Below are 288,358 nucleotides of genomic sequence, written 5' to 3'. Positions count from 1 at the left end.
TGTGAATAAACATTCACAACTGTTTCTTGAAATGGATGTATTCCTGTGAAAAGTTGCAGCTTCAACAAATCGATGTTTTTTGACCAAAAAAAAAAAAAAAAAAGTTGCACTGGAAAATTCGCAGTTAGCTCTGCTCTGGATCTTAGTTGCTGAGGCATTTTGTTGTAGGTTTGCCTGCCTGCCTAGCACAGCGCAGCAACAGGAATCGGGAGTTTCAAAATGTTAAGGATTTTTTTCTAAGGTATTCAGGTACAGAATATTTTTGTTTGTTTGTTTTGCCTCATGCCTCAAGCTTACTGTATCCTCTTCTGCCCTGTTTCACCTGTATCTGATTTCCTTGAGTTGTGACCTGAACTTTAGTTGTAAACTAAACCTCCTCCAGGCTGGAGAATTTGGTTCTTTCGCGTGTGCTTTATGTGTATGAATGCATATGTGCATACGTACAAACACTCATATAGATGCATGGACCTGTATCTAACAGTGTATGTAACTGTATGTTTTACATTTGTTTCAAATACAAATCTTCCTAGGTGCCTTTTTTTTTTTTTTTTTTGTGCAAAGGTACTTTGTGTGAAACCAGTTTCTTACGTCCAAATAATTCCTTTTAGTTTAAAGAAAATGTTCTTTGATTTTTGGTTTTGTTTTGGTTTTTTATGGGCAGGATATACTAAGGGATTCAGACTATTGATTCCTTTCACACAGCCTGAGATGCTAGCAGCTTTATCCTTTTTGTTCATTTTTTATTGGTAATGAAAAACAGTTTAATATAATTATGCTCATCAGATAAGGCTTAAAAACTCACTCAGGTTCAAAAGAAAGTCCTAAATAGATTGTGAGGCTTAGCTCTGTGGATGACTCTGTCTCAGGAGACCTGTGTATTTTCCAGACTTCTAAATCCTGACACATGCATCCCTCCCTGTAATGGTTATTTAATACTGTCACAGAATCATTCTAGGCCATGTTTTACTATGTCAAGGGAGAGTATGGTTGGAGGAAGAACATTACAGGGTTAATTATTTTTTGTTGTTTTCTACTCCTGTAGATACAGGTCATGCCGCCTACTAAATCATGTAGCAATAATTTAGTTCCATTTATTTGTTTTCTCTGCTTCCAGGGTGTTTGTTTTACTGTATGGTAGGCAGACATTGCTTTTTAAGTGTAACTGCAGCGAGCTGTCTCCCAGAAGGTGGCGGAGAATTCATTGTCTGGGTAGGGATCTGACCCGAGCAAGGTGAAAGACTGATACTGGGGGGAAACCACGGTTTCCACACCCATCCTTGTTATTCCTCTGTATATGCACAAAATATCAAAATATTGTATTTCTTTTGCACGTGACTTGTTCAGTGAGTGTTACCAATCTTAGTCATTGCCTGTGCTCAATCTGCCTGGTCATGGTGAAGAATTAAATCAATATAAACTTTCTTCTTCCCACTCTGCCTTGTAACCTCTTGCTCAAAGGGAGCCAGCCGGTAGTCTTGCATATAAACACCCCCCACCCCCACCCCCATGCATAACCTCAAAAAGGTTATTGCATATTTTTGTGTGTTCTGGTATTGGATTTATTTAATACATTATGTGCAGACGACGTATTCTTCTGTAGTAGAGAGTTTACAATTTACAACCATGTGAACGTATCCCGATACTAATGATCTATCTTGGGGGAATTACTTGAGGCTTTTGGCAGTGTTTATTAGTGATGTGCTTAATGTTACTGGCATGTCCTAAACTGAAGGAAAGGGAAGCTCATCACATTCAAAGGAAAGAAAATATGTGAAATATTATCCATGGTGCCCAGAGAGCCGGAATAACGACTTCCTAAGTATCTGTAGGTTTCATTGTCTGCGGTTAAGATGCATTGATAGTATGCACCGGTCTTCAGTGCTTCCCAAAGCAGTAGGAGTCGCCTGTTGTTATGGTTATAGTTATGTTATGCTATGTTATGGTGCAAATGCCACCCCTTTAATTACCCATTATTGCACATCCATTATGGCACAACATTTAGGAAATGGAAGAGTGTCACAGAGGCGTCTCACACTTTTTTTCTGTTGTCATTTGATTGTCATTTTTTTTAATGCGTCATATGCATCCCTGTATAGTAGCATCATTACATAGGCAATGGAGTATATGAGGGAAAATTCAGGCTTGGCTTTCATAGTTCAGGTTATTAATGGAGCTTAGGAAAGAGTGTCAAGTTGCAGAAGGAAACCTAAGTCTTCTCTCAACAAAATTTTCATTTGAAATGTGGAATAGATAATGCTGGTGCCGCTTTTCCTGCTTGTCTTGGACATGTGCCTCAATCACTTTAAAGAAAAGATTATAGGTTATCTACCATCTCCATTCAGGATGTAGACTAACCCTTGGTATTCATCTTGAGGGAAATTATGCAGATTGCACGATTGCAAAATAATGGAAAATAGAAGTGGTGAGACCTGGGAACCATTCGACCCATTTCCTTGCCCTGAGGCAAGAGTGATATGCACCTGCGATTCCCAACAGTTCTTTTGTGTGTTCCTGAAAAGCTCCAATGGTGGGAACTTGTTTTCTTCCTGGCATTTAATTCGGTTGCTATTTCAGTGCCAGTGCCATAGCAATTAAAAGTTTTTCCCAATGCCTAATTTGTATCTCCCTTACTTCGATATAAGTCCATTACCATTTATGCTTTCCACCATGGACACAGAGAACAGATTCTCTTTCTCCTTGGAGAAATCTTTTTCATATTTAAAGGTAATTATTATGTCTCTCTTCAGTCATTAACCCACCCACACCCCCCTTAATAATTACCAATAATTTTGATATTTCCTTGTCAGGGTTCCAAACACATTCACAGTTCTCTGCATCCCTTTCTGTTACTGCATCTCTTTACTGAAATGTAGTGCTGAAAATGTAATTCTGTGTTTCATATCGTTTAGTGTGATGGTCTTTCAGAGCTCCGATCTGGATGGATGCAAATTTGTGATGATTTTCTGGGACACACAAGGCTAAATACAGAAGTAAGGGTACAAAAGCTGTGGATTTTTTTTGTAAGAAAACAGTTCAAGTGGCTGATGCCACTGGGGTGCCTCTCTCGGGAAAGGAAAGAGGATTTCACTATAGATTGACTCCATGATATTTCAGATTTGTGCAAACCTAACAAGTTCCTGCTCTACCTTGTTTTGGTAATGGTTTCAATCTGGATTTTTTTTTTAAGGCTGCCCCCATACCTGCTCTATTGAGTTGGAACTACCCTGTCTGATTCTGAATGAGGATTTTTACCCTGAAGCTGAATGAATTTCAGCAAGACGTTTTCATTGGAATGAATTGTTGTTTCTTCCCTGTGAAAGAGTGCTTCTTCAAAAGTTGCTGCTCAATTGTAATGTGAGGTGGTCACACACAGGAGAGGACTGCAGGGTGAATACAGAAAGGGCAGCTGGCTCCTGCTTTTTCCTTGCTAGGGAAGAAGGTTGGCTGGTAGCTAGGTAATACACTGTAAAAATGAAACAGTAGGGAGAGGCACCGGGAACATTTGTATCTCTGGGGAGAATCACATGTTGGAAGGCAGCTGTGCAGTGCAAATAGCAAGTGAAGTGTGTACGGTGCTAGCATCAGATGGACTAGCAGTCAAAGTCAGAAAAAAGACCTTGTGAACAGAACAGTATCTGTAAATTTACTGTCGCAGTCATAAAGAACCAATGTATCCTTGTCCCTGTTCCCCACAGATGTTTCATATGGTATTCACTGGGTGTATTTGCAGTCCACAAATATTCAGTCAAGTCTGCTCTGCCCTTTCTTCCATATGAATTTACATGAGTTTTGGAAAATGAGAGATTATGTGCGGAAGAGTCATTAGAGAAGAAAAAACTTCCTTAGGTTTCTTAGTTGAAAAGGCAGGCTGGCAAATACATGTTTGACTAATACTTCTTTTTTTCCACTTCAATCACTAGTGGTCATCTATTAGTAATAATTAACCTTTTCACCCGTACCTCACATGGAAAGATTACTGGTAGTAATTAGATGAAAAATATTCTAAATGCATGGACTGATCTCACAGGCTGGCTTTTGGATGCCTTACAGCAATTCGCACGTTAGCAGAATGAATGACAGAAAAACCCCTGTACGTGGACAAGTCCTTTCAGAAAACAGGAGTTAAATCTCTTTGAAAATGTTTGATATGAAGTTATTGTGAAGGACTGAAGTATTGATTTCAAACTTGAGCTTCAGGTAAGAGGAGACTTGTTCTCATTCCTGCTTGAGGTATTTGTGTGTGTTCCTCAGCCATGGTACGAGACATACCAAGACCACACACATCTGCCTGGGAAAGCTTCTAAGCAAAAAGGTAAATTCAGTAAGAGTAAAGACCATCCAGTTTATTCCAAGCTCTGATAGACTGAGGAGCTGAACTGAGAGCTCTTGACCCCTAAGATTGAAGCACAACGTAGTATTTGTGCGATAAGCCAGTATTTGTGACTGACTCATGAGCCTGCCCTGTGCACGTAACTTTAGGCATGCCTTTGGTAAATGTTGTTCTGTATCTGTGAAGATACGAAATCAGAACGGATTGTTTTGATCCTCTGGTTTACAATCCTGTAATAAATCAGCTAGGGGATTCTCTGACTGAAACACATGCAAGAAAAACTTTCCAGGCAGGGCTTTGGGAGGTATGCGAGCTGAGCCTCAAATTAATAGTTGTGATGAATGGTCAACTTGCCTTAATCACTAGTGGAAGCAATCTTTAAGTGAAGTGGATTTTCTTTGAAGGTTAATGCTTTCGATTGATACAGATCTTTAAAAGCAACGCACAGCTGACAGAAATCTTAAAAACTATTAAACAGAAAAAAAAAAATCCAGAACAGCTATTATTGCCATGAAATTTCATGAATCATCCAGTAGTACTAATTAAAACAAAGAGAGTTTTAATACCATGGATAAATCTGAGAAACAAGGAGCTCTTTAATGATAAAGTGAGAAGTAGTAGTTCTCTTTTTTGGCAGTGCTGTGTAATTTAAGATAGATCAACATTTGTGTAGTAGTATGGAAGGAATCAAGATAGGAAATATCTGGAGGGGGGAGGGGGAGTTCAGAAGAACAAAATATAAGAAATGTGTTATGTTTATAGTATTAAAATGGATGGGAGATGCGCTTGCTTTGTGTGATAGTAAAGAATATGCCGCATTAATTAATTAATATTGCAGTCAATCTGATGTAAAGATTATAGTCAAAGTAGCTGGAATGGAGATCATTTTAAGAACCCTGGAGTTTGATGTATTTTGCATTTGTCTGGCTCTTAAATGCCCAAACACTTGAAGCTGCCCAGGTTCAGCATGAGCTAGTTCAGCAGCATCAGGCAGTTCGAATCAGACCCACATGTGCCAGTGCTCTTAGTGGTCATTTAACGAATGGTCTGGTGGCCACCTGTGGCTCAGGAGGTCCCTTAAATAGTAATTAGTTGAAATTACTAGACTGTAGCAGAAAAAGTACATTTTCTGTGTGCCCTGTTCTCATATTCTCCTAATTACTTGGGTTTTTACTTGCTGTTAACAGACAGAATGGGGGAAACTGTTGGAGATAGAGAGCTAGACTGAGCTCCTCTCTTACCAGGTTTAATAATTCTCGTTTCCAATAGCTGTCAAAAAGTTACTTCAGAGTTAGCTGGGCAAAAAATTACCGAGAGGTCAGTCCTTTGCAATTGTTATTTGCAAAAAAAGTGCATCTTTATAGCTCTGTAAAGATTGCATATAAACTTTGTGAATTATTACCTTTCTCTACCTGTATCTTCAGTGTTCTATTCAGATTAACTGAATAAAATTGATTCAGATTGCTGAGTCAGCGATTGCTTTCCATGTTTATTGTAATGTTTCCATAGAAATTCCAGCAATGAAGCAACATTTGAACCTTGGGCAGAAAGAAAGAAACTTGTCAGCAGCAGTGTAACCTCAGGCAAAGCAGTATGTGCCTCCTGGCTTCCCCAGACAGACCTTTTGGTTTAGTTTTTTTGTTCAGGTTTCATCACTTGAAGCCAGAGCTCCTTTTGATCTGTAGACAGGTACTCACAGCGCCTAATGTGGGTTGCAGGTACAGATAATCATTCAGGACCTGCATAACAAAAGGAGCCCTTGCAGGGTAGGGCAGGACTGCAGCTTACAGTGGTGGTCCTCCATCAGAATCACGGGTTTTAGATGTTTGACATTTTTGTCATCCTTTTCTTGGAAAAGGAGGGCTAAATCTATGGTGAACTGTTGTGATGAAAGGGATAGATCATGCTTGTTGCCACTGAAGGACATTTAAGCATCTTTTCTGAGCTCTTTGGGAGGGTGGGGGAAGCACTGGAAAAACCTGTGTGGTAGCTAAGAAGGAGCTCAAGCTCGGAAAGGGTTAAAGACACTGGGTTACTTTCGCCTTGTCTTTCACTGTTGGCTAAGAAATACAGAATTCCACAATGTTTTCACCGTTGTTGTGAGGATATGTGGGCACAAGCAGGAGAGCTTTCAGCAGACACAACCTGGGGACAAATCTCAAATCGGAATGTTGGGTTTGCAAACTGGGTCTACAAAATAATACATGCACATAGTAATTTTTTTTTCCTGGTTTATGTGAATGTGTTGAATGTTAATTTGTACTTTTCTTAAAGTGGAACACAGCGTCTGAATTCGTACTTCCTCAACATATTTTAGACATCTTGCTAGCTTTTTTTTCTTTGTGTATAACACTCAGAAAGGCAGCATTTCTGCTTCGGTATTATCCTTTTTGGCAATCAGTGTTGGTCTCAGGAGGAGCATTTGTGTGCGCGTATGCATCTGCGTGTGCTTGATGGTCCTTTTGAATCTTCAGCCAGTCCTAATATGAAAATCAATGGGTCCCAAGGCATGTCTGTCTTTAGCAATAGATGTGTTCCATCTATAACCTCTGCACAAAGTACCTTGACGTGTGAGCAATCTTGTGGCGTATGGAACAGCATTTTCTTGTTAAACAGCATTTGTAGCAGCAGTATTTTTATTTTTTTTTTCAGTTTGGTTCTTTTAACCTTACATTTTCAGTCAATTTTATACAGTTCTGTTTTAAATTTAAATTCTCAATAGTAAACTTAAAGCAAAACATTAACAAAGGGACCTTTCAAAAAGCCTTTCCCGTAGGCTCATTGTTACTGAATAGGGACACGTTCTCCTGGCTCATCAGTGTGTTCTCCAGGCAGCGAGGGGAAAGCAAATGATCTGAGTTGTTCTACTATCATGAATAGAAGGCTGAAAAATGTATACTTCATAGGATTCTTAGGAGAAAACAGCTCCCGTATAATTTGGGTGTCATGGTTTAACCACAGTAGGCAATAGAAAGTTATCTCTATCCCGGCTAAAACTAGTACATTGGGGGCTTCTTGGAAGATTTTAATAGAGCACAACTCTAGCATATAGCTTGACAAACCAGTTCTACAATATGAAGCAGAAGCACCATGTAAAATACTTTATTCTGTATTGGGGTTCTCTGTTGGACTATAACTTGCCTTGGATCTTGTTTGTGTTAGTATTTTCAAGCATTCAGTGGGATCTTGGATAACTAAGTTAAATTGAAATTTAATGGAAACTGAGTGCCTAAATCCCCTGGGCGCCATTAAAACTGCCAGTCTGAATTTCTAATGTTTTGTAATGACTCAACCCCATGGACTTTGAGAACGAATGCACTCAAGGACTCCACCGAGCTTTGGAAAAGGCATTGAATTTGCAGTATCCTAAACTTTTATAGCAATATATACAACCTTTGCTATAACTGGGACTGGAATTTGATCATATTGAATACACGTGTGTCAGTATGAACACCATTAGAGCATACCAATGCTAAATATGATTAAGAAATGTATTGCACTGGCACTTTATGCAAATAAATTTTATTTCCCTTTATGTGTGGGATTAACTACATAATTATTTCACTGCAGAATAGCCGTAGCTGTATGGCTTTGACCATTGTCACTGTATATTGTTGGCAGATCTTAAGACTTAAACACACTACTGAAAACTGTGCTGTTGTTTTTTATCATCAGTGTTTAATACTACATGGTTTTACAAGCGAATTGCTCAATACAGTGACTGTTACGCGTAGATTTTTCCCATTTTCTTCCTAGACAGACAAGCAACTTCCCTAATGCTTAAGTGTTGTAGTGAGACAGGGAGTGCGACGAAAAATGCCTGCCTTTGGCCGTCGGTACTCCCTGAAACCAGGCCCCGCTGCAGTACTTGTTCCTTGGCTTCCATGTCATGGCATCATAAAAGAGGAGAGAGATGGTACTATGAGATATGATAATACTGCATCACGCCACTTGAAAACAGGGCTCTTTTCGTCTCAAGTGTTACTGAGGCAACCCCTGTTGGGGGATGGATCTCCTGAGCGCATCGCAGGGGTAGGTGAGGAGCGTGCAGGCGTCCTCCCTTGGAAGGGGAGCGGTGCTGGTCTCCTGCTGAGGTCTGGCTGAGCCGCCAGACGCCTGTATGAGCAGGTCCCTGCATAATCAGACAAGGATTTGGTATTCCTCAGAGGTAGAAGTATGCTTGCTTGCTTGTTTGTTTTGGTGGGTTTTTTTCCTTTGCATACACACACACACACACACACACATATATATGATTAGTTAAGTTGGTCTCATGAACAACTTTACATGGGAGTAGAGATACAGTTTTTTCTATTTCAGTGATGCCGTGATAAATCTTAAGAGCCATCTGGGAATTTTTTTGATTAAACAGTACTTAAGCAGAAAAGGTTGATGGATGAAAATCAAGAAGGGTGTGAATCAAAAGCCATCCTCCCTTTTTTTTTTTCATGAAGATTGAAATTCATTTTATATAGTTCAATGGAGATTAATATGCAAGTTAAACAGGCAAAAAAAATTAGCTTTTCCAGAAATGAGCACACATTAGCAGAGAGAAATGAAAAGAGATGCCTAAAGCTCCACAGAGAGATCCAGCTCTTTGCTAAACTTTGCCATTCAATGCCACAGTAATAGAGGTATTACAGGAATGTGACGAGGAAAGTTTGCTAGAAACAGTAAAAATAATGTTGATGCTTAATCTTTCTGCCTGCAACTGTTGGACAATAGTCTCTTATAGTGACATTTGGCATAATACTGGCATAAAATTTCAAGTGTTCCAGCTTCCAGGCAGCTGAGTCAGATTAATCTGAAAGCTGAATGCTGAATCATGTGTTGAAGATGGTGAATTTCAGATAGATGGAGTCACAAGGCAAATCTTTTTCCTCTAGCGGGCACTAAATTACACTTATTTCCCTTATTTGAAAGAGATCAGCTTCTATTAGTCATCGCTATTTTTTAATCTCCAATAAGAGATACTGTATACCAAAATGGCAAGACTCAATTATACCAAATTCTTGTTTTGTTTCCCTGTTTTAGTATCAAAGGGAGAAATGGTACTTTTAAAAATATTAAAACTCGAGAAAGCAAACAGTCAAAACCCTTGTGAACATATTGTTTCAACCATAAGAGAAATTATATGTGGAATGGAGAGTAGGTGTTTTTGGTTTGCTTTAGCTGTTTCGGATTCTTCAGATTTGTTTCCATTATGAAATTGATATTTGCTCTCTTTAGAAGTATAGATCTTTTGTTCTCTGTAATCAGCATTTATTCTGATCCTTCACCCTCTAATGCCTGCAAATCCTGACGTGATCTGAAAGTGTCCAAAAATAAATCAGACTGGAAAGATGGAAAAGGTCACATGCAATATGAGTTTGAATAGCGTGAGACAATGTTACCTGAGGTATGGTTGTGTGGCTAATGCTTGTCTTAACAGTTTCAACACAGAAGGGCTTCATTTAGTAAAATGACATTGAGGTGATCTTCGAAAGGTAAGAATCAGATAAAAGTAGGAAAATAGATTTATGCATTGAATATGTTATGAAATATATCAAGTTTATTAGAGGATCTTGTTTAAGAGATATCCTCAAGACAGCCTGAAAAACTGAACAATTTTTAATTCTTTATCCCAAGAGCACTTTTATTATGTAACTGGGTCTTGGTTATTTGAACAATAGTTTAAGAAGGGTTTTGCTAAAGCCTGTCAAATCTAATTTATCATGTTTGTACACATGGACATGTAATGTCTTCCCTTCATTTCAGTCAAATGCATTTTTACACTCTGGCTGAAACACGTGCTTAATCTGTTTGCTGGATATCCAGTAGAGCATGCAGCATATGGATGTGTCAAAGTGTGACTTTCAGTGTATTAATAACATAGTACTAAATTCTGATTCCACTGTTTGGTTGAGAAAATAGAAAGTTTTCTGCAGCTCTAGAATTGAACGTTTTCCTATAATGATCACCATTTTTTGAGTTTTTATTTTTGAAAGGAATTTTAAATTGTTATCTTTTCTTGCTGTAATGTTTGTATGCTAAAACCTCAATCTGAAAGCGGTATATCATTGCAATTAAGATTAAATGTATGGAAATTTTAATGAAAGGGTTTTAGTTTTATTAACATGAAGTAGTGTTGCTGTTAAGTTTTACCTGCATTGCCCAGAGCAATATGCAGAAAAATCCCCAAACCAGGGTGGATCGAGCCGGGCGGTTAGTGGAAGCGGTATTAGTATGAGCTCCTGTCGGAAAGGCGAGATACCTGCAGATGTCTCAGCAAAAGGTTGTGCTACTTTCAGTACTTGAAGAGGTTTGGGTGCCTCTGGGTCATCTTTCCATTTCATCACTGTATATGGAGGGGTGAAATTGATATTCTGGCTGTTCCCGTTCCATGCTCATACCTTACGTGGCTGTTCCCATACGTTTAGATGATGGAATTTCACATTACGTGTTTACTTTTACCTCTCAGTTCCCCTTCTGTAAAGTGACAACATTTCCCACCCCTCAAAAGGATCTTGTAATGGTAAATGTGATTTAGAGGGTGATGTACACTTGTAATTTTATTGCAAATCTACTTTTCTGAAAGTGCTGGTGTCTGGAGCAAAGCAGTTATGAGGGGTTATCACACTCTTTCCTCTGAAGGACAGTTCTGTGCTTCCCTTCTGTGGACCAGTCCTGCTTGCTTCAAAAGCTTGAAGAATTGCAGCATTCATATTACCGTAGTTTGTTAGATTATTCCCTCAAATGAACTTCTTGTTTCTGTAAAATAGAATTAATTTCCAGTGGTCCTGATTTATGAAGTTAATAATGAAAATTACAAGTCCTGAGAAATGCTTTCTTTTCCATCCCAAAGTATACTTCTTCCCAGAGAGGCTCGTTCTTTATTTAGAAGCAAGACTCCAAAAACATAGATGATTTGTCTTCACTTTGTCAGCAGGCTGCGATAAAAACTGCTTGTAAGATCTTTCCCAAGCTCGGTGCAGGCATTTAATGTGCATTTTGCATCAGGCTTCTAAAAAACAATTTTGAAATAAGAACTGATTTCTTAGGGCTGTGATGGAGGAAAGTCAGCCATAGCCTGTTACTTGCTATTCATAACACACACAGACTCAGTCCTTGTCTCATGCAGTATGTTACACAAATAAATGATCTGTGGGATTTGAGAGCTTGGCAAGGCCCGATGGAGAGCTTTGGGACTGCGACAGTTTCTGAAACTGCTGAATCCTTCATGCATTTGCCGAGTTGAATTTGGCTGTTTTCGGAGCTGACTTGTTTCCGTCAGCCAATCCCGCTCCCCAGCCACCTCTCTGGGCAGTGTACAGAGTGATTCCAGGGTAAATGCCTAGCAGGAGATGACATGCGTAGGACTAACTGGCAAAAGTTCCATCACCTACAGTGCTGGAGTAACATGTTGTAATGCGCACTCCTTGCATGTAACTCAGGTAACTCCTGGTCTGCTTCTGATCCAAAGTTTCAGATCTTTGGATCGAAAACCTCACATAGCGTATGGTTTTCAGAATGGGATCCTAAGATGGTGTTGGAGAGCGTATGGTCACACAGCGTATGGTTTTCAGAATGGGATCCTAAGACGGTGTTGGAGAGCCCTGTGAAAGGTAATAAAGATACCCAAATTTCTCGTAGCAAACACAGTTTTGTGGCCAGCAGTCCGCACCATCTGTTTGGAAATCAGTGGTGTAAAATCACACAGGCGCAGTGACCATGAGGCTGAAGCGATTCCGTGACCTCTCCTCCTGCGGGGCTTTCCACTTAAATTAGCCAGCTTGGTAGGGGAGGGTGCTGTATAAAACCAGAAAATTTAAAATACTTGTGTATGGCTGAGGGGGAAGGAGTGCATCCACTCCTTGGAAGACAGGCTGGTATGGTAGTGAAGCAATTGATCTTCAAATCTTTATTCTTTGAAAGGTGACTGTTAGATTGTTCCTGAAATTAATAAGGAGTTTCAGCCGTAACGGATTAAGGTACATGCCCTGCGTTCTCTGGGGTGCCAGGTATAACAACTGCTTCCCATCATTGCAGGGCACTGAATCGAGGACGTGGACAAATGAAGGTCCTTGAATGAGAGGGATGGCCCAGAATTCTCTCCCTGTGCTGGTGGGTTGGATAGCCTTTGCTTGCTGAGGTCAATGTCAGTGTACACCCTGTAGCCATTACTGTCTCCGTTTCCTCCCTTGATCAGTCTTCTGTGATGAAGGATAATTAACACTCTGAACCGGGATTGATGAGCTCGGGGTCAGCTGCTTATTCTGTTCAGGTGTGGATTTACAGGGGCTTCAGGTTCCCGCTCAGCTGAAGTCCATGGCGTGCAGTGCTCTCTTGGCTGGCACCGGAGGGACGGGGCTGCTTTGCTCCTCACACACCGCTAGTTACATCCAGGCTGGTTCCTCCCTTGCTCTGCCACGGGCTGCTAGTGTCACCTTGAGCTGTAACTCCTAATATCTCTGTCCTTGAAAGAGGAGAAAGAAAGGAACATACTAATCGTCCAGCGGTATATTAAAAATACTGACTTAACAGAGCTGTGATGCTCTGAAGATGTAAAGACGGAGACTGCATCACCTATAAAGCAAACCCAGGCGAGTTCCTTCATTTCTAGGCTGCTGTTGTGGTTAGCTATTACAATCGCTGTCCTAATAATCTGTATTATTATCTGTACTAGAAAGTAGCTGGAAACAGATTAGGAATTTCAGCACTGCAGCAGGTTGGTTGTTAGGAAGTTAATTTCATTAAATATACCACTGTATCAGAAAGCTGTTGCCAATTGTGACCAGATATTCCTGGATAGATATAGATCAAAACCACAGAGGATTCCATGATCAGGAAACTTTCATCTTCATGTTTTGAAATAGCTGTTCTGTGTCTCTGAGACAAGGGGCGATGACTTGTTTGCCACAGAGGGCTTAGGAGACGCAGTTAAGAAGTTACCGTCTTAAGGTTCAGGCGCTTCAGCCAGTTGATTTCAGTATGGTTGGGATGAATGGCATCTTCATTCTTCTTCCTTGTGGCAGAATAAAAAGCCGTATTTTTAGCTTTGCTATTTCTGGCTTCAGATTTTTGAGACAGTATAAATGTACCTCTATCATTTAAATATAATGTACTTTATAGGAACTTTACAGATCAACACTGTTAAAAGCTAGGGCAATTTCACGTATACTGTTTGAGTCTTACATTTGCAAGGCAGCATAAGAAGAATTCTGTTGAATACAAATTGATTTAAATTTCCCAGAAGAAAAAAAATAATGTGTAGGACTAGTCACATCTGAAATAGGAGGACTGTAAAAATCGAGTCAAGTATCTTTTTATACCTGTCTCCTCCTTATCAGTTTCATTCATCTCTTCAGCAAGGACTGTCAGTAACCTTGGCAACTATGTATTTGTTTTCTGTTTTCTCCTCTGCTCCTGTGACAACTGAAAATGCCTTTTTTTTTTTTTTTTTTTTTTTTTTTGGGGTGGTGGAGATGTAGAACTATAGAGTCCAAACCACATTGTGTTAAAGGAGGAAGAAGGAGATGTAAGAGGAAAAGGCTTAGAATGCTTTTCTAACGCAGATTTTATATACCTATAAAGGAAAGCTTAGGAGTAGCTGAGACAGCTTAGATGTGATTGTAATGTTTTAAACAGGGTTATTTTGTCAATATATCTTGCTGTGTGGGAATTTTTTAATTCCATCTAAAATGCTATTGAAATAAATTCTTGTGCTGAAAAGCCTGATCAGCTAGGACACTGATCTTGGCTGCCAGAGTGTTCCTTCCATCAAAAGCAATCTGGGAAGGGACCGATGGACTGGGTGAAGTGAGGCCTTTAATGTGGTGGTTCTTCAGCGAAAGCCAGTTCTCTCGTAACCCAGCTACAAAGTCTTCCCAAGTCATCCCTTGAGTGAAAAGTTCAGATGTCAGTTCTGTTCTTCAAAAAACATAAAAAGCTGGAAATCTCAGAAGTTGCCTCAGAAATGAAGTTGTCTTCTGGACAGTTTCTGTGTCAGATAAAGTATTTTTGCTAGCATATCCACATATATCCGATGGACTTTTTGTACCACCGCTATGGTGACTGCAGATCACAGCCCTTACTGATAACGCTAATATAAGGTGAGAGAAATGTGCTGTGAGCTTGGCTGGAACGCTGTGTTCTAGCCAAATACCAGCTCAAGTATCTGTACTAAGTGCTTGTACCAAGTACGTCCATTAAGGTCAGGCTTTTGACCTTGCTTTGAGCCACCTGATTTGTTTATGGAAGGTGATACGATTGATGATAAATCTTTTTGTCTCTCTGCAAGCTGCGCTGTAGGGCCAGATTCTGAGGGGAAATAACACCCATGGATTTTTAACTTACCTTGTACGACTTGCAAAGACAGGAGGTTTTTGAGTACTCTTCGGGACATGCTAAGTTTTAACAGAGCTCGCACAGTGCGTGTCTCGTACAAAGACGTAACGAACATGGGGAATTCATTATGTATACATTCATTTTCCAGGATTTAGTAATTACATAGGATGGGCAAGTATGCCATATTCAACTTTTAATCTGGTTAGTCCAGATGCATTATAAGCACCTGATACTTTCTTTTTGAACGAGGACATTATACTTCAAAACTGAAAATCCTCTGCTATGTTGCTCTACAGTTTTGATAGATTATTAAACTTTAAAAGTTGTACACTGTTGAAGGATTCTGATAGAAGGTCAAGTTTGTTGATTACGAAAAAGTAATTGAAATTTGTTTTATTGGGGCAGGGGAAGGAAGGCAAAATGATTTCTATGTATCTGATAATAGAAAACATTATGGTCATTTATTTTAGTTTCTGTAATTGAATTTCAAAGCCTTCAGGTTTAGGTGTGTGCACTGTGGATGCATCCAATTCAGAAACTTTCCGTAATTCCTCTGTCCACTCTTGATCAATTTTAGTGATTGTATAGATTTGTCTTTCCAAAAGTTGATTCCCAGGCTGTAGTTAAAAAGCAATCTCTAAACTAGTTACAGTATTGACGGAAGGCTAACATAGGACATGCTTCTAATTGATGCTGACAGCGCCTGTAGAACAGAACTGCTTTGGAGCACAAGCAGAGCATCATTTCCTCCTTCCTGCAGAGGCTGGGTAGAGCAACAAGCATGTTCTTGAATTTGTAATTCACCATTTTCTTTGTAACCTCTTCCTAATCTGGGTGTATTTACTGAGACTCAGGAAACTTAAAACCAATCCACGGGACTAAATTCAAAACACGACAGATTTGTCAATTTGAGATTCATAATTCAGTGCAATTTGCAGTGCTTCATTTTGTATTCATCTTCAGCCTTCCGATGTGATGTACAGCTGGCTTTTCAGGTAAAGCCACATAGCACCGTGGCAGTGATGGAACAAGGAAAGGCAAAGCACGCTTGGGTCCTGCTCTGGCAAAGACCTGTTTGGTTTATAGCTGCGTTGATGTCCCACACAGAGGAAAGGTAAGGAGATGACGGCAGGAGCCACGTTGATGGAGGCATCTGCTGAGGTGATTCCATGCGTTTCTGAGGACCTGAGTAGTTCCATAGGTGACAGGGAGCGGTTGCTGCAGAGTGCATCTGCTTGCATGTAAATTCAGGGGACCTATTAGAAACGTTGTTCTTCTATTTGACAGAGCTGCTTTTGCACCGATAATCTTTAAGTAGTTAGAAATGTTGAAACTGGCAATGTCTGACTAGTTTTCCCTCTCTTAAAACAAACCAATTATCCATCCATGACAAGAATAGAAACAGAAGGTGGTAATTTCTTGCACTCTTTAATTGCCTCCCAAAGAGGATAAAACAGTTACTTAAAAAGACTGTGTCTTCATCTGCAGTGTTGAAATAAAGTCTTTTGAGGATAACTTAAAAGGACAGATGAAGAGTCTTGGTTTGTTAAGGAAAGCCACATCTAAATTAGCTACTGGCTTCAACAAAACTTGCCTATCATTAGGTATTCTCTCTGTCATATGAAATAGTGCAAATAGCATGGGAATTAATGCATGGGTTCCAAAAAAGAAAGAAACCCAAGATTTAGGTAGCTGGTATTTCAGAAGTCGTTAGAAGTTTTTGCAATAGAAGCGAATAGTCCAATAGCTGGGAAGCAGGCCCGGGATGTGGATCGCTCCGTAGGTACCCTGCAATCCTCCTGCGTGATCTCGGGTCCAGGAATTCAGTCCTCAGCTCTCTCCTTGTGAAAGCATGCCGTTACTGGGGACTTGTAAAGAAATCAGTCTCCAGCATGTTATCTCTGCAGTGAAGAATATCTCCGCACGTCCTTCCAGCAGGCAGTGCATGACAGAGGTATAACTTAACTTTTAATTCATCCTACTCCACTGACTTTAGAGAGGTCAGGGGAGATGTTGCCATTTAGGGTTGTTCAGACTGATCTTCCCTGTGGGAAGCAAACGTGTGGCTGCGGTCAAAATACGTTTCACGTATACTTACAATATTGCTCTCCACTTGAAAAGTAATACAGGTACAACTGTACACAGAGATAAGAAAGCGATACTACAGAGAGTGCCGCATCCAGGAGTCTTGTAGTCGGAGCACAGGTGCAAGTTGCAGACGGTTGCATTGTTCTGTTTATGAAGAGTTGGGATCTGGATTTCTCACCTATCCACCCAGCCATAGGCTAGCCCAATATTCTCCAGCTCCTGGTGTCTTTCCCCACAAGAGTTCAGTGTCTGAAAGTGCAATAAAAGTGTGCCATGGTTGTTATCTTTAAGAGCTGGTAGTGGCTGTGATGGTGTTACGGAAACACCTACCATCAATAAAGTTTCTACAAGCACCCTATATTTAGAAACTTCGGTTGTGCAGGTTGTATGTCTTAAAAACCTATAGCAGAAAAAAGCTTTTTGTTATGCTGGCTCCAAACAATCACTTGCATTAGTTTCCCACCTGTGGGCCTGTTTTCTTCTGGATGAAGATCCTACTTTTCTGTGAATAAATCTGACCTTCTGGGGCCTGGCCTTTCACTTGATTAGAAGTTGGTTAATCCTGGTTCTTGCTTGTGTAGTTTCTCCTTTCTTTGTCCTATCTACCTTCTCTCCCGTGGCCACTATGTGGGTTGCCTTTCTCTTTGTGTAGGCACATGCCTTGAAACATGTAATGCTCTGAATATTTTCAAAAATCTATTTGATATTGCACAGGTGTTTTTAAACTTAAAAAATTTTTTCAACCAAAATGAAAATAAAAGTTTAAGCCATCTCTAATAAGAACCTGCAAAGAATAGTCTGTAGGGGCTGTCTCCTAGTGGATGTTTAGTAATGCCTGTTTTTTAATAATGTGTATCATACAGTAGAAAAAAATACAGCGTTGGAAGCCCTTCTGCTGCAGATAGAACACACGCTAGCAAGGGAGTTAGGCAAGTAGCATAAAGTAGACCAGTGAAAACACATTTTGCTGCTATAATTGCATTTCTGGAAGGACTTTTTCCAGCATAAAAATGCCTAAAAAAGAATTACCCCATCTAGCCAACATTGTTTAAGGCAACCTTCTGCAGCTGCCAGTCATACTGATTGGATTTCTCAAATGAATAGGATGTGCACGCACTTAAGAACTGTGTAGAACCCACAACCTCCCTTTTAGAAGTCAATCAGTGTAGGTAATTTGTGTTCCTCATTAAGAAAAATCCCCTGCTGTTTCTTTACTATTAGATTTATCATATTTATCACCTGCTATGATAGGTTTTATTCAGTTTTCCATCTTTTCTGAGCAAGTTACATAGGGTTAGTTGAAGAAAAAGGCCTAGCAGAGACCATACAACCAGGAGCTGCTGACTGGCAAGGTGGGCTGTTGGGTGAATTTATTGAATTTATTGCAGGTTATATTTTCTTGCTGCTAGGGAGCATTCAGTAGAACCTTTGTGCTTTCATCTTTCATTTCCTGGTGCACATGATTGACATATGAACAGTGAGGCAGCCAAATTTGGAGAATCATACTGAATTGCAAAAATGTAATGAACGTTTTCTACCTTCAGTCTTTGCCTAGAAATATTTCAGTGTCAAATTGTACTGATAAGTGGTGTATGAAACAGGGAGCATATGCCTTTTTGTGAATATTTGGGTTTTCTCTACTCTTGATTCTATGCATTTTGGTTAACCTATGTGTTATGTGAATTAGTACTGAAAGTTTTGAAGCATGGCAAGCTTTACTCAACACTTGTCAAAACAAAGCAATTTCCATTTCATTTTTCTCTCTGGTAACAACTAGCAGAAAGTATGTTTTGGGAATGAAATTGTATAAAAAAGCTAGTTATTTATGACTTGTCAGGCATGTCATTGAAGAATCTACCCTTGCATTGCTGGATGCCTAGCTAATGGCACCTGGTGGAGCTGAGCACTGCGAAGTTCTGTGCACCTGCATAGAAATCACAGTCCTTTAAAAATATATCTGATGGGACTCTGAGAATTACTTTGCCCTGTTCCCTTGTATATGGATTCTTTATATCTGACCTCATCACTATTTTCTCCCTGCAGAACCTGCTATCTGCTTGAATGCTGATAACGGTGAGGTTGGATTTTGCCCCCAGAAAGCTTTCAGCAAAGATGTACTTGTTATAGATTGCTGGTATAAGAGTACACTTCTTGTAGTTAGTGTGTAAGATGGAGTACTCTGCCATTGTTCTCAACCCAGTGGAAATTATTTTATTTACTGGAATCGGGGGGCTGTGGAAAAGGTCTTCTGTGTTTCACTATTGTGAGCCAGTTGTGCTGCTTTGAAGATAATGATTCAGGCTCCTGAGCTGGGTTGAGAGCAAACCCACCCTTTCAGAGCAGTGTGACCAAGGAGCGATTACTGCTAACTGGCCGCCTTCACACTGGGAGAATGGCAAGCGCTGGTGTGTACTGGGGGTGGCCAGTGTGAAATGTCAGGCTATCCCAAGCTGGGGTATTATTTGGTACATCTAGTTCTCAGTACGCAGGGATCCCTGCAAGCATTGGTGTCATGTGCTAAGAACCACTTGCAGGGAAATCCCAGAAGCTTGCATGTATGAATTTTCTTTGCATTAACCTTGAAATTCAACGCAAATTTGATCATCATGCATAGTCTGTACTTGCATTACTACTGATAAAAGAGACTGTGTAAATGTCAGCTTTGGGATGTCTTAATTTACAGAGCTACAATTGTTTGATCCTTGGAAAGACTAACAGGAGATCTCATTTTTACTTTAAATATGCCTGATTTGGGGAGGGGCTACAGGCTGCAGATTAAATCTCCTGTTCATCAAATCACGTAAGGATTGTACCTTACTTGGAGAGCAGTTTTTACATACAGAAAGCTGAACACATGCCAGGCTGCTCAGTCCTCTGCAGCAACAAACTCAAGGGAAGCATGGGAATGGAAGGACCTGGATAGCTTTTTGATTTCATACAGCAGGCATGGTCTTGCGTAGCTTTCTCAGAAGTCACACAAGAAGGACAGAGGTTTAGAGGCTGCAGAGCTGAATGCTGTGAGGTTTTTGTTTCAGGTCTTTTTTCACTTTGGACAGCTGGAAGGACAATTCAGCTGAAAGTGGGGGGGGCTGGGGGAGGCTTTCTTAACCTGAAAGATGAAAACAGAGAAAAAGTTATTGTTGAAGAAAGGAACCATCACTATCTAGGGACTGGAGGAGTTTCTAAGGTATTCTGCAACTGAGAGAAGCCTTTAAGGATCTAAGCTGTGGCAGTAAATACTTGCATTGGAATATGGGTAAGATACATGTGCCTAAGCCTTTTTCCTTTCTTCTTTTGTGGACCTACTCCTTAATTTATCTCTGTCTCCCCTCTAAATTGAGCATGAAGTGAAGCTCAGGATATCTGTTCCATTGAAAACTGGTATTTTGAAATATTTCTTGCCCCAAATGATAGTGAATAATCAGAATTCTCTGTAAAGTACCGGGGTGGGGGGTGGGGGGTGTGAAGGAAAAAATAAATTGTTGTACTGAAACAATTTCAGTAGCACAGCCGTTCATTGAACTGGTAGAAAAGTTGATCCATTAGAGTGAAAGGCTTTAATTTTGTTCTCATTTTAGTATTGTATGGCAGATTCCAGTGCAATTGGAGTATTTTTGTCAATGGAAATACTGCAAAAAATTACTAAGCAGTGGTTCAGTACGTGCCCTGAGATCGCAGGTTCTTTTATAGTGAACAGAGTGCGTATTCTTTGTGCTTCTGCAAATATCCAGGGTTTTGTTTCTCGAGCTTCTGTTTGAACAGGGAATTGTAGGCAATAGGAAGGTGCAGCTGATGGCCAGCATTGGTAACGTGTCTGTGTGGAGTGCCTTCTATTAGAGAAGTAAGGAGGAGGGAGGGAGAGAGAGAAAGAAAAGAAAAAGTCTTATGATTGTATATGGTTGTACCTGTCTGGAGACATACAAATATACCTGGGGAAACTATGACTTCTGCGATTTGTGTCTGGCAGACACAGAGAGCAAATACCTGCAGGTCTGTGGTTTGGAACCAGCGGTTAAAGCAAGCAGAAGGGGGAGCTCTGAGTGCAGCCTTGGAGGAGGGGAGCTGGGGGCACTGCAATACAGCCAGCTGAAGCAGAACTCCACTTTGCTTTTAGATTAGAAGGGAAAATCTGTTTCCAGTCTGTCTCTCTCACTGCTTAAAGCCACTAATGACCTGGATTTGAACTGGTCTCCTAAAGGGTAAAAGGCTCTACCTCTCATTGTCAATCCCCAGAAACATGCAGTTGCTCCCAACACAGATTTGAAATAAATCCCGACCTGAAGTCATCAGCCTTAGGTTTCAGTTACTCTGATGATAGATGGCAATTTAAAGATTTTTCTTTCCTCCCCATTCTTCCCATACTCATTGCACCCAATTCTTCCTTCAGCCATATAAATCCAGCTAAATCTTCTGAAAGGAGATTATGAACTGGTAGATTTTAAACAGCGTAGAGCCATAAGAGAAGAAAACAAGGTGGATGTTCACGTTCAAAGTCTTTCCCCCCCGCCTCCTCCATTGCATGATGGACGGAAATGTCCTAAGCTTAATCTGCCTCTTCAAAGGAAGATTCAAAATGCAGTCTCTCTTGAGCAGGGTATTTTCTTCTTCTTGCTACTAACACTGACTAACATCTATAGCTGCTGTTGTATCGGCTGCTGGCTGCTGTAGTCTTCCTGGCATTTACTGCTACACCTTCCGTTACAAAATCCTTATTGACTTCAGTGGGCTTTGGATCAGAGACGACATTGCTATTTTCTCCCCTTTGCCCTGAATTTTGTTGCACTTAAATCCACACCCACTCTGTATTCTTAGAATAAAGAAGCTATAGGATAGCTGAGCAACAGGCCCTGATCTCTCTGTGAAGTTTGTGGATTTTGTAGCGGGCATTTGTTGTTTGTTCGGTGTTCTCACGGCCTCGGTAGGAGTTGTGCACGATTCCTGAGTGCAGAGTATGGCTGCGGTGCCTAGTGAGGTCTTCCACCCGGTTCTGGTCAGCTGGCAATTCCTGATGAGTATTTAAAAACCTCCACACCTACAAACAGCAGCAAAACACTGACTGTTAATTAATGCAAATGCACATGTGTCTGCTGTCACTTGGTCTTCCAAGACTCCTCCAGTTTCTTTTATAACTCTCCTATTGCATGTTCTCTAAATGTTACTTTATGACTTCCTAAGAGCAAGTATTCTTTAAAACAGTACTTAAACCATTATAATCCCTTTGTCCTTTACGTTCCTAAAAATGTTTATTATAAAAAGAAAAAAAAAAAAAAGACCATAGAATTTCCTATGATATTAGGAAGCTCCTAGAGATTTCTTTTGTGGTGTTCAAATAGAGTGTGTATCATAATACATGCAAAGACTCTCTGTCATTGTCCTATTGATTTTTATATTCGTTGCCATGCTTAGTGAAGGTGAGGTGCAGTGGATGAGGCTTTCAGAAGGGGCTGCTGATCCCAAGGTCTTTGTTTTGGTTTTGGGTAACCCAGTCTGGAATAATTTACAAGAGTCTGATTTTTAAACTTTGAGCTGTCCTTGCTTTCTGTACATGGCATTTACTTGTGGGTGTCTGAAACCAGGTAAGTCAACTCTCAACACCTTCCCCCCCACACTCCCCCCCAAAAGATCACTCTAGTTAACTTTGACAGTATTCCAGCAATGTGCTGTCTCCTTTTCCTTCATGTGTTGTTGCCGACTTGGGGCCACCATGAGGAAGCAGCCAAGTATTAGTAGGAATGTCTTCAACAGCCTCAGATTCATAGAGTCCGATGACTTCTGCCAAGCTGATTCATCCCTTACCTTACCTGCCCCATCCCTCTGCTGAAAATTCAGTATGGGGAACAATCTTGGAGACAACAGAAAAACTTTTGTCTAGTTTAAAACCCCCAAAAATTCTTTCTTGAGACCAATAATGTTCCCTCCTGCATTTTCCTGATTTTTACTTCAAAGTCTTGTTTATGCAGGGGCGGGGGAATGTCTTCTCTTATTCTCACCTGTTTCAAATCAATATAATGTCCTTCACTGAAGCTAGAATTACATTGGTCAGGGATGCATCAAACCTCAGAATATTTGATTTGTCCTCAACCCGAGGTGAGGATTCTGAACGTATTTTTTTTCTTCCCGACCCTTTACAACTGTAATTCAGTTTGAACCTGCAGGGATCGCTTTAAGATTACACTAATAAAGGAGGTAGGTTAATATCCCTTCTGTCCTTGGCTTTACTGCAGACAGTAGCAACAAGGGGCCTAATTAGTGTTTGGGTTTGTTGGTTATGGGGGTTGTTCCAAGAGAAAGTGGACTGACACCATGAAACTCATTAGACTTGGGTCTTTCAACATTATGTTTTAATATTAAAGAGAAAAGAAATCTAACAAGAGGGAAGTCAAGGGAGTGCAAAGTAGAATCCTCATTAGAGTAATTAGCGTAAGTCATTATTTCCTAGAAGCCTCAAACGGCCGCATTTATTCTAAAGAGATGCCAAGGGTATGGCTGAATGTAGCTATGACATCTGCCTTTGGGAGGGGAGGAAGGGAGAGTGTTGTTTGCTGCCCATGTTTGCGTACGTTTTCTGGCTTAGGTGATATGTGATCCTATTAAGCTCAGTATAGCTAATCCTCTTTCATGGTACTAATTTCTTGCCATTATCTTTATTTGGCTGCTAATTTCCCTTATGGTATTCTTCTACTATCCTAATGTTCAGTGAGTAGCTTGAAATATTTCTCGAGTATCCTGTAGGAAAAATCCTGCCTTGTCTGTGTCAGTGTCCCTGGAAGGAAGAGTAATTGCTGGTAGGGCTGAGAAAAAGTGTGTCTCATAATAAAACCTTCTGCTGTTAATGGCATCTCTTATGAGTATCTACTGTGTATGCATTTCTGAAATTCATCTTGTACTTTCATGCTGAAGTTGAGTTATGTTGCCTCAGTGAATATTAACAAGCAGCTTTGCCAGCAGACTTCTTGCACCTTGAATGAAAGAATGAGAAAAGGAGATCGTGGAATAGAGAAGTAAGGTGACCTGCCAGCGTCGTGGAATGCGTTCCTGCTCTTGCAACTGCAACTCAAGTGTTGTGTGTGTGCTTGGTCACCCTTGGCATCGCTTCTGCTCTTTCAAACTGTGAACACACCCGTCAGGGTAGCACATAACCTCTTGCTGTTGTCTCAGGCCAGAATTCCATGTGAATAGACCTTTGGTATGTCCAGGATATTGTTAGAAACAAGTTGAAGTTTTGGTGTTTTGTGGAGGGTGTGGTGGTTTGGGTTTTTTTGTTGTTGTTTTGTTTTATAATAAAGGATCTTGGTTGTATTTGCATTGGTGATAGAGTAGCCCTTATCTAACGTTTTTTTCAGCCACTATATGGTGTTCTGACCATATTTTTTGTCAGTCTAAATGTGATGGATAATTGGGGAACATGACCAGATACGACTGCTAGACAGTTTTGTTGAACTACAACAAAGGTTTATAAATTGTGTTTCTTCCTACCTGTCTTTTAAGCATCCTTTAGGAAGGATATGAGAGAGAGGAAACGCTGTGGTATGACTCCAGGAGTTCGTTTATAACACTAAGTTTTTATGTGAAGTTTTTTTATTAAATTATCTGGCTTGAGCAGTATTTATTATGTTCTTGTATTTAGTAGACTTGTATCTAAGAGGCAGCCTGGCTGAGCCCAGTATGTTAGATTTGTCTACGCAGGTCATCAAAGAGCTGTGAATTAAAGAAAAAATAATCCAAGAAGTGAAAGGTTTCTGTGCTTTTCTCATTTAAAAGTGGAGAAAACCCATGTGACAGCTTTGAAATCAGGCAGGGAGTCTGCAAGTGAGCGTAGGCATTCTGCATCTCATCTTGGGTTCAGCCTTCAGGTTGGACCTGTGGGAGCTCCTGGCCAGCGCAGTCAGGTGGCTGAAACTGCTCTCACATTGCCTGCTCTGGTTCTTTTACTCTTTATTTGCTGATTTCCAAACAAAGTGAAATCTTCTGAACTCCCTCTTTCTCGAGCCTCTCTCCTTGTGAATGATTTACCTTTTCCGGAGGTTGAGGCATTAAGGGGATCCTGTATATCCAAAGGATTTAGGCAAGGTGGACAGGGTTAAGTGCTCCTGGAAATGGAATGCTTGAAAGGATTACTAAACTGTAAGGGCACTGGGAAGTTATTTATTGTATTATTTATGAACAATACTTTTTATTCTTTATCGTAAAAAAAAAAAAAAAAAAGATTATACATACAGCTCTTAAAACTGAATCTTCTGATTTTAAACTAAAGACATGCTTAACTGTTTTAGCTAGAATATTTAGAACTTTGCTTCTATATCTGCCCAGAAAGAGCTGTTATTTGAAAAGGTTTTTAAATACACAAAATATTTGTCCCTTCCTTTTGCTACTTATTACAGTTTGGCTGCGTGTATTCCTTTTTCTTTTAAGAGTTGGCTAGATGAAATCAGGAATGTCACAGCAAGGAGAGGGGCAAATGTTGTATTTAGGCAGATAGGGTTTTTTTTTCAGGATTTTTCTGAATCCTTTCCTTCTAAATTTCACAGAGGGGTGATAGGGTAGCAGAAAGTTTTTCTTTGGGATAAGTGTCTTTTTGTTTTTCTTGCTGACAGCAGTGAAAAGAGAACACTGTAACTTTACCTAGTGGAGTCGGTTGCCGGCTTTGCCATAGACAGCGTGAGAGAGTGATTCCAGATAGAGTGAGGACCCTTACTCTTTCCTTATGGTGGAAAAGTATGCACCTCACATCCTAGTCTGTGCCTACAGCTCCTCAACCTACACAATGCGAACGAGAGCTGCAAAATTTTTCCTATAAAATACTGTAGCCTCTTACTAAAGCCAAACATTTTGGTTGGGTTTTTTTTTTTTTTTGCATCAGGTCTTTGAAAGTCATTTGTTCTACTTCGTCAGTGTTCTTTGATAATTTGTTTAATCCTGTTTCAATCACTCTGTACTATCCTTTATCAATAAAATAAAGAGGGTAACAATTTAATTGTGGAAAAAAAATTATATTTTTTTCTCCTTACTGTGAAACTGCACAGTACCTAGCACAATAGTTGCAATGTGCATGGCAAGTAACTGATGGCTAAGTGATAACAGCAGAGGGAGAAACGAATAACCTAAGTAATGCTGGGGATAATGACTGTTTTTAAACCTAATTTGTCAGACAGTATTTTCCTCTGTGTTATCCTCTTAAAAATCTTTCTTTGTTATGGAGAGAACAGATACTGTAAATGCAATATGATTGCATTTGGAAAAGATCGAAGTGCTGCATTTTGACCTGGAGATAAAAATGTGTCAAATTAGACCTTTCTGCACGGAGAGGCTGTGTGGTTGTAATGAAACCTGTCAGATACATGTGAATAGTTAACCTACCTTTCATTTTCACAGCTTATTAAAATCATTAAAATACAGCAATAATTATGATACTGTCTGACTGGTGTATTTATATCAACCCCAGGGATCTCAGTATACCTAAAGAAGGATTATGCTGGGATGTGAGCTATTGCAGAAGGTTAGCGGTGCTTCTTCCTAACATCAGAACGTGAAAGTAGAGTTTTGTCATCTTTACAGTGTCCTGTTGGATTTTGAAGTATAGGATCTGACCTATAGAACCCCAAAAGGTGAGATTTTTGTTAAATATTTTTTTCATTTTTTCAATTAGAAGTGGAAAATTAAGTTGGCTTATATTCAAAACTGCGCAGCTTCCAGAATAATTGATCCTCTGTCACTTGAGACAAACTGAAGAGCCTGTTTGTCCCTATGGACCTTCACAGGTTTAAAACAAAGATGATGGACTAGAATATTACCTGAGGGAAGACCTAATCTTTTAAATCAATGCTCATGCGTCCTTGCAATGACTTTCTGTTATTCATTCTCTGTTATTTGGCCTGTAGGTATCTCCAGGTGTGTTTTCTCCACAGTTCTTTAACAAGTGAGATGCCTGATAAGCAGGAACGTAGCTCTAACTTTTGATTTGGGTTGTTTGTGTTCATATAGGTCTTGGTATCCCCTGTGGCTGTGGTTGTGACTTTGGGGGAGTTTGCTGGTTGTGAGTGGTAGAATTGTTCACTTACTGTGCTGCAGTTTGCGGATCTATTTCAAGGGCCTGAAGTTTCAGGAAGGTCTTTGTTAGTACTAATTGAGAGACACCTATAACGAAGCACATTTCTACAGTGGCAAAATGATTTTTCAGGCTTAGTACTTAAGACATTTCTCTACTCATGTAGATCATAGAAATGAACACAACAGAGCTGATTTCCAAATGCTGAAAATACACAGATTTTCATGGAAATCAGTAGGAAGATCCCTCTTTGCTTTATATCAAGCCCCAAAAGAACACTTTTTGATCTTGTCCTTGCTGGCCAGGCAGGCTGGTGGCAAAGCGTTTCACTGTCAGGTCTATGTGTCTTAAAGACTTTTTTTTTTTTTTTTTTTTTTTTTTTTTGCGGGGGGGGGAGTTCCTTCACTTGAAAAGCCCTGTCCGGCTCTGTATCGGGATTTTCAGAAATTGGCAAAGTAATCGGTATAACTCTCCTTCAGCACAGATTATGCTGTAAAAGCTAAAACCCGAACATCATCGATTTAGTTTTGTAATAAGATGACAAGTTTGTAATGATCACCGTTTGCAGAGATTAAAGAAATGTACTTTTCACTTTGCTGACATTATGTCAATACATTTCTCCAACTGTTTTGAACACCTTGATAGTATTTATCTTAAAGTCTGTTTTTGAGAAAGTTGAATAAAGGAAAACCAAGACCTGCCATTGAAACTGTGTTAGTTCTGTCTCTGTTCTAAATTCTTTTGTGTTTGATAAAACAGCGGTATAGAATAGTCTTATAAATTCCAAGCAGGTCAGGGAAGGACCTTCTGCTCCACTTCAGATAGCTTGCCTGGTCTGTCGTTGTTTGTGTGTTTAATTTGCAGTGGTCGGGCAGTATACAATGTGTAAGTACGGTTGAGATTTTTACATGGATTATTCTAGTATCATTGCCTTGTCAGATTTTTTGCAACGTTCTTGAAAGGCAAGTAGGACTCAACGATCTCAAAGGTCTTTTCCAGCCTAAATGATTTTATGATTCTATAGCGAGGCTGATGCGACTTGGCTGCAGCCAAATCCATATCGTGTAAGGAAACTACAAACAGTCTGAGGAAGGGCAGTGGGGTCATGGAAGACACGGGATGGTTTCTGTTCAGGTAGTGCTAAGCAGACAAGGACTCTTCATCTGAGAAAGAGATGACTTGCAGGGTATGGCAAAGATCTGTTAAATCATGAATAACATGGAGAAAGTGAATAGAGAACAAAAGTTCAGTCTGTCAGGCAATATAGGGAATAAAGGGTCCTCAACTGAGAGTAGTGTGGGGAAAGTTCAGAACAGTTGAAAGGGCGTATTTTTCTTCTTCATGTAATTTAACACTGGATTTCTCTGCCACGGGATATTGTCAGTACCAAGCTTCTACATACATTGAAAAAGCAATTAATCACTGGGGGGGGAAGAGGAAAAATCTGTCAAAGGTTGTTTGAGCTGAAATCTATTGCTCACATTAGTGCTGAACACTGACCACTGCAAGCTGTAATGTAGAAGTGTTGTTAAATGCTTGCCTTACCATTTTCCTTAGGCCAGTGCTTTCTTCTAGCTCAGGAGAGCTTTTTTTTGTTTGGTTTGTTTTGTTTTTTTTTAATGCTCAATATAGCAGAAGAATTGAAACTTTGAATGGAGGGGGGGGGAAGTAACTGTAACTTCTTGTAATGGCAGTGTACTTTACCCAAGTCTGTTCCTAAACGTGCTCAATCCTTTCCAATTTAATCCTTCGATCTACTATGTCAAAGCTATAGAGAAAGCTTAAAGCTGGAGCAGTTGGCATCTCTGTGAACTACCAGACTCATCCTCCGAGATGTGCAGCTTTTCAGCATTCATTTTTTAAGTAGCAGTATTTATAAAATGATTTTGAAGGGATAGATACCTTTAATTAGCTCAGCATGAATCTTGCAGCTGGGATGACGCTGAATATCAAAGCTTCACAGTTCTGGGCTACGGGTTCCAGCAATGCTGCTGAAACTTAATGCCGTGCACAGGATCAGTGGGACACCATAGGCTTACTCTGAATGTGTGTGCAGTCAGACCAGTGGGATCTACAGGCCCTTGAAACTAGGCAGTTCCAGCTTCAGGGAAGTTTTCGTTCTGCTCTTTATTTTTTATTTTTAATGAGTGGGGAGTAAGAAGGAGAGAAGAGACTGGAAACGCTCTCTCTTGCCATGCTTGCTTTGCTTCGATGTGTCAGGGTAGCTTGTAAGAGGATGTAGCCACTGATCAGTCGCTGGTCAAAAGGGAGAAAGTTGAAGGAGACAAATACAGGGAAAGCCTTTATTTTTACAATTTACAATTTTTATGTTACAACTTACATGGTTTCTTGTGCCGCTGATCCGTAGGGTTTGAAATTAGAGTTTGAGTCATGCAAATGGAAAAGTGTATTAATGATCTGTATATTCAGAATAAACCTCATCAGCACCTAACATTTTATTGCTGTATTACCTATATAATTTAAATGATTTAAGAGTGGTCTTGAACTTGCAGTAAAAGGTAATCTCTCACACACTACTTTTACCATGAATCTTTCTTTGTAATGAAATGAAACGGAATTGTCATTGACTTTGAACAATTTCTTAGCAATGCCTAGCTAAGATTTCCCCTAGCAGTATGGATAGCCTAATGGAGTCTGCATGCCGGTTCCTAAACCGCTGTCTGCAGGCATCATGTTATCATATGTGATTTAGCTTTTTAAAAATAGGTTTCTTCTCAAGGAATGCAAAGCCTTAAAATTCACTAAGTAAGGTGAACAGAAAGAAGCCAATATTTATTGTCTTCTAAGGTATTTGATGTTTAAGGTCATCACATACTTTTTTTTGGGGGGGTAGGAAAACCACAGAATTCAGCTTTGCATACTGCAAATGGTGCCCAGCAAGTACACAGGACAGTAAGAAGAGGAGGGGATAAGGACCTTGCATAAAGGAATTGAATGCAGTGCTCTGCTGAAGCCAGTAAGGAAATTTTACTTCATTAACAGTGCATGCACTAACATGGTTATGTGTCTTTTGAAGAAGTGGGACAGCAAGAAAGGTGGAGCTATCGAAGAATGTTTTTATTTTTCAGAGAATGGAAGCAGGTCCCACTAGGCACTCGTTTTCCCCTCAGGCTTAGTGGACAGGAATGTGAAAAAATAGCTGTTTAAAAGTAAGTACTTGCACACATGAAGAACAGCGCAAAGATGAAGCAGGGTTTTGTACATCAGCTGTGCCATGGGATTTTGTTTGCTTGAGGGATACTGAGATGAAAAGTTAGGGACTGGTGCAAGAGAGCACCTACAAGGAGAATAACCTCCTTATGTTTAAAGCATTCAAGCTATTAAGAAATTTGTAGCGGTGTGATATAATGCTTAAAGCAGAAAACTCCTGTGTCATTCCCAACTGTCACTGAGTCACTAGCTGGCCCTGAGTGCATCCCTGACCTTCTGTCCCAGTTTCTTCTGGAAAGGGACGTCATTCTTGAGCCTTGCTTCCCTTGGGAAAAAGGTGTTGCCTAACCCTGGTTAACAACCGATTAGAACCTGCCACGGACAGGAACAGCCACGATTAAAATTGTGAGCTGCTCAGAAATAACTCTGCCCTTTTTAGTTGGCATACAAACTAAGACATATCGGCAGGCGTGTTTATTACTTGAGATGAATCTTGTTGTGGTTGTTCGATATGATAACAAGTGCAATTCTGATAGATTTTTCTCTGATGCTGTGATACCTAGCTCTGCCAGGATGCTGCAGAGAATTAATCTTCTGCTGAAGTTAAGCGACCTTCAGCTTCATCACACTTTACGGAGGAAATGATCTATTGAAGTGTCTCAATTAAGGCAGCTTCCCAAACTCGGGTCATCTGGCTCTGAAAATCCCAGGCTCCTCAGGAAATCCTTTTCATGTTTGGTTTTGTTAGTGGCTCTGTGTAAATCAAAGCTTCCTTTCCTCCATAAAAGAGCAGGTAGGGGATATGTTACTACATCCAAACTTGAAAATGAAGTTTTTTTATGAGTTCTTGCAAAACATTGTGAAACATCACTTTGCACTCTACCCAGTTTTGTTTTCTGAACCATTCACAGCCTGAAGCACTTTGATATTGTAAATTATTTATAAAGGTTTTAGTAATAATAATTATCTGTAAGCAGTGTTTCACACCACATCATGTGCCAAAGGGATGTGTAGTAAGCTGGTTGGAATTTTCAAACGTACTAGATGTGTACATGCTAAGGGCATGTTCAGAATCACATAATCTTTAGACATTTTAGGGACTGAGTTAATGGTTTGCATTATTTGTTCCTGGTTTTCAGGGTATGTGCTGTTCACTAATGCAGACTTGCCTGTTTGTTCCTGTGGTTCTGCTTCTGGTTTGACATGCAGTTGCCCTGTCAGTAGATTTACTCTGGATACACATTTGTGGAAGTGAACTCTGGACTGGATTCGCTACAGAAATTGCTGCTGAAAATACTGGAGCTTTTATTCTTTAATTCTACCTGCAGAGGACACAAACCCTCCTTGTCCTTGGCTTTCACTCTTTCTATATTCTGCAATAAAGTTCTGTGAATTTAGGGAATTCAGTTGAAATTCAGGCATTTGTTTTGTGTTCATGTCACACGTTGTTTCTGCCACAGTTGCTCTCCTTCCCCCCTCAGTGAGTAGCAAACTAAATAAAAAGGAGCTTGTGTGAGATTTGGCTCAGCAGACTGGGCTTTGTCTCTGTGCCAAGCACCTTAAAGCTGCAGGAACCCACTGGTGAACTAGGAGCTACGACTGCGCTGGCTTCGGTCACTTCTCAGCTTCACCATCGCTTTTCCCCCCTCCCGTAGCGCTTCTGACTGGCGGTGATTCTGTGGCAGAGAGTGAAATCAAGAGGGTCTAATCAGAGTCACTCTTTGTACGCCTAGTAATGGGTTAGACCATGCTGCACTGGTTGGACTGGGGTATTAGGATGAGCGGGCGGGTAAGATGGTGGTAGCAAAGCAGCTGTTTGTTGGGATTCAGCTACAACCTGAAGACTCTGGCCTGACTAAACCTACATGGGGGTATTTTTTTCTGTGCTTGCACTTCCACTGTCCCCGTGATTGTTTCTCACGTACGCTGAAAACATCTGCGACAGGGAGGTTTTGCTTTGCACAGCACGCTTGTGGTGTTAGAACATGGTAATAAGGGTCAAGTTGTTCAAAAATTATCTACGCCGGCGTTTAGTGCCTAGGTTTAAGTTAAAGTCGCGTCCAAACCTCCTGAGACTCCAGCTCCAGAGCCAACGGGGTTATTTTAGAAGTTCCCATAGTACCACCTATGGGAACTATGGCGCGGGCTTAGGTGGTGTGCAGTGGGTGCTGGCCCTCCTGGTGCCCGGCTCTGCAGCAAACTACTCCGCTGTTCCACGGCTCATCTTTTACAACGCGCCCTTACTCACCAGGCACATGAAGGAGTGCCTAAATCATTGTTCATATCTCTTGCTACCGAAAGGGATTACCCTTTGCTGTTCAAAAATGTCAGGAGAAACAGGCTCATCCTGAAACTTTTCAAGATGCCAAAAATGAACGGTTGTTTCCTTATGGGAAACCCTGATTGCCAGCATCCATGAGAAGGTCTTTCTGCGTAACAACATTGTAATCCATCTTGCAGTTCTCCTGAAAGGAAATACTCCTCTCTTTTTTCTTTTCTTTAATAACTGAATTTGGCTTTGCAAGGAGATGGGCCTTGTGGCAATAGAAGAAGATACAGGAGGGCTGGCAGCAGTTTCTGGCTCTCCTACAGAATATGGAGCCTTGGGCAAGTCAGTTGGTGCTTGTGCTTTTTTAGATATATATAACAAACACAAACAGCCTTTGTAATGCCTGTTACTGGCTCTGCATTTCCAGAACTGCTCGACTGACGCAGGCCAGGCACGAGTTTGCACAATCCCTCTCGGAACCCTCCTCGCCCAGCCAGTGGAGCAGAACTGCACTGACAGGGAGAGGGAAAACCGGGACCTCTGTGTTGTGACAAGGACGTGGGGGGACAGGACAAGGGGGAACAGCTTTACCCTGACAGAGGGCAGCTCTAGATGAGATATTGGGAAGGAATTCTGTGCTGTGAGGGCGGCGAGGGGCTGGCCCGGGCTGCCCAGAGCAGCTGTGGGTGCCCCATCCCTGGCAGTGCCCAGGGCCCGGCTGGACGGGGCTGGGGCACCCTGGGCTGGTGGGGGAGGGGTCCCTGCCCCTGGCAGGGGGTGGCACTGGGTGGGCTTTAAGGGTCCTTTCCAACCCAGCCCATTCTATGGCTCTATCATATTTAGAGCACTTTGCCTTATTTTAAGCTTAGTGTAAGTAATGACTGTGATGTTATCATCTGGGGTTGGAGATTAAATATTTTCATTATGTCTGGATTCTTTTCCATTCCTAAAAGCATTTCCGTATTACTGTTTACTAAGCACAATCGTTTGACTGTTGATGTTTATCAAAAATTAAAAAAAAAAAAAAAAAAAAAAAAGAGATGATTTTCCTTTTCTAATTTTGTTAACTTGCATTACCATTTTCCTTCTGCAATGACAATGGGGAGAATTGCATTTAATTAAAATAATGCAAAGCAGTGAAAATTTTTGTGGTTTTGCTCCGTAAAGAAAAAAAAAATCAGAAGAGAGTATGTGGTTGGGGAGCAAGAGAATAAATACTAGAGGAAGAAAAAGCCTGATCCTTTTGCATATGCTTTTATATGCTTTAATGAAGTATTTGGTAATAGGCGTGCTGATAGCAGTCTTACTGTTTGGTGGGGCTTTAAGGGGCTCGACACTTCAAATTGATCCTTTTTGGATCCTAGCTACATTAGTATTCTATACCCACTTCAACCCGGTCGTCGTCAGCGTGGCATGCTAATTAGTACTGTCCCTCTTTTTCTCTCCCCACCCCCCCACCCCCCCACCCCCCATCTCTTCCCTTCCCCTTTGCTTTCCGATCCGGCCATCCACTTCTATCAGTGATATATTGTTTATATCTTCCTAGCCATTATGCTGATGACCCAAGGCAGTGCCTGCCACTTTTGATAAACTGTCAGATTATTTTTGGAACGTCCACATATGCTTTTCTGGAGGTACAATTTAGTGCTATGATAATCTACTAAATTGCTCTCTGTGCTATGCCAACTCTCACTTTTGCTGCTCTTTTTAAGGTTTACATTGCCAGAGAAAAAGTGTTCCTAACAAATTTCAGGTGATGCTGCACCCCCAAAATGGGACCAGCGTATTCTCTACTAGTCTGTTGATGCAGGATGAAAAAGTATTTCTGTTTTCCTTATTTTGGTGATGTATGTGCAGAATATAAAATGATTGGAAAAATGCATGCCTGGGTTTTTTTGCCTTAAAAAATCTGTAACATTAAGTTCCCTTTAATTAATTCTACAACATAATAAATTGACAGCATTACAACATCAGAAGGACTACCTAGCATAACTTTTATGTGGATAATTAGTAAATCTACTGCTCATAAAATATTAAAGAACAACTGTGGTTAAAATTGAAGGTAACTGCATATTGACAAGGACTGTATTTAAAATCGGAAAACACTTGTAAAAGATGTCTCCTATACTCTATTTTTTCAGGACTCTCTGCTATATAGTATGCAAAAAGAAAAAATTGAGTGGATGCTCTGGGTGGACAGTACAGAAATGAAATAGAAAAGTTGCTGGATTGATGAAGTTTAATTGTCCAAAGGCTTTGTTAAGGAACGTTCTGGTTTGTAGATCCCACGAACTATTTAGTTGCCAAAATGACACTGGTTTTACTGGGAGTTAGTTCTTGCACAGGCATTAGGCCCCCAGCCCCGCTGGCAATCTGGGCTCGCAAGGGCCACGTGGCTCAGCCTCACGTGTTGGTGGGTACCAAGAGCAAAACGGAGTCCTTGGGTTCGCAGGTAAACCACTCCTACAGCATCGCCTTTCCTGGATTGCGTGTGGGGTCGGGATGGCTCTTCCAGTGACTTTTCAGGGAGAGGATCCACAACACGTGATGAGTCGAGGTGTGAAGGGGGAGCTCGGGCAGGGTTTAGCAAACACTGTTTGCTTCTCAAGAAAAGGGCAAGTATAGGCTGACATTTGATTGTACTAACAGCAGATTCAAGATAAAATCTGTGAACTTGGGTCTTGTTTGGATGATGCCTTATTGGGATGGTTCTTATCGCAACAAAATCATAATAATTTTTTTCCTCCTAATTTTTTTTTCTTATGGAGCATGCAAATGTCTTGAATGACTTTTTTTTTTTTTAATTATTATTTTTAAATAGTGCTGTACATAAACTTTCATTTGGTTCATTTTGGGAAAAATATGGCTGACCTAAATAGAAAATCTATCTTTGATCTTGCAGAGACTGAACTGTTAGCAAAAATTAATAACTGAAAAATGAACACATGTGGCATCCCTCCAGAGAATAAAATATATTTTTGAATCAAAGAATCTCAATGCCTAAGAAGCCAACCTCCCACAAAGCTTGTGCTTTTAAACAAAATGATTAGAAAGGAATATATAGGAGATGAATGACCAGCGTTTGCCAGTATTTTTATAAATGAAAACTCTCTATTGTCTGTTGTGCTGTTCCTTGTTTTGTGTGGTAAGTAAACTTGAAGGGGGTCATCCCTTACTCGCAGATGCTACCTGTGAATCGTTTCACACTACTGAAAGGCCTGAAACTAAGGCATTTCTCTTTGAAGGCAGTCTGTAATGGCAGGTGATGTTGAGAAGTCATTACCTGTCACTCAGAAAACTTTCTGATAGGCAGACTGCCTTGCTTCTGACGTGGCGCTTGGGTGAAGGAGATGGGAAAATAGAAGCTTACATAGGACGCCTGAAATACATGGCCTGATTTTTCAGAATGGGGAAGTGCTTAGCGTTTATTGCATTTGGTGTTTGCTCAGCACTTTTGAAAATCTAAGTTACTTACTACAATCCTATGTGCTAAGTTAGAAACTCGAACCTATACTCATTGTATTAAAATATTATCATCCTCCCACCCCGCCCCCCAGTCTTGCCCTCTATCTCAGCATATCGGTTCTCCATCTGTAAATGAGGGCAATGTATTATTTTTCCTCCTGTCTCTGTCTATCGTCTCTGTTTAAAATTCCAGTTCTTCGGAGGTCTGCCACTTGTTACCGTATGTACAGTCCTTAGCACCACGGCCTTGGATTTTAAATAGGTCCTCTATGAGGTTCTTTAATGTAATTAGCAATGGTCAATCTGATTTAAGTTATAAAATATGTGTAATACTCTGCCCATGGAAAGCTTAATTAATTAAAATTCATTTAATGTATCACAGAGCTTGTTCGGTGAGGAACATGCTGGAAATACCAAGTATTATTTATTACTTCTTTAGTGAAAACGCGGATAATAACTTGAGATTGCGGTTCCAATTTACAGGATTTGTATATGAACTCAAATTCCCTAAGAGATAAGTTGACCTCAATTTCCACTTATTGACAGTGTGTCTGGCAGGCTCACCCTCCTAAGGCATTGTGGTGTGCAATGGAAGATTAAATTAAAGAAAGAATCAAAATCATTGCTTCTTTCTGTACTCTGTACCTGGTTTATAACAAAACTGAAAGGATATTTTATATTAGAATGTGGATTGCCCAAAAGAAACACCTCTTCCAGCTCCGTGCTCCTTCCTTTTATTGTTTTTGTTAGTTCACACATGGCACATTCAGATCAACTTTTATTTCTCTTAAATGTATAATGGTAGTTTTTCATCTAGAACTCCAGGATCTAAACCAGGCAGGATGCATTAGGACCCGATGCAGCAAACATAAGCCTGGCACTGCCTTATTTACTACACGTAATGGTAATTATAGCCTCACCTCTACACTTAAGAATATATTTGAGAGGTAGATTTTCTTTACTAGCGGCAGTCTATAAATCTGGTTTGCTAAGTGAAGCCATTCCAAATTCATTGAGTAGGGAATCGGGCCCATGGATTCTTGCTGCGACGTAGGAGTCCGACCGTTTGGATAAAACACCCGTACAGTGTTGTGTTGCTGCATGTCTGGGCTTAGGAACATCTGCTGTTGGTGCTGTTGGCTGCGTGTTATGGCAGTAGGATCACGATTGTTGGGTACCTGTCAGCTAGAAAGCTAAGGAGAAGCTCTCTGCACCTTTGCAATCGGTCTGAAATCGGTTCATGCTTTGCTGCTGCCATATTTCATAATTAAAACCTGGTGTCGATTTTCTGCAGTCAAACAGCACAGGCATGTTTACCAGCTGAATGACAATTAAATCAAGAGTATGCTCACGTGAGAAGTCTAGTTTTTGTAAAGTGAAATGTAAGCCGTTCTCTTGAGTTCTGTTACTGTACATTAGGCAAAAATTGAAATCTCTGAAGACTGTGATTTCTGTCCTTGGTGATTTTAGTTTCTTGGGAATACATTAGTCAAGTCTACTGGTCACAATTTCTCCTAGAACAGGACAGGAGAATTTTAAAGAGCAGGCTGCAAGCAAGAGTGACATAGGTATTATAGTTATATATACTTTAATGGAAATGTCATTCAAGGTGTGGTGGTTTTTAAGCAGCCTGAAAGTAGTCACTAGCAAAGGTATTATTATCTCCAGCATGACAGTCCAAAAATACCTTAACAAAGCACTTTCTTTTCCAAAAAAGAAGCATTTTCAGTCTCCTGCTTCTGCCATCGCAGGGTGACAACGACTGCATTTACTTTGTCCCCATGCTAGTGTTCCCTCTCCTGTAAATGTCCTAAGACTAGAATGCGCACTGGAAGGATGCAGGTTTTCATTGTGCTTGAGATAATACAGGCATTCATTTACCTTTCCCGTTACTCTTAGAACAACAGGTCTACGTAGTTTTGTATCTGGAAGTAATGCACCATGAATTCCTCTGCATCTGTTCTTGATACTAATCCTATTACCAACAACAGGATTAGTTCATAAACAAAAGATCTGTACTGGTCTGGTCTATATGCCCTACTATGAAAATTGAACAGGGCTTACATGCAGCACACCACTTTTTTACTTCTACACTTAGCACCACATCTGAAGTTTGCAACTGCTAAAATTCACTGTACTGAGAAGTAAATTTGTATGAGTTCTGAAAAAACGATATAAAAATGTAGAATTCATCATTTCTTGTTAGGTTTGGAGGGCTATACATCGCTAAATGTAGTGCTAGAATTTATTTCAAAATGCAAGTTGCTGTTTGGGACTGATTTAATCACATAATTAAAATCAGGCTGTGTTACCTTAATTTGAAATTATCCCCTCATATGGAACTTAGGTTTTTTAGAATGCTCTGTGCAAACAACGAACCTGCACAGTCAGTTCTGCTGAAGTGCATCACAGCTGGCTGACTCAAACCAACCGTGCAGAACTCATGTGCTGGGGAGTCTTTGCTGTGACAGAGACCTGGAACGCCGTAAGCAGGTGTTGTACAGCAGGGACCCCCTTCTTGCCCCCTTCGAGGGGTGCCGCAGAGTCCCTCCGACATGGGTGCCACTGGCCTGGGTCACAGGGGGCAGGTGTGCCAGATGCTGGATCGCAGAATTTGCTGATGGCTGGAAGTGAGCAAACTTTTTTAATCAGGAGAGCATGCCCCACCTTGCTAACTGATGCAGGAGCATTTCACAGCTGCCGTTCCTCTCTTCCAGTCTCTGTCTTGAATCTATTTAAATAGACGTGGAGGGGTGGGAAGCAAGCAAAACACGCAATGTTACTGGTTATGCATTGGCTGTCACTGTGAAATGAGGGTGCTGTTCTTCTCTATGCCACTGCCTTGCTGTGTGGACGAGTGTGTTGGAAAGGAACCCGGTTTCCTTGTGCTTCAAGTTCCTCATCTGTAAATGGCTCTAATGACGCTGAATTATCACTGGAGTTTGGGAGGCGCTTGAGATTATTTTATTGCGATGTAATTCCTGGGCATTGGTGCTAAATCTAATTTGCAGTCAGTGATCAGATGAGAACACTAAACTTCCTATAATTTGTCATAGTTCTCTTTCTTTGTTCCAGGGTTGTGTTTGGAGGTAATAGAGAAAGGAGTAGGGATAATATATGTGAGCTCAGATTCAGGAGCTGAAGGGTAGCAAAGACACATCTTTGCTTTTGTAATTATTTCTGCAAAACTATGTTGGCAGATTCTCCTTGTAGAACTACAGCATATGCCAACAAAACTTCTTCTGTTGGCATTGCTACCCGAGTTCCTCGGATGATGTGAACTAAGTTGACAAAAGCAGTATTTTGTCAGTGGTGCTACATCTCACGGATTCAATATTTCAGGACCAGACAGTATATATTTTCTTTTGCTCCCTCACCTCCTTCCATGCTGCTCTTCCTCTCTTTACCTGATGTCTTTCCTCATCGTTTTCTCTGCTCAAGAGAAGAAAAAAACACAGATGAACCAAAACCAAATCCTTCCCCAACACAGCAACGCTGGCAGTATGATCCAGCTCACTACATATACTTAATATCAACTGTGTGTAAAAGGCACAGACGTATTTTATCATTTTATGCAGCTTGTCTGAGCCATGCTGCTTCCACATATGATACGGATTTCTTAAGACTGGTAATGTTTGCTTTCCAAGACAGAGAGGTACCTTACCAAAGGAGGGCAAATGGCATCACTTGACCTTTCCAGCCTTTGAATTCTCAGTGTATCCGACTTGGCCAGACAGGTCTGGGGAAGAAGAAAATGAACAGCAGATGGATGTATGAAAAGAGCTCGGTGGCAGATGGTGCCTACAGACATCGATGACATGTCCTCAGTCTTAATGGGTGTGGTTTTCCCCTTTTAGCAGCACGGATAGTGCATTAATATTTGTGTGTGCATTGTAAAGATGCTGGCAGATAAGGGACTGCGTTATTAGCAGCAGCAGAAGAAACTCGGGGACCTCTGATATTTAGTTTGAGTACTTAAAGAGGTCATCTTTACTCGTGGTTCAATCCACTGGCAAGCCCTATCAGTAGGCATCTTTTCAGTTTCCTTCATGTCATTTGAGCAAATCTGTAAATTCTCGCATCACCGTTTTTCTGGAGCAGTTCATCTTCAGTGTCTGGGATTTATTTCTTCTGATAATAATTGTCACTTATGCACTGTATAACTGGAAACAATTTTATATTTTTTAATGTTCATTAGTTGCATTGTTTTTTGAAAAGGTGCTTGGCATAGACTTAACGAAAACCCAAAGCGTTCTTAGCGTTAAGCACATGAGCAGGCTTAGAGAATCCAGCTTGCTTGCTGCTAAGCTGCGTATTAAGTGTGCTGGTGGACCTGCAGACCAGTCATGGAAATGCAATGTACGGGCACAGGATTTGCTGTGGAAAAATGTGTGTGTTACCAACTGCTATGGAAGCTGCCTTCTGGTACAGAAGCGCTATCCGGAATCCATTTGATTTCCTTGACATTATGATCCCTTGCTTGTCATTTGAAATTTTTCCCTATATGCCTCATTTAGCACTCATTCACAGAGGAGTGGTACTTCACAGGAGCCAGGCCTTCAACCTGCTTACGCCTACTAGGAATCTGTCTTCACTCCGTCACGGTTGAGTATCTGGTGTGCTTCCTTGCTAGAGGCCTTGGGGAGAACATCCGCAAAAGAGGCGACAGCAGCGTTTAGAGCGAGATGATTGGGTTGATTTGTTGTCTTTCAATGCCTCTGTCTTGGCAGTTCTGATCAGCAAGGTTTCCCCTACAAATGGAACTTAAGCTGCCCTAACCCTCTCCCACAAGCTGAAAATCTGCCTATCTGAAATCTTTTCTTTAAAGTGATTTCTAATTCCCTGACTTAGCAGAAGTAGATCTGTCCAGTGACATACTCGATCCTAGACTAAATCCTGGTTTTGCCTAATCATTCTTTACTGGGTTGCTTTCAATCTCTCCTTTCTACATCTCGTGAATTTTTCATCAGCTGTAAAGAAAAATTGTCTTCTGGAGTCGAAGGAGAAAGGTGAATTAAAAATGAGGAGCAAGTGTAGTCAGGTTATAATAGGCCAGGTTACTGCTTTGTATTTTTTGTTTGTATAGAAATGCGGATGGCTGTGAATACAACAAAGACTATTTGGCTGGAGACAGACTGGAGAACCCCCCCCTGAATCTAAAGATCTCTGAACCCTGGTGTTGCAGAGGTGAGGCGATGTCTGCCTGTGTGAGATGTCTGAGACATAATGTTGTTTTAACTGAAGTCAAGAGCAAATCAAGAGGGAACGTCACTCAGGATAAAATTGTCATTCCCATACTAAAAAGAAGGCTAGATGTTTATATTTTGCCTTTTGGTGCCTTTCAGTGTGTTACAGTACTGACTGTATAATTAAATACCGTGATGCAGTGGTGCCTCTCCTGTTACAAGATTATTTTTCTTATTTTTTCCTACTGTTAGAACAGTCTAACAAATTCTGAGTTTCACTGGGAGGGGTGTGCCATTGTAAATCCCATGAAGTTTGGTGTCTTGAGGACTGCATTGCTTTGTTGAAAGTCAGCGTCTCACTGTGAGAAATTCAAATAGATGAAAGGATTAGAAGGTACGTACAATGAGTCAAACTTTTGGAGAAAGTGGTGTGAGAACGTAGTGGAGAAGATGTGTGCTTTTGATTCTTTAGAAGCAGATTAGAGAGGGAACAAACAGTTAACTTAGAGGCAAAAAGTATATTGAGGCAAAAAAAGTAATAAGTGATGCAGTTCCAGTGTTACTGAAATCAGAATGGTAAATTCAAACACACTTTGATCTGACACACCAGTGGTATTTGGAATTGAGGCAACTGAAGTTGCATGAAAAAACGAGTGTCTGGCAAACACGCAGTTCAGCTCTGCGGAGGGACCGAGGTCTGGAACTCGACGGACCTGAATTTTGCTAGTTCTGCTGCTGTCCTGCTAGATTACTTGAGAAAGTAATCTCAGAGGGGGGGACACACTCACATCACTTAATTACAGGCAGCCTCAACTGGAAATAGGAAGTTTCTCTGCAATTCACAGCCTCTGCGAAAGGAGTGAATTCTGAATTGCTTCTGGAGTAGCCTGGTGTTCAGTGCTCCGGCTGGGCTGTGTTAGACTTGTTAGGCACCCTGCGTCTCTGAAGTTAGGGCTTGTGCCCACCCTTCCGGTACACGCTTTTGTACTTGGATAACGGAGGTAATGATGCTGGACTTGTTTATGAAAAGAGCCGAGATTCAGAATTTAGAATGTTTCTGTATATGAACTAGATATAATTAATTTCTTTCTGTCCTTACATGCAAAATTCTGTAACAGATGGACTAGTATCATTTGGCAAATAATTCATCTGACGTTTCCCTCATCAATCATTAAACAATTAGTACAATTCTTAATTGTGTAGTCAGCTTTAAATCCTATTTTGTTAGATGTTTTCACAGCATACCGATGGGATTGGTTTAGATCCACTGCAATCAATGAGGAGCCTGACTTGAACAGGTGGGGAGTCACGCCGTGTATTTTTATGCCGGATGATCTGAAAAGGTAGAATCAGAATTAGGGAGTGGGGCAAGTCGAGGTTCATTGTAGGTGGACAGGGTCTCACTTCAAGGTGTTTTTCTCGAGGTGTCCCTCTGCATAAAGCACAGACACCAGTGAAAGACGCACTGTTGTAGCTCTGGCTGTAAGGACGCTGTGTGGGAGGGTGGGTGATCAGACGAGCTGTGAAGGAGCACAGCACCGTGGGCTCATGCTGAGTCCACCCGAACCTCCCCTTCCCTTCCTTCCCCTTCGGTACTTGAGCGCCGACAATTTCTTGTGTTGTGGAGAAGTTCCATGATGTTCAGTAGTTTTCTTCATGTCCAAACTACTTGATGTATATTAACACCCCCACACACACACCCCCAAGACAGTGATTCCGGCCCCCCCCCCCCCCCATGTAACTGTAAGACAAAAGTTTGAAAAAGCTGACCTAAATGAATCCTACCGGCTCATTAAAGAGCAGCAACCGATAATTATTTTTTTTTAATGGTCCCTTGAATTTTTAAACCTTGGAGTTGGTAATGCCCATACTGTAGATGTAGGGAAATGGATATTTCAAAACAGGGCCCTAACTTTAAGAAGGGTGATTTGGATAAATGATTTCACTTGTCTTCCACCTTTTAATTAAAACTACTGTGGCATAGACCGTGTACTTCAACAGGTTTCTTTTAATGAATTACATTAGGTGCTGCTAGCTTTCAGGGTACTGCTCCAGATTAACTCTCTCCTTTCTAGGACCTCCTCAACTCTTTGCCATATCATTCATAATGAGAACAGCCAGCTTGCTTTCCCTTCTTCCCCTCTCTTTATTGCATCAGTATGCATTGCAAAACCAGTGGCTTGTACATCCTAAGCTAAGATAATGAGACCAATATTAATTCCACTACAGCTGCTACAGGCATGTAAATGAACCTTTCATCTGTCCAGCAAAACAGCTCTGAGACTTGCAAAGAACACCCAGGCTAAGCGGCAGGAGCAGTCAGGGAGACGGCAGAGGTGAGGGTGAAAGAGGAGGGTATGCTAAAAATGGCTGAAATTCAGATGTCCTGAATTAATATTTCCTACTTGAGTCAATGCTGCGATTAGCCGCTGCATTAATTATCGCAAGGACATTTTTTCCTGTTTGTCCCTACTGATTGGGGTGTCGCAGTCGTTGTCCTGTTAGCACTTAAAAAGGACACCACATGAAGCCCCTCGTACAATTTCTTAACGCGTTAGCTTCCGTCTCTGCTAGGGGCCGTGGCTTCTAGGTTGTGTCCACATCGTGTAAAGCAGGTTAGAGCAGGCTGATCTGTCTAAAAGCAGTAGAGTGGTAGTAGGGCAGTGTATGGCCTAATTAGCTCTGCCTCTCAGCAAAGCTAATTAATCTAGACACAGTGTTGTGCTGACATGACTCTGTTGCTTTGAGTTCTGGCAGGAATTAGTTTGTGGGTGATGTGGCTCAAGTGGCCCTGATCTGTTTATTTTTTCCACATGGGTCAGGCATTGCCTAAAGAAAAAATATGTACTAGCACTTGCATAAGGATGGGAGGCAATTGTTGACCCTCCACCTTATATCATCTCTTGTAATATATGTTACCAATGAGCAGAGGCTTTCCAGAGCTCTAGAAAGTAAATAATTTTTTGTTTGTTTGTTTTAGAATTGGATTCCCTCTATGTAATAGTGCAATAAGGAGTTGTCTGTATTTATAATAACAGGAGATTGAATAACTGCATTGTTGGAGAAAGCTAGACCCGTTCAATACGTACCTAGTATTTCTGCTTTTCAAACGTGCTTACTTCTAGTCTTCTTCTGTATAGCACTTAAAAGCGTGTATGAATGGCTTCAGCGGGGTTTAACCATATGTTAAAGGTAAGCATATTTTAAATGCTTTGCTGAATTGGGGCCTTAGTGGAAGCAATACGCAGAACCTTTTGACAAACATCTGATTTCTCTGAACTCAAGTGGTCCATTATTACAGGTTTGAAATCTACAGGGCAGCAGATGATGTGTGTAGAGTAAATTACAGCGAGATCTGATCGTTGTAACACAGTCACTTCACTGCGAGCTGGCTCAGGGGTCCCTACGCAGGATGTCGGTTCCAACTAAGTTTTGTGCTAGTGGCAGCAACAAGGAGATGAACTCGAGTATGGTTTTGTTGGGATCTTTTCAAATAAAAAGCGCATTTGGAACAGTTTAGTATAGTTAAGCCAGAATAAGCAAGGACTCAATTTGGCAAGTAGTCCTAATCTTTGATGAAGTTCAAATTCAAATACCCATTTTCTTCAGATCTCTTTCTTGTAGCTATTAGGCTGTTACAGCTGTTCAATGAGCTCTTCTTGTTATTAATCCTTTAGGAAATGGTGCATTTTAAAGGAATGGTTATGTGAAGGGATGCCTTGGAGTTTTGGGGGACTGATCTGAGACTGAATCTGAAAGTTCAAGAGAGAATCTTTGTTGTTAGTGTTAGAAAATAGAAGAGCTGAAGCGAATTTTGCCAAAACAGTTGTGGTAGAATTTGGAGATAATACGGAACACGTCATGGAAGATGTTCCAACTCTTCAGAACTCCAGACCAGGGGAGTTCTGTCTCATCCAACCGGTCATTCCTCAGTTGACGTTCCCTTTGTTCCTGGATCCTCAGTAATCCAGGAGGTACACGATCATTTTCAGCGTTCAGTGGGATGCTTGGAGCCAGGAAACCCTGGAAATGGCTGGTGCTTTGACGCCCACCCATCACATTTGCCTGGTGAAAGTCCGGCAGAGGAGGGACCTGACATTGGTTTCTGCGTTCGGGATCAGATTTTTTAAATGGGAGGGAAAGAGCTTGGCTGTTTCTTGGCCTTTTTAAAATTTTGCTTTCCATTTTGGTCTTTTTCAAGACAACAACTGATTTTGACAACTGGTTTCTTTTAATTGCTGTATTTTGTGCCTGCTGTGTAAGCTGCAGTGCTCGCCTCCACCCCTCAAGGGGAGGAAAAAAGAGAGTCCCTGGAATTGTTTCTGCTGAATCTCTGTACTGTGACTGGGACAGACCAAAGCAGCTCCTGAGGAGCTATGTAAGGGGCTTGCCTAGATGATAAGTGTAAAGACGAGGTTCTGTATTTGATTTTATTAAAAACCTGTAAAACCCAGCACAGTTGTGAGGGGCACTTCCAACCTCTCGGGTAAATAAACGTGTTAACAGAAGATAATTCCTTAGGCGTTGCAGGTTTTGGGGTATCTGTAATCTGTGTTTAAATAATAGACTAATAATAATAAGACTGCCTTTTCAGAAGTATTTCAGCCTTGGTAAATAGAAATTTTTACGTAAGTGAGAAAATATTATTTACTTATTTGATTTTTTCTGCAGAAGGAGTTTTCCTAGATTCTTGTGTGATTCTGTGTTTAGTTCCGTGATGAACATACAGGTACTGAGCAAGCATTGTTGAGAAGAGTTGTGTTAAACATTTCTCACCACAGTATGTGTTTGCTTTGCTGAAATTCAAGGACTTTATTGATAAGCTAGCGTTAGCAGGCCAGCCAAGGTCATAGGTGTCTTGTGCCACTTTCTTTTGAGTAAGGAACATCTCTTGAGGTTCTCTGTGCGCAATCCGTGGTTTACACTCCTAGATGCGAGCACAGCATAAATCATACCTAACTAGCTGCAAGAGAAAAACCTTGTCCCAGTAGGAGGAAAGGTGAGAACAGACAGGGGAGGTAACTTGTCAAAACGTAGCCAGAAATAGAAACCAAATTTCCAGGTTCATCCCACACTGTCTGCTGAATGATATTATCTGCTGTGTTTCTTCCTGTACTTTATTTCCTCTTCCCACCCCCCCCCCACCCCCCCCCCACCCCCCCCAGATTAGTGCAGGTCAGCATTTTTAGGGCATTTGTAATCGTAATCACCACTGAATGTTGATTCAAATAGTTATGGAACACATAATTTCCTATAGTGGATTCTTGTTTTTTTTTCCCTGTCAAGGTATTTGTTGCTAAGCATAATCTTGAATCGCTTTCATGCTACGTGAGAATTTCCCCTCAAATGATGGGCTTCTAGAGCCTGGCAAACAGCTGCAAGGATGGGAAGTAGCATTAAAAGCGATGAGGTTTCCAGAGGTGTCTGTGGTAGCTGAAGGTGCAAGCGTTCTAACTAAATAAAAGTACCTCCTTGGGCAGGGATGGGAAGAAACTGGCTACAAAGATATCCCCCCTGCCCTCCAGCCCTTAGCTGTGTCCTTTGAGAATGGATCAGAAGGAGTTTTGCCAGCTGCCAGAGCATGCAGCCAGCCCCCTTCGCTGAACGGCTTTCTTGGGAGGGTCTTGAGCATCGCCGCTTCATGCATCGGGTGCTCGCCCTGCCTGACAAAAATCACGAGGAAGTTCAGCCCTGCAGGGACCAGGTAAGGCAGCCCTGCAGTTCAAAGGATGAAAGAACTCATCACTGTTGAACGTGAAACCTGCCAAGTGCCGTTTGCTTGTGAGACTGAAAATCAAAGATGCAAAATGAGATGATCAGACGCTGAAGGTAATCTGGGAAAATAATTCATCGAGTGTCCCTCTTTGTCAGCCCTCTGATGAATATGCCCAGTGCTTAAATAATGTGGCACCCTAGGGAGACATGTCTGCTAATCTGGAGGGTGTAGCCAAGAATGTAATTTCCTTTGCTGATTTGAGAGGTAGGGGCAGCAGTTGTGTTAGCTGCAAATAGCTGTGGGAAAAAAAAATCAGTTGAAAAATACAGTTGTCCTATCAAGGAAAAAAAAAAAAAAAAAAAAGGACTATTTATGTTCATTTCAGGAGATGATTCTGGAATCCTCCACTCCACTTTCTCCTTTCAGGTTCAAGTACAAACCCACATTGCATTATTTAGATAAGTATTTAATTCCTATGGTATTTACCTAGGTACGTAATACAGTTTAGTGCTTCTGTACGGAAATAATGCAGAGTTTGATCTGTATGACACTTTGACTTTTCTTGATTTGAGTTTGGGGTTGTTTTCCTTTTCCCCCAGAAGATTGTAATTTCCAGGAAATTGATGTTCTATAATCTAGCTGTCCTTAAAGAGCAAGTACTTCTGTATTATGGAGGTGTTCTGAAGATAAATAGGAAAATATATTAATTTGTTAAGTTAGAGTAAAAATTAGTGCCTTAAAAATGGGTGCTTCTTGACAATGCACATATCTCACAACAGTCTGACAAATTTCTTACATGTGAAAATATTCTTAGGCATTTTGTGCAGACTGTCTAAAGGACCTCAATAAAAATAACCCCTCACAACTCGCCCTAGTCTTATAAAGCAGAAACTAGGATAGAAAAATGAATAAAGAATGAATAATTGGCCTCTTGAGTATAATGATAGTGTCTGTTTCTAAAGGACATTTGCTTGTGTTAAAATCAGCCTTTTTTTCTCAGCAAAACCAAGACATTTCTGTGGCACTAAAGAAGGAGTAATTGCCAAAGTTATTTGTGTCACAATAACTTATTAATCTGGAAGGATGAAGACATTACCCAGAGGTCATGTATGACCCGGTAATGAGACCATCAAGCATCACCATAAATAATTAAACCAAGACACATTACTTGAGAACTTTTTTTCCTTTTCCCCTTCCTCAGGCACCTTGAAGTTCCTTCATTATCTATATAACTTGTATTATGGGAGCGTTACCAACATACAGACCTGCAATTTGAATCCTTCTCGGAGAATCCCACAGTAGTTGTGCCTGGAACTGGAAGGGATCTCTAGAGATCGACCAGTCCAAGTCCCCTGCTCAAAGCAGGATCAGCTATAGAGCAGGTTGCCCAGGACTGTGGCCTCTTGAGGTCTGAGTATTCCAGAAAAATGGATTCTCCGCAACCTCTTCCAGTGTTTGAGCACCTTAAAAAGCTTTTTCTTATGTGTAAATGCAATTTCGCGTGCTTCTATTTATGCCCTTTGCCTCCTACCCTGCCTCGGGGCAGCACGGGGGGTCTGGCTCAGTCATCTTCACTCCTTCCATCAGGTACTTAAACACAAGATTCTCCTGAGCCTTCTCTTCCCGAGGCTAAATAGGCCTGGCTCTCTGGCTCTCCTTGGCTGATGAGCTTCTGATTTAATCTGCTCTTTTTTTCTACACATTTCTGGTTTCAAGCAGAGACCAAAAATTAATATTGACATGGTATAGAACCGTAACTTGCACCACGGTGTACTCGATTTACCCCCCACCCCTCCATAAGAATGAACAGCTCTTGGGGGGGGGGGGGGGAAATAAATCGGTGAAATCTACAGGGAAGACCAGGGATTGTGCATCGTGTGTATCCAGGCAGTGGCAGACACCTGGGATATGTGGGAAGGGCAAGGAGGTGGGCTTCTTGGCCTCCTAACCAGGTCCTCTTGTCGCGGCGAGGAGCAGTTGATGCAGTACCTTGTGATTCAGCGCCTTGTATTAACCAAGATGACAATCGTCAAGTTTACCTGAAAGGCATAATTAATCTGAAGTTAATTGAGTAATTCTGTATTTAATCTGTTACAAAACAGAGAATCCAATTGACTTCCTGAACCAATCAATTTTTTTTTTGTTTTGTTTTCTCTCTCTCTCATAGTGCTTTTCAGGAGGGGGTTCTTTGTCGTTGTTTTTTGAAGTGTTGTCCAAATCCACTTTGGTTTCATCTGCAGCAGATAGAGGCGGCGCCCTCCATTACCACCGTGGAGAGGAGACCGTGGAGATTTCAAAAACAAGCTCCTAAGGGGTTTTGTCAGTCTGTCCCTTGTCATTGTTGGGATTAAAAAAAGCCATGCTGTAGAAGTCCAGCAAATATCTTTTCACCACCATTTAATGTGCTTGGTTCCTAAACAATTGGAATTGATTTTGTTTGCTCTTGCAAACACGAATTATCCCGTAATCATCTTAGCCTTCCAGCCATGCTTACATTGACTTGTTTGTGTTTTAAAGTGAGAAAATGCAGACATTGCCATGAAAATAAGAAAGGTTAGAGGCACATAAAAGGCGGGTTTTTTTCGTTGTTGGCAGGATGTGCATCCACTTCAATTAATTGTCACCCTTATAGCTTATTTAGTACACTGCATGGAGCGAGGTAAATTTCAAAATTAAATAAATGACCTTTATTTTTGCTTTTGCTTGTGGTTTCTGCTAAATGGCTATTTCAGGGTTCATCAGTGACACTCTCTTAGACTGTGTGATTGCTTGCTTTTACTCAAAACAAGTATACGCAGCAGAATACTAAAGGGGACGGTATTTTTCAACTACAATACATATCTTTACAAGCAAGGCTTTGTGGCTTAGTTCAGTTTAAGTCCTGGAAGATGAAATTGTACAGACAATTACCCACCATTCATGAATAACAGAGCATTTCCTCTGACAGCCGCATATATAACAGGGGCGAGGACTGCTGGTACTTTGACTCCCTTTTCTGGCTAAAGTGTTTTACTTTTTAAATGGCTTTATCCTCATTTTTCTGTACTCTTTAGATTTTTATATGGTGTGCATTTCTACTATTCAGTGATTCAACAGTTACTTTTGACAACTTGTGCTTCTTTACTCTTCTGTCCTACAGTGCATATCTGTGCTTGCCCATTTTATATAAATTTCTTGAAAGAGTTGTATGGAATATTTTAGCCTGAAACCAAATTATCTGATCTGTAGCTAGTTATCTTGCAGGAGATACAAGGCTCATTCTTGAAGGGGGATGAATCCCAAGTGCCTTTCTCATGGGTGATGATACAGCCCGCGGCAGGTGAACAGAGGAGGGGGGCAGGGGCTGCCCTGCACGCGGAGTGCTTCGGCGTTCTGTCCTGGAAGGTTCTGGTGAAGGTTTTGTTGTACATGGGCCTTCCAACGGACTAGCACGTGTCGTAGAAATCTAACACCTAGTGAAAGCCTGCCGGCCGCTGCTCATGTTTTAAATGGGTCCTGTGTCCAGGCAGCTGTCCCAACCCACACTTGCCTAACATCCGAAAAACCGCTAGGGTCACATCGAGAGGTGGTCCTGCTGCGAGCTGCAGATAAAAGCTTGCAGCAGCACGTGGCCTATTATTTGTTTTGTGCTCTTAACAGATCTCTAGGAGGGCTTCACCAGAAAGCACGTGCTGTGGAGGACCGTGGTTACGATGGCACACCCGCAGAATCCTAACCCCAGGTGGGGAGTAAGCAGCAGGAGTAGGTGAGCTTCTTCATGACAGTGTCCTTAGCAGTGAGAGAGAAAATGCTGGAAAGCCTGTGCTGAACCAGGTAGAGTTATTTCTAAACAGAGTGAATTTTTCCACTGCTTTTTTGAAGACATGGTGGGGCAGGGTTTGTTTGTCATGAGCCGCTCTGGATTTACTCCTAGATAACTCGAGTCAGGATTTGGCCTGAGTTGTCTTCAAGTGCGTTTCATTCGTGATGGCAACATTCAGAAATGCAGATGAGTGGTTCAGGAAATCAGCCTTAGGTTTTATTTTCATTTTTGTTATGAAAACATTTGGGGGACTTGCAGTAAGTCCCTGTGCATTACTGTAGTGTTGTAAATTAAGTTGAAAAAAAAGTTAGATGAAGTATCTCTGCTATATAGTGCATTCAGTTGTTTATTTCAAGTGTAATTCGTGCTTCTACAAGAGGCTTCTTTGGTAACTGCTCTGAGGAAGAAAGGCTTGATATTGTGAGGTGCTGAGTGCCCTTGATGTCAATCGGGTTTAAGTATGCTCAGCCTCTGGAGAGCGTGCTCTGGACAGGGCTTTGACCTCACTGATGATAGCAGTAATAACAAGTGGCAAGGCAAAAGTTTCCTGTTGGTACACTTGGTATTTCTTTCACATTTCACGTCTCCTGTGGGAACTTTCTCAGTTTTTTTTCATGTCCCCGTTTGTAATGACTGGTCAACCAAAATAGGTTTTTGTAAGGAAATTTGAGAGAAGCTTTGTCTTTTAGGACTTGCTTATCATACGCAGTCCTTAGGGTAAGCTTGCTTATATTTAACTAGCTAAGAGTAGGGCAGTCTTATTGGAAGAATACTGAAGCTAGAAATTGCAGCGCCTGTAACATAATGCTCCAGAAGGGGCCCAAGTAGTATTTTCCCAACGACTGACACAAATGGTCCGATTGCTTCTATAGCCTCTTTTTCAGCAGCCAGTGGTAGTAACTCCTGTAGGACACAATGTGCTAGGTAAAGGGTAACTCCCTCCATTAGGAGATGTTCCTTCTGGCACCCGTTAATAAAAGATTGATGTACCTAAGAAGATCTAGCCCCCTTTCAAAACGTTGGATATAATTTTGCTCTTTATTAATTTTGAAGGCATTGGCAATAACGATAAAGTTCCGTGCCTTTAGAAATAAATAAATAAATCTCAATTTGCAGGTTAATGAGATCCTGTGGCCGTAAATTTCACTGGTTAACAGTGTTAAATAAGAAAGAACATAGAATTATAGGATCGGTTTGGTTGGGAAGGACCTTTAAGACCATCGAGTCCCACCGTCAGCCCAGCGCTGCCACGGCCCCCACTAACCCACGTCCCCAGGCGCCACATCGACACGGCTTTCGGACACCTCCAGGGTGGTGACTCCACCACGTCCCTGGGCAGCCCGTCCCGGTGCCGGACAACCCTGTGGGGCAGGAATTGTTCCCGACATCCAGCCTGAACCTCCCCTGGCACAACCTGGGGCCGCTTCCTCATCCTTCCACTTGTAACCTGGGAGCAGAGACCGCCCCCCCCCCTGCCTCCACCCCCCTTTCAGGGAGCTGTAGGGAGCGAGAAGGTCCCCCCTGAGCCCCCTTTTCCCCAGGCTGACCCCCCCCAGCCGCCCCCCATCAGGCTGGTGCTCCAGCCCCTGCCCCAGCGCCGCTGCCCGGCTCTGGCCGCGCTCCAGCACCTCCGTGTCTTGGTGCGGAGCCCAAACCTGAACCCAGGGTTCGAGGGGCGGCCACACCAGTGCCAGGTACTGGGGGACGGTCACTGCCCTGGTCCTGCTGGCCACGCCATGACAGATATATTTCCAAAACCTGCTGAATGATACTTTTCCAGGTGAATCCCTGAGCTGAGACAGGTTGCTGTGGGTTATTTGTTGTAAGAATGGTCACTTCCCCCCACACCCCACCCCGCGCCGCCCCAAAACCCTTTCCTTTGTTTTTTTTCTACTTACTCCTGAAAAATGTGGAAATAGTTAAAATATTTTACCTCCACTTGATTGCTATTGTGCATTGCACCCATCGGCTCTGTTTCCTACTTTTCTGTGGGAGGAGCAAGTTTGTTTACCTCCACCGCTTGCTTTTTTAATTCATATTATTAGCACCTCAAACAATGCTGTCTTTTAAACTGTCTGTGCAGCAGTTGGTACTCTTGTCCATGATGCTGACTTCTAAATGCCATTGCAATACAAACAAATAATGTTATACTGAAACAACAATCATATATATAGCAACGTACAGAGAAAGTACTCTGGAGCTTGGTATGCTTTCGTGCCCGCAGTGAGGTTTTGCTTTGGGTTGAAGCCTCTAGGCTGCACTGCAGTCTGTGGAAAAAAAAATGAATAGCACCATTCTTCTGTAGCCAGAAAAAATATCCAGTAGGACACCTACAAGTGCCACAAACACATGAAAGTTAGTGATGTTAAGGCTGCGTGCTTGTCAGCTTTGGTCAGCAGGTATACCTGCCATGATGACATCAATGGGCACAGAGAGAGCGGGATCAGAAAGTTTCCATGCCACGCAGCCTTCAGCTGTCATTCCGCTCTGCTGTACAAGGTGGGAAGAGAAATTACTGATGCAGGAAAAATGACTAGCGGCAGCGACTGGATCCCAGTGGCTTCTACTAATATTTTCGGAAGGGGAACAGCTACAGGCTGCCGTTCTGTCTTTCCTGCGGAAATGAAGGAATATAAAAGGAAATTACCTTTGCACAGATTCTGAATGCTTCGAAGAAACAGACTTCATACTACAGCTGGTGCTTGGGAGGGCAGCTGTGGGCGAGTGACAGAAGCCTGCCTTGGCTTAGGGCTGGACTCAGACTTCAAGGTCTTTTCCAACATAAATGGTTCTGTTTGGGGTCCCTGTACCCACACTAGGGCTTGAGCAGCGGCAAGCTCGTAGGACTAGCTTGCTCTTTTGGAAATCATCCTCAGTAGCTTGCCCTTCTGTCCTGTCGTTTAAGCACAGTTCCACCAGCTGTCCACAGCATGAATGTACTATACTGATGCTTACGTATAATTTCAATGTTTAGTTAGATAAAGGCCAGTATTTTCCTACTCCTATTCATCTTAGTGGGCAAACAACCTGGTGGTAACGTCTGTGGAGTTTAGGTGTCTACCCTCTTGATCATCTGGGTCATGAATCTGCTAAGTAGATTGGAAACTTCCTTTGAACAGGGTTTGAGGAGCCTGAGAAGTAGGGTGACAAGGGGAAAAATTTAAGAAAGCATTTCTGAATTCCTGATCAAATGAAAACTGTAGCAAGGATTAACACCTACGGTATTCCAGGCTGTAAATGTCAGATGGAATAAACACAGACTAAAAAATTCCTATTTTCAGGGTACTTCCTGTTTCAAATATACTTGTGGAGAGATCCAATTAAATATCAAAATAAAATCAGTTGGAATCTTTCACTTAAATGAGAATTAACTGTTGTCAGCATCTGAAGAGTTTGTTGTTTATTTACCCATCTGGTCATTCAGAGTTCTGGAAGAATGGAGCTTCCTGAATGCTGAGCATTTTCTTTTTCAATTTCAGATTCCAGTTGTGGGTACTTCACATTTGAAAACCTGTTCTTTCATGTGAGAGCATCATGTGAGGAACTTCGGTCCTGCTTGACAGAGTTGTTTACTTGCTGAACATGCTGGCTGGTGCCTGATAGAATTACACACTAAGGTATGTGTTTAACTCACCCTAAAAGTTCCAGGTGCTTAGTTTATACAGTAACTGATGCTGGGAGGGATTTCTGGACATCTGTAGTCCAGCTCCTCCTGTGCACAACAGTTGCACTAGACCAGGTTACTTCAGCCCATGCCCAGTCTGGTTGTGAATATTTCCAAAAGTAGAGATTCCAGAAGCTCTATAACCAACCTCTTCGAGCATGTGACCACCCCATGATGAAAACATCCTGCCTTCCACCTAGCTGCTGTTTCTTGTTGCTGTGACTTGCATTCATTGCCTCTTGTTCTACCACTGTGCACATCTTTTTTTTTTTTTTTTTTTTTTTTTTTTTTTTCTCCCTGTGGCTGATGGTTAGTATGGTTTTTAACCTACGGTATTTAATGTAGTCCAGGATTAGGGAACTTGACTGTGTCCTGCAGGGATTTTTTTTGTTTGGTTGCAACTTGAGGGCTTGGTTGGCCTACGAGAAGGGTGGTCACGGGTAAGACAGGGGTGGAGTGTGAAAAGGTGCTGGTTGAGTTCAAAGTCTGGAACAGATATTTTGTGAAACTTTGGGCATGTCAGTCCTTCAAAGCTTCAGTTCTTTGTCTGTCAAATTGGGAGACAGTCACATTCCCTCTGCATCTTTGTTTAGCTGCTAAGTTCTCTGTTAACCGCATATGTGACACCATGTGTACAGGTAGGGGAACAGTATTGCTGATTGTATATGCTGCTTTAACATTGACAATACTTTAATGGTGTACAAACACAGTCAGGAATCCAGAAAGGGGTTTACTGTACACTGGCTGTAACGTTATCAGCCAAATGGCGGTGGTCATGTATTGTTGATGATTAGACACTTAGCACATGAAGAGTTGAAGGTAACTGGCGTGTATACGTTTCCATCAGTAATTCATAGGATGTTAGAGCCTCAACGTCAGAAGTTGTACCTCTGCACAGGATGACAGCCTGTTAATGAAGTTGCTCCAGCCATTACACACCAACTGCTAATTTATTCAGAGTTTACTAGCAGTAGGGAGAGAGGGAGAAAGGAAAACCCAAGGTCTGAGTTCAGTAGCCCTTGAAACAAAGATGCATGCTAGCGCTTTATTTGCAGCATTTGATTTCTGAGTTGTGTATCTGTTTCAGCCTTGGTGAACGAGACCAGATTAAAAGGAAGCAAGTGAATGCAGCCCAGATAAATTGACTCGAAGTAGGCCTTATCACCGAATCATTCCACTGGAGCTGAATGTTAACAAAAGTAAGGCAGTCATGTGTTCAAGATGATATGGTGAAACATGTTCTCATTTCCCTAAAAACCCACCCTGAGTTCGTAGCTTTTAATCCTGTGATTTGAATTGTTACTGTTGGCTGGTTCACGTATCTCTGTAGTGAAGGCTGTTATCCTTACAGCAGTGCTCACCGTGAGTTAAAATGTATTAATGAGAAAAAGATACGATGAAATACTGACCTGTTTCGCTAGCTGCCGTATGAGCAGAGAAGCAAGACACGGTCATTTCTTGTGTGTCTTTATTAACCAGTGTATTCTTCAAAAGTTTAACTAGTTAGGAAACATGGGCACGAAGGATGTGATTTTTTAGATCAGCTTAGCTATGCTAGTACACCTCTTACAGATGCTCTGTCATCAAAGAGGCCGTGTGTCATCTTTACAGGTTTGTGACAACCCTTCACAGCAGAAAAACCCAGAAGGTTCAGGAGTCGTTGTGGGTCAGAAACCGCAGAAGCAGATTTTGAGTGGATTTGGCTCATGCTGCCACTCAGGTATGAAAGAGATGATTACTTTGGAGAACTGAAATGCATGTGTGCACACACCCTCTCTGTCTGACCCTGTCCTCCTGCGCCTGCTGCTGGGCCCACCCCCCAATGCTCGGTTTTCCAGGCAACTCTCCTAAAACAAATTAGGTAGGCAGGGTCTGGTTTGTCTTTTGTTCTTAACTGACACTCATTTTCGGATTCATTTCAAAACTCAGTATGGGCACCTTAGAAATCACAAAAGTGTGTCCCCCTAATTATTGTTTTGCCTGTAAATTGCATTGAAGGAAGTCATGTTTTGAAAGCCTTGCCAATTAACTTTACACAGGTGTCTGCAGTCCTCATTTCGGCAGCGCTGTGCAGAGTACATGTTAAGTTAAATTTGATGTGCAAGCTAGTTCATGAAATACATACACCCATCTACATATGTAAAGACTCCGGTTTAGCTGTGTATATACATTACTAGTACACGTCAAATGTGGACACATCTGCTTCATTCAGAATGTGCCAGATTAGCTTGGAGAATTTATACACATTTTTAGCCCATAGAATTTGCAAGCTCATTTTGAATGCAATCTTGAAGATCTTTACTTGGAAGCGGAACAGGCTAATTGGAGGTGTCAATAACTTCCTTTGGCAATGATGCTAAGTAGTTGGAGAGAGTGACTGGTGGGGCAGTGGCGTAGCTGAGGCCAAAAGAGGGCAAAGCAGGTGGCATGGCAGGGGAGGAACAAGACCCCAGGTGTCTGTGCAAGAACAGGCTGCGTGCAGTGGTGTTCCATACTGGGGGCACAAACAGAATCTTCCCTCCATCCTCAGTAGTGGGAAATATAAACATTTTCTGTGTCAAAGACTTTGCTTGTTTAGAAGCAGTGATGCACCCATGATAAGATCCTCTATTCCACGATCTCCTTGGACTCACAAGAGGGAGCGGGGTTGCCTTTAACAAGGAGTGGGCAGTTGCGACAGCGCCTGCGTGATAATGGGTACCTCCTCACCCTGCATCCCAGAGCTGGGAGGAAATTTGCTTAAAGGTGCAGTTCCCAGTAACATTCGACTTGTAGCTCTAACAGTCTCTTAATGAAGTGTATAGTCAGTCCTGTGTTGACTAATTGTCCAGCTGGAATGGTCTCTTACTTCTCGTTATTTTAATTAAATATCTTTCTGCCTCAGTAGCACTTGGGGATTACAGGAAGGCTTCTACCTACTCCACAAAAAACATTGTCAGTATTTTCTTTTCCACTTCACCCGGTGCACCACCCCCCAGCTAATGTGGAGGGTGGTCGAACCGTTGAGGTTGCAAATGTTGATAGCACTGGACATCTTAAGTATCTTTTGGCTATATATGATGGAGATACATAGATATATATAGGATATGGCTATATCCTGCTGCCAGCAAATTCCGATACATCATCTTGCAAACTCTTTGTTAGAGGTTTGAACTAAGGAGTTAGCATTTGGGTAGAAGAGCGAGGCTTGCATTTGAGGAGGAGTTATGCTCTAGTTAATCTTAGGATATGCAATATCTGTATTTGGGCTGCCTGTTCATTTTTAGATTGGGTTTGCTAAGGCTGTTACGGGCTTTAAAAGCAATTAGAGCTGAGATTAGACATTTGTCACTAAGCAGATAAATGTATAAATAAAAATAGTTATTAGATGTCTGAGAAAAAAACCGAAATTAAAAAAAACCCCTTAATTAAATGAAGGGGAAATGCATCTTGGTGCAGATGCTATGCTTGTGAAGAATAATGGCTGGAAAAAAAGCTGGAGAGCATCTAAACCCAGTATTTTGGCTAGGGTAGAGTCCAGCTTGTCCTGGAGTGTTATCTGTCGTCTTGGATGAGATGCAGAGGCTGAAGCTGGGATCACCACGGCTGACACAATCTAATTCTATGCTTTGAGTCATATCAACCTTCACAGGTATACTGAAAAGCAAAAATTCTTCAGTTAGAGGCTGTGTCGGGGTTGTCTCCTTGGTTGCACATTGGTGGAGCTGTTGAACGTCTCAGCAGGTTACATTAACACCTGATAAAAAAGGAGATGATGGGAGCAAAGGCTTGTGCGTGACTGTTGTGACTGATGCAGGGTTGAGGTTGGTTGGGGAAGACACTGATGCAGGGCTCCTGCTGAACAAAGACTGTCCTGAAGAGCTTTGACTCTTAAATCTCTTTGATAGTGGGGGTTGTTAGCAGCAGCAACCTGCACAAGCATTGGGTGGCTCTTCCGTCTTTTGTGGATTTCAGATGAAGGCTACTCATCTTTATGAAATGGGTTATGAAAAAGAAATTATGGGTCTGTTGTGGAAATATTTGGGGGAGGATTCTTGGTTTATATTCTCTCTGGGCGACGGTAGTTGTGCTTTTTGTGCCTGAAACCTCTCAGACTATCCCATAAGCCTAAATGATTTTGTAAGGCCTTGAAAATGAAACTTGACTACAACCTGATGGCTGAGTACATCAAGGGGAAATAGAAAGTGCTATTTGCTGCCTGAGTCATGAGCTTTGTAACGTGGATCTGGCAATCCCTTGGACAGGCCCAAACACCTCTTAAGTTTGCTTATTTTCCTCATGTCTTTCTCACTAAGGAGTACTTTGAATAAATAGACTGTGCAGGAGCAGTGCAGACCTTAGAGGTCTCCGTAGGCAGAAAATCAGAAATTGGCCAAAGAGCATTAGCTTATTTCCTTCCAGCAGTTCTACCACTGAGGCTACTAGGAGAAGTTACTCAGGGCTGTAAATTGCCAGTAACTGAACTGCTGGTACTACAGGAAAGCATGGAGAACGTTCTTCTCTTCCTTGTAGGCAGGTTGTGAGGGCTGCTGATGGTGGTACGTTTTGCAAAGTCAGTGTATGATGTAAATACCAAAAATCTCAAGGACAGTTTGGGTTGGAGAGGACTTTAAAGCCCACCCAGTGCCACCCCCCGCCATGGGCAGGGACCCCTCCCACCAGCCCAGGGTGCCCCCAGCCCCGTCCAGCCGGGCCCTGGGCACTGCCAGGGATGGGGCACCCACAGCTGCTCTGGGCAGCCCGGGCCAGCCCCTCGCCGCCCTCACAGCACAGAATTTCTCCTAAAATCTCACCTAAGCCTGCCCTGTTCCAGTTAAAAGCCGTTCCCCCCCGTCCTGTCCCCCCACGCCCTTGCACACAGCCCCCCTCCAGCTTTCTTGCAGCCCCTTCAGGTGCTGGGGGGCTGCTCTAAGGTCCCCCCGGAGCCTCCTCTTCCCCAGGCTGCACCACCCCAGCTCTCCCAGCCTGCCTGCACCGCAGAGGTGTCCAGCCCTCTGAGCATCCTCGTGGTCCCACAGCTCCGTGTCCTCCTGGCGCTGGGACCCCAGAGCTGGACGCAGTGCTGCGGGGGGGTGGGGGTGGTGTGTCTTACCAGAGTGGAGTTATATTAGTTATTGTTGTTAATTTTTAAGTATTTGTGTATGAAAGCAAATTGGTAGGCTGCAAGGCTCAAGGCTAAATTTCCAAGCATACTTGACAGTGTATATACATATATACACGCACACATACATATATTTATATTTATATTTATATATAAAATAGTCACAACTTACTATTGATCTAAAACTTAATTAGACATGTACAGAGCCATGGTCCTGGAAGAGAAACAGTAGATCCCGTGGCACACGAACGTACTAGTACGGATAATTTATCTAGGTAACTCTTGATCAGGTGGCAGGAAACTTTGCCAGTTGGATGAGGATCAACTGAGCACTCAGAACATTTCAGGTTTCCCTGAGCTGTGCGCAGAGATCTTGTACCTCTCGCCACTCCAAAGAAATGGAACAAAACCACAAACAGGCACTTTCATGCTCCTCTCGTCTGTGAGGTTTTTTACCTTTTAGAGTCACTTATTTAGACTGATTAAAACTTTCCCATTTCTTCCTCTTTGGCAAATGTTCAAATGGTTTTGTTTTATATTTTATCAGAAAATGTAAAGGGGGGAAAAAAAAAGTGTAAAGGGGAAAAAAAAAAAAAAGGGAGGGTGGCCTTTATGCTGTTGAGGGAAAGCTCGCTTGGTTTCAGCTCAGGTACTGAAGTTTTCTGGTTGGGCATTGGTGAAATTTTCCTTTAGTGTTGTGGGATTTTTATGAAAACAAAGTTATTTAAAACTTTTTGTAGGAACGTGGGGATTTGGTGTTTCAGTAAGTATAGGGCGGTAGGACAGCTTATGGCAGTGCTGCTTCAGCTCTTGTAGGATCAAAGGATCCAGGAAAAGGCATCCCCTGAAAATCAGAATGCTTTCTGTTGCCATCACTCTCCTCAGTTCACACTCACACTTGGCAGAGTTTCAAATGGACTCTTCCTGGAGAATTATCAGTACAAGGTGTAATAACTGCACACTTTAGCTTTTACCTTTATTAGGAAATTATATCATGAATAAATATGAATGCTAGCTAAAGTGATACTGACTGGAATGCAGATGTGGTTAATAGAGATATGGAAAAAAGGACTTTCAGCATCATTATGATAATTAAGTTCTGAATCTTGTTTGAGGGAGGTGTGCGTTGCAAAATCAGCGTACCATGTAAATTGGCCAATTCAGAATAAAAGTAGTGATTAGTTAATGGTATTTTTCTTAGGGAAATCAGTCTCTGATCTATAGATAGCAACAGATTCTCTTAACAGGACACACAAAACCAGGCTTGTTATTTAGAAGCTTTGGGGTGTGGCAGGCTGGGTGCAGATATGGTGGATGAAAAGTTGGCTTCTGCAATTGTTTTGCAGATTTTTATTTTTTTTTTTAACTGGAATTGAAATACTTTGCCCAATCTGTGCCCCAACCTTTTTGCCCTGAGGAAAATCCTGCAGACCCAGGCACTGGGGCCAGGCAGGGGTGACTTTATTTGGAATGGATTGCAGGGGCAAGCAACGGTCTTTTTGTCCGAGCCAGGAATAAGGAACTAATATGAAAGAACTGAGAATCTGACCTTGAGTTTCATGCAATTTTCTTTTTTCTTATCGAGTGGAATTAGGAATAGTAGTACACAGAAACCTCAGGAGAGATGGACTGTAAAATGCTGAGCAAGGTGCGCTTTAGTCATAATGGGAAATACTTGAAAAATAATGTAAAAAATAAGTAACACATAACGGTTAGCTCATGACAGACTTTAGAAAAAGTAGTTCTACCGTTTTGGCATCTAAGCTGAAGATCTGGGCGGGGGGGTGTTTTCCCAGTACCTGATGTCGGTGTAGCACAGGGGCAGAGGCCAGGGATGGGAGAGCCTTGGGAACCCGGGTTCCAAATGTGCGGGAGCAGCGCAGTGCTGCCCTCTGAGAGAGCGGAGTTTGCTTTGAAACCAGAACTGGTACATGCGTGTGTCTGTGTGCGGCTCCACCGAGGCTCGTACCCTGCTGCTGCTGGTTAATAGGGCTAACCAGACCCGCTGCCTCCGCTTCCCTTCGGCAGCTTTCTGTTGGAGCGGGTGAGAATTAATTCAAGCCCTAGGAAGCTAGCCAGACAAATAGCAGGAGGTGAAACACTGGGGGGGGGTGTCATACCCCCGGTCATCGCAGCACCAGGGCTGTGCCTGAAGGCTGCTGAAACCCAGAGCAGTCACCGCTTTTGGAGGGGGGAGAGCAGGGGGGAGGAGAGGAGTTTGGAAGAAAAAAGGCGGCACAAATTCTGCAGCTTCGGTTCTGCATTTCATCAAACTCAGTATTTTTCTGACTGAAAGGCACTTAGATTAAAAAAAAAAAAAAAAAAAAAGAAAACCCAAGCTGTTTTCAGTATGTTGACGTTTGGATTTGATGCAATTAAATGCCTTTTGTGTGGATGATGGCTTTGAAGGGTTCCTGCCTCCCTCAAACCTTGAACACGACTTTCACTTTTAATCTGCAAACATTCCTTTTCCTGTTCTCACCCTGTGAAGACAGGAAAAGAAAAAACAGTTGAGAATTCGCCCGAGAAAAATATACGGGTCAGGTGGATTAGAAAAAGATCAGGTTGCCCGATACCCAGGGAGGAGGTGGGTTTTTTAGTGTTTTACATTGCCTGCCAGAAAATCCACAATATACACATTTAATAACCTGGGGAAGGCAAAAGGGTCCGGGAAAGGATGATGGTGGGCAAGGCAATACTGTGTCTTTAATTTTCTTTTCTGAAGGAAGAAAGTCTGCATAGCAATGACAGGATCACTTGTTCATGCCTTTAATGTGTGATCTGTTTTCTCCAGTGGAGGGCACTCAGTGTATCACAAACTAGAACATTAGCACCAACAAGCTCCGAAGCATCATCACTCTCTGGAAAGCCTTCTGAATTAGACAAGAGCTGCCTCTCAGCACAGCTACAAAACACTTTAAACCTGACCAGCTAAATGGAGAAACCTATCCTGCGTAGCTTTTAAACTGGGGGTCTTGCACAGCGCAGGAGGCCTGCCTGCTTCAGGAGCTGGGGAGCTGGAGGATGGATTGCTGTGCCTGGGAATGGCAAAAGGCAGCAGAATGAGAGATGCTAGGTACCGGGAAAGATTTTTTTATTTCTCCCAGAGAAGTTGGGTTACCTTCATTGTCTGCTCTAGCTTTTACTTGCAGATTGCCACTTAATGCTGATGGTTCTCTGATGACTTACACAATGGCTCTCAGAGCTTAGAGTCCCTCCCTACCCCCCCCCCCCACACTCCCCCCCATCCTCCGTCCTGTCTTCCCCACCCCCAACCCCTTCCCTATCCTTTCCCTTCCTCATCCCCAAAATTCTTGCTTGTCCTCTCTAGGGAACTTTGTGTGGGTTACTGGCATGCACACTGGATGGCGGTGATGTGAGTGGCAACCGTGCCGTGACATGAAGATTCTGATGGTTTAAAGAAAAGAGACCAGTTTTAAAAAGAGAGAGAGAGGCAAAGGGAAAGCAAAAAAGGGAAGAGAGAGAAGAAAACAGCTGGAGAAAGGAGAAGGAGGACGTTTGTTGATGACAAAAGGATGGGTAAGTGAACTTACTTTTCTTGTTTGTCTGTTAGCACAGCTGCAGCTGTATGGTATATTTTTCAGTTGGATTATTAGCTGTTCAGGAGGGGGAAACAGCCTAAACAGCAGCAGTGCATTCCTTTGCCAGGTGACTCACTGTACTTGCTATTGTATTTTTAGAGCATGTATTCCCCCCCCCCCCCCAGCCCCCCCCAGCACATACACACCTTTCCTCCTGCAGTGGTTTTGTATGTAATTAATCTGTAAATGCATGCACTGAGTTAAGGACTGTAGAGAGTACGTTTGCTGGCTGTACAACCCACCCACACACCTGCACACGTATAGATAAGTACATGTATGCGTGAGGCACGCTCACACAAAATTTCTTCTGGGTTGATAATTCATATTTGTTGAGCCTGTAGCGGTATTGTTCAGGCTGTCAGAAAGGACTGTTAACACTTTGCAGTATGTGGGAAGCAAAGGGAAGGGGGGGGGATTTTCTTGTATAGGTGGTTTTGAAAAGGCTTCTTTGGTCTTCGAAAAGATACCACTGATGTTGCTGCTAGATTTCCAGCAGTCATTTGCCAGTCTTATTTTTTTCAAGTGTGACAGGTTTATTTCCCTCCTTCCTTCCCCCCAGCCCCCAAGTCTGTAACAGCCAGAACATATTTCTAGCCGGCTGCTGCTGGCACATAGGCAGTAGCACAAGATGAGGATTTAAATTAAAAATCTAACCGTTAAAGTGCAAGGCAGAGGCACCTAGTCAGGAGCATTTTAGATTAGGAATTATTTTGCAGATTGACCCTTGGTTTAAAATTGGGTTAAATAACTGCAGCACAGGGTTGGTTTTGTGTGTGTTCTAAATCTTAAAGTAATTACATATTAAGGAGATACCATCCCTTAAAATATTTCCTGTTGGAAGAATGCATTTTAATTCATAGCAAGATTGCAACTCTGGACAGAGGCACCGGTCCTAAAATTATTACAGGCTAAGGAAAGTGTGCGTATGTATGTTGGGTTTTCTGACAAGCCCTCCGCCCCCTTTCATAATTATTCAAAGAATGTGGAAAATGTGCCTGTCCTCACGTAACAGCATTGCTACTATATGATAAATTTGACATCTCAAATGCAACACCTTAAAATCAGTAGACCTGTGGAAGAGAGAGGGGGAGTTGAAATAGAAATGTACCCCTTTAAACTTTCTGCATTTTGCTGCTGCCAAGGCAGTGTTTATGTGTTGAAGTATTTGTGTGCATATTTTCATAGGGTATACAACGTATATACAAAATAATAAATGCTTAGGTATTCACAGCTACATGTAGATAACTTTAAATGAATATGTGTTAAGACCGTGATTCATTTGAAAAAAAATATGTCTTCCACCATTATCTTGGCATTGGGGTCCCATACTAGCATCACACGGTATACTTCTCCATATGGTTGAAGTTTGTTTCTGTGCATCTTTTTCTGTATTTCAGGTACATAAAAACAATGAGTAAGCCTATCTAAACCTGCTCTTAAAAGCAAATCAGTTGGTGCAAAAAGTAAAGCCTTTACTCAGTGCCTAATTTTACAATAAATGCAAGTTTTAAAGATGGATCAAACTTCATCATAAGTAGATTTCTCACTTTTTGCAGTAATATTTGGAGGAATTGGACTTGCAATTGCTTTTATTAAGGAACACGTTTAGCAGCACATAAATACCAGAGGCTTGGGCTCATTTCCTTCCCAGCACTATGGAGCATTCAGCACAGTGACTTGACAAATATGTTTATTGTTAAAACCTCAGCATCTAGCGATAAGGATATACCAGCTACACTGAGAGATGATGTACAGGAGAAAAGCGAATAGGGAACAGGCTCTTGGTCCTCCTGAGGGATCATAAATCACACAAAAGTAATTGAATAACAAGAGTAGTACTGGTGATGGTGTGGCTAGGAGAGATGGCAAGCCAGGAACTCAAAGGACAGGAATTTACACAACAGAAAGCGTGAGACAGGAGGCAAACAGGTTGTCTCCAAAATCCACTGCTTCGCTAAGGCTTTATTAGAAACCCCATTGACGGTAGTAATCTGTTGGCAATTTGTTTTAATAGCTTTACAATGCACATTTGTTTTCTTTTTAATATTGTAGGTTTCCATTTAATTAAGCAGCTGAGAGGCATGAGTGTGTTGTTAGTGCTACTTCCTATGGTGCTGTTTGTTATGCTTGCGGGGGCTCAGCGAGCTTGCCCCAAGAACTGCAGATGCGATGGCAAGATTGTGTACTGCGAATCCCATGCATTCAGAGACATCCCTCAGAATATTTCTGGAGGGTCTCAAGGCTTATCGTTACGGTACAACAGCATTCAGAAGCTTAAATCAAATCAGTTTGCGGGCCTGAATCAGCTCATATGGCTTTATCTTGACCATAATTACATCAGCTCCGTGGATGAGGATGCGTTTCAGGGGATCCGCAGGCTGAAGGAATTAATTCTGAGCTCCAACAAAATTACCCATCTGCACAACAAAACGTTTCACCCAGTCCCCAACCTCCGCAATCTGGACCTCTCTTACAACAAGTTGCAGGTGCTGCAGTCTGAGCAGTTCAAGGGCCTTCGTAAACTCTTGATCTTGCATTTGCGGTCTAACTCGCTGAAAACCGTGCCGATCCGAGTTTTCCAAGACTGCCGAAACCTTGACTTCCTGGATTTGGGCTACAACCGCCTGCGGAGCTTATCCCGTAACGCTTTCGCTGGCCTTTTGAAGTTGACAGAGCTCCACTTGGAGCACAACCAGTTTTCTAAGATCAATTTTGCCCACTTTCCACGCCTCTTCAACCTCCGCTCGATTTATTTGCAGTGGAATAGGATCCGGTCTATTAGCCAAGGTTTAACGTGGACTTGGAGTTCCTTGCACAACTTGGATTTATCAGGAAATGACATTACAGGGGTAGAGCCTGGAACCTTCCAGTGCCTCCCCAACCTGCAAAAGCTGAACCTGGATTCCAACAAACTCACCAACATCTCTCAGGAGACCATCAATACGTGGATCTCGCTCATCTCCATCACTCTGTCCGGAAATATGTGGGAATGTACTCGAAGCATTTGCCCTCTGTTTACTTGGCTTAAGAATTTCAAGGGAAATAAAGAAAGCACTATGATATGTGCAGGCCCTAAACACATCCAGGGTGAGAAAGTGAGCGATGCCGTGGAGACATATAATATCTGTGCTGAAATCCAGGTGGTGGTTACTGAAAGATCATACCAGGCACCCAAAACCCCCCAGAGACCCGTCTTCATTCCTAAGCCCACCGTTTCCAAACTTGAAAGCAATCAGCCAACTTCTGTTATGCCAAGCCCTTCCGCAGACCTCCCAACGCCTGGAGTGGAACCCGAGTACGAGCACGTTTCCTTTCACAAAATTATCGCTGGGAGCGTGGCCCTCTTTCTTTCCGTGGCCATGATTTTGTTGGTTATCTACGTGTCGTGGAAGCGCTACCCAGCCAGCATGAAACAGCTCCAGCAGCACACGCTCATGAAGAGGCGCAGGAAAAAGGCCCGAGAGTCTGAAAGGCAAATGAACTCCCCTTTACAGGAGTATTACGTGGACTACAAGCCAACAAACTCTGAGACCATGGATGTATCGGTTAATGGATCTGGGCCCTGCACGTATACCATCTCTGGCTCCAGGGAATGTGAGGTATGAACCATGATCCTCCTAAAACCATTTCAGCTGCTGGGAAGGAGAGGTAAATGTTTGAAGCTCTTGAGGTGTCTCTAAACACTAGAAAAATTAATGAGATTTTTTTTTAAATTTTTTTTTTTTTTTTTGCTTTTGGGTTTGCTTCAGTATGAAAGGTTATCTCATTAAATAACAACGGTCAGGGAAGTGGCGGTGATTACTTTGAATAATTCAGACTTATAAAAAAAATGGGTTTGGTTGAAGTAAACAACTGTGATAAAGGCATCTAGAGTGTCATTGTCCTCTAGGTGCTGCACCTGTGTTATTAGCAGTGGCTACAAGAGAATCCGGTTTTTAATGCATGGGTAGGAACAGAGGAGCTAAAGAGACTTTTCTGTTTTAAGAATAAATATGGAAGCTGCTTTACCCCCAACCCGACGTCAAATCTTGAGGGGCTTATGGCCTGTGTAAAAACAACACCGAAGTTTTTTTGCATTTTCTGTCTGATTCGGGAGTACACCGGGGGGGACGGGAGTGCAGCACGAGCTGTGGGTCAGGCGCTTGTTCTCCGGGAGCCCCCGGCCCGTACAGCCGCCTCGCTCGCTCTTCTCCCCTTGAGCCTTGTCAAGGCCGCGGGCCAACAGTACGTTGGCAGCTATCTGGGTTGGGAGAGAGGGATTCTTGGGTTTCTTTAATTTCATTTCAGTGATCAGCGAAGGCTTAGCTTGAGAGACAACTCTACTGGAGTTCGTAGTTCCGCACGCTTAAGCCGCGTTACGATTTTGACTCAGCAACATGGGAAATAGGAATAGGAAAAGCTATGACAGTGCTTCTTTTGTCTGTTGTTCAGCTTTGGCAAGAAAATACCGTATTTTTTCATTGCTGTATTGTCAATGACTCAATGTGTATGTAAGAAACGTTTTTCCTTGTGAATGCCCTGGCTTATTTATAGCTGGTAAGGAGGATTTGCGCAATTACATTTCAGTACTCGTTACTTAATCCTGCACGATGTGGTATTAGGGGACCGTGGTTGATTTTGCTTCCTCGGTTGTGGACATCCTACCTAAAAGTGCTTAATGTGCCCATTGAAACGTATTTGTATCCGTGTATGCAGGCTGGGTTGGCCCACGGTAGATTTTGAGCAATGCCTTTGGCAGCCAGGTGGTACGAAAGGCGTGTGAGGATGAGCAGTGTTGTGCCGGCTGCAGTTCGGGGATCCTGATTTTTTGAAAGTGGATGTTTTCACTTTCTGACAATGGGGCATCTTGAAGATCTTTCATATCTGGCACCTGAAATATCCCTAGCTGATTTCAGACCACAGAGCTAAGAAAAAGCAAAAAAAAAAAAAAAAAAGTAGTGTATGTTTTGGGGTTGCTTTTTCTGGAGCAGGGTTGTCTTAAAAAAAGAAAACAACCTGTCATAGCCTTGTCATTTCTACCCATATCACGTGGATGAAGGTTAGGTTTGGGTTTTTTTTCCTGTTAGCAGGATAAGTTTAAAGTAAGTGATGCTAACAAAGGTATTTTGAATTTTCACTGGCTGTCACAAGGAGCATTAATTTGACCTGAAAGGCTGTCTCCTCTTCATGCTCAAGTGTAACACCGCTGAAGTTTCGTTAGCTTGAATAAAATGCTGTTTAATTTACACCAAGATGATATGGGAGACAGCTGAATCTGCATGCCATAACTGAAAGTCCGTGTAATGAAACCATAATCTGTAATGGAATTTGGATCAGGATCCTAGTGCACAGAAGATGGGGAGTATGTGCTGCTGTTTGGGAGACTGAGTTTCAGATCATTTGGGTTATGGCAGATAAATAAAAAGTTGAAGAGTCCTGTAAGGTCTAGTAACAGAAGGTCAACGTGGCAGTGTCTTCACATGGGTGTGGACTGTCACGCACAGCATTAAACACAAGGGGACCCCAGCTCGCCTGGTTTCCAGGTGCTGTTGCAGTCCCAGAGCAATTTTATTCCACTGCTCTGTCCAGGTTAAGCTGATGCGCCACTTCGCCGGACTCAAGCTGTTTATCATGTTGTCTGTGGGATTTCTCGGTTGTGGTGTAAATCAGTGAGACTGTACTGACCACGACAGTGTCGTCCTGGGCTGCAGCTGGTAGGAGGTAGGATGCTCTGTGTTTGTTTGCATGGGGACTTAGCGTGCAGCGGCTATTAGCACAGAAGACTTCAGGAGACAGAGAACAGCAGACCATTGAAGACACATGTAGCAACCATAAGCCCCCGCTGAAATACTATCTTCAGCTTGGATTTAACGTTCTTCGTCTCCATAGCTACAAGGTTCCACTTGTAAAAGGATAGATATGCACTGTACCGTACTTAAAAATGGTAAGAAAAAAATACCTCGTAGTGTCTCGGCAGGGGAAAGGTTTTATATTTGGGGGGGGGGGGGGGGGCGGGGGAAGAAAATGGAACATCTCATTATTTGCTAATTCACCCAGATGTACACACTTCTGGGAAAACTATGATTTTGTACAAGTGAGACAGAGTTCAGGCCCATCCTGCTGTTGCTCTGACTTGCTCATTCCCACTGGCGCTGAGGCTCCTCCCCAAGAGGACCACTTAGAGGGGAGAAGAGCCTCTGGTTATCAAAACGAAGGCAGGCAGGCTTTCACAATGCATCAAGTTTACCAGTTTCACTTCTTTTAGTACAATTATTCAAGCAATTGTCTGCTTTCGCGTGTCCACCTATGTGCACGCCTGTAAGCAGCTAACGGGTCCGAAAATCATGTGTCGTTCAGGAAGGAAAGAATGGTTTCATTCCGTTTTGACCTGGGAAGGATGCCTGAGCATCCTCTGTCGCAGGTAGCTGGGTGATAACGGATGGTTTCTGAGTGTGGCCCAAGGTCGTGTGCGCATGCCTATTGCGTGCACAGTGATCGTTTTGGTTTTAGAAGTATCCAGCTCATCTCATCCATAAACCACTTGTTTTCCATGGCGGAACTGGCCTTGAAATAACATGCTTAGGTATTTGTGCAGGTGCTTTTTTTTTTTGCCCCCAGCTGCTACACACGTGAGCAGGGGTGGTGTTTGTTACTGTTTTAAATTCAGGGAGATTTCTAGCCTGTAGCACCGCAACACAGGCGTGCGAGAGCTGCCCTGCGCTGGGTCCTCGCGCTGCAAGCAGGGGAGTTGCAGGTACGGTTTGTACGGCTGCTTTTTCGAGCCCATGCTTTATGAATTATTTCTTGTACTACAGAGAGAGAGCCAAAGTCAGGCTTGCTGTAAATGGGAGCAACTCTCTTGGCATCAGTGGGATTATAATCACTGACACCTGGCCTATGGTATTCTATTTAGTCTATTGGCATGCGTTTCTAAAATAACTGGATGCTTATGATTTTGGCTCTCACTATCCAGTTAGCAGACTGCTGCTATCTCATTTTGGTATTTGCTTTGCTTTGTGCATGTGCATCTTACTCCCTCTCGCTTTCATATTTATTTGTACATTTGCTGAAGATCTGGGAGCCATAAAAAGTAATTTCATAAACCAAGCTATAATAGTATGCCTTTCATACGTATCACACACAAAATATCTGTATATAGCACACTGTGAAGGTATATACGGAGACAGAACATTGCTACAAAAATGTTTCCTTCTTTCTAGTGGAAGGTTATTCATCTCCCATTTCTCAGGCTGGCAGTTACAAAACAAACAACAACCAACCAAACAAGTGAACATCTTTTCTGTGTTAACTGAGCACAGCAGATGTGAAGCCCTTTGAGAGACGATCGACACAGACCCTGTGAGGTTCCTTTTTACACTTTCGCTTCTCAATTTCTAACCGTACCCCAGCGTTTACCAACAAGCCCACCTGTTCACGTGCAACTACATCTCTGCTGTTGAGGCTCCCGTGGTTTCCATTGGAGTGAAAACCAGGGCAGTTGTCACTTGTATTCGTACATGCTAAATCAGTCACACAAAATTACGTTCACTTTGAGTTCTGCTTCCTCCCCTCTTGCCAGTGGGAAGAAATAGATTGATAAAGGAACGCAACATATGCAGGCTTGGTGAGCTACTGTTGGCCCCCTCCTTTTGAGCCCAATTTAAAGGGGAGTGTTGTCATGCTGCTGTTCATTTATTTAATAAATACCATTGCTGTGTTGTTTTGAACAAGATGCAAAAAGGAAAAAAAAGAATACTCTCCATCTTGATAGTGTTTAATTTAGAGGTTCCAGTTCTGCGAGGGTTTTTGTGGCTCTGTAACCCAACTTCAGAAGGGCTGCCAGGGGCTAAGCATGAGCTTATGTGGTGCTGCCAGCTCTTGAGAGAAATCGTTCAATGACTGGCAGAAATTTTCTTTTCCTGGTGGGAGCAGTGATCGTATTTCCTTTGGTCATCAGCATTACATTTTTACAAGGAATACTGGGCAAGGACTTCATGGCAGAGGTGTAAGCTCATCAGAGCTTGGAGGAATGCAGGAGGAAGGTGATTCCCCATATGTGGTGCATTACAAAGAGAAGAATATGGGAGATGGTGGGTGAGGAGTATGGGAAGCAGCAATTGGTAATTAGGTAGCCTACTGTCCTCATTTTAGGGCCAGAGTGGTGTGGTTCTTTCCAATGACTGTTTTGTCACATGGTGGGATGGACATTGTTAATTCAGCTTTCTTTTCATCCTTCTGTGCTATGGCTCTTTCTCACCCTGCCTCTCTCCACCTCTCTGTGATTATAGATCGACCCTAAATTCTTGCTTGAGTTGTAAACTGAAGGGTGAATCAATCTAATGAAACTCTGTCATAAGCTCTGTGTTTGTACTGGGAGAGTAAGCAAAGGCTAAGCTGATGGCGCTTTTCCTCAGTGCAGTATATCTGGAAGAAATATGTCAGAAGTGGCTCAGAGGTGAAATCTTTTAGGCACGGGGCCAGTGAGAGGTTTGAGGAGAAGGTAAATTTCAGAAACGTCTTCAGGATTAGGACCAAAGGTAGAAAATTGTGTTTGTTAACATTCAGAGCCTTAGTTAGCATTGCGTACTTGTTATTGCAAGTAGAATGTCAATAGACAGAAAGTTGTGCCGTACAAGTGCTAGTGATGTAGCAGTAAATGCACAGGGGCAAATTTTCCTGGGCTCAGCACTTGTAAAGTGTGAGATTTCCCAAAGATATCACCAAAATGACTGGCCGTATTTCCGGAAGAACTCAGCCAGCTGTGCATCAGCAGCAAATGAGACACTGGTTGTAAATTTGCAAAGGAAGCTGCAGAAGGATGCTGAACACTTCTGAACATCTTACTCAGTCCTTATTCGGGTGCCTGGGTGAGACGTTAGCTTGTCTGAAATTTGACCTTGCGATACAGGTGCTGCTGAGACCTTGACAGTGATCTGCTCTGAGACAATGCAGATAATCAGTGGCAAAGGAAGAAGCTGAGCCCATGTCTCCCAGATTTCTGTCCCCTTAGGCTTGGGAACTTCCCTAACCACATCTCGGGCATCACATTTGCTCCACTAGGTCTCATCCAGAGGCTGACAGTTAATTAACAGAACTCTGAAATTGCCCTGAGGATTCATAGTCTCAAACACGATGTCCAGCCGGGCGGGTAACTGATTGACTATCATCCTCCCTGCCTTCTCATCACCTCTTTTTCTACTTCCCCTAATTTTGCCTCTTTCTAGAAACTCCATGGTTTGAGTTATGCACAGTGAGGACTACTCAAGGGGAGAGGACGCTGCATTATAAAACCTTTGCACAAGAGACAATACTTGTGTTCCTATTATACTTGTTGCTCAGGCCCTCTGAAGGATTCCTGCATCGCTGGAATTGTGACAGATGTGGTTTGCCCTCTCCATCTCTTTTCCTTTCTCTCACCCCTTCTTCTGCTTTTGCTCAAACTCTGTGATGTCCAGAGGAGGCCACGAGGATGCTCAGGGGGCTGGACACCTCTGCGGTGCAGGCAGGCTGGGAGAGCTGGGGTGGTGCAGCCTGGAGAAGAGGAGGCTCCGGGGGGACCTTAGAGCAGCCCCCCAGCACCTGAAGGGGCTGCAAGAAAGCTGGAGGGGGGCTGTGTGCAAGGGCGTGGGGGGACAGGACGGGGGGGAACGGCTTTTAACTGGAACAGGGCAGGCTTAGGTGAGATTTTAGGAGAAATTCTGTGCTGTGAGGGCGGCGAGGGGCTGGCCCGGGCTGCCCAGAGCAGCTGTGGGTGCCCCATCCCTGGCAGTGCCCAGGGCCCGGCTGGACGGGGCTGGGGGCACCCTGGGCTGGTGGGAGGGGTCCCTGCCCGTGGCGGGGGGTGGCACTGGGTGGGCTTTAAGGTCCCTCCTAGCCCAGACCATTCTATGATGTCTGCTGCCAGTATTTTAGGGAGGAGAAAAGGATCTATTTTAGTGCATTATGGTAGTTCATGCAAGGAGGGAGAAGGGTAGCGTCAAAGAGATCTGTGGATTCATTTGGTTTTTTTTTTCTTTAACACCCCCCCCCCCCCAAAAAAAAAAAAAAAAAAAAAAAAAAAAGCGCCCTCAAAAAGCACACTAAAAGGGGCAAGCAGTCTTATTAGTAAGTATCCCGCTGCTGGAAAAGTTCCTCAAACTCTCCTCCAGAATAATAGAGTTGACCTGACTGTTGACGTGAAGGCTGTCACCCCAACAACCCAGACACCGTTACAGCGCACAGCTGGCTGGGTCCTGGCACTGTCCAGCGCTGTGCACGTGCTGCTTTACTCTGCTTCTTGAGAGCGATGCTCCCAGACACACCCTCCTGTGGCAGGCAGTCTGCCCCGGGAGAAGAGCCCGCAGGTTTCCCAGCTGTTGGGACTGCAGGTTGGATCCCGACTGGGCAGGTGGGTTACTTCCATTGGGATGGGCTGGTCCTCCTGTCACCTCCAGGACATCGCTGCGTCGCTGGCACGAGCTGCTGGGCATACAGAAGAGGTGTGCAGCCCTCTCCCGTGCTCTCCATGTTAGAAACGTGCCTGTGCGATTTGTGTTTATAGTGCCACTAATATCCTGGTATTTGGTCGTTTCGATTTAGGTATTTTAGGGCTGGCCGCAGATGGGCTGCAGCAGTAAACATTTTTGACACTAATCAGCTTTGATCACATCTGCCTGTTTTGCAGCCAAATAAGCTTAGATTGCTTGTAGATCTTTCCATCTCCACAAGATGACTGGATCAATTCCGAGGTATTTCCGCGGAGCTGCCATCTCTGTACCCAGCTGCAAAATCCCAGCTTTGTTAGCAGCCAGAGTATGAGGCGAAGGGATGGCGTGACGTTATGGGCATATTGGCTGCTTGGCCCAGTGCATTTGTTTTCTCTTTGCCTTTTTAAGTCGCAAGGAAATCGAAAGCTCTTCCTCTTAGACCTATTAGTCATCAGTTGCCATGGGCACTCGAATGGGAATTGTTCTACCTGCAAGAAAGGGCAGAAAATGCTGATCATCTATAATCTCTCACCATCTGGGGTATATTTTAGCTGCAGCAAAATCTCTACCTCTGTTTCTTAGTTCAAGTATAGATGTATTTTTGGGGGTTCTTTAGATATATTTAAAGATACTTGGCTAGAATGGGAGAAGTTCATGGACGCCAGCAAGCCAGAGAGTCTTTCCTGAAAGCTCTGTGGTCCAAGGCTGTGTCTCTGGCCCTGGGCAACTTCCTACAGAAAATGCCGGGACTTTGCGAGGATGCTTGAACTTCCCTTCTTTGTTTTCTCTCCTGTATGTGACAAAAAGGCAAGGACTTTTTTGCATAGTACTTCTTACCTGTAGTTCCCAAAATTCGTCAGATAAGTAACATTATCCTAATTCTTTCTTCCTGCATCACGTACATCACAATCTTATGCAACAGCTCTTTGCTATGAAGGTTCTTTTTTTTTTTTTTTTTTCCCTTGTCTCTCACCATCACCATGTTATTCACTTTCCTCTGAAATACACAACAATAAAAAGAAAAATAATATTTCTGATCTTAGCCTACAGGGAAGAGTAGCCTGATCGGTTTGTTTATGATCAAAGGTGGATTGCTGATGTTTTGTGCTTGTAGAAGTGTGTGTTTTGGTTATGTGAAGTCCTAAATGGGGAAGACCGACCTCAGTCTTGACTTTGGTACCAAATTTTGTAAGTTCTTTTGTCATATAAAAGTACTTAGTATTTTCTGTCTGAACACTTCAACTGCACTGCAAAAGCTTTACCTCAGGAGAAGCAGCAGATGGTTTTTAAGTCACTTTGTATGAAATGTGTTGTGGGAACATGGCATGGCCTTCGTCGCAACAGGCACGGCTTAGTAATTACGTCGTATACGAAGATGTTGTGATACATTCAGCGCTGGGGGTGCGCGCACTGCTCCCAGCTGCATAGGGGTGTAAATATACACTGTAGGAAAAGCAGTCTCAATCTCCAGTTTTTGACAAGCAATGAAAGAACCAGTTTTAAAGCAGAAGGTTCATGGTGTTTTTTTTTTTCTTTGTAAACTCTGGCCAAGTTTTTTTTGTGTGTATGGAAGAAGTAGGCTTTTCCTGGATGTTACTTGCATTTTAATCCAGTTCAGAAGCAGGCGATAGAAAGCCAAGAAAGGTAAGCTGGGTGTAACAGGAGTGTTATTACTGTGAGTGTGTTTGGGTAGCAGCTGATAACTCCCAAATTTAATCACCATATGAAAGTATTGAAGGAATCGGTGGGTGCCTGGGAGAAAAGGACACAGCAGGTAATGTAAACATAGAAAAGGGAAATGGAGACGTGAAGAGCAATTTACTGGCAGGTGATGAGCTGACCAGTGACTACTGCAATCCAGGTTTTAAGAAACCTTTGACAATCTTCTTCTGTTTATTGGATGACTCCAACTCAGTCTTGTGGAGTGAAAAGGCCAAGCCATGTTCTGTGACTGCAGTGTGCACAGGTTGAAACTCATTCCTGGGCATCAGGCCAAGGACAGACCTGCTTGGCACTGAGCGAGCTGCAAGTTCTCCGTGGGAAGGTCAGTCTTACTCTTAGTGTCTTGCACTCTCGTACACCCAAACTCAATTTTTTTCCCAGACTTCCCGATGCATGGAGTGTCTTTGATGAATGGACTTGACTTGTGTGTTTTCGTTCATTTTCAAACTCAGTTCTCATTAAAAATCAGCTGCTTCTGTGTGATGGCCTCTGAAACCCCAGATGATTCTTCACTGCTCTCATCTTTCACTAACACATCCATTTGGATTATCTTTGTGCCGTGATGGATGCTTTAAAAGGAACCAACAAGGCCATCAAATTCTTGCCCTGGTTCAACTAGCATTTGTTAATGTTCTAAATCATCTTGGGCCTGAAATGTGCTACTTCTTAAATTTAGAACAATGTGATTGCCTGAAGCCTCTCCATGTGTTAATTAAATCATCATAATTGTGGTTTCTTGAGACTGGCAGGTTATAAATAGTTTCTCTTTCCCCCCTCCTGCAGTAATTTGGGATGAATGACAGGCAAAACAGCTATTGTTTAAACTGTACATCTGACACAGTCCTTCCCATTCAGACTATCCCTCTGCTATTATTTGATTGTCCTGAAATAATCGACAGTGTCATTCTTAAAGGCTAGTTAATTACCACGCACTTCTCACATTATGTTGAAGATGAGAGAAATTATTTTTCTGGGTCATCATTATCCGTTTAATTTAACAGAATGTGTATTAAGGAGTACTGAAGGTCAGGGCAGATGTTCCGTGTCTGTGTGTATACACACATGCAAACAAGTGTATTGGAACACACAGAACAAATCCTAATACATTTTAGTAATAACTTTATTTCCGTGTCTTATGGAAAAGAGTGTGGAAATAGAAGCTTCAGTCGTCTTAACATCGTTTTCCTCTCTTGCTCCCACGTGGTGGGCCTTCCCCTGGGAAGGGGTGTAATTGCTGTGCTGTACCTGCGGAAGGACTTAATAAACCTACACATTGCTTGGAAAAAAACTCTGATTACAGTTCTTTTCATTCTTCGTACCAAGAAGGAAAAAAAACCCCTACAAGTAACGAAGCTGACCAAGAATTTGTACAAAGCGCTCTCCTCGACTTCTAATCTCCCCTAGCTTCAGAGCAGCTCCGTCCCACGTGCATGAGAACCAGGTAGAAATGATGTCAGTGGGAACATCCTCAGGCTTGCAGTACGTATAATCCCATAAGGCAGTTATGCATTGCTCCCCTTTAATGTAGGTCTGCATACTGTTTACTGCTCTAATTTCTGGGAGAACCTAACGCTAGATCTTAATCTGCTTCTCTGGATCCTCCGCGCTCTTCCAGTTGTACAAAGACACCGTACCACTTAACTGGAGCTCTTGAGTGTAGAGATGTGTCCTGCTGACTGGCTTAATCCAGAGTTAGATGAGATTCAAGAACATATAGGAGAGAGCTCCTACATGGGAAACTCAGCCTTTCTTTCCAAGGCTGGAGGCTGTCCTTCCTCCTTGTGAACCTGGAAAGCAAGGTGATCCACCAGTCCACTACGGCAGGAGGCCACAAGGTTTAGGAATCATTCTAAACTCTGCTGTTCATTTATGGCGTGAGCTGGGAGAGATCATTTCATTACTAACTGTCATACTTCAAAAGAAAAAAAGGAAAGCAAGGTCACATTGACTTTCATTAGAATTTGGGCATTGAAACCAATCCTTAAATCTTTGAAAATGTCTCCTGTCTTGTAGTCTTTGCCCTCCCATCTACTTACACCGAGGGTCAGCTGGGGAGGATTGCCTTTCGCTCTTTTCCTACATGGTGGCTAACAGAATAGGGTTGGGGCTTTAGCTACTGCTTTAGCATGAAAGAAAAAAGTATTGTCGGGAGCCTTAAGGGACTCCTACTGAGAGTGTTTTGTTCCTAGCATAAAAGGCAGGCTGAAGTGGTCTGCTTTGTCTTGGTGTGGCATTAGCACATGCCTATTTAGTTCTTTTAAAATGTCTATACTATATTCAGATGCAACAGAGACTGACTTACAGCTACTCAGGTGCTCCCTTGTCCCAGTAGTTTTCTGCAGCGCAGTGAAATGGCATGATTTTAATGTAAATTTCTGAGCCATTTCTTCCCCCAGCATTATCTTTTTTTTTTTTTTTTTTTTAAACCAGAGTCTTTAAATCGTATGTTAGGCTTCTGTCTTAAAAAGCCACATCAATGTCACATGCAAAGTGAAATGGGGAAATGAAGGCAGTTTGTGCATTTCTGCAGTTGGAACAAAAATTGTACGAATCAAAGGAGGAAGCAACCCACTGGCAATTTTGAATTGTTAGAAATTTTTATTTGAAAACAAAATCTATGGGTATTTGCTGCCTTTTCTTTGTTGAATATATTAAGAGTCCCAGTGTGCATGAAGCTTTGACAATCTGAGGAATTGATTAACCTATTTCTATTTATGATTAGCTCCCAAACATTTATTACGTTAGCTTTTGAGAACAAGGTCTAGACTTTGCTTTCCAGTAACAGATGAGGGACTAGAATTAACGTCGCTTCAGTGAGTTTTCCACCTAGGTTGTAAGTAAAAGGTAGGCATAACGCTGCGTATTTCACTACCTCTCGTGTCTAGTAAGATTGGAGGGGGGATATTTTATCCTCATATGCATATAAAATTTGAAGTGGAGAAGAGGCCGTTAGCCATCTGCTTCGCCTTCTTGTATATCCAGGGCCACACAACTGCACAAAGTTACGCTCTTCATAAAACCAATAGTTTATTTTGACTAAAAAGCGCCTCCGGCGAGGCGCTGGAGGACTCACGGAGGAAACACCGCTTCTCTGATAATTTGTTCCAAAGGTTAATAACCTTCTACAGTGAAAAATAACTTGTCCAGCTGTTAAAATAATTCCTTTCTCCACAATGACATTAAGCTAATCGGAGAGGACAATGTATCTGATATTTGATACACGGCTGAGGATCTCTGTGCGCGTTCTCCAGCTCGGTGAGGAGCGCTTAGAAACAAAACCACAGAAAATCGTGTGGAGACTTGCAGACTGAAATAGCCCCACTCCTGGCTTTCAAGAGGATTACGTTTTAATTGAATCATCGTAGGAAAATACGTATTTATCCAAACTGCTGAAGTAAGGAATTTTCAGCACATCCGTCCTCCTCCTGTTCCTTTCACCCCATTTTCCACTAGGTCTGCACCTGCTGATCTCCAGCTCCTGCTCCTGCTTTGCTCGGTGTTGGAGCTGCGCACAGGGCTGTCCTGCGGGAACGGCTGTTCCTGCGTGCCCAGACCTAGAGGAGAAAAGCAGAGACTGAAGTCTGTGCCGAGCTCCACGTTTATTTCAGTGGAGAACAGTGATAACCGTCTCCAGGTAGTGGCGTTAAAAATACCAGTGGGTTATCATACTGCAAAATGCTTTTTAAAGCACACGGCTAGAGCAGCGTGCTGTAAGTTCGCATTAACTTGGAAATCACCAAAAGACGGGTGTATGCAGAAGTCACTGTTTGTAAACAAAGCTCAATATTATGTCACTACATTTTAAGATTGGTGTGAATTCTGAGAGTTGTGTTTCCTTTATTATTCAGTGTCATTTAACAAGTTGTTCCATATCTGCTGCCCCACTCTAAAGGACCTTTTTAGCTTGCTTGCTTTAAAACAGACTGAAAAAAAGGCGCTTTCACCCCCTACTCCCCGAATGTGGTGGTTTGTTGGCCCCAACTACATGGAATTTTATTGTTTTGATGTAATAAACTGTTGCGCTGGGACATGATTGCTACTGACTTGTGCAATTAGCTACGTACCCATAAGAAAACGGGCTCTTCAAGGATGGGTATTATTCTAGAATAAGTATATTCAAGAGCTCCTGTAAATACAGGATTTTGGTAATTGAGCTGAGGAAAAAAATGAAGGCATTTGTCAAAGATACCAAGTCTGTCTTGTTCTGTAGAATTAACAAATGTTCCGGCTATAGGTAATTAATGAAAAAGCATTGATTAGTCCAGGACTTGTACCGGTTTTATTTCTCCCATTAATTTGGCATGATAAACTGCTGAAGATGGATTGGAAGTTGATGTCAGAGTGTGGTAACTTGCAAAACACTGGGGCTAGCTCAGCTCTCGGTTACTTCAGCAGTCAAGAACGACTGACGTGCCGCGCAGGATCAAGCTCCATTTGAAACCACCTTGTAGTATTTCTCAGCTGCTTCTGTGCCCAGATCTTTCTCCCCCTCTCAATCCCTCCTGCTGTTCTCTCCTTAAAGCACGTATCTTTCCACCTTCTACTTGGCTTTCAGCATTGCTTAAATTACACCTTAAGGATTGTGTGCTGCTTCTCGGTGCTGGCTTTCTGGATTGGTTTGGGAAGTCAGGTTTAGCACTCAGCTGACTTAGGTGTCTTTTAACCTGTTTTATTGTTTACAGGTGCTATAATCTTCCTAGGATTTCCTGTTACTTCATGCATTAACCATTCCTATGGTTCTGAAAAGTGAGAGATAAAGGATGTGTGTGACGTATCAGATGTTTGCATATACATCCTTGGGATCGTGTGCATCTGAGTGGATATATTATACGTAGTGGCTTAATTTTTAGGCAGTTATTTTTTTCTTGCTTGCAACTCCTACAGTCTCTCTGGCACAGTTTGATCATCATGTCTTATTTAAAAAACTGGCACATTGAGGGGAAAGTACCAGTTGCCATCTTCTGAAAGCAGATGACAGTGATACAGTCGTTGGCCTTCCTTCGCGAGCCGGTAGGCGTTGGGTAGCACCGCTGCGCTAGGTACCTTGCCTAGAGATCGCCCACTCGTTTAGGCGCAGCTTCGGAGCACCTAGCTTGTTTCCTGGGAAGCCTACAACTACAAGAGATCCCCACGGGGCAAATCTCCTGACCCGCGTAAATGATGATCAAGTCATTGGGTCGGGGGCCAGCAGGATGCAGGCGAAGGGCTGAAGTGGGAGCGAGATGGGTGGAAGGGGGCGTAGCCGTAGCGTGCGCTGCAGGAGGTCGAGGGATAGGGATGGAGCAGAGGCCAGCAGTTAAATACTGAGCGTAAGGTTTCCCAGGCCCTCCTTCACTACCAGAGCGTTGCAAGGGAAGAGGTGAATTTGCACATCCTGGATTTTGTTCAGCCTCTGCCACGGGGTTGACGATGAATTTTGGGCGTACAAATTCAGGTCCTTCATGCTTCTCTTTCGCCATCTCTAAAATGAGATGAATAAGGCTTATGTTCTCTTCCTAGGTGCTGGCAGGTCTGTATAAAAATTGCGGCTCGCATTTCAAGTTTTATTTTCTTAAATTTTTATCATGAGTTTAATTGTAGGTCATACCCTGGACAGCAGAGGTGGGAGAAGATGATTGCAGGACAGCAAAAAGGCAGTTTTTGTGAACATTCGTTTTCCAGAAATTTATTGGTGTTTTGATATCCTCATTAAAACTTGAACTAGTGAAATTGAAGGTATTTTTCAGGAAGAAAACCCAACCAGCCAGCCTTATCCCTAACCCAAGAATTTTCTTTTTCTTTCTTTTTTTTTAAAGTACTTATCCATTCATGATAAAACTTTAGAGATGTTTCCTATGGATGCTTTCTGAATAGAAAATGCCTTTTTCACTTAAAAAAAAAAAAATCAGTGACAATTTTAGACAGGGCTGCTAAAGATAGGAGTAAAATATGCTGACTTCTTTCTACCTCTTTTCATTACAGCAGTAGTTAGAATTCCTGTTCATGGTTAAGGTCCTGCTTTGTGAGGTATCCTATAGACACAGGCAGTTACTGTAAAATAAACCCTTACCTGAAAGGGTTTCCAATCTATCTTTTAGTTTAGATACAACAGCGTGTTAGATCATCACTAAGCAGAAATACCAGGACCTGAAGGGAAAAAAATATTATTCCCTTTGAAAACATGCCAGTGGAAAAATGGAAATGATTTCTTTTCATTCCTAGCAAGTGTTAACTCCCTTCCTTCAGCAGCGGGATTCACAGAACAGTTTTAACCTTACCTGCTATTTCAAAGAAAAAAATAAAAGAATGCCTTTGAATGGTTTAACTGTTTCATGTTCACTGTCTTAAGCCAGGATTAAATATTCGTTAAAACTAGCAGGACAACGGAGTTCAGCTCAAAGGAAATAAAGAGGCTTTTCTCTCGTTCATTCCCGTATATATATGTGTGTGTCTGTATAAAAGAGCAGTGGCTTCATTTATGACCTGGAGTTGCATTATTTTCTTTATGTTTAAAGGCATTACTTTTACTGTTAGCAACAAGGTTATTATTTGAGGTGCTTTACTTTCCTGTTACTGAATTGGATTACTTGGATTTCTCTTCACACCCTCCCTGCAGCCTGCCAACATTCCCCCTCCCCCCTATTTTTTTTTAATTCTTGTTGGTTTTTTGAAATGCTCTTGTTTTTATTGATACACCGGCATATTTTTCTTCTCCCACCTTTCCTGAGCAGGGCATGTGTTGGGCCAGCGGTTCTGCCCGCAGCCTGTGCCTCTGGGTGCAAGTTCTGTCCCCTCTGCTGAGCCGTGCTCCGTGTCGCCGCACAGCCCCGCGACCACAGCCCTGGCACCCGCTCCGCAGCAAGCCAACAGCTGGAAAGGGAAGGGAAGACGGATGTTAAAAGCAGGCTCGGTCAAATAATGCCCCTTTCTGTGTTAAAGCACCTTTCTTGAGTGAGCAGAGGTCCTCTGGTGTCGGGATTAGTAAAGGCGCAGACCCAAGGTTTGAAAGCATCACTGATAAATCTCAACGCTGTGGTTAAGCAGGTTGTTAACAGCGGGAGATGTTTTACACTATATATACACACTGGTGTGTATGTGCACGTCTTAAAGAAAAGCAGCAGATGAGAAAGCTGATGCGTGCCTTATATATATGGCTGCTCTGGACGTCTAATTCAAGATCAGGAAAGTAATAAAGACAATTCTTTAAGGCAAGCAGTTTGTCAAAGTGACAAGTGTGGCATTGAGGTTTATGATTTTGCACATAAAGTATCTTCTTAAGAATGAAGATGATCCTAGTGACTTCATGATCAAGACAATACTTGCTCTGGCCTTCAGGTATTGATCCAGCGATCAAATATTCGGGTGATGGGCACAGTAGAGCTTCCTTCAGAGATGGGATGAGCAAGAGTTAAAAAAACAGAGAGACGTTCACTGGAATTTCTACGAGTCTGTAGGAAGCAGTGAGTAGACTGCCACTGGGTCACAGGCACAGCTATATGACCTCCTAATTCAAGCAGGAATATTGTCCAGGGACTCTGGCAGTGTTGGGATACAGCACAAACGGTTACATGTGAGAAAGGCACATAAGGAAAAGACGTAAAGAGGTTAAATTTGGCCTTGGAGAAGGTGACCATGCTGACCACAGTGTCACACTGGCTACAGGGTCTCCAGGTCAGGGTATTGACCATGACAACAGCCATACAGAAACTGAAGACATAGGGAAGATTGTAAGTGGGCAGTTAATGGAGAGAGCTGGAGAGACTTCCAGCGACATTCATAGCTTTGAGTAGTGTTGTGGGCCAGTTAGTAAGTATGTAGTAAATTAGGCTCTTGACTGTTCAAGTAGAAATTTTTTTTCATTTCTATGTATAGTTCTACCTACAAAATTTTCAGCAGCAAGATTCTGTAGAAGCTTCTTAATGGTTCCGCTTGACTGTAGTAGTAAAAGAATACACATTTCATAAACTATTTCACATACATTTTGTAATACCTTGTGATAGTACTTCAAGGCTTAAGTGCAAGTTTTTGTCACCGGTGAAAATGACTTACGTATAATGGCCTGGTTGTATATGTCTGGGGTTTGTACTTCGAGCTTTTTGGCAAACGTCTTACAAACCTGCCTGTTTTGTGGGAAGGTCCCGCACGCTACCCCGTCGATGTGCAAAGCTTACAGGTTTGCGTACAGGTATTTGTGGGAGTGTAAATGCAGATGCAGCAAATACATGGGCCAGCTTTTGTATGTTCGGAACATCCAGCATTGCTTTTCAAAATTATTTTCATCCTGTTACTAATTTTTATTTCCAAAAGTAATGCTCTTGTGGAACGTTGTGATGCGAAAGAATTTTGGTGGTATTTTCAAAAAGCTTTTAATGTAACCTGCACTAATGGTTTATCCCTGTTGTGGAGAGCTGAGGAACAGGGAGTAAGGGGCCTGGAGACCAGTTTTGAAGTGTGTTCCATTTAAGAACTGAAATCATGGAATCGTTGAGGTTGGGAAGGACCTTTAAGACCATCGAGTGCCACCGTTAGCCCAGCGCTGCCACGGCCCCCACTAACCCACGTCCCCAGGCGCCACATCGACACGGCTTTCGGACACCTCCAGGGTGGTGACTCCACCACGTCCCTGGGCAGCCCGTCCCGGTGCCGGACAACCCTGTGGGGCAGGAATTGTTCCCGACATCCAGCCTGAACCTCCCCTGGCACAACCTGGGGCCGCTTCCTCATCCTTCCACTTGTAACCTGGGAGCAGAGACCGCCCCCCCCCTGCCTCCACCCCCCTTTCAGGGAGCTGTAGGGAGCGAGAAGGTCCCCCCTGAGCCCCCTTTTCCCCAGGCTGACCCCCCCCAGCCGCCCCCCATCAGGCTGGTGCTCCAGCCCCTGCCCCAGCGCCGCTGCCCGGCTCTGGCCGCGCTCCAGCACCTCCGTGTCTTGGTGCGGAGCCCAAACCTGAACCCAGGGTTCGAGGGGCGGCCACACCAGTGCCAGGTACTGGGGGACGGTCACTGCCCTGGTCCTGCTGGCCACGCTATTGCTGACGCAGCCAGGATGCTGCTGGCCACCTGGGCCGGTATCACGGGGTTTCTTGCCTGCTTCTCCAGCCTCTAAACCTTGATTCTTAGGAGCATAATAATGGTGATATTTAAGTTTTCTTGTGTGCTTATTATCAAGGGTGTGAAGCTAAATTAGCACATGAATATTTTCTTTCACTGACATACTTGAAATTATGCTTCTAAACTCCTGTTGAGTTACATGAAGGCCTCTTTGCCGATGAAGGCTCTAAAAAAAACCCGAAACCAAAGGAAAATATGTTTCAATGGAAAAACCCCAACTTTTTCCCTTTAGTGTTTTTTGGTTTGGTTGTTTTTTTTTTTTTTTAAAAAAATACTGTTTTTTTACAACTCACTCTGCTGGTTGTGCTTTTGAATCTCCACTGGGTGGGCAGGTAAGACAGGGTTTGGGTTAGCCATATTTCAAACTTAATATAGCCATTAATTAGTCACTATGTGTACATTTTGTGAGAGGCTTAGAAAGTACTAGTTAATCATTGATGAATTTTAATATAGAGTAAGCACATAAATAAGAGGTCACATGTGATTTCTGAGAATTTCTTACAGTGCATATTAATTATTTATTAATACTTGATAAGCTATTTACAAATGCATGCCAGATCTGAAGCATACTCAAATGAGCTGTAGTCATAAAGCTAATAAAACCCTCAGAAAACTAATGTCTACTTCACAGAAAAAGCAGTTCACTGGTTCAGGGAAATTAGGTTGAAACACTCAGTGAACAAAACGCGGTTTATAATTGTTCATATTTGATGCTGAGGTTAAAAGTAAAGGCTATGGGACCTGTCAGTTCGCCCGTTCCCAGCTGGAAGACGGCGTTTTAAAAAGCCAGCTCCTTTCTAGAGGTCTCATTTTGGATATTCTGCATCATTCAGGACTTCTTAAACACAGCTGTGTGATGTGACTGGCCTTGTTGGAGCCAGCAGGCTCGCTGCCTGCCCCCTTAGTGTGGAAACGGACGTGCCTTACTACAGGTTGTGAAGTTACGTGCCTTTGGGGCACCTTCGTACCAAAGAGACTGTTTGCAGCAAAGGTGCCGTTCTGCAGGGGCAGGTGGACGGGCAATGAGGGCTCAGGCTCCCCAGAGGCGCGTACCGGTGTGAAACATCCCAAAGCACATGGAAGATCTAAGAGACTTCTGAAAATGTTTGCCTGCGTGTATGGTATTACACCTATTGTATGGCAGCCGTGACGGAGGTCCAGTTTACTGCATAAATCAGAGCAAGGCAGATTTGTGTGGAAAAGGCAACTCCTGCACTGAGACTCGATTTCCCTACAGTCCTGGAAAGGTAAATAGGAATAAAGGTAAAAAAAAAAAAAATAAAATAGGAAAGTTCTGGAAGTGTTAGAACTTGAAACGACAGAAGCAGTGCACCTGTGAGACCGTCAGTCCTCTCCCAAGGAGAAGAAACACGATAATGGTGTTTTCTTCAGTGACAGAAACGATTTGAGTGAAGTAGTTCTTGCCCAAAATGCCCCGCTTGTGAGTAGCTGTTTTTAGAGAAGAGCAAAGCGCACGGTGTGGTGTGCGTCAGTTATATACGGATATATGTATATATACACACAGATAGCATGCGCCATCCGTTCTTTGAATTCCGGAGTCTTTACAGACCTTTCAAAATCAGGGAAAGAAAAAAAATAAACCAGCTTTTTCTCTCCACTTATGTTTACTGAATCAATATATTGTGTTCGCATTGAAAGCCCCTGTTTATGGCGAGCTTACCCCTGTGCACCAGGCTGTGGCTTTGCTTCAGAGCACTGCAATATTCTTTTTCTTTCAGGTAGGCACTGAAATATTTTTCCTCTCTCCTTGTGTTGATTGCTAATTATGTGGATGCAAGGTTTGCTTTGTTTCCTTTAAAAGCAGTTGGCTGGGACTATTTCATCATCATCTTTGAATCAGACAACAGCATGAATATCAAACAGAGAGCTGTTAGGAGCTTGGCTTGCCACCTGTCTTCCTTCCAATGAGTCAGTTTTGATTTTTTTTAAATATTATTTTATTTCAACTTCTTCATCCGTTTGATGTTTTATCATCTGAAGCGTTTCTTTTCTTCCTTCCCCCCTGTTTTTTTATTTGGCATGTCTTTTTACCTACCTCTGAGCCTCAGCCGATTTCTTCAAGGAAGGTCCTTGAACTTGCCAGATTTTTTTACAGTGAGGATCCTTAGAAAAGGCTGCTGCTGCTCTGTTGCTGTCCGGTTTTATCTTTTATAAAGGCAGTTTGAAGTGATATTTCCCTCTTCCTGTTTTACAAGGCTATCTTATATTTTCTAGCAAAAAACTACTTTACCCATGAAAAGTTTGATCATGATTTTCCTCCCATTTTCGCTTTTCTTAGCAATCAATTATATTTATTGTAGTGCAGCATCAAAGAGGCTCTGCTGACTTTGACCCCCCTTATTCCAGATGCTGTATATACGTTTAAACTGTTCCTGCTACAGTGAACCAGCTGCCTAAACAGCCTGTAAAAATACTTTAAAATTGTAATCAAATTGTCCTTCAATTTTATTAAGTGCAGGTCTGCACAGGCAAGCGGAGACAAAGCTGAGCTCACTCGGTGTGCTCTGAGCTAGCATGACACGGGGCAGTCCTAGTCCAATTAAGACCATTGCTACGTTAGCGTGACCTTGTAGCTGAGCTGAGGAACAGTGTGCTCTGGGCTCAGATGCCTTCCCCCATCACCAGGATACGGTGAAAAGGACTGTTCATGCTCACTGCTCTTTTCTCCCTCCCTCCTTTCACTGTTGAGGTTCCTGCTCAGCTGGTACAAGGCTTAGCGAGATGGGGACAGACTTTTTAGCAGGGCCTGTGGCCATGGGCAAGGGGGAATGGTTTTAAACTCAGAGGGTAGACTTAGGTGAGATATTGGGAAGGAATTCTGTGCTGTGAGGGCGGCGAGGGGCTGGCCCGGGCTGCCCAGAGCAGCTGTGGGTGCCCCATCCCTGGCAGTGCCCAGGGCCCGGCTGGACGGGGCTGGGGGCACCCTGGGCTGGTGGGAGGGGTCCCTGCCCCTGGCGGGGGGTGGCACTGGGTGGGCTTTAAGGTCCCTTCCAACCCAAACCGTACTCTGATACACCGCATACAAAGCATTGTTTTGGCACTAGGTGGGTTTAGCCCCCTGTTCCCAGCTGGGGACCCACCATGCAGTGAGGTGTAGGGGTCTCACAGCCAGCAGGGCCCGTCTGCACAGGACCTACTTGTGGTTTTCAGTTCAGTGACTGAGGTAGAAGGTTTCAGTGTCTTTCCACAACTTTTTCCTCTTGTACTACTAACCAGACATTTGGCCTATAAATTTGATTTTCATAATCTCCTTTCTCATGTACAGAATCCTGTTGGAGCCAAAATGCTGTGTAACGGCTTTAACCATGTAGATAGACAACAGGATCAGGACTTACCCAGTTTAAACTAAGTTTTCTCTTTAAGCCATCCAGATGCCCAGTATCTCTAGTCCGATTCCCATTTTAGAACTCGTATTGTACAAAATTTACCAGAAAATAACTTTGTTCTCTGGAATATAATCTCTTCCAGGACATGTGTGGAGCCACACTGTATTGCTGTCTTTCTTCAGAAGCATTTGGGAAATTCAGATTTACCACGGCTCGGTTTAGCACACCATTCGGATTCATTATCCTAACAGTATGGTTTCTGCCTTTGTCGTGAGGGATCCATTTAGCAGACAGATGAATTAATGTCTGGGAGCGTTTGGAGCGCGCAGTCCGGTAGGCATCAGGGGTAGGTGTGAAATGGCATCGCGTCTGTCCGGTCCTCTGGGTTTTCCATTAACCACGGGGATGACTGAAGACTTCAGACCACCCCTGACTCGCTTTAATTAACACACATGAACGTGCTCAGGGCTTCACTGACCGTTGCCTTTGGTGTAAAGCCAGGTCTCTCCTGCTCAGCCATGCCTTCGGGTACCCAGGCAGCATGCGTGCGGGAGAATCCTCTTAACACGCACACCACGGTGACCGGTGAAACGTGCCAACGAGGGGATTATCTGCGTACTCCTCCCCAGATCCGAAGAATGAGCTACCCAGGAGAGACATACTCTTCCCCTTGGTTTGAACTCTTTCAGAACAGGCTTATCACAGAATTGTAGTTTTATGTGTATGTACAGTAGCAGAAATGGGACACAAGAAGTATTTATGGAAACGAAGCCTAGAAGTGAACGTTGGAATGTGCCATTCCTCCATTCCAAAATTACAGAAAGACCTCGAAATCCTCTTTGTAATGCCGATGGGGAGTATGAGTGTGTGCCAACTGCTGAGTGTCGTGTGGTCAACTCATGAAAGTGTCATCGTGGCACAGCAAAATAGCTGAACAGGAACAAAGTATCAGGCAGAGAGGGACAGTATTGGCTTTAATTGTCACTGTTGAGTCGTCACTGCTTTCTAGTAAAAAACGTAGGATTTGAGAGAATTCGGAGCCTGGTGGAAAACACTCAACCCCTTCCATAACTGGAGTGTGTGTCAGGGTGATCCGCTCCCCACTGAAGATGTCCTCACGGGCGTGACTGTGTGTGATGCACAGGACATGGTATGGGTTGGTAAAACTATTTATCAACAGCTCTGTTCGGCCTGGCTGGAGCATCCCTGGCTGGAGCATCAGCACCTGGGCTGTGGGGGGACGTGGCAGCTGGACCTGGGAAACATGCCAAGAAGCGGAGCAGGATCAGTGCTGAGCGCATCTCTGTGAATGTAATCTGACAGGCAGGAGAGACTGCCACTAGGCAGTCTGTATCAGATCTTACCTCCAGTTTGTCAGTTTAAATCCAGCTACATTAACTGCAGATGCAAGGAGTCAGTGCTCCGTGGTGTTCTGGCCTATGTGGAAAGAGCTTAGTAATTCTCAAGCAGTTTCCAAAAGGATGAGTGGAAACACTTTTCTGCATTTGTGGTGCACCTAGATTGGTGAGTTTCTGATCCATGGGATCACAACGACAAAAAAGAAGTAAAACTTGCAGAAATAGTCCAGAGCAGAAGCAGCACTTTAGTAGTGTGACAAGATGTGCCACAAATCGATTCTTCCCTCTGCTCTGCTCTGATGGGACCCCCCCCTGCAGCACTGCGTCCAGCTCTGGGGTCCCAGCGCCAGAAGGACACGGACCTGTGGGAGCGAGTCCAGAGGAGGCCACGAGGATGCTCAGAGGGCTGGACACCTCTGCGGTGCAGGCAGGCTGGGAGAGCTGGGGTGGTGCAGCCTGGAGAAGAGGAGGCTCCGGGGGGACCTTAGAGCAGCCCCCCAGCACCTGAAGGGGCTGCAAGAAAGCTGGAGGGGGGCTGTGTGCAAGGGCGTGGGGGGACAGGACGGGGGGGAACGGCTTTTAACTGGAACAGGGCAGGCTTAGGTGAGATTTTAGGAGAAATTCTGTGCTGTGAGGGCGGCGAGGGGCTGGCCCGGGCTGCCCAGAGCAGCTGTGGGTGCCCCATCCCTGGCAGTGCCCAGGGCCCGGCTGGACGGGGCTGGGGGCACCCTGGGCTGGTGGGAGGGGTCCCTGCCCCTGGCGGGGGTGGCACTGGGTGGGTTTTAAAGTCCTCTCCAACCTACACCATTCTATGGTTGTATGAATCAAGACACTCAATTATTCCTTCCACCTCAGGATTGAAACGCTCTGTGGAGGGGCTGGCCCAGCTGTTGTACCTGCGTGGTGGCTACTGAGAGGATTTCTGTCCTGGAGCTGACAGTCTGGAACACTAAATTCCCCCACACAAAGAATCCATCTGCTTCAGTAATGCACATCCCAACCGTGTATGCGGCTTATTTCAGTCTCTACTAAATTACGTGCAAATGAATTAACAAAGTAATACAACCTGTCCCAAGCTGTTGGTATTTATTTCATCATATTGAAGCAGATGATAGCTCTTTTCTCTTAAATACCCCTTATGTCATCCAGAAAGTTGAGAGAAAATAATTTTCCAAAGTTGGTCTGTACTCCTCTCGCTGAAATCTCACCTCTTCTTTCAAACCTACAAGAAAATATGAGCTTTGTGGAGTATCTCTAACAGCAAAAGTTGTCAGTTTTTCCGTTTGTACTTAAAGAGAAAAGGCCTACAGTTGGGAAGCGGCGTTGTTCCTTTGGGGAGCGCTGGCCTGGGAGCCAGGGGTCTGGCTCCAGCGCTCGCATCCATGTCTGACCAAATTGCTTCCCCCCTTCTGCTTCGGTTTCCCCTTTTGCCTTTTGTTTTAATTTACTGTCCAAACTCCTGTGGGACGGGCCTGAGCATAACTTTCTGCTCCTGGGCCTGTGTACCTGGGTCTCCGCTGGGGCCTCTGAAGGCTACTGCAATAAAAATAATAATAAATGTGCCCTTTTCACATTAGTCTTTAGCTTTTGCTGCCATTTAGAAAAGCAGGCAGCACATAACCGTATGAAAATGTCATTTGCAAATGTTTAGATCTCCAGTGCTCGCTGTGGTTTCATGGGATGCTTTCTGGAATCACAAAGCTGAGAAATAAGGACCATTTAGCGTGCTCGTATGCTGGGACTGCCTGAGCAGGATTAGAAAAAGGCACCAGGGAAACCAAACTAACAAGCTCTTGAACAAGGGACCTATCAAAGTTGTTTAAAGGAAAATTAAGGAGAAGAGAGACACTTAAGAAGTCTTTCTTATCAATATTCCCTCTTTTTTTTTTTCTGTCCTCCCCTGACTTTTATGGGCCTGGACTGTTTTTTGTTTTTTTTTTTTTAGTTGCATGATGGGCTTTGGCCTTTTTTCTCCTAAGTAACGGCCGTTATATTTTAATTGAACAAATCTCATTTTCCTTATTGGTTAATAAAAAGGTTTAAAGACAATCTAAAAATAAAACGGGTGTTTACGTGGATTTTAAATAATTAACATGAACGTTCACTCAAGTGTTTTAGGAGTTACAACGCGTACCTAGTAGGACGTGGAGCCTGGTTTTCGGGATGCTGTGAGGCTTTCTGGAAGTGTTGGAGCTGCCAGGGTTGGGGCCCTGGGGTTGTTGCTGGTCCTTGGATGTGTGACATGAGCTAGAGAGGCAAAAATTTGTTCTGCCAGTTGTCTTTGGAGTTCTGGGGGGGTTGGCGTTGCTGTTGACAGACTAGATAAATGCATTTCTCCCTGTGGCGTACGGAGTCGGCTGCAGTGGGCAGAGGGCTGGGCTGGAGCCAGCTGCCTTCTGTGCAAGGGAGATGTAAGTGCGGACATCTCTGATTCCAGGCATGTGTGGTCTTGCATTAGCTTTCCTGGGAGTTTTATCCTTGGAAAATATTAAGGACTAGTCCTTACAGCCGTGCTGCGGTCAAGCTGGCCAGCGCCAAGGCCTCGACCTCTCCCCAGCGGAAGGTTTGGCTTTTCCAGCGGGCGTCACGTGTCCGTCGGGCTGTTTGCAGTGCGCTGCCTACGAAGGCTCTGAATTCTCTACTACCTCATGCCACTGGTGGTATTGTCGGGTTTATTTTTGCCACGGTAGGTAGCACAAGAGGAGTTAAGCAAAGGGTATTTTTCATCTATCTATAAAATCCATTCTGTTTATTCTTCTTATTATTATTTTTGTAAACTACTCAACTCAATTGCAGGTAGAATAAGCCATCAGGTTCCTGTCACAGGTTCTGTATATTACATACGTATGGGGAAATTGCTTATTGATTTAGCCAAGTGTGAACAAGTGGTACTAGGAAACCACAAAAGTATTCGTAATACTAATAGATACTATCAGAAGTGACATGCTGCACTTGATTCTTGGCTAGAGGGCATCAACTTTTAACCAAGGATTTAAAAAAAAATAATAATCAGTTATTTCTATATGGATGACTGCTCTGTTAAAGCTTTAATGAAAAATTTTTTGGAGAAAGAAAGGCAATACACTTAAAGACAATCTTGTCTGCGTGTTTTATTGACCTTATTGTACTTTATGTGCTAGAATTAGGCCTGGCTCCTGTGAAGTCTTTAAGTTATTTATGTCAGCTGAATCATCAAGAGAGTATCACTGTTGACAGCATCCTGTTGTTAATAGCATCTGCATACATATATTTAACTAGTTATTTGCATGACCTGGATGTTATTTTTAACCAGTTTGACAGATGAAACCACTGCAAGGGAGTGGTACAGGGCAACCTCAAAATCGACGTATTCCTGCAGGGATTAAAATGCTTCAGTTTGCAAACAAGCTGCTCTTACAGGACTGAAAGTCAAAGAATTACAGGACTTTTGGGGAAGAAAATTGGAATGGGGACTAAATTGGAGGAGACTGATTTGTTGTGCGACTACTTCAATCAGAGAATGAGAAAAAGGTGCAGTCTGTAAAAAGGGCTGGTAACAGAAAGCCCCTGGTTTTGCCCAGCGGAATTCCTTGGGAGTTTGCAGCTGTGACCACCATGTCCTGACGGCGTCTTTGCTTTGAACTAATATAGTTGGAACTTGAGTCTCCACTTAACGCTGTCACTACGCACCTCTCAGATGTTTATGTGCACTGTATTCTCCCAACGTCTGTATTTTAGAAACGGTGATCTCATCTTGGCACAACGACTCCGTCTTTCTGTTGCCACTGTAACTGGGGAGGGGGTCCTGCTCCCTTATAAACCATAGTGGCGTTTTGTTGGGGGTTTCTAATAGTATCTAGTTACACATTCTTGAGACTGAATCATTAGTGGATTGCTTATATAGCAATATATTTCTACATTTTAACAAAGTTTGCCAATAAAAATGCCAAGTAAAGATCAGAAATGCCATGTGGTTGGATGCCATGAGGTCCAGTCTCAGTTCAGCGAGGAGGATGCTTAGCGCAGCGCTAGCAGTTCAGAAGAGCAGAGGTTCTCCCAGCTGCGTGCTCTCTTTTTTCTTCCTCATCATCTCGTTTTGCATTGTCTGCTTTTTACTGGAGAATTGCCTTCAGCCTTACCACTCTTAATGTCTGGGGGACATTTCCCTGATTGCGTTTGAAGACGGGCCCTTCTGGCTTAAGCATCCGGGGTATTTTCACAAGGCCAGTGTAAGAAATCTACTTAGAGATGCTCTGGATTTTTCATATTTAATTTAGGAAGCAGACAACTGTGCTTCACAGTGGGTATCATCTGATCTGACTCCTTGCGGAATGAAATCTGTGTGTTCGTGTAGTATTCTGTAGTGATTTTGCTCCTAAAATTGTAAGTAATTAAACAGCTAATTACTTTTGTGTTACAATCTCTGGTAGAGATTATTGATCTTAGCCTGGCTTAATGCAGGTAGAGAAGGAGGATCGAGTTTTCAGCGAAATAGTTCGGGACTTTTGGGGTCTGTTCAGTTCAGGTCTGTGCCGTCCCACACAATTTCTGTGCGATCTCTATACACTCACTGTATCTACTCACCATATCTACTCCCAGGCGGGTGGTAGCACTGGCTTTCTTCAAAAGATGTGGCTTTTCCTGAGGGATAGCGGGGGGTGCAAGGCTGTGTGCTACCCACTTCAGTGGTACAGCTTGATGAAAAAGATTGTGATAGATTGTGATGCCAACATGGCTGAGGATGTATGAATTTGTGTGCAGGCACCGTGCAGGCGGTGCTGTCTGTCCTCCTGATTTTTGGGAAGTGGAGTCTGCTCGTAAATGAGCCCAAGTAAGGTGAAGATAAAGGAGTCATTTTGACTTTGAAGTTAATACTGGTGGCCTGTGACCTAATATCTAAAATGAACAGGGGTATTTGAGCACAGAGCTATTGATCCAGGCTCTTGGCATACGTTGCTATCTGCACAGACCCTACGCTTGACTCCCGCTTTTCCATACGTACTTTGCAGCGTAGCAGGTAACCGTCCCTGTGAGAGCTGTGATCCTGCGGCGCCCTGCGGTGCTCTGAAAGGGGTCATCGCGATGGCGCTTTGTTTCGTGGCTTTTTCCCTTGGCTCAGGTTAGTATTTAAGCTGCTCTGAGGTTCCTATTTCCAGCACGGCTCTGCCAAGGATGTCCGTGGGTACCGCAGCTTTGTGGTTTCCCAGACTAGCACTGCGCGAGCTACTGTCAGTGTGGGAAGCAGCGTAATTAACAGTCTTGTGGCTCTCAAACTGGATCAGCTAGCGCTGCTGAGAAGCAGGGACAGTTAGCCTGGCAGCAGTGCCATGTTAATATGGTTATATTCCTTTCTGGAACTGATCTGGGATTCATGGTGCTTGGTTAAGCTTGTTTTGGGGTCTTGAATTATCCTTCATTGCCCGAAGGGTGAGCTTGCAATAAAACCCGGACACATACAGAGTATGTCAGTGTACTGGGTAACCTGGTGGAAGTGACTGTCACCAAGGGGCACCCTACCTGCAGTACAAGACAGTAATCAAGAACCCTAGGGAAAAAAAAATAAAAATGTTTCCACGTCCTCAATGTCTGGTCTTCTGAGGGGCTGGGGAAGAAACAAAGAAACATTTTGAAGAGGCTGTTGAGTTGGCAATGCAAGAATTTGCTGGTAATTATGTCCTGGCGGGAATTGTGATGTCACTTAAATCATTAACATGATGTTTTATGCTCAGGTAAGGTGCTACACCACTGAATTAAGCACACAGTGGCTGCGATGCTGTTGAATTAAGAGAAGCTGCATCAATGGCTGTAACATATTGATGAAAAATCTAGGGGAAAAAATGAATGCATTTCCTGCAAACATACGCAAGCGCAATTTTCTAAATTCTTAATTTGGCCTTGAAAATGTGCCAACTCATCTCTTCTTCTTCAGGCAAGAGCTCCTTAGCCATTACTCATTGTTTGCATGGTTTAAACTGAACAGCTCTGCACTAAGAGTGCTAATGCATCCATTAGCTGTCAGTTGGCCCAAACTGCCTGTGTTTGCATGTTGGCATCTAAACTTGGACTCACAAAGGGAGATGTGAAATAGCACCATCCGCCACTCAATTATGTTAGTTTCACATACATTAAAAAAATAATAATACGCTGGGATAAGATTGTGGAGTTAGTCTCCCAGAAGAATCCAGATACGGGAGATTAATAGCAATGACTCATCTAAACATAAAATATTTGATTTTCATTTTCACACTGCACTTGATTTAGGAGACATTCATTTTAGCATCTGTCAAGAGTAATGTATGTACACAAATAGACTGTCAGGAACTGAATGTGATTGCAAGTTGTATAATGAATCTTCCCTCTGACTTCATAAATGGAGGCCAAAACCCTTTATGAAACCACACTAGATGGTTTTAATAAACAAGCGAAGCCTAACAACTGCGTCTTTACTAAATGTTTCCCTGATCCATGCATAGTTACTCACACGTGGCAAAGGCACCTGTGAGATCCAGAGCCCTCGCTCTTGGTGATTTTTAGCGTGGGATGCTCCTGGAGAAGTTCCAGAGGTGAAAGCCGAAGAGCTTGGCCTTTGCAGATCAGAACGGACACGGGTTTTCTGGGTGTCTGGCCTGAAGCGGATCTGCACTGTGTTTGCTTTCATCAGTCATTTACCAAGGGCCCAGAACTATTAAAAAATGCAAATGTTGAAAGTTTTGCAAGAAAGCTAGGTGATTTTTGATGAAACTCCTCATGAAACATAATCCTTTCTTTTAGTGTAAAAATGCAGGCCGGTTGGCTTGCGTCAGTGCCCTTTGGGCTGGGTTTGGCAGCTGTAAGTACCAATCTGCCTTCATCAAATGATAGTGGGCTACTCTGACACTGAAAATTTCCACGAGCTTTACTTCTTGTCTGTAACTGGGGAAGCAATGTGCTCGCTGCGTGGTTGTTTGGAGCATATTAACCTGTGATGTTTATGAATAAGTTACATTTGTCTTGTGGGTAGGGGAGATTTTGTTAAATTAAAATTTAAAAGCACCACCCTTCTGAATTTCCTTACGGTTCTTTCTTTCTGAGTCTGAGAAGCAGATATTACAGCTTTTAATATCAAATAATTTTGTGGTTTGGTTTTTTTCCCCCTCCTTTCTGCAGTATTTGAGCAGTAAGTTATCAGGCTTGGGCAAGCACAGATCTATCTGCTGGGTTTTGACTCTTCTAATCTAAGTAACATCAATCTGAGCACCTGCATGGCTTCGTTACTTCAGTAGCCTGGTTATCAGAGGCGCTGAGCATCTGCTGTAACACCCTGAAGCCCCTGGAAGCTTCTGGTATTCTGTGAAATCAAGAGTCCGTCATGCCTCTATTTCAGAGGGGGATCCTTTCAAATGGCAGTAAATCATCTCACTTTTAATCTGCTGAGCAACAAGGGAGCTGTTAATACTTCCTCCTAGTACCTAATTTGTACTGTGAATTTTACTTCATGACAAAGGATCAGCAGATACCATGTTCGGCTGATCACAGCTCTCTGAAAGAGTGTAGGTGATATTGCTCTGAGTTATGGTAAAAATAATTTAAAACTGAATGCTCCACGTAGTTAATAATAATGCTTAAGCACATTACATCTTCAAGAAGCTGTACAAACAGTAACTAATTAGTACCCCCAACTAATACATAATACGCCATCATGGTATGTAATTATGTATTACTATTAGAGCTGGAGCAATTACTCGTTGTGAATAAATTATCCAGCAAACTTTGCTTTTTTTCCCCTTCCAGTTGTGGATTTGTTTGGAAAACATTGCCAGGTGTTGTGGTGGTGGTTGATCTCACCTTTGCTGCAACGATGGCGAAAGGTGTATTTGTGTTCTCCAAATATTCCCCTGGTCACTTGATGTGGTTTGTGACGGGTGTTGGTTTCGTTGCAGCCCCCCCAGGCCCAGGTGAGTGCGAGATGGGGCTGTGCAAGGTGCTGTGCGCTTGTCCTCATTGACCTGCGCGGGAATCATTAGGAGGAGATGGAACAGAATGGTGAGAAGGGAGGTGGGTCCAGCGGGAAGGAATAACTGACTGGCCCACAGTCCTGGAGCGTGTCGAGTAAATCCATTCGGGGTGATGGTATTGGAATTAAACGCGGGTTTCTTGAAATCCATTCCCTTCGACAACGCCTTTTCTCTTAATTAGGTCATAACAATTTATCTCAGCGTCACGGTCACTGCTAAAGCCTGCAACATCCCAGTGTTCGTACCTCTGGAATAGGTCCGTGTTTCCCTCCTTGACCCGGGCGGGTGATGGGGCGCGAAGGTGGCGGCGCTGGCGCTGCCTCTGCAACACAGGGAACTATTCACATCGCGCCCCTGTGTTTTCCAGCCCCTGTGTTGCTATTCTGCATTGAGATGGCTTGCCTCTGCTTTTGCAAGCTGTTTGCAAATAGCCGACGTGGCAGCGTGCCTGGACGTCCCAAAGCAGTTCTGCTTACCCGTTGTTGAAGCGCTGTCTGGAGAAGCCTTCCCGCTTAGCAGTGCACGGTGGTACGCACCCGCGCGTGCACCTACTGGGGGTGAAGCATCATCTGTCAGTGCTGCTTCTGCAAATGTCTCTGTATTCATATTTGCTATTTAATTGTTGTTGCTTTCCCAGCGTTTTTCGGAGCGCAAGTGAGATTGGAAGCGTTTAATCTCAGAAAAGAGATGACTAAGATGAAGCATGATTAAAGTATTCTCAATAATGACTGATTTGGAGAATAGTTATTTGGAGCTTTTCTTCTGACTCTTTACTCAAAAATTAGAAGATAGTGAAACTGAAAGATAGGAAACAAAAAAAAAAAAATCAGGAAAAAATAATACTTTTTTTTCACAGAAAGAAAGAAACCCGTGGAAGTCATTGTCACAGGATGCCCACAGGTTGAGATTCTCTTGCTTTAAAGAGGGCTGAACAAGAATAACTAAAAATGTTATAGGTAACGTGTTAAAAATATGCACAGACATAAAATTTCATTTTTCGTATTTAAGCCAGTCTCAGATCATGCGGAAAAAGATTACTTTCTTGTTTGGTAAATTATTTTTCATCTTCTTGCTGTAGAATTTTGTGTGACCTCAGCTGATCTGTCTGCTTTTCAATGATGGAACTGAAAGGCCCTGGCTCTTAAATACCATGGGAGCTCTGGCGTGTGAAGCAAGGCTCTCCCTCTATGGAAAATGCCTACATATATATATATATATATATATATATTTCTAAAGGGACCTCCTCTCCTGTCTGCCATATTCACACTTTTTCTTAACAGTTGCTCTGATGTTGGTCTGCTGTTCCAAGCCATACACTAAAAATTGTCACTTTAATTTTCTATGTTGAATGCAGATGGAACAGAAGGCTAAGGGTAATAGATCTGCAAGGCAGTCTCTCCTTTCTTCCTCTCGTCATTTTTTTTTAATTTTTTTTTTTTTTTTACTCTGTTTTAAAGAAGAGGAGGTGAAAATACAAATATGGCCCAAATGGAGAATGTTAGTCTGTGAAAGCTCTGGGGATTATTATGGTGGGCATAGCATCGTTAGGGTAACCACAGCAACTAGGTGGCTTTTTTGCATCCTTTGCAGTCAGTATCAGAAAATTGCACTTTCTTGTCAGATGCAGTGAATTTATAAATATCTGCCTGGAACATACTTTCCAGAATTGCTCCTCATAGTTTGACACTGACTGATTTTAATGGTGTTCCATTAAAAAAAGTATTAAAAGATTTTATTGAGAAAATAAAAGGAAGGGCATACATGCCTCAGAAAGAAATGTGTCTGATCTGATTGTGGAATTCATGTTCATTCCACACAGGTATAGTTAGCTGTCTGATCTTCACGATGTTTCCAAAAAATGGCTTTAATTAATTAGTTAATTGTCAGGAAGTAAGCTGTTCAGTGGCGGTGGGTCGGAGGTCCCTGTGCCTTTCCCCAGTTAAAGGTGTGACGTCTGGGATCACACAGTTGGAAGCTGGGGCATCTTCTGGCCACCACCTGTTGCTCTGAGGGTTGTGGGTGAAAAACCTGCTGTTTGGTGGCCAAAGAGCAGGATTTGACCACAATGCATGAGCGCTTAGCTAGAGGCATCAACTCTTGTGCCTTTAGGGAGCAAGAGCTGACGTACTGGAAGCTCTGGGTGAAAATAACGTGTCGCGTTGTGGGAGACCCTGAAGAGCCGGGGGGGTGGCGGGGGGTGCTGCCCTGGGGGTGCTGCCCTGGGTCTCTGCCCCGAGCTGTGCCAGGCAGATGAAGGCGGGTCTGGCTGGCTGCTCTCCCGCGTTCCAGTTACAGTGGTTTTGGCGTGGTGCATCTGAAAAAGATGTTCATAAAGGCCTGTTGCCTTGACAACCAAAGACTAACAGATGATTGGTCAACTGATAAATATTTTTAGGATTAAGCACAATTTATAGAGCCTGTTACCAAATTTCCCAGGGAATAGGATATTTGAGAAGATCTGAGATGTGTTCCTAGCTTTCACATAGACTATCTAGACTTGTCTAAGTCTAAATTTGCTTTATCTTAGCTTTGTACTCCTTACTGGCTCTTGTAGCTGTCAGCTCCAAGCCCCTTCTAATGAGTAACGAGAAGAAACCTCCGCATAGCCTTACGTACACGAGTATGCATAGGCACGCTTTGTTTCTTCCACTTTCAGAAGTAATCCCAAAATGATCATGAGAATATTACAAAAGGCTTATTCTGACAAAGCTAAATTAAAGAAATAGATGCTTTTTAATTTCCCTGGCTATGAGATGAAAGTAATCATGCTTTTTGTATTTTTGTACAAAAATTCTTTTTGTACGTGTGGAAATTCACTGTTGTGTGCATCTGGCACGGATACTAATGAGACTTACTTAAAAACGTGTGGTTTTGATTAGAATTTGTGGTAATATTGAATTTCAGGGGGAAAAAGGGGGCAAAGCTAATAATATTTGTGTGGCTTTTTTCTATCCCGCCCTACTCAAATATTAAGTTAATATCTCTAAAATAGACCAAAATTTCAGAGGCCTGTAATTCCTGAATTTAGGGAGTCCTTTGAGTCTAATTCTCTTCTTATTATTTAACTCTTACATTAAAACCCCAAAGCTAGCAGTAACAAAACCCGCACTAATTTCCCTCTCCTTATTATCTTTCCCTGCCTTGTTTTGATCATTTTAGCGTATAAGTTACTTGGAAACAGAGAAGTTTGTCCCGTGTGAGTGACACAAAGAGGACTCCCCGTCTTGTTGAGTGGTTTACATCTGCTGTAATTAAAATAATGAAGTTTGGGTAACCTTTGCCTATTGTGCTTTTTTCTTTTTTTTTTTTTTTTTTTTTTTTTTTTTTAATCGGTGGTTTGTGTGCTTGGCACTGATCTACCAAAGCACAGGAAGAATACGGGGTGGATCTGGAGTGGTGTCTCGGTGTGGGGGATCTGCTTGGTTTCGGCAGGGTGATGGGCGTCAGGTGAATGGGGGTTATTTGCCCAGACGTGCAGCAGTTCTGGGGTACGGCTCAGGACTGAGCCGGTCTCTGAAGTCAAGCCTTGTTCCCAAGCGAGTGGGCCAGCCTTCTTTTCAAGGCACCCGTGCAGTGAAGAATTGTGAAAAAACCTCATATAGCAGAAGGTGAAGGGATAGGCAGCTGAAGGCGGGAAGATCTGTATTTTAGTGTTCCTTTTAAGAGGCACATCATTTTTTTCTTACAGAGTTTTTTGGCACGAGGGAAGATGGTATTCTTTTTCTGAAGAGCGCAGCGCTGTTGATGTTATTGTTGCATTTCATATGTTGGGTCAAGCTGCTTTTACACCTGGCTCAATATTCAGCATAGTTGAGAGAATACAATCACTTTATTTTCTTGCATGAGTCAACAAATAGATTTCTTTAAGTTGGCTGAAGGAATGTGCAAGAAATCCCTACTGCGTAAGGCGAAGGAAGACATAGCTTAAATGGTCTTCTGTGCTTTGAAGGGCATATTTAATCAAGACTCTCTTCTTTTGGCGCTTAAACTTTCATTTGATGTGCTTTGGTTTCTTTAACTATCCTAAACGACCTTAGCTGATCAAAAGTTCACGAGTGTAGTCCGTGTTGGCCAAGTGGAAATGCAGCTGCACAGCAGTGCTGAAAGGTCATATTAATTAACGGATGGAACTCAGCAAAGGTATCTTAAATCGTTTCGAGCTAATAGAGTCATTGTCATAACAAATTAAGGCACAGCTCTGTTTTTCAGTACTGAACTATCATATGTGAAAGGTTCAGTGTTAACAAGGAGCTGGGAAAATAAGATTCCTTTATTTGCTTTGTTATCTTCTTGCAGATCATGACTGGGGGATTTCTTAAGGACAGATGTACAAATTTTGTATTGAGCGCTTACAAAATAAACCCCGTGTTCTGCATGCTAGGTGCTAAGCACTTGGAACTCAAGCTTCAAGACTGCACATTTAGTTGACTTTCATAACTGAATTTTGCAATAATGTAAAATTATGGAGTCACTGGTTTAATTTAATATTTTATTTTTACAGTGAAAAATAAATCTAGCTAGGGAGGAATCTATTCTGGGTCTTGTCTCGTTTCTTCCAATTAGTCTGTAACTTGCTGCCCCTGAATAGTCTTGTGGGGGCTTTTTTCTTCCCTCGGGCTCTTCTGCAGCATGGAATTGATGGAAGAGTTAGAGAGAGGGATACGTCAGTTCCCTAGAATCAGCTTTTATCACCGGATCGCTAAGAGTGGATGTTGGAAGTTGGGAGCTGACCAAAGAGTGCCAGAGCTGGCCAAGAGAGCCGTGAGCGTGGTCTTCATTGTGTGATGCCCAGGTGTAGCAGCGCACACCAGCTTGTGTCCTCCGAGGAAGCTTGTTCACTCCAACAACGAACAGGCAAACACAAGAATCGGAGCTGTATCTTTTCAGTTTTCTTATTAGGATCATAAATATGTAAATGAGGTGACACCTTTGGGTTTAAGGAGTATTTATAATGAAGTCTTAATTGGAGGAGTATGCACGTTTTCAGGATACTATGACGATCTTCAGAAGGGTTTATGTGACTTTGGAGCACAAGTCCTTTTATTTTAGTCATCAAGAATTTTTAGCACTTATTAATTTTGTTTATCTGCAGTATAGTGGCAGATAAGGCAGACGAGAGTTAGAAATTAAGCAAGCATGTACTTATTAACTCTTAATGCACAGAAGCCTTGCTGCCCTGTGTTTGAGTAGGTGGCTGAATCGGGATCTTGGTTCCAGCTGAAAGGTCGGTTCCTGCAGATTCTTCTTCCACCCCATAAACAGCATTTCTCAAGCTGTTTGGTTCCGTTCCCCTCTCCAAGAGGCTTGGCTAATGAAATGCAAGTGCATAAAAACATACAGTGACAAGTAAGGAAGAAAAAGCAAGTCCAAGAAGATGGTGTGAGAAGAATCTGCCTTGGCAGAGCATGACGCCTTGCAGCGCGGTGCAGCAGCCCGGATCCGCCCTCCGGCACAGAAAGGAGAAATTTCGAGGGTGGTTAACACTGAAGCCGCTCAGGGCATGAGCACAAAGTTATTTAGCCCAGGTCTTTGTGTAATTGGGATTCATTTAGAATAAGCGCCATGTCCAGTGGCACTCAGGTTTCTGCCGGTATCTGTCTGTGCTGTGGTCTCCCCCTACCAGCAATGTACAACGAAACATTTTGTTAAAGGACACGGAGGTATGTTCAAAGTAAATACTCCTTTGTGTTGCTAAAACCCAACAATCGCCCGCCCAGGTAGGACACATTGCTATAGCTGGATTTACATTACAAGGCTGTGACCTCGACCTGGACATTTTGTGAGGCTCTGGCTGGTGCCGTGCTCGCCCTTGTGTCACCTCTGTACTTCTGGCTCTGTTCACTGGTGTTTCAGTAGCGCAAACTGGTGAACAGGTCCTGCCTGTTACAGGGCATATCATGGTGGTGCCATCCAGAACTGATACCCACCCTGAGATGAGAAATGAACACCTTGCTTCCCATTAAACTGAAGGTGTTGATTTTGACCTCTAAAATTTTGAACGGCTTGACATTTGCCTGAGAGGTCGCCTCTCTCCTGCAGTGCAATCGATAAAGGAACTCAAGCTTGAACCCTCCTGATGTAAACAGGCGGGGGCTGCTGGCAAGAGAACATTTTCCAGCCACAACTATTGTTACATTCCATTCCGTTTCCATTGAAGGCAGGCAGAGTTTATTAAGATTCGGAATACACCGCCACATCGATTTATTTTGCTGTGGAGAAAGAAGAGCAGGAGTGAGGCTGAAAGCTTGTGTTGCTCAAACTGGTTTTGAGGGTTTTAATTCTGGATAATTGTTTCCTGGGTATAATGGAGCAGCTGTTTCCCTTGGAGGAGCTGTGACTGACCCAGCTTGAGCAGGGGGGCTGGTCTAGGTGATCCCAGCATGACCCTTCCAACCCAGATGGTTCTGATGTTACCTCCGTTCCAGCAGATGCGTTATTTTGGGAATCTATTTAAATACATGTTGCTCATTCTGTTACCTTGGCGCTTTTGGGGACTTGTGTGCACACATGGAATTTATGTTTGGCTCCTGATCTGCTGCTTCATTAATGAATCTACCGAATCTACTGATTCATTAATGTGTCTCTGCCTTTATGTTTGCTGACATGCGGCAGCTGATTTCACTCGATTGATGAGTGCAATAATCCCAGCCTTGTTAGAAAAAAAGTTAGACCCTTGTACAGGTTAAGCCGACACCGAGGTTGTGCTAATGAGTACCTAGATACCTCGCCTCCCCTGCTGTCTCTCATTATGCTGTGGCTGGGATGTTGCTGTTCAGTGATGGTTGTTTACCTCCCTCAGCGTACTTTCTTCCTGCTTTTCCATCAGGATACTGGAGGGAGGCTGCTTTTCCTTGGGAAGGATTATCTACATGTGTTTCCCGGGTAGGTGGAAGCCACGGATGAAATGGAATGGTGTGGCTGAGAAGTTTCGTCGGTGGTTTTAAGGGAACCAATATTCCTTTTGAAGTGAGCAGAGGAACAGTAATAGCCCAGTAGGGAATTCCGTGAAAGGAATTCCTGTGGAAGGGAATCGATCACTCGCCCGTCCTCGCTTCAGGGAGAGCGCTTGCTCATTTTGAAACTGGAGCCAATACTTGTTGGATGTTTTTAGCTATAATGACCTTTTCTGATGAAGAGATGCAAAACTTTCTTTTATTTCCCCGATAGCTGCCCTTAAACTGGCACTTCAGCATTTCAGCAACCCGTCTTTGCTGAATATAAATCAGCATTTGCATGGAGAGTCCCAGGTGTATGAATGAGAAAACTCTTAACGCTGCTAAAATGATGAACAACTTACATTTCAGAAGCTAGAGAAGCTGCTGAGAGTTAACGTGTTTACCAACCAAAATGCATTATGGATAGAATTCTTCATTGCTGACTGAGCTGTTGGGAAGACCATGATTTTTGCACCTACCTGTATCTCCTACAGCTCATTTCTGTTAACTTCATTGCATATTCTTTCTTGTTCTGTCATTTCGTTATCAGGAAAATATCAGTAGAAGGATGAACATTTAAAAGTCAGAGCACAAAACAATGCAAAAGCATCAATCTTAAGTAGGAAATAGTAGAATATGACCCAAAAAAAGTTATTGAAACCTGGGCAAGGTATCATTTGTCGGGGGTCTGTGTATGAAATCATCGCTTGTATTGTATTAGCATTTCAGGGTTCTACCTCAGGTTGAATCACAGAACATAAAAATAACCCTGAAGTTGCTTACCACCAACAAAAATGAGGGAACTTGAGCGTACAGAGAGCGCCCAGGCAAGATTTGTGAAGTTGTTTGAGTGGCAAGCGGGGGAGCTCGTAACTGGTCAGCAGAAGAACGCGATGCTCTGCTCGTGAGCAGCAGCTGTAGCCAAGCAGAGACACAGGAGTGTTCCTCCTTCACAGTAGATTCATTATTTATGTATGTACCAGTTAACTTTTAATTATAATTAAGACTAGCTTTTGACTCAGATTTCTCTTTAATCTGCATCGAAAACCGAACACAGTTCAAAACTTGATTTATTTAGTTTTGATGAGAATGCAGTTTAGCAGGAAGGACCTAGTTCCTGCTTCTTCCCCTTCTCCCATCTTTTGTTCATGCTCGTTGGCAGCATTTGTCATCCCTCTTACAGGCTCTGGTGCAAGGATCATCTGTCATTGCTCTACCCATAAAGGTCACCTTCCAGGCAAAGCCACCTAACCTAACTGGTGGAGGATGCACTCTTTGTTTTCCCTTGCTCGCTGTGAAATCCTTCTGTTGTACAGAGCAACAGGAAAAAAAAAAAAAAAAAGTGTGAAATTTGTGTTCTGTCAGAAAGATAATGATTAACATCCTGTTTTCACAGCTTTAAAACAGAGCTCAAAGTCTAAGGGCAATGAATAACATGAATAAAATAAATAAATAAGATATTATCTGCTGTCCTGTGGCAGAAGTGACTTCAGCCAACGTGTTATCTTACAACGAAGAAAATTTAAACAAAGAAAGCAAAAAAAAAAAAAAGAAAGAAAAAGAAAATGAAAACCAAACCCCAACCCAACAGGTATCGCTTATAGGTAAGCCAGAGAAAGAAACGGCCCTGGTCAGCTGTGGGCAACTTTCCTTCAAATCTGTGAATCCCTCATGCCCCTGAGAACCTCGCACAGACACCTCGTGCCTTGGTGCTCTGCGTTTGAACCAGAAGGATCAGCACATAACGGTCCAAACCCGGGTGCTAATAATGTTACGAGACTCTTAGCTGATGGGGAGCGTAGAAGTTCGGTGTATTTGCCAGCAGGCAGGTAGAATGGAATTAAATGAAGGAAAAGGCAAAAGGTGTTTGAAAGCCTGCATGTGTAAATTCAGACTCTTCTGGGGTTTAGTTACTCTTCAAGGCTGGGGAAGGATAGCTTTTAAAAGAATATGACTTGTAAAGTGCTTTAAAGAACACTTAAAATTCTTTTTCCCTTTAAGAAATAGAAACAAAAAGGGACCCTCTATAAATCTGATATAATGAGCAAGATGCATTCCAGAAAATGCAGATGTACTGCTTCACGCCTCAGGATGGCATTGGAAACACTGTAATCGTTACCAGTGGTGTTTTGGGTGTTTTTTTCTCTACTTACCGTTCTGTTATAGTAGTGATAGGAAAAAAGACAACCCTCAGACAGGTTTTTGAAAAAACTCAGTTAAGTACCATCCTCCAGTTACATGGGCTGGGCTTTCCATATGTTCTGACTCAGGCAGGCTTTGGAAATGAGAAGAGACTGTTAGAGGGGATTTATCACAGTTAATTAGGAATATCACGCATTATCGCAGACCACTGGAAATATGGGGTATTAGTCCTGAATCTTCTTGAGGTTCAATATAACTTGGGGGTTTTTTTTGGAATAGCCTGCCTCTTTCATGTCACTGGGTGTTCAGGAGGAGACATCGCTGATGGAGAAGTGATTTATATAATGGCATTTTAACGCCACTAGGATTGCAAAGAAATTCTTTTTTCTATGAGGTCTTTAGGTACTTCTGAAACATTGGCTATTAAATAAGCTTTCGGAAATACCTTTTCTTCTTCACCCCCAGAGAAATTAATCTGAATAGGAGAAAAGCAGGCTTCCATTCCAACATATAGCCGATTTCTGTCTCGTAGGAAGAAAAAGATCTGATGTGCGGACCTGTTCCCTAGAAAGGTCTGCAAAACTGATATCCCATGGTGCTGATGTACTGCAGGATCAAAGCAATCATCAACATGTATCAAAGTAGAGGAAAGTCTTGACTGTACAGTATAGATTCAGATTTTAAGCCATCCTTAATTAACGATGGCGAGAAAACGTGGGATGGGAGACTCGTTTAAGCGAGAGGAAGTAATTAAGCTAAAGCCGTAGACAAAAAGGTGTTGCTGCAGCTTGAGTTGTGCTTTACAGAGGCTCATTCCCTTTCTAGAGCAGCTGAAAAACAAGTCTGTAAAGAAAATGTGGAATTTCGATGAATATTCAGTATGAAATGTGGTGATTCAGAGAGTGTCTTCCAGCTCAGAGACAGCTCTCAGAGGCATCCCGTGGGTCAGCAGTAAAGTACGAGTAAACTATGTTGGGTGTACTAATGCTGTGTGCATATGTGACCTTGTGTCCTCCCCCTTACAGCAGCCTGGAGGCTGGCTTCGAACGTCCTGGGAAGGTTTAACTCCGTTGGAAGTTTTGCTGAGCTCGTTGTCCTGGCGGCTTACACTGGCTGTGTCGGGAGCAGCCGCTGGCCACCCTGGGTGTGAGTGAGGGGCTTTGTTCCAGCCCCATCCCAACATGGCAGAAGTTCACACTTCCAACACCTAGCAGGGGAATTAGGCAGGTGACGCAGGAATGGCTGAAGTGTCACTGTTGGCCTTAAAAAACCTTCGTATGGAGAATTTGAGGGCTGCAAGTAGGAAGGATGAAGAGTTTCGGGTCTCTGAAGCAGTGATGCTGGTAGGCGTCTGCCCTTTTCTGATCAGTGCCATGGTTTAGTTTCATTTCCAGCCCTGGAAAGGTGTGTAACGGGGTATACGTATATATCCATCTATCTCTGTGTATATATATGTGTGTGTGTGTGTATATACATATATATATCTATAACAGGAGTAGACATGTTACCGAAATCTCGGAATGAAAAACTTACCAACACCGATGTGATGTAGATAAGCAGACACTTCTTTATTAACGGCCGGGTGCGTGAGCGAGTCCTCTCACGATCAACGCACGCCAGGTCTCAAAATCAGATTCCATATATAGAACTTATTCATACGTATTCATTAAGTATTCATGCATAACCATGATATTTCCCGTAAATCATTAACATATTCTCCTCCTATATCCGATTCTGCGCAGTAGAGCTTAGAAAGGTCTAGAAATGGGTCTGGGGTACGGTTTGGGTAGGTGGTATGTGAGTCGGTGGTCGCGATCTCCCCCTGCCGGAATTACCTTTTACTAAAGTTCACGGTTTCTTGGCAGGCACCTACAAGCTGTTCCAGTTGACTCTTCCCAATTTCCATTCATCTCATATTCTGACATCTCAATACACTTTCTACATACAGAAGACTGGTCAGATACAAAGAAACCTCTCAAACCCTAAATTATTACCCAAGTTTCAACAATGATTCCAGCCCATTCTTCTGGCCTTGGTACGGGATGTACAGAGGGTCTCATAGCAGCTTTTACTGAGCAATTATAAGTTTCCTCAAAATATTTCTTACCCTTCTATTTTTCAATTTTATAAAATGATTTTATAAAATGAATTAATCAATCAAATAAAGTCAATCAATCTTAACTTATTAACAAATCGATAACATACAGACTCCTGATACTTTTTTTCCCTGAGGACCAAGTAACCTAGACTTTTCCAATACTCAGCACCCTGACCACATCTGCTCATCTCACGAGTTCCTGCCATTCTCGATGTTGTTTTCTTTGAGCTGTTAAGAACCTCTTTAGCAGACATCCTGAGATCAAAACTTGTGGGTTTTTTTGCAAGTATTTGGGCTGTTGCAGTAAAAGCATGAAAATAGTTCTGCTGAACAATGAATTCACACCCCATTCACAACAGAAAGCGTTTTCCATTCATCCATCTTTTCTTGTCACCACTTTTCAATGCTAAGGCTTACTTTATTTATGTAAAAGGTACTGTATTTATGATTTTTGTACGTGTGTTAAATGATAGCGAGGTGGAAAGTTTCTCGGCTTCAGAATTCCCGCAGCACTGGGCATCCATGACAGACGTACCCAGCAGCGACCACAAAATGTGACTGTTAATGAAGGCTTAACACAGAATGATGTCAGACTTGCTAATTTGGAAGCCTCTCACCAAGGTGAGTGTTTACTTGGTGCTGGCTGTTTATTGTTAATTTTGCAGTCGTGACTGGCGGGCCTGTAAGGGTTGGAGGACGATAGGAGGGAATTTGTCTTCACGAAGAAATGAGACTGCCAAGAACGTTTGGTGTTGCTGCGTGAGGAATAGGGACTGATGGTGTGGGAAATGGAGAAATCCCTTTCCTGAGGAGGGAGGTGCCCTGTGCTGAGCATAAAAATTGCAGGCATTAAATAAGGATGATGCGATGTGTTGACCTGTACCGATACACCCAGCTGAGACGCTCCCAAAGGAGTTGCACATTCCCCACGGAGATGAGGGCGAGCGTCTCCTGTACCTGTTCAGCACAGCTGCCTCGGCGCTTGTGGGAGGCTCGTGTCAGTGATGGAGCCGTTAATGGATCAGGGACCTTCGAGGGGAATGCAATCGACGAAGAGCAGGCTTCGCGTGGCTCTTGCGAGGAGTTGGGGAGGGCCTTTGTTTCTCCCTCACCTCCAGCGCTTGTCTCGGCACTTCAGAACCTGACGTTAGTGTTCGCTTTGGGCTGCAAGTCAGGGTGGCCTGTTGGAGGACCCACAGAGCGAAGCAGCCTGGAGAAGGACAGTGCTACAGCTGGATCCGGAGGGGTTTTTTTAAGATTTATAATTTTATAAAAGATTTTTTTTTTTCCAGAACGGGAGAATTCCTGCAGAGAAATAATTAAGCTTCTGATGTAAGCCCTTAGATACCTTAACACCTTGGTGTTACAAGATACTCAGTCAGGGAACTAAGTTTCTGTCTCCTTGCACCATGTCTGTGTGGTGCTAATCCCATCCTTTGGGCGCTTGGTTGGTTGCCTGCAGAGACCAGGAAGAAAATACCTTCCCCCCACCTTCCGTGATGTGTGGCAGCTTCTGCAGGGAGCCTCGTTTCTTTCCTCCAAAGTATTTACAACCAGCGAGGGCTGCACATTTCGGATAAGATTTCTCAGGTGCCTGTTGGGTACATGTTGTACCTGGGCTCAGGATTAAGCCGGTTGGTCGTATTTGGAGTCGAGGAGGACTCCTCGTAGTGTGGGGAAGGTAGAAAGTAGCAGGAATCCTTCCTAGTGTGGGGCAAGGCTGGAGCATTTCATTCCTCATCAGCAAATCTCCTGCACTCACAAGGATCCTTCATAGCTTTTGCCCCTCCTGCAATTTTTTTGTCTTACTACAAAACTGAAACGTTTGTTCCAGGAGTGTTGTTTGTGGCGTTTACGAGTGGAGTGGTTGTGAGGTTTTGTCTGATGCAGATTTCTCTTGGGTGATGGACCTTGGGGTATAAGGGACAAGACTTTGTCCCCTCCGGTCTCATACTGTGGGTGCGAGCATCTTCGGCATTCAGGACTTTACCGAAGTCGGGTTTATCAGGACTATGAGCCATATAAAAACAGTGAAGGAACCTATGTGTGTAAACCATTGGGCTTCCAGAATGAGAAACCTTCCAGTTCCTTGTGCCCACGGACATGGCTGCTGAGTTTTGGGGATTCAGAGTAAGAGCCCCTTGTTCAAGTTATGGCCCGACACCCTCTTCTGGAGTCAGCAGTGGCCAGTCTAGGGCTGCCCTTGAACCAGTGATGGGCACAGTGGTGTATGGCCTCCAGCTTCTGGTCTTCTGGAAAATCCAGCCCCCTAACACGGCATTCCCTTGCATATAATGTCAATAGCTGAAAAATAAAACCAGGCAGGGCGTAAGGTAAAGCTGCTGTTTTCTATAGCCCTGTGACTGCAACACAGGCAACGTCTTGAGAAAGAAAAGTGATCCCAACTGTTCTGTTTAATTTGTTCTGTTTCATAACTGCATTCATGCTCCCCGTTTCAATCAAACCTGTTCGCTCGCAGCGCAGAGGGGGGAAGAGGAGGGAGGGAACGCCAAGTGGCTTCACAGAGTTAGAATTAGCATAATCGGGCAAAGCATAATAAAACACTTTGCAGCGACAGCTCTTTTGCATAATGCCGTCTCGTTGAGGTGTCGCCGAGGCTGTGGGGTGGGGGAAGGGGACCTGCGGGAATGGGGGTGTTTGCTGTTGTGGCTGGGTCGGGTGCGTGCTGTTCTCGGCCCCGCTCTCAGGAGCGGAACGTGGCAGGCAGCGTTAGCGATGACTTGGTGTGAAGTGTCTTGATGCTGGCAGAAGAAAGGGTGGGTTTGTTTTGAAGGGTCCGTGTGTATATGTGAGCTGAAAGAAAAGCTCTTTTGAAGGATGTAACCTTCACAATAAAGCGATCAGGACTTTTGCATCACTTATTAATGGGCAGCCGTATCCCTGGTCTGCAATATTAGGCAAGGCTTGGGGTTTTGGTTTTTTTTTTAAGAAAGAGGCACTTTTTCAGCTGGATCAGTTTATTCAGCTGATTAGTGACCTGCCCGTCAGCTGTGTTGGCACGTGGCAGGTACCGCGGCCGGAGGTGGCTCTGAGCGTGGCACACACCTGGAGGCACGGCTGGTGCTGTTGTGTCGGCGAGCTGTACCCAGACTGGGTACAGAACTGTGTCGTCTCACGGTCTGAGAAGTTCAGGACTTTGGGGTGAAAGAGTAACTGATTAGATGACATAGACTTTATTGGCGCGAGTTTGTAATACCGTTTTTTAGAAACCAAATGAGAGCGTTTTGATGCTCACCACTGCCAGAGCTGCGTTGTCAGCAAGTCTTGCTCATCCGGAGATGTCCTCCCTTCCCTCCTGCCTTACCCCAGCAGCCTTAATGCTCACTTGGCTTCTTGGAGTTAATTGCTCATGTTTGCAATTAGTCCCTAAGGAAACTCGTATAAACAACGACAGAACACATACTCCTTCAGCATCACCCTTTACAAATGTGAAGACTTACTGTTTCTCCTGTATGCCTCAACAATCGCGTTCTTCCATTTTTTTAAGATACGTTTTCCAACTTCCTCTTTACTGTCTTTCCTTTCCCCCCCCTGGATTTGTCACAATTCACTACGCCGTTCGCGTAGCCTAGCTTCTCGTTAGCCTTTGCCACCTCGACGGTGCTTTGGCCACTGCCTTCCAGACCTGTAGCTCTCGTGACCAAACAGTATTTAATCAATCCGTGATTTAATCAGCAGCTTCATTTACCGATATAATTTAAGCAGACCGATAAGTAGTTAATAGATAATTAGGTAGCCATTAACCCTCTTGCAAACCCTAGGCCTGATGCGGTGGGTGTGCAGGTGGCTGAAGAAGCTGATCCGAATCGAACACCCTTGCTCGCGGAAACCGCGGGGTCAGCCGGCCTTGGCCTTGTCCGCCCTTCACACCCCTCCTGCTCGCTGGTGCAGTTACTAAAGGCGTGTCTTTTGTCTCCCTCGCATCCCTTTCTGCTTGATCCTGCCTAAGAGCTCAGAAGCACTGGATGCTGTTGCTGTGCCTAGTTTTTGGAAACATCCCCTGAATCTAAAAATTTGAGTGAGAAAAATTTGAGAAAAACTAAACAGGCAACGTGGCTTTTGTCAGGAAAAAAATTTGTCGTAAGCAAAGCTTTCTGTTAGACCATACTGCGTTTAACTTACACGCTACTAACCAGGCGATCAAAACAAACTAACAACATTCCAATTTCTAGCTTGCGTTTAATAATAAAAATTTTTCCACTTGAAAAAGTGTTTATTATTTTAAATGAATGCTTTGATTTTATTTTTTTTAATTATCTCAGCATTTACAGCTTAGAGATCTCTTGCTTCATGATGTTTTGCAGTTGCTATTCCAATATTGGAGCAGAATATAATGATGAGAAATCAAATCCCACAAAGAAGTAAATAATTCTGGAGAGAAATTGTACTTAGAATCAAGAAATTTAGGCTCGGTTTTGTATCTGGACCTGTTTTTTTCTAGTATCCACACCTTCATGGCAGTATCCACTGCTTTGTTGGGATGAGGGGTGAGATTTGTTGGCTGGTTAATAGTGTTTGTGACTGTTAAAGGCAGTATTTAAAAATCGGGCCATTATCTTGGTACCCTCTAATGACTTTTTCTAAAGATGTTCAGGGGAAAACCATCCCAAGTCATCTAAACATCCCTCGGGGAATAACGGGATCAATTAACATAGAATTAATGGGTAGTTTTTGTACTCACCAAACTTGGGAGGCTGACAGGTGTCAAACAGCTGGGGTGAATTTTGTGTTTTCTTCTCCAGCCCCGCACCCCATGGGTGTGTTGCATTCTGATCATCCTTCTGGGAAGAAAATTTAAAAAAAAAACACGATTAAACAAACTCCCTTTGAATGTTTGTGGATAATCTGGGGTGGGGTCGACTGATTTGATTAAAGATCCATTAGCTGAGTGGGGCTGCGTGGTTAGAGCACAGATAGTTCATTACTACCAGGTGGCCCAGAGCCAGAACATGTTCATCAGTTTATTCACACTACTGTACATGATTAACAGTGCCATGGTTTGTGACGCTTGAATCAAATCTATTCCATGCACATTACCATAATTAGGTCAGATACAATGCACAGGCAGAACACAGCTGTTTTACAAATTAATCATGGTTGAAAAGAGTCTTTCTCGTGAAAAACATTGCATACCACTTTTTTTTTTTTAATAGTGGAGGCTGTAATATCTGCAATCTCAGGTTCTCACCCTGCTTTTCAGGGCAGTGTCCCGCTGGTACGATTCCAAGGCAGCACCATGGGTCACAGCTGAGCTGCCCAGCCCAGCATCGCAGCTTTAGGCAGGCAGGGACCAGCCACGACGCGGGGACGTCACACCATTACAGAGCTTTTCAGCTGGTGATGTTCAGCATGGTGATGACTTGGTGATAGAACTGTGTCAGCTGCACACGGAACAGGATGGAACATGTTCCCAGTGGAACTGAAACCAGTGGCACTGGGCTCAGCTGAGACAAGTATACATTGCGTGTCCAGGACATATTAATGGCTTACGCTTAAAAAAAGCCCAGTTCTTTTCAGAGGTTAAGCACCACTGACAATCAGTGGAAGTTAGGCTCCTAACCCACAGAAATACTTGGATTTTTTTTTTACTCAAAGAGAAGTAATTTGTCTATCTCGTGTTTTTTATTCAAAGTTCGTTTATTCGCTGTGCAAATCTAGTAATTAAGTATCATTTTCCCACTAACAATGACCCTTGGATCTTATGAGAGCGCCGTGTTCTAGGGAACTTCATTGCACGTTGTCAACAAGTGTGTTCAGTCAGCACATTCATTCCCGATGAGAGATGTTGCTTAATAAAAAGCACAGTACTTAACTGTTACATAAGTTATCCATTAATTTACTGTAGGGAGTATTTTGACTTGCATCTTTTACAAACACTGATGTCATCTCTAAAGAACATCGTGTTTTAGATGAATGTTTTAAGTTACGGTGAATACAGCACTGTTGAGTGAGGTGAATGGGAAATGCAGAAGCAGAGCCGAAACTGTCTCTAATTTGGAGGCTCTGAATGCAGAATGGAATTATTCCAGCCAGACGGAGCTGTAGGTGTGAGCGCACCAGGTACAGTCCATGTCACTCGTGGGAAAGACTGAAAAGTATGATCAATCCCCAAATTCAGAGTCTGTGTGTTTAAATGTATTCCCTAAAATCCCAAAGACAGTTGAAATCGCCAGGACTCGGAAGCGTGCGGTCCTGAATCTGAGGTTGCCACCATTTGTTTTTTTATCTTTTGACCATGTTCTTGGGGTTGTCTCCATATTTTAACAGTCAGACCCAGAGCAGAGTACGTTAGGAGGTGGAACACCAGGCTGTGTCTTTCTGAAGCAGCATTAACCTTTTGTAGAGGCTTGTAAGCAGTAGCTGAAACGTGGGCACAGATTCGTTGCAGTTTCATCGCATGTTTTGAACATGCAGATTCCAGGCTGAGCCAAAAAAAAAAAAAAAGAAAAAAAAAAAAAAAGGCTTCAATTTTCTTTGAAAGTGATCTTGCCATCATGCCTTTTGAATTAAATTGGTTAAGCAGAAATGAGATGTTTCGGTACATAGCAGGTGTAAACTTGATTTATATTATTCTCGTAATGAATTTAAAAGCTCTGTTATAAACACGCTGGTGCCGCAGTTGTTAAGAGTTGAAAGCTTAGATTTATCAACCTCAAACTAATTAAACCCAAATTAGTACAATTTACTATTTTATATGGAAAAAGAGAATTGAAATAAAGGGTGGGGTGGCGTCAGTTGAACAGGACAGCTGAATGCTCTCATCAGGCCATTTCCAGAGGTGAGACGGATGCTGAGCTTGTGTCCACCAGCAAATCGCACGCAGGTCTCATCTGTGGGCTTCGGCACTCAAATAGATCATTTTTATTAGGGTGTCTTCATTGCCTTCACTGGTGAATTGGATCAGATGAATAAACTCCAAGATAGAGCCATAAGCTGTCCACACTGCCCGTATCACAGCAGGGTGAACGCTGGCATTGCACCGGTCAGGACTCTAGGAAAAAAGCACGAAACCCCCCAAAAGTACCGTCATGGCAAAACTGTGCAGATTTAACTGGAATTAAGTCAGTTCTGGGCTCAACTGCAGAGGGAAAAAAAAAAAAAAAAAAAGAAAGAAAAATCTCTTGTCTTCCTTCCTATTTGAAATATAATGCAATGCATGTATGAAAATACAATTTATAGAGACATAAATTTTAAACTGCTTTGAGGTAGATGTTGTCTAATTTGCATTTATGGAACTACAGCGAGACATTCTTGTACGAATTGGAATATTGCTGTTTGGTCCTTACTCGAATCTGGTATAATCGAAGTACTATTGTACATAATGACGCAGTGAGAAAGCTTGTTTCACTGCCGATGTTTGAGTTAGTATTTTTCAATGTCAGCTATTACATTTTCTTTAAGGGCAAATAAGTTGCTTTTCTTTGAAAGGAAAATATTTGATTTAGAAAGAATGTTTTTCCCATTCTCGGGTGTTCCTGACGAGCCCGTGATTTCCCGTTTGATCACAATGATACTTAGTTCTGAAAAATAAGGAGGAAATAGTTGAGGTGGAGCAGTTCCTTGCTCCAGGTCGGCACGCAGCTGCACGGTCGCCCGCACCAGCATGCTGAGAGGGGCAGACAGAGGTGGGACAAGCGGCGAGGCTGGCCGGGAGCAGGGCCACCTCGTGCCAGCGCCGCTGCGGTGTCAGCCTCACCCGGGGGGTCCCGGCGTTCCGTCTCCGATCCCCTTCCTTTGAAAAATTAAAGAGCACGGTACTGCATTGTCCCCTTCGCCTTCGTCCTCCTTTTCAAGTGCTGTATGTTCTTGCCGTATGAGTGACCATGAAGTAGCAGCTCCCAGGTGCAGGGCTGCGTGTCCGACAGAAGACGGCTCTTGGTAATCTTGTTGCTTCGAGTTCATGCCAGGTGTTGAGAGTTAAAACTCAGAAGTTCGGAATTTAGCAGCTCTTCAAGTCAACCACACCAGGCTGAAAAACCTTGGAGTAACTTTACGTGTAGGATTTCTGCTCTCACCTGCTTCTTCCCCCAAACAAATACCTTCAGAGCCCTTCATTTGGTATTTTCATCCTTTTTAGCTTCAGGTTCTATCTGGAGCGACACAGCCTTTGGCCAAACAGTTTTTGAAGGAACCCCATATAAACATTTCAGAGTTTGAAGGGAGGGAGACGGAACCAAACCCAACATCATTTTAAGTTTGCCTCTGAAAGAAGGAGATTGAGGGTATTTCTTGTGCTGGAGACTTAACTGCAGAGTTCACCAACGGTGGTATCCAGAGGTCTTTCTTTAACCCAGTGAGGTTCATGGCGATGGTGGCCTCCGTAGGACAACGTGCTGGACCAATTAGTTGCATTTAGCAGTTCTGTGCAAAATTTCAGTGCCGGTATTGTGCGAGCAGGCTTTTTGCAGTACACACGTATCTAGGTTATGCACACACCACCGCTTCTGTGGGGAGGAACAGAAGCAGTTAGACCACGTGCGGAGGGGCTTGCACATCCATCAGACAGATTTCCTTGCATTCGCCAGGTGGCTGAGCGAGCTGTACGCAGCAAGAACTTGAGTTCTGGAGGGTCTTTCTGCTGCTTTTGGCGTGGCACAGTGAACGCCTGAGCTATCAAGGGATTGCTTGCAATAGTTCTAATTCTGCAGAGGCAGCTGAAGGAGTGGAGGACGTAATTTCCTGTGAATGATTGTAGAATCAGAGTGCATAAATCTTTTTGACTTCTTCAAAATCCTTCATCAAAGACTTTTTTTCAACCCCCTCCATTAATTCTTTAGATAAACGATCTGTATTTTTTTGCTCGCTCCACTTCTTGGATGTGTTGTGACCCCAGTTTAGTCTGGTTTAAAAGAGAGGTAGAGTCTCTGTTATGCCTGGGGTCGAAAAATCTGATTATAGAACTCCATTCTTTCTACTCCATTGATCCAGTTTATTTTCACTTCTATCTCTGCTGAATGCAGTGAATCCATTAGTCACTTCAGGGAAGGCTGTAAATGATCTGTTATCATCTGCGTGGAACTGCTGGGTTGGATATTGTACACAAAAATCAGAAGGCGAGGAATAGAAAGAGTCTTTAGGTAAAGATCGGCCAGTGCTTCTGAAAAAAAAAAAAAAAAAAAAAAAAAAAAAAAAGGAAGCTATTCTCTGACTTGAGTTCAGAGGTGTATTTGAAATTACTTAATTTGATCGTTTCCAGTTCAGCACACAAATTCATTCCTATTCAACAATAAATAAAATATGAGGGTTTGCTGTACCTTCGTCTGTCACTTAGGCTTACTGCACATGAAAAGATGCGGCTTTCGGCCTGTGTAATATTCAACAAATACCATATGTTAATTACGATGAATCATTTATAAAATAACATAGAAAGGGTCTAAAATCCAGATAGGTTATATAAAGCTTTTGCATGATCTAATTTGCTTTAAAAATTATAATGTGCTACATCTTACATCAACATGTACATCAGCTCTTGATCTGACATGTAATTTTTGATGCTCTGAATTAAGGGCAAGTCTCTGCTCATCAAGGAGGGCAGTTAAAGCATTGTATAGCACTTGAATTTCACTTAAAAGCCCAAAGAATAATGGAACCTTTTGAGAAGCTGACAAGAAGCATTTAAAACAAAAGCTTTTCACTGTATTTTTTCATGTCATGTAACATAAAGTAATTCTTCGGAATTCATGACTGTGAGATGGCTTTGAAATCCAGAGAGCAACAAGGTGTAAAAATAATGTGTTTTCAAAAGACGTGCATGTGATTAATGAGGACATTTGGGTTTAGGATGACTACTCGAAGAAGTCGTGAGCTTCGGCGGGGATGCCAGGTCTAACGTTCAAAGACATCAACCAGCCAACAAGGGCTGAAGTTCGAAAGGTCGTGATGTATGATAGAATAATAGGCTGTAAATTTTAACCTGTACCAGTTTCCAACCTACTTCAGGACAGCCACAGGGGTTTGCTGCTGGATCCAGCTGCGGTGTGGGGACGTACAACCTCAGCCTACCTTCAGTTCTGTTTCCCCTGATCTCTCGCTGCCTCCGGTCTCTTCGCTCTTTTTACCTTCCCTGTTGTGATTTCAGGCTGAATTGCCAACGTGGAGATGCAAAGGGCTGATACAGAAACGTTTTTAATCACACGTATTTATGATGCCAACGAGTTGCACAAAGCCCTCGTGCAGGGGGAGAGCAGCTGCCACTCACAGTCTGCCCGTCTGGAAGGTTCTCCTCGTGTTGGCCATGACACAGCATTTAACAGCTTAGTTAGAAGGGAGTAATTTGGGTGTTAACTAAGTTTTAACGAGTCCCAGTGCCAAACCGTTTTCGGACTGCACACCCATCTGACCTATACGGCACGGTGGGGACCTGCAAAAGTGGTAATGATGGCTCCCATCAGCTGCATCTGGAGAGATATTTTAACGTCAGCCCTGGCTTGCCACCTTTTATCCAAGGATTTGAAAATAATAGGAATAAGAATTTTTAAAAATATTATAAAGAATGAAGTAGTTGAAGTGACCTAGGACAGGCTGTCCGAAGGGGAGCTCTGAAAAGCCTTGTGTCCCGCAGCACAGCTTTTCCTCCTCTCCTTTTTTTTTTTTTTGCAGTAGTTGGGATTCTGGCTTGTCTTGCCCCTGCCCTCGGAGTGAGGCAGATCTGCTGATACTCTCCTTGCAGGGATGGCAGTTCTTCCTGACCTTGTGTCAGCCTCCCCAAGCAGAGTTTCTGGGTATGTTTGAGGCAAGTAGAAATTGCTTTCCTTGGTTAACTCTTAAGCTCCCTGCTCCTCTGTGAGCCGGCTAAGTAGGTTTTTTTTTCACGGTATAAACAGAAGTAAACGCTGAGGTGCAATGACTGTAAATTTAATTCTAAACTGCTCCCAGATGAAGACAAAAAGTAAGTGTAAGAAAATGCTCATGTTAATTGCATGAGCTCCAAACAGCAAGGTCACTAGAATAAGCCATTCGATAATCATCTTAACCATGACATAGGTTTTGCTGAGGTCTCCTGCTCCCCATAAACGCTCGTCGCTGCTTTCTCATGATCTGGTAATCGTGAGCCAAACCCAACCGATCTTCTCTCAATCTTTGCGCAATGCTGACTTGGCTCCTGAAAGAGAAAAGCCTGAAATACTTCCCATCCCCTCTGAAGCCGCAGTAGCGTTAAACTTTCTAGAACAACTTGTGCCAAAGGGTAGGTGGGCAAGCCAGATACTAAAAAAATAACAACAGGCATTTGGCTTGGACTGAGCACAGTCTTTCTCATCTCTGCCAGTAAATCAAAGAGCTTTTGACAATAATTGCGCAGTATTGTGTGTGGAATAAAATAAGTACATTTTTTGCAGTTTTAGTTGTTTATGAAAAAGCTGTTGTAAAGAAAAGGCTTGATTTGGATACCACAGCAGATAAAAAACGCTAGAAGCGAACACATTGTCTTTACTTTGGGCTGCAGAACAGGGCTGAGTAGTAACGTGACTTTACTTGTATCAGAACAGTATCCAACCGAGAACGCGTGAATAGGATCCGCAGGACTCAAAACCAACAGGGGGAAGACAGAGGAGCCCGTTATTGTGCCCATTTGGTAGGTTAAGAAGAGAGGAACACAGATGAAGAGGGTCACACCGACTGGCCTGTGGCCCCAGCCCATCCTCGTCCTTTCCTCTTACACTCCGGCACAGGGTCTCCTACGGAACAAAGCGCAAAACCTGCCTGCGATGGCAACATCGGTCCCCGAATGACCTCTTTGCTAGAAATTCTTGTTTCCATCGCAGTACAGCAAATAATTCAGCTGACTGAACTATTCCACGTATTATAACAACTGCAATAATTTGCTTCGCCCAGAAATTCTGACTTTAATCAGCCTGCTTTAATGTTAGGAATAGCCCAAGAACGCTGTCGGCCAGGGCTGTGTTCTGAGCGCTCAGTGGGGCTTCATTCAGCCGAGGCGTTTCCTAAGGACTGGTGAGCGTTGTCTCCCTTGTCCTAGCAATGCACCCACTAAGCTCCAGCCCTGCCCACAGTCATGGACTTTGCTGTGGTGGGTCCACAAAACCTTTTTCTCTAGGCCAGCAGGGGCGGAGGGGGAGGGTGTTGTGACCCCCACTCTTCTCTGTGCCATTAAATCATGCACAATTTCCAGGTGCCGTTCAGAGAGCCCAGGAGCCCTGGTTTTGTAGTCACAAGGACTCTTCACTACACACTTTGCTATGATTTGGAGACATGTACAATTCTGGCGTGCAAGTTTTAACCCCTAATCCTTACTTTCTAGGCTTGATGTGTAATTGAGTCCCTTGCAGACTATCCTCATCTGGGTAATACTGCTCCATATGAAAAGCTTGCCTTAAAATAATGAGGGAGTTTAAAATAAAACTGTTTTTGTCCTTCAGAGTGCTGGTGCTCTGTAATGGATGTTTCATGCTTGCTGGCAGACAGGTAACGTGTCAAACATTTCAGGTAGCTGTGCTGCTGCAGCTCGTTGCCTCCTGGTATCCTGCACGCTGTTAAACCAGGCACAAAGCCCCGGGCTGAAGGTGCTGAGCGGTGGCAATCACATGGAGCTGGTTTTGCTGGTCCTGCTTGAGGTTGCCTGGCTTCCTCCACCTCCACCAACCAGCCAGAAAGCAGGTGCTGCACAGGATGGGCTTGCAGCTCCTGGTATTCCCATCCTCTTCTTTATTGCTATTTTTCAAACATAGCATCAGGTTCTCACTAGAATTTTCATGGAAACGTATCTCCGAGAAAATCACAGGCTTGGGTTTTGATCACTATTCAAGACAGACTAAGCCATTTTGAACAGCCGCCAGTATTTAAACTGGTTTTTTGGCATTTACCTTTTATTTAATAAGAGCGGACAGGAGGTTTAGAGTTGACAGAAAATTTACAGCCAAGACAAATGCCGACGCACTGGCTCATTTTGTGGTGTCTGACTGTTTCAGGTAGATCCTGTGTGCATGCTTTTAGTTCTTGGCCAGGAGGCTCAACTGACAGCCCCGAGAACAGCAGCTGCTCTGCCCTTCAGCCCCAGCAGCTCTCAGCCGTGAGAGCTGAGCTTTCATCTGCCGTCAGCCTCCCTGTTTGGAGTGCTGGTTGGTACTAATCCTGAGGTGGCTACTTAATTAGGAAGAGTGGGCGAGGTAGCCCTTCTCCTATCGCTTTTCCAAGCCGACTTCAAACGCAACGCTGGGAAGGCCACAGGTCGCTGTTGTGTTCAACCTCTTTGCAGCCCGCAGGCGGCGACCTGCGGAGGAACCACTCGGAATTCCCGGAGCCGGCGCTTTCCCCACCGCCGCCTCCCTGCCCCTGTGCTCCTGCCTGCCCGGCAGCACGGCCCTGCAGCCGCTCGCCATCGCTTGGCTTCCCTGTGCTCCGTCTTGTCCTTCGCTCCCTTCCGCGTGTAGATGAAGTCCGAGCCGGCTTGCGGTCTGCAGCAGCCACTCTTCCTGAGACCCGTGTCACTTGGACCTGTCTTGCATTTCTGCCGGGTAAGTGGTGCCTGCCAACCTCGCAACACATTTTTTATTTTTTATTTTGAAGTTCTGCTCTGAGCCCGTGAAAAACCAGCATTACAGTTCCGCTGAACCCTAAGGGCTGCCAAAACTGTGTCACACAGTGCCTCGCTCTGTCCTCTGTATTTGTATTAATTTGCACTGAGGCTAATTGACTATGAAGACTCGATCCTCGCAAAGCACTGAGGACTCTTCTCTCATTTCTAAAAATGCTTCTGTATAAAGTTCATCGGTACTAAGGCAAACATGTTCTGAGGGCCAGTCCCACCGTGGTGTCCAATAATTCCTCTGGGGAAATGAAATAATGGAAAATTACCCCAAATCTGGCCATTTCCCTGTCAAGATGGCAGAGACCATTTCAAGATGGCAGAGACCATTCCTTGCCTTTTTTTTTCTTCCCCCTTCCCCCCTGCCCCTTTTATTATTTTTTTGTGTGTGTGTGTGTTCCCTGTAGTAATACAGAAAAAACTGCTTCACAGAACTAAATTTCAAAATATATCACCTAGGCCATAGATAGATTCTAATAAGAACATAAGTCAGAGCATTTATGTTGCTGGTGTTAGAGGGAGACAGAGCTACCTACCCATCTTGGGTACTGTTAAAATAGTTTAATACCTGCTGGAAGAAGTACCGATATTACTATGATAAGAAATACAAGAACCTGTATAAACGATAAGCACTTAAGCATGGGAGTATTCTCACCAACGCTATGCCTGATTTGAGAAGGTTTACGTTAGAAAATGCAATCATGGTGAGCATATCGCTTTAAAACAGACCATAAAAAGAACAGCAAGTTTTCCTTCTTCTAATAAATGGTGAATCTGAAGGCAATTACTGCAAAATGTAAAGTTTTCCTTGAAATACTGGACTGGAAGAGCAGCTTGCGTTTCACTCTGGCGGTGGTCGGGACGTGTCGTCGGGAGCGCGTCCCGTACGGAAGGAAGCAGATGCCTGACCTCATCGGAGGCGTCGGGAGGGGGACTGGAAGAGGAACAAATTTCCACAGCTCAGTGTACCTAGGCTGCACATTCATCATTAGTTTTGTCTGTGGCAGAACAGGATGTTTCCAGAATAATGAAGCACCGTAATACATACCGCGCAATAAAATGCAGGTCTTGTCCGTGGCAGTGCTCTAAGCCATCTCTTGGGGGGGAAGGGGGGTGTCTTGAATTGAGTCGGGGGTGGGAAGGCCTTCCTAGGGCTGTGTAAAAGCAAACCCGTCCTTCCCTACATAACGAAAACAAGTGCTGCTTGCAACTGGTTTATCTGCAGATTTCAAAGCACTCGATCAGAATAATTATTAGTGATGGTTAGTCTCAGAACACGTCGCAGAGAGGATGTAGAGATTTTTCCTGTTTTATGAAGAACAGTCCAAGGTATAGAAAGGTTATGGCCAAAATTTGATTGCTACCCTCTTACAACTACAAACACCACCAGAATACTTAGGGAGTTGGCCTCTGCTTATGGCACTTAAGGAAATGACTGGATATAATTATTGTGGGTTTGGGGGGGGGGGGGGGGGGAAGGGTTACTTTTTGGAGCTTTTTTCAAAATCTAACCATGTAATGCAGGTATCTAAATAGGGACCTTTAGTCGGTTTTGCACGTTGGATATATGAAAATATGGTTCTTTAGATTGCCAAGAAGCTGTCCTGGATCATTTCAAACCTGACAAAACCAGAACTTCTGAAAACCGCATTATCGCTGTTCCAAGTCAGACCAAACAGACCTGGCACAAACACTGATGTTACCGGTTTGCTGAATAGCCAATTAATCATCCGGTAAAGTGCTGAGTTCTACCCTTGGGATAAGCGTGTGAAGGGAAGGGATGAACACGATGGAGATCAGCCCACGGGGTTTCGTGCGTTTATACCACGGCTGAGGTTGTCTCTTTACGTCTTTGTACATCTGTGGCATGGCAGTGTCTTCAGGCACGGCGGTAGCGATGTGGCTGGTCTGATTGCTAACTTAATTCCAAAGGCTACTGGAAAATGACTGTATTTGGAAAGCCTAATGGAAAGTTTGTTGTGAGCTTCTTGGAAAGTCGGGGAGGAGACACAAGTTGAACAGATTTACTGACTGGAAATCTTTGATAGTGCCCTTGCTAAATCCCTCATTAAAAATACCTGCCTTTTGTCATTCATACCTGTACTGCTTCAGTGTTCCTGTGTTCTTACATTGTTTGTTGTATTCAGTGCTGGCTTTTACGGGTCTGATCCAAGACCCTGAACTCATGGTCCAAGAGCTTGAAGTCAGTCCTCTCCTGGATTCGTGTGGGCAAGAATTTACTCCAGGTAACGCTGAGCACTGAAGTGAGGCACCTTGATATCGCTTCTGTAAATACGCCCTGTCGTCGGGAGAGATACCCACACATCTAGTGGAAATACAGATTTGTGGCAACCGCTGAACTGTTCTCTGGAGATAAGGAGCTTGGAGTAACACACTCCTGATGCACGTGCCTTGAGTTCTTCAAACTCGCTCAGCACGCAACTGGTCACATCCAGACTCAAGTTTTGTTGATTATATTCATTAGTTTGCAGGGGCTCTGGGTCAAGACTGCTGTATATGTGGTAATACACTGATAATTTGTATTCATCGTAATTCTGGTAATAAAAATGTAGTAATTAAAATACCTAAACCAAAACAAAGTTCTTGAGACGCAAATGAATAATCAACATCAGCTTATCAACTGCAATGCTGGTTGCATAAAATCCGCTAGAAAAAATAACAGCCAAATGTACGCCGAAGCTAGCAGTAAGCTGCTCACTTATTATAGAACCATTAGTCATTTCATCACACCTCCAACCTTTCTTTTTTGTTCTTTTAATTTCTTCTGCATAGACTTATTTTTAGAGGAACTTGCTGCACTTGGATTCATGCACAGCAACACAGCCTAAAATATCCTTTGAATTAATTCTATTTTTTTTTTCCTTCTACATCAAAACAACTAAAATTATACTGCATGGCATATCCCAAGCATTACTTCTACCCACCCTCTGCTTTTTTATGTATGAAGAAAAATATATGCAGTCAATGTGCAGTGGCTTGACTGGGCTAATTCTAGTTAATGGTGTTGAAAAATACTTTGTAGCTCTCATTTATACTGTGCTTTCAAGTTTGAGAATAATTCCTCTGGATGGACTGAAGACGTGAGGAGGATCTGAAGCAGATTAGTTCTCTGAAAAGAGCCTGAAGTCTGCAACGGGCAGGATCTCTCCTGGTGGCCCCAGCAGTCGGGCAGGTGGGCTGGGCAGATCTTTGCCTACCGGCACCTGCGGGGTTTTGGGGGACCTCAGAGTATTCTTGGCTTGTGCGGTTCTTTGGGAACACGCTGGAGTTCTGTAAAGTTGAAATATGTTATTAGATGTGATGCGAAATCAGTTATTAGTCACGCAAATTATGGTTAAATTCTAGCCTGTGAAACTTAAAGAGCACAAGCAGCAGGAAAAGATTAGCAGCATATGGTTTTCACCAGCCGAAATATTAATTGATACAGCTCTTAATATTAATTTAGATTACAGTGGCGTTGCGTTTACAAGCGGTATGAGTTCAGTCTCTTGAGCACTGTGCAAATATGAAGGGACAGTTTGTTTTTTCTGAAGTAATTTGTATGCTGAAAACACTTTATGCTCCCAACGTGGTAACAAGAAAACAAAGTACTTAACCTCGAACGTTTCTGGAAGAATATCTTTAGAAGAGACGCTATTTGTCCTGGGAGCATTTTTCTGTATCATCTCACTTTTGCACTTACATATAAAACTATAACAAATCTTTTGTGCATTGTTTTTCTAGCTATGGCTGCAACATAAATCATATGCTTTGAGGCAGTCGCGTGCACCATGTAGCAACAGCAGGATTCTCGGATGTTGAAAAGCATCCGGATAGTTACCAAATGGGGATTACTGGTTATCCATCACCTTTGACATCACCCAAGTTCCTGCAGTCTGTAGTATGTCTCTGTTTGTGCGTAATAGGCTAAAACTGCTCAGATCACAGGCTCACTTTTAGAAGTGTTCCAGGTAAACTTACAGCCTGATCTGAGGAAATTCCTTGTTGCCTCTTCACATGCACCTTCCTCGCCCCAGTTCTGTGCAGTGATTTATTCTTCAGCACGCTCCATCATGCCGTATTAGAGTTTTTCCCGTATCTTTGGTTTTGCACGTTCATTCAGTAACACCCTGCTATCCATCGTTTCTTTGTCTCAGAATTTAATCATTGATCATTTCATACCTCGCGTGGCTAACTGCCATTATCCTGGTTTTCCATCCTTCACTGTGGATGGATTGGATTGCCCTTGATAAGCAGCACGTGTTTGAGGGCGGTGATGACAACAAGGCAGGTGGCGGCAGGAGCAGCTGCACTGGAAGGTTTGCTGGGCGCTCAGACCTGCCTGAGAATAGTTGGGCAAGATCACTAGGGCATCCCGAGATTTGATCTCATGAAGAGATCTGCTGATCAAAATCTGAGGTCGGTAAGCAGTCACCTTTTGATTTTCATGTTAAGAAGTAACCAGCAGCTGCAGCTGCCTACAAACTAAGTTTGAAAAGCCAGCATCTCCTCCACCTCCCCTGTGTTTCTTGGACGTGCAGTTGGCAGTTGACAATTCTGATGAACTTCCTTCTGCCGTTCCCTCCTCCACGTCATGTGTACCATCCCCATGTATTTACACCGAGTATTTATGTCCCCATGTGCATCCACTCTCAAGTAATTAATTCCTGTAGGAAAAATGACTTGGGTATCCATCTCACTGCCGATCGCTGCCCTTTCCAAGAGCCCATCCTTGAAGGTGTGCAGCGTGCACTTGCACAAGCGTACACCCATTTCTGCCTTAGTTTATCCCAAATGGCTGCTCACAAAGAGTTTTGCAAATATTGACAGCCCTGGGCGCAGGGGGGTGATGAGGATTCACTTTCAAGAGTGAATGCCTTTCCTTTGGCAACACAGCAGCCTAGGCCGGTGGTCCGAGGCAGGATTCATGCGCCCCGTTTCCTTCTGCCCTTGGTTTTCCCCCTTAGGGTGCTCGGGGTGGGTTCTGTGTGTCTCTGTATTAGGATGCCTGCGGTGGTTTTCTTAACAGAGCTGCTCTGGTGTTACGTGGTGTCTGTCACTTGCATGTGTTTGCTCAAGAGAAGTCGATTTATATCCGTTGTTTATCTCTTTATCTTCCTTTTTCAGCTACGTAATAACTCTAACGGGGACTGTAAAGTGCAATCAATTAACACCTGTGCAAACAGGAGACACGCAAATGGGGAGATACTCCGGAGGGGCTGCTGGTGGGTGCTTTTCATTTCCTACCGGGCTGTCTCGGCGCTGTAAGATTCTGTATGAACGTGGAATGCTGTGCCAGGCTTTGGTCCCAGTTTGTAATATTAAAAGTAGGTCACTGTCGTAGAAGCCAAAGACTAATTTGAAAAGGTTTTGGTTGTGGAACGAAGCGAACGGGCTCACCACGGTATTTATGAAAGCGCTGGAGCAGCGTCTTTGCCCACCTGCCGCCGCGATCTCCCGGTGCCGCTGCCGGCACCGAGTTACATCTGCAGCAAACTACGGCCAAGCGATAAAACCCGGGACCCCAAGTCAAGCCAGTTTGCTCACGTTCAGTGTAAAACAAGTCAGGGCCGATTTGCTGCAGCTGGTAGCTCAGCCTCACCTACTGAAGTGACTTAGTGAATTGCATGACTGCCTGGTTAGTGGGGCATGACCATACCTTTGGCACTGATCAGTTCTCCCGACTGCAAGTCCTGCTCCCTGCTCCCAGGAAGGGCTGGGAAAGGCCCATAAATCCCAAAGGGCGCTAGCAGCCTGTCCGTGCCCGCGGCTGGGAGGCAGGAGCCCTGTCCCACCGCGTGCTTCGCTGCCAACCGAAAAAACGCGTGCCGCAAAACACAGCTCGTTAATAATTCGCCGGACTGCTGTCTCTAGAGTTGGTTCACGGATGGACTTTTCTTTCCTCCCGTGTCCCAGACGTTTCCTGCGTGCTCATTATTCCGGGAGGGGAAGAAATCTGAACTGGTCCGAAGTGCCGCACGTGCTGCGGAATCTCTCTAAAGGCAGCGACGGGTTTTCCTTTCGCCACGCGCACCCGCCTCTGGCTTGCAGGTAAATGGTGAGAGGGAGAGCGCACCCCGGCCTCTAAACCCATTTAACTCTGCGCATAGAAAGAGGAAAGGGCAGCTGTCAATACCAGCTCTGGGTGCTAAGGAATGGTGTGGAGAAGGGGGCAGAGCCGTCTATCTGTGCTCTTTCTCTGGCGCGATTGAGGCGTGAACTAGACAGCTCCCGGGCTCCGGTTCCATCCCTGTTTGCCAGAATTAGGCTGGAAAACAATTTACTTCTCGCATAAGCTAACCAAGAAGAATTACACAAAGTGGTCAGTGGGAGAAAGTGCTTCTGAATTTCTCGGCTGTTCCCGACATGGTACATCTGGCACATAGTACCTTTTTTTTCCCTCTCCACTAACTCCCAGAGGCACAGCCTGGTTCTCCAAGGAAGCAGGGTACGGGTTTATTGACAGTTATGACAGATGCAGTGTTTCCTGGAATCCGTGGTAAATGCAATCAGCAGTGACTTGAGGATGTGCGCTCTGTATCATCTTTTTTTGATGCTGCATCGCCAGGAAGTCCTGGTGAATGTATGACTGGAATTCGAGAATCCAAGGTTTCATGTGTGTCTCTGCCACTGGTCCGCTGACCTTGGGTGAGTAATTGTGTTTCTTCAGTTATCTGTTTCCCCACTTGTAAAGTGGGGATAATAATAATGATTTTCACCGTGAAGTGCTTGAGACCTGCTAATGCAGACTGTCTGACAGTAGATGCGTTGTCCTTACGACTCAGAGCCGGAAAAAACCCTCTCACCCATCTCATCAAGGGCAGCGTGGGGGTTACTTTGCAGCAGGCAGAGCGCAAGCATAGCGGCAGCTGAACTTTAAGAAAAGAGACATTTCGTCGCCCCACATGTCAGATGACTGCAGATGCAGGTGGTCAATTAGCTAGATGTGCCAGGGATCAGGAAATCAGACAGATCTGAGGACCCGATAAGATATAATTGCGGTGCAGAGGAAAAAGAGCACACAATTAGAAGTGGATTCTCAAATTAAAGCACAGCATGTGATGTGAAATCCTGTTCATACTCTAAAAGAATATCATATGCCAGTGGGCTATAGCATGTGTTCCTTTTTTTCCCCTTCTTTCCTAAACCCTGCTGCTTGGTAACGGCAGTATTTTTGGGACTGATTCTTTTGCTAATTGCTAACCAGAAATAGCACCTAAGTTTGGCAGAGCTTTCAGGAGAAGAAGAATGAAGGCTTTTTGGGGGAGAAAATTCAGATATGCATAAAACTTGCATAAAAACGTGGTTTATTCGTCTCTCTGAAAATTCATCGCTCAGGCATATGCAGAATGAATATGATTATGACAAGTGGGAGAAGGTCCAAAAAAACTGGACTGCTTTATAGAGGCTGAAGTCCCAGCTTCAGCCCTAAAAACAAAAGCGTACCCGGTGCCAGGGCCTCTGCGTGAGCTCATGGCCTTCCTACCGCCGATGTGTCTCATACCTAATGTGCTTGCAAGCTCACAAGGCCGGTTTGCTCACCTGCTGAGGAGGAACACGATGATGTTATGTAGAGTGATGGAGAATGAAATGAGGGAGCAAAAAGAGGATGGAAGTCTTGGAATCTCTCCCCTTCTTAAAAAGCGCCATGCAGTGGGACTTGTGATAAGTCAGACTGAAGACTGCTTGGCCCGTACAAGCGTCCTCATTCTGTCCTCCACAACGGGTGACTCAGAGAAAGGAAATCTGGGATTTGTGTCGCTTCTGGATCTGCCAGGGTGCTGCAGGTCCATCAGCTTTTACTCGAATTTGGGATGCTCCTCGCCTCTGAGCCCTGGCTCGCAGCGCGTCACGTTTTGTGATGAAATAATGAAAGCTGGGGAGCGGAGGCCCCTGTATAAATGGCTGGCCTGCATCTGTTTCTTTCTGTTTGTGTGTGGAAAAACAAAAGCAATAACTATTTAGGGAACCAAATTATAGATGTTTTGTTGGTACTGGTCAGCATTTACTCATGTGAGTAGCCTCATTGCCTTCGGTAGTTACATGAGCCGAATCGTTAAGCTTTTCATGCTTGTGTCCCTCTCGGATGATGCAGATCGTCGGTGTCCAGCCAGGCCACGAGAAGGCAGGGCAGGGCGGCTGCGGAGTTACTACTACGAGTGGCAAAGCTGGACACAGTGGAACCTGTTGTTCAGAAGTTAGTAGAAATGGATGTGATTAAATATACAGGCTGTGAGGCTTTTATCTGAGCCCATCACTCAGTAGGGAATGCTATAATTATTTTGTACTGTAGGGTGATATAATATATATCCATTTTTATTTTTTCTGAGTCACATATTTTTTATGGCAACTGCAGAAAAAGAAACCAGATAATGTACATAAAGGGGAAGCTGGAAATGAACCAGCTTTGAGCTGTAGCATCTGAAGATCTACATTTAAAGTAAAAGAAAAAGTAGGGAAGAAAAAGAATAAATGGAGTTAATTTATATAAAATTATGTTCAAGAACAAATCAAAAGACCACAGAACTTTCTTCTCCAAGGGTCTCCTAATTAACCTCAAATCAGGCAGCATGATTGATTTCTGCAAACTTTTGTCATGTTAATCTTTTTTAAAAGTTTTTTGGTTGGTTCTCCCCCCCCCATTTCTGCATGGGTTATACTAGTATGTCTCTTAGTTTTACTTACCTGTTGGCAGCTGTTATAATGGGGCGAATCCACCTCGACAGACGCTGCATTATTTCAGGCTGCTTTGAGTGTTAAAATTTTCTCATTCATCTGTTGTTGTTGCTATTAGTTGGATGCTTTAACGCTCTGACCAGAGAATGAGAACCTCTGGAAGGTGTTAAATTGTCTCATTCATCTGTTGTTGTTGTTGTTGTTGTTATTAGTTGGACGCTTTTAATCTCCAGCCAGAAATGAGAACTCCTGGAAGTTTATCCTGTACACAAATGAAGAAGGTCCCTGTTTGTGAGGATTTGGAATTGCAGCCAGACAGGAAATGCTTTTTCTTATTTTTTTTCTCCTTTCCCCAAGAAAAATTATGACAAAAGAGGGGAAGATATTTCTGATGTCTACCCTTTTTTCCCACCCTGCATTTAAACTCCTAATCCTAGAAAAAACAAAGAAACAAACAAACAAACAAACAAACAAAAAGCTTTATAAGGCAAAGGGAAAAAAAAACAACAAAACCAAATCCTGATACATTTTTCTGGTATAAAGCAAAGGTAATTGTGTTTGCTTCTTTTTTTTTAGTGAACTCCTTTCACTGTCACCAAATTTGGTGAGATCTTGATGAAAATTCTGTTAAATTTTTGTGGGGTTTTTGTTTGGTTTTTTGTAAGCTAGAGCTGTTTGGAGAAAAGAAAGACACAAGTTTAAGTTGTACTGTCTGATCCTTGCTGTTAAAATCCTTGAAAACAGAGGCCCTGAAATGCTGTAGGGAACGTCCATAGCAGCGGCCTTGCGGTGGCGACCTGTGCAAATGGGGAAATCATCATTCTGCTCTTTGCTACCACCGCTGGGCTTTTTCTTGAGTTTGCTGGGAAGATGCTGAGTCTCAGGGGAGTGTGACCTCCCGGCTGTGACCTCTCTGAGGGCTTCGGGGGCATGGGAGGAGCTCTCCTTCCGAACGCTGGGTACAACCTGCCAGCTGGAAAATGAAGCTGGAGGGGGATTAACTTGAAGCTGGAGAGGGAGAACTGTGCAGAGAAAGCAAGGGTAGAAAGGGTAATAGGCACGTGTTCTGGTCAGACCAACTGGAGGTGACCTGCCTGTTGTCAGCCAAAAAGGCCACCACCGTTCCACGTAACGCGCCAAACGCTTGGCTTCCAAGACGACAGTTGGAGACCTGGCCAGAAGCATAGCGCCATGTTTGCAAAGGAGGTGCCACTGCTTGCTAAGTGAAAGCCATAAAGAGATCCTTAGTAAAACCGATTAAAAGATTTGAATGTGAATTGCATCTTCTCTGTCTTCCAGGTCAGTAGAAGTATGAGAAAAAAGCGCCTGTATTCAGATGTATATGCAGGCAGCTGGAGTGAAATGATTGGATGATTTATGGGTTTTAATGAAAAGCTTTTACAATTTGTATTAATTAACTTTTTTTTTTTAATATACCTAGGAAGGTAAAAAGCCTAATCAAACAAACCAACAAACAATAGTGAGGGGGATGGATCCTGAGTGTGCATCAATTATTTGGGAGAGAATATGCAAAATTAACTTAGAGGTCCTTGTGCTCTTTTCCACATATTCCTATATCCCAGCTCTCTGCCCGTAGGCGTGTATATGAAAGGCATGTGTGTACGTACAGTGTGCGTACGCATAATTAGCAACACCTTTCCTCACAAGTCTCCCAAGGGCATTAGGGCTCTGTCGGTATGTCGGAGGTCTTTAATTGCGTGTGCTTTGTAGAAGGAGAAATGTATTTCTCCGTTCCAGCTTCACATTGCCTTCTGCCCCAAGCCAGTTTCGAGCTCAGCGGGAGCTGGGGTGCCGGTTCCGTACGATGCCGTGCGAGAGCGTGTTCACCCAGCTGGGCTAGAAGCGATGCCGGGACTCCCCGCTGGCCCTGTCACTAGGTCCGATGGGGATGCAGCGGCGAGCTGCATTTGAAGCATGTGGTCTGTGTAGAGACAAAATACCCGGGAGTGTTTCTCGGTTTATGGCCGTGTCCTCAGCTGCAGCATCTCCCATGGTGATCCTGAAGGGAAACCAAACTGCAAGACCAAATGGAAACCACTGTGTGCCCCCAAAAGGTTCTCTGTGTGGAGAACCTGGTCTTAGGAGACGAAAGGAATGAAACGTTTGTGATACTGTTAGAACTTAGGGAAACAGAGCATAACCAAGTGTCACTAAGATTATGGGCAAAAAAACTATGGAAGTCTTCAGGAGATGGTGTCTACGGAGCTCATTTTTGAAAGACGAGAGCCTAGAGACGGGAAGGAGTCAGGTCATCAGGTCCTCTCTCCAGGGGGCCAACAGCTGGATTCTTAACCACACGAACAAGTGCTGCACATGAATTCTACAACGGATAATGGTAAGATTGTTTTCTATACACGTTCTCTGCGCTGCGCTGACTGTTACTGGTTTGATTGAAAACCTCGCGCTGTACATTAGCTTTTGAAACTCTTGTGGCTTTTTGGCAGATCAGGTTTCCCTCCATTCATCTGGGTTTTAATGTTCTCATTGTCCAGCACATGAGTTATTTGTAATTATGAGTACAACTAGGATGAGAAATCCTTGAACCCAATTCTTGCTTATAGAAAACCCCCTCGATATTTCTGTGGTTTGTGAAAGGGCCATCACGTGGATAGAGCATTAAGAGTGTCCATTTTAGGGAGCGTTGGAGCTAGGTTATATACTTGTCCATCTTTTAAGCTTGACTCTTAAGTAGAATTTTTCTTTAAAGATTGGCTATAATTGAAAGCCTTGTTATATTTGTATACAATAAATCATTTTCTCCCCAAAGGCAACTGCCTCTCAAAGTACTGTTGATATTCTGATAACCTTGACTCAGCGTGGTCGCATCGACGTGCACGCCAGACTCCTTCTGTGGAGCACGTTCTGCGTTCGTACAGGAGAGAAAGGGATGTTTTGTTGGGTCAGGGCAGGGATTCAACGCAGGGTTCAGGCACTCAATGCAGGGGACCGCAGTGCCTAAGACGTACTTTACAAATGTGTTTGGAAGCCTGACTGCTCAGTGCTGTTGAACATGCTGAAATATTCAGATCACTTGCCTGATGGAATTCCTAAAAGTACCTGAGTATCCAAACTGTGTAATGCAGTTCTTACAAATTCTTACAAATCAGAATAGACGTAGGGGGTGACGCGCTACACGTGCCACCTGAAGGCTGAACAGAGCCCATCGTTTCTGGATCTCCTTCCCTGAAGCTCTGGCTGGAGATCAGGCCGCGCAGTATGTTTAGTTAAAATTCTAGAGCATTCCGTGTTACTGTCTACTGGATAGCAGGGGGTAAATGCTGTATGTTATGCTCAGCTGCTGCTGAGGGCTGTGCATAAGGGATGCAATTGTTTATGGAAAATTTGCCCCTTTTAATGAGGACACACTCTTAATGAGGCAGTGTTTAGGAGAAGGGTTCATTAGTCATTTACTATTCTTGTCACAGCTCAGAGTTAAGCTGGAATGGCTGGCCTGTCATTAATGCACGCTGTTGTGCCTCCATGTTAGAACATCTTGGGGTACACGGTGACACGGGGCAAATAGGTGTATTGGCTGGGAAGAGAAAACGAGACCTAACTTCGCATTGCTGTGGGTATTTTGCACAGCAAATTAATCTGCGGCTGGAATGCAGGTAGTCAGAGATGCATTCGTCTTGCTATTGCAAGAGAGGATTCTCTTGTGCTCTTGGTCTAGATTGGACGAACATGCAGGGGTCTCTGGGTATCCACCCCAGTTCCTGACTTCAGAGCAAATGGGGAAAATCTCTTTGTAGGAGTCGTGCAGACTGGTTTGAATCTAGCTGGCATGGAGGACAATAGTAGGGAATTCAAAGGGACAGGATTTGGAGCATAAACTGGTGATCTGAGCATCTACCCACAGAATTATTGTGCTTCCGTATCCTGCAATTGTGTGTGAGGATAAGTGCAGTGAAGGCTGTGACGTGTTCAGTTACCATGGTAATGGAGGCTATATAAGTAAATTAGAAAGGTCCATTGGAGATTGAAAACATGGAAGAAATAGGCTGTTGCTGATGGAAAACACTATCTGTGTACAGCAACTCCCAGCTTATTGTTTGGAAAGGCTCTGGTATGTTATTCATTTTTTATTACTGTTATGGTGGCACTCAAAGGTAGCATCTGATCATAAGCCCACCGTGGTAGAAGCTGTACAGACAGGGATCAAAGAGATGGCCCTGGCCCAAAAAGCTCATAATGGACGTATTTTGTATCTCTGCACAAATACCTCCTTGACTCAAATTATTCTGACTGCTTACCATGCCCGTCCAATATGACTATGAACAAGCACATTTACAGAGAAAAAAAAAAAAGCCAAGGATAAACCCGTGGCTACCTCAGATACATTTGGAAACAAATCACGGAGGATTTTCTCGTTGCATTTCTAGCAGGTCCCGTAAGGGAGGGGGAGGAGGTGTTGCAGTCGGGGGAGCCCACTATGTTCTCAGTGTCCCCGTGTTCCGAGGCAGGTAGTGCGGAAGATAATTACGGCGACAGGGGACACAGTGAAGGATGACAACCTTAACAGAGAGGCTTCTACCCAAACAGAGAACGACAGGCTTGGAAAGAGAAGGACCATTCAGCTCCTCTGATCTGATTCATGATTTAAGGTGCCCCACTGAGCTAAGGCCGCCCAGGTTGGCCTGGTGTGGCAGATGCAGCAGATCTTACCATAGTTCCCACTAAAGGGAATAAATTGCTGTGGACTGATCTTTTCTATTTACGTAGTAGCTTGCTGGCATGACCTGTAACATCACCGGGGCTTTCTAGGATTTGAAAATCATGTCTTCGTTCGCTTGCTTTGGGAGCTGGCAGGGCAGGGCAGGCATTCCAGAAAAACTCGTCTTTTGCTTCGCTAAATTTTATTAAAAACAAAACCCAATACCCTCTAGAATTTAGTCTGTTGACGTAAGGTGGTGTTATAAATCAGCCAACTCCCACTGAAAAGGAAAGTACCAGAGTGTTTTCAGAAACCCTGAGCGTTTTGTAGGCATCCTGCAGTGTTCATCACTTTCATAACAACTTTATAATTTTTGTAGCCCTTTGTTAATTTGGCTTTTTTAAAGTGCAGTTTCCAGATTTGTCGTTACTTTTAAAAGATACCTTGATACCCGATAATGAAAATACTTTTTCATCTTGAAAGTGTTTTAATGAAAGAACCTATGACTTAGTGTTTCACTGAAAGCAATACTGTGTTCACTGATGTTGCAACGGAATAGCAACCTCCGCAGCCATGAAATAGGTTTCTATTAAGATAGCTGCATTGTATAGATTGGTGAAATGAGAAAGCTCAACTAGCGAAGAGCTGATTTGAGATGCAAAATTAGAAGCTATTTTCTGGTTCACAGTTTGTGATTGTATCACTCCAGCTGATGTCATCCCACATGGGATGGCTTAAAGATTACCATGTGAATGGGGTTGTGCCTCTGTTCGTGCATCTATAAGGAAAAATGCTTTCTCTGCCTCCGATATAAAGGTGTTTCTGTGGAGACCCGCGTTCCTTTTGACTTCTTTTTTGTCTGTCTCACAGAAGTAGAAGTTGTCCCGGAAGAGAATTAAATGGCACCAATTTATTGTTGAGAATATCTTATCTTCTAGGAGGGCACTGACGATTTCGGCTGAAAACCACTAAATCGGCAACCTGAGAACAGAGTAGATGAAATAGTTGCTAGAAATCTGTTTTCTTAACAAATCAATGACCTGAATGTTTAATTAAATGGTTATATGTTGTTTCTGTTGCTTTGAGATGTTTTATATTCAAATCCGTTGGATAAAGCAAACATTTTTGAACTGAAATGAGAATACTAACCTAGCAGTTGAAATGAAGACTTAACTTGCATGCTTTTATCAATGGAAATATAAACAGTACCTATTACCTGTCATTTGCATTGCGGTACTTCAGTGGGTGTTAATTGTTGTGGACTCTACAGGCCTGTACGAAATGGTATTCCGTGTAGTGGGAAGCTTACGTAGCTTAGTAATGAAAGCAGACTTCCAGTCTGGGAACAGAGGGGCAACGGAGGGAGAGGTGCGTTTCCCAGATCGCAAAGATGATTAGCGCTAAAGAGAGCAGACATTTGAAATTTCAGTCTAGTGACCTATGGACTGGGCACACTGCCTCAGAAATGCAAGGTATTTTACAAAACCTAGTGCTGGCGTGGCCTTAAAGTAAGTTTACTGCAGCGACAGAAAAATCTTAACACATTTGTGGCCTTGCATAAACCGCTTTCCCTTTCTTTCTCTCTCAATCTAATATCGTTGCAGTCATGATACTGTTACTGACAGAAGCTCTCCAGAAAGTCTGGTTTAGCAGGTGGTATGTGCTGGTGCACACAGGAACGCAGAGCTGAAAGGAGCAGTGGGGTCTTACAACCCCATCCCCCGTAATCATAAATGAGCATACAACGGAATGATTCACGGGACCATCTGCTCCTTCCCTAGGAGCCTGAACCATAGGTATAGGTCTTATTAAACCAGTTTATTGTTGTAATAAGATTACAAGTTTGATAAATGCAGTAACATCAATAACGTCAACGTAACGTAACATGATTATGAGCTCAGGTTGCAATGTCAGCCTTGAAAGCAGCAGCTCTTTCGGGGAGTTGTGTGACTGTATGCAAGAACAGACGCTGTCCGCACCTCGCTCGTCCAAGCCATGCCAGTGGGCTTTCAGAGTTGTGACCTGTGCGCTGTGCCTACCGTAGCTTGTTATAGCTCCGTTAAATGCAAACACCTGCAACTGCCCTTGCTTCGGAAATCACTGTCCTTTGCCAAATAATTTAACACAACAGCACACATTGTAAATAAGGTGGGCCATACTAATTGCATTTCCAGCGGTTTTACAAAATGTTGTAGGGGTGACAAAGATCATAGAGTAATTGCCACAGTAATCTCTCTCCTCTGTGTTAGGTCACTGAGGGAAATCTTAAATTTACTCTTCACTGCAGTCAAATATTGGAACCTATCTGGCATCCCCCAGCCATCTGGTGTGCTATAAATCTAGCCAACAACATGGTTCTCCATCATGAAACTCTAATTATTATTCAAACCTCTATGATGAGGTCTAAACAAATAGCTTCAAACAGGTACAAATCTCAAGGGAAGGTTAAGCACAGTATCAAAAGAACACTGGGTCCGATTCTTGGAAAGATAAACAGAACAAAGATATTTTACCCAGCCATAATTTAATCTTCCTTGATTGCTGATGGATTCCATGGACATCACTAAAAATCTGACATGTTCACAGCACCTTTGCCTCTCATCAGTCATTTTAATTTGCACATTCATATATTTAAAATATGTTGTCAAGGTGACTCTATATATTTTTTTTCTTTTCCTCTTCACAAATTAGAAGGATGGGAGGACTGAAATTCAGAAAGTTCTAAACAGATTGGGATTATTTTTTATTTTTTCTTTAAGTCATAGTAGAGAAACGTTGTTTGTATAAAAATGAAGTGCTTTAAGGTTGCGGTTTTTGCTGGCAGAAAGAGGAAAAAAGCTTTTTTTTTGGGGGTGAAGATCTTCTGCAATGTATTAGTGTCATATAATCAGCTTCTCCAAGGCGACATGAATATAATAATACTCATAGGACCTTTCTTCTAGGGAGTTCAAATGCTTTTCACACAGAAAGTTTTTAAGTCTTATGAAATAAAAAGATTTCTTCTGGGACTCTTGGGCTGGTCGGTATTGGCTAAGGGAAGTTTTCCAGACAGTTCTTTAAGGTTATGCGAACTTTTAGGCATGTACTGAAGGCCAATAGAAGTCAATGGGCTTTTTGTGGAAGTGTGTAACTGACAGCTTCCCTGTGGTGGGATTTTAATAGAATTTGATGTAGGGAATCCTATTTTGGATGGTCAGCCTGAGAAACAGGGCTGAAAATAATGTTTCAGGTCATCCGGCTGTGGCAGTGACTACCGCAATAACCGCTGCTGCCTGTATCAACCTGGAAAAGATGACACGGTATTACTGGATCTTATTATGGGACTTCAGGAGAGACTTCCATAGCCAGCACTGAATCGTACCTCCTCCTGCAATGGAGCAGTAGCTCTTTAACAGGGCAGAGAAACAGCACGGGACACTTCAAGATGAAACTGCAGCATGAACTTGGGCAAGAAAGTCTCCTTTGATCAGGATTTCAGTTTAACACTTCAACTAGAGATGTCCTAACCAAAATACAGAGCTACTAGAAAGTCAGCTCCAGGGAAGAAACTTCCATAAAAATAGTAAAAATGCTGATTTGGGGAGCAAAATAATGTCTGTGTCTTGAGTAAGGATGATGACATTCAAATAAACAGTCACTTCATCAACAGTGTTTTAGTGGTGCAAGTCAAGCCAGATCTAGGGACTGAAGCTTAGTGCGTAACAGAAAACAACAATTTTCTGAAGCCATGCTTCTGATTACGGTTGCAGCCGCGGCTGTAACATGTGAGGTGTCAGCAGACAGCATTAAAAATGTAGCAATGTTTTTGCATTTTGTAGGACTTTCATAACTTGTAGCATATGGCTTCCTCGGGCAACTCATATTAGCTCCTGACTGGAATATTGTAGCTCAGGGAGGCTGGAAAGTAATTTTCATTATTTTCTGACTGATGTTTCCCTGCTAGATATATACCCTTTTTGCTCAGGTGATACAGTTGTGGAAAATTGCAGCCAGACAGAATTGGTATGAAATGCAAATATCTATGTAACATTCAAAATTGTAGTGTTTGAGTACCTTATAGATGATAGGAAAATAATAACACATTTTACAGAGAAAGTAATTCGATTTGCTCTGAGAATATGTGTCTGACTGGACTAGGAATTGAACACAACAGAGACCTGAGCTAAGACTTGCCAAACTTGGTTCGTATCTTCAGCTCATCAGTAGGATGAGCGAGCCTGATAAGCTCATTGCAATGCCTCCATTTCCCCGTTTGTAAATGGTAATAATGTTACAGAGTTCCTTTGTACAGCACTTGGAGACAGACAAGGCTGATTGAATTGTAAAAATGTCATTATTACTGTTTATTTTCTGAGTTACAAGCGAGCGCTTCAGTTACCCGCCTGCACTCTTCTTCCTGACACGGCTTAGAGAAAGGAGTTACAATTTTAATTCCAACAAAATTCCAGATGTAAATATCACAAGGTCTGTAGTATTTGCGTCTACTTACTAAAAGAGCAAGATAAATAAAAATTAGATTAATAAGTTTTGACATTGAAAAGGAAACCTTGTCTTCACTTGCCAGCTCTGTATGATACATCTGTAATGCTGGGAGGAGGTGGCTGGCCCAGCGCGCTGCCAGGTGCTGGTGGGAAGCTCTGAAGTGTATGTAGATCAGCAGGTGGGTTTACTGCCTGAAAGGGGTTCTTTCCTTTGTTTCTCTTGTTTCTCAGACGTGAGTATTTCTGAAGCTTTGAGATTCTGAAATCCCTGCAGCCAGACAGGCTTTCAAGTTCTGACTCAAACTAGAGAAGAATTTGGTGGAAAATGTGGGATTTCACCTTCTTGCATCTCCTAAGACTCCATTTCCAAATTGCTTTGCCAGAGGCTCTTTAATTTTTACAAGTTCAGTTCAGTATATTTTTTTCTTTTTTTTCTTCTTTTTCTGACTCTTTTTTTTTTTTTTTTTTTTAATTGGGCCAGGATAGAGAAAATGGAAATGGTGTGTCAGTTAGGTTCAGGGCGCTCCAGCTCGAGTACGCCCTCCTGTTTTCCAGCACTGTCTCTTTAACAGAGATCTTGCACACCCAGTTCAAAGGATTGTTAACTATACAGTTCCTTGTTCCATGATGCAAAGTTGTGTCTTAAAATACCGTTTCACTGTAAGATGTGCACTGGGTCAGGAAATGGGAGCGATCTCTTATGTTGCTTAGAACTCAAAGCTCTGATCTAAGTTTGCGCAAGCAAGTCTGCCTCCCGCTCTTGTGAACACTTAACTCCAGCTCAGCTAATGAGAAACGAGGGCATCTCTCCCTGCTGCAAAAGGGAAAACAAAGAATTGGGATTATAGTCTTTGGCCGTGATTCAGGAAGACATTTCTGATTATGCTTGCCTTAGAGCTTCAGTAAACGTGCTCATAAGTATTCACGCGCAACAAAGCCTGTGAGAATTTGAAGTAGTCATGGTGGGCAACTTTGATCATCTTCAAACCATAATTTTTTTTTTTTCCATGCTTCAATAGACATGAGAAGCCACACCAGAATTTTTCTTTAAAGAAACAAACTGTAGAATCAAGAAAGTCTGGACTAGTTTTAGAGTAGCAGACAGATGTTCTAAAACTCTAGAGTACAGCTTTACCAAGCTCATGATCACTGTGGTGTTACAATAATGATATTTTCACTACTGCCTTTATCTACTTCAGGGTAATGCATGAATGAAGTTGAGTAAATCAGAGGGTTTCTTCAATCTTTTAGGTCTACAGGGCCACTCTGTAGTTCTTCAGTTATTTATACTTCACCTGGGCACTACCAATAGTAGCAGTTTAATCTTGATCAGGTGTGGGTACAGGATCCCATTTCTTTCAAGCTAGAGAAAAAGATAATGAACTTATTCCAGCCTTGCCAGTTGATGGATACTGTTGGCTGTGAAAATACAGGCAGTACCTGATCTGGCTTAAATTTGGAGCGGCATGGATGGGAAAGACAAAACCAGTATCCGATCTAGCATAAAGCATATAAGACCAGGATGGTTAAAACATCAGGTTTTTTGTAATCGAATTATACTCACAAGACTGAGTTCCTACCAAATCGTTGCTTTGCATCGTGTGGCCACTGTGATATTCATCTGCTTCTAGAAGCCCTAAAGCTAGATCTGCTGTATCATTGAACTGTGGCCTCAATGTCAGCCCTTTTTATTTCTCTACCAAACCACAGATTATCTCCTGCAGGTCCTGTAAGACTATTTATGCTGCCTGAGAGAAAACACAGGAGTTTAGCCGTCTGGAAGGGAAGGAGAAGATATCTGAGACACAGAAGTTTTAGAATGGTAAAAAGAATCCAGGAAAATAATGAATGAGATTCAAACTGCAGCGTTGCAGCCATTATATCAACTTCTTACAAGCAGCCTCTCTTTTGTTTGTTCAAACTGGTAATAGCTCCAGTTTCATAAGAGATCATTCACCACATTCAGATCAGCACTTGTAATAACAGAAATATAGATTTAAAATGTAGTGTTTGAACTTTGCTTCTACCAAGCATTGAGCTTACCCACTTTTTTTTATCACCCCTTTCAGATTAAAGGCTGACCCCTGCTGCACCCTGAGAAGTCGTAGGTGCAACCTTCCAAAATTTAGTTTTAATTTGCTTATTATTTGTTATTTCTGTGACAGGAACATCCAGTGGTTGTAAACAGATTTTGGAAACGTGTTGTATGCTGGGCAGACAAAATATGTATGCTTTCAGGAGTTAAAAATAAAAAAAAAAATTTACAAATACCAGCACTAAGGAATGTAATATAAGAAAAGTGGGAGCTTTGTACCCAGCTCTGCTGCTGATCTGTCGTATATGCTTGGAAAAGGCCCTTCACGAATGCATTCATATGATTCTTTATAAATTACAAACTCTCTGGAGAAAAAATTCTGCTTTACTAAAAATCTGCAAAGTAGCTGTCATGATACATGGGCTTTTGCTCCTTAGATATTAGTATTATTTATAAATAATAAATCAAAATTGTATTTTCTACAGTTTGCTTTTGTTTCAATGAATGTTCCTTTTCCTCCTTGTATTACAAGAACAAGGAAATAGTAGTATCTGATTTATATGGCTTCTGTGTAATGATACATCTGACAGTTCTCTCCAGCAGTCATATGCAGAGCCTTGGTTTCCCAACACTGTAAATGAATAATGCCATTCTTTATTAATTATTCCTTAAAATGCAGATGATTTTCAAGATGCCTCATTGGCTTCGGGTATTATATTCCTGTGCTGTTTTTTCCATTGAAGTTTTAACAGTGTTGATCGTGCCGGGGATATATGACAGCCTTGTGAAACTCGCTGGGAAGGAGAAAAATGGTAAGAGGTGTGTTAACGGAGCTCTGAAAGCCAGCACAAAAGTGTTGTGAAAGAAAGTGCCTTGACTAATAAGTGCTGTGTGGATTGATCAGACAGGATTTTTAGGTCCCTGGCTCCTTGCGCGACCTTGAATAAATAATCTGGTGTGTTCATGTCTCAGTACTTGTGTCTCTCAAGCAAGTGTAAACAGAAGTCAGAACGGGAGTGACAGTTTAATTACTGCTAGTAAAGCGCATGGTACTATTGCAGGGAAAGGTGCTGAAGAAACACAAAATGCTCAGTATGTTCCATCAGTGAGAGGTTGAAAGTAGTTCTGAAGTGTCCTCCACGGTGGCTTGGGAGAGACGGTGACCGAGACCTTTAGTGGCTGCAGTCACTGATCCATAGGTGACTTCCGAGGTGTGTGGCACGAGAGGGTGGTTCGTGTATTCTCTGGGCCGGAGCTGAACCCATGAAGCTGTGGAAGTTTTCGGTGACTGTCACAAAGGTTCACAAAGCAATACAGGAAAGCTCAGAGTCTTGAGAATCTTCCTTAACTGATTCCCAGAACACTCACATTTTTAGGCCAAGTCACCACGAGGTCACTGCTAAAACCCAATCGTTGTGATGAAGTACAAACCAGGGGACTTGGGGGGGGGGGGGCGGCGCAGTTTACAGTCAACAAAGTGCTGTTTGGAATAGTAATTTATTAAGATAAATTATTTCTGGAAAAAAACCCTATATTTAAGTAGTCTCACCACACACAGAACATTTTTCCCTCCCTGAGCTGTACCTACATGTCTCTTTTTTTCACCCTATGAATGCTCTAGTGCATTAATAGATTTAGTTGCTAAGTAATACATGGAAAATAAGCAAAGCAAGACAATAATTACCACGATGAAGAGGCAGTAAGAAACCTGAGTACTGAATAACAAACAAAGTAAGTATTCAACATTGAATTTAAATGTTCTGCTTCAAATTCTAGGTTACTTGAGACTTAGCTAAGACATTGGGTTTGTATCTGGAGCTTCCCCTGTCACTGGTGGTATGGAGCCACCTATGCCCTTGGATGGTTGTCTCTGTAGTCTGGAATTTGACTGGGAGTTTATATTGTGTGTGTGTTTGAAACCTGGTAGAGAAACAGCTATGAGAATAATGGTACAGTCTCTAAAATTTACTCTTCTTTTTTAATGTTGTCAGAAGGCATGTCTGTATATGAAATTTACAACTCAAGGTTTCCCTTGACGATTTACAAAGTACAAACAAGATGTTTTACCACTGAGAGTAGCTTACAGAGGCCTAGGGACACATTGAGGGAAATCTGAATTAAGGGAACAAGAATTAAATCATGTCCTGACATCATTTATGAACTGCCAGCAAGGTGGACATTAATGTTTCCGAGCTGAGTACTCATTCACAACCAGTAGATGGAGCTTTTAGTAATAGAGTTTCTAGGGGTTCCTTGATCATGAAGAATTTTTAAAGCGCATTTTTAGTAGACAAAAGCATATTAAGTATATACAGTTATAGAAAATAATATTTATATGACTGGCATCTTTATTCGTTTACGCTGAGTCCATCTTATTTTGAGAAGAAAATCAGGCACTCCCATGCAGACGTGCTGGTAGAAATACTCAAAAGCGTTTGCACACAGGGAGTTCAAAGGAGCTGAGCTTTGCTGTGAGCTACTAAGCCAGAGATTGTAACAATGGTCAGATTTTCAGAGCATTCAGATACTTTGAAATATTGCCTTGTAAATAAGCGATCAGAATTTAAAAACTGCTCAGCATTCAACTCCTTGTAGAAAAAACAAACACTGTGATTACGTTTTATTGCTTTGTTTAGATATGGAAACAGGAACTGATTACTTTTAAAACTGTGCCTATAGTTTTGTATTTTGAAGTCTTTACTGTGAAGTAGCATATGAAAAGGAAGTTTACACTAAGTTAAATTTCTTACCAGTATAATTTTGTCAGCATCATTAGGTTGGTAAAACCAAGCCATTGCTTCTATGAGGAAGAACTACTTTTTTTAGACAGAGCATGTGATCTGGCATGGAAGATTGAATTATTTCAGTAGTTCAGTTTCCGTACAGCATCTGATGTCCAAACATTTCTAGCAGTGATCATATTCTGCTTTGCCATGCTTTTTGTGATTGCTGAACTTAATAGGTTGCTTCCTGACAGCGAAACATTCTCATGATTACCCTGTCATCTTCTACATAAGGAAATGCCAAAGACTACAAGTACATACTGCAGTGGAAAGATTTTAAAGCCCATGCAGATTTTTTTTTTTTTTTTTTTTGGCTAATTTCATTTAATATTTTCTCTGGGTGGTGGCAAGTGTTGTAGGTTCTGGAAACTTTCTGTTTAAAACAAAACAAAAATGCCCATAACAAAACCAGCTTGAAACTCAATGACCTCGAAATACAAGGTCTGACCTCCTTTTCTCATGGGATGATCTATTCTCCATCGTGTTGGAGCTATGAAGACGCTTCCCCATTGCTCTGCTTATATAATTGCTTTTTGGTTGAATGAACAGCGAATTCTGCAGCTTATAGTGCTTTATAGATAGGAATTATGTGATCCAGTGCATGTAATTTTTCTGGATTAAATTGTATCAGCTAGTTTTCTCGTTGGGGATTTGACAGATGTGGGTAGTGTGACTAGCTAAATGCTGAAGGATACCACTGTTTCTGCTGTGCATCCTTCTGAAGGGGGCTAACTTCTTACAGGTGAATGCTAACGATGTACCTCTGGATTTTACGCTCTACTTTTTTTAGGCTGTAGTAGAGATTATTCAGTTCCAGTCATGGCAGAAGTTCCCAGCGGGAATTGTTTCAGCGGAGGCCAGTGCCGATTTTGGCACCGATTCAGAAGGTTAGTGTTCGGCTCCGGTGGCTCAGATGTCTGCTGTAGAGGTCAGAGGTGTTGCCTTCACAACCAGCGCTCTGTGCTAGAACTAGCAGTGGATTTTAAGGAGTAATGAGCAGATCTGGGAAATACTGGTTCCCTTTTATGAATACAAAAGTCCATGCATGTTCTGGTGTAGGGAACTGCAAGAGGAGAGGAGAATAGTAAGAAAAAGATGCAGTGTTGTGGAGTCTTGAATGGGAACATGCAGAAGGACAGAAAGGCCCAAGTATTAAAGATCCAAACGGCAGAAAGGGAAGATAATTTTTAGTCATTATGCACCAGATTTTCCAAAGATAAAAGTATATTCTGGATAAAGACTACTGAAAGTAAATGAGACTTAAGAATTTTGAATTGAATAATTCCACTTTGGATTTTCGAAAGAGTTTAGTACATGAGATATTGATTAGAGCCTATCAAAAAATGAAAGGAGGTGGCAAAAAAGAAATTATTTTCCTCTGCTGAAAGTTCTGATGAAAATGAAAAGCATTTTGCTTTGAGATTTGATTTGCTTAAATTTAGGAAACACAGGAAGGGACAGGTGGTTTTAGGAAGAAGAATATTGATGTACAAGCAATATAAAAAGCACAAGACATCAGAAGGAGTAAATTTTTCGAAAAGCAGAGAAAGTAGATCAGATCGAGTAGGCTTCCCCACCCCCCCACCCCCACCCCACCCCACCCCCCCCGCCCCGGTTGATCAGAAAACAACATGGTGCAATTCTTTGACCTTGGAGCACCTTAGCCACGAAGCATCATATAGCGGCACAAGGACATTTTCAAATGGTGCTCTTCATTTAGAAGAATGCTGAAATACGTAACACCTGAAATTTCTAGGTCTAGGATCAGTGTCTCACATACTGCATCATATCTGTGGTTTATTTTTTCTTCAGGAGTCACATGAATAATGTGAGAGCCAAGCTCTAAACCAGTATTAACGTATTCTTTAACTTCTGTGCCATCTCACGGCCTGTCTGCCAGCAGCCAATGACAAGTGATGGGGAACTCTGGGCTGTGGTTGAGAACTTCCATAGGCTGCGCAACTTACAGATCTACAGGGATTTATAGTACCGTTGGCTCAAATCCTTTCTCCAGGGAACATTTTCCAGAGCTAGGTGATTACCTGAGTTCTGAAAGCAATGTGCCATCATCAAATACATCCTGATGTTCTCCTTCCCTTTATTCTTTTTATGGTAACTATGTCTAGTTTGCAAGCCAGCTTCTTTTTCTGTGAGCCTAGAATAGCTTCCCGGCAGTGTTTGTCTTGGGTTGTGAAAGAATTCCAAATGCTAGCAAAGAGCATGGCTAGCAAGAATTTAGCTGTATGATTCAATGAACAGAACCATCGCGCAGCCATATGATCATGTAATTACTGCTGTCATATATAACAAAATACGGGCATGAAACATCAAGTGTTCATTTCTGAGTGGAATTTCTTGATCCATGTAAGCAGCTCCAAGGGCGTCCGAATCAATGGACTTGTGGCTTGCAGTCTACTAGACCAGCTGTGTACTTGGCAAGCAGAAAAAGCCAATTATTGTCAAGTTGTTTTGGTGGATTTTTTTCGTTCTTTGCAGCATGTTCACATTGTTACTTGAGTGTTGTGAAGTGTGGTCTTGAAGTTTATCAGGTTAAGTCTTCATGCATGCTTTTATAGTCAAGGTCATTCTCAGGACTCTGACATGTCCCATTTTGCTGCCTTCAAAAATGACCACGTGCAGTAGGGCCGAACAGTACTTGGCACAGTTTGAATTCAAAGGCGTGTACTCTGTAAGCTAAAACAGCAGGTCCGATTATTAAAAGCATCTATTAGCAAACTGGCAACAAAGGTGTATATAACGTGCACTTTATGTCAGTACATCTTTTGCTGTGTATACGTAACGGTCTTTATGTTGTCCCTGGAATGTCCAAGAAAGAGTATGGAGGTGCTTTTTTCATAGTCCTTTCCATCCTTTTCTGCTTCTGAAGTGAGCGTTTAGGCAGATTAGAAAGCTCATGAGATCATTTTATTGAAGTCCCCCCAACAGACAGCTACCGGGTATGTTCATGGAGAAATTTCCCCAAGTGGAAATTCTCAAAAAGGAATTTGGAGGACAAATTCCATTTTCCAAAAAGGACTTACATGCAAAGGACCCAGATTCACCAATGTTTATGCTTGTAACCTGCAAATGAGACCAGTGGGAAATCAGGAGTCTCTGTTGAATCTGGCCCAGAGGAGCCAGAGACTTACCAGGAGTTCCCTGGATACACAGCCGTTAGAAGAAGAGAATGTCATCCCGTGTGTGTGCAATTCCCCAAATGGGGAAATCTCTGTCGTCCATTTATAGCCTTTCAGAGCCGTCCAGTCACCTTGGCCGTACTAGTCTGTCCCTTTGGTCTTTGCTCCTGTCTTTATTTCCACTGCAGCCATCAGGCAAGCTAATAGAAATAAAACTTGTCTTTTTTGCCCTCTGTTTAGCATCATGCTTCCAGCAAAAGAGTCATTGAGCCTAATGTTCATCCAGTAAATACAAGTGAAAAGGATACTATTCATTTGCAGTTCTATTAGTGGAAGCTATGGTTAACAATTCAAATCTAGGGAGAAAGATAATTGCAGGAGCTGATTGCCAACCATCCTCCCATGTTGACTCACAGGGCAAAACGAGTGAGAGTGAGAAAGAGAAGCTAAAATTATAGCAACTCTCTGAGGAATATTAATGTAATAGTTTTAACATGATCCTGCTCACATTTTATCAAGTAATGTTAATAAAAAGGATGGCTCTGGTAATTTTTGCAGTATTACATTTTCCTTGGAATAATTGTGACTTGACACTCACTTTGCAAACTAATGAAACTTTTACATTTCTGAATGTTTTTACAATTTTTGTTATTTAGGTGAAGATTATACCTTTGGGCTGAGAAAGTGCATTCTGGAATTTTAATCTTGTTTGCTAAAATATTTATGTGCAATATTCTAAAGATAACTGTACAGCGAAGGATCTTTGTGGGAACATGTTGTTATGAAATCTCTGGGATTGCTTTGAGAAGCTCATTAGCTATGCAAAGTAGGTTCATTTTGGGTTAACACAAATATAAAATTTTCATTATAGCCCCAGTCAAGAATGTGGGCCCCAGCGTGCCTGGCGTTGCCCTTGCTTTGTAGCAAGCATATAGCCCCTTCCCTAGAGAACTAGCCGTCTGATGCTAGATGGATTGCTGCAAGCAGATGAAACGCATGAGGATGTAACAACAGAATCAGCGGAGCTTTGCTAAAAAGCCAGATTAACAGTTCACTGCCTACATGGCCAACTGTTGAAGGGTTTGTAGACACTGAACTGAAGGTAAGTCTTATCTTACTGTTAGACGCAATCTGGATGCCCTGTACAATGTTAACATTCAGACTGTATGCTGTGACAGGAACGGAGTGAAGAGGCAGATACTACGGGTTTCAGCAGAAAAGTGACTGATTTAGGGACATGAGCCGCTTTCTCAGCTGCCTTAGAGGTAGGCCGTGTAGTAACTCTTTGAAAGAGTACAAGAGTCCTAAAGAAATAAGAACCATCTGTAAGCCTGATCTGAGAATAAGCAACTGAATAACAAAGGACAATGTTCCAGCTATGTCCAGCTTGATTGATTACTTGTAGTTTGGCTCTGCTCAGCCCGCGCTCTGTAGCCTCTCTAGTTCCTCTGTTGTGGTGTCTTATGTTCTGTGTGTTTTATTTCTTCAGCTGGAGGGCCTGCCTGTAGGTATAATATTGTTGGCCAGGCATCTGGCACTTGAGCGAAAGAAGTGCCGCCATCCAGCGAGCAGCTAATAATGAGCTACTGTTCCCTCAGCTGACTTACCTACAAACCATACACCCTATGTGTGTCTAAGACAGATATTAACCCTTTCCTATAGTGGGACAGAATAGATTTTTTAATGCTGTCGTTACAAAGTGAGACTTTACTTTCCTCCATACCCAATCCATTTCTAGGTAAGCTCATTTTGAGCTCTCCTGCTTTGCCCCTTATCTTAAACGCAGCTTATTATTGGCTGCTATCTGTTAATGCTTCTCCCCTGCACAGCCAATGTGTTTTGTACACAAAACACACAAAAGAGATCTAAAAATTTATATTAGGTTTACTTTTCTCTCCTATGCTAGGCAGCTTAATGAGGCCAGTCCAGGATAAAAAATATTAGCATCTGCCGTATGGAGCAGCACAGAAAGCTAATGCAATGCATTCAGGTAGGTCTTATGTATTCTGTCAAAAGAAAGTACCTCCTGGGTGTTCATTCCTGCAAATGAGATATAAAATAGTTTCACATTTCCCTGGGGTTATCGGCGCTGTTCACTCCATCAGACTGCAGTGGACAGAGATCCATTAAAAGTTTTAAAACTAATCATCTGCTGGGTTATGATAGCCTCACCCTGCTTGGCAAGGTATTGTCAGCTTTCCATCACTCTGTCAACAGTGCTGGTTTGCAGTGGTTAGAAGTATAGGTATTTTCTGCAGCTATTAACAGTCTAATTCTTCCCATCTTGGTTCCTACCTGCCACCTTCTGAGCATGTGTTAAGTTCTGTTTTGTAACGTGTACAGTACCCAGAAGAAAAAGGTCAAGAAATGATTTATGTTTTTTTCTTTCCCAACATATATCTTCAATAGAAGTATATAGACATATATTGAGGTAGCAAGCTAGCTAGGGTGAATTGTTTCCATTCTCCAGTGTAGCTGCAATGGTACCTGCTCAAAAGCTGATGTGGTAGTACATTCTGTGTTGTAAATTATACACAGCTCATTAGACCCCCCTAAAGAGACCTGAATTCTTTTCACAGGGTACAGAATGCCTTCCAACTCGCATTGAAGTAAGCAGAAATTAAATCGTGTAGGATCTATGTTACTGGGATTTACTGTATCTGTTGCGACCCATGTGCAAGATGCTGCAAGTGGAGAAAAATCAGATAATGACTGAAGAAAGCATCATAAGACAGGCATGAAAAGTTCAATATTTTGAAGATAGTAATTTTTTGAGTATACCTTTTTGCTTAGCCACATTATCTTGAAAATGTTGTCTTTTTTTTTTTTAATGTAAAGGCTTACATTCCCATTTACTAGCATGACCCTCAGTTTAGACCTGTGTTTTCCCATTTCTGCTTTTACTTGACTGATGTTCAAAGCTGACTCATACTTTTAAACAGCTCAGCTGAGTGTCAGCTTTAAAATTCTGCACATCATAGGCTAAAAACTGTACACCGTACAAATGACAATACTGTCCCTAGGAATCTGGAACTCCCAGTGAGATATTTTTTAAGAAATGAGAGATTCTCATCTAAAACAAAGGAAAAATATGCCTCAATATGGCGTGTATTTCAAATGTTGCTTTCTGCATTAGCAGTCTTTGACGGGAATGTACTGCTGCTTCTGATCAGGACGGCAAAACAGCTTTTCGAGCGGAGTTTGTTGGGGTGTTACAGGAAGGGATATTTTTAGTTTGTAAGGAAATTACTGTTTTCTCAGTGTGTGCACATGCTCGCAGAGGGAAAGGAGGGTAGGAAGCCTTGTTACCTTGAATCGCAGTGAAAGTAATCTTGCTGGTTGGGATCCAGCCATGTAATCCAAGGTACTGTTCAGACAGTATTGTTGCAGAGAATGTGTGACAAAGACAGGTGCATTCTAAATATGCACAAATTATATATACATGTATGTCTATATAAGAAGCATTTGTATCCTGGTCATACAATATTTCCTTGGACTGCAGTTTTAAAACATCTGCTACCAAATGTATTGCAGAGTCAAGATAACTCTGAGAATTACTGAGGGAAACCATTATTACAATAGCTACCAGTAGTTCTTGCCACAATATAGAAATATCCTGGGTGATTCACACCTATATTTCATCAATTGTATCATAATTGAGCTTTTTTCAGTATGAAGTCTGTATTCAGAGGTTGGGGCAGCTGAATTGAATTTGGAATTGTTCGTTAAAATGCACAAAGGGAGAGGAAAGCACAATATATTGCTAAAATGATTAACACTCAATTAATACATTCTAAAGCCAGAAGGGACCATTAGAACGTCTAGTCCTGCTTCCTGAATATGCAGGCTGTACATTTCACCCAGGGTTATTGAACCCAATAACTTATGTTCGATTGATGCATACTGCCCAGGCAGTCATTCAGTCTTCATTTGAACACTCCAAAAGACAGAGATGCCTCCACTTCCCTCAGCTGTTTATTCCGGTGGTTAACCACCTTCACTGTGTAAATAACTGAATAAATCCTGACTTGCAGTTTGTATGAGTCTGGCAATTCACATCTAGCTACTGTTTCTTTTGATATCTTTGTACGCTTGATTTTAAAATCTCTTTGGTACTTTCTATTTGCTTTCTCAAAAGGTATGTATACATGATAAGCTAGTCACTCTGCTTTTTTAATGGGATAAATAGATTGAGGTCTTAAGGTCTCTTGCTGAAGGACCTTTTCGCAAGCCTACCAGTCATTTTTGCCTTTCTTGCTGTATTTTTCCAATTTTCCAAAATCCCCTGCAGATCGCAGTACGAAACCCAACGTTGCTGCCACGTAATTCTCCTCCACGTGGTGCACGCTTTTCCTACATATTCCAAGATCCTACTGATCCCTCGTGTGTGGGCCAAGCGTTCAAGCAGAGGGTAGAAGGCAGTGAATAACGGAGGGGACGTGTAACTTCATGTTTTACAGAGGAGTCTGCTCTCCAGCCAACGAGAGCTGAGTGTAACCAGCCTCATTTGCTGAAACGTGAGCCAAGCTGTGAAGGATCGGCGACTGCAGTTGTGTGTATCTCCTTTTGGTGTATGTTTTGTGGGTCGCCAAACAGGTGCAAAGAGAGAGAGGGAAACTTGAGATATGCGTCACATATACCTTTCTCCTCAGATAAGCTCATTTGCTGTTTCTGCTCATGCCGTTTAACATCCTGTCTGCTTTTTGAGAAAGCTAGTGTGTGGATTTCTGATGAAATAGCTTAATACTCACCTTTCTTGTTCAGCGTTTTGACGGGCATTTGCAGAGGAAAGCCCCTCTCCAGGACCTTACAGGGTCTTGGGGATCTGTATTACTTACGGAGCCAATTTGTCTCTAATATTGCCTTTCAGTTTAATAAGTACCCCAAATACTGCAGCAGTGAGTCAAGAAAGACATTGATTTCAAATACGTTCTCAACATCCAAGAATGTTTATTTTTGTAAGAGGATGAGTCAATACAATCATCTGATGTGCAGTAGTATTAAGAGGGGAAAAAGAAAAGAAGAAAAGAGTAAGCCAAATGTCTGAATGGATAATGGACTTTCTGCTTGAGTGATAATGATTTTAAACCAGCCCTGACCCAAGCGGCTAGAATTTATTCTCAGCAGCAGCCAGCAAAAGGCCTGGTTTTTAAGGAAGCTAAACAATATTCATCCCAAACTCTAGCAGTTTTCTGGCAGCACCATGCAACTCTGCTTCTGGGCTCTAATCTAAACCTTTCCCATGAGGCCCGCAGACCTGACAAACCCTCTTAACCTTCCCTTTCCTTCTCTCTTTTGTTCCTTCCCCGCTCTGTGGTGAAATTCAGTCGTCTAGCTGAAGCTTTATAGACTTAATTGTTTGGAATGGAGAATTACACTGTGGTAAGAGTGATGGTCACTAAGTAAGTCAGTTAGCATGCACAAATGGTCCCCGAAGGTTTGGCTTGGAGTAAGGTATATGCTTAAATACCTTGCCAAAAGAAGCAGATAGGTCAAGCAGATGCTGGAAATGGATGCTTGTTTTGATTCTTTGTATTCATTCAGGCCAAAAGAAATGTTTTATTGCAGGGCAAGCGGCTACATTGGAACAGAGAAACCCTGAGGGTCCTATCAGGGTTCAGAAAGTTTATCCATGTTATTTTCTGTATTAAAAAAGGGTGTTACTTTTACCTTTGATTACTGTGATCTACAGGTTTGCAGCCAGAGGAATGAAAATGAATGTTAGATAGAGTCAGAGGAGATGGACAGAGGTGACCTGCTTTCAAACAGACATCAAAGATGATGGTCGGGAAGGGCCCTACTCCGTGCATTACGATGTCATGGTACAGGGTAGGTTTCTCAGTGTTCGGTATTTGCCAACCTTCTCTATCAGCTATTAACAGTTAAGCAGAGGACTTGTTCCTGCCTGATCCCTAGTTATTTCTTTACTTCGTTTTGTCATGGAAACAGTGAAATCAGGGACATTCAGCAACATCTAGAAATATTACAGTAATTTTATTTTTTTAAGGCGAGATGCTTTTAAAACAATGTCCCTGTGGCCTAAGAAGGCCATTTTTATCTAGCACCTTGCAGAAACAAAGATAGACCAAAATTTTCACAGGTGATCTCAGAATTTTGGAACCTCTTTTTTAGCTAAAACTGCTTTTGTCTTGACATCTAGGTGGAATGAGTGCTGGGAGCAATTAGTGATGAGTTGGCATTTTGGGTGTTTTGCATTTAAGACACTGAATTTGCTCCGAAGTTGGACACACCAGAATTTCAGAGAAGTGATAATTTTGCAAAGAATTTCAATAGTTACAGTAATTTATATCAAGGAATGTGGAATCCTGCCTGAAACTCAAAAAGCAGGTGTCCAGCAGCTGAGCATCTCTTGTTTTGATGTGCTTCCAACTCTGAGGACTTTGTAGCCAGGAAAAGAAACTTGAGTAAGAATAGCACCTACCTCTGTTTACAAGGACTGAGAATAACAGGGAAAAGGGATTTATGGGGGAGAAGTTTGCAGAAGATACTTTGAAAATAACCAACTCAGCTGCAAGAAAAAATAAAGAGTATGGGGAGGGAGGTGGAACCCCCTTACAAAGCAAGCTGCTTTGTGCATTCAGAGGCAAGAAAGAGTCTTCATGCTCAAGAGCTTACGCTAAAAAGAGCTTAATCAAAGTCAATGGACAATTATAATGTTGGAACAAATGATGATAAAATACTGGATCTTGAAATTGGTCCAAGGGAAGACAGAGGAGCCTAATGTTTTCCATAATTGATTTCAAGGCTCAGATGGGGAATACTGTGTATTATAGAAACATCAATTGTTCCGTTTTCTTAATAATTTAGACTGGCTGTTTCTTTGATAATGATGTTCTCAGCAGTTGTGAAAATAACATTCTGGGTAAACACAGTGTAAAGGCGGATGTAAGTACTTGACATCAGAAACAGTTAAGAAAAGTTGCACTTTCTGCAGCAGTGGTAGGAGTAAATAAAAGAAAATACAAGCATTTGGAGTCCATTATTCAGTAATTTGTATGCGGACGGTTTCTCAATTACTTTATGACTGCCTGGGACTGCAGGAGACACACTTAGGGATTTTGTGTTCAAACTAGGTATTGCCAGTAATACCTAACTTTTTCTGATACAACTCAAGGTATTTTACAAAGGAGACCAATACTGTTATCCCCTTTACAAAAGGGGAAATTGAGGTACAGAGGCATATATTGATTTGTTAACTGATTTTAGCTATGTATTGCCTATGAATACAGAATGTCACTCCTTTGGTCAAATAACTATATACTAATAATTTGTGGAAGTTGCTTTAACTTGTCTCTTAAAAGTAGCAGAAGAATGACTGTTTCCCCCTGTAAAGTGATAAATTCAGATGACAACATCCTAAGAATGTGTAAGCAGGTGATAGCAAGGACACTGTTAATTGAAACATATTGGTGCCAGAAGCTGAGTATTTCAAATGCTTAGCCACAAAAGTAGACATATTTTAGAGCTGTGTTTATTAAAGACATAGCTTAAGGACTCGATCTTTATCCCCATCTTTGCTGTAATTCAGGAACAGCTGCAAGCATGTCACAAAGGTGTGCCACAGTCAAAACAATGTCATGGTAACAGATACCCCCAAAGTTCAGAACGATTATGAAATCAGGTGTCTCATTTCTGATAGAGCTGGAACCTTTAGGGCCACTTCACAAAAGTTCAGAATTTGAAGTGTGGGGTGTGTCAGTTGAGGCTTTTTTTCATTCATTTTGTTTTTAAATATAGTGAAACAGGTCTGAGAAACAAAGGGGGGAAAATCCTGTTTTTACAAGACAACATTGCAGAATATAAATCTGCATACTGAATTCAGTCCATGCTGAATAAATACATGGACAGCAGTTTAATTGCTCCAGATTTTCCAATAAATTATTTCAGAAGTTAACAAAAAAATCCTTTGTCTATTACACTATGCAACCCAGCTCAATATTGGGTTGCTTGTTGCCATAGCTGCATCTCAGGAAAATGCATTTTTTTCCAAGATTTATAAACAGAGATTGCAATGTTTTAGCTCTGTGTAGCAACACACGATATCCAGTGTCCCCAAGTTGCATATAAATTCAAACACTAGGGAGTCATTCAGATCACATTTGAGCCTCAGTATACATGTAGCACAAGAGTAGCACCTCACTGATAGTCCATTAATGTACCTTGTACTGTCCACTCAGAAGACACATTTCACCAGGGTAGATTCTGGGAACAGAGAAAACAGTTCCATCATTTGAAACCTTAGGGATTATACTATTCTGCTGGGGAGTAGCCATAAGGCACAAAGCTGATTTCTGCCCACCCACCGCTCAGCAGCTCTGTACTTCTTGTGCTAGGCTCAATTTTAGAAATCCCACATACACTAGTGGAAGGTGATTGTTAGGGAGGCTTGATGCAGTAACGCCACTATCATACATGTGAGGTGCAGCACAATACAGTTTCGGAACACAAAGCACATTATTTCAGTTGTTTGTGTATAGAGAGCATTTTTTGGTATTTCCCTGAAGTGTATGTGAAAAAAAGTTTTCACGCGTTTGCGTTGCAGAATAATAGAAGCAGCATTACCAACTCACCCACGTCAGCCCCGTGTTCTCCCAGGAGGCTGAATCCTTGGTCGTCTTTGCCTGTCAGGAGTTCAGAGTAGCTCCAGTGCCTGTGGTAGGTAGGGGCTGTACCTGTGGGACACTGTGCTGAGCCACAGACAGTCTGACATGGCCTCAGGGAAGCACGCCGCGGCGTGCCATCTTTCTTCTGAAATTCTGGCCATTCAGGCTGAAACTTCCAGCGACTTTGCTGTTGTATTAGCTTCTTTCCAATGAAAGTAAGTTGGTAGAACACTGTTTAGTTAATGGAAGTGGACTGAAATGTTTGAAATCTTTTGAAAATCCTTCCAAAGTGTTTTGTTCTGGAGTAACCTCAGGAGAAGTGAGACTGGTATTTTAAAGGCAGCCTGAAGGAGCTAACCTCATTCAGAGCGCATACAAGTCAGGGGTGCATTGTTCTCACCTTCGCAAATGGAAATTTCTTTCCTCTTCTCATACCCCATTTTTAATACTGTTAGTCCTTTGTTTCAACATAGAATTCTCTTAGAGATACTTCTTTTAAAAAGGAATTCAGCTTAATCAAATCACAGTTTATTGCTTGTGTCTTGTTTTATGAGTCTAAAACCCTACCGTAAGATGGGAATAATGCAGAGGCTGGAGTATGAAGGACAAACCGGAGACACTGAACAGAAGGAACCATTGTTTGCTGTAATATACATCAGACCCCACTGATGCATCTTAAATGTTTTCTCCATTTCTTTCCCCCCTATTTAAAAAGTTAATGAGCCATAAGGAAAAGGCTGATAATGAGATGTTTATTGTCAGGATCATGGGTTGAGAGTATAGTCTGCTGATGTGTTGTTAGAGAGAAACATTTATGTTCTGGAGTATCATGAGATGCTGGTTTTGAACACCACCTTTTGTATGGTCAGAGATGGATTCATTAGCAGGCTGTACACTTAGACCTCGTATGCATCTTCTTAATGGCAGTTTGATTTATGTAGGCTTAGACTCGGTACATTTTCAGTCTTGCCTGCTGCTTTATTTTTGGGAAAGCTCAGGAAAAAATGGTATGTATTTTTTCCAGTAGCTGGGTGTTGGTTGGGTTTTTTTTATTGTTTTATTTATTTAACTCTTCGCTGGCTTCTGATTTTACTTGTGGACAATTAGTTTCTGTTTGTAATAAATACATCATCAGATTAGGTGGATGAAACAGTTACTTCTGGCACTAAGCTCCAGGAATCCGGGGGCAGGGGGTGGGGTGGGGAGGGCAGAGTAACCTCAATCAAGCACAGAAATGAAAAATTAAGAACTAGTATTAGAAAACATAACTCTTAATGTATGCGTGGCAGCTCTTATTTAAGTTCTGAAGCGAATCTGATGTTAGAATCCAATATCATGTTATTTATGTAAAGAAACAGCTTGCTTTCATCTCCAGTTGCACAGAAAGGTTAGAAATGTGTTTCTCGAGCCACAGATCATTCTTTAAATTTCTCTGTGCCCAACTCACTTCGATGTTACTGTTTGCAGTGGCACTGCTCATGTAAGCTGCCGCTCTTTGCAGCTGTCCAGTTCTTACATGTCTGCATTTCATGTCCTTGACATGAGATTTATACCACCATGATCTGTCTGTCAGTCCCTGAATCGACAGAATAAAGAACCGAAAAAAAAAACCAATCATGAAACTTCCAGAATAAAAAAAAAATTCTTACGTAAATGTGAAATATTGCAAGAGTTAAATAATAGAACATTTCAGGCTGGGAGGATTCCATGACGGACGTCCATATGAGGCTTTTAGACAGCTATTACTTTTGTCCAGAGAATGATGGGAGTTTGAGCCATATCCTCAGAATTTTATAACAATTTTCCAAAAGCATATTTGAACAAAATAATAGTGTGTCTCCCAATATATTAATATAATGCCAGACCTTGTCATTTCTCTTCCTTTGCCTGTTAAGTAAAAGCTGTTTGTATTATCTGGTGGATACTGTAATGGCTATAGAGGGGAAGGGTAAAGCAGCAATCTTTAATATCAATTCTAGTGTCTCAGTGCTAACTGTAAACCTGTATTAAGTATAGAAATTACACAGAAAGGAGCTAGTTTCATTACTCTCATATTTTCAAAAAATAAGTGTTGCCGATTCAGAAGCATAATTATATTGTTCTTTTAGACTTTTGTAAGTAATGGAGAGAACAAAGAGCAGATCTGCTCTTAGGAAATGCCTGAAATAACCTCCATGCTAGCTTTGCGCTTCAAGGGCTGCTTAGGGGTTGCTCTAAATTTGTCTGCCTGTCCCCTGAAGACAAACTAGCACCTCCAGATACTCATGGAGCGCAGCATGTGCTGGCTGCATATCATCTCACCCACAGGACAAATATTTCTTCCCTACAGCATGAATCTTAAGCACTCTTTTATTTCAGGAGCAAAGCATGGCCTGGTTCATAGCAGCAGCAGCTTGTAGTCTTTTCCAAGTCGGTATAGACAAGGTCACTCAGCACCAATGAACCAAGGGCCAACAAGTGCAAATCCTGGATATGCTTTTCATTATGTCATCTTGTACAGTCATTCTGCAAAGTATCTAGAGCTGTATTTACATTCTTGGAGTACCAGTGAGTAGAGGAAGGTGATGCAAAGTAAGACAACTGATTAGAAATAGTTTTGCAAGTTGCTACCTGCTGTCCTCTGTGGCTGTAGCAGTAAAGGGAGTACAGGTGACTCATAGGGACTAAAAGGAAGAGGTGTTCCTTTTTTTAAAGGACCTACCTGACTGAGGAGGGGGAGTAGCACGCCAAAAACACGTGCTCTGACTCCCTGACACAGACACTCACAGAGCTTTCTGTATTCACCTTAGCACCAGCAGCTTTTCTTCTTCAAATTCCATGTGTAATGGACATTGGACTGAGCTGCTGAAACTGCATGTGAGCTTGATCTGATGCTGGGCTTCCCTTGAGATAAGAGCTGTTGAGAGAAGTGATAAATGCTGTTTGTTAGGCTCCCCCTAGACAATGGGGCCAATCACAGCTTGTTTTATTTGCTCATCTCTTTGTATGTACATCAGAGGGGTGGTGATGCCTAGTAGCTGAGCATCAATTCTTGGCTTTGCCACCTATAACTGCAGTATGTCCCTGGGTATGTCAGTTCCTCCTCCGCATTTCACATTGAATCTGATGTAAAGCTTTTGATTTCAGTGTGTGAGTGTGCAGTGATAAGAGGTGACAGCCACAGCCAGACAGACCTCTTGCTAACCAGATATGGTTGCAATATATTTAACTCACTGTGCGGGCATTCTGGGAAAAAATAATAAAGACACAGGGTCTTTGGGGGGTGATCAAGTGTTTACCATCTGGTGTTTGTACTCTGGTGTTTGGTGACAATCAAGAGAATTGCAACCAAGTTGTACAAATGGTTTCCAGTGCAAATGACCGTTATGGCCCTTAGTAAATACATGCTCTAGTGTTATTTACATTTGGGAGGGGAAGGCAGAATCTCTGCCTAGGTACATATAGACTGTAGCTACAGAAATCAGCTTGGCAATAGTCCCTCTTAAGGAAGAAAGTCTCATGCAGTCTCTTAATATATGACAAGAATAAGGCGTCTTTTAGGAAGCACAAAGCTAACATTTACAAAAGAGCTTGTGGAATGAAACCCCAAATGGTGCAAGCTTCTTGAATCCAGTAGTTGGTTAAAAAGCTACATGGGAGTCTAAAGAATATTTAAAAGAATAGTTAGAAAAAAACTAGCAAAAACCCCATTGCTTGACCCATTCTTGCTGCTGAGAAGGTATAATAAGAGAAGAAGCTTTATGAGTATTGCAGTGAATAAATCCTAGTTTCCAATATACCGCTCCATGGATTTTCAGATTGATGTACAGCATTTGTTTTTAACTTTTGACAGCCCAGTCTCCAAAGAAACCCAAAAGGCAAAACCAAAAAGACCCAACCCCCAAACCATTTTGATATTCTGAGATTAAAATGTTTTGCCTTGCAAAATGTTGAAATGCCATGTTTCTGTTTTTTAAAAAAAGTTGTGTCTGCTTTTGCTGGTGAAACTTTTACTTGAGTTCAGCATGGCTTCAAAGCAGCTTCAGAGCTCTAAAATTCTTGCCCCCCACGCCCTTAGTTATTTAATGATTCACTTCCTGTAGAAATCTTTATTAATTTTATAATACCTGAGGCTATATCAGCACTTAGGAGTAGGACTCATTCCTTGAATTTTCTGTCAGATTTCTCATTTTTACTTTCTAATTTTTAAAGGGTTTTTTTTTTCTATAATTACTGTAACAGGCTCATATTTTGTGATACAAGCAAAAAAACTTGTAAACTTATATAGGATTCTGTAAACATAATATAATTTCCCAGAAGTTACTCTGCTGTTTTGTATTGAAGAACCTCTTCCACAGATAGCTTTGTCAACTGCATTCTGATTAATGGATTCATGATACAAGACACTTAATAGACATCTATGTTTACAATTTTCAAGATAGCCCTAAGGAATAATCGCTATCTCCTATTGAACTTTAGTGGGAACTGGCCCAGAAAATCCCTTAAATTCTCTGAGAAACTTGCCTGGAAAAATATTCTGTGTATTCCAGGACAAGTTTACAAGAGAGAAGATGACTTAAGGTGTATGCAGCCCATTCTCCAGTCTAGCTGTGAGGACATTCCCGTCATGCATATGTGCATATACATCTCTTTGCCACTGTAAATCTCTGACCTTCACTTTAAATTGAGATTGGTATGTGTAAGCCTGTGTTTATATATACAGAAACTGAACCCTAGAATAGTACATACTGTTATCTATGGGACCGGGCTTTAATTCCACATGTAAGACAAGCCCTGATAATTTTTTTTTTTCCTGACTGTGCATTCTGTATCTGTATCTATATATTCTGTCTAGTAATTAGTATTATTCTCCTACAGGTAGGATGAATTTAATCTCCACTACTTCCCATGATAGCTATTATTTTACCTTTTTTCCTTAACTGCTTGAGTTTAGCGTGACATCCACATTGTCCCCCCACCCCTTTTTGCATGAAGCTGCTAAAGGGTTTCACTTTAGCTTGTCTGAAATTAATGTTCCATTGAAAATAAATAGTCCTGTTCTCGGGTTGATTAAGGTGACGGATCCTGTAGTAGAATTGCCAGTGCTGTTCAGCTGTTCTGAGCAGGAATAACCAACATTTACCAGCTGCAGATGCGGAGTTTGCGATTACTTGGCTCTGGCTGCCCCGGGCCGTGCCACAGAGGCCTGGATGGCGGGAGGTCAGGCACAGCAGGCCTCTCTGCAGGGACGGGGAGGCTTTAACATAATCCAAGAACCTGTACCGAGTTTGAGCTGTTTGTTTTTTGGGTGAGTAATGGATGCGAGAGGGTTTCAGTTCCTTTGAGAGGAGGAATTCCTCTGGCCTTTACCTCACAGACCAGTTCCCCCGCCCCCTCTCAGAGGCAGCCATGGCCTGAGGGAGGGAGCCCGCTCCGGCCCGTCTGCCAGCGGGACGTGGCCTTTACCTGTTCAGCGGGGGCGCCGGGCCCTCGGGGACCACCCAGCCCCAGCCCCTCCTCTCACAACAGCCGCTGGGGGCAGGTCCTGCCGGGTCGGGGTCAGCCCGCAGCCCCGGCGCCGCGTTGCCGCTTCCCGCCGTTTCCCGCCGCTTCCCGCCGCTTCCCGCCATTGCGGGCCGGCCGGGAGCACGGGCGGCGTGGCGGGCCCCACAGCCTGCGGGCCCCGGCTGCCGCAGGGAGCGGGGAGAGCGCCGAGTCCCGCGCTGACAGGAGGGTAAAGGGGTAGAAACCACTCAAAAATGTATTTCATCTACACGCTGGGAGGGCGCCGAGGCGAGCTGGCGGGAGGAGGCCCGCGGTGTGGGAGCCGCTGAGGGACGTGGCGGCCTCTGCCCCCCCCCCCCCCGCCTCCGGAGGGGCACCGCTCCTGTCACACTTCTGCTTGGAATTCTCAGGGAATTGTGTGATCCTTGGATGGAAGGGATTGCATGTGGCAGGTATGGTACTTCAGCAGCTCCTTACCTTCTCTTTTACTGCGTAGTCCCTATCAAGATGAGTAGTAAAGGATAGTCACAGCACTATCCAGGATGGTTTAAATTGAAATGTCAATGTATTTTAATGATATGCCAAGGAATAATCATACAAAATCATGTGTTTTATGTAATGCAGATAACAACTTTTCTGTCAAAACCTATTGAAACACCTTAATTTTGACTTATTAGCATCATGTCGAAACTCCTGACTGACTTTTTAAATTCCAGGCTTTGAACCTCCATGAAAACAATCCGTAAGTCAGAAATAAGTCATTTGGCATCAAACTTGAGGCTTTGAGCTCGTTTGGAAATGTCTGCATGCAATCAGCGATAGTGTGATTAGTGTACAGACAGACAAAATGGTGGTTGTGTCCCATTCACGTTTGACTGTTGCCTTGTGGTTGTAACAGCTGGAAGGAAAAAGGAAAAAAAAATCATGGTCAGTATTATCTTAACGTTTCTGTTTGTATTTGCGTGCTGCTTGCAGATGAATTGCAGTTTCTAGGTAAATAGGTGTTGTGCAGAGCTGTCTGCTGTCTACCTTTGTTAAATAATTCTCAGTGTTGACTTCTTCCAGAGCCATTTGAAGTCCCAGCCACGCTGCCTGAAGTGCAGAGGCCATTTTGTGTTGATACTGACAACTGCTTGTGTGAAGGTTGATTCTGGAATCAAATTTTGATAGCTCATAAGTGCAGCTGTGGATTCAACAGTTCCTTTGCCTCTGAATAGCTCCCTTAAAACACTTGAAATAATTTTAAACTACTTGGGTTTTATCCTAGTGCAAACGGGTCCATGAAGAAACATTGCCAAGTGCAGAAAGGCAGTCTCAGCACTCGGGTTCCTCTGAAAGTCATTAGGAGATGAGGCAAAATTTAATGCTTTGACTTCCCTGAGCATTCATGACAGAATAACAGACAGAGGCTACCTAAACTGAACTTTAAGGACTACAGGAATTGTGCCATCTTAATGATAACCTGAAGTGCAAAAAACTCAATCCTTTCGTATTTTTAACTTGTTGCCCAGTTTAACTTTCTCCCAGTTACACAGGCACAAGGAGTGACTGGGAAGAGGCCCACTGAGACCTCTCTGCTAGGGCTTGGGCTTGGTAAGAGTATGGTCTTTTAAGAGTGGCTTAAAAAAGATATTTTTCTTTTTCTCCTTTGCCTGTTCTGTTAACTTACAGAAAGATGCCTATGGGTGCTACAGGCTCGCTACTGTAGAATTGCAGGGGTTCCTGTGTAGCAAGTCTGATGTGTGACTGGATTCTGACTGAGCACAACAGTAACAGCTCTGGACTGGAAAGTCACATTGCCGCAAGAAGATGGTGTATGCTTACCATGTTCTTATGCTCCTTGACAGCATGTAGCTCTTCTAACAGAGACAGTATATTGACTGAGTTGGCTCTTGGTTTGATTCAGTAGATCTGTTCTTATCCGTGTTCTGTTCCTCAGGCAGGAAGTTTTCATTCTGGCTGTATAGCAGAGCAGGGAGAAAAGCTGCATTTATGACTCTGCGTTCCTTTCCTTCCAGAGTGGTAAAGGTTAGGCAGGTGAAATACAGCATACTACCTTCTTCCATCTATCCTTGTTTAAGTGGAGAGATGCTCTGCGTATTTTGATCACTCGTGTGCTGGAGACTTGAGGAAAATGAAGACCGGGTGCTACTTACTGAACTGTAGCCTGAGATTTTCCCACTCATGGTTGTCTAGATTAAATTAGCACCACAGGCATGTAGCAAAGATATTCAGCATATAATGTTGGTAATGTGAAAGCTGCATGAGATTAAAATGAAGCTCTTCATTTCTTTAAGAAAATAATTACGTTATTGTTCCTAGGCTTTTGTTTGTAACGTGAAAGAGAACAAAATACTTTTATTCAAGAATTCAGAAAATGAGCTTCCAGAAGAAAATGAACATACCTAGACGCTGGCAGCATTTGCTAATGATGGTCAAATGGTTCTTTCTCTGACAAGGGCTTCCATTCAGAATGATCATTTATATCACTGTTTTGTGTTCTCTGTGGTTTTTTTGCTTTCAGAAAACTGCCAGATTTCTTCAGTAGCAATGCCCAAACACGAGGGTCCGTGAGACCTCACATTAACCTCATTGATACCTGTGTGATAACACGAGAAGGTCCTGAGCTGTTGTGGTAATGGCCAACAATATGGACTTGTAAGTTAGAGAAGACTGTCCAAAATGCTTAGCAACATCTGGTAGAACATAATTGCATTGACAAGAAATAGACATTATGACTAATGAGGCTCTCCTAAAATCCTTTTTTCTAAGGGGCTGTGGAAACGAATAATGCTGCAAAATGTGAAGTACTAAAGGGCAGCACTGCTGGCTTGTCACTCTTTTAGCCTGCTTTTACCAGAGATGCTTGACAGCTTAACAAAATGTGCCATAATCTGCACTAAAAGCTGCAAGTATGCCTGCTGCTTACTCTGGGCCAAATTGCCTGCTATGTATGCTACAAAGCTCTATTAATTTCAAGAGGATTGCATGGGATATAAATACAGGCAGCCCATGATTTTCAGTCTCCAGTGTACTAAATTTTAAGTGTAGCTGAAATCTGGAATGGAGGTCATTGGCATTACATGCCTTCATTAGCAGTAAATGTGTGTGCCAAAGACTAGGGCATAAGGCATTTGTTTTAAATGCTGGGTCTTAACATTAGCAATCACATAAATAATTCAAGTGTTGTGATGTCTGGACCTAAGTTTAATGTTTGAAACTACAGTTCAGCCCTGGAATTGAGTACCTCTTTAACACATAAGCCATAACTTTTCTATGTTCCTGTCGAACTTAAAGATATTATCTGAAACTGGAGTCTCAGCATATTTAGACACACATTGCATAGGCAATATTTGATCCCAAAGCCCTGAAAAGCTAATAGATCAGATGTGCATGTCAGATTTTCTTCCCTCCCCCTGCTTTGCCATTCCTGCTCAACTGGTGGTAATGGGGACCTGGTGCGTGAAAGGAATGGGGATATTTATCATTCGGTACACGGGGGCGTGCCAGTACTGAGCAAGGCAGTGCGGTGCAAAGGCTGATGCTGTAGTCTTTGAGCCTCCAGTTAAGTACGTGTTGCAGTGCATTTCTTAAAGCTGGGTCAGCTTGAGCTGCAGATGTCCTTTCTTTTAGCAGGGGTAAATACCTTGCAGCTGTCCCTGTGCTGGGGTTACCTTTCTGCAACTTGCTTGTCTGTTAAAGCAGTGATTCTGCATATTGAAGGTGGTCTTCTTGTTCCCTGTTACTTATGTCTCAGAGATTAAACCTAAACAACTGCTTACCCCTGAAGTAACTTTTCAAAGCAGAAGTTGTGGATTTGGCTGATTACTAGCTTCGTGACTTACTGTAAATTAAAAATTATGATGCTCCCCCCCCACCCCAGCCCCCCGAGTTTTCACAGAGCAATTGCTGGTATCCTTTAACATCTTTCAGCTTCAGCTCCTGCTGTTTTTTTTCTGTGAAGGCCAAAAAGCAGTATACACAACTGTTGAAAATGTCATTGCCTGTTATATCCATCCTGAATTCCCTCCTGATGCATTGTAATTATTTCTGGTTTGTATGCCAGTAACTCAGTATAATGAAAGCATCTTTGCCCGTATGAATTTACTAACAATCAAGGATGTTGCACTGGGGGACTGCTGTAGTGGTTTGTCAGATAATCCCTCTGGGGTTCATCCTTCTACTGCAGGATGGCCCAGCTGCTTCTGAAACAATCTTTCTGAAGTTTGTGGTGATTCAGCAACCGCTGCACATGCAGTTGAGCTGTCCCTGCCACAGGAAAGAACAGGTGCTGAGGGAAAGGAACTGGTTGGAAACTACTACATGCATACTACTTGTGAATCTGAGTCACAAGTATTTTAGAAAATATTCTTTAGTGTTCATATTCATAGCTAGCTCTTTTAAAACCCTTTCGTGAGGGGTTGACTGTGTTTTCCTAAGACTTTGTTCTTTAGAACCTGTTTGTACAAATAAACATAATACTCCTAACATTCTATAAAAGCAAATTAGATTTATATGAAAGAGTTCAGTGAACAGCATTTTGAATGGGATCCATAATGGGCTTTTTAATTAAATGAATATAGTCATTTCATAGAGGCAGTTCTCATTAGTGTGCCAATATTGAGATGACCATTTCCTTCTAATCACATTGTGTGTTTCTGTAAGAGGCTCTGGTTTAGGTTTGATTTGAATAGATTGATATGTGATTGTATCTTGACACCTAGTGCACATATAAAAGGTAAAATAGCTCTGCTTTCTAAATGAAGCTGTTAAGTATTCAGTAAAACAAATGACAGTTGTTTACTGTAGCATGTCTTTGCTGGTGCATGTACACATCTCAGTGTCTACCTGTTGCAGTGCATATATAACTCCAGCTATTTAAAATTCCTTTGCCCAGGATCTTTTTCTGTTGCGTGAGAGAGACTTTAAGGGACCATAAATTTCCACCAGAATTCAGGAAAAAATGTTTTCCCTCACAGCCTTTTCTTTCTTTCTCCTACTTTTCCATGTGTAATACATAGCGGTTACATATTTTCCTTTAGTGTTGTAACAGAATCGTAATTCTATCTTCAGAAAATTAAATTTCCTTCTTTTCCAGCCTGTATATCTTTCTGTTCTATTCTTTAATACTGAAAGGAAAATACCAAGGAGAAGTACTGGCCCTCCTTGGATCAAAACCTATGAAACTTGCCAAGGAACGAGTTGTAAAAGAGGGTAAACTGTTGGGAGACTGGGAATGCACAAGGAACTCAGTTTTCAGCACCCCAAAATCAGAGTTAAGTATGAACTTCATACTGCAGCAGCCATGCACAATTTCTACAGAAGTTCACAAAAATCTCCACTGCAGATGCATAAGCACAGGTCAGAGAGGCTTGGGCGGTACTGGGGAGCTCATGAGTCAGCAAGAAAAGAAGTGTGTTCAGCTGTACGTTTCTGCTTGTGCCACAGGATTGTTCCTAAAGCACCTGCCTGCCAGAGTCTGTGCATTGAATGGGGCATTATAGGCAGCGGGGAGGAGAACAAGAGTTGATTGCAGGCCCTTTCACAACGAGAGGAAACATTCAGGTCCCATTCTCCCATCTTCTTTGGTACTTCTGCTTTAATTGGGAAGCTTAATTCTGAAATTTAGTGGGAGTGATGTATAAAAAGTTCTTGGAGAAGCTTCAGTTCCTTTTTCTTTTCACCAAAACACATGTGTGTTATCAGTGCACCAAGGTCAAACTTACTGTACTGTGGCATTGAAAGATACTATTTGAACAAAACTCTTTTACCAAAGTTAATACCACATTTTGTGTGTGATTTAATCCTGTTTCAAAAGGAGAGGTCCAGTACCGGTCACAGAATTACCTCAGCATCTTGTAGCAAGTTTTTTAATGCTGATGTACATTGTTAATGTTCAGAAAGTTATATCTGGATTCAAAGTGTTTTGCTGTTGTCAGAAGTCTAAACACAATGGGCCTCCAGTGGTGAGTGGTTCAAACAGTTAAAGCTGTGAAGCTTCTCTGTTTTAATGACACAGCTGCACAAGTGCTTTTATAGGAAGAGCTAAAAATGTCAAAGCACAATTTAAAAATGTTAATTAAGTTTCAATCTTTGTGGACAACATTGTTAATCACAGTAACTGAGTGAAACAGCAACCCTTGATGTTCTCTGTGTCACATCTTATTGAATGACAAGTCGTTCCCACTCCCAGGTGTCTCTTCAGCTTCCTCTATTCGGTTTTGCCATGAAAGAAATAATCACTTAATATTGGTTCTTTGGTCAGAAAATTTTGTCAAACATCCAACATTACTTGGTAAATGTAATCCTCTTCATTTTTCCTCCTTCGTTTCCAAGTTTTAATTATTACTGTTGCTTTGATGATATCTCAAATGCTGTATACTTTTCAAGCATGAAGGTTCAATGTTTAAAATAATAAACTCGTCTGGAAGAGGTGCCACACTCCAGAAGAGATCTGGTGGTGTGTGATCCATGTATGTCATGCTGCTTTGATGTTGGGAGAAGTTGAAAAGCAAGTTCCATGTTGTGCGAGCGGGCACTGGTTTCACTCTGATTCGCTTCCCAGGGCAGAGTTGTTTTAGTTTGGCTGAGCAACAAGAACCAGGGTGAGACATCCTTTGATCTTGGACAGCTGTGTACTTCATTCTTCTAATCGCAACCTTTGGTGCCTTGGTAATATATAACCTGTGTGTGTGATGAAATGATGAGGGAAATATAAGCTAGTGCAACCTTGCATTGTCAAAAACCTCTTGCATCACCGGAACCAGACAAGATGTGCTTTATTCCAGATATCCTTTAGAAGCTCTAGGCTGATTAGTAGGAGATCCACAACACGAGGAGTTGAAAACTGTGTACATCATCCATGGCTGCTTCATAATAATGAAGAAATAGTTGTTCAGGTGGTGGTTTCTGCGCTTCGTTGGCTTAGGTACCACCAGTTTGGAGAAGACTCCTCTACAGCGGCAGCCTCTCACTGTGGACTGTGCGTGAGTGGCTAGGGGCTGCGTACCTACCCGACTGTGTGCATACAAGCAGAGACATTCAGCTGTTCCCTGTCTGCAGGAAGAGGAGAGTGTGATTTCACACCGCCTTCCTCCACATGTTTATCAGTGTCTTGGTTTGGGAATGCTGTCTCTTGTCTGTAATATCCTGGTGATCAGCAGAGGCAGGAGAGGAGGGAGGATGAGAAGAGGGCTAGAGGAGAGCATAACCCTTTTGTGGCACTTGCAGTGCCACTCGGTGTGTCTTGGCCTCTCTTCACACAGAACGTGGTAGCGCAAGCTGAATTGCTCCTTCATCCCTTTCTGTGACCTCACAGGTGTGCCTGGCCTTGCTGACCGATGTACCGATTGCTTTCATCATCAATCACATATTGTGTATGTCTGTTTTTTTCAGGCTGCTGGCCTTGATAATGACGCTTAATGTAAGGCAGACCTTTACACTGTGCTAATGATTCTTAAATTACTTTGAATATATTTCACATTGCTCATTATATCACCTTCATGAGCTCTGAACTAGGCCTGGATGAGCTTTTTGACATATACAGTAGCTTACTGACGCATCCACTCAGTTTTACTTGCAGCAGTATTGCCTTCTAATGTTTTCCCCCTTTAATTATTTCCATTACTCTGAGCCAATGTACATTATTTGTCTCGGCTGTCAAGCCCTTGCAGAGGGTTTTATCCCACTAACTGTAATAACATTTCTTTTTTTTTTTTCTTCTTTTTATTGAAGTTGCAGCTTAAATCATACTTGCTTTGTTCTCAGCAAATAAAGGAGGATGCTAACAAGGCTTCCAGTGTGTACATACGTATCCTAAATGCATTTTCCATGTGTGTTTTTAAGCTGTCTAAAGGATAAGCAGAAACATTTTGGGGAGCACTGCACTTTGCTTTAAAAAAATTAAAAACTACCACCAATGACAGGAAAAAAAACCCAAACTACAAAACCCCATGCCTTGGATTGTCCTTTAGTGTATATCAGGCTTTGATTCATTTGTATATGAAAAGGTAAGTGTGCAGAACAGCATTCCTGTTAGGAATTTTCAACCCTCAGTAGGGCAGGATCTGTCTTTTGCCTCTCTAGAGCACTGTGCATTTCTTCCTGTAAGTCAGCGTAGGAAGGATTTAGATACAGGGAGGCAATAAGGCCAAAGCCATAGCGCACAACAGGAGCCTGCTGCTTCTGTGTGATGCCTAGGGCCATCAAAAAGGAGAACACTGGCAGGAATGGAGAGTGGAGGAGGAGTGTGCGTGCCCATGTGTTATGACTAAACGATAGTTGAGCCTGTATCCTATCCTGCTGATTTAGGAACTGCACAGTAGCCACAGGCTTTCTGCAACTTCAGCAGTTGATCTATGGTCTCTCTGTGTTATCTAGCTTCTTTCTAAATATTTATTTACTTTTCATAGTACTTATCACTGTGACACTCAGACCGTAAAAGTGCTTCGGCAGATAGTTTGCAAAACCTTGCACACCTGCACAAATTTATTCAGCGCTGCAAATTAACTGCTTTTGTAATACCACGATACAGAGTATGACCTGTGGCATTTTTCTTGCTGGTAAACGCTGTTAGACAAACCATTTCTATTCCATTTCTTTGAGTAAAATACAAGAGGATAGACATTTACCAAGAATTCAAACTAGTTTTGCAGTATCTTTGTTCTGCCCAAAAGCAGCAACATTGCTGGTTCAAATGTTAGTCAGTTGGGCAGCACCTGAATCTCACACAAAATTATACAGGGCCTCGTGAAGAATTAGATGTACTCATTCAGTAATGCTGGTATGATAATCCATGTCATTGTTTCCTTTCAGTTAATAAGGTGGAGATTATTGCTGGTGGGTTTTTTTCCCCTTCTGTTTTTTCTTGTTTCCCTTTCCATTTTCCCTCTCTGTGGCAAAGAGTGTTTCCCAGGGCTAGGGACTTACCTCAAAACTGACTATAGCAAGTGTTTTGCTGTGCAGCTTTGTCATCTTGTCTTGCAAATTAAACAAGCATCTGTATGTCTTTGTTTGGGAAGGGTTCAGTCTTTGGAAAAAAATGAAGTGTTTAAAAGTTTGATGCCTCAAATAGAGCCATTTCAAATCAATGTATGACCTTGAAACTTTGCTTTTGGTATCAGTGCCTCCATACAGCCTTTTTTGACATGCACATAACAGCCATCATGCTTCAAGGGAAACACAAATGCTAAAAAACAGTTGCCAGTTCGGTGGTTGCTCGTTGCTACCCCATGACTTCAGTGGAATTTCAGTACTCAGGTGCTGCAGGGTAAATTTCAATGAATATCTCTATCCTCAAGAGAATAATAGTAGAGGAAAGATGATACATTAAGCATCGCGTGTGATTTTAGTGGATGAAGTTGTATCGCTTAATCTGTCTTCCATTCAGACATGCAGGTCTTGTTTCTGTACTTCTTACCATTTTGAGAGACATGCACACTCACACACCTGCTAGTCCAGAGTGGAAATCGCATGCTGCAGCTGAATGGAAACGTCTTCCTATTACCTTGTGTTTGTAAAGATTCTGTTTCCTGCTGTGAAACGACGATGCTTCCAGTATCGTATGAATTTCGCACGTGCCTTTTGATAACCTTTGCTTACCACTTGTCTTATGAGATGATTAGAGGCCTGTCACTGTACTAGAGACCTCATCAAAATTGCAGTCATAGGTCTTTCAAGGGTAGTTGCAGCTAACTCGTGTACTGAGCTAATGGAAAGCATATAGTCTTTGTTTGAGGAAGTTAAAATCTCTTAGAATATTTATCCCCTGCTGAGGAGACTGGCTGCTTTCTCCTCTGTGTGATCTACACAAATTACACAAAAGTGAGAGGGGCAAAAAAGTTGTTATTAAACTTTGGTATTTCCCACAGCTCTGCCAGTGTGGAACTCACTCTTACAGCACGCTGCAGTACACTTGACTGCTGTCATCAAACTCAGACCAGACTACTTGCTATTAAAAATAGTTCTATTGAAAATGCATCTATTCTTTCACTACTACATTCGAATTTTTACCCTTGTTTCCATTGTTTTGGTTGTCCATAAATCCTTTACCAAAGTGTTTATCTGTGTTGATGTAAGAATCTAATAGTCAATTATATTTCAGAAAAAATGGGAAAAGCTAGTATGGGTAAAGAACTTTATAGTGGTTAACTGATAAAATTTGTTACAACAACTTTTTTTTTTGCAACTGTTTGTTGTCCTCTTTGAGGACAAATTTTTGAAAGTTACCTGACTAGAAGGCCTTCTCATTAAAAAGTTTTGCCTCAATCTACTACCTTTCACAGCTGGGACCTCAGAGTTGTATCAGCTTTAATTAAATGTTCTCAACACCTCTAGAAGATGGCAAGGCACGGTAGTGAATATATTGAATATGGGATTTCCAAAATTCTGCTTTGTTGACCTAGCTCTTCTCTGACTGAAGTTGACAATTACCATTCTCAGTGACTTGAATTAGAGCAGATGGAAGTAAAAACTGAATGTTCTTTGCAAATCTTGCTCTAAATGAAATCTTTAGCTCGTGTGATGCACAGGCAGCAGTCAGGGATGAAACTCAAGAATCCAGATTCTGATCCTTCTGTTCTTACCCACTTTCATCTCTTTATGCAACCGTTATTCAGTGGAATTGAAAGAATAGAAAACGCAGACCCAGTGAGAGCAGACAGGGAATTCCTTCCCCCTTCTGGAAGACCAGAATTAGGAAAAATACAAAATACAGTGCTGAGCAGTTCTGAGCAAGAAGTCATAGGCTTCATGCAGATGCTACAACAAAGGTAAATGGATGTTTTGGAAGGAGCCAAATGGAACCGTTTTTTTAATGTGTTTATATTTACTTGTGAGTGGTGAGGAGAGGGTTACCTTCAGGCAATATCCTTTCCTGTGTCTGTATAAAGATCCGTGTGTAGTAAATCAGCTGGATTTTTGGCCTGACAAGTATTCTTAATTACAGTGAGTACTTAGGAAAGTTGGATTTCATCCATTTGGGAAATATTTTGGGATCATACAAGGCATGCTGAAGACCGCAAAGTTGTAGTCTTGCATTGACCTGTACATGGCAGTGCATTTTACTGTTAGACGAAAGTCAGTAGGGGCAGCACACTGTGGAATTCTACTGGGTGGCAGCTTGCTGGGTGAATTCCTCTATGCTGCAGTTTTATGTGTGTCTGTTCAGTGGTATCCTCATGTCCACAGCAAAACATCCGGCAAGAAACTGTGCTCAGGTGGTGGAGTCATTGGTGGTAGTAGTGCCAGAGTTTCCTGTCCGTCATCCAGATGCAATATTAGTCAAAAGCTTTTTGAGAGAGAAGTTGGAATGTGACACGTGGGTGTGCATTTGGTATCAATTCAGTTATTGCAACACTACTGAATAACAATAATAAAAAAAAAAATAATATCTGTTTCCTGGTGTTAAAATGAAAAAAAAAAATTAAGGACTCTAAACTTATGTTTCCACACCATAGTTATTAGTGCTGTATTTACTGCACTATAAATAACCTGTGGCAACAATAATTATGTTTTTGAACAAAGAAAATTAATATATTCTTCTTAAATAGTTTTTCATCTTTTATCAGGTGGTTTCTGCTACAGACCCATGGTCTGGTGTGTCTATTTGCAGGAGGTGGGAGTAAGTTGAGTTAGAGGCTGTTGTTATGTGAAGGGAGATGGGGTGCAGATTAACTAGTTAGCTGATTGTAAAGTGGATCTGTCCATTGCTTGCAATATAAAAAGTATGAATTCTGAAATGGTGTATCTATAGCATCATCTGTGATTATTTTTGTTTCTTCTTTTTTAGCTGAAAGTAAACAGTGCTGTAAGCATTCAGTGGTAAATAGTTTTACACTGCTCAGTATGCACGGTATTCAGATAAGTGCCAAATTTGACTTAGATGCTAATAAAATGGAGGGGGAAAACCAGCTAAATTATTTGCCTAAGTCTGCTCCTATAGTCTGCCAGATTTTAAGTGTGGATCACTGCATTTTGGTCCTGTGATCTGACTGGTAGGATGTGAAACTTTCGTCAAGATTCTGAGCTAGCTACGCTTGTCCTGGAGCTTTTTATGCTTGGCATTTCTATCAGGCACTGGGTGTCACATGAAAATAAGACTCTGTTTTGTACTTCTGACAGAAATATAACTAAAGTGATGCTGAAGATGCTTTTAAAATTGCATTTACATGAAGTTATTTGCAATGAAATAGTGAAATTATGGACAATGAAATGCTAAATATTTTGTTACGGTCCTTAAAAGAATAAAGGAAATGATACCAGAATAAAATCAAGAGATGAAGCATCAAATCTACTTTGGAGTAGATAATGTCTCTAGCCCAGGGTGTAGGACTGCTCCAGGAGGTTATATTTGGAACCCGATGGTCTTGATGACCTCATTGTACAGAGAAGATTGTAAAACAGAAAAAGCAGTACTGAGGGCAGGCTGATCTTACTTAGTCAGACATAAATACACAAAGATATAGTAGAGGAGCCAAATCTGTGTTCCGGGGACATTAAAAGAAAGCTTTGTGATTGAAAAGCTGTGATGCTTATCACTGGTCCTCCATGCCTACTGCCATGTTTCTTCATTTAAGTTTGAATCCCTGTAATAGGTGTGCATTGTCTCGTTAATGGAGCACCAGAAGGGAGGGGAGATGCTCAGTGGAGATCAGATCTACTTTTGTTCTGAAAACAGTAGATTAGGAGTACTGGAGAAGAGAGATGAGGCCAAGGGCAGTGAGCTTTTGAAATCTGCTAGAAAACACAGCTCGGGGTGGTTGTGGGTGGTGTGTGTTTTGCAAAACTGGTGCTTGTATTATTTTCTTTGAGTTTTCTCAGTGGGGAGGTTTTCAACCTCCATCGGTTTTTCAGTCATCTGAAGTACTGGCATGTGTACAGAGGTGGTTTTATTTGGTTTTTCCCCACCCTAAATTGCCTGTTCTGATGTATAATGATGCTGTAAAATGGTTAGTAGCCATAATGCTTTCTTGAAAGATCCCGTAAGCCTGGCTCTACTTAGAACGTACCCATTGTAGGTGATAGTAGCATTCTCCAGCTCTGTCTGCAATATAAAAGAATCTGCTGTGCGATGGTTCCAAGTTATCAGTATCATTAGGGACATCTCACCCTTTTTTTGTAGTCTTTAGAGCACAGAGCTTCTTCCTAAGTTGTGATTTGTAGGTCACTGATGGTTCATGGAGAGCTAGCTCTTCCTCTGAGATCAGCTCCTCCTCCTTATTTTCAGCAGCAATACATAGAACTGTATTTTTCTTAGGTACTTTCTTAACATCAGTATAGAAGCAACTGCTATATATGTAGCACTGTCATTTCATCATCCGTAAGAGTGCCTGAAGGATTGTGAAAGAAGAAAAGGAACAGAATTGTTCCTAATAATACAACAGCTAGGTCCACAAGGGGAAGCTTTCCACTAAAAATGTGCGCTGTACTTAGAAAAAATACTCAAAGCCTTAATCTAATCCTAGTCAAAGATCAATTTCTTAATCTTGTTAAGAGTGAGAACTGACTAATGAGCTGAATAAAATTTAAAGCCACTGAACCACTGGCAAGAGTAAGAACTGGGAGTAATTTGGAGGGATTTTGTTTATTTTGGCTGTTCTTGATTTTTCCAGAAAAGCTTCCCCTTGCATTTCTTCTTTTTCTTAAATCATAATTTCTTCCCCTGGAACTAGAAATGAAAAGAACTATGGCAGAAGGTTGTTCTGGTATCAATTACAAGTGCAACAGCTGGAAAACTGTTTGGGCGATAACAGTCATGCAAGACTTTTTGGTCATACGGATCTTTGAGGTCTGTTTTTTAGAGCCGTTTGCATAACAAACAGGAGCCTGAAGCCTTAGGCTACTAGCCTGTGGTCTGGTAGAGGCTCCTTCCACATCTGGGGAAGCAGTTTCCTGCTTGTAACATGTTTAATTGGTCCTAAGAAGATGATGAATTTAAAATTGTCTTTATCTTTTTTTTTTTTCTTTTTTTTTCTCCCCCTCCTTAGCAGAGCTGTATTTGAACTGGGCTATTGTGTAGAGGTGCTTCAAGTAGAAAACCTGTTGCTGTGTTCCGCTGAAACCCACTGCGACACAGGTAGACCTGTCCGAGCTAGCTCATACTCTGAGGGCGTGGTGTCACTGATTTCATCGCTGAGAGAGATTTTCTTAAATGCCCTTGGGTCCTGATGATTTTGTACGGACTGTCCTATTTGTTTCTTACAGCGCCATTACCTTAGTTCAGGTATGCTGAACACAATTCCTGTTTGCAGCAGGAATGCAGCCTTTGAGTTTCATTAAGACAGCTGGTTAATGGGAGAAGCTTTATTTTCTACTTTGGTGTTTAGGGACTATTTTGTTGGCCTTGTTGCCTCGTGTAGCAAAGGCATGTATGTATACGTGAGCTTGTGGTAAGTTTAAATGTACCTGTCAAGTTAACTATTAAGAAGGTACGTTACTAAGAGAGAAAGAGGAAGCATGATTTACGTGCTAAAAATTATGTTGTAGATCATGCACAACTTCATAAGCATCAATCTTGAAGTGACTCTGGGAGCTTCGTAAAATCTCACCAGGATCATCATCTATTTAACGTTAATGGCACTACTAGGTACTGAGAGGAACTGGGTTTGGTGTTTGGTAAGAACACGAAGGAATCAGTGGAGCATTCTGAGCTGCAGACTGTGCTGAACAGTGTGCTGTGTGCTGGCTGATATTCTCAGTAAATTATGGTTCTATTCAGTACTCGCTATAGGGAGAAACCAAACTGAAATTCAAGCCTACCATGAAAGTTCTCTGAATTCAGAACCATTTTTAGAAGATTTATGAGAGTTCTAGTTTCAGAAGGAGAATGTGCTGCAGATGTCTTAAGGGAATGGCTAACAGCTTGCAACAAATCTCTCTACAGAGTGAGTGCTCATTTGACCTAGGCAGCAGAAGAAGGCTACAGACAACTTCAGGGTATTCATTAGCCATTTTGCTTTCATAGACTGGGTGATGCATTTCTTTTCGGAGTTGAATCCACGTTACTCTGAGTCTGTCTACAGTTGCAGCAATCAAGTTGTAAAATATGGCTATATGAAGGAGAGACAAAGATGAACCCGAAGAAGTCTGTAAATGTTCAACCTCTCCTTAGCCCCAAGAACTGAAGCATTGATTAGCCTCTCGTACCCTCAGGAAACAAGTAAAGAATGCCTACTTCTGGAAGTATGCGTATTGCATAGAATTTATGTTCTTCTAGAGGCTGAAATACTACTTCCAAATAGGTAAGCGAGTCTGCTGAGACATGGATAACGGACCATGGAATTAGCAGGAACACAGGTGAGCCGAGATCCTCTGAACTCTCATGCAATTACAGCCAGCAAGACTTGTTTCTTTAGAGAGTAGAAAGATGATGACTGCGATTACTGAGGGAGATTGTATCACTTCATAGTTAATTTAATGTTTCTGATAGCCCATGTGCAAGTATCACAGTGTCTGTTGTAATTGAGAATAGATGGTGCAAGTTGTAATGGATTTAGATAGTGCTTTATTCAGGCTGGTATATAGTAATGATATTATTTTATCTTATTCCAGACTGACTTAATACATTTCAGTTTAAATGAACCCCAGTTTTTCAAGGAGCCACATCCCCCTTGGGTTATGTATATCTTTTTTGACGGATAGGAACCAGAAATATATTAACAGCACATGGCAAACACTGTATCTATTACAACAGACATTTCACATTTGCAATGTCCCAGCAAGCTTCAGGTTTAGAGTACTGCTGTGTCTCCCAGTAAGAGCAGAAAGTAGTTGTTGGTCTCTCTTTCGCCTATTCCAGAGAGAAGCTGGAGACAGAGATGTAGATGGTGGAGAGTAAGTGCTTCACTTTTTGCTACTGTTCGTCATCCTTTGTACCTGCACAATTTGTTGAAAGAGCAGATGGAAAAACTTGAATGGGAATAGTAGGCGTTTGCAAAGCATAAATGAGACACATTGCAGTGCTGAGAAGTCAGATTTTCTGTTTGTTTTCCTCATTTTCATTCAAACAAGTAGAATGATGAAATTGTGATTTGTTTCTCTCTGTCCATCTCCAAAATGGATTGATCTCAAAATTCGTTTTGCAAAGGTGGATCTCTAGCTCTGCTGAAAGGCAGAGGAGAAGAAATTGCCAAGTATATATGGTAAGTCCCTTTCATAATAGGAAATAGTGGAAATGAGTTTCAAAAATTGTAGATAGGCACCTAATGGAGCTTTATTATTAGCTTTAAAAATGTGTCTGGTACCTTCAGATTTCCCTTTGAAAGCACACAGGAGTTGAGCAATTTAAATTGCATGGTGTCCTTGTAAAAGGTGTAAAGATGTGTAATTACAGACATCAAAGTATCTTTGTAAACTTGGCTGTCGGTCTCTTAAACTTTATTACTGATGTGGTTTAATTTTATGTTATTCTTTTCTTGCCAAAGTAAATAGCTTCCCAGGTTTTTGGAAGGAGACTAGAAAATAGCTCGAGTTGAGTGTTTCTAAGGTATCTTAGTGAATTTACTACATCTTTCCTTAGATACCTGGAACCTTTTTTTTTTTTTTTCTTCGCTGCTAAGGCCCTTTTTACAGTTACTGTCAGCATTCCCAGTTGAACTGAATAATTTACCCTTTTAAACTGACAGCAGCTGTCATTATGAAAATTGCAGGGCCAAGTTTGACAGTATTCACACAATGGGGGAACTTAAAGTTTTAACAGGCTTCGAGAAAGCCCAGACTTTTCAGCACATCTTGTCAGTCAGTACACGAGCTCATCTCTTCCTTGTGAAAAGTTGGCAGATTAGAAGATTATATCTGACAGATCTGAAACAGCACTGATGACATCCTCCAACAATATCATTTCTGTGAGGGGTGGGGGGAAGAGGGAGAAATGGTATAATGAAAAAATTGTTGTTAAAAATTGAATAAGCGCTTTACAAATTGAAGGATGCTCAGTGTTTGTGGCTCTCTGTTTATAATGCATTCCTCTTCTGTGGGCTAAATATTCAGAGTCCTTAATTTTCCAGAGATTTACTGCTGTCTTTCTGCAAAATGTGTCTCTCGGGTTTTAAGACTTATTGTCGATGAAGAAGTTGTGTCCTTTCATGTCCATTAGTAGCTAGTGTTTTGACATTAAGGATTAGGGGTGGCACACGTCTAAGGCAAGTGTAATGCAGCAGTAGGTATGTCTGGCGTTTTCTGATCTTCTGACGCTGTAAACAGCTGCTTAGCAAGCGAAGTCTTTACACTGGCAGAGTATGTGCGCCAGCAGTGCCCGGCCATTCTAGTTGCCTGTGCTTTGGGTTATTTTCCACTTTTGGTGAGGTTAGTGTCACAAATGCTCTTTTCTGCTAGGGTTTATTGAATTGCTTTACTGAAGATCATGGGGTTGTTTATGTCTGTCATAAGGGTAGGGTGAGGAGGTGGGACCAAAAACCACAGAAGGTTTCTACTCTCCGCTGTTCTTGTGTTTTCCAGTCTAAAATATAAGACATGGCCTGAATTGAGGAATACAGTGGAAGTGAAAGGAAGAGGCGCAAATGCTTTAGTGTTCTTGTCAGCATCTTTAAAGTTTATCCTTTACTGTGTCATCTGGTTTCTTTTAGTCTATCTTTAGCCTTGCTTCCCTTTCTGAGCCAGCAGAAGTACTTTTTTGTTATCGCTACTTACTGTTTAAGAGCACATCAGGGGAAAAAAAAAAAAAACTTTTTCTGACCATGTTCATGCTGGGGAATGAGGAGACTGCCATTTAGAAATGCGGTGAGGATTTGTGCCTTGTCTTGCACTATTCCTGTAGTAAGTCCCTTTCTAACAAATCCAGTAGTGCCTCTCATTGTTTTACTGCCATGCCCATTATCGTCCTTCTCAAAGTCAACAGTGATACACAAAATCAGTAAGGGATGTTAACATTAAGCACATTCCATGTTGGACTCCCATGTTTGTTTTTTTCAGAGCTTACTGAAAAAATAGATTGTACAGGTTCCAAGTTGTGTAAGCCATACTTGAAAGCATAGTACACTGCTGTACAAGCAATGTCCATTGGGCCCACACGAAGAACTGGAGCTCATTCTGAGATCCCCAAACGTCTTGCAGGGAAAGGCACCTTACTTCAGATTCATTAGCCCATGTTCTGATTTGAGATGCAGCAGTATATACATCTCCTGAAAACTCGAAATGCCATTGTAACTCAGCTGCTCCCACATACTAGCAGCAGGCTAAAATAACTATCCACACTGTTTCCATTGCAGTAACTAGTATTTTAGAAGATGGAGCCAAGGCTTCCTCTGCTGCCAAGATGGAGTGTGAGAGAGATGTTTTGTTCTGTTTGTGCAGGTCTGTTCATTCTCTGTTTTGTTCTGTACCTAGCACACCACAGACCAACCTAAATCCACACCTCCAACCCCAGGAGCTCTGAACGTGTGGTCCAGTGGCTGGCATTCTCTGCAGGCTATGAACATTTATTGCAAGGACAGATTAGAATTAGGTGTTTTGTTTGCTTTGCTTGTGGAATGAGTTCATCCCTTTCAATTGGACATAAACCAAATACGGTTTACTTTCTGGAGTGAACTTTAAATAAGCCCCCACAAATAAACTAAAAAAAAACCCCCACCCTACAATACCCAATCAGACTGATGCTGTCATATAATATAAATGCTGAAATGAATGGATTGTAAATGCTAAAACCAATTTATTTCATCTCAACAAAACCAAATGTATGGATATTCTCAGAATGAAATGGGGAAACCTTGAAAAGAACATTTTGACTATAAAAAGTTGCTCTGCCGGTACAGACAGGTTTCCATGAAATGCTTTCATTTTTAGTGGAATCGTACACTCTGACAGAAGACTGTTCTCTGAAATGTGTGTTCATCCTCATTCAGTAGAGAAGGCCCTTGAGAACCAGGATTGGGATATTCTTAATATTTTTCTTTCAACTGCCACCTTCAGTTTAGGAGTTCCAGATAAAAGCAATGTCCTTTCAATAATTAAGAGAAGGAAGAAGGTTACTGAATCTGCTGAAGGTCTGCATGCTCTGTAGCAGGCACTAATGAAACCAGTTAATGCTGATGATTCTTCTGTCTTCGCAGCTGCCTTTTTCCCATGAGACAGAAGAAACTGCTTGATGATATCATGGCTGCTTCCCATAACCATCAGCCTTCATCTCATTGGGAAGAATGGAAGAGGAAGGTTTCTCATCCTCCAAAATGCTGTTAATGTATCAATTATTTTTCTCAATTTTATTCTTAAAAAAAAAAAAAGAAAGAAGAATCCTTATTCAGTGCAGAATGGTTATAAAATGCAAAACTCATCAATTATTCAGGCTATTTATGCACGTTTTAAAGTCAGGGACATTATGTGGCTTCCTTTAAGAGAAACTGAAAGGAGAATTAGGATGAGTGGAACATCCTGCTGAGCTTTCCAAGGTTGTGGCTTAGCTTGCTTGCGTTTGTTGTGCGTGTTTCCCCCCGCTCCCCTTTACAGATGTCAGTAAGGGGGTGACTCCTTAGAAACAGTTGAAGCTGTAAGAGGACTGAAACCCCCAGGATTTAAATAGGTCTCACTGTTTCTGATGTTTGACCCAGTGGGCAGAGTACAAGCCTAGGATGTAGCAGGTATCAATTGCATTCCAAGGTCAGGTTGGATTTTGCTTGATCAAATGATTACATCTTCCCCTGTTCCTCTCTTTGTAAACTGGTAATAAGACTTCCCTGTTGTAAAGTGTTATCAGAGTAATGAATGTTGATGTCGGGTGCCTGAGTACAATATTGATAAGGGTCAAAGAGTGCCCTCCTCTGATGGGCTCTGCTTTTCAGTTGTGTATCCAGACAACTCCATCGTGCAGAGCATCAGCCCTTGCTAGTGTCATTGTGGTAAATCTGTTATTTCATACATTCAGGTGAGAAGCATTGTGTAACAGATGCTGGTTTCACATCCTATAAAAGCATCCCCTGAAGGACGGTAGCTGGAAGACTGATTTCATGGGCCTGAGGATTGTTGAGAAAGCATTTGTAACGAGGACAGTTGTTTTGCTGTTCATATCTATTTGGGATTTACTGTTCCCAGAAAAGATGGCTGTCATGGTAGAATTTGGACAGGCCGGTGAGCAGAGAAGCTAGAATCCAGCTGGGGACAGGTTGTGCAAGCATGCTTTCAATAAATAAATTAGTATGGGCAGAATCAGAAGCAGGTAACACTTTACCTACTACCAACATTGTAAACTGGAAGCTGTTAGGAACAATTCATGTTGCTGTTATAAAGTGATGAGGGCGCTCAGCACATTGCAGGAGGTATTCATTATCCAACTGCACTGGACTTGAAGTGATTAAGATCATGTTATGTATTGTAGAAATACTGTAGCAATTCAAATGGCTCTGTCTTGGATAATTGTGTTTGTTTCTTTATGTTAAATTTATGAGCACTTTTATGCCTTCTCCCCATGTGCTTGCAGATTTTCCATGGTAATTTGCAAAATAACCCTGATTGCTCTTTCTAAACTCCTTTCAACGTGCTGTCTGCAAAAAAAAGTCTAAAATGGGCAGTGCTTGGAGCTGACAGTTCATCGTGCAGACTACTGCTGCTTCACCATATTCCTGTGTTGTCATCTTCAGTCTAATCATTAGCTTGAAAAAATCTCTTTATCAGAAATGTTTGTCCGTGTTGGTGCATGACCAAAAGGTACCTTGATCATCTTAGAACTGCTGTTGCAATATATGTGGTCGTTTGCTAAATGCTGCAAAATGGTTCATATGTATTTGTAAATAAACTCTAAAATATCTGTCTGATCTATTTCTGTAGGTTAAGTCAAGTGATGGCTGCACGCTGTCTTGTTGCTGTAACCACTGCATTATGGTCTCCCTGTCCATCCCAAGTTACAGAGAGAAAATGTTCTCTTCAGAGTGCTACCGCTGTATTGTACAATATGACAGTCCCTTTGGCCCTCTGAGTGATGAATGGCTCTACTTAGACTGTATTGTATTTGGTTTAATTTCAGTGGACACACATGATTCATTCTATTTTGTGCTGCAGAGTCCCTGCAGCACATAAGGTATCTGAGAGTTTCATTTTGGCAAGTTGGTAATTGCCTGCCCTCAGTATGTTTATTGTAGTATTGGTCCATGTCGTTTTGCAAGGAGAGGGAAGGTAGGGGAGGAAACCATGAGCGTGACTGAAATGAAAATGTAAGATGGAAAAAAAAAAAAAAAAAAAAGAGGCCAGAGTTTCAAATAATTCACAACTTTGATGAGACCAGAAAGGAGCTCCAGAAATGACCAGTCACCCACCATTGCTAGCTCTAGTGCTGGGTGCTGAAGTCTTAAAAATCTAGTCTCTAGTCCTTTGCTGGAGGTGTTTCATTTGAATGTTTAGGGGTTTCTTCTGGGTTTTTTACTTTGTGTGTATGTTGTGAGGTTTTGTTGTTGTTGTCTTTAAACAAGGTCATCTTTGGTGACCCAGAAATATTGCTTCCCCTGCCACCCTTCTTTCTGTCCCTCCCCTCTCCTGCGAAAGCCCCCAGTTTGTTTTATTTTTCTCCCCTTGTTGTCTTGTAGGCTGGCTCCAGATGCTTTTATTTCCACTTCTGCTTGGCTGACAGGGTAGAGCCCAATATGTAGTAGTTTACATGTGTAAAACTAATATGGTGACAAGAAATCAATCTTTGTAATAAAATTAGCTGAGTCTTTCGCTTACTCTTTTGCACAACTGAAGACCGTATCATCTGCATTAAGGCAGTTTTACAGCCTAATTTTTTAATGGAGTGTAAACCAGCATTAATCACGTGGGGAGGGAGGAAGATATCAAGCATAAATCCCCTAAACCTCAAATGGTTTTCTGTGCATCTAACCACACAGAGATTATGAAACGCTGACAAATTAAAAGAAATTTTGGGAGTGCACTTGTCAGTTGGCTTGAAGAACAATTGCTGATTCTCTCCTTGCATTATTCAGTAAAAATATCACGAAGGAGAAGAGTTAAATGTCTGAAGGTCTGCTAGCTCAGCACTCCTGTAAGAACATTCATATGATTATGTGACATTTTTGGGCACATCTGCTAATCATATCTCCTGTAAGACTCTGCTGGGTGATTTTGTTGTTTTTAATACAACGTGCCTTGCTTGCATATCAAAATAAAGTCATCGCTTGCATTTAGGGCTTGAGAGGAATTACAGCAGGGAATCTGATCTTGAGTTGGCTGTCCAAGATAAGAATGCTGTCCTATACTGGAAGTCAGACTCCTGCAGATAAGGCAGAAGGAACAGTGATGATTGGCTTGTTAGATCAGGAGTTTAAAAGATCTGAAAAGAAAAAGAATATTAGTGGTCTACTTTTCCTTGATGATATTGGCCACCTTCCCTTTACTTGAATGGGTAGAATGTTGGATGCATTTATTCATCCTGGTGTGATTTATGGCATACAGTAAGCTGCGCAGTGGCCTCACTTCACTACTGACTCATCTGCTGACATTGAGAAATCCTTTTGCGCACTTAAAACATAGGTGATAATTCTTACCTACTTCATAAAGTGATCTGGAGACTTAATTCAGTTATGGCTGGACAGTGCTGCTGAAGATTGGTTTCATATGTAGAGGAAGGTAGAAGAAGATGTTCTCATGAGTTTTACATTATTTCTGATCTCAAATGGGCAGGCTTTTGCAGTGTTTTGAAAATTTCTGTTGTTAGTAAGTGCTTTTAATCCCTGCCAAATTATATTTTTTACAGTTTCTCCTCTTTTGTGATTGCTGCCACGTGTCGTGGGGGTTGATGATTGAACAACAGAATTCTCTTTCTTTTTTATTCTGCTTTGCACATACTTGAAGATTTTGTGTGTGCATGCGTATGTGTAGTTCGTATTTGTTTTCTCCGTCTGAGTACACGTGGTTCCAGGTTTGCATAGGCTGACTCCCTTCTGGAGGAAAAACAAAAACAAACCCAAAACATTCCAAAATTGACTATGACCCATTTTTCTCATTTAAAAAACCTGTTTAGTTTCAGGGGTTCTGTTTCATAGTTGCACAATCCTGTTTCCACCTGTTCAGTGTCTTGCATTAGACCTTATCACTCACTGGGCTCCCTTTTCATGGTGAGCTTAATGAACACAAGTGAATAGCATGGAAGGAAAACGAGCCCTGATTTTCTTCTTTGTTAGAGTTCAGCTACCAGGGTAGACAGCTTACTTCTGAGCCAGGGCATGAAGTATTTGTGTTCTGGGGCCAATTAAGCATTTTTCCATCTAATGTGGGGATTTTTTTTTTAATTTTTGAGGTGTCCTATTTTCACAGAAAACTAAGGTTAAAAATCACTCCTCTGAGGAAATGAAATCATGAATCGAAGAACTTCTCGGCAAATCTCCATATGTATAGCCTTTGCTCTTAGGGAAATTTTGGCAAAAGTCAAAACAATACACAGAAGGGGTAAAGAACTAGGTGCCTAGGGGATCTCTGTTTTGAATATGTTATATTTTGCCTTTGGCTGTGTTACGAATTGGATGTCAGTTGTCGACCAATATAAGCTTTTAATAGTTAAATGTTGCCTTTGTCTGTGGGGACAAAAATGAACTCCTTAAATCAAGTGGGTAATTAATTTCCCTGACAAGCTATCAAAATGCTCGATTGAGATTTTAGCCCTCATATATATGACTTGACAGTTTGCATTTGCCTTCTCCCACCCCCTCGTGAAAACTGCATGCCTTGCTGAATTGTATTGTTAACATGTATAAATCCCCGTAACACCAAGAAACGAGATTGTGGTTTAATGTGTAATAAAAGCTTTGGAAACGACTCCTTCAAATGCTTCCAGAGCTTGGAAATGCATCTATATATATCTACTTTATGCATAAAGTTTCAAAACCTTACTGGAAAAGGTCCTTTATTCTAAAACCTGTCATTAAGCTCTGAGGCCAAGGAAATCCTGTAATGTTTTTGATGTGGTGGTGACAATATTTGCAGTTAGAAGCGGTGGGAGGAATGGAGACCCTGGACAGTAACTGCAGCGTTGGCCCTTTGCTGCTCCTGTCTGCTCCCTGGATGCCTTTGTAGCTTGATGTGTCTCTCGTCTTCCCTGTAATAACTCATAAAACCCAACTTCAGTGATGGTTGCTTTGCAGTAATCCTGGCCCTTGGGCAAGCTGCCTGTCTCTATAAGCCTGCAGTTCTCACGTGTGGCCATGCATTTGGGGGTCAGCTTGCAAGCCAGTAAATCTGTGCTATTGTGTATCTGCAGAAGATCTGGCCCTGAGGATTTTTTGGCTGAATGCTTCTGTTTTGTTATGTATAGTTCCCATTGAGCCAAATTCACTGACTAATAAATTTCTGTGAAAATCGAGACCGAGAAGTCTATAAAGTTTTGTTTCCAGTTCTGTGTTATCTGTGTTAATTTCTAGGCAATTACTTACCTTCAGCATGCGAAATACATCACCTTAGAAAAGGTGAAAAGTAGGTGGTCAGTGGATCACCCCGTGGCTCAGTTTACCCATTACTCTGTTAAAGGGCTGGGACTATTTAGCCAGCATTACTGGTTGAATATCAGTGTTGGTTTCCATCCTTGCAACCTATCTTATTAAAAAACTATTCTCTGGGCACCAGGAGCATAATGGTATAATACGGGCTGAATGCAATAAAGACGGTACCCTTTTTTTCTATAATTGGGTTCAGAATAGTTGGGAGCCAAGTTACATTAGGTATATTGTAAAAATCGCATAATAAAAGTGACTTATTTAATGAGAGCAGGGAGTAATTAGGTGCTTTAATTTAGGGAGGGAAATCTCACTACAAAACGAAGTGTTATTTTATGTTTCATTATTCATTAAACATATGACAACAGTTTTTCATGAAGATAAAAAAAAAGCATGTCAAAATACGCTATGCAGGAGTACAAGGAAAAGGTGATCAGAGTGTTACAAGAAAAGAGACGATGCTGCGAAGCATAAACTTTCTGAGTCCTATAGGAAATGTGAGGAGGAAGAGCACTGGTTTCTACAGACAACCCATCCCAGTGCTGCCTTCTGACAGCACTCACAGTAACTCTAGCTTTCTAGAGTTTAGGAACGTAGCATTTGAGTTCTGAATACAACCAGGCAAGTGTCTTAATTAGAGATACCAGCTATTAGAGATACATGGGGGCATTCAGCTTTAGATACAGCATGTGCTTTACAGTACCACATAACGTAGTATTCTGCCTGCTTCAGGAAAGAGATTCATGGGTGGAGGTGGGAGCATGTCGTGGGTCGTTGAAGTAGATGATCTTTTCAATTACAGGTTATTTTACAGCATGTGTGTGTATCTTGAAAGATCGGTATGGAGACAGGATTTTAGTATTGGACTGTGATAGTAGCCTCGGAATCGTGGCCACTGATTTTGTGCTGTATTGGAAGAATGACTGAGATTTATGGTAAGTGGCTTCAGACAGGTGCCATCTTCTTTATTAGCCTGTAAGCATATCTGTAACAGCTCTCACTGTAGTTACAACTACTGTCAAATCACAAGAGTCAACATTCTGTCACCTGTGCCAACCACCAATGTTCACGTCTCACTATTCGAAACTGCATCACTGCATGGGCCTTTGTCAAGGCAAGGTTCTTTTGATCTGAAAGCATTGCTGAGGGAGCTAAAGCAGTTCAGTGACTAGAATCGTAAAACAGGATCGAGGCTTTGATCATCGACTTGCTGTGTAATTGTGTCACTTATCTGCCTTGTGCTAAAGGTGCCTACTTTTGAAATCCAAGAATTGGTATTCACAATTGCCAGGCAGAATTGTAAGTCTAAACAAAACTAAAAGTCACTAGAACATAACTGCTGCCTTCTTCTGCACATTAAAAATGAAATTGAGTGCTGCAAGGAGCAGCTAATATGATTTATCTGTAGTCTCAAATGAAGACCTCATATCCGAAGAGCACTTAGCATAGCAGTGGTTTGAATTCTAAGCTGCCTTGTGCAGCTAACCTTCAGCTCCTGGCTTAGCACACACTGTCCAGATGGCACCCTACAGCACTCCAAATACGCAGCTACTAACTGGTTAATTTATTTATTTTCTCTGGAAGTCTCCTCTTGCAACGTCCCGTGAAGCGACCAAAGTTATATTTCCAGTATTTGTGTTTGGCAAAAGGAGAATCGGATTTAATGCAGCCTAGCACTGACTGCACAGGGGCCAGATTGGATTCTGACACTGCTGAGGTTTAGTTTTGTTGTCTTGTCTTTCCCAACAGCAGTGCGAATTTACGTAATCACCAGAGATTAAATCACTTGGTGAAATGATTCTTCTGTCAGCTAGTCAGTAGGTCAGTGAATTAAGTAACTTTATGATTTGTGGTAGCGTGCTCACACCAAGCACTGTTTTCATCCTCATGGCTAGAAGTGCAGCTAATAGTACGCTGTGGCCAAACTATGTATTATTACCTCAGTGACATTTTCTTCATAACTATTTGAAAGAAATTCTCTTTGGAGGGAGGATTTGGTGGGCTGGCATGAGGTAAATGAGGTTGAAATTAATTATCACCATGTGTTGTTGTTATTTGTATATTTTACACCTTGTGCACTCCTGCACACAGGGCACTTGAGGGTCATGCTTGGAATGGCTCCTGTAATTCACCAGGTGAGTTGTAATGGCGTTTTCCATGTAGTAATGTCTTTATGATTATAGTAAAGTAAATACGGAAGAGAAATATAAGACTTCTCCCTTTCAGTTCCACTAGTTAATACCTCAGAACTAGCTATGCCTTTATTGTCAGGTTTCATTACCTTTCCTCCCTTCCCCATACACTGATAGGTGATGCTGTAGTCATCATAACAGAATGACTCAGGTTAATTTCATCCTAATCTTACTATTTTACTGCCTAGGACACTTTACATACATAGACTACATACCTCACTTTTATTGATTCCTCTTCTGTCCATTTTCATTCTAAGCCTGTGACTGTTTAATCTCAGATTTTTAAGGCATTATATTTGTTAGTGACAGTCCATGTATACTGTATTCGGTAGCAAGAACACTTTCAGTGAGGGGCTCTTAAGCTTGTTGTTAAACTAACAGAATAAGATTCTTTTGGAAGAGTAGTTGAGTCTTGATGCTCCTGGTGCACATTGCTAAGAATGTCTTCAGAGTGGGCAGAATGACTCAGTCGCTCTGCTAAAAGGTATGGTATATTTAGGGGTCATGTGCCGCCTTAGTAATGTGTGAGTCGTCAGTCAAGCTGATTTGGATCATACGTGTCTAATTAAAGGAAACTTAACACCCATGTGACTATCAGAATCTGATGGTTTGAAAAGATTGTGAGCGCTGTGACTGTCTCACTTTTTTACTCTGGTGTTTTGCTGCTGGTTTTGCTGTGAATGTGGCCGATACCAGTAATACCACAGTCCTGCTGTTTGAAAGGTTGCTGGAATTCCAGCAGAAGTAGATTCAGTTGATGAGGATTAAGGCTCAGTGATACCAGCTGATAAATTTTTCCCAGCAATGAGGCATTTGAGCATAGGGTATGTTCTCACACTGTTGGCTGGAGGTTTTGTTTCAGTCACTTGTGACTGGGAGCAGGCAGTGGTTGAAAACAGAGTCTGCAGTCCTGGTAGCTAACCGAAAAGGTGGCAAGGGGGGATTACAAGCATGCAGTGTTAGTTCTCACTTTTTGGTTCAGAGCACTAGTGGAAGCAGCACGGTGCTCCTAGGAGGCCTTTCTGCCTGGAACCTCAAATTTGAGGCTTCTCTTTCTTGGAGTTCTCTCTGCTTCCCATTTCCATATGATGAGTCAAAGTGATGCCTCTCTCATTGCATGGCCTTTCAACTCAGTGTAAGGAGGTAGTTGGGGGGGGGGGGGCGGTTGACACGAGGTAGCAAGTTTCTTTAGGTGATTGGTCAAATACTGTCAAAATGCAGTTGTGATTCTTCTCTCAGGTTGTCGCAGAAATAACATAGCTAAGGTTTCTTCTTTGAATACCATGGATGAGGTGAGGTGTAGAGTATTATTTTCTTGTCCTGGCGATGAATTCTTAACATGTTCTGTGAGACAAATGATGCATGTATTTTTCTATGCATTCCAGTTACATCCTTACCTGTTTCATAGTTCTGACGTGTCATTTTGCAGGGGGGAGAGACATGATTTATAGTTAGCCATACAGTCTGGACACCTGCTGGAATATAAAGACTTTAGGAGAAACACAGGTTTGTTCATAGTTTACTGTGATGATGGTTGCAGGTGAATCAAACACAAATTTACATGTGATTTGTGAACATCAGGGTGTTATGTATATAAAATGGAAATATGTGGTGGTGTTCTTAGTTTGTGGATTACTTATTCTTTGAAACGTTGAAAACCTTTTGCCTACAAGGGCTGAAACAAGTTCAGATCTTCTCTGCTGAAAGTAGCAGGTGTTCTCTTGTTCCTCATGTTAGAGGAAAATTAAATTTGAAACAGCAGAATTTCCCTGGGAGGGAAATTCCATGTTCTGGGGGCAGCTTTCATTCTGTCTGGTGTGTGGTTTTGTATATTCTCTGGTCTGTCTTTTACCTCCTGACTCATGCCTTGTATCTTGAATATAGCTGATCTGGGTCAAGGAATCAGTTTTCTGATCTGTCCATCTGATATCTATGGATCCTGATGTGCAAATGGAGGCTGAGACACTGATGAAATGTAACTGCTAAATAAGCAGTGCAGGTGTTGTAAGTGCTGAGCTAGACTCACATGAAATGACTGATGTAAACAAATTTGACTAGCTTCTAACTGAAGAAAGACTTCCCTCTAAAATTTTGATTATTCAAAGTGGTTTGTTACACAGTGAGGCAAAACAGCAAGCAGATTATTCATAAGATAAATATTAATTCTGTAGACATAAACCTCTGTAGATGTAAAGCAGTTAAATTCTTACTGCAAGGTAGACTTGACATTCTTCATAGCGCAAATGGATCAAGTTTGATAGAAAGGTCAGTTGTCAGGATTTTGTATTGTTCCTGAGTGGTTGGTTTATCACTTAAGATTTCCTGTCTACTCATGATTTACATTTGTTAATGTTGTAGGGGAAGTAGGAATGGTCAAGCTGTGAAAAAGAGGCAGCTGATGGGCTGGGAAGAAGCAGTAAGAAAAAAGTGATGAAAGAATCAGGTAGGAAAGAAGAGACAGGTGATGGTGCAAAGTTAAGAAAGAAGCTGTGTGAGCTCTGTTACCTTTGGAGCTATACTCAATTCTGTTCCATTCTGTCAGCTCATGCTATTGTGATTAGGGAGCCAAAGGAAAATTTAGGAGTGTGACTAAGACTTTTGCTTTCTATTCTGTTGTTCTGTCACTTCAGTCACAGCCCCCATTGCATTACCCTTTTCTTCAGTGCCAGGTCTGGAGCTTTTACAACAGGCCCCTGAGCAGCTGGAGTTTCTGACTTTGTCTCCCTCGTTTTACAAAGATCGTGACTTCCCTGAAATCTCGACAACAAGCAGACTTTAAGGGGGCAGCATTGCCAAACAGATTGTTGCTTCTGTGCCCCTTTAAAAGAAATCTCTTATTTCTGTATGCAAAGGCATACCTAGATCATGGTGTGCAAATCTTTTCTAACCAGTTTTCTCAAGTGTGCATTTAGCAAATCAAGGCATGGATGAGCCCTGCTGTTCTCACATACTCTATTCCCCAGCCACCTCTAATGTTTTCCTCAGCATACAAAGGCAGCAGTACCATCTTTCCTACCGATATCTCCATTTCTTCTTGATAAGTATCCTCCAAAAATATTCCCACTTCTGTGGATTGTTACTATTCCCCAGTGGCAGACTCCCTCTGCACAGTTTTTAATGTAAAGAATCGGATGATTAAATATTTGACAAGTGCATTCAGCACTGAAATACTAATAAATTGCATTATCTCTTGGGGCGGAGGGTTATTTTTTTGTCATTTTAGCAGCAGAATAATGATGCTTTTGGAGGCGTGTGGGCAGAAAAGGTTACATTTTGCTGCATGTAAATGCAAGCAAGTCCTCCTTTCTTTGCAGTAAGACTGTAATATAATTTGCAACTGTTGTTAGCTTTCTATACCACCACCCTCTTCTCCCCACCAAAAAATGAAAACCATTAGTTTAAAAATTGGGGGGGTGTATATTAGCTTCATGCTTCAAAAATTCAAATGTTTATCATTGAGCAAAATTGAATTCCAGGTTCATGATGGCAAGAAAAATAGATCTTTAACTTTATATTAAAGGAATCTCTGGTCGTGCTTTCTAGTTTCTGACAGAAATGAACTTGTTTTGGAATTCAAAGTATAAATTGACTTCCTCCATTCCCATTCTTCCAGTGTGACAACGGCATTGATTGTTCTGGTCTGGTTTTCTGCTACTCCCATCACTATGGTTATCTGAACACCTGATGTGTGGTGCAGAAGAGAATTAGTGCTCTCTTACTTCACCGATGCAGCCCAGCAGAACTAGATAGCTATGTAGGCATGTGTGATGCAAGGAGAAGGCATATGTATTCTGATTATGAAGCAGCTGTGCTTCCATGGAGTTTATGCTTTAGAGACTGGATTAGCCATGCCTATATCCCTCTTTCTACCAGTGCAAAGTGAAATTAAAATGTAATCATTTGACATTGAAGCCTCTGTCCGCCTTCGCACCGCTGTGAGCGAGTCAAAGTGCAAATTAGTGGTCAATCTGTCATTAAGGTGTCAGTCAGCTGGGTTCTGTTTGAAATTGCTATCGACTCCTCCTGTGACCTTGAGAAATTCATTTAGTTTATCGAGTTTTCACATTTGCAAAACAGAGCAGTACTTCATTAGGATGCCAAGTTAGCTACTCTGTATGAATTTGAGAGCTTTGTCGTTTACTGAATCACACCAGTGGTCTCTAGTGTGCTATCATACAGAACTCTACACTAAAGCTTCAGAACTATGAACTTAACTATCGCTTTGTGAGGGCACGGAGGTCAGACTGTACAGAATAAGATGCAGAATCAGAATCTGAAATTAGCAACATGGGAGTGCCCAAAATTAACATGCATTATTGATGGGATGGTGTTCATGTCATTGTTGTAGGCATGATATGCTAAACTGGGCTGTTCAGTTACATCTGTAGGCATTAATGCATTAGCTGTAATCGGAGTTGTTTCCAGCAGAACGCTGTTGCTGATGTCCACGAGCCGAACAATCATCCCCGATCTGTAAACAGTCTGAGCCTGTGACAGTGACAGGAGCAGCAAGCAGGCTTCCTGATCTGGGATGCACAGATGCCTGGGAAACAGCCCAACCTAACTTCTGCTTCTGAGACCCAGCAGAATAAAAGGGATTCCTTCTGGTAGGATAGTTCTCCTACATTATTGAGAACTTGAAAAAAAATAGTTACCTAGCCAGTGTTTCATGGCTGCAAAGTAGCTGAGAGAGAGATCAGAATTACTTAGTGCTGGCAGTATTCTTAAAATTGGTGGAAAAACGTAGATTTTTCTAATATTCCTGTGGATGAACAGTTTAGCCTCATTTTAAATGAAAATGGGCTCAACATTTCTTAAAATCTCTCTGTTGGAACTTCTAGAGGAGTGCTGGAGAGGCTTGAGTCGGCTTTGTCACTAGGCATTTTAAGGTTTCCATGGTAGTAGATATCCCTATCCACTTAAAGGAGCCAACTTTTTACAGGTTCATGGAATGTAGGAAGCATCAAATGGCTTTTCTGCTCATTTTTTTGTGTTTGAGGTGAGCCTGTTACTCAGCGGTTTTTGAGCAAACAATCAGAGGCCTGATCTGTAAATGGCTTAGGTGAAATTATTCTCACACCTTGCCCTTGGAAAGGAAATACAGAAAACAGCTACTCATTGCTCACCCTCAACCATCTTAAGAAGTGAGAGTGACAGCTCCTCACTGGTTTATGACACTTGCATATGAGATTTGAATTATTTTAAAGTATCAGTTTATGTCTACAGATAGACTTTTCTGTATATCCTGATCAAATATGTATTATAGGAGATTGGAAGCTTTTCTTTTGAAGAGAATACCTTGAGCAAACCGAGAGGTATTTTTCTTTGTGGTGACCGAAGAGTTAATTTGAAGGTTTGAGATTCAAGGGGAAATTTCTCCTGCTTGTAGGACATTATTTGTTTTGAAATGAACAAAAAACATCACAGACAGGATTTGGCCCAGCTGATTGTGCATTAACCTGACCTGTTTCATAGTAACGGCAAGTAACATTCACAGGAGCAGGAAATCTTTGGATGATTTAGGAACTTGGTGCCTCCTGAAAGTCCTTCTGCCATGTATATTTCACGTTCGCTAATCGGTTTGGTATGGGGAGGTAATATTTAAACTAGCAGAAAATCATTAGATGATTTACAAAACAGTGAAAACACACGATGAGACCGTGAGGCTTCTTTTGGAATAGAAAATGATTTAATTATTCTTTGCCGTTCAAAACATTCGTCTTGGTAAAAATTAAAATGATTGTGTCAGGCAGAAAATTGTGTTCCATATTAATATTTGCTGTAAATGAACAAACGGCAGAGTGTCAGTTGGTTTCTTTGCTGGACTGAAAAAATGAAATACATTCTGTGGTCTTTTTAATACACAGTAGTTTTTCAAAGGTAATAAGGAAATTCTATGAGCCTACTTGTGCTTTATATTTTAATTTAAGGAAGTCTGTATCTTTGTCTGGTGGAATTACTGTCTCTTTCCTTTCTCCCTCTCCTCTACTTAGAAGCTAGGATTCTTGCATTGAAGTATTTGCATCTGTGTCAGATAAGTGCTGCCTCAGTGTCTTATCTTACTGGACAGATGACACTGTACACTGTCATCTGTTTTCTGTGGAGACCTAGGGACCTGAGTGGGTTTTTCTGCATGTTGTCTTGGGGTTTTCTTGTACTTCATGTGGCTGCCTACCCCTGTGCAGCGGGGGTGTGAAATGCATGCTCCTTTATTAGTTTGCCACCATTTTGTACTCATTCCACGTAGCACAGGAACAACAAGGGGCAATAATAAAACTCCAGCTTCCTAAAACCTTGAAATACTAGATGGATATGCATAAAGGATTATTTTTTTTTTTAAGAAAAAATAACAAAAATTCAGTAGAATCCGATCCTGCCAGTCGTAGAAGCCAAGGAGACTGCACCAGGCTGGACGCACAGTGCATCCTGCTCTTACCTAAACCTCTGGGACTTAATTTTGCTGCCGTGCAATGGGCCATGGGATAGAGAACAAGCAGGAATGCGTAGCATACCTAAGGACAGCATTTGTTCTGGCAGTGGTGAAAATTAATAATTAGGATCCTTTTGCATACTTTTGTATTTCCATTTTTTTCTTCCCTAAGCTGGTGTTTTGAAGTTGTTTCTTCAGCAGCCCGTTGTTTAGGCTTAGGATACTGAGCCAGATAATCAGCTGCCTCTCACAGATTTCTATATGTATTTTTTTTAAAGCCAGAAGGAACCTTTAGGTAATCCAGTTAAGTCTCCTCTCTATCTGAAATATTTCACTTGTTAACCCTAGATGGAGCCCAGAGATCTTTTTCAAGCAATTCTGATTTTTTGCACGTGAGGATCCAGTCAGTTGTCTTTTCAAAAGATCAGACCACAGGCTAAGGTTTAAACACAGCCAAATTAGGGGACACCCCCACACTCCCCGACAACCATGCTTATGTGTAGGAGTATTTCTGTACGTATCTTCCTTCCTCCCACACAGTGGATGGAAGCAGGCGGGGAGAGGAGGGGGGCTGATGTTTCCAGCTGCCTAATCTCACCATTTGGGGTAATCCACAGGACTGTTAAGCAAGTGAAACGGTTACATTCTGCACGTTGTGTGACCTCAGCTCTGAGTCATTTTTGAACATGACAAGCCAAGCACATCCCGTGGGTAGGCGGGGGAGGGATTGAGGAGGGCATAGAAGGCAAACTAGATTAATGTTTGTGTTGTCCCATATGGCTTCCAGACCTTTATTTTGAATCCCCTTAAGGTGATCAAACAACTCCAGCATAAAAGGGATGAAGATTAAAATGGTTTCTGCTCGCTTTGACCTTGTCACTTTAGAAAATATTATATTATAATGTAAATAAAAATATTATGTGCTGCACTACAGTCTGCTAAACTCGTTTTCAGGCTAAATCTGGTGATGCTTGAAGGAAAAGGTGGATACAAACCCTTCCCCTGTTAAAGGGAGGGAAATTTTGATCTTGGCATTTCACAAGGCATCCAGTGTTAAGCTAGGGATCTGAAGTGCAACACTTGATGGACAAATATTCTCTTGGGGAAAGCATGGTCCAGTTATGGACTGGGATACTAGGAGTGATGTCTACGCAGAGCTGAAGTGCAGACTTAGAGCCACCTGACAATGTTGTTGTCAACTAGGTATCTTTTGTTTCACCTTTAGTTACAATAACTTTTTTTTAATCAGGGGAGAGTATTTGTGTAATTACAGATCTGATCTACTAGGCAGCCAGGAATAATGACATTAATTAAATTTAACCAACAAAGCAATTTAACTAGCAGTCCACACCTGTTCTGCACTGTTCATTTAATTGTATGCTGTACAGGCAAATGTCTGCTCTTACTCATTCCCTTTCATTTTTGAAAATCCCTCTTTGCTGGGACAACCTCAAATTAGGCCCATATGGCACCATGCAAAGAGGGCTCTAACTGCTTGAATGAGGAGGGAGGACTGGGTTTTTTTAGTACTGAACTTTAGTTTTCCTCCCTAGTTATGCTATTGTAACATACCTAGCCCTTCATAAACATTTGAAACACTTTTATGTAACCTCATAGCATATCTGATGGGGAATCTTTTTAGCCGAGAAGATCCTAGGGACACTACTGTAATATTACTTTAAAGCTATTATTAGCAGTTAGTTAACAACTGGGAAAATGGAGAATCCTCTTTTATCCAAGTACTTGAATGTGTGATATGAGCAACTATGTATTTGCTTGCTACCTTTTCAGTTTAGATTTTTGTTGTAATGTACATACACCCATGTAATAGGTTACACTTTTATATCTATGTGTGTATATAAGACAAAGAAGAAGTGAGGAGCACATTTTCTGCATTTTAAGTCATGGGTTTCACAGTAAGTGGGAGGATGTTTAATTATGTTCAGGCCTCATAAATCAGTGAGGCCAACCCTGTTTCCAAGCATTAAGTCTTTAGCCTGTGCTCAGTCACAAAACCAGAGGTTCCTGATGATGGTGTAATCTAAATCCATTACTGTTACGCAGAGACAATATTCCCTCAGCAGATTTGTTTAAAACTGGTAATACATTAAAAGCTTTTATATAATGAGAAGGAGTTTAGCACAAAGCTTTTCTGTGTATTCTTTACAAAGCGTTTTATTTGTCATACACGTTCCATAAATGGTGCTGTATTTGCAGTGGAAGATCAGACTTTTTGCTAAAGTCTCTTCCAGTAGGCAGCACCATAAAAGTACCACTGCTGTTCTCCTGCGATAGAGCTCATGTATGAATCACTGCAGTGATCAATATAAAGAATTGTTGAATGTTAGGATATAAAGTGTTTTCTGTGATAAAGGTTTTATTTTACTATATGAAGATTAAATATTGTCTGTTGATAGAGTGGTAGTATTTTCCTCCATCCTTTCCTAGGGCTAATTTTCTAATAATTTCCTAACCATAGAAATTGCGTTATTTCCACTTCAGAAACACCTCTGGCTGCAACACCTCTTGCTTTAGGCAATGGAAGAGAAAATGAGTCAGCAGTAATGAGGAACTGCTGTGATACTGTTACTTCAAACCCAGGTAGATAGTTTACAATGGATAAAGATGTATGTAAGAATAAGCTACTGGAGTTGATTACCTTTAAAAACAAAAAATGGGGAGCCATACCTGTCCTGGGACTTAAGGAGTATAGAACATGCAGGCATTTATATTGCGAAGTGTGGGACCAGACACCTTCTGTGGTTCACCCCACATTAATTTTTCCTGAGAGCTCACGCTGGAACTAGAGTAGTATTTTTTTAGATGCCCTTGAGTAACAACGCTCAATTACAATGGGAAAAAAGTTCCCAACCTATTCTTGTTTACTTTCTGTCTTAATTGTAGTAACATCTGTTTGTTAGTAGTTCTCAGAATTATGCTAGTAACATTCTCTTCTTTGAGAATATCTGGTTATTTACAAATTTGCAAAGCTTTAAAACTAGAGATACATCTTTTTTTGAAGTGTTGCTGACAATTATAATTAGTTCTCTGTCCAGGCTTGTTTGTGCTGCCTGCAGATTGTTCACAGTGTTTAGAATTCTTAATGATACTCTTATAAACTAATAGGATTGAATAGGTGGTTAGTTTAAGTTTTGCATGGCTCAGGAATGTGTCTTCCTCTGCTTCTTGCCCTATCGATTTTTTTTTTTTAAGCTCAGTAGTGAATGTATTATTTGTTAGGGCCATGTAGTCTGCATCTAGATAGATATTTTTTCAGTATGATTCCCAATGCTTTAAGCCCAAAGTGTTGTGGTTTTTTTTTTTTCACAGCTAGGAATATTAAACTCATAACATCAGAGTTTGTAATGGAACAATTCAGTGTTAGCTGTAGCAACACTGCTTATGCACATTACAAATCTGTAATGTTTGCCACTCATCTGATTAATTCCACAAATACAGTTCAGAGAGTTTTCTGTGAGAGTTTTTAAAGAAAGCATATGGATTTTGCTCCCAACTCCCATCTGTCTGCATATCCTGCATTTTAAAGGAAGAGTACAATAGTGAGATAATGAATTTGGGTTAGCTTGTCTGTTTTCTCAGTGTTTCTTCACTCTGCCAGGTTTTGTTTCTTTAGACTGTAAACAATGTAGCACCAAAATAGCCTCCTTGCTGGATTAGTGCAGTCAAATCTACAGGTGTATTCATGTGCTTGTATAGACTCCATCAAAGTCGGGTACTCCTGTTGTGGTAAAAGTTAAATTGCATTAGCAGCATCCTACTCTCTGCATTTATAAATGACTGCCGTGCACTGCCCCACAGTTATTTCTGTTCTGATTTCCTAGACGGGTAATTCCCCGTTTCCTAGAGCAGCATGTGGAATTGTTTCTGCAGTTGCTTGCCCATTGAATGCACGAGCCTGTGGAGACAACATTACATTATCGAGATGTGCTACGTGGAAGAGAGGTAATGGGAGTCTATGGAGAGTTTGCTGTGCTGTCAAAACAAGTCACAAGTTCTAGCACTACTGCAGAAACAAACATAACTCAGACACGTACAACAGGCTTGAAGAAGTGAAATTGCATCCAGAAACTTTCACGGCAAGTCCTTGTGCTCTGGAGTTTCTTTCGCCTCTGGGGTCAACAGAGCGACCCCTCTCTTGTTGGCGTCTGTTGGCCCTTAGGCTGACCTTCTTGTAAAGACTTAAGACAGTCAATAACTGTCGTAGGAACAGATCTTCTGGCAGTTTTTTTATTGTAGAAAAGCCTAAGCTGTCCACTGGGGAGTCAAAGGGTATTTCTCTTGAGATGCTCACAGGTGAGGTGCTTACATGCTGTAGTCTAACCTCACATAGGGAGTGCCTATAGCAGGAGAGGAGTAACCGGATTTAGCTTGTGAGTGAAAGGCTCGAGGGCTGCATACAGCCCTGTAATGGCATGTCATGGCTGAGAGAAGGAATTCTGTCTCTAGGTGTGTGTTTTGCTGTTATCGGACAAAAACTACTACTTGTTGGACTGAAGACTTAGGGCATGTGTAAGTTGTAGCCTTTATAGCGCAGTGAAGTTCAGGCTGACACTTGGAGCTGACGCACCCTTTTACAAGCTTGAAAATCAAGAAGCTGAAGTAAATCAGATATGATGTATTTGTGACTGAAGATGGGAAGCCTCTTGAGACTGCAGAATTAAGAACAGTGTGTTTGACTCAAAGGAGGTGCCATTTCCAAACTATTTGCCTGCTTAATATTTTTATTCTGTGTTTTTGAGATTTCCATGGGGAACATAATAGATCACTAAGCCTGGCTGCTTCGAATATTTACCTATATACTCAAATCATACTAATTCCAGGTACCTTGACCTGCAGCTTGACTGTTTTGAACTGTCATTCAAACTAGATCCATACATGCGAGCATCCAAGAGCTTGGGAAAACAGAAAATCCAAATCTGAATCGGAACTGAATGGCTGTGTCCCATCCCCAGTTCATAATAAGGCTGGGACAGCAGTTCTGTGTGGCTGCTTTGACCTTTCCATTGCTCACGGTATGAGCTCTTGAGTGGGTAGCCATTATATGTGTATGTATTCAGTGTGTATATGTCCTTTTCAAAGTTACTGGGTTGTTTATTTTGTTTCCTTGTCAGAATGATCACAGATAGTGCATCTGTTTGAGTTATAACAGCGACGGTCAGGACTGATAACAGACTATTTTAAGCTACTCTTAACAACAGCCTGTGAAACTGCAAGGTTGTGTGAAAGATAGCAATGGAGGTTTATGGAACTGTGGAGTGAATTATTAACTGATGCTTCTACCTCAACATGACAAATAAAATTATATTGCAAAAAGATACTCAATTGTGTCAAGCATCGATTTTTGAAGATGTCTAACAAATGGCTTCTGGGTAAGCACGCCATCTTTCTTAATTTGTCTGTCTGATCAGTAAAGTTGAATGGAGAGAGAGCCACCAAGTAAAATTAGCATTTTCTTTCAGTCATTACCTGTGCTTTCTTAATGAAAGGCCAGGAAGCCCCACTGGTTTAACATATATTTATTTCTGTTTCCTGGCAAAGTCACTGAAGGTCCATGAATCAGTTGCAGATGTGTCAAAACAGTTATTCATCTCAATGGCAGTGGTTTTGGGTTGGGTTTTTTTTTAGTTGCTTTTCTTTTCGTCTTTTTCAATTCAGATATATCAGTTTGGTACACTGTTGCTGATGACCATGGTTTTCATCTGGCAAACAGTGTTTGTTTTGTCCCCTCAAGAGTAATTAGCCAGGATGATAGGGAAAGGGGATGGGAGAGTAATTGGAAACTACAATAGCTGAGTTTCTCTTTTGCAAGGCTTGATCCCTGGCTGTGGATCAAAACCAAGAAAGGAGGAAGAGGAGCTACCAAGTCAGCCAGAGAGCATTGCTGCTCCATGAGGTAGATAATGGCTCCCAAGGATCCAGCTTGCCTCCAAGAATACCTTCTTGCCAATGGGTAAGATGAGTAACGCATGCTTAATGCTAATACTGTGGGCGTAGGCCAGCTCCTGGAGTCCTGTGATTTTTCACATCTAGTGCTACTTTTGGTAAGATGAGAGCGTGCTCTTGGAACACGTCTTTCCAAGCCAAGTTTTCCTCTGCAGTTCCTCAGTCTGCAGCATGAAGCTGTAACTCTGCAGGGCATTAGTTTCCCCAGTTCAGATGCTGGATCAGTCAATGGGTGGATCCACCTGCTGCTTTTTGGCAGCAGGAAAATGGCAGCACCTCTCATGTATTTACCGGTTTTATACTAAGTAAGTGTATTTACTTCAGCAAGTAGGGCAGTACGTGGGAAGGGGGAAGCCTTGCTGCTGTTGGCAGTGTTTAACCTCTCTTGTTGGCTACAGGACTACAAAGTATAAGGGTATAACCCCACTTTTCTGCGAACGCAGACATGTCATCTGTATTGTGCGTGATGATACAGATGCAGTCTGTCAATGCTTTTATCAGGCATACAGATCTATTCCACAAAGGAAGCCATTAGAAGCTTTAAACTTGGAGGCATCTCATTCTACAGAGGTACAAGGCATCTCATCATTAATGTTCAATGTGCAGATAATTCAGGAGTAGTATCTTACTACAGAAACAGGATGCACAAGAATTTTTTATAGATGTTTGGTAGATGAGAGACTGAGAAGTAAGATTAATTACTTTACAGATAGCATTGTGGTACTTGCAGTTTGCAGTGGTATAAGTGAGGGAGGGTAGGCAGCAAGACTAATCTGTTGAAATTTAGATGTAAAGGCTGGTTTTCCGTCATAGTCACATCTCATTGTTCATTCTCACTGCAGTGCCCTGAGTGAGAGAATGTAATACACTGTTCTGAAGCATCTGTATTGTTTGTAACTAGTGGAATGAATTAAAAATGGAGTGTGTCTTACTTTGGCTTTTCATGTTCAAAGAGGGTACTGTCACAAATTTCCTAACCATGGTGACTTGAAATCTATTTTAAACTTTATTCTCCTCTATGTCTGAGTGTCAGAATAGTGCTACACAGGTGTTAGATACCGAGTTAGCATTGACATCTACATTGTTACATTTTTATATGCCGTGTTCTGAATTTCTGATTTGATCTAATGGACAGAAAGGGATTTGGGGGGAATAAAAGATAATAATTTCATTTGTGAACACTTAAGTATCAGATGCTAAACAAGATAGGTGTAAAATTAATTACTAACGTAGGTGAACGGCTTACAGACCTGTTTATGTTTTTCTAGCGATCAGTATTGTGTGGTGCAGCTCAGTACAGTAATGCATCCTGAGAAGTGACTGAACTTCAGCCGTGCAGCACATTGCAGTACCGAGGGAAGGTACCTGGAATAGGTCTGGGACTAATAGAACTGCACTGATAGAGCCCTACACCCAAGAGGCTTAAGCTCAGCACGGTGTGATCTGGCTGTAGCTCTAAGTGCCTTTGAAGCCTGACTCCTATTTGAGAGGCTCTGGTTTCCTATCTGCAGTAGCAGAAGTGATCCACAGCAGTCAGGCTGCCCTCTTAGCTTCCCTGTGGAAGGAGTGCCTGAATGTCAGCTCATCAGCTGTCAGCTTGCTATGTGGCTTATTAGCGTGGCTGGAAATCACTGTGGTGCACCTGAACATTTTAGTTCGTGAGAATTGGTGGCTGAGGGGACACGCCATGCGCAGGTGGCTTTCTGGTGAGGGCAGGAACCTGTTGCTACAGTGTGGTGCCAAGGCTCGGTCGACTTGCAGGTATGACTCTGTGATCATAGGAGCCATAAATTGACAGGACATGGGCTCTGAAGTACCTAAAATGTTTTTTAGAATGATTTTCAGGAGCTAAAGCCAGGTAAGTCCTTGCAGCAGTTTTGTCTGATTTAAAGAGATTCTGAACTAAGGCCATCATTAAGAAAGTGCTTATGCACATTCTGTTCAAAGAAGCACTTAACTGTATTTTGCTTAATCTACTGCATTGCTTTTCCCCTGTTCTGTTTTATACCTTGCTCTGTAATGGCCAGTACTTGAGATCTTTTGTTGCAGAAAAAAAAGCAGTGCATTGAGAATAGTGGTGTGACCTCTGCTTGCTAAGAAATATTATTATGGAAGCTACAGAGAAGTTCATGTACTCTGCAACACAAGATTTAGAGAGAAAAAAAGTATTGTGAACAATTTTATTGCAAGTTCCATTATAATAACGTCGTAGGAAGGCATTCACGTGCCCTGTTCACATGATCTAGTATTAGTGCTAATCATTCCTTTCCCTTAAAGCAAACCATTTGTCAGATACAGTTATTCACGGCTTGGTTTTTGAAGTTTTTGAGGGTGGTGAAAGGGTATGTCAGTTGTGGCACCCTCTTTATGTAAGGTTTTCTCCAGAGAAGTTGCAAAATATTGCAATATATGAGCAGAAATATGAGCAATTTCAGAGGAACATGAAAATTTACCTTTTCAGTTTTCTAGAATGACCCAGAATGCAGAGGTGAAATCCGTCAGCTCTCAAGCATTGTGGAGCCAAATCACCTAAAAATTCTGTCTTTCTTAACTTAAATTTTCTTTGCAAGCTACTAATCATGTCCAGCAGCAGCTATGAAAAAAGGTATCACAAAGATGTAAATTAAACCTCTGGGAATTGCAACCAAAAGAGAATTGGCAGCCCTGGGCACCTCATGTTAAGGTAAGTGGCAGTAGTTGGAGTAAGTAAGCTTGTTTCTCCTGCACATAAACATTCTCTCTGTTTAACCTGGTTCACTAGAACTGGAAGCTGTAGCTCCTTTCTGCAAAGCTTTTCTGTGCAATTAGGGTCCTGCGTGATTAGGGTCAGGATTACAGTCATCTTCAGTTTCTACTTCAGGCTGTTTGCTCCATAAAAAAGAGAAAATATGTTGATGGAAGGAAGAGAATTGAAAAGGACCCACCCACCTACCTCGGGCGAGGCGTGAGAGAGAAAAGAAGTGCTATCTTTAAGAAGCATGAAAACTGGTAAAACGTGAAACTCACTTAAATAATTTACCTTTTTCTCCCCTAATGACCAAACAGAAAGATGAGGTCTCAGTTTTGCTATAGTGCCAACAGTAAGAGATTTCAGTCTACATGGTTAAGCTGAGTCCTGGTTGCGATACTACTGACCATATCTTCAGAAAAACTGTTGTTGCTGCACTGACCTCTCTTGAAATCCTGTCCCCAAATCTGCCTAAATAGATCAGTTCAAGAATTTGTAGTTCTTATGCAAATGGGTGAATGCCTACTAAAGACATCTAAATGTTGTTGCGTCCCAAAGATTACATCGTCTTGAATGTTAACAGCCGATATATTCCTTGGTATTTATATTCATTTCTATTCTTGGTTGACTTTACATAATCTCATGAAGCCTTTTTATTTTTCTGTAAAAGGAGATTACTGTGGTTAGCAACAACTGACGCCAGCACAGATAAAATGGCTTAAAATAGTTGATAGAAAGGATGAGAAAGACAGTAGCTTGTATAGAGCATGTAGAAAGTTTCTCTGCATTTACAACTGGTCTTTAACACTGGATAATCTGACTTTCCGCCCTCCCCCAGGTGTTTTGGCTTAAGACCCTGTGAATTGGGTTTTTTTCCCCCAGATTTCCCATTGCTTTCAAACACTAAGCAAGGGCCCTTACACTATGAAATGTCTCCACAGTATAATTGAATAATAGTCTGGATGTGATACAGTCCTTTCCTGTGTAAGAATTTCACATGGAGGTGGGAACAAGAAAGGAAGCTTAAGAGTAGAACGGTTATATGAACAAACTACTTGTGATGGTTTCTTGCCTGTCCTTCTGAAGCAGCTTGAGGACATTGTTACCTTCAACAAGGCAGTAAGCTCGGTGGTCCACTGCAAAGACCAGAAATGTAAATTGTGTGTTCATTTTTGAGAACCCCTTGGTGATACCAGCAAATTGGCCTTCAGAACTGTACATATCCTTTTCTCATGCCTGCTAGCGTAGATTAAATTAGTGCAGGAAAATACAGTCATGCTATGTTTGCATTCTGTAGATAAGCATCTCTCAAATCCCTGTATAAATTAAGTATACATTCTCGGCGCCTTTCAAGATGAGCGGTGGAGTGGCTGGGCAGCCTTGCAGGATCTAACCTTGACGAATGAGCAGTATTACAGATCCATATATATATTCTCCAGTACAGGCTTTAGCTTCACTAAAATGAATGGAATTCTCCAGTACTATACTAGCATCACTGGGAGAATTGACACAACCATTTGATGGGATTAAAGCATATATCTATCAAACTAAAATGAGTCCAACTCTTTTTGAGATGCTGGCTTGAGCATGCTGCCCACAATAGCACGTGAAACGTCTCTTGTGTCATGAATTTTCAGGACTTGTTTACAGGTAACTTCTTGGCTGTAGGAGAAAAGGAGAGAAGTGCTTCTAGGTTTCTGTTTCACAGTACTTTTCATGAGTTTTAGATGAAAGCTCCTGGATGCTTTCCCTGCTGTTGCATCCATATGAGGTACAGAGTAAAATGGAGTTGATGATGATTGCAATGTATATTTGCAGGTACTTTTCTTTTTGTTGCAGCAGGGCTGACTTAAAAAATTGGAGTAATGCCAGAAGGTGCTTCTGTCATGACAGGGGTTTGTAGTCCTGAAGGAAGTATTTATGTTCTAAAATGTAAAGCATTCGTCATTTTGCCGTGATTTTTCTCGGTGCGTGCCAAGCTGCCTGCTGCAATGAATTAAATTAATGTGTGCCCCACTGAAATGGTTTACAGTATAGTAATTGTCACTGGCAACACGGTGTTGTTTTTAAGTTGTTGTTATGCAGGCACAAGCCCATATGTCATACAAAATTGATATGCTGCATTATGTATACTACCTTCAAATTAACCTGGTATAATATTTGTCTTAGTTAAGAACCGGCTATTCTGTTGATGTCATAAACAAACATGTCTCCTCTATTTTCCTTCTTCGAAAGACAAAAAAACCCCACCACTCCCCCACAAGAGCTGAGGTCAGATTTAATTTAGAACAAATACCTGGACTTTAATCATTAGCATTCATCCAGAGCATTGCAGAAGAGTTCCTAATAATTAAGAGATAATGAATTAAAAATTAATAAAAGGAAATATGGAAGGACATAGTAGGCTTTTTCTCCTTACAGTTAATAAATCTACTCTGAATCATCTGAAAGAGGAGAGTAATTAGCTTAGCCAGGTAACTGCTTAGTGGACGAGGGAAAGGCTGTGGATATTGTCTACCTAGACTTTAGTAAAGCCTTTGACACCATTTCCCACGGCATTCGCCTGCAGAGACTGGCTGCTCATGGCTTAGACGGGTGTGCTGTTCCCTGGGTAAAAAAACAGGCTGGCTGGCCGGGCCCAAGGAGCTGTGGTGAATGGAGGTGTCTCCAGCTGGTGGCTGGTCGCAGGTGGTGTCCCCCAGGGCGCAGTGTTGGGGACAGTTCTGTTTAATAGCTCTGTCAGTGGTCTGGACGAGGGGATGGAGTGCACCCTCAGTAAGTTTTCAGACAACATCATGCTGGGGGGGAATATTAATCTGTTTGAGGGCAGGAGGGCTCTGCAAAGGGATCTGGGTGGGCTGGACTGATGTGCCGAGGCCAATTATATGAGGTTCGACAAAGCTCCGTGCCAGGTCCTGCACTGGGGTCACAGCAACCCCCCGGAGCGCTGGGGCTGGGGGCAGGGGGCTGGGGAGCTGCCTGGTGGGGAAGGACCTGGGGGTGCTGGCTGATGGTCAGCTGGACACGAGCCAGCAGTGTGCCCAGGTGGCCAGCAGCATCCTGGCTGCGTCAGCAATAGCGTGGCCAGCAGGACCAGGGCAGTGACCGTCCCCCAGTACCTGGCACTGGTGTGGCCGCCCCTCGAACCCTGGGTTCAGGTTTGGGCTCCGCACCAAGACACGGAGGTGCTGGAGCGCGGCCAGAGCTGGGCAGCGGCGCTGGGGCAGGGGCTGGAGCACCAGCCTGATGGGGGGCGGCTGGGGGGGGTCAGCCTGGGGAAAAGGGGGCTCAGGGGGGACCTTCTCGCTCCCTACAGCTCCCTGAAAGGGGGGTGGAGGCAGGGGGGGGGCGGTCTCTGCTCCCAGGTTACAAGTGGAAGGATGAGGAAGCGGCCCCAGGTTGTGCCAGGGGAGGTTCAGGCTGGATGTCGGGAACAATTCCTGCCCCACAGGGTTGTCCGGCACCGGGACGGGCTGCCCAGGGACGTGGTGGAGTCACCACCCTGGAGGTGTCCGAAAGCCGTGTCGATGTGGCGCCTGGGGACGTGGGTTAGTGGGGGCCGTGGCAGCGCTGGGCTGACGGTGGGACTCGATGGTCTTAAAGGTCCTTCCCAACCTCAACGATTCCATGATGTGCCAAGCTTTTTGTGGCAGTCTGCAGACGGTGTTGCAGTCAGTGCGTGGCTTCTTTTTAGGCGTGCTCTCTATTGTGTAAGCAGGTTCAAGAGGGTTTAGTGAAATTAATGATGATTTCTATATTAAGTCATGTATTGTTGCGTTATTCTTTTTGTGTCTGCTGTTTTAATGAATATTCAGTTATGAGAAAGCATAGATCTGTGTTACACGCTGAGTAAATGGTGTTGGTGTAGGAGTCTGATCCAGAACCCACTGAAACCAGACCATCTCTTTCTGCTGGTGTCAGTAAGCTTTCTGTTGGGCCAGGCTGCAATGCAAATTGAGCCTTGAAAATGTAAATTTCAGGCACAAATTCCTCCTCTCAGTGCCTTTTCTGTTTTCCCTAGAGATCATTCCAGCTAAGATGCTTTCTTCATCCTGACCATTCCCAATTAGCTACATTAGACATAGATAATTTACAGATCCATTTACATTGCAACACATTTTTTTCTTAAGTAAGGTGGCATGCAAGAGCTGTGGGTTATAGTGAGAGCTGAAACACTGCGTTGGTTTACAAGCCTCACATGTCTCTCTTTCATTAATGTTACTCATTTACAGTGAGGCTTTTATGTGTTTGTTCTTGGTGATAATACTGAAAATGATGGAGTAAAAGAGAGTCCTGTGTTTAATCAAGAGAGGAACTCATTCTAACTCACTAAAAGATTTAAGGCTAAGAAATATGGCTGAAGAAAGATTTCTGCTTTCTCTCACTTAAAGAAAACGACAGCAGCAATGAACCAAAACCCAATGAGAACTACAGGCTCTGCATGCTGAACAGATGTGTCACTGGAGCATCAGGACAGTAGGTACTAACCAGTGCCCTCTTATCACCAAGACCGTATGTGGTGGATGCCATTTTTATGGCAGGCCATTACAAAATCATTAACCGGCCTCTATGCATTTTACAAATATTTGCTTCCAATTAGTTTTGTTGCTCCAAGGGCCCACATTATTAAATCTGTAGATACTGGGTTTGGTTGCTCTCTTTTATTTTTTAATTTCAGGTTTTCTGTGTCCTTGCAACAGAGGATCAGATCCTGTTGTTTGATTCTTTGACCAGATCCAATTATACATAAGCAGTAATAAAGCTCCTTCACTGGGTAGTTTTGCTTCTTGGGCACCTTTTTGTTTTTTAGTTTAGAGGCAGTGTTTGCATCAGAAAGAGGGGGTAGCTTGGTCTTGCTGTAGTTTGATTAATGCCCACCGAATAGGGTAATTTCTGTGGGGCTGTTCTAGTGGATTAATGTAAAGACTGAACACCTATAAGTGACTGTAGTATGGACACAACAGATGGGTATGGTATGGCAGAGTTGGATGGTGCTAGATGAACTGTTGATTTCAGTACAGAATATATTTTGTACAAGAAAAGATCTACTACAGTTACGAATCACCTGCAAACCCTGGATCATTTTAGTGAAATAACGTAGTATCTAATAGGTTACTTTACTTCCTTTCTGTCTGGTAACTCTTCTTCATTTATGTAAATGTCTAGAAAATATGTAACCATGATACTCACTGCAGCGGTGAATTCCAGAGGTTGATAGTGCTCTCTGCCGAAAATTCCACATTGTAGGTATAATTATATATAATTATATTGTTTCAAGAGAGAGATATTAAAAGAGTTGCTAAAATGATCAAAGATGATGACTTTAAGACTAAACTGTGACTTTTTACATAATGTCTGTGAGACATTTTAATAATATATTCATATTATCTTTTATGTTTCCATTCAATTTTACACACCTGCAATACTGTGTGTGTTCTAGTGATAGTCAAGCCTTTCTGATACTAGAGGCACCTGTGATCTGGTAGTTATTATAGCTGTTAATAGAATCAGTTACTGAAAGGAAGCAACTGTTGGTGTCATCAGGAAGGCTGAATTAACAAAGTGAGCAGGGACAATTCCTGTTGGTTTTTAGCGAAGCTAACATCACTTAATGCAGAGCAGAATCTGGTTTAGTCTTTGGAGCAGAGTAAGGTGCTTCTGTTGCATGGTCTGCCAGGCAGTGGTAAGATTTTACACAAAAGCTTTGAACTGTTTGCTCCAGCTTTTCTTCATCCATCAAAGGTGAGTGATCCATCTCAAAATTCAGCAAACTGCTAATGAATGTGCAGAATGTTTAAGCTTATTTCCTTCTTTAGATACAGGACAGAGTTCTTTTGCAGCTTTGTTGTCTTGGAAAAAATTGGAAACTTCCAGCATAGTTTGGTATCTTAAGGAGATTTTCCTTCCTTAGCTAAAACGTTACATCATCCTGACTGGTGCCTTTAGAACTGATGCAAATAATGGTATAGTCTTCAGTTAGAATAAAGCTTAAGCTTTCAGAACATACTTTTGACACAATGTATACTTGAACTTTCTGGTTGCTAAAATACCACTAGTGTTGTTCAGTGAAAGATGTGATTTTAAACGCAGGCTCTGAATTTTCTTTATGCTGAGCCAATTAAACTATAGCTACTATATTCCTTATCTTAGTTTACAACAGATACAGTATTCAGCAATGGAATATACAAAACAAAATGATGACAACAATTAAATCACTTTTGCTTTGTTTTTAAAACATATGATCAAATGCAAAACCAGTTTCAGGTCTGTCATATGTTCACTATAAAAAGTTAAAGACATCCTTTCTGTATCTGTCATCTATTGTATAGAACTGAGGCAGAACCCTTCCTTCTTCCAACTTGTGGACTGGGATGCGAAATTAAGGCCTGTGTAAACATGCTCATGAGTAGGGCCACCATATTGAAGCTTGTCTACATGAGAATGAATGCGATGACAGGCTAAATGAGTGTAAGGTGAAAACGAGCATTTGTAGACAAGGATCAGCTGTTGTGTTCTCTGCTCTGGCACAGGAGTGTTATTAGGGCTTGGGCTTCTGAGACTGCTCCTCTTGCATCTTGTAGGGGCATGGAAAGGAAATTGTCTTCAAGAATTTTGAGTGTTGGCAACTTGAAAGTCTATATTTTTGTACAGAATATATTCTTTGAAATTGGACAGTTAGGCATGGATAAATTTCTACTACTAAATTTTCTGAGGCTTTTTCCTTCTGATTTAGTAGAGCATAGCCCTAAATATGTAGCTCTTCATGGCAAATTAATTTTGATCTGCACAGTGCCACTCAGTGTACAGAAAGCTTGTTGTTACTGCTTTTGGCATTCTTTGGCAGTTGCTGTTTGCTTTGATGTGGAGAACTCTGGCAAATTTTATCTCCAGGTGTTGGGTTTTTTTTAAACTAAATAAAAATGAAGTCTTTGCCACATAGCACCTTTCAGCTGTGGGATTGTATGTTAGATGAGTGTTGTTATTCCTAATTAATGTATTGAGAAACAACATGAAGTGGCTTGTCTGTGATTGTTCATTAAGTTACTGGCAAAAGCTTGGAATAAAATAAGATCCTGAATTTGCATCCGTTGCCCTTCCAACAGCTTGTTCCTTTTATTTCTTTATTTTTAAAGGTATCTGTTTCCAGCATCTCTGAAAATCAGTTCACTTTCAATTTAGTGGGACTGACATTATGGCTGCTGCTGGCATCTGAGTACCTAAGATAATACACTTCTAAATAAGTGTTTGCATACTTTAGGAGCTAAATCTGCATAAGTTACCAGTGGGGATCAAAGATGTGCTGTTTCTTGAGCAGACGTGTTGATGAGTTCTTCCCCTCGTATCAAATTATAGGAAAGCAGGGTCTTGCGCCATTTCGGTTCCAGTTCAGGGGAATGCTTTTGTTGTAACAGTGAACAAATTGGAAGATCTTTGGCAGCTCACACATTTTAATGTGCCAAGAATTATCTCCCTAGAATATACAACTGTACTTTTATCGTTTACTGGATTTATTTGGAGAAACAAGTGGAATAGCATGATCTGGGTGGAAAGTGTCTACTCGGCTACCTGTGAAATTGCTCTTGTTAACAGAGAGCCAGTGTAATCTTGCACTGTAATATCTTTAGCAGTGAAAGTGCTTCTGTAGAGGAGTGAAAGAAGTAATAACATAATAAGTGAGGAAACATACAGCTTGCTTAGATCAGAACAGTATTTGTGTCTGTACTTTATAACTGCAAGATGAGACAGGCTGTATTTAAGTGACCATAGCATCTTGATATCCCTACATGTGTGTGCAGCATTCAGTGCCTGCGAGCCTACCGTAAGCATTTTCTCCATAGTCAAAGCAGCAGCCCCGTCTGTTGAAGTGGGATAAGACAGTTGTAAGGAGGACAGCACCAGTACAGGCTGGTGAACGGGGACTGGAGTGGAAGGTGGTGGAGCTGGGTTTGTTCTTGTGCTAGTGGTCCACTTTTTGACTGTGAAAGAGTACGTTATCCCCTCCATTTGGGAACAGCTTAAAAAGTGCCTTGAGATTCTAGCAAGCTGTACTAGAGTTAAGGTATTGTTGTCACATTTCTTGGCTTATCAAGTAGCTAAGAGACTGATGTTAATAGCTCGAATGTCACTGCAAATTGTAAATCTCGTATCAAGTGAAGTGCTTTGTATGCTGCAGTTCTCTCTCACAGCACACAGGCTTGACTTCCCTTACATGGTGTCAAAACCAAAATTACTCATTCTCGGTACTTGCTTCTGAGTCTGTTCCTGTCTGTGTATATACATGCTGTATATATGCTTATATAAAAAACCTGTATTTCTATTGGCTGTAACATAGCAAAACTTGGCATCACTAGAAGTCACAGATCAATAGATTCGTTCAGTAGCAATAATTACTGAAATCATAAAGGTGGTGAGTGTCTCTCAGCTGTAACCAGTTTTGAAGGGAGATCTTGGAAGTCTTTTCTGTCTTCAAAAAGCAAGAAACCTGTGTAGAACTATCATCATTATTATCAACTTTAGTCCATGTAACATAAATAATTTTCTTGGTCTGCTCTCTAAAGGTGGCTTTTAAAATTTTAAAATACTTCCTGTATGCAAAGATGGGGCATATGGAGCCATCTGAAATTAGTTTGGGTGCAGAGTTTCCATTGAGAGCAGTCTCTCAGTTCTTACCTACACGACAGGAAGGGGTTCGTCAGAGTAGCTGTTAGTTCCTGGTCGGTGTGGGACTGAGAAATTGGAAGTACAGCTGCATTAGAGCAATACAGCACCACTTGGAGCTAAAAACATTTTTTTGAGATACACAATTATGTAGCCAAAAAGCAATGTTTTAGGAAGCAGACCTTTGGGGTGGTTGTTTTTTTTTTTCTGTAAGTACAGCCAAAAGCCTGTGTTGCCAACATCTTTCTCCCTTCCCCCTGTTTGGCCCGGTTTTATTCATGGGTACTCTAACATTAAACATTTGCCTTTTGTGTACGCATTGAAGACCACTGCAATGAAGACACCTGAATATTTTCCATCTTCCCTGCTGAAGTAGAGGCCAAACCACATCTGCTCATTTAAGAACACTTGCAAATGTTCATAACTGGAAAGATAGGGTGAATAACTGAGAACACTGCCCAAAAAGACACAAACATCACAGAGAACGTACTGTTATTCATTGCTTTGTGCTGACAAAATATGTTTAAAGCTACGTAGTCCTTGACTACATTAAAGGGGGAAAAGAGATGCTGAAAAATTAGCGAGATAACCGAGTGTTTAATGCAGTAGGACTGGAGCCTGGGGTTAAAGTTGGGTGAGCTGTGAGGCCTGTTGCTTTACACAAGTGAATGTTTCATGAGTTTCATTTTTCCTCCTATATAGCCAGATTATGACAGTGTTCAGAAATCTAAAAGGAGCTGGTTGTTTAAGGGGTCCCTGGGATGTACCCAGAAAGTACTTTGAAACCTTTAACATAAAAAGAAGCATACGTTAATTGTTAGTGAGTGGATGTATAGTTCTGCACAGGTTTTATTGTTGCTGTATGATCAAGAGTAAGCAGCACTTGCTTTCACGGTCAGTCTGAAACCAGAAGAGTTTGACAGCATTTGAGTGGTAAAATCAGACTTTTTTGTTGTTTCCTTTGCAGATGTTGTAGTGCTTTGGAGCGCTGATGTCAAAGGATTAGACAGACATTCAGTTCAAGACAGTCCCATACCCGGAAAGAGCTTGCAGCTCCTAATTATTAGTATTATTCTACTGTTTTGCTAATTCATCTTCGGGTTTACGCTTAGCAGCGTACTTACTACGCTTAGCAGCACTTATTTTAATAGAGTTAGATTACGAATTACTCTATGGAGAAGTTCTTAGCAGTGTGGATTTTAAAAGGAGGCAGGAAGGAAGAAGGAGAGCAGGGAAAAAGTAGAATCGAGATTTCCCTCTGTCCTTTTCCAGCTGACTGGGAACGGGTTGAAAGTAGTCCCAAGGCATGACATAGCATCTATTAATTCCGGGAGCAACGCTCTACACATGGCTAATGATCCACTGTATGGATTCATTTCCTTTGGTTTCAACAGCTTAGTTCTGAGCATTAGAATGATGGATTTGGCTTGGTCCTGAAGGCGGCTTCCATTTGAAAGTCAAAACTTCTTGTGGAAGAACGCTTAACCCTGTGAGCTCGTGCAGTGAGCTTCCTGCCACCTGAAAGGCAGGAGAGCGGGCAGAGGGCCTCGGAAGTCAGTAAGCCCACATGAGTCTTTACCTGGGTGCAAATAAAAATGGCAGGTTTCATTTGGTAGAGTCCTAGAAAGGTGAAGGAAGATAAAAGAGGATGAGAATTTGCATGGTTCTTTCTTAGTGTTTATGTTCAGGTTTCTGCCTGGCCTGGTTCAGAACTGACACAGAGAATTGGTGAGTGGCAGGGTACTAAAATAAAAGCCATACAGCCATATTCTGTGGTGTAAAATAACTGCAGTAATTCTGCTATATCAGCCCAAGCTTTAAATTAAATATTACATTAAGCTAGCGCTGTCCATGTGAATGCCTGGTGTTCTGTTTGAGATAAATATATTTATTAGTTTCTTATTTTTTCTTCTTCACTTAGTTTTTCGGTGATGCATGTAGGCAGAGGTGACAGTTGCAGTGGTTAAATATGAAATATCTGCTACTTTTCCCCTGCCAATTATGGGCTTGCGTGCACTGTATCAAGTTTATTGAGTGCCCTAGAATATTGTAGAGATACAAGATGATCATTCTCGATATCCATTGTGTACCATTGAAGGGAAAAACAGTTTTATTAATTTAAAAGTCTTAAGAATGCAGAAACAATTTAATACAGAAGCCTTGAGAGTGTTAATGCTGTGAACTTTCCAGGACAGCGAGTTGAGTATGTGGGCAGGTAAACAAGCCACTGTCCGTAAGGTCAGCAGCGTGCGTTATTTACTACAGATCGTCCGTCTTGTTCATGCTAGCTATCATCCCGATCTGTAATAATCACTAGGTTATTTTCCTGTCCAAGAAAGATACCATCTAGAACTCATTTACCATAGGGTAAATGCAGACGCATAGGAGGTTACCGGTGTGTACAATAAGTTTAAAACTTAATTCAGGATTCATGAATTACGTTGGTTGCTCTGCAAATTACTTTTCAAAGTAACTATGGGAAAACCAGGTAGGTCTTGTCTGTGAGTTTTTAAGGGTTGAGTTTGCGTTTATTTCATCATTTTTCTCAGTGTCATGGTGTTTTAATTTGATGTAGTTTTATGGCTTTAAAGTTTCCTTTATAAGTTTTTATAAAGGAAAACACATTAAAGAACACCCTCGTACTGTAAAACCGTGCTTGTTCTGAAAGCGCTGTCCCAATTTAACCGTACTGGGATACTTATAAGAAGTTGTTTATTTAGACACAATCTTGATCTGCCTGTGCCTCTCTTTGCCCTACTTTAGGATGAACAGTCAGAATGTATACAGAGTGAGGCCTTGGAGCAACCGCAGTGAAAAGTATGATGCAGGACCATTCATTTCAGTGACTGTTTTAACCCGGTCAGGGTCTAGCTCAGTGCTAAAAACTAGCCTGCTGGATAGAAGCACAAGCAGCATGTTCTGGGGGAACTGAAAGTGTGATTCTGATTTTCTGTTTGCTCATCGCCTGGTTACAAGACAGTACTTTTTTTGTTTGTTTTTAATGGGAAAATCAGGCTGAATAGATGACTCAGCCCATTTTGCCGATGTTAAATTGAATATACTTGGTTGCAGACAGTGGGCTAGGCACTGACCTGGTGGAGGAGCCTTCCATAGCTGCAGGGCTTATTCAGCTATCCCCAAGGTGACCTGCTTCCAGCAGTGAGGTCCTGTATAAAGCTGAACATGTCCACTAGTGTTTAAGGCTGAAGGTCTGGAAATTTACTGGGTAAAAATTGAAATCTTACTAAAAGAATCTGGATCTTCACCTTGACATGAATATGAGTTTCCTGCACATAAATGTTTCTAGTCTGATTTGTGATGTCGAGGCCAACTTCTGTATGGAGGATGTTTTTAGTTGGTTTCCCCCCCACACCCCCTTTTTCTTCTTTTTTTAAGGTGTTTTCTTTCTTTTTTTAACTCTCGTTCCTTTCTCCCTTCTCTTCTCGTCCCTTTCTCCCTCCTCTTCTCGTGTCGTCCCTTTCTTCCCTCCTCTTCTTTTTTTTTTTCTTTTTTTTTTTTTTTCCAAGTGACTGAAGCAGCTGCTGTCTAGCTGGGAAGAAAATTGATAACTCCACACTGCAGCCAACAGGGTGCTTGCATTGGAGTCATTGATTTCCTTCCCTGCCAGGCAGTGGCTGCTCCAGTCTCTCTGCAGAAGGCAGACTGCATCCTTTATGGACTTCATTATCAGTGCAGTCGTGCAGAGACTCCACCAATAGAATATAATGGCATTATTATGGCAAGGGTAGCGTTTGATGAAGCCGCTTGGTTTAGAGACCCTGAAGACCACTTCTGCTGTTCCCTTGAAATGATAGCATTGGACTGAGGCTGGAAGCTGTTTCGCTAATGTGAAAGTTTCTGACACCTTCAGGATGGAGTGTTTTGACGCTTTTTTTCTTTTTCTATTTTTTCTTGCTTACTCATGAAAAAGTCAAGAAGCTAGTTGCAGCTTTGGTTGTGGGAGCTGGGCTGAAAAACTTAGATGAGCTCTTTTTAAAATCTGCCTTTTATTTTTGGACATAAATGAACAGATTCTGAGAGATGCTTGACCCCATGGTATCCAAAAAGTCCTAACTATTTCACTCATTCTGGCAAGACATGATTGGCATTAAAACCATTAAAGTCTTAATTTCAAATCCATATTTGTTTAAAAAAATATCCAAGCATGTATTTTTTTCCATGAAACGAGGTAATTACGAAATACTGCCTGTTTGAGTTAATTTGACCTCAGTAGAACCAAATGCTTTGAAATTCTCTTGCGAGTGTTTTAATGTGACGTGTTCCCTTAAGGCACTCTTACTTAGTCAGAGCAGCCTGTTTTGAGACACAAAAGAAGATTTTGTAGGAATATTTTTGACTAGTTGAAGTGCTGAGGTTTAGTCTTGATCACTCAGTGTGTAAATATTTGCATGAAGACCTCTTTCTGAATGTCTGAACCTAACCAACCTTCTAGCACCACAGAAAGACAAGGAAAACGTTCTGTGAATAAAAAATTTGGCCGACTCCTTTAAAAAGAAGGTGTTCAGATGCAATACAAGGCAGTAAGTCCTTGGATTCTTAAAAAAAACCCACATATTTTTCAAGGGAATGATTTTTCTAGAACGCAAATGGGAATCCAATGCCTAATTTCAATCTCCTTTTAGTTGTGCATCAAATTCCTTTGCAGCTCTGTTTATTTCTTAAAAATAAAAATGATTTATGTGATTGAATACTAGATGGAGACATAAAGAATACTATTCATTAGAGAAGTCAGTATTAGTTGACTAATATAAATTACTAATATGTGTTCAGCTTTGAAAAATTAGAATTCCTATTCCAGATCATTGATTTAGTTTTGTGGTTGGTTGGTGTGGTTTTTTTTAAATACCTACTTTGAATTAGTTAAAATTAAAAGTAACATTTTGTCATTATTAACTTCTAGCTACTAAAGCTGATGATAATGCTTGTTTTTACATTCCTCGAAAATACTTCAGGCATAGTTGCTGTCTAGACACTATCATTTTCTATTCAATCCCAATTGTTCCCAGTGTGGTTTCTGGTTGTAACATCACGGTGGAAGAAATACCATGAAATGAAAACAGAAAGCTATCTATAGAACCTTTGTCGTAGGAGAATTCACTTAGACTGGCAAACAGCGTTCAGATTTTCCTCTAAATTAAATTTTGTGTGTTACTTGTTTATGATCAGAAAGCTACAAGATGTCCAACGTTGCCAGAATTCAAGGCATTCAGGTTCTTTCTCATTTTATAGGGGAAAAGACAAAAAAAAATCCCGACAGCAGTCAATCTGCTGAGACATTGTGACGACTGCTTACCATGCTGATCGATATTACTTCAGCCTTTCTGGGTTTTGTCTGTTTGTTTTAGTTGGGTTGGGTTTTTTTGTTGGTTTGTTTGTGTTGTGGTTTTATTACTTTTTTTTTTTTTTTTAAAATAATGCGTGTCCGTTAGTGCAGGTCCTGGTGCTTTGCCAGTATCAAGAGAGGTTTGATTCTTGCAGATCTCTGAAGGCGTGGGTGGAAGGAATGGAGACCTGAGGAAGGGGTAGATTGCTTCTGGATAGACTCCTACCTACATACCTTAAATCCGCTCAGTGGAGAGCAGTATGTACTTTCAGAGGCTAATTTAAGCTTTCATTGGCCTTTCTGATCCTCTGCGGATGTTTGTGTCTCTTCTCTAATTCAGGCCTCAGCTCAGATAATGGAAAAGTTTGTGGTGACACAGCAGAATTCGGGGAGTTGAAGACACATGGCTTCAAATTACTCAGTGCAATAATGATTGCGCTACGCTCCATATCTAGGGTATGCTAGACATGGAGACAGCCTTGACGCTTTGGAAAGGACAAGCAGGATTGAGTGTCTGCTGGCTCTTGAAAGGGAAGTTTTGTCTTAAAACATTGTAAAAAGACACATATTTCTTTGGTTTATTTAAATTGTGACTAGATCAGAATTTAAGCACCTCTTTAAACATACAAACAAGCAGGAAAACAAGCAGAGCCCAATTTCAGGTAGATTTAACATGCCTGTGGACAAGTGAATTTTTAATAGCTAATCTTACCCTGACAGCTCATGGGAAATATCAATCTATTAGGCAGGATTCAAGTGTTGAATTTTTAATGCATTTTTAGTGATTAAAGTGCTCTTTTTCTCCACTGCTTGAAAGAGATCACGGTGGCTTTAAAGAACAGTTTAAAGTCATAACAACAATAGAGAATTAATAATTGTAGTTGACCATATTTCTCTCCGGGAGAGAAGGGCTGTGCCTATTTGCATACAAGTGTTGTGTTTAGAACGTTACAGACAAAAGAAAATCACTCATTTTGAGAGCAGCAAATGAGCCAGATCTGCTTGAAAAGGGTCCTGTGCTTTTGTTGTCTCTCGTAGCAAGTGGTTGGACATAGTTGTGGGCCTCTAGTGATGGGAAGTGAGGCTTGTAGAATAGGAGTGAGCGTAACACTAATGATTTCAGTCAAGGATTTAGGCTTGGCATTCAGCTGAGAATTATTCATGCAAATTGACATGTAAGGATGGAATCTCAGTGTTATTAAGGTGAAAATGTGATGGACCACTGATGTCAGTGAAGCTGGAATTTGCAGGGAGAGAGGCCCAAATCCTTACAGGTAGCTGGATTCCTTGCTGCTGTTGCAGCCAAAGGAGAAAGGCATAATAGCGTTAACTGTGTTAGATCCTTTCCACTGGTTCATGTTCTGTAAGAGAAGATAATACCTTACCTTCCTGGGGGAGGGCGGGGAGAGTGCTTGGCCCGTAAGCCAGTTGCAAGGCTGCTGTGTGCAAACCAGAGCATGGCTCTTCAACACCACAGCATTTACTTTTCTAATAAAAAGAAGGAAAATAACACTCTTAGTCCAGATTGTTCCACTTGACTTACGCAAGCAAAGACACATTTGCCCGAGTTGGCTTTGTACATGTGCACCATTCATGCCCCAAAGCCTTTTCCACCATGCGTTACGCACATCTGTCTACAGGCCCACTTGTAAATTAGTGTGTGACGAATGTAAATTCCTATTTAAAAAGTGCTTTCAGAGACTCTTTGCCCCATCAGCCCTAAATTTGTCTTCTAAAAAAGCTTCAAAGTAAGTCCTTGCTGGAACTTTTGTTCTCTCACTCTTCTTGTTTTGGTATTGCTAATGGATGCATTATTGTAATACCAACTGGCCCACAGCGGTAATGAATTACTAAATTTAATTGTGAAACTCAGTCTGGGATTTATGTTGCTGTGCTGTATGTGACAAATCAATAGGAGCCAAAGAGTCCTGTAAGGAGAGAAGCTCAAAGCAGGCGCCATTTGCATTGTGTCTGGATTTGCAGCAAACACTTCGCCTCCCCTCTGCTCACGCTGATCATATATGAAAACACCAGAAAGTGGGAGAGGGGTGTTTGGATTAATAAAACATTTTATTAATACTTTGCATCTGGGAAACTTGCAAAGATTATACTGGGCTCCTTGTTTTTTGGCCTCTCGGATTAGAAGACGATTCTCAAGCACAAACTTCATCCTCCATCTGCTTCAGTTCAGCAGTTAGGATAAAAGACAGGGTGCCAGTATGAATTTTCAGGTATTGGAACTGACAGAACTTAAAATATGACCCACTTCCCAGTCAAAATGTTCAGCTAATCCTTTACCTCTCCCTGCCTTTGAGTGACACTTCCACCTTACCGTCTTCAATAATCTGATCTGACCTGATCCAGCTAGAGTATGCAAGATGAAGGGAATGTTCATGTCTATTAAATCAACAGTATGATTTAACAGATGAATTAAGGTGGATCTAGCTTAATTGAGGGTATGCTTCCTAAACCCTTTGAAATTGGTAGGGAAATTATCTGTTTGCTTTGGGGTTTGATGACGTAGGTAAAGGGAAGAAAAATACACTTGGCAGACAAAATGTGCCTGATACTGTAAAATATAATGGTGCTGATTTTGCAATGACGGTTTTCCATTCACTATTAAAATGCATATTGCATGACAGCAGTTCATCCACCTTACAGAAAATAAATGTTAATTACATACCAGTGTCCTCTGGGTGGATCAGTATTGCTGTGTTGAAGTCCTACGAGCCATCCTGTGTGCAGCAGGTGAGGGATCTGGCCTGAAGAGCGTTCATACTGAAATAAGTATCTGTAATATGGTTTCCGCTGATGTAACCGGCTGGTCTGTCTCACAGCAAAATGTATTTCAATGCATTGGATCCTTAGGTGTTGCAGTGGCAACAGGGAGAGATAAATCGGTGTATAGTACCTTTGGGTGTGGCCATCACACTTTTTGGATGGTAAACATGTGAGCAATGCGCAGCCCCTTGTGATTGTAAAGAGCTAACAAAGCAAACCCAACCCCACACAACAAGCAAATCAGGAAGGTGAAGGTTAATTTAGAGAAGATTCTGGTATGTATCGATGGGCTCTGTTGACTTCAGTGGCTCTGTTTTGTGTTGTGTCCTATGATTTGGCTTAGTCCGTTTAGTGGAGGGCACAGTCTTAAGACCCTTCCTAAAATGCAGTGATGAGGAGGGATCTTCCATCCCTAGAATTCCTCCTCACTTCAAAGAGTAATTCAGAGGGTCGTCTGCTGGCAAGTGGTGGTGCAAGGAGGGAGCTGAGTGCTGTGAGGGATGGCGCCAGGGTTAGCTGGGTTTCCTTTTGGCTTTTTCTCTGATTCTCTGTATGTGGAGGTGGCTTCTGTCAGAACCGGAATGCTCAGAGACAATCGGAATGCTCAGAGCTCAACAATGGAAATGGTGACACACCTAGCTGCGGTTTATGAAGCTGCTTTTGCTATTTAGTGCTTTAAAATTAGCAAATAAAAAGCAAGGAGCACTAAAGTCAGAGCATTTTGTCTAGCCTCCACCAGTATTACTGCAATGACTTGAGCTCTCTAGTAATTAAAAAGCCACATTGAGTTCTTGCCTCTTCAGTGTCAGCAGAAACTGAATTAAGCGAAATGCTTTGTACTCAAACAGGTAGCTCCAGTGACTTTAGGGAGGGGGTTACTGTGAAAGTAGTGGAGCAGGGGAAGGCAGCTGGGCTCTGGTAGAGGTCTGGGGTCTGAGGAGAGCGAGAACAGCACTGCTGAGGGTGTAGGGGGACAGGCAGACAAGGAGCTCCTCAGCCTGAAAGAATGCCTTCACTGTTGCAGGGTGAGTTTATTCACTGTGTCCTGCAGAGGAGGCAAGATAACATCTGGGAATGTTTATTTATCATCAGCATTTCTATGATCCCTTATACTCTTCTACCTTAAAGTTGCAGAACATCATTTGTAATATTGCTCTTCACAGAGTGCCCAAAATACAGGGCGGTGCTACCCCTGGCGACGTAGAGATTCAAGTCATTTGCTTGTGGCTGAGCAAAAAATCAAATGTTTGTTTTCCTACATCCTTGTGTTTTGGAGCATTGTTTCTAAATCTTGCAAAAAGGTTAGTAAAGCCATTATCTATAGATGTTACTTATTACAGGATTTCTTACCAATCGGAATATATAGCACGTTTTTGTAAAATGCATTGAAATTACTGTTGAACAGGGTGGGTGTGAACGTGAAGTCATTGGTTTAGTGTGAGCTAAGCAGTAAAACACTGGAGTTAAACTGTTTTACAGATTTCCAGAATTAATTTTACTCGGTATTTGAAAGGTACTTTCATCCTCCTTCCTCAAAACAGTTTTTCTCCGAGCTTTTCTTGACAGCACAGATGCAAGCAATGATGTTTTTGCAAGATATTAACTATTAACTAGCTTTGTTTATTTTTCACTACTTAAACCTTTTATGTCTGTAAAACTTCTTTGTGATATTTGGATAGTGATGTTTCTTGTAATGTTTCCTGTCTCCGTCCTGCCTGAGGGTGATGAGAATCCAATACAGAATCCCACAGTCATTTTGTAATCTCTCATTAAGCTGTTTTAAACCAGGATTGAGGGGTACTTGGTGAACAGGCTTGTGGTGCACATAGCATGGAGCTAGTCGGGAGGAATGATCCCAGGGTGTTTTTGCAGTATCACCAGGTATTTATCTGAAGAACCCCATACCAGCTACAGCTCACTCCCCAGTGCAGCCCAGGGACTGGGTCCCTGTCTCCTGTTTCTCTGTCTTTATGCTCAGAGTAGGCTGGGTACCAGTGCTGTCGTTTGAGGAGAGGAACAGGAGAAAATCCTGTGTCCTCAAGGAAAGTCTGGGACCAGCAACCATCTCAAAGGTGTGCTGTAGGATACTGGAGAAATTAACCTGAATTTCTACATTGTCCTAGCCAATTTGGGACAGCTAAAAATCCCGAGAACTGCGATCTTTAACATTAAATTCATACTTTAACAAGTACTTCAAGGCCGGCAGCAGCAGTGATTTAATTGGAACATACTATCTTAAAGATTTTCAGGTGGAAGTCTGGTATGTTTGTCTGTTGCATTGTGGTTTATGTTGTCTTACTTAAGCTGACTCATGCTGGTACAAATGGAAATTAGTGCAGTTTCTAATTTCCTTGTATGGCCTATGCGGAGATGCAGTAAATACTTGTAGAGTGCAAACTGTGTTCTTCATGCATGCGGTACACTGGAATAAGAACTCCAGGGTATACATTCATCATTCAGATTGGTGCCTCCTTGTGCCAAGGACCATGTTAACTGGCATTTCTAGGAAACAGAACTGCCTCCAGCAAGAGTAACTGTTTACAGAAGTGGGAAGTTAGTACAACAGAAGGCAGGCAGCCCAGATGGCGTGGTTATGAATGGAACTGGATATCTCCCATGGTGTCAAGAGAGATGCAATATTTTGCTTACTCCATCCTGACATTCGAAAAACAGGGTAATTGTCAGCTCTTTCTCCGAGGCAAAGTTTTTGGAATGCTGTTGGTGTGGCATTCTTTTCCAGACTGACTTTGCTATAAATGGTATAGTCCAAATTGCACATCTGCAAGAGACTGGCTTGCTTGAGAACCACAGGATTGGCCTGACTTTGTAATTTCCTTCATTATCCATTTTCCTGTTAATTTGTCCATCCCTACAATATTGTCCTCTCTTGTCCTCCAACAGCATAAAGCTCAGTGTGCTTTCAGCAGGCTTTAGGGGAAAGGAGGAATAAAAGTATGTAAGAAGGTGCTGTTTTCTCTGAGTAGACCACAGAACACTCTGTGTTTTGTTCTTCCTGTGAATTTCAGCTCTTAAAGCAACTAAATGAATGGTACATACGGAGGAGTAGATATACTATGTGTGTAGTGCGTTTATTCTCTGTATGTATTCTCTGCTGATCTATGAGATTCCTACTCCTACCATGAGGTATGTTATACTGCAAGATGATATGTTAGCTCTTAACATAGCTCAGCTTCCGGATGTATTTTTCCAGAACAAAGTACCAGGATAGGTGAAAACTGATTTTTGAAAGTAACTTTGGCACATAACATACGCTTTCATTGAGATTTATCTTCTGGACTGGCAACTGGGAAGTCTCTAAAAATGAAACTTCATCTCTCTACTTACATTAGTATTCTTTGAAAATGTTACTACTGCCTGGGATTGGTAGCTGTTTCATTCATTTTCTTCATTATAGAGGGATTTCCTTTCAGAAAATTGATGAAGGCAGCCTCGCCTCTTTGATCCTGTTTTTCCCTTATTCGTACCTACTCTGTCTCATATTTCCCCAGCTGGCAGTTTTTGAATTTTTATTTATGCCCTCTTTTCTCCAACCCCTCACCATCTTATTCCATATGTTTATTATCTTTTCCATCACCAAGCTGTGAATAATTTTGTGGGAAATCATGCAGCTGCATGGAAGTCAGCTGTTTGGCACGAGCACTATGCTGGCTTGCTGGAGAAGTCCCTGGGTTAACAGACAATTGCTACTAAAGTATTTTGGAGAGCACAGAAAAACATCCTTTACCAGTGATGCCAATCTCAAGCCTGTAATAATTATGAGTTATTATTGGATTGACTGAAAAAATAGCAAGTTAAAAAAAAAAAACCCACGAACATTCTGTGTATTTATTTGCTTTCTGCTTTTCTTAGAGTTGCAAAGCACTGTTTTTAACTCCAGGATGAGCTGAACGTGACATATTTTATGAAACTCTGGGTTCTTACTTAATGAAAAGCCTAAAACTAGGATATAGTCACTTCAGTCCTCAGAGATTTTCAGCGAATAGATCAGTTTTAGGACCAAGGAAGGTTAAGCTCCTGAACTGAGAACATGTTGTTCGGTGAAACAAATCCGAGTCCTACCCCTGCTCACGTTCATGCCATTAACTTGCCTCTCTCAGGGCTGGCTCCTTTGCGCCGTGCCTGATACCACCGTGACTGCCGAACCACCACGTAAGCCTCAGAGCAGGGGTCTCTTTGCCAGCTCTGCGTAGTACCTGTCAAAAGTTGTATTATTCCTGTTGGCCTGAGGCTAATTAGTAGCCCGCTGCCAATACGCGCATTTTGTTGCGATGATGATCCATAGCAAGCAAGAAAGTATTTAAAATGACAGTTACTGCCATTGATCTTTAAGGAGCTAAGAGAGCTAATTGTTTTGCTGAACAAAGTAAAGCATAAATTCTGTGCGGTTTGTTTCTTCAGTCTTTCAAAGGCATCAGATGAGGGAAACTGTACAGGCATGGAAATAATTGTTTTTGATTTTTGCCTGATCAGCCAATGGTTCAAATAGGCAGCAATCAAAGCAAAGCTCTTTCTGTCTGTAAATAATACTTTAAAGGTTCTGATGGAAGAATAGCATGGAGGGTTATATCATTAGCTAGCTTTAATATTTGTGAGATCAGTGAATTATAAAAATTATGTATGAATCTACAGAAAAGTAAAGAGGCTTTCACATTTGATATTGCCATATCAGAGGCAGTGGATTTCTGAAGGCTATTGAGATGTTCCCAGTGTGTATCGACAGCTTCTTGCTTTTCTGAAGGCATTAACAGTCTGCAGGCATCCGTTGTCTGAAATCCTGTTAATTTTTCTAGCTTGGTACCGTGTTAACTTGTTTATATTGCCATAGGACATGACATTTTTCAGGCATGGCAACATTAGAATTTTACAAGGTGGAAGAACTTCAGTGGTAGAACTGAAGAAAGATTTCTTTTGGAAGCAGCCTCTGGAGGTAATCTAATCCAGCCCCCAGCTCATCGGGGCTAATTTCAAAGCTACCTTAGGCAGGGCCTTGGTCCGTCCAAGTCTGAAAATCTACAAGAATGTGTGTGTGTGTATATATAGTTATTTATTTATTTATTTTTAATGTGTGCAGTCAGAATTTCCTTCCTTGCAACTCGTGACCATTGCCTCTTTGTCCTCTCATTGTAGATCCCTGAAACAAGTCGGGCTCCATCTCCTGCAGACCTTTGCTGGAGGCAGGGGGCTGCACCCCTCACCTATGAGAGCTTCCTCCCCTTAGAGCTGAACAAGCCCAGTACCCTGAGCCGTTCCTCAGCCTTTCCTCACCCGCCACGTACTTCAGTGGGTGAGATAGGTCCAGTTCTGCCCGATGACTTTGATGAGTGCACCGTCTGGGCAAGAGTCGGAAGCTTTTGATGTGTATTAATTTATCTCTCCTCTCTCTGTGTGTCACCCCCCCCCATCCCCTCCCTTTGGTTACCAATTAGCAGCTTGCTAAAAGATCTGCTTAGCAGAGTTGCTCCAGGATAGATATTTGGAGCGTTGTATCATACACAGATGTGAGAATTTTCTCAGTGTGTTTAATACTGTTATAAGCGTAGCAGAAAAGTTTTTTTTACCGTGCACAAGATCCAATGCCGCTGCATCTCTAACGCAGCTCTTCAACTCGGTGGCAAAAGCCCCAGCTTTTGCTGGTTGCTCTCAGTCAACCGGTCTTCAGTGCTACACTGCCTCTCACTTTGTACTATTACAGCAGCATAAGGAAAGGTTGTAAAGGGAGGACTCTGAAGTGGTTTTCCACAACTACTTGTTTCTGTTTCTAATAGTCCCCTCCATTAATCCCCACTGGAGAGAAAACACACTTGTTATAATGATCTTGAAGAGCAACACAATCTCCTCTGCTTGCTTCCCCCCCCCCCCCCCCCCCCCAGGTTTATATACTTAGTTTAGAGCAATTCCACATTACTTCAGCTCACAACAGATTTGAATGATAAAGTAGTTCAGTTAGACCTATTAAAACAGAAGAAGCTGGGAACTGTGTTATTTGCTGGAAGACTACAATTTGTACAAGAAGCTGTAGATAACCTATTCACCTTCCCCCACAGAGCTGTAATCCATGGGTTTGACCATATGGAAGCTGGTATTCACACAGAGTGAATGTAAATAAAGCTTTTCAATGCCTTTGATATCAAAGCTATTTATGCCTCTCTCTCAGCAAGTATATCCATTCTCTCCCAGACATAGTTAGCATAAAAGAGCAACCTACTGTTTAGAATGCATTTAGGCTAAAAAAGAACCCAGACCCAAGCAAATACAAAAAAACCCCTCCCAACCTCGCAAACTTTAATCTCTTGTTCCCTGACTTCAGAAGATCATTGCAAAGTTTTATCCTCCAGTTATTATTTATTGGCCAGAGGATTTAGCAAACAATGGAAAGATTTAGGCAGCCAAAGCCCATCACTAAGAAAATCCTGATGTGGTCTTCCAAAATTATATTAGTGACTCTTTGCAAAGGATGATTTTAGACACTTAGACAAACATACATATATGGGTGCATCCACATATGTTTATGTGTTATAAAATTGGATGAGGTTAACCCTACCCTTGAGATCAGTTGCTGATAGTCTGAGCTTTGCACGGTGTGTTTTGAGAAGTACTTAAGTTCTTTCATGTAAAAAAACGTTTGCTTGAACAAATTAGCCTTATTTTTAACTGAAAAAATGGCTACTATCCCCCTTGAATGGACTGAGCTGCTCAGCTGAATTACTGTAAGACAGGATTCCAAAACATTGAATTCCTACAGCACGTTGAGAACTCTTGGCAATTCCTTCCCTATTATGAAGTTTCCATGCGTATTAAATAGTACTATATATAGATACAAATACAGTCATTAAAGATTTGTTTTGCTGAAAAAAATTATCAATCCACATTCTGTGAAAGCATATGAACATTTACATAAAAACACAACAAGGAAGATACCCAAGTGTAGCAATGCAACACACTGATGCGCTATAAAAAGACACAATTTGGAAACTGTTTTTTCTTTGAGCCTGCACAGGAATGAATTCTCCCATCCAACCACCGTACAAATTTCCTTGGGTACCTAGAACTGAAAGTGCTATAGGCAAATGGCAAACAAAATGGTCAGGCATCTCCTAAACGAGTACGATTTAGTGCAACTCTACAGAGCAATACGGAGATTTCAACAAGCCAAGGATCCAGGGCTTACAAAAGAAGTGTGAGTTAGCAGTGAGAAGCAATGTCATATTTTGTTGTGCTAGATAGTAAATATCTTAGGCCTAATCCTAGCAGCCACAGGAAAGTCAGCCCAATTCGGCCTACACCCCTGACTCCCAGCCGCCATAGAGGGCCCCACCCCCGTCTCTGCCTTACTCCGCTCCAGCACCATAGTAGTAGCTGTTAGATAGATAGATAGATATATAGATATATAGTAGTAGTGTAGTTAGATAGTAAATATCTAACACCAAATAAGGCTGTATTCGCATGGTATACCTGTGAGCAACTTTAAAATCCAATAACTGCTCGTGATTTTCATTGGACTTACGCCTCTGGCAGTTTGAAGGTTCTGGAGAAACATCAAAGATAAACAGATAAAACTTAATTGATCACATGAAAAACTGTTGTTAAATTAGGCCTCTAGTTTTCCTTGGGAATCCTTTTTTTTTCCCCTTGCCTTTTTTTAAATTTCTTTTTATTTTTTCACCTAAACAGGAAGCCCTTCTGCACAGTGAATGTAACCTGTGCATGATCGTAAGAAATGCAGGGGGCTACTTCAAACCTCTCTGTTAGAGGGTAAACTTCTTATATGTATGTTGAGGATAAGTATCACCTCAGACATCTTTGTCAAGGAAAATTAGTTAAGATACTTAAGCCAGGATCATCTCAACAAGTGTGGTCTCAGGAAGTTGGATCTCTTACTTATTTTGGACATGATGAGTATCACCTTTGTAATATATATTTACTAGGGTGAAAAATGAAAAATATCTTCGTGAACTGAAGGGTTTCCTATAGATATATCTGAGGCCTACAGTTACAATTAAATAGATGGAAAATTACCTGAAACAACTTGTGCTGCTCCACTTGGTGCTGGGATATAATTCAGAAGCATGTTACAAACATGAGTCAGTGGGAAAGGATCAGAAAACTTCAAAGGGAGCCTGTCTACGGAGGATCAAATTCACCACCGGAGCAGCACAAAGGAATCGCTAAGCTCTCAGAGCAGCAGATGTACTGCTAGGGTTATATAAAATGTGTTTATCTAATCTTTCCACTCAATCAACATATATAATTAGGCATATTATTATTTATGTTAGAGGAATGCTGAGGTGTTCTGAGATTAGGGCCCTGTTGTGCTTAGTGATGTACAGGTGCTTGAGGGGAATGCAGTCCCTGCTCTGAACTGAGGAGCCAGATAAAGAAGAGAATGGTATGGACTGGTGAAGTGATAGATCCCACAAGAAATGAGTGGCAAAGCCAGGTTTAGCATGTTAATTAGATGCCCTGTCTCCTTGTCTGCGTTGCTTCAGCAAGCTTGTATCTGTGTGTTGGAGAATGGCTGAAGGAGAGCAAAGTTAACTTGTGGTTGTCACAGAGGGAGAGGAGACACGGGAGCAGGTGCCGCAGTACACCGGTAAATGCGCTCCCTTGCTTTGCAGGGCCTGGTTTGTGTACATTTGTCTCTCCTATGCATCTGCTTTCTCTCTGCCGTCACCTTGCCCCCCCTCCCTTTCCAACGTTTGTGCTGGCTACTTCATGTAGACCTATGCTCTGCTCCCTTGCTGCTCTTGAGACAGTGCCTTTGGTCTTTGCACAGCAAGTCCACCGCAGCCACTCTTCCCAGTAGTGAAGGTCAGCGAGATGCAGAAAAGGAACGAGAGTGTTCCTGTATCTACTTGTTAGTGCTTGGCCAGAGTTTCCAACAGCTGTGGCTGCAGGCAGGATTTTTTTTTTTTTTTTAATCAAAAGCACTCAGCACCAAGCATCAAACCCCAGAAAACTTCTGTGGGAACTGTGGAGTTCAGAGCAGTTTTGAAAAGCTGCCTACCCTTGCAGGTGCCTAAAGGAGATAGTGATCAGGTATTGAGCTCTTCTGAAATCTGGACTGTAATGAGCATGATTCACATAGACCGTTGGTTACAAAAGCAGCTGGTCCCTTAATTTCTGCTAACTGGAAAGGAAGATACTCCTCTTGATGGATCCTTCCATAGCGGTGTGTGTTGCTGTTATTTCTAGAGCTCTCTGAGTGGGAGTTTTTAGGATAGCAGAGAGGGAGGGCAGTGCTACAAGCAATAGCTTTTATCTTTGCTAATAGTAATCTAATGGACAGAAGAGTGGGCCTGTAATTGGATTTTGCTTCAGATCATGATTAGGAAGATTGCTTTGCGAAGTGTGTAGAAACTGCCTGCAAGAGTTACACACATCTTTCCGTGATACTGAGCAAGAGTGATAGAAAAAATTAAAGCTGTGGTTATCACATGGATCTGAATTTGAGTAGTGAAGGGTAAAAGCAAAGGAGAGGAATCGGCTCGTGCAAAGTTCAAGCTCGGAAAAACAGATTGAGGCCTTACAATAAGAAATGTACGTAAGCAGTAAATTATAGCTCAGTTTATGCCCTAGTATACGCTCTGTAGTCACGATTTTGCACAGAACATCAGTGTTTACTGGAGAAAAGGTGCAAACACAATATAATCTTCATTAAACCTCTTTCAAGAGACAGTTACGTTCTCTTTGACATTCAGTAAGGGCTTTTTTTGGGGGGTAGTACCTGCCTTTTCAGTCTTCTGGAAACTTCTTCATCTAGCGTGCTTATCTTTAAGGTACCTTGCAGAATCACTGAGGCCAGAAGTGACCTCTGGAGACAGTCTGCTCCGTCTCTCCAGCTCTGGGCAGGGGCACCCAGGGTAGTTGAGTATCTCCAAGGACAGAGACTGACAAGCCTTTCTGGGCAGCCTGCCCCAGTGCTTGAGCACCCTCACTGTAAAAAAAAAAAACAACAACAAAACACAAAGCTTTTTCAAGTTTCAAGTTGTTCAAGTGAAATTTTCTCCATTTCAGTTTATGCCCATTGCCTCTTGTCGTTTCACTGCACGTGGCAGTGTGCGTCTGGCTCCAGACTCTCCTTCTCCACCACCCTGTCAGGTTAGTGGACACACCGATAGGATCTCTTCTCCAGGCTGAACAGTCCCAGCTGTCAGCCTCTGGTGTGTCTGATTCTCCAGTCCCTCAATCATCTTTGTGCCCGTACGCTGCACTCACGCCAGCGTGTGCGTGCCTGACTGCTCCTGGCGAGCCCAGATCTGCACACAAGACCATTTCATACACACCCACGTGGTCTCTACCGGTGCTGAGCAGAGCAAAATGCTCTGCCGAATGCAGCCCTGGATGCTGTTGGCTGCCTGTGCTGCAGGGACTCACGCACCGTTGACACGTCGCTGGCGTTAGCTCTCTGTTCGGTCCTCCAGGAGGGGACACAAATCAGCTCCCTGCTCCTGGGGGTGCTGAGGCAGGGGCGGTGGGTCGCTCACAGCCATAAGGCATATGTCAGCTCCCTCAAGCTTTGGGCCTGTCGTTAATCACTTCCCTGTAAAACTTCTTAGACAGAGCAGTCTTGGAAGGTCACCTGAAATAAATCAGTCATGATTCATGGCAGATCTGATCAATTATCACTCAAGGTCGTACAGATAAATTCCGATGTGTGTCTGATTGGTTTTGAAGGTAATGTGTGACTGTTTAAAAAGCAACCGTGTGTGTAAACTGGTTTTTGTTTGTTTGTGCCTGTTGCATAATTAATAAATCACAATAGGAAGACTGGAAATTTATAAACTAGAGACTCAGCCAGAACTGCAGGGGACTTTTTCCAAAACCGAGAAGAAGGTGAGGCAATTTCTGATATAACGGCGGTAAAGCAAGTTTGTCTCTTACACCTTTTTAGTATGGCTTTAATTGCCCCACTGGTAGAAGTCCAGAGGAGCCCTGCTTTAAAACACTGGGTTTGTTCTGCTGTTTCTCTGGGAGAGGAGAAATGAGATCAACAGAATTAAACCTGTAGTAAAGTTGTGGAAAATACTGCTTTTTTGAGCTCACAGCGAAGTGTTGCTGTTCAGTTGTTGCTGATTTAGTTTTAAGATAAATTAGTAAGCGTGTTAATTGGACTAGCACACGAAGATGTGTATGTTGTGTGGAGGCACCGTATAGGCCCCTCTGAAGACAACCCAGGTGTTACACAGTTTACGATGTACGTAGTGCAGGTAGTAGCCTGGTGGGAGGGAGGGATGAAGTGTTTCCCGCTGTGAATTTCAGGTGCAGACTGAGGCAGGAAAGAGAAAGCTACAAACTGCCTGTTTGCTGTCATACGTCTACGATTTTTAAGCTGCTTATTTCTGTCTGTCATTTTAAAAAATCTCTTTAAAGAGAGAAAGAGTTAAACTGAATCATTTAAATGGATTGAACCAAAAGCTTTAATCCACGCTTTCTAAATTCCTGACAAACAGATACCTCACGTTATCGTTATTTCTGCAGCAGAAATGTACAGAAATTTCACTGTGGATCAGACTTCTTAGGTTACTTCAGGCCTGATGGCTTCCACAAACCAAGCCTGAGGTTAACGTAGGTCTCATCAAGCAGCAAAAGGTAAAGAATAAATTGTCAGACAATTGTCCTTACTTTTTAGAACACTAGGCTTAGTACAGGGGAAATAATCAATGTGAGAGAAGGCTTTTAGGTAGCCGAGGTGGACGTGTAGCCTGCATTGCCTTCAGGCATCTTGAGCAGTAGCGTTCCATGCGGGGTCACTGTGCAGAGAAATTTGTGCCAGATGAATAAGGAAATGAACAAAAAATGCATCTCAGGTAGCGTTCAGATATTCCTGCAACTTGACAGAAGGCTGCAAGGGCATCATTCCACTTGCTGTCAGAGTGAATTCAATTAACTTCAAAAAGCAAAAGGTATGGATAACTGCAAAGTGATATCTCCAATGTCACCTTCAATTTAGGGAAGTCTTGACTTGTTTCTAACTTTGTCAAACTGAAAGGAACATAAAAATGCATTAAATAGTTTTCTAGCATTGCTGCGTATCCAAATCCCCCCTTCCCCTTCCGAGAAACAGATTATATTCAGTTTTCTTTGCTTTGTCCACATTCTCTTTAGATTAAACTTTGTGAAAGTGATGCAGTGCCTGACTCTTCACGAGATGTCTGGTGGCACCATGGTATCACTAACTGTAGTTCTTTGGTGGCGATAAATGCCGTGGAACTCTGAAGAAAGAAAAACATGGCTTTACCTTTTCACCTTCGTGAATAAGTAAAACAGAAGAAAATTGGTGGCATAGGGTACCTGGATGGGAAGTGTTGGGGTCAGCAAAATATCTTTGTTTGGGGGCCTAATTGTTTGGGCCTTGAGCAAGGGGAGGTGAGAAGAATCTGCCTGGTGTTTATGGTAGGTGAAGCTCAGGGGTGTCTGTTACAGCCACCACCATTATTTCATGAAGTGCAGTGACAGGCCTTTTTATTTGTGCCTAGCGTGACCTGCTGCTTAGAGCAAAGGTCTGTGGTATCAGAAGCTGTAGGATATTTCAGTGGGCTCCGTTGCAACCTCTGGCTTATCAAAGGACATAAGATAAGCTATCTGAAATCTGTTTCCTAGCCTGTAAAGTGTACTTATATTGGATGGTCATTTTTTCTCACGGGGTTTTGATATCCGCCTACAAGTGCTAAGTACTTCAAAGCGCTCAGCCTGCCTGCATCTGTATCTCGAGGTGTGGTATCACTGCCTTGGTTCCTTTCTGACTTGTGTGTGTGTTAGCTGCCAGTTGCATCCTAGCACTTCACCGACTTTTTTTCTGACTGGACTCTTTGTACAATGAAACCTGTATCAGCCCTTTCATGACATAAATATATTGTATTTTACTCTAACTAGACACTAAAGAAAATCCATTTTCTGACCCCTTTGAAATAAGGAAAGATTATTTTTTATTGTCAGTTCAAGTGGAAAGGCTTGGCATTATCTGAATAGCAAATAAGAAAGCCTGTCCTGTGGAGTGGTGCTGTTTATTTAGCGAGGACCTGCCTCTGCAGCTTGTGAGCTGAGACAGAGAACTGAAGGGGATCAGAAAACTGAAGTCTTGGTCTGGTGTGCACATTATCACCAGTCCAGCTGAGATATTTGGGACTGAATTAAAGAAGAAAAAAGCAAGATTGCATGAATGAAGGACTTTATACATTTATACTCATGTTGTATAAAAGGCATTTGAATCCTGTTCATGTTAATAACAGTGGCACAGGATCAGTTAATAGAAAACAAGGTCTTTGTTTATAATGCTGCTGTTCCTTTGCACCCAGAATTGTTAATAATACCGACTTCATTTTTAAGCCTGTGATTTTCAAAGGAGCCTGGCAGTTGTCAGTCTGAGCTAGGTTAAAATTATCCTAACGCCTCATGATTTCTAGCATGCACAACCATCGTTATCTTGATGAATTTAGGGCTCACTAACATGTATTTGAAAGACGATGAAAGTAAGGTACGGAAGGAAAGTAAGTTCCGGGCTCAGATGTTTGAAGGATTATAATTATGTAAGCCTCGACACTTTTACAAGGGAATTAACACGGAAATACCTGTGAACAGAAGGGCCTACGTGAGCTATCCAAATCAAGGTTTTGGACAGACACCGAAACCAACCTTGGTCTCTTGCATCTTAGGTGGGTGAAAGAATGACTGAGCTGCTTGTCTCATTGAAACGCCATTTTAACGGTGTTTGAGTGCATTTGAAATTGCCAGCATAAATGTCTGTCTTGAAATCGGCAAAGAAAAAAATGTGTGTGTGTATGCATGTGAGGAAACTTATGTTAACATTAGAAATTGGGAAAGCTATTAATAGGTCTAGACGGTGATGCTACACACTGTCATAAATGTGCTGTGAATTCAAGCTAGTGCTTTTAAGTGGAAAAAGTGAGTATGGAAAATAAATCCTAGATTTCCACAGGGGCACTGTTCAGATTAGCCTTAATCTTTCAAAACTAGAAGGGGATGGGGGAAGGAAATCCTTTTTTTGTATGTTAAAATAAATGCTTTGGAGAAAGACTGCTATACTCAGCTACTCCCTGCAGCGTGACTGCCAAAGCCTCTCCCCAGCTAAGGGAAAAACCTTACTGCAATGTCAGGTTGCAATGCTGACCCAAGGATCCCAGTTTGGGATAATGCTGTGCCGGCGCTGCGGAGGCTTCACAGTGCAATGGGTGCTTTCTTTTTGGACATGCGGTTGCTGTGCAGAAGAGCTCTTCCAGATTGCATGCACGTTGATTAAGTGTGTTGCATAATTTATGCTTCTGCTTATTTAATCACTCTGGAGTTTTGGTATTCGCTGGCACTTGCTAGATTGCTTTATTAAATTTAGGCTGTGTTGAAGGAAATTTATTTTTGTGTATTCCTCCTTCATAATTTTTTTTTTCTTAAATGTTGTCACATAAATTACTGCATTATCGATGAATCTGCATGCAGAGCCTTACTATTTAGTTCTTATGCCAGAATCCTCTAAATCATGTATGGCATACATATTATATCTTACTTCACGCTATCCTTCTCGATGATGGATTTACTTTCCTTTCTTTCTTCTCTTTTATATCAGATGAAGGCATTCAAACTTGAAAGCAATGGAGAAAAAAAAAATACAAAATCTAGATTTTGTCTCTCTACTCACAAAAGTGTAAGTCCTCGACACAAAAAAGATCTGTTAAAGAACATCATCACAGAAAATACGGACATCTTACTTTTCCTTCCCTTTCCCAGAGGAGGGTTAGGGTCAGGGGAGGAGAAGGGTGTTGGTTAGAGGGGGTTAAGTTGAGGAACAGATGAAACATTAGTTGCTTTCTGTAAGGAGAAGGAAGTTCTTAATAGTCAAAGTGTTAATAAAGAAATGCAGAATTCTTGCATTACTTAGTCTCATTTTAATGACATGGCATGATGGATGTGGTGAGGTAAATAAGACAAAATGTTAGAGAAATGGTGTAAGATGCATGATGCCCAGAAAGCTTTCTTGGGATGAAGGAAGCCCGCAGTGTTTTCCTGCTCTGTACATGCATTGGGTTTCTTTTTTGGAAAGTTCCTGCTGATACCGTTACTTTTTATACAGACTTTGCGTGGCATTTTATTTAGTTAAAACAGTAAGGCGTTAGCACATGTACATTTGTGACTGCATAAATCAGCGTTAAAACACCCCAACAGCAACAGTCATGCATGTGCAGGCGTATTAGAACATCTGGAAAGTTACCTATGTCTGATTTTTAGGGACAGATAGCTCTTTACAAAATCAAGTATTTGTTAGGAATGGAAATTTTTCTTCTTTAAATTACAATAGAGGTATATTTTGATGCAAATAGAAAATATTTTTCTCAAAAGGCCTTACAAGAAGCAAAATATTTAGTGAGTTGGTGTATATTTATCAATATATATCAATATATATCAATATATTCTGATGTGTATGTAATATGGGTTTGGATTTAATTTCCTACTTGTTATTTGTCTGAACAAACTTGATTTATGAATGTATGCATACATATATGTACATATCTTTCAGCTGGTTGAAAACTACCCTACGGAACTGTTTTTAATGGAATATTGTTTTTTCAGTTATTCGTCTCATTGCTAGTGTCTGCTTCCAGTGGTAAAATTCCCACCAATAATTTTTTCAGACAGCTATCATCATTCTGATTCTGCTTTTTGCTGCCAAATTTACATTATTCCACAGCAAAATAAATCTCCCACAAGTTACCGGGTTTTATTTTGTTTCAATCTATAAAGCTATCCCTTGGATATACATGAGCACATAGCTATATCACTGTAAATCCTACAAAAGGAAAAAAAGGCATTTGGAATTACAGCCTTTTAATGAGAAAATTAACTTTACAGTGGTTACTTTGGGTTTTTTCATCTCTTTTAGTAACGATCTGAAGTGGAATAGGCCTAATCTTCCTAGATTAAAGTTCCACAAATTTGAGGGCCCTAGTACATGCAAATATTCATGTGTAGACTTTACTAAAATACTTTAATCCTCAGAAAAAGTGGGCATTAGACTTCTGATATGGAGATTCTGTGCCGTGGCGTAGCTGATGGAGAAAGTCTGCTTATGAACTCCCCAAGGCTGGGGATGGCGGTCAGAGCTGCCCGGTGCTGCTGAGGAACATGCTGTCATCGGGTGTTTAATTGCAGGTACACGGCTGTTGTATTTGCTTGGAAAACTGATGTCTGATACTTTAGCGATCATATATTTGGGATAGTTACTTGTATGAAGTGTGCTTATATTTGTATCTTCTAAGAAATGGAAATAACCTAAAACCTGGTTATTTTCTAACATAAGTTTGTGGCTGAAGATACCGACCCAAATTCATTAGGAATTGTTGAAACCATTGGCCCTTAACTTTCTCTCAAGGTAATTAGTGCTTTGCACACAAAATGTATTGTCGGGGGAGCTCTGTCTGAGCACTGTACGATGGAAGGGTGAGCAGGGAGGGTGGTGGAGGGTGAGCGGGGAGGGTGGTGGAGGGTGAGCAGGGAGGGTGATGGAGGGGTGAGCAGGCAGGGTGCTGGCTCGGCTGCTGGCCCTGGGTGCCCCCGGGCTGGGGCAGGACACCCTGCAGGTGTGCGGGGTGCTCAGCACCCGTGGGTGGGTGCGAGGAGGAGTATGGCAGCAGGGAGCAAGGCAATGTAATGCAATTCAGGCTCTGACTCTGCGGTTCAATTCCTTGTTGATGTTTTCCACCATTCCTCGTAAGAAGGGACTCTCAGGTTTTGGTTCATCTTGCACATCACTTTTGAGAGAAGCACCTGAAGCGCAAGGTGCTAAGCCTCATCTGTTCTCTCTGTCCTGCTCTTTCAGCAGAGCCTCATCAATGCCTTTTCACCAGGCTAGAGGTAAGCAGGTGGCACGATTAGGACTTTCTCTGAAAAGAAAATGATGAGAAGCTCTGTAGCTTTGTTATTGCTTTAGTGACTATGAAAGCAAAGGGGAATGTCTGCCTGTGGGTTTTTTTCTGCTGGAACTCCAAACAACTTGTGTGTTGCTGAGGGTCTTAGATCTACCTCATCCCCATCCTCCCCTCCATACTGACTTCTTATCTAAAACCTGAAACCCAGCTGTTCTACATACTATCCCAACAACATTTCCTTCCAAATTACAGCAGCGGCATCATGGAAAATTTCATTTCTGAATTGCACTAATTCAGAGAGGAGCAAGAAGTGTCAGATCCCATTACATTTCTTCAACACACTGTTCTGTAGTCAGGGCTCTGTCTGCAGCTAACATGGTTTAGCTCACAAAACACTAAGAGTGACAGTTACACTATGACACTTTAATACTGCATTATAAATCACTGTCACCTGGTCCCAGTTGTACCATACATTTGATATAACAGGTTTCTCTGATGTCCTGTTCTCCTCTCTCTTCTTTTTCTGCCTGGCATTACCTTTCTCATACAGGTTTATATTCAGTCAGCTGAAACTAAGCATGATATGGTGGCATAATATTTGCCCAACAAATTCCCCCTGTGCACTAAGCAAGTGTTGTCCACTAATACAAATATATTAGGCTGGACTTAATTTTCTAGCAAAGAGAGAGAGGCAATTTTGAAAATGTCATCTGTTTTACACTTTCCTTCGGATGGGGAGCTCTACAATTCAGCCTGCATCTTGCAGGCCCAACGCCTGCACTGTTATGCAGCAAAATACCCTGCTGAAGAGTGAAGGCATTTACTCTTCTTCTGCAACCAGGAAAGCAGGATCTGTAGCGCTGCTCAGGCTGCTTTTTGCTCTGCCTGGCTGGTTGCGCTGGTGCCTGGCATTCCAAGTGCTGCGCTATCATCAGAATCCCAAGGAAATGTCATGCAATACAGGAGTCTTGAGTTAGTCTCAGTTGAGTTAGTCTCAGAGCACGGTGCTGTCGCATATATGGCTATTTGCTCAGGCACCTATCCTAATAATCGAATTGGCAAGCCATTAACAAGGATCCGCAGGAAGATACAGCCAGTAAGGAGATAATAAGATCCAGTGGGAAGCAAAGGACTTGCATTCATGTGTGGATTGCTTCCCTCTCTTATGGCTTTGTTTTTCAAAATAAAATAAAATAAATAAAGTAGTACTGTTTTCAGAATCTCCCAGGTTTTGATAAGAGTAGCATCTGTTTTGTTGAGATTGTCTCAAGGTGCTTTCTAAATATTTTAAATTAAAAATCAAGAAAAATTTCTTTGTCCTTCAGAGTTTGCAATCTGAACAGTCACAGTAAGAAAGAGTAGTAAAAAAAGTTGCTTGCTGTTAACAGACCAAGATGGAATGATGAGGGTCTTTTTTGCATAGGAACTGTGCTGTCTTAACTGAGAATAGAACCCAGATCTTTGGAATTAATTAATAATAATTCATTATTTATCTAAGATAAATCACGTAATTACCATGTGCAATTTCCGTTTCAAACTTAGTTAATTTATCATTTTATGTCCTTGTAAACTATGGTTGAATAAAGCATCTCATTTTTATTTAATGTAGCTTTTGTTAATTAATTTTTCTCTAACATAACTTAGGACTTGTTTTCTGACTGACATACGTGTGGTCATGCTTTTAGATACAGCCTGTGGTACCAACATGTGACAGTAGGGACCCTTAATCCATGGATTACTGGCTGATTCAGTGGTTCCTCCAAAGGAACGGTGAGCATCTGTTAAATTGGTGAAGGTTTAGGTAGCTTTGATCTGCACGTTAAGCACTAACACCACAAATTTCTCGAATGCAGATAGAGCATGTTTGTACTACAGCTCGTTGTCGTGGCTCCATTTTTTAAATGCAGAGCTGCAGATCCTGACTGGAGGTGGAAAGCGTGCTAAACGTGAGCTGCTCCACGACACAGAGTACAGTTGCAAACCCAGGTCCTTGTGTGAGGCAGGGCATCCCCGCACCTGCCAGGCTGCAGGCTCACGGCCTCTGGATGTACACGGATTCACCTGCATGACGTAATCTGATAGCTTCGTTATGCTGAAGCCTCTGACACACGGTATGGTACCTGGTAGTAATTAGGGTCACTTTTCCATGCTCACTCTTCCTTCAAAGAATGATAGTTTGTTTTGAAGGGAAGCTGAAGTGAACAGATAAAGGTGTTTTATGATACTGTTTTTCCTCTGGCAGAATCACAGGAAACGGGCTGGGTCTCAGTACCACAGGTGCAGAGCTGTTGAGGCCAGAGGTACCACTTAGTCTTCTTATCTACCCTCATCTACGGGGTACAGCATTCTCTCAGTCTAAATACACCAAGACTAAGACCAGGAACCAGCAAAGTCAGAGGTTTTTAGCAGTTCTGAGATTTTCTTCTTCATTTTTCGTTTGGTTTGTTGTTGATCTTACTGCTGCTACAAGCTCTTGTCCAAGCAGCCGGTGGTTTTTTCTGCTTCTTCCTTCCCCCAGCCTCCTCCACAGAGGTTCCTTCTATCCCGTTCATACTGCAATGAGGTACAGTCCCCAAGAACTTGGTGCACTGAGTGTGTATGGCACAGGGGGACAACTTGGGTTTGATTTCCAGGAAAATACAGAGCAGCTGATAATTTATTTCATTCTAAATTCACATTTTCAATTAGCTGTCTACTAAGAGCAATATGTCATTATACCATACATTGACTGACAGACAAAGCGGTATTTTTAGTTCTTGTGCTCTAGTTTTCCCTCTAGATGCTCATACTCTTTTTTGTCATAATGTAAAAATATTAATTAATGAGAGTATCATTCACACAGTGACACTGGCTGTCAGTAACAAATGTGATTTAAAAAAAACAAGTAACGGTGAGCACATAGCAGAGGTGGCAATACAGTAAGGGAGATGAGAGAAGTTAATTGCTGGACTTGAAAATATCTTGGGAAGGGAGGTGCTGAAAAAGTTTACAGGAAAAATTAATGATGTATAACAAATTAATTAGAAAGGCTAAAGCTAGAAATGAAATCCTAATTATAAAAGAGGCAGAGATGTGGACTGGAGTCTCAGGGAGAATGATCATTGCACGCTAAAGTTACCAGGAGAGCACCAGTCTATTTGAGGACCTTGCTTGCAGGTCAGGTGGAGATGTGGAGCCTTGGAAGGGGACTCTCTATCTTGTAATCCACCAGAGCACGAGTCGGCGATGCAGCACAGCGAGTGGAGGTTAAAACGTTAACTCAGCCCTGCTGAGACGCATCGAATAGTTGGGCTGTCAGAGCTGATCTTGTTGACAGGGTGAGTTGTGTTTGGGCATCCCGGGGGATGGAAGAGCATGGGTACCATTTGCGTGTCAGGGGGTACAGACAGAACTGCTTCTTTCTCTATTTCTGGCTGCGGTCTCATCTCCCTGGGTTGATGTAACAGGGGAAACAAGGCAACGCGTAGGTAAGAGCAAGAAAATATCGATGGGGGGAAATAAAATGGTGGTGTTCTGCAGACTGCTGTGGAGATCAAGCGCTGAGGTGCTGTTAGGGGGTAGGAAATAACTAACTACACTGTCCTTAAAATCCGCTCTTCTAGGTCTGCTACAAATAGACTTTCTCTTTTTGTTGTGTGCAGTCAAAACCCTCTAAATGCTGTTGTTATGGCTCTCTTGATGAGGTCACCCGGGGATAGCCTCACCTGAGACATTTCCTCCTTCCTATACTGGCCTTTTGACTGTTCGAGTGCAGCAGCAATTGAACACATGGTAAGTTCCCTACCACAGGGTTATCTCCATCCTTAAAAAAAAGAGATCTGAGGAGTATAATGTCTTTTTCTTCTCAGAGCATGATAATGTTCTCTATCAGTCTTTCCTTCAACCCTCTTGGTACCAAAGAGGATAAAAAAAAATGCCCCTTGATTTCCTCAGTGAGCTCTGGATCAAGTCTGTGCTTTTTACAATATTTTGGATGTGAGGAGAGAAAAATGAACTGAATAATAACAGACAACTGTGAGACAGTGTTAGATCAGAGTCTCCAAGGTATTTCTTTTCTAGGTTTTTGGATCGCATGCTCTATTGAGAGGTCATCTGTTAATACATTACAAAAGATTAGGTGGTGATCATTAGATGTTTCCAATAAATTACAAGTCAGTTGTTTGAGGTAGATGTCATGTTCAACAGGTCAATAATCAAAGCAGTGTTGTTTCTGCATTAATGTTTTCACTATACATACAGCTGTTTAATCAGTTCATATTAGAGTTCCTTTCTTAACACGCTCTCAGAAACTATGTAACCCTTAAAAGTTTTTGATAAGCACCTTGTTGATTATTAGATTTTTTACAGATACCTTCTGTCCTCATATGATGAGTATTTTAATGTATTTTAGTAATCTTTTAAGTAGATATGTTGGAACATCGCCTGCACCTGATTTTCTATTCCATTACACATCAGTTCATCCTTTCATCTTCTTTTTGAGCATCCCCTATGGAAAGACTTTTGGAAGTTTACTTTAGATTTGGCATTCTAAGTTTTATATATTACATTGTCTAGCAGGCTGCTTCTCTCCCTCCGTGTGACCTTTGAAAATGGTTTCAGAACTGAGCCTACCATTCTCAGAATGTCTGTGAACGTGGCTGCATCTGAGCACAGATCTTTTTGCTTAGACAATAACAGTATCCTCTGTTCAAAAAATAAGTGATAGAGGGCATCAGCCATTCATTTGTAGCCTACTTCTTACTGCGTTGCAGTGTAAATACGTTGAGGAAGGTATGAAATTGCTTGTGCTGCAGTGTAATAAGCTGCATGCGTACACGTAGGTTCTTTTTTCAGTATCACTTTCCAAACCCCAAGTCGTCCCAGAGCACTATACCCAGTCAGATTACTTATTTATGGACTTCTGCAAAATAAGTCTGATGTACAGTACGTTATGTGTAGCTTTCATCACTGTAATTGTCTTAGTGTGTCTGCTAAGTAGTTACAAATATGATCTCTCATTCATTACTTTCAGCTTGTTCAGCATTTCCTAGGAGTGAGAGCACTAGGATTTAATTCACTCGACTTGCCACCATACGATCTTTCCTCGGGTGTTTCAACCAGGGCTTCTTCAGTTCTGACCGCAGTGCCTGGTGCACTCCATACTGCGCCCCGTGCTGCGTGGCGAGCGCTCTCAGAGCTTACGCTGCAAGGTACTTCACTGCAAAGATAGAGCCCCAGCAAAGCTGGCCTAGAAGCCTTTAAGGAGAAGAGTAAAAATGCGTCCCCCCCCATGATATTTGCTTTCTTTCTGCTCCTGTTTTCTCAGTTGACTTCTGTGAGGTTTAAAATAACAGTCTTTGAGCTTGGCTGCAATCCCTAGGTAGGTGGAGAATGGCAGAGAGCTAGTCTTGTGTGTCAGTACAGATTAAATCAGAATCTTATCTTGCCTTTCTAATCAAATCTTTTCCTTCTGTATACTGACTAACTGGTAGAATAGATCAGTGGTTTACCTTAGGCCTTGCTTTTTTTGAATGCCTTGGATTACCCGTAAAACCTTACTGGAATGAAGTGGCCATCTTACCCCGCGGGATGAAGTTCTCCGAGTCTGTCCGGACTGTTGCAGTTTACAGACTGTGTTTCTGCACGTAGACAAATACGAAGGATTTGTACACTGAAAACCTGGGTTTTCAATGGTCCCCAGAGAACCATCACCTGCACTGCAAATCCCACTTCCCTGGCACACGGCTGGGGCTAAAGGCTTGCGTGATGTAAACTGGCGGCGTTGCCTTCCTTGCTCGAAGTGGAAGTAGTTCATCCGTGCCAGGCAAGCATCTGGCCTTAGGGCTTTGTTTGGGACCTGGCCATCGGTTGGGAGACAAAATCCCAACATGGACAAGGTCTAAAAGCAATTACTGTCTTGGCACGCTACCAGAGTTGATCTTTGAAGGTGAAAATCAAGCTCAGTGTGTCAATTTGGACTGCCTTTTAAAGGAGCTGTTTTTCTTCTAAATGATGTTACAGATATTTTATTAAAACTAGCAAAACTTGTGCCCCTGTGTTCTTCATCTTCAAAGTTGATGTTACTGCAGTTTCATTACTCAACCCATCAGGCAGCAACGGTTTCATAAATGAATACGATTGCATGCCGGGGTGGTAGCATTACTGAATAAACTGGATTTTCATCCAGCCATGACCGTTTGGATTATAACATTTAGAATCTATCGCTTCAGTAGCTTCTCTTAAGCAAAGATCACAGCACAACTTGAGCTTTTAAAACCACAGGAGGGACAGAGGAAACGTTTTAAAAGGCTTCGAGGTGCATGTAGGGACGAAGGGAAGTCTGAGTGGGAGAGGTTAATGGAGTCACGCCTCTGTTAGCAATGAGTGTGAGAAGAGGAAAACAATCTATTGTCTTTCTTGGACCCAGCATTTATCCCAAAACTCCTGACACAAGATTTCTTCTCAGTGCTATTCAGAATTCAGCAGAGCCTGCAGATGCTCGGTGTCAAAACAGAACGTAAGGTTGTTCAAAAGATTGGTGTCTTTGCGATGGACGTTATTACTTTGGACAGAACCAGAAACTTCTGATCGATGGCTGTGATACCCACTCCTGCTGTTAGCCAGTCATGGTTCCTATGGCAGCTATGACAGTGGTTGAAGGAAGCTTATAAGATTCTCCATGAAAATACTCTTTTTTTTTTTTTTTTTCCCCCTTCCTTTTGCTGCAGATAGGAGTGCCCTTTTCTAACTTGGTATAGCTGGGAGGATAAACAAGTTTGTCGCTCTTGTGTCTCTTCTTTGTCTCAATTACATTTGATTGGAGTTTGAATGGGGAGTGTTTAGTTACAGTACTTGCTAGTTCTCTGACAGAAACTTGGATAATTTGGGGCAATTTACTGAACCTTTTCATGCATCAGTTACCTATTTTTAAGCGAAGATAATGAGAGTTCTGTTCTACCTGTCTGTTTGTGATGTCTCCTAATAGGTGTTCCTGACCTTGCCTGGGGCCCCTATTTATATAACATTTAGATTGCAGTATAAACAATTATGTTCATATTGTATTTAAGTTTACCCATCAGGCTTATGGGGATTTTTTTATTTGTAACCCTTTTACCCGTGTTTGTTCAGATAGAAGTTGCGTATGCCGTGGCGTGCAGGTGAGAGTTTTGTTCTACTATTTTTCTTTATTGAACTGAACGAAAAGGCGAGATAGACAGAAGCGCCAAAGCATTGCTACAGCTGCCTCTCACCTTGAAACCATAGGTGAAACCCATAAATTTTAAATATTGGATTTAAAGTTTTGAAGATTCTTGATAGAAATACTACCAATGGAGAGGCACCCTCGGGATTTACACCATACTTTGATTTAATTATTCTTTAGAGGAGCATTATGTCCTGTCAAGGCATTTGTCCTTTGCTGTCAAGGCTGCAAGCACCGATTTCACTTTTCCAAAAAGGACCCATAATAGTCTGAAAATAAGTACAAAATATTGTGACTATAATTATGATAATTTTTGGTGTCGTGAAATGATAATCCTTTTAAGTATGCTCCAAACAGTGTACTTATCCATAATTGCACCTATTCAGACTTGTTATTTGCTTTTGTGTCAGTATCAGCAGGAAGAAAGCGATGCTGCTCATGAACACCACCGAGGTCCTTGTATGAAAATGATGGAGAAGTGACACAGGTGTAAAGAGGGCGGTTGTTTTCTTCCTGTCCAGAAAAAACATCACTTGCTGTCTTGAAACACGCTGTGGTTTTGCACGTGCTTTTCAATTATGCCAAAAGATCCTTTGAGCTAAGAGAGCAGCTAAGAGTTGCAGGTGGCAGTGGGGGCCACCGTTCTGGTGGAGGCAGTATAAATGTTTATTTGGAAGGCCGCTGCCTGCTCTGTACCGTGGCCAAGTGTAAAAGTTGACCTCCCGACTGCTCCGGAGCCTTTGTTCTATCACTCCCAACACTTTTGTGCACCCGTATTGTTAATTCCGATGCTCTGGCAATTGCAGCTGGGTTCCAGGTTGGATGTATGAAGAGGGGGCGCAGGTGGCTAGCATTTCCCAGTGCTCCCGGAGCAGCAGGCGATGTTTCTGCAGAAGGCTGAAGTCAGAGCTGTCTGTCTCCTTCTAGCACCTGCCTCACCTTCCCAGGTCTTCCTGAACTTTCGCTTGGCTGTGTTGTCACTTTAATTTCATAGCATCTAAGGCCGGAAGGGACCATTAGATCATCTACTGTGAACTTCTGTATATCACAGACCATTAAGTTTCACCCAGTTACCCCTGGGTATTCTTCACTCCCAGTCTTTAAACTTTTATGTAGTGTTCCTATGCCGTGTTTCATCACAGAGGTAGCTACATTTCAGTGAAATGTATTCTGTATAGAACCAGTAATGCTTGTGAAGTGCATTAGGAGCCTTCAGAATGAATAGAACTTGTATATATTTGGTCTGAGATTTTCAAAGACGCTTAGGGAATTAGGAGGCTCAGGTCCCATTAATTTTTATGAGAATTTAGCATCTAAATGCCCCGGGTAGCTTTGAAAAATCTTCTCTTTTAGTGGGAGGCATAAAAGTAACCATTTAGAATTAGTTGAATTGTGTATGTAGTTCGTTAGTGTTAGATGCTTCAGAGTAAGATGATAAAAATATCCTGTTATAGACAATTATATAATGACCTGCTCTGGAGGTCATTACATAATTTTCTTCCTGACTGTAAGCACTTCGTTGTTGGCTTGAAGCTCGGAAGTTTATACCCCTTTTTAACTCCTTAGCCCACTTAATGTAACTCAGGAAGTTCTTAGTAACCATAAAAATGTCTAATGGTATTTTAGGTTCTACTACTTTATCAATATTGGTATTTATGAAGTAGGACAACACTCCTAATTGTTTCACTGTGCACTGACATGTGAACTACAGTTCTCATTAGCACCAGCTTTCAATGATACGGGAACTTACTTAACAGAGGAATGAATTTTCTCCAAGATGGTAGTGCCGAAAGTTTATTACTGTTAGTAATAACTGTTCCTTGACTGATGATTTTGTAAGGATTATCAGGCATCAGAATTTCAAGAGGCTTTCCTGGTGGTAGATGTGGCCCTAGTATTCGGATTTTCTATTCAGAGAGAGAATTACAAAATCTCAACTTTGCTCTCTGCAGAAATAACTTGTAAGACACGGTGACATTTTGAAATGTGCTAGAATATGCTACAAATGTCCTAGAATACCATATACATGTATAAGAATAGCTTTTCTGTAGATTATTTTCCACTTTCAGGGTGCCTAATAGCATTAGGATGCCTAATGGCATTTGAAAAATACCTTGGGTAGGATAATTCCCTAATACATTTCAGAAAGTTGTTGCATTTAGGCTGGATGTTAGGAAGAATCCCTTCCCTGAAAGGGTTGTCCAGCACGGGAACAGGCTGCCCAGGGACGTGGTGGGGTCACCATCCCTGGGGATATTTAAAAGCTGTGTAGATGTGGAGCTTGGGGACATGGTTCAGTGGTGGCCTTGGCAGCGCTGGGTTAGTGGCTGGACTGGATGATCTTAAAGGTCTTTTCCAACGTAGGAAGATGTCGTAGGAGGTTGTCTCTCATGGGTTAGTTATCCTGCTCTTCTCCACTGGGAGCGTGTGTTACGGTCTCGTAGTCTTTGGCAGGGAGATTTCCCCCACTTACTCATTTCCAAGTCCTCTCAGTCACTTCACATTGCTCTTAATCATACCCACCATAAATAATTTTTCTCCAGCCTCTCTTTTGTGTCCTTTGGGTATTTGTAAGCAGTTAGGTTCTGTCTCCATGATCACTTAACCAAGGATGGGCTAATGTAAGACAACAGCTAGTAAGAAACACTGTAGTATGTATTGAGTACACCTGCCTTCCTAATTATTACATGCCAGGTTTAATTGTATGACTGCAAATACCGGATCAGACTACTTCCCATGACATGTTGTGACTAAAACAGCCCACATTCATTCTGAAGGTACATGTTGCCCGAAATTGAAATATTTGTCTTATTTGACACAAATTATAATTATCGTAAAGAACCTGAAGGTTCTTCCTCCTCCCCTCCCCCTTTTTTGTCTTCCTAATTATCACTGTAGCTCCTAATGAAAATGGTTGGTATCACTCCTCATTAGCCAAATAATTTCTTTAGCTATTGTCAGAAATTTAGGCAGCCAATGTGGAAAAATACTGTAGTACAAAGCAGGGCTTTTGCCTTTAGAAAATTCCCAGATGCAGATCAGGTTCTCTGTTGGTGTAAATGCAAGAAACTACACTGAAGGTAAGGTAGCTGCACTCCCTTCAAGGAGAGACAAATTTAGCTCTCATATTTAAAAACACGACACCAAATTTTATTGATAGATATTTAAACTATAAATTGAGCCTGACATTAGCAGGTGTAAGTCTATACAGCACCAAGTGCTTCCATGGAGAGACAGGATTTATACTGGCTGAGTATTTCGATTGAAATCCTGTGACCTTTCATTATTTTGTGGTGAAGTAATTTCAAGTGTGGCACTGACAACCTGGGATGTTCAAACAGCAGCCTCCAACCCCAATCAAAAGACCATGACACACTGATTTCTTTTGAGTCCTTAATTTCTCTGGAGCTCTTGAGCGTTTGCTTCATGGTCATGTTTTAGGTGGAAGGTCCTGAAACCTTTTTCTCAGTGATGGTATCAGGAACTGAAGTATTATGAACATAAACAAATATTAGAGACATAATAAAACCCTAACAGTCTTCTGCACTGTAAGCAGACCAGGACATGGCACCGGTTGGGATGTCATCGCACACAGAAATGACCGACTACAGATGTTTTTAGTGAGTTTTTAGTCAACCTCCTCACATCACAGTGGTACATCAAGGTACCACTGGTTAGAGGGTGGACAGCTAACACAGGACCTGGGCACCCAAGGGCCGAAGAAGTTCTCAATGCGTGAGTAAAGAGTGAACAAAAGGATTGGGTTTTGGTGTCAGTCCGGTGAGGGGAACTTTGTTGTGACCAAGTATCTCAGTTTGCTCTCAGCAGCAGGTTGTCTGAATAAGGGCTTCCAGTTTCACAGCTGTATAGAAGTACTAATGATGGGCAAGCAGTTGTTGTAATTACAGCCCTGGAAAGAAAAGAGGAAAGGCAGACCCTGGACAACGAGGGTGAAGGGTATCTTAGGAGTTAAGTTTGTGATCTGAGACGTTGGCTTAGTTCCCAGCTCTGTCACAGTTGTTCTGTGTGACCTTGGACAAGTCGCATAATCTTTCTTTACCTGAGTGCTGTGTGTGGGAGTAATGATGTCTCCCTGGGCAAAAAGACGGCTTTCCTGCTGCATTTTGATGGTGAAGTGTCTGGGATCACAGGTGTTTCTCGAAATTCAGGACATTACTATATAGATTGTTCTATCCTACGTGTGTATGGAGCACTCGATAGGCACATAGCTATATAAATACAGATATAATCACACGAAAGCCTGCTGTACTCCTTTACTCACACTGCAGTCCTGACAGATGTGTTCTCAGCAAGATTCCACCATATTCCACAGTTGAGCGGAGACCGTATGCTATTGAAACAAAAGAAGAAGATTAATTAGGCTGTCATTGGGTGAAATTGGGTTTGTGGATGGCAGGCACGCTCAGAAGCCTGCATGGAGGATGGAGGTTGTCCATTTTCTTAATTACAGAAACAGAGGGAAAGGAAGAGAGAAACCTGGCACAGTGGCCGGCGTGTGAGTGGCAGGGTGTTTACCCAGGCGGCTGTGCACCCTTTGTTGGCAGCGGTGACACAGTGAGGGGTTCGGCGTGCGGCTCTGCTGGTGAAGGCGTGCACGCTGCAGACAGTGGGTAGACGAAGCATGCTGGAGTTGAACGAATAAACGCCATCTCTGTATGCATCTGCAAATGAATTCGCTCATTTCTGGAACATATCGGTCCATTAAAACCTAAAATTTCTTGCATGTCAAGTCAGGCCAGTGTCATACTCTCTGGGGTCCCGCTGTGGAGGGGAGGCTTGACTTACCCCCTGGAAGCTCGGAGCCTGGTTGCCAGCAGAAGCAGGTGCAGCACAAGAAAACGTGCCCCTAGGGGCAGGCAGACGATGTCTGCGGTGCCTCGGAGCCCTTGGGGCAAATGGCTGTAGTGCCAAAACCAGCTCAGAGTTCTCGCTGCTGCTGCCTAGGTGCTGAGCGGGGCTGGCGGGGGCTCTCCCCGGTGTCCCCAGGCCCTCAGCTGTGGCTCTGCCCTGGAGCAGCTTCTGTGGGCAGCTCCGTACCTTCCAGGCTCGACTTACACTGAACGGCAGCTTTTTTCCCAGCCTGAACTTGGGCTTATTTATCGGAGGGCTGAATTGTTCTTGGTGACAAGTGAATTTTTGGTATCAATTCGTTAAAATTAGACAGTGTCTAGGTAGCAGGCTGGAATGCAGCTCCCCTGTTTAAACAAGGGCAACAGCCACCTGCAGCAGGGGAAATACCTCCCTGTGTGCAGTTTGAGACCTGTTGCATCCTTCTAAAGATCCAGGAGATGAACATAGTATTCAGATTCTTTCTAATTTAGTTCTGCTCCATTATACGCATCTCAGAAACGAGCACCTATTTTATTCTCTCCTTCCTTTAAAGAGAAGGGAGGGAACTGCTTTTGGGCATATTCCAACCCAGGTAATAATATTCCAACTCCCTCTGCTTGCAGTTTCAATTGGAAAAGAAAATCTTACTGTGTGCCTTCAGTTGCTAGAGGCAGAGTTGAAGTACTTTGTCAGAGATGAGGGCTTTGTGGTGGGACACATCTACGTGTAGGGGCTATCTCTCCCCTTCTCTGCAAAAGCAAAACCATGCTTCCAGGCTGAGTGAGAGCAGAACCAACCTCACTGCAAATCCTGCAGGTGGAAGACAGGCCAGCCGTGCAGAGGCGGCACCTTGGACGGGAGCGGCAGAGGTTGCAGACGCAGTAGATCTTGGCTCTCTGTTGTTCCGTGGTGGCGTTAACTCCTACCATTGCAGCCCTTGATCAGATGCCATGCACTGCCTTTAAGGAATTGCACTGGAGCTGTGTCAAGGTACTTAACAAAATAGTTCATTTAGAACAGGTCATTCTCTCTGTCCCTGCAGAATCCGCTGGTTGTTGATGCTGCTGCCCTAGAAGGAGGGAAACGTACAATAAATCCTTCTGTCTTCTTGCTGCGTTATAATATAGACGAGTGACAGGATTTGGAACATTTTTTTGTGCTCTGTCTGGCGTTCATCGCCAGGCTTCATTGCTTGCTTCTGCAGCTGTCCTGCTGCCCTGGGATTGTCCCAAGGACAGACCGTCCCTTGGGGCTGAGCAGCTGAAGGCTGCGCTGAAATCCCAGAGGGTTCATCCCAGAGGGTTCGCAGGTATTCAGTCTCCTCAAGGGCAGACCCTGTGAACCCTGTAATTCAAATGCTGAAAAATGTTATATGAGTCGCCAGAATCCCATGGCTTTTGTTGGAATCAAAGAGAATTGGGGAAATGTTGCTTAGCCTCCTATCAGGCAGCTGTTTGTGTGTCATTACACGGTGTGGTGCAGCCCTGCTGGGTTCCTGGGAGCACCTTTGGGCTCTTTGTGCTTCACCATGCTGGGATGAAGGAAATAGAGAACAGTTAACTAGAATTAATAATTAGCAGTTAACAATTTACAATTAACAGAGTGCTGAATCAGCACTCTGTTACAATGCAAGGATCCTTGTTTGCTATCAATTAACATTTGCAAAGAGTGATTAGCATGATAGTTAGAAATACCTACATTACCTGACCTTTTTTAAAAGTGTAGTAAGGGAAACTGAGCAGGGGGTGTCAGAGATCTTGATTCTAGTGCTTGGTAGGTGAGCAGTAGTTCCCCTGAGCCAAAGCACAGTTTCTCCAGAGGTGTGCAAGTTTGCTACCCCAACCCACAGGCTGGGATTTCTTAACCGGACCTCTTAAACCTGTCAGATATTTCCTTCACCTGTAGGGGTTATAGCTCAAAGAAAACTTCCGCTCGTCACGTGGAAGCAATATATTCTTTATTACCCCCATGAAGAGATTCTCATTAATACTTCAGGAGATATTGAAAAAATAGAGCCTTTATTTAAAACTGCTTTTCCCCTTACTTACCTAAGGATGTTGCCTTTCATCCACCCAAGTTGAATTTATTGCAATGAATAATAATTTTAATTACGATTAAGTTTTGTATGTACACATCTCTGAATCTTGTGTTCATCTATTTGCCATCTGCTGATTGGTTTGCTATTTTTATAAAGCTTTTTTTTTGTTTTGTTTTGTTTTTTAATTGTAGATGGTCATGTACTCATTTCCAGTTTCAGCATTCAACTCGTCTTGGAGACAACACTTGACTGTATTAATCGCTGTATAATTAGGTTACCAAGACCGCTAAAATCATCAGGTTGTTTCCATTCAGCCACTTCCCTGAGCATGCGCTTCCTCTGAAGATGCCTGTGCTGCTTAAAAGGGACCGGTTTGGGTGGACTGGAGGCAGTGTGTTAGGTGGGAATTCGCTCCTGATCAGCTGTAGTTATGGTTGTGCTGAACTCGTTCATAGGACTCTGGTCACTGTTCAGTGTGAGTCGCCGTACGAATGCAGTTGACTCTTGGGTTACTCACAGGTACAGGGGCCAACTGGTTCTTCCCAGCAGGAGGATATGGCTTGTGGTCGCTGCACGCTGTACTGCCTCAGAGCTTGCTGACCCAGACGGAGCCCGGTAATTGGGCCAGAATTCTTCCAATTCACTACTCGATACTATTTTTTTGTGCAGAAAGGATCTGGCTGTTTGGTAGGTCTGTGGATGGACATGTGAGCCTGGTCCTCTGTACACATGCATGATTTCCCTTTAGTGGTCCAATTTATTGTTCTCAACGTAGGTCCACATAAAAAAACCCCAACATTCATACAATGCTGCGTGTATAAGCTCCCCCCTTTTCCCTGTTGGAGGCTTTGCAAGCAGGCTAAAGGATTTAAATCCTTGTCTGGGTAAACTTAGGTTTGTGAAGATGAGGTTGGGTGGAGGTTGAAGAGAAGAAGTGCTTTTCAGAAACACCCAAACAAAACAGAGAACTACAGGCACACTCAGTATAAATTAAATCAGATTAGATCTTCTCCATAGTAACCAGCCTGAGCTTACCATTTCTCTTTTCATTGTTCATTGCTTAGACATGGTCCTGCCTGGGAATGTTTCTGGTAGCCGAGGATATGGTTTGATAGCTGACCTCGCAATCATCGGTGTGCCTTTACCTAACACCAGATGCTCAGGGCCTCCCTGCCTCCTGCTCCATTGAACAAACACTTGAAAACTGAAATAAACATAAAACCTACACCAAAATCAACAGCTGTTCTGGAGCCAGGAAGAGCTAATGAACGCATAGCAGGTGCTCCTGCGGATTTCCATCCAATTGCAGTCCGGCAATCCGATACCCTGCTGCAGACCCTGTAACACAGAATCAGGGAAGGCCGAGAGGGGTGAAGCCTTTCCCTCGAGGCAACGTGAACCTGCCGTAGTGGAACTATTATTTTTGCAGCTGGTACCGTGACTCAATGTTTCAGATAGCGGTGGTTCACTTTCTCTTCAGTTCCTACACCCAGAACGTCACTCAGCCAGAGGCAACTGTCACACCAATGGTTCGAGGACAGGACTTGGACAGGTCTGTGGAAACTGCCCCTGGGTTGCTGCAGTTCTGAGTGGGTCACATAACCATTCAGCCCGCACCAGTAGACCTAGAGACCCCGATTAGTATCGGGGCTCATTGAGCCAGGTTCTATAGAAAGACCTAAAGAAAAATGGGTAACCTGAGGTGTAATGCAGACAGTTGTTTAAATGTCCTACATTCTCTCCCTGGAGTATTACCCACCTATTTTAGAACAGTTAGAGCTTTTTTTTTTTTTTTTTTTTTTGGGTGAAGGGGAGCCCTTGATCTTTTCGAAATTCTATTCTAATGCAAGTTTTCACGGTGTTCAGAAATACAAAAGTTTCTTTTCAGATGTGGTATAGGCAGTTAGTAGCCATTCTTATGAAAAATAACCAACCAAAAAACCTTGAAACTAAAATCTCAGCTGCTTTGATGCACCTAGGCACTCCAAATTTAAACTGAAGTTTAATTTGAGCGTTTAAGTCAGGTCTTAGAACCAGACTGAAGCTTTTAAGTCACAGAGATACTTTTTGAAACGTTACCCCAATTTTGACTCCTAGTAAATACGTTGTTTTAAAGATGAAATCTTAAAATCACTAGGGCTTTCAGTGGCTGCCTCTGATTATTTTTTTCTCCCCAGCCATAAAGCCAAATTATAGCAGGGTATATCCCATGTAATTCCCTTTCTGGCCCTGTCTTATCTCTAGCTCTTAGCTGATGTGATTGAAAAACTCTGCCATTCCGTGACATAAATCCAAATAGCGAGTCCTAAAGGCCGTTACTGTTTGTCCAGGAGCAGGTCCAGTCACTTTACAATGGTGTGCACACAATCCTTCCCCACCCCCGACCCCCCCCCCCCCCCCCCCCCCTTTTTTTTTTTTTTTTTTTTAAAGAAAAAAATACCAGGTTGCACCTTTTAATGCTGTGCTGGACCTACAGCGTGGGAAATGGGCTACAGTGAGGAGGAGAGAAAGGTGTTTGATTAGAACAACTGGATGCGCTCAGATGTGGACCTGTACCGTTTTGTAGCTTCCTAAAGTACCACAACTGAGCTGTTCGTTTATCACTGTTTACAGGGTTTATTTTATCCTTATAGTCCAAGGTAGCAGCGAGTCTCGCATGTACCCGGCAGCAAACTGACCATACAGCACATGAAGCTTGTAGATGCTGAGGATGGAAATGACTAGTGGAATGAATCTGTGGAGGGTCATAACAGGTATTAAAGTGATTATGATTTATGTAATGCACTTAAGATTATAACTTCGTGAAACCACATTTTAGAAACTGCTTTCTCTCGTGCAGTGACTAGGAGAGTCCAAGTGATGTAGCGTAAGTTCCTCACGCGGCTTCTCTCTGGTGCTGAAGTGCTCGTTGAAAGCTGCTCAGGGCAGCAGATGAAATCCTCCTCTCCAGAATAATGCTGTCAATATCTTAAGCTCTGGATACAGAGCCGTGCGTCAGCGTTTGCAGATTCATGCAGATTTAACAAAGAGACAAATCTTCCCCAACATATTTAATAAGAATGTTTCTGAGGTAGAATTTACTTGGACTGAGTTCGATATAATTTTTGCTGACATGACAACGTAAGATAGAGATGGCATGCCATGGGCAGGATTTAGTGCTTCATCTCTTTGTATTCACCTCACTCAATAACGCAGGAAATTTATTTACTATCCAGAGGCAGTTAACTGTCTTTCTAGTGCATTGTTTCAGCAGTCAAAAATGGGGATACATCTATATATCTATTTTTAAATTAATGATTCTCAGTACCCGAGGAGAAGGATGAGAAACCCTGTTTGTTCTAGTATTGACAGAGAAATGAATTTTTCCACCAAGCTGATTCTCAGACATAGATTTGATTATTTTTCTTAAAGGAAGTTTTCTGTTGTGATTGTTACGTTTCCACTGTTGATCCTAGAAGAAGCAATTTAAAAGAATTATATATTCTATATACCCTTCTTTAGCATGGGAATGGCATGGGACCAATCTCTGTGTCATTAATAGCCAAAATGTAACTGTCACTTAAGGGGAAAGATAGTTCCCCTGTGCAAGATCTGAGACTCCTAAAAGGAAATCTATTTTGGGGCCGAGGAAAGACGGGGCCAGACACTTATCAAAGGTCCAAATGGGATAATCTTTCTCGCCAGGTAAGAGGAGCGCAGAGCCCTTCTCTTTGCCAGCACAGCATTGTTTTTTCTGTCCTGCTCTCCTTGCAGGCACGCTGACCTGACACAGTGCTTTCATCCCGCTTCATCATTGTGTATGCAGTTGCATTTGTTAGACTCATCAGAGATTTGAAATGAGAAAATAATCTCGTGCAAACTGGGGTCTGTCCCTTCATTTCTTTATCGCTGGCAGGTGGTTATATCGCCTGGAGAAGCTGTGGCCTGGAATTAGTTTATCCATGTGCTTCATCTGTCTAGCCCATGCCAGGCCCTGTTGGAAGTGCACAGTGAAGTGGGGGAGGGCATGACTTTACTTAAGTCTTAATTGAAGGGGTTTAGATCTTACAGTGCTGTGTATAATATATAAAAGAATTCCAATTTAATACATAAATGTAAAAATAAATAGGTTAATTAAAGAAGCGTAATGGGCTATTTAGAGCAGAAAATGCATATCATTGAGAGCTTTGTCTAGAGCTGTTGGTGCGTTAACGTTGCAGTCTGATAGTTTGAAGTTTAAAGTGTGTTTGTGATGTAGAAAAAATATTGTGCCTTATTTTATCTAGTTTTCAGTGCTGATTGTCTCCTTGGGTTTTTTTTAGAAAGAAACAAAGGGAAGAAGAGAAAGGGAAGGCAATTTCTTCAGTATACAGACAATTTCTACCATATATGTTGTCGTTCCATCACATCCTGCCCCCGTTCCCCTCCTCCTCACCCCAGTACAAGCATTTCTGAGCACTGGCATAGCAAGGAGGGTGGAATACGTTAGCTGAGGAAATCTGCTTCTTGCCTGACAGGCCTTCGTTATCTCACAGTAACAATAACAGGGTCAAATCCTTCCATCTATCTAAGACTGTGTAGATCTTTCTTTTAAGTAACTGGCTTGTGTTCTGTGTGAATCATACTATAAAAGATGAATAAATATCCAGGAAGAAAATACACATGCATGCATGCATCTCAAATCGTATTTGCAGCAAGCCTCGACATACCTATACATTAGCTACATGTCCAAGAAGGGTAAAGTAGCAGATAAGTTTTTCAGCTTGAGCAACATCATTTTTATTGCATTTGGAAAGGAAAGATCAATGGCATGTGCCCAAACCCATGAAAAATACAAGTGAGAGGCTCTTGTAGAAGACAAGGTTTCAGATTGGATTTTAATTTGAAACAGGTGCAGAAAGCATTGCTTAGAAGCACCCTGGTGAACCCTGTACGTATTCCCAAGGTCTCCGGACACAATTCTAGGTATTGTTTTCCCTAGCATTTGCTCATACAACTGAGGTAGAATTCAGGTCCTTGAAGAAGGACAGACTTTTGGTCCTGGGGCTAAACCATATAGGTTCCTACCTCTCGGATACTCTCTGTGACATATGGATTAGACGTGGAGTCTTGGAGACATCAGAAAGCCTATACAAGTATATTTTTGTTCCTATCTACTATATGTAACAGAAATAAAAAAACCGAGGTTCAGTGATTAAGAAATTGATCAGGACTGATACCTTCCTATGAAAGCCTTTGGTTTTTTGCAGAAATAGTGGTTTTCAATACAAAATTGTCCTGGCAAAATGTTTACATTCTCTGTCTTTTATATTTTGCCCAGCTGTGGGTTGTTTTTTCACTTGGTGCTCAAGTCTGTCAGCCAAATAATAGGAATGGTCAGTCTGAATGGAAAACTTGGAACTACCAGGACAGTCTGTTGAAATGATTCATGGAATCATACAGGTAGTAACGTTTACAACCTTAGCTGAAATGTGAGTATTGCGTGGTGGTGCATCAGGGCTCATAGCAGCCAAGTCGAAAAAGTTTGAAAAGCACCGTTTTGGAATACAGCTTGTGTCTTCAGTGAATATTAGCTTTGATGGTCCACTCCCTATAGCTAGTAAGGCTAAATAATCATGTTCCATAAAAGCATAATTAGCATTACATTTTATTTTATGAAGCATCTTTTCAAATCATTATCCTCAGAAGTGAATGCAGTTAATTTTGTCTGGTTTATTCCATTTGACTGTACTTTATATATGATGTATCAGTACCCAGCTGGGTAATTTTCCAGTCCTGTTCTCCCAGCTTCACTATAACTTTAATCACCTTGCCCAATGAAGAAATCTTAAGTGCTCTAACACATTGTGTTAGATTTGCAGAGACTTCTACAACTGCAGGAAAGGATGCGAGATTGCAGTGGCCTGAGGAAAAACATCTCAGAGCTGAAATGAGAACATGTAATTCCACAGTCAGCGGATGAAGAGTGAACTGTCAGAGCTCCGTGGCTGGAAGGAAGTGTGGCGTCATCCTGACTCCTGTGTGCACCCCAGAAATCCTGGTGTCACTCATAAGGAAAAAGATCCCAGACAAACCATATCTTTAGCTTCCACAAAACAGTCCCCGCTGAAACTTTGGGTCCTACTCATATAAGTGAGACAGTCCTTTCTTTCATCAGAGATAAATTCCCCTCTCATCACTGTGTTTTACATCTGATTTCGTATAGGGATCACACTTTCTTACACTGTAATCACAACCATGTATTTATATGATGTATTTATACGCAGTGAGATTATAATTTCTGTGTCACATGCACTATGTACTTCAGATGCAGTACATTGTGTATAGTAGAACGGAGCACTTCGCTTGTGGCCATGCTATTCGTGACAGTAGGGTTATATGCCTGTGAGGGACTAAGTAATCAATTATCTATTTGCCTTATATTACATGTATGTAATACATACATGGATTGTGTGTAATGCAAAAGCATTCCTGGTCCAGCTGGACAAGGAGCAAGGCTGAAGAAACGTGGTTCATTTACCTTGTATTAGTCTAGTAGATGACTACATGCAAAGAGGTTTTTAATTTGCTGCTAATGCAAATGAAGGGGATGTTGGAGAATCTCAAGCTGGGCTTCAGAGCCTTCCCAAGAGACCCAGCTACTTTGATAATTGTTTGCTTCAGAGTTGTTCCCAGAGGTTCAAGTCATAGTCCTTAGCAGATCTGAATGTTTTGTCCAGAAAGGAGAGCGGGGAGGTGGTGCATCCACAGTAATGTTCTTACTAGTGCTATCACAGGAAAATTTCTCTTCCTCTTGTTTTTTGCAGTTGTGAAGTTTCAAGGGCCACAGTTTGAGGGGGTTTTAGTTACATGAATAACACTGATGGTTTTTTGTCTCTGTTGGTATTGATTTTTATTATTTTTTTTTGCTCTGTGAGATCAGACGTAACAGAGCAGGGTGTATTGTTAGGCCAAATAAATGCCATCTTAGTGAATGCCTCATGACACTAATGTAGGGTTAAAAAGTTAGATGGAGCAGCGCTTTCACACAAGCATTTGTATGCATTTTCTCCAAAACAGTTCCTTCCCCAATACAACAGAGATCTGCAACAGCCAAGTTTTTTTTCTCCTTTTACTCTTTATTCACTTGTTTTCTGTGCTTGCTTCAACTCCCAGGACAAATCTACAGCAAAAAAAAAAAGGTTATTTTGTGATAAAACCGTAGAGTATGTACTCATTTCTAACAATCAAGGCCATGAAACGTGGACTGGATTTCCAGTTCTCCTGAAGCAGAGCAGTCCCCTGGACTTTGGTGGAGCTGTGGAAGCGACAGCCATCTGAGAATGTCTTGGTATTTTTCATTTTTGCTAGTTAGCGCTTAACGAACATTACATATTGGTCTGTATCGATTTGCAGATGTGATGCCAGATGAGTTTAATTCCTGATTGCGCTAATTACCCCATGCTGCTGTGTTTAGTCCTGCACTGTGGTGAATGCAACTGCATAGCTTCAGGGGTTATTAGAGCCATAAAAGCATTACTAGCTTTATGATTTTTTCACTCATGTGAAAGATAAGCACTTCATACTTTTCTAGCAATTAGGTACCTTACCTATGCAGAATCATGTATATACATCATCATCCGTTAGCAAGCCATGGTTTGAAAAAAATAGCAGCTACTTTTTCTGCTCCACTGATGCCCTGATTCCCCATGAAGTTTGAGAGACTTTTTCCTTTGCTTAAAAAAATAAAGGCAAAATTAATTGGAAATGACAAGAGGAAAATGATCCAGCTGAATGCTTTGATAAGCAATCAGGGCTTAATAGATTAGAAAATATAATTAATTACTTAATTATACTCAAAGTGGTTGTTGTTGGTAGATTGTTCATTGAAAAGCCATTGTTTTATAGAAGGATACGCCTGTTGCATGCATATCAGTCTCCAGGAAGCCATTGCTGCTCGCTGGGGCTCTTAGTGAGCAGATTAGTTGTTCCAGTTGATGCGTACCACTGCACACTTGCATTACACAGCTTCCCAAAGCTTTACAAGCAGTTACCGGTTATTTGCCCTCATGGTTAGCTAGAGGGTGATGCCGGTCAGCGTGGTATTCCTAGAGTTACTATCATTCGGACAGGCACCAAAACTTGAGTTCTTGCTTCCTATAAATAGCCACTTTTATATATTTATACGTATAGACATGTGCATTCTATAAACGTATATAAATATATAGTGTACTGACAGCACTCCTGTGAGCATAATTGCATTCCGTCCAGTCACCCCGTGTTGGACAGGTTTTGCGTAACTGGTGTCTAGGCTTTGTCCGGTAGAGTCATGTCAACATGATGCTGAGCTCATTTTGCAGGTCAGGAAGGTTTCTCCATTTAGTGGCTGCAGAGGAAACCTGAAATGATGGTGTGGATAAACTCCAAACCTGTCCCCTGCCCTACTGACAGGAAGGGAAGTAAGAAGATTACAAATAATTGGGTGTAAAAATGGTAGTTTTTCCAGGCCACTGTGATGACTTCGGGAGAGTCCAGTTCATTATTTCATTGACTTTGAGTCCAGCAATACCTGTTACTCATTTGAAAAAAAATCACATTTTAGTATAAAACTATTATGAAGTGCTGTTGTAGCAATCAATGAAATAAAGGGAATGAAGTGAAATGGGGCATGAAATATATAGCCGAGTTACTTTGTGTCACATGTGAAAGTACAGTGCGGCTAGGCGATTTCTCGGCTCCGCGGTGCAGATCAGTGGCATTGCTGCTTCTGCAAGTGCTCTCACGTGTGGTTCTCTCGTGTGTTCCGGAGTAGCTGCTTCAAGGCTGGGCTCTGTCTGATGCTGGGACGAGCGTAAGCAGGCTGTCTGAAATACCAACTGAAGAAGGCTGCGGGGTATCTGTAAAAAAAACATAGAGATAAACAATGACTGTATTTCATGATGTTTTGGGTTTGGGGTTTTTTTTTTTCAGATTTGACTAAGAATGATTACAATATCTAGCTCTTTTCAGCAATATATCCTAAAGCACTTTAGGAAAAAATTGTGGTGTTTTCAAAATCTCAGAACTGAAGAAGCATTGAAAGAAGTGATCTATCCAAAGACACCTGGCAAGCCTGAGACACAAGGCAGGTCTCCTGAGTCCCAGTCACAATTCTTAGCTAGTGGTGCCGTTAGAAACTATTCCTTCAAAGCAGAGCAGGGAAGCAGAGAAATTTAAATAGAAACCCTTAAATGTACATAATATTATTTAGGGTATTCCGTATTTGAGAAGAATGTGTTTTAGTAAGAAGCTCTAAGACCAGTGTTCCATTTTAAACTGTCTAGGTTGTTCTAATTCTAGAAATTATTTTCTTTCCCAGTCTGTCCAGGACTGGTAAGGAACTACATAGGTCACTGGGGAGCTGCTGCTTACTGGTAGAAAAAAAGTTTGTGGGTGAAATTTTTCGCAGTGACTAGAGAATCGGGGTGTTCAGTTGCCAGCTGTACAACAGAAGCACAACTGGCTGGGAGAAACGAATATAAATTTTCTGAAAATTAGACCCCATTTTAAATGTCTTGGGTTGGGCACTCAGAGTCCACGGTCCCTGTAGAGGATGTTGGTCATTATGTCTTTACTGGTCGTTAACTCTATAGATCGTTTTCTAAGTTTGTGAAGGCACTTGGAGATAAAAACTAGGGAGCAGATGAATGTTAGAGGATTCACTTATTACTAAAGAGCTGTGCATTCGTTCTTTTAAGTGCCATTTAGTTAGATGCAGCAGCAGCGAGCAGTGATGGACTGACACAGATGGAGCTGAAGTCCGCTGGGAAAAGTCCTATTGCTTCCACATGCTGCAGCGTTACCAACAGAAGACTGCAGAGCCGATTGCACTGCGTTGGTGTAGCAGAGAGTGGCAGCAGCCTGCAACAGCAAGAGAAAACTTGTCCCGATGGTCTCCGTTTGACTTCATTAGCTCCTGCAGTGCCTGGGAGTAGAATGGATTTATTTCTCCCTGGAGCCACCCGCATCCGCCTCGCAGGGCAGGAGCCCTGTGCGCTTGGTGTCGTTTTGCCTTCCTGTGAACAGAATGAAATTAGCTCGCTAACAGATTGTCCGATACTTCTTGCTGTACTCTACGCTGTGTTTCTGTTGGGCTGCCGCTGTTTCACTTAGCGATGCTTTCCATAAGTTAAGGTCTCATGCTGGTTTCTTTAATTGTACTTGGGGTTTGTTCTTCTCGTACGTGTCTTTGCTGCATCTCTGTGAGCGTGTTAGTCGCTCCTATTGGCATAAACCTGAATGTTGAAACACTTGCCTCAGGAGTTGGTCTGGAGAGGAGCAGCAGTTCTTACGTTTGTTGCCTTTGTAACGTCTCTGGATCCGACAGTTGTTAAACAGGCATCAAAAGTCTGATGACTCCGTAGTAGGGATGTAGCACTTTGACTCAACTACTGAAAATATCAAAGGTTCAGAACAGTTGAAGATAACAGTTTTCATCTTTATCAGACTGCTTACGCTCTACAGAATATTCCTAGCAGAGTATAAAGCAAAATCTTCGCATCGCACTGTTTTCCAGAATATAATCGCAAATCAGCTAATCCCAGCGAGAGACTTGGTTTAGAGAGGGGTCTGAGCACCTGCATGTAGGAAACCCTACAAATGAGACCATCCTCAATTAGAGACACGAGCTTATCATCCTTGTTAATACACCCTAGAGAACAATTCCTCATTGTTAGGAGAATGTCATGGCTTCTTATCTTTGATTTCAGATTCCGTGATGTGGTCCTGACATCTGTAAGGCAGTTGTAGTCATCTCATTTGTGCCTGAGACTTGGAACGGCTCATTGTGATGCTCCCAGAACAGGCATTGAGTCTTAAGACAGTTCCAGATTGAGGCAGGAATTACTAAACACTTCAGTGGTTTTGAGCACAAACTCCAATCCAAAATGCCTTTGAATTTTCAAGTAATCCCGTGAGAAATTTCAGCATGCTCACTTTAATTGAACCGGAGTTCTGAAAAAATAATTCTGAAATTCCAAAAAGAATTTTGCTGCAAGGTTTTCTGTACTAGTCACGTTTGCATTGAAGAGTCTTTGTGTTACTAATAATATCAGTAACTTTTCCATTGGAGTTAATGAGTGACTAGTTTGTTTTTACTTCCTGAAAAACAGAAATCTATTTCCCATTTATATACTGAAATGTTCTAAAGATAGTTATAAGGACCTGTTTACTTCCCAGCTTTAGGTACAGAAGAGGAGGAATGACTTGTTCCAGCTGTGAGCCAGCGTTGCCGTATAGATGAGACAGCAGAAATCTCAGTGACAAAAAGACAAGAAAATACGGTGCCAGGGGGGTTGTGGTGTCTTGGTTTCAGTGAGTTGAAATGTATCCTTGGGAGATGCGTTCAGCCTTACCGCGGACAGATCTTCTGGTGGTGTCAGCAGGAGGAGTTTCTCAGAGTAAGCCTGTACTCGCTTCCAGTCGCTGTCAGAAGCAAGTTTGCTTTTCCCTGTGCTCTGCTGGGGCTGTTGCTGGATGTGGCATATTGAAAAGTGCAGTATGCGTGAATATCAGATTCTGGAAAGCCTTCAAATTAATTCTGTTCCACTTGCATTAGATTCTGTCTATCTACATTAGGGTCTCAAATTAAAAGCTCTTTCCAGGATTGTTCAGGGGGCTGGAGTTACTTTGCTCATTTTGGTCTGTTCTGGAGTTTGGCTCAAGCCCTGGCTAAGGACTGGAAGGAATTTAGAGAAAATAAAGTAGCAACCTTCGTCCCAAGTTCTGGAGTCAGGGCTTTCCAAAAGACAGTTGTGGGACAAAAGACAGAATTCTGATGCGGATCTGGGGAGGGATACGGGCGTGGGAAGGGGATACAAGAAGGCCATGGGGACATAGAGGTTCAAGATGATTAAGGACAGCTGGGTACTTTGGGTTCAGTATGTGATCTGATAACATCAAAAGAACACAAATTAATGGGAAGCAGATTTTTGCAGGAGGCAAACTGTTGGTGGAAATGAGCTAAACTCAGTAGGGTCAAACTTGCTTTTGAAGATAATAGCTCGGCTTCCTGCAACTGTGCTCCAAATCCTCCTCAAGCATCAGTTTGCCATTAGATTCAGTGATGTACAGCACAGATAAAAATAGTTTAAGGTACAAAATTACAAATCCTGTATTCAATTGCATGATCCTGTTTAGAAAAACTTGGATATGGTGATAATAGTCGTAGTACACACCAATTCCCTTATTACTCAAATGACCTTCTATTTTAACACACAATTTATAAGGCAATGTATATAGCATTCTGACAGAAAGTACTGGGGTTTTAGGTTGAGCAACCTTTCAAAGGGTTTTTGCTTGTAATAATTTTAAAAATCAGCTCTGTGAAACCAATACCATGTTACCATGGTAAAGAACAAAGAAATGCAATGAGGCTGGTTGTAGTTAGTAAAAAGAGATTGTATACAGTGGGGAACCTGCTGGACCTCATTTTTTACTGCTTACACCTTTTCTCACCATCAAGACTGGATTTTTAGAGACATCGGATTTCCATGATGGAAATCTGCTAATGCCCTTTGCAGTTCTCCCTGCACACATCAAAATACGCATCATGATCCCCTGGTTAATTATACCAATATAAATCGGGAGTAAATCTACTGGCAGCAACAGAATTAGCGTAACTAGAAGGAGTATAAGCCCCATATCCTTACTTCTGCTTGTGCGTATAGAGTAATAGGGATATGTAAAATGTATGCATATGGAAACAAGCGCAGTTAATTTGTTTCTAGTTGCACAAATTCAGCGAAGGTAAAGGATTTAGGGCTGTTGTTGCTGTTTCCAAAACAGTTTAAGTACTGGTGAGTTATGAAGAGATCCAAGCTAAACAGAACAGCCTCGCTGAGGATGAAAAACCAGACATGTTTGTGCTGAAGCTCTAAAACAGGCACTTCTGATGCTAGAGTAAATGGCTATACATCCCCGAGCTGTTAACATGGATTTGATAGAATCATTAAAGATGCTTCATGTTCAAAGAAATTCCTGTTAAGCAGACACCTCTAGGGAAAGAGCGGAGTTGCAGTTAATTTCATACTGATGTTTGAGCAGGGTTTGGCGTGCAGTTGCAATCACGGAGTTTATGTCTACAAAAGCAAGCTTCACCTTACTGGTGTTACGGCCTTTGTGCTCGGTGGTTGTCTGTGTGTCCCTTCTCGTGAAGAAGCCTTGGTGAAGAAGACTTTGGTTTCTCCACTGGTTTTATCAGATGCACTGGAGATGTCTTGCTCATCTAGAGGCAGTCCAGCTCCTCCTCCTGTCCTCCTGCAGTGGACTCACGTACAGATTTGAAGGACAGCAGGGCAGATTCTCATTTCTAGTAGGTTTTAAAAAGCTGATCTGAACTGCCTCCCCTCTTGAAGCATGTGTAGTGTTGGAGCCAGACTTCCAAAGGCCTTCGGGTAGCTTAAAGGTATTAGAAAAGTGATTTGTGGGATTTACAGAAGTGTTTCAGAAGGCTAGGCCCAACTTCGTGAATTTTCAGCAGTTTTCTCTCTGAAAACAGTTCTGAAAGTCACTAGATGAATCAGGTGCCGTCTCTAGGCAGCTAAATACCTTGGTCCTCCATGCTTTACCTGTGATTTTATATATGTTCAGTAAAAGAAAAACCAACCAGCCTCTGAAAACAGCGCCTGAAATAGCAGGCAACCCCTGTGTTGTTTCTTGACAGTGCTTTAGCCAATATCATCTATCAGCAGCAAAGTCTGCTGCAAGCCTGTAAAGCATTTTTCTCCTTGAAACAATAAGTTCAAAAAAGTTGGAACTGGAAGGATTTTGTACAAGGGACCCAAACCTGTGAAGGCAGAAGATACTTTTGCGCTCTCTGATCTCCCTGAAACCCATGTGTCTTGAAAGTTCTGTGATACGAAACTGAGGTTTTATACAGATAAATTAGTTTAAAAACAAACAACAAACAAAACAAAACAAAAAACAAACAAAAAAACCCCCACCAAAACAAAAAAAACCAAAACAAAAACAAACAAACAAAAAAACCCACGAAAAACGCATTACAAAGCCTCCTGGAATTTATTACTGCTTTCCACTGAGCTGCTAAATTAAAAAGGTAGTAATTTCAAAATAGGTGTAAGCTTTCTAAGCCTTCTGTATGGTTTGAAAATACAGAAGCAGGGCAGGGGAAATAAAAAAAATATTCACCTTTGGGAAAAAAAAAAAGTAAAAAAGAAAAGATACAAAATAATGCGTTTTCCTTAAGGGGAACAAATAACCAGCAGTTTCAGGTTAAATTCCATCTGAATATGAGGAAGAACTTCTTTACGGTGAGGGTGGCCCAGCACGGGAGGAGGCTGCCCAGAGAGGCGGTGGGGTCTCTGGAGACATCCCAATGCACCTGGACGCGGCTCTGTGCCACCCGCTGGAGGAGATCCTGCCTGAGGGGGGGCTGGGTGGTCCCCAGAGGCCCCTTCCCCAGCCTGTGGTTCTGTGACATAAGTGATTTTTAAGAACAGAGACTTCCCTCCCCATCTTTCAACAGCTGTAAGAAGTGGAGTGACCGGTAGCCTTAGCTTTCTTGTGACAGTGAGCGGAGAGAATTCCTGCTGGTGGGACCTGGAGTGCCAGAAGCCCTCGCTTCCCGTGTCCCGGTAGGCTGGGTGTTCGGGGCACAAACACCCTTGGTTACACTGTGCCAAGAAGTTGTCGCTTTTACATGGCTTGGATTCTGTAAACAGTTTTTCAGTGCCACAAAAGATCGTACTGTCAAAGCTTGTTTTGTGTTAATTGCTGAACACACGTTTAATTGTATGTGTGGAAATAGGTCTGTGTGCGGCAAGAAGTGATTCTCCGTTTACTTCAGTGACGCTACTTCCCTTTATTTAAAGATAAATTATCTAACTTCAAGTAGGATGGGAGATGTGTAAATGAATTGCTGTATCCAGTCCAAGCCGGAAGTTAGTAATGATGTTTGATGGAAATGGCCGGCCAGAATCCTGAGCCCCTGGAGGAACTGGGAAACTGTTGATGCGGGATCAACCCGGAGTTGTGCTGCACTGGGGGCTGGTGCATCAGTATTTTTATATGTATATATATAAAATAAACAAATTACTTGGACTAGATGGTGTTCAGCCAAGACTTCTGAGGACTGTTGTAATACGAAATTGCTGAGCTAACAACATGGGGTGTCTGTCGCTTATATCGGTCACTGAATAATAAAAGTAGCACGTACAAGTTCTTTTCCTGTTTTTAACAGTGCTCTTAAAAACTACATAGAAGTCAGATTTGCCACTCAAGGAGATGTTGGAATCACAGTTCTCTGAAAACAGCTCAGTGGTGATTAGAAGAGCAACTAAACGGTTTGAAATGTTTAGGAAAGAAGTTGAGAATAAACCTGGAAACATCACTGTTCCATCTTACTGACTGTATGTGCGTGTTTCCTGAAGTTCTGGTCACCACATCTCGAAGGAAATTTAGTAGAACTGGAAAACAGAGAGGAAAAAAAGCAGAGGAAGGTGAGAGAGAGATGAAAAGGCTTACATAGAAGGAGATGGTAAATGAACAACATCCCACACCTGGGAAGAGAAATGACTGAGGGGGAGGTGGGATGAAATCTGTAGCGTTATAAAATGCTATTGCAGCAGTGGCCAGGGGAGGATTTACACATTGCTTCTCACAGTACTGGAAGGGGTAACATAATTTTACCCAAATCAATTAAAAAGTCCTGTAAAATCTAAACCAAGTTGAGCCGAAATGTTTGAAAATAAATTTGAACTAGTTACAGTTCTGTAAAAGAAGGTCCTTGCTGTCGTAGTGTCTCAGTTCACTGGTCTCTAAAAACCACCAGGATCTTACCGTATCTTTTTAGTCAGCATTTCATGGACAGAAGCATGTTTTCTGTAGGGTTTAAGAAAATAGAGTCATAATCTTGCTAGGGACTCTGTGTACAGTTTAGATTGAGCTAGAGGTTTATTTAGTCAGAATAATCCAGCACAGGCTAAAATTACTGTGGAGTTAGTTTTCTAGACAACAGAATAATGATTCTGTAACTGTGCTAATGAAATTAGCATATCTACACTCTCAGTCTCCGGTAAACACAGATACAAAGGGAGGGTCAGGGATAGGGATTTGCAGCAGTTTGTTTTCACAGTGTACGTTGAATGGGACAAGGTTTCCCCTGAATGTGTTTTGCGGCCATTTGTTTTTATACAAAATGCATTTACAATTAATGCTTGCTTCTGAGAGCGTGTGCACAGGAGGGGAGAAGTTTCTGTTGTGTCCCATCATTAAGGTTGCTTGTCAAATGGATATTCACGTTCAGGAAAGCATGAAGGTTGCAGGGTTGCAGAATGAGGACCTTGCCTCACCTCTGGGTCAGGTAAAGTACAACTTGTCAGAACAGAAAGGATACTGTGGCTTGATAATTGTGTTTACCACTACTTGAAAGGTCTGATTTCTGTAAAAAGGAAAGGGGAAAGTAATTTGTTCCTCTTTCTTGCCTGAGAGGGCATCCTGCAGCCAGCCACATCGATCGCAAAGGTCCTATTAGTCGTCAACAGGACCAGAATTAATTGTTTTGTATTACCCAAGCTCCTCAAAGTCTCAGGCTAGGATCAGAGCGCCGGTGTGGCAGCCTCCGTGCTACGGGCACCAGATCTGGCATCTTTTTGAGCTTGATCAAAACAGTGTTTCATACCAAAGCAACCACGACTCCAAGAAGCTGGGCAATGGCATGGATGTACAGGAATAAGTGGTGGTTAATGATTAACTTTCCCTTCCCTCCTTCGGTCTTCAGCCAAAACCGAACCAAACAGGCTTTGCCGTACATTTGTCTTTAGTTTCTACCTGTTGCACTTTTGTGGTAGCACGTTTGTGTAGTATTTAGTCTGCAGTAATAAGAGTTTGGCTGGGAGTGCTTGGAAGAGCAGTCAAGTGTTTTATGCATGCAGATCATTTGGTTCTCTTCCATCCTAAATTTGTGTCAGCTTCTAATGTTTATTATTTTGTTGTGTTGTAAACTTTTATCCCCCAAATTCGTACAGTTCTAGCAACTGTATATATCACCAAGGGAACATAAATTATTAATATTTGATTCTGGGGAAAAAAAAAAAAAAGTAGTAGGCTTAGGTTGCAGTATGATTTGAGTGGGTTTTTTACCCCCAGACTATCATGGGTGACATATATAGAAAAAAAAAAAAAAAAAGTAGTGGAGCATTAATATTTGTAGAGCAGGCCAGGTGTGGCGTGCTGTTACAGAAGGCTGTAGAAATGACCTGGAAACCAAGGGTTTTGGAATGAAATATCTACCAGCTTGGTATCGAAGGAAAAGGATGAAGACCACTCCCTCTACAAGTAGATTGAAGGATAACAGGATTGAAGGGACCGACTGTCAGCCTTTGAGCCGAGTCTGAGTGCAGGAGCTGTCACCATGCCGCTAGTGTACAAATCCAGACTGCATCAGGTACGCTGAGCGAGCTGTCATTTATGTCAACGAGTGGCAGCAGAGCCCTCAATGAAAGGGCATTTTGTGAGGATATATGTACTTTATTATTTTCCTTTCGTATTGTGATACCTAGCCCCCACTTGCAAAAGGGAAAGGGGAGGGAGGGGAGAAGGTAGTCCCCTGATTTGTCAGACAAAAACCATATGGTTGAGGCTACAATTGAGCCATGGTTGATCACACTCCCCTCTAATGTGCAGCTGTTTTCTTTCTGATAGATAAATATGTGTTTAAATAATGCATCCTACCTAACTCTGACAATTTTTTTTTAATGTTTCCTTTGACAACTGAATGTTTCCGTTAGGCCCAATAAACATCTTGGAGACTGACCCATTCCTGCTTGAAAGGCACATTAAGGCTGCATTTCCTTCGTTTCACCGTCCAAAGGAAACAGTGCAGCTGTTCATTATTTGCAGCACTTACTACAAGAGACTCATTTTCAGGAGATAATTTTTTCCCCTTAGAACTTCATAAAAATGTTTTAGTTCCTGACCACAAAGACACAGTGAATAACTATTGCAGAGGAGTGCTGGGAGCTTTGATGTCAGAGCTGTTCTGCTTTAAAAGGGCACCGAAGTCTGTCAATGGCACATTCTTTTCTTCCATGGTAATGGGAAGAGGCTGCATTGCATTGTGTTATATTGTAGTAAGGTTTTGAAGCTGAACTTACTACATATCCGTAGCACAAAAAGGAAAAGGGTAACCATGTCAACCATTGTCCGGCTGGCAACCGGTACTTTGCACTACTATCATTCACCGTACCTTGCCTTACCTCGATAGCTTGTTTATAACAAGGAGATGGGGGCTCTGAGGTTCTTCCTTGGAGCAGTGAGTATTGTGTTGAGGCAGTGAATAGCTGGTTATAATCGCTGTAGGTGTTGGTCTTTCTGATTGCTTTTGTGTTTTGATGCAAGTCCATGTACTTTATTTCAGGGTAAAGAATAGGGAGGGGAAAAAAAGCAATTACTGGGGAGCTAATGGATATTTAGGTAACCTTCCCCTGGCTTTGTTTATGTGAGTGGAAGAACACACAGGCCAAAGAAAAGGCTGTATTTGTTATTTAAACTGAGGTGGCACGCAAAGGACTCATTTTTTTTCCCAAGGACCCCATTGTTTGTGTCCCTTCTGTTAAGTATTGTGATCATTAGTGAATTATGGCAGATGCCGTAAGCCATACTGGGATCACAGCCCCGCTCTGCTAAGCACTGTGTGTGGCTGTAGTTAAGGAAGAGTCAATCACCAGAACACTTACAGTGCCTTACAGGAAAGTCCTGTTGATTTGATAAAGGATGAAACCAGTTGGATTTGATGGAGATGAAATAAAAGCCTGTCTGTATTGGGCTGCAGAAACAGTATGATAGTTTCGCTTTCCTGAATTGGAAGACCATCTCTAATTGATTTAATGGCTCTTGATCTGCAATGCTGGGGCCAGGTTTTAAGATGCTGAGACTTCTAAAGCCCCTTTTAATGTGCCCCGCAAAGACTTTTGTCAGTGTGGTCCTTACGATTGACTGCATTGGGGCCGTATCACACAACAGAGCCATGTATCTAAGTATTTAATTAGCATTAGCCCTAGCCAAAAAGTCCAGTCGACAGCTCATGGATTAGGGAAATACTCAAATATTAAATATATGAAATAATTATTCAGGAATGTTGTAACATCTATATCAAATACGCTGGATGTGCAGCAAGACCGATTCTCCTGCTGCTGAGTCCTGACAACCGGCACAGAGAGCTGAGCAAACAGCCGGAGCTGCCAAGAGTCAGAGCTCATCACGGCGTGGGTCGTACAGGTCACACCGTCAGGAACCTTCCTTTCTCAGTGAAGGCCACGGGCAAGATGCACCAGGGCAGAAAGAGGCTGGAAGGAACATGCTTGCAGAAGTGAGACAAACAGCACCAGAAAACAGTAAAAAACAATGACCAGAAACTCCATCGAAAGAGTTAATGAATGTAGAAAACCCGTCACTTGCTTTATTGGAAGAATGTAGCAGTAAGCAAGCACGGGGTGCATTAAGGCCAGCAAGTTGTTACGGTTGTTTCTAGATAGACCTGATACTAGTTCTTAAATTGGGAGCCAACTCTCGGGTGGAGTAGTTACCTTAGAGACCAAACATCCGGAGCCAGTTACCTGGTGTAGGACTAACAGCTTCAACTCTTGTCTGTTCCCTTGTCTTTTCGGTAGGAATAGTGATATCAGTCTGTTACACCCTTCGATGTAGGTATTGCCTACGGTCTCTGGATTGCCTCGGGGGGGAGTTCTTTGACCTCTGTTTATTTATCTATAAAGTGAGGGTAATATTTGCTCATAAGCAGCATCGCAGGACTTACCTGAGTAACGGTTGCAGAGCCCTTGGATGAGAGGTGCAGTACAAGGGCAAACAACTGATGTTTGTTCTCCCTGGTACCATGATTTGACTTACGAATGTTGCAGCCTGGAAACACACTCTGTGTAAAAACTCTGCGGAGCCCTAGGTGGGTCAACACTGATGGGACTGCAGTGCCCGTGCTGTGAATCATGGTTTAGTAGTATTATTGTCCTGGGTTTACTTTGTGGAAGATACATACGGAGTAAATCTTGTATCGTGCAAGTCTGAATTACTTCTGATTGCCAAACATAAACCATTCCACCGGTGTGAAGAGGCTGGGTGACCATTTGGCTCCTGAAATACCCGATAATCTCGTGAATCTGTTAGTGATAGAAAAACACCGTAACGTGTAGCCTTAAAGGATATGGAGGAACAGCTAGTGCTTTCTACTCTTTTTTTACAGAGTTCAGATCATTGAGATAAATTGCCTTTCTTCCGTTCCACATTCATCTTCATACACCTATTGCTCTCCCTCATTTGCCTCCACGCACATTTTGGGACAGACCAAAGAGCGTGTATCTTTAAACAGTGCGCTCTGTGTTTAAGGAAGCCTGTCCAGTCACCCTGATGAGAATGAAAACATTCTTGAAGATATTTTGATTTTATTTCCTTTCCAGAGACCCTGTGGGCAGTAACATTTGATCTGACCCCTTCTGCTGATTGGACATTTTCACGCTGCTCACTGATGGCAGTGAAACCCTCGATGCAGAGCGTGTTCTCACGTGTGCTCTCTGCTCACGAGAGAGAGATCTCAGTGCAAGAGAAATCCAATGTCTTTTCCACAGTCTTCTGTTTCCTGCTGCAGTTACTGTGGGATCACTTTTTCCAGCCTTCCTCTTTCTGTCTCTTCACCAGAGAAGCACACAGGCTGTGGCCTGGAGCCACAATGTCACCTTTGTTCTCTTTTTAGTTTGGAGTGAAGAGCCAGGAAAGGAACGGAGGGGTCTGACCAGCCCTCAGGGCAATGGCAGCCACCGTGCACCGCCAGAGATGCGTGCAGGGCTCTGATTTGCACAGTGTTTATCTTCAGCACCCGACCAGTGTTTTGGGCTGCAACTCCCAATTCAAGACGGGTTCTGCCAAAGAGCTGTTCTTGTGTGCTGGGATGCGGTGAGCTCGCCGTGTGCTGCCTCTGGAAGGAAGCCCAGCATGACCTGCTTAAGCATCCACCTTTGCAAGTGCTCAGTTCTGTAAAGGCTTTGTTGATCTTGGATTAACTGCACAAAAGTAAAGAGGGCTCTTAAACGTAGCAGCAGGCAAACCCTTTGCATGGAGGTTCGTAGCGTCATCTAAAACTATGGTGTCAAAGTCAAACACACCTTTAAACTGGGAGGTTTGAATTCTGTTGTGCTGTCTTGGGACACTGGAGAGCTGGATCACTTCCCTGGCCCCCAAGGATGTATTTACATCGATGCTTTAGTTCAGATCAGAATCTCTTTTTTGGTATGGGTCTCGAGATCGTCCTCTCTCAATGTGTTTCAGTTAACATCCCAGAGCAGTCAGAGAGAAGAGAGACTGAATCCTTTTGACGTGAAGCTAAACTGGATCTGCTCTGAGAGTTTATGGGACCAGACTGGAGCTGGTTAGATGTAAATCCTCTGAAATGTCTGTGTTGTGGACACTGTGTACTCAACACCAACTCTTGTGCTCTGCAGATTTGCTCATACTGGGCTGCATCGCTTACAAATATATACACAGGCACAGTGGCGACATGACGAGGGAAGTCATTTAGGGATAAAAGATCTGTATTCATGTATTTAGCTCGTAGAAAAATCTGTCCCTCAATCTGTGCATCAGTTTAAGAGTTCTTTTTCTTGTTTGCTATTTTCCTTTCTCCCACCCTTCATCTGTCATGCCTGTCTGGAGTACAAGCTCTTCAGGGCAAGGACTCTTACTAAACGCACGAGCGTTGGTTACCACCATGCAGTTCCAGCTTTTGTCGGGGCCTCTAGGCACTGCAAATAAACAACAGATTTTGGAATGATGAAGAGGCTGATTTATCTCTCTGTATTTCTTCCCCCAGTCTGTTTCACCCTTGCGTAGTTAGGGATCAGGTCACAATACAGCCTGGACCCAACGGATGAACTGGGCATTGGGTGTTTGTTCCAGGTGGCTGCAACTGGTATGGACCCAGCAAAGGGAAAGGTCCCATGCAGAAGGCTGCTGACGGTTACAGCCCCATCTACCATACCAGTAACGCACCAAAACAATGCTGCGCTCTGGAAAAGTTGAATTACTAACCTCTTGCTGATCTCTTCTGACAGACTGGTGTTACCTTTCCCGAACAGAACAAGTTGAAAAAAATATCGGAGTGCCTGGAAACCCTTGGCTGGTTGAGGGATTGTTCAAGCATGCTGTCTCTTGTTGATGTGAGCTGCAGATATTTCTAACAGCTGCTCCTTTGGTTTTTAAGATCTAGCTCACGGGGCAGACTTTATTTTCCAGCAAGACTCTTTGAACCTGGTTCTTTTCATTTACACTGCGTTGCTACTGCTGTGCTCAAGCGCAGAAACGGGCCAAGTGGGCAACAACTATTTCTGCTTATTAATGTTCGTTGCGTCAGAATAGGGATGAGGCTGCTTTGTTTGGCTTTTCCAGAAATGCCAGGCTGTACAGTGCAGCGAGCAGCGCAGCCCGTGTGCTCTGCAGCCCTCTCCTGGCTGGATTCACCAGCGCTCGGCTGGAGAGGCAAGGCTCAATTTCTCTTGGTGGGGATGTGGCTGAACGCTTGTTTTTCAGAGCTGCTCTCAGGCTTCGGTCAGATTTACGCCTCACGATCTGTTCGCCAGTAATTACAGCTTCGGCTCTTGCCAGCTGACAGCTGTTGGAGAGGGGAGAGTGGCGATCCTGACGCAGAGCGGTCCCGAAGCTGTGCCATCCTGAACCTGTGGCCGCAGCGGCTCTCTGCCCGTGCTTAGAAATGGGACCAAATTAAGACGACTTGCTGATTGCCATCTCCACGGAGGAGAGAGAGCTTGGAGCATCTGTCCCTTCCTCTGCTTCTTAACCCTCTCAACCATGTCATTTCCGTGCCAGTTCTCAGCGGGATGACCACTAAAGCTTAGTTTCTGGTGTTTCAGGGTTTTTTTCTCTGTAGTTGCTGCACTCCCCTTGCATTTTCTACACTAACTGTTTTGAGGATTTGGCATGTGGCTTGTTTGGGTTGGGTTGGGGTTTTTTGATGTCACACAGACATTCCTTTCTGCTTTAGAAGTGTCACTAAACTACTATTGCTCAGTAATTAGTTCCATTGTTTTTGCTTTCATGGAATAATTGAATTGATCAGCTTGGTTTTGAAGCAGCAGAGATTGCTAAGCCAAGAATATTTTCTGTCCCATCCAGTTTTCTCAAGGACTCTGAGTATCTCTTTACTGATGATTTCCCTGCATATTATAAAACTTGCCCAGAGGAATGAAAAAGTCATTTGTTTTCTGTAGAGAATTAAAAAATAATGCTATCATTGTGCGGTGCCCTTGCCTGCAATACTGGACAGTCTTGCATTAATTTTCTGCTTGCTTGATCTCTGATATACAAAGATTCTATAGAACGTGACTGAAGCATGAACCCATGATTGTTATTAATTTTCTAACAGCGTGTACTGTGCAAGTCCCTGCCCTGCCTTTTCTGTTCTTCCCGTTTGCCATTTCAAGAGTCTGTTCAGAAAGCGGTAACGATGCTGCTGTTGCATCCCTCCTTTGCATGTCAGACGCTGGTAGATGAGCAGCGGCAGAATATGCTTGCCCTGTCACGGCAAAGAGAGGCTTTAGGAATACAGTGAGTTGTAGCAATTCATATCCAGGAGTCTCAAGGCTTTTTATGAGCGTTAAAGTCCTCATATTACTGTGTAGTGTCTTGTTTTGACATAGATGGGGGGGTAGACTACGTGGCTATATTTACTAGTAAAATATTTTCAGCCAGGCAGGCGGGTAGCCTCTGAGGTTCAGGTAGGTAGATTTTCCTTGGAGCTGGTGGGCTGAACAGCATCACCTCTTAGCACGCCAGTTAAGGCATTGAGCTTGCCCTCCCACCACGGTTTGCGTGTTCAGCGGGTTTGGCAGAGGAGCTGAGGAAAGAGCCGTGGGTTTATTCCCCGTCTCTTCTAAGCCAGGCTGTCCCCCAGGGTCAAGGGCACGCTCCACCCTCTGCTGATTTGAAGCCACTGCCTTCGAGGAGCCCTGACAGCAGGTCCTCCTGCACCCAGCAGCATGTCACCCACAGCTAGGCACCCTCCTGCCAATTCTTCGTCTTCATCCCTAAATTATTTTCTCTCCCTCAACCTAAACCAGTCATTTCCCCCCAGCTCTGCACCACTCTACCTTAACTTATGGTGCTGCAAGATGCAGAGGCTGTTCCTTAACCTTTCAGCGAAGATGGTGGTTATATAAATCCTCACCCCAATATGAGTCATGTATCAGTACCTTTTGGAAACTGGGGGGGTTGCGGTTTCCTCTCGGCGTAGGCGCGCTGCTCCCATCAGTGCTAATGGAAGTGACATACGCACATCAGCAGAAGAAGCTGTCCCTTCTGCTACTGGATTAATGTTCTTGCCAGTATGTTTGTGCCACCGTACACGCTGATTCCTCTGCTAGGAGACAGTGGAGGCAATTAAAATCTTGTAATTTCACACGAACAGAATCCTGCTGAGACATTCAGTATAATAGGAGCTCCCTCACGTGTCCGAGAAGGTCTGTAGTGCCAGCGGTTTCTTTCTTCTCTCCCACCGGAGTGAATTTCTATCCCTGTTTTCTCAGAAGAAATGGGTAATTCCTTGAGCTCATGCTCAGTTTACAGTCATGATGCTTTGCTTGCTTCTGTTCTTCTAGTTTAAGATGTTCCTCATCAACAGCTCTGGATGTTGATGGTCTGTTGTAGACCATCTGATCCTCAGATTAGCTGAAGCAACAGTAGCACGAGCACGTATTTTCTATTTTTTTTCTGCCAGTTATTCTTTTCTTTGGCACCCCTTTTCTGTAAAGAAGAATCCCTTCAAATTGCCTTGAGATGACTGAAAATTAATCAAATTATCTGCTCTGTTAGGTCAACGCCATAATGTTGAGCATTGGATTTTAAATGATGACAGAGGAGAAGGCCCCTGTCGTGCTGTCGCTTGTCAGGGATGCAGGGGCTGGATACTCTCTGTATATTTAATATTGCCATATTAAATTGAAATAACGCCAATCATAAATGTGGCTCTAAGCATTTTTTTAATCAGAAATGGGTTGAGGCTGTCCTCTGAGTCCAGCCAAAACCTTTTGGCTATAGCATAACTCGATAACATAGAAGGAAAAACTTGCATTTCTTTTATCAGTCCGATAAGGCAGCCAGTACCCTTTCCTGCCAGCACAAGTGTGGTTTTAATCATAAGCCATCGTGTTGCCTTGTTTATACCTACTTACATCTTAAGGACAAAATACTGTGCAATTTGAGTCACGTTCCTCCAGCTTTAGGAAGTAAATTTTTGGTCTCTTGATGTACAGAATCCGTCTGCAACTTTAAATAGTATTTAAAAATCTTTAAAGACGCCATCAATTTCTGGATAGCTCTTTTGCACGCTATAAATTCTAGGCAGATCTAATGAAAAGGCAGTGTTTTAATATGAGACAAAGACTTACTTCACTCATTCTCCACTGCCTTCATTTGTCACTGTGGCAGCAACATTATCAGATGTTCATGTTAAATACTGTACTTATTTATTTTGAGTAATGGATGGAGCAGGTTGCCATCTTTATGATCACTGAGTGGAAGAACAACTCTACCTTTTCCCTTATTGTCGTAACTCTTTTTTGACAGATGCAATGAGCTCTTGTTTCCCAAATGCCACACTGGACTGAGGGCCTGTGAGGATGCTTCAGGCTCCTAAATAAATTGGAAGGTCCAGCTCCGTAGCGTTTCAGGCCCGAAACGCCGGCGGTTCGGAAAGCTAACTGAAGCTGGGAGTGTTGGAGGTCAGGAGAATGCTCCGTGGAAGTTATTACCGGATTGTTGACCTGTGCTTTGCTCTTTCTTCTTGATCCCTCGGAGACTTGGCTAGGTGGACCTCTGACTTGTCCCGACAGATAAAGTACAAATGATCCGCACTTTGCAGCTCTGAATGCAATGCACAGAGAGCAGCCGTTCCTGGTGAGAATATAGCTTTTTCAAGTCGGTAAATGGAAGGTGAGTTGCCTTAAGTGGGACTACATTTTTGAAGGTATGTCTACGTAGACACCCAAAGATACTGGGAGACACCCAAAAATACGGAGAGGCACCCAAAGGGATTCGTTTGCATCTGGATACGTAACGACCACAACCTTTGAAGTACTGCTCTTCTGTCCCTAAGCAATGTAAAAGCTTTCTTGAACCACCAGGCTTCTCTTCCTATTGAATTCTATAGGAAATTATCCTAATAGCACTGAAAGCAATATTAATGGCTTTCCAATTAGAATATCTAGATAGTTTGTTTATTTTATTGGCCCTCTGCGGCGGAAAATCGAAGGTTCCTGTGAATCTCACTTTAAGTTTTTCATCAGTGGGCCTTTTTGTCAGGAGCCAGATACTCCATAAAAAACAGATAAAGCAATTTAAAAGAAATATTTTGCCCAAGGAACAATAACAAGGCTTAGAAGACTCTCTTCTTTCTGGGAGTTTCCTTTAGGGAAACCTTTTCATTTACTGATTGAAAGATCAAATCGGCCCATAGAGGGAGCAGTGGGGTGGGCATGATTTTTCTCCTGATTTCTAGAAAAGCACACTTAGTTAAACAGTCCACCGAGAGGTTCGGTTTTAAAGGGAAAGGCGTCTGCGTGGTTGGATAGAAGGATGAAGAGGTTATCTGTAGGGAAGGGAAGGGAGATTTGAAATCCAATTCACAGTGCGAGTGGAACTGACAGGGTGAGGTTATATAGGACTTTGAAACGTGACATACACTCTGCAAGGGCGATTGGATAAATCATAAAATTCTGTCTTTATACCCTGTGTAGTTTATAGATGGTTTAAAGAGTTGTTGAATATTTTAATGCCACATAAGAAATTAATAGATCTATTTTAATTAACTTTGTTTTATATGAAATCAATCAGTTTTGTGGAGTATTATATAGTCCCATATATGAGACTATGTAATAGTTGCTTATTAATATGACATACAATTCATTAGGGTGATATGCTGATAATCCCATCTAATACAATGATGTTTGTTTAATTCCTGTAGTTCTTAATTATCAGTTAACTTTTTATGAACTATAAATAGGCCTTTAATAGGACATGCAGAAGTAACTGATGGCTGCACTATTTTCTGCTCCGTGTCTCCTGTCTGTTGTTTCTCTGCATTTTTCATACTAAGACTTCTCTGCTGATAGTCGGTGTCAATTTTGGGATCCCATTTTCCCAGCCAGAAATACAAGAATTGAGTAAGATTAATGACCCACCTGTCAGTTGTAGTATTTAGGCTCCAAATTTCCACTGATACCAGCTTTTTTTACTAGGACGTGGTCTGAGACCTGCCAACCACAACACTTTATCTCCCGGTTAATTTTTGATGAAGAGGAGACTTCAGTTCCGCATGTTGAAGAAGCCGTCCTGCGCCCAGCCCCTGCATCCTTCAAAAGATTTCAGGCTTGGTTTTAAAGACCTTGATTTAATCCTCGGATCTGGTCGTGGGAGCAGTCCTGGCCGCTCACTGCTTGTTTGGAGTAGGAAGCTGCGGTCTGCTGAGCGCACGGTCCGGCTTGGTCCAAAGCATGTTCAGCAGCTGCAGTTCAGTGGCTGGCAGGATGCTGCAGTCGCCACAATTCCAGCTGGACTGATGGGATCCAGGTCTAAAAGGATGCAGGATGCTCAGAAGATGGGTTTGTAGGACTGTTACGGTGGGCATAAGCGTAAGACAAGGGAAAAAAGACTGCAGGGAAGTGACTCAAAGGAGATGTGCTTTATTTAGAAGACACTCTTGCTTTGTATGGCACTTTGACTTGAGGCATAGGTGCAGTTTGTGTGTGTGTGTGTGTGTACAGGCGTGCAGGAGATCATGAACTGGCAATACTAGACATCCCTGGGGAACGTCAACCCTCTGCAGATGTTTAACACTTTTTTTTTCGGAGAAAACTAGTAGGTACAGAGTTGGAAGTTCTTGTTGTGATACTAATGATTTCAGGGCAGTGGGATCATACAGCGTGGGACCCTTACCTACAGGCTGAGGCTTCCTTCTTGTCTTTCTCATCTCCTGGGGAAGCTGCATAAACCATTAATCTGGTTTGGTAGGAAATAAATAGAGGAGGCAAAGAAGTGGTTTTTGTCTGGAGTGGGAAGAAACTGGAATATGAAACTGCAGGACACGGATTGTGGGAATTGCACTTACGATTCGAGCTACCGAAAGACTCTTGCTCATCACTTCATGCCTGATGTAGGCATACCAACCTCAGGCAAAGTTCCCAGTGGGATCTATAACTCTTGGAAAACCTGGGCTAATTAAAGAGTTTTAAGACCTTCACATAAACATCAAGTTGACAGTTTTCCTGAAGTGCTCAGATGTCACACAGGCAACCTCGGTACAAGCAGGACTCACAAAAACCTCATACCGCCTCATGACAGAGCACTCAGACATCGAGTTCTGATTTTTCTTTAATAAATAAGATACATTTGTTTCCCCAAATATGAGAATTACCTTAGGAAACCATGAATTTCAGAACAAAAGGCCAATTTTAAAAAACACCCCGGCACTTTTGTGTCTTTTCCAATAGGAGACAGAAGAAAACCTGTTCCTATTTCAGAACTAACTTCAGCATCTGCATTTGTCCCTTTTAATGGGTTCAATAGGAAGCGTCTCTGCATTTTCCTGACTAGGAATGTTTTTCTGAGCCGACTCCAAAGGGATGTTCCAGGGTTATTAACTGTGATTTTTCAGCAGCATGAAATCCACTGAAATTGTTTATACCAGCTATATCTGCCTAATGGGCCTAATCAATCTATCTCTAAGGTGAAGCTGTGTGCTTCACTAATCGTAAAGCTATGATAGTATATCTTGCTTATTTTTACTCTAAATTATGATAGGGTTTAAAATGAACCCTGAATTTGATTTATCAACTGCTATGATGCTAATTCAGCAATGAAGTCATGGTGTTCTGAGACTAAATATTAGCACTAATGAGAAAACATAGCTTCCATATTCTGTAACTCTGAGTTTCCACTACATGTGGACAACTTCTAAAGTTGCGTGTAACTTAATCATGTAATCATTAACTAGGCAAGTACTTACACATAAATCAGTTTACCTGGATTAGGGAGTACCAGCAAATGTGAAACTAGATAGCGTTCCCCTGCCCGAGAATGCCGAGGCTTCATTTTTGGATTTTAGGCGAACTTGCCTGCTGCAAGACAGCGGTGGTTGTCCTGTCACATTTCCCGTCAGGATGAATGGAGCCTGCCTGTGGTTTTACAGAGTGTTCCCTCTCTTTAAAAACAGAAGCACAGAACTGAAGACACATAAACTGCCGTGTCTAAACAGGGAATGTGTAAAGCCAAGGTACCCGGGCTGAGACAGCTGAAACAGCCTGCTTCTCTGACAGTACGTCACTTCTATTGCCAGGCTCCAGGTTTTAGGTTCTTGCCAAAGCAGTTACTTGTCTGAGAATCCTGTGACAGTTTGTGCCCTTCATACCGTTCCCCTTTCAGGGGAAAAAATAAAATGCGCTCCATCCCACCGCGGACTTCCCCCCAGAAAACGTGTGGGATTGTCGGTCAGTCCTTGTATTTATTACATTTCTGTCTGCTTGTTGAGATTTCGGGTGGAGACACCGAGACATCCATGGCCGTTCGCTTTTCTCAGGAAAGAATTTCCTTCTCTGCAGGATAAAGAATGGTGGGAGATCTTTCTTCAAAATTGAGCATAAAGAAAAAACTCGTCACATTTCCAACACGAAATAGATCTGTTCTGAAAACCGGTGTTTCCAAAATTTGATTTAACAGTTTACCAGGACATTATTTCGACCTGGAACTGGTAGTGATTAGATCTTGGTGAGCTGCAAGTGATTCTGAACGAGACAGAGAGTTAATCTCTGTCTGATGCCCAGCTCGCCTTCACTGCGCCGCTTGCTGCTCCAAGCGCAGAAGGAAACACTGGGGCAGGAGCTGCAGCCTGTATAAACTTGGCGTTCTCTTAAACTCTCTTGGAATTACCTGACGGAGAGGTGTCATACCTCAGAGCTCATCTCAGGGCTGAATTTCAGGTTGTCTGAAGCGTCCCGTTAGGAGGCAGCGCTAGGGAATGAAGAGCATGTGCAAGCGTTTAACATGGCATGAGAGGCTGCAGAGAGAGAAAAGTCTTTTCAAAATAAGGTCACCTGAAATTCATTTCGGCCCTAATCCAATATTCTTTAAAGCTCACTAGATTCAGTGGCTGTATGGTAAGGTTACACCCTCAATAATGTACTTTCCAAGTTCCATAATAAGGATTTTTATCGATGTTTTGCTAAAAATCTAGGGTTTAATGGCTGCATCTGTGAGGAGCAGAAGTCTGAGCTGAATTCCTATCACTGAATTTTTTTAAATAGAACTTTATTGTGTAATAATAATCAGAAATGTATAGAATAAGGTAGGTAATTTACCTGCCAATACTTCTGACATGAGTAAGTAAAGCTGCTGACAAAAAACTGGGTGTTTAACTGAACGTCACTGCTGAATGTCAGAGGAAAAGTGGACAGGGAATGCTGAGAAATACCTTTTTAATGCAGGTCGGAATTTCACTGAATTTCAGGTAAACTCAAGTTAGTCCGGCTTGTTTGAAGGGAGTTGTTCTGTGGTGAGGCTGCTGAGCTGTTACCCTCTCCAGTGTCAGTTCAGCTGCGAAAAGGAAGATTTGCATTCTTAAATTTCCACTGCTACATCTTCTGTCTTCCTTCTGTAGCTGGGGATTTATGTACATTTTGCTTGTAATGGACCCTTGGTTTGAAGTGTGTGGCTGCTAAGATGCGATGTTTATTAAATTTGGAGGGAAGATCTGCAGAGGTGTGGACTTAAAAAATCAACATTAACTAATTAATCCAGCCCATTAGCCCAAAACCCACACCGGACCCTTACAGTGCTCGTAAGGCGGTACACTCGTTGTGTTACGGAGTCAAGGCTTTCCTCAGAGCACGGATTCATTCTTGACTTGATCAACTATTTGCAACAGTGGTTAGACAGCATGGTCACTTAATGTAAGGCATCTGAGCAGAAGACACTCCTGCTTGGTGCCGTGCATGGGCTAAACCCAAAACATCCATCACACGTGCATCAGTGACCCTGGGCATCCTTCTCTTGGTGATGTACGGTTCTAAACCTCCAAGTCAGGACGGGGCAGTGTTGCTTTTAAAAATGAACACAGAAATTATTCAGAAAATGCTGTGAACAGGCACAGTCATCATCTGCTGTTAAACGTCTTGGTGCTCTGCGTCCCACCCCTGAGCTCCTCGCGCTGCACCGGACCGTGCTGTCGCGGCGCGTAACGGTGAGGGAGCACGCGAAGCCAAGAACTGAGGCAGGTGTTATGGCAGATGATGTGAAAGCAAAGAGTTTGGGTTTGTGTCTCTTGTGTTTCCATGTGAGCAACTCTTCATCTTCATTTACAATTGAATTTCTTCCAAAACTAAATGTAAGGAATTTTGTAGCACACACGGCTGTGGTTAGTGGCACGGAGGAGACAAGAAGGACACCCTGGTAGAGGAACCCGGTTTCGTTCTTGGCTCTGCCTTTGCTGGCAGGTGAGTTCTCAGCCTTACTCCCTCTTCCTAGCTAGTGAAAGATGGGTCTTCCGTGGATCAGGCCTTGGGCTAGAAATGACAGAATCCTAGAGGCTGTATTTGTTTGCTCAGGTATTTAGTGACCTGTTTGGATATTTTTCACTCTAGTCACCTGCTTTTTTGTCTCATGGAAGCCACAGCAGCTGAAAAGCCCCAGCTTAGGTTACAGGCATGTTGTTTTAGTCCCTGCACAAACAGCCCTTGCCTCAAAGAGCTCTAGTCTCCAAGGGCAAGCAGGGGCAGGACTTAATCTTCTCATTTTCCAGCTCATAAAATGACTTGTCTAAGGTCGCATCTCTCAGTATCTCAGGCATTAGTTCCATAGCAATAATGAAACAGAAGAGAAGTTACATCAGAACATGGAGCAAAAAGACTTGTAAAATTAGTTTTCAACAACTTGGATGTTCTTAAGTATGTTTTGTTGATCTCTGAATGAGAAAAAAATACAACAGTATCAGCTTTGTTCAGAATGAGCGATGTCACCGGTATTTTCCACCCTCTTACTCACATCAGAGTGAGCGGTGGTGCAGTCGTGCCTCCACGTCGGCAGCCAAGGCTGTGTCCTGCAGGAGCTTTTGTGGGCCCGTGTTCCGTGTGCCGTCGCTTCACGGTTAATAAAAACTGATCCCACGTGTCTTTCTGACAATGCAGCGTTGTTTTTCAGGGAAGTAAAGGCCACTGGGGTCTGTGGGGACAGTCCTCTGGAGGCTTTCTGTATGATCAGGAAGGTTCTGTCTTGGAATTGCTCAGACGGTTGTTACCTTGATTCTAGGGGCATCATGAGAACTGACTTGGAGCTGGTGGCATTTCTTCAGGCAGTCTGTACTGGAGGTAACTCAAGGGTAATTCTTCCTACAGTCATTTGACATGATTTTTTTTTTTTTTTTTTTTTAATTCCCGTAGTGGGATCTAACACCCAAAAGCGGGAGAGGAAGAGTAGTACGAGGGCCAGGACTGAGTACAGGGAGGTGCAAATCCATTGCTGGGCTTCATTATCCTAGAAATGCTTTCTATGAATTCACCTGCAACTCCTTAATCTCCTGCGTTGCCCAATATACTTATTTTATTTTATTTTTTACACTGATATCCGCCCTCCCTCCACACACGTGGCAGAGCGACCCTTACTAATATGATTTCAGGCATCGGCAAACCTGACTTTTAAGTGAAAACAAGCGAGAGATTCTACAGAACTATGGAGAAACAGTTGAAAAGGAAGCGTGTTAATGCCTCGTTTCGGGATGTTGTTGAGGTCCCCATCCTTTTGACTCCTATTTGGAGAAGGGGAGAAAACAAGCAGACAGTGCAGCACACAGGACTCGGGTGGTTAATGTACTGTGTGTTATTGCTGTAAAGCCGGGACCTCAATCTCTCAGCTCTCCAGAACACAAACAGTCCTTGGCTTTTATAGAATCATAAAGAGCTGCCTTAAAGGCTGAGGACAAATTCCAGCCCTGATAGGAATTGGCGCAGATATTACTGTATCCAAAGGGAGTTAGAGTTTCTTGCAGTGTGGCTGAATTTGATCCACAAGTGAACACAGTTGTCCCATCAAATTCTACCGAGCAGCTTGTCTTCTGCAGTCTTGCCATTCAACCGTCACGTAAAATGACGTTTTCAGCTGAGTTCCATCTAGCGGAAGAGTTTTGGGATCTCTCCAGCATGCAAGCAGAGGAGCAGGGGGAGGAATCTAGCTGCCGAGGAGATCCAAATGCAAGAGGAAATCTAACCCTGCAAAACTTGTGATTAGTCTTAATGCCTTTGCTTTTTTCATACCTTTTTGGATGAAGTGTGCCATGCAATGGAAATTTGTGATGAATTTGTGATAAATAAAGCTCTGTAGTCTTCACTGAAGGCTCGGTATGGAAAATAAAAAGGCATTTGTTACAAGATTGAATTAGTGTAGGATCTCTCCGGCTATAATGAGCTCAGGTTTTCTAGCAGTGTTAAATAAACTCTTGCCTGTATCTCCTGCAGTGTGTGGGGTTTTTCTCCCTGAGAGCGTATTTCCTTCTACTTGATCAGCTCATCTCTTGCAGATGATAAAATTATCTGCAAAGATTTGTATCTGATGTTGTGCCATAAATCATATTTAGTTGTAGGATTAACATTTGCAAGCATGGAACGTTTATGGAGGGGAAAAAAAAAAAAAAAGAAGGTGGGGGACTGGCAGTTGCTGAGTATTTACATGAAGAAGAGAGATGGGATTCAGGATAAACCTTGCAGACTTTTCAGGTGCAGGACCGTTTTTACAAGGTGTGGATGTGCCCACCTCCAGCGAGCATCAGCTGAGCCGCTTTGATGGTGCTCTTCTTGGGGAGGTTGTAAGGTAAAGAACCCAGGAAATCATGACCTTGGGCAAGCAGCTTTGTCGTAGGAGAAATAAACAGATGTTCCAGCTGTGCCGAAAGCTACGCATGCTGGCAGCCAGGTTTTTCCAGTCCTTTGACATGCTTGGGCTGGTCTGGGTTCTGTAGAAATGCTCAGCCCCTTTCAAAGAACTGGAAGAAGAGCCAGTTTTTTAAAGGTTTGTATTACCAGCAGCTTCCAGTTTACCCTTCATAGCCGGGTTATCCGAGAGAGGTCAGAACTCAGCACGCCAGAGCGCTTTGGAAAGCTGCCCGCAGCCGCCAACAGGAGCGCAGCCCCTCTGCTCCGGCTGGGCGCGCTGCAGGGGGCAGGATGAGGCTGTGAGTAGGTGGGCGTTCAGCAGGGGTCTCCGTGGGAGCCCCGAAGGTTTACCTGGCCACCAGAGCTGTGCAACGAGCGCGGGCGTGCTGAGCACCCCGCCGGCTGGAGGCTGCGTGGCGAGAGATGCTGTGCAAGCTCCCGACGAAGCGCGTTATTGACACGTTTCTCTTTTTTTTTTTTGATCTCTCTTTCTCTGTTGCAGGTTCCTCACCACATGAAGACTTTACCCTATTACAGTTACGACCAGCCGGTGATCGGATACTGCCAAGCTCATAAGCCTCTCCATGTAAATAAGGGGTACGATGCCATGTCCCGGGAGCAGGCTGAGACGAGCAACCTGGAACTCAGTCGAGACCACAGCTTCATAGCTACAATCGCACGTTCGGCTGCTCCAGCCATTTACATTGAGAGAATACCAAACTAACGGTGGAGACGACTGCTTCGGGGGGCGGAGTGGGGAGCTCTTTTGAGGGACCTTTCATCTCAGAAGAATCCAGGGCAAGAAACTAAAATCTACCATTCCAGTTACAAAATGTTCCAACACAGACAAAGGGAAGGGGATAAAGCAAACTCCGCAGACTCTGGAAATGCTCTCTTGCAGTACACACTGAGAACTTCGGGATTTTCTTTGCTTTAAACTTTCCAACAAATTCCTCAATGTAAATATTAAAAGAGAGATTGTCAAGTTCTTATTAAAAAAAAAAAAATAGATTTCACTCTAGCTACATAAAGGGATGGATTAAGAGTTTTGTTTGTATATTTGATTTTTCTACATTGCACGGTTCCAGGGAAGGAGAACCACAGGTAAAAATAAAAAGGGTGGGGAGGGCCGGGGTTGGGGTGGGGTGGGTCAGCCATGTTTCCTTATTAAGTGTTTATTACTCTTCAAAGATTTGTTTAATATTTTTGTTCTTTTTAAAGAAATGAAAGATAGATATATATTTTCTTTTTTTCTTTTGGGGGTTTGGGTTTTGGTTGGGGTTTTTTTGTTTGTTTGGTTGTTTTTTTTAAAGTGGTCAAGCGCTAATATTTCAAACTTCAGACATGGGCATTAAAGCTTATGTTGAACCAAAAGGACATTGGCAATTGATGCAGCAGAAACAAAGAAACTTGGGTGCATGTACATTTAAGACACAGGCTGTACACTATGGAGGGTGCTTTTGATTTTTACTATCTTCATTGTGCTTCATTGTTGACACTATAATTACTTTTCGGGCTCTAAAATAAGGGGAAAACATGCGGCGGAGTATCGACTCTCACACTTACAGTCCAGCAGTGCTTGTTAAGCAAAATTAATGGACGTTTGGGAACCAAAATGGAAGTGATGTGCTTGAAATGGATCAGAAGGAAAATCTTTTAAAGCAAGAGTATTTGGTGAAACTCACTGGCTGACACAATTTCTAAAACACAGGAGAATGTGTAACATTGTTTTTTGGTTTTTTAATTAATTATTATGATCAGTTAGTTTTTGTGTAGTTTTTATCAATAAAATGACAACAAAAAAAGTGGTGGAAAAAAAAAAAATAAACATATTATTTTGTGGTTGGGACGCCACAGCCAAGCTACTGTTTGAATGATTTCTGTGGGTATGTGACATGGTGACTCTGGACAAAGGGAACACTGCCTTGTCCTGTTCCACCTCTGTCTCGCCTCTTAGAAGGAGCTCAAAGAATTGTTTTGAGGTTTAATAAACCTGAGTCTGAAGAAGCTCAATTTATTTGGCCTGTCTAAGAAAAAGAGGGGATTGATCAGAACACCCATGCGGGCCTGGGGGAGGGGAAGAGGGGGAGAAGCAAAGTAAAAAAAGTAAAAAAGTTTTTTACTAAGGGTGGGGTTTTAGTGTCTTCTGTCAGAAGGCAGGTTTTTCCGAAACAAACCCCGATTAAAACATCAAGGTATATGTTGTTTACTGGAGGGCGAATAGTACAAAACCAGGGTTTAGAACATAGTGAATTTTGTGATTGTTTCAAGTGGTTTATATTGGGTGTTTTTATGAGAAATACACTTGGCCACAAGGTAAGGGCTTAATGAATTTCTGGAAGTGCCGCGTCTTGTGTCGCGTATAGGATATTACATTGTTTCCTGTGTTTCTCGCTTGAAAAACTTACGTCTTTTTCTCTGAAAGGAGGAGTGTCTGTGGATGCACACATTCAGGGCGCTAGGCAGCTTGCAGGGAAACGCCGACGTACAAAGTCAACTTGATGCATCAAAGGTAACGTATTTAGAATTAAGTGTTAGGAAATGAAAATGGAGTGAAAGGCTGGGCGATGAGTTTACGGCCAGCTCCGTTAGACACCTTGATATCTGTCAGCTTGAGCAGTGCTGCGGACGGAGGGAGAAAGCTGCTGGAAACACTATAGTTTCCTTCAAATTGAGTTTAAAACATTGACAACCCACAGACTATTGAGCTGAAAATGGAAGAACTCCCATTGATTCCTGTGGGCTCCGGATCAGCAGTAGAATGCATTTCAAAAAAAGCATCAAAAGTGTAATGGCATTCCCATGCTCCTAAAAGATGAGAATGGTAATGTTTTTATTATAAGGTTCATTAAAGACAGTTGTATAATTCTGGTTCTGTTTTTAACAGGGCAGTTATATACCTGCCAGCCTGATAATAGCAAAACCAGAGAAGGAAGTGTCAGGCAGGACCCCCCTGCTGTCTTTTTATATGGTTTTTTCCTTAAGCCCCCAGCTGCTGGGGTCATGTGAATATTGGAGAATAGCTGTTTATTTTGTAATTCCCTTTACAATCTTCATCAGTGCAACTCTCCCCCCCCCCCCCCCCCCCCCACACACACACACACTCTGGGGAAAGCAACTTTGTAACTACTGAAAGGGAAGGTAAAATTAAACAAACTCCCTTTTCTCATTTCCTGATTTCAAAATAACTGAATTTTAGCATTGGTTTGGGGGATGTTTGGAAGTGGCGTTAGACTCCGATTACAGGTTTTCTGTGCAATTACTGGGTATTGTGCTGTTCAGGGAGAACAAAATACTCTGCTGTGTGCGCAGCCTCCTGGATGAATTTGTGCTTTTCTGCCTGAAATGTTGCTGGGTTTCTGCTGTTCGTCCACTGATGCCAGTTTGGGCAAGAACCCTATAACTTTTCTTTGTGTCCTTAACAATTAAGGAGGTAATGTTCCAAGAAGGCTTTGAAGGTGTGAGGTTGAACCTTACTTAAGGGCTAAAGGTCATGAAGAGCTAAATATTTATGTCACGCGTTGCTTTGGATCGAAGCAGAAGTCAGTGCAGCACATACTGAGCTGCCCGAGCTAGTGGGAGTTGGTTGTGGTGCTCAGAC

At 42.3% G+C, this 288,358-nt stretch overlaps 1 protein-coding gene and 1 long non-coding RNA gene across 4 annotated transcripts; one reads left to right on the top strand and one right to left on the bottom strand.

Moving 5' to 3' along the window:
• Positions 1-54,954: 54,954 nt before the first annotated feature.
• Positions 54,955-58,866, bottom strand: LOC119140259. Its single transcript, XR_005101573.1, has 3 exons — positions 58,649-58,866; positions 57,180-57,184; positions 54,955-54,966 (listed from the first exon to the last, which is right to left on the bottom strand). It is a non-coding gene; the product is annotated as an uncharacterized LOC119140259 (long non-coding RNA).
• Positions 58,867-62,003: 3,137 nt separating this feature from the next.
• LRRTM4 (leucine rich repeat transmembrane neuronal 4) lies at positions 62,004-285,802 on the top strand. Of its 3 annotated transcripts, XM_037371732.1 has the most exons (4): positions 62,007-62,236; positions 62,492-62,700; positions 64,815-66,361; positions 285,260-285,802. In XM_037371732.1, the coding sequence occupies exons 2-4, from the start codon at positions 62,697-62,699 to the stop codon at positions 285,479-285,481; spliced, it is 1,773 nt and encodes a 590-aa protein (XP_037227629.1). In that variant the 5' UTR covers positions 62,007-62,236; positions 62,492-62,696; the 3' UTR covers positions 285,482-285,802. The 3 variants fall into 3 exon arrangements, with proteins under 3 accessions (XP_037227630.1, XP_037227629.1, XP_037227628.1); XM_037371733.1 differs by having other exon boundaries at positions 62,004-62,700; positions 64,815-66,410; positions 285,260-285,343; XM_037371731.1 differs by having other exon boundaries at positions 62,007-62,700.
• Positions 285,803-288,358: the final 2,556 nt, after the last annotated feature.

The sequence above is a fragment of the Falco rusticolus genome, chromosome 20, assembly GCF_015220075.1.
Source record: "Falco rusticolus isolate bFalRus1 chromosome 20, bFalRus1.pri, whole genome shotgun sequence".
NCBI lineage: Eukaryota > Metazoa > Chordata > Aves > Falconiformes > Falconidae > Falco > Falco rusticolus.
This window is presented reverse-complemented; position numbering and strand designations above follow the sequence as displayed.

What these genes read in the sequence shown, in the direction of transcription:
- LRRTM4 (XM_037371732.1), top strand. An exon ending in CTGGCTCCAGGGAATGTGAG is followed by an intron (nt 66,362 to 285,259) that starts GTATGAACCATG and finishes TCTCTGTTGCAG; the next exon opens with GTTCCTCACCACATGAAGAC.